The sequence below is a fragment of the Neurospora crassa genome, linkage group V (assembly GCF_000182925.2).
Source record: "Neurospora crassa OR74A linkage group V, whole genome shotgun sequence".
Classification (NCBI taxonomy): domain Eukaryota; kingdom Fungi; phylum Ascomycota; class Sordariomycetes; order Sordariales; family Sordariaceae; genus Neurospora; species Neurospora crassa.
In genome coordinates this window covers 5686653-5948839 of record NC_026505.1, presented here as the reverse complement: position 1 = coordinate 5948839, position 262187 = coordinate 5686653, and the positions used below count along the sequence as shown (strand labels likewise).

Here is a 262187-nt window from a genome sequence, read left to right as displayed (position 1 = left end):
TTGGATACGGGCGCGGTGGCGTGGTTGAGGTTGACGGATAGTAAGAAGGGGGAGAGCAAAGGGGTGAATTTGGTTTATAGGGTTTTGACGGCGGGAGGTGATGCCGAGGGGTGTGCTGTTGCGGGGACGGGGGTGCAGAGTGTCCCGTATACGGCTTTTTACTGGTTTTATGAGGAGTAGAGTGTTGCTTGATGAAGAATTTCAAGGCGGGGGAGGGTATGGTTTATGATGGAATGGTCGATGAGCGGGAGAGGACTTGAGCAAGTCAAGTCGGGCTTTTAATCTTGTTTATTGATGATCAAAAGGAGTTTGGACACGGTGGGACGTTGTTTTTTTTTTGTCCTTCAACTTCTGTCTTTTGGACTACGACGGCGTTCTGGTTTGGGCTTTGGTTCGGGTGGTCGGTGGCAGCATCTGCATTTTTCTCTTCTTGTTCTTTCTTCAGGGTTCAATCGTTTATACCTTGTGCTCTCGCACCTTTAGATCTCTCTCTCTCTCTCGTTAAATACCCACGCTTTAGATACTTAATCTGATTTATACCTTCACGTCGCAATCCCCTCACATCTTGCTTGTTCTGCGTCTCTCCAGCTTGTCTCTTGTGCTTCTGTTTCCTGCCCTTTTCTTCCCCAATCCCCTTTGACTCATCAGCTGGTCCTCAGTGGCTTTGTTGGCCACACGTAGCCTTTACATCGCATTGCATCTCATATGGAACTCCATTTCTTGGTTGTGACTTTTCAGATGATTGTGCATTACTTGAAGGCGACAGTCACCCCGCAATCAACAGTGTTCGAGGTTCTCGGTCATTCTTTTGTGCACGCGACCTGACTGTCAGCTTTGAACGGAGCGACTGGAAGAATCGAGCCGACCATTCGAGATGCCTTGTCTTCTACCCATCATTCCCCAGCTTAACAAATGGATCGCTGTCAACTGACATTTCTTCATGAAGATATTCAGCATTCTCTCCCTTCGGTCTCCTAATCCTTCCATCACACTTGCACGAGTTCCAATCTCATCACTTCCTCTTTGTTTTTGTTGAGGTATCAGGTATTCGGGCATCTTCGCTGCTTTTCTGCCTTGCTGCTTCGCGTAGAAGCCAGGTTTGTTCGTGGGAAATGCACCACATCTGCATCCGTGTCCGATCGCTTGGTACATGCGTGTTAAAATCAGACCATGTGGTCTTTGCAACCCGGAGCGAGTTCTCGCCTTCAGCTGGGACTGAGAGGATATTAGAACCAGCTTCCCCTCTCAAATATTGGTCCTCTCTTCTTTTCCCATCATCCTCTCTCTCTCTCTCTCTCTCTCCAAAGCACAATCCTCCTTCAAAACTTCGTCACGATGCCTAACACCGCCTTCCATCAACATCTCAGCATACCAACACACCACATCAACATATCAACACCTTCACATTCGTCATACCCAATATCTTCGGTCCAGCATATCTCCGCCTTCGTCCTCGCGACCGTCTTCGCTACCTACCCTCTTTGCCTTCCCCCCCATACATCGGGTTACCACCACCCAGACTCTACGAAACAGCATCAACAAAAGCCATCCTCAGCCTTCAAACTCTTATTGCCGTCCTTGTCCACTTTTTCATTCGTTTTATCCTCCCGCCAACGTCTTCCTTACCGCAGCTACGTGTGTCCTTCCAGCCGACCAGTTCATGATCATACCCCCAAGCGTCTCCTCTGGAACTCCTTCTCTTCACATCATGTCTACCGTCACCACCTATATCTGGGATTTTGTTGGGTTCTTTCCGATGACTACTCCAAGATCAGCAATCACTTAGCCACTCGACCCTCGATACCTGCCACGCCACATGAAACACACATGCCCTGGGCACATATCAATCTGTCAATCTGTCTCAGGAACAACACGATATCCCACACCACCACCAATCGAGGCTATCTGATACCGTCATAATACAAAACTTCATGTGATACCTCCATTCGTTCTCCTTTCTGATGAAATGCTTGTCTACTGCACACTGGCTTTTTGTTTTTCCTTCCTCTTGTCTTTCTTCCTTCGTTCCTTCGTTCAGTCGTTCCTTCCTTCCCCACTAATCCCTATGCGTGCTCTGCTCCCCTTCACCCCCCCTAAATTTTTTAAATTATTAAAAAAAAAAGCCAGTGATGAAGTAACCATAGAGGTAGCCACTTCATCTCGACTCGAACCGCCACCACCATCTCTGACGATGCGGCTGACGCGATGTCTCTTGATCTATGCGATGCCTGGTGGTGTGTTTGCGATTCCGAGATGGCTCGACAAAGGGATCAACTTGTATCATCGGATGATCAACAATGAACAATCAATAATCAACCAGCGGTCCACAACGATGATTAACCGTTTCACGAGCAACGGCCGATAGTCAACGGATGCAGGATTCAACTGGGAACGATGGTCCAACGCGACTTTGATCTGTTCATGATCAGTTCGAGGCGGTCAAAGCAGAAGCAGAAGCAGAAGCAGAAGTAGGCTGAGGAAGTCCGAGGGAGTTTGAGGTTGTCAATGAGAAAAGTCTGAGGTCGTCGAGGTTGGCCGAGGTCATTTGAGCTGAGAGCCGAGTTCCAACATGGAGCAGCCAGCAGCCAGCAGCCAGCAGACAAGCAACAAAACGAAGACACCCCAAAAGAAAAGGCAAGAGTACCAGCGTTTGTTGTGGTCGACGGTCCACCGACTCCTCGGGAATACTCTAAGGTCCCTCCAACTATTCTTCTTTTCTTGGCTATCCCCCCTGTTCTCTTACTTATGGGCTTGTCCCCTTACCAGCCATTGACCATCATCAATCCAGTAAGCCAAGCGTGAAAGAGTTTCAACTTTGAAACAGCGGAAGGAAAGACAGGTGACACCTGCGTGGACTGCATCGCTATCGTCGATTGAGAACCCTTTTTGTTTCGTTCAGCTTACTCTAGGTACGCTTGTGAACTTACTCGGTTAGTTTGTTGTTGTTGTTGTTGCTAGTAATTGGTGGCTTCAATGCCTTCTTCCCAGGAACCCTCGCACGGGCTCTCGCTGCTTAAGGGGAGATGCAGTAAATATTACGGAAACCAGAGACAAGGGGTTGCATGCGTGGGAAGCCATGGTTCCCTTGATGGTCCTCCTGGTTCTGTGACTTTCACTTCCTTCTCGGTTGCGCGGCTGTGGACTTGGTCGGTTGGTAATCGGTGGGTGGGCTTGCAGCTGACCCGCGTTGCAAGCCTCGTCGCTCTTTAGTTCGACAGAACCCCCGGGCTAACACCTCTACCTACCTAGAATCCCTCGACGGCGGCTCTCATAACAACTCTCGATACTTCGTTTCACCAAACATCTCCCTTGACCTCCCTAACCCCTTTTGCTATCATCCAATCCAGCCCCTTCCACCCATCAAAGACTACCTAAGTATCAAAAGAAACAAAAAAGCGTGAATGGACAAGCATGAAACCACTTCTCCCTCGCCGCTTTTTCACTCCGGCCAGCTCTTGCGAGCTTCTTCACTTGCAATTCTTCTCCACTCCCTTTCCCCAAACCAATGAATGACCTCTCCCAGTCTTCACGCACCACGACCCATCAGAGTCGTCCAAAGCTCAAAACCAGCCAAAACCTCCTGACCGACCTACGCCAATAACTCGGCACCTCACTTAGACGACCATTACACGGAATCGCCGGCCTCGAGAACCTCGAAATTCAACCCCCCCAAACCATAGCTGCGCAATCCCCTCTCCTCCTCCTCCTTCTTAAGACTTGAATGATGAGAGGGATCCTAAAGTCCCCCACTACACCGCGAAGATTTCTCCTCTCCCCGGGCAGTTTGAAGAATAGGACGGAATATGTCTCAAGTTCCTGCAGGTTTGGGTTCATTCCAAAAGGCCAGACACTTCACGATGAACCCCGTGATTGTAATTTCATGATAGAGTAGGTACTAGGTAAGGTAGAATATGATCGGTGTCGGTCAAGGAAGAGGACAGATGTGGTCAGGACAAGGTTGAGGTGTCAATGTCAAGACCAAGATCAACGCCGCTTTCAATGTTAGAGGTATGTACCAGCACAGCCTAAGCAAAGAAAAACGTGAATGGAGCCAGACTCAAGATCGTGCAGGGCAGGCACAGTAGGCTTTTTTTTTTATGGTCCACTTCCATGTTTGATCTGATAGAGCTACGCTGAGCATGTGTTCTCTAGGTCCTTCCAGTGCCGCTTTTTTTTTTTCTTTTTTTTTTCTTTTTTTTTTTTTTTTTTTGCTGCTTTGGCTTAGTGGCCGGTTATCTCAACCTAGTCATGGTTTGGGGATTGTTATGACACAGATGGAATGGGTTGGGTTATGGAATGATGATGATGATGATGATGGACCACGCACGCGCCTCTCCAGTGAAGAATTGATTGGCGCATGGTTCTTCAATGGTCACAGTCTTAAAGAGAAACTTACCTCTAGAGGTAAGCAACTTGAAGAAAAAAAAAAAAAAAAGAAAAACGAAAAGAGGAAGAAAAAAAGAAAATAGACTTACTTACACACACACACACACACACATATATATATATATATATCCCAGAAGCACACCCCACCCTAACCAAAAGCCGCCGAGGATACCTACCTAAGACAAAGGGGGGGCCCGTACAGGACTGGAACCAACAACCGACAACTCTACTACCCATCTTCCCAAACGGGAATAATAATACGGGTGAACCGGTATATACCTAATCATATTCAAGTTACCTACCTACCCTTTACATAGATGTGCCCCTGTCCAAGGGGTCAAGTCAAGTTACCTACGTATGGGCTATGTGTGTCCCCCCCCCCCCCCCCCCCCCCCTTGGGCCCAGCTCACTCACTCACTCACTCACTCACTCACTCACTCAACTATTTAGAGTTCGTTCTATGAAATGATGGAAAAGAAGATGGAAGGCGAAAAGGGAAGGGCTGCTGTACACTACCTAACCTACCTACCTACCTTAGCTACCAAAATAGGTAGGTAGGTAGGTAGGTAGGTTCACGCGCTGGCCGCTGGCCCGTTGGCGCAGGCGGCAACCTAAGGCGCACGCATCATGCCCGGCAAATCCCTGAGTCCTCCTCGAAGGATCATCAATCTTTGTTGAAAATACCCAGGTAGGTAGGTAGGTACCTAGGTAGGAAACATGGACCACCTACCATAGGTAGGAAACAACCGGGCAGTTTGGATTCAAGAAAGAGAGAGAGAGAGAGGGTTTACTTGGTTCCATTAGTTTGGATTTAAGGAAGAGAGAGGGTTTACTAGGTAGGTAGTTTTCGTTATCAGTCTAAAGTTCATCATCATCTCTTCCTCGAAATTTGGTCGGTTTTGTCCATATAGCTTATGGTGATCAATCATCCTTACCTAGTCAGGACCAGACTACCTCCTAGGGTACTCTAGACGAGAACTAGATTGCTCACGGAGAGTTGGGGCTCAGGGCTGTCTGTCTCGGGACATTCACGTCCTGCCCTTCTCAACTCTGGTCTGGTCTGCTTTACTCTACTTTGCTTTACTCTACTGCTCTGACCTGACCGGATCAGAACACTTGGCTTCGTCTCTTCGTTCGGTCAAAGTCTTTGTCTGTTTTTTATTTTTATTTTTTCTTCCTCTTCTTCTAAGTTCCAACTGAGGAGAACATACTAATGACGAGCTGGAACAAGTCAAGATATTATGATCATGGCCACAAAAATTCGGGAGATATATCGGTTGCTTCATGTTATTCGATTCATGTCACTGTCCAAGTACAAAGTTCCCATCCCATCCCATCCCGTCCCATCCAACCAACGCCTACTCCCGAGTCTAGCCAGATCCCGTTCCATTTCCTTCCATTTCCTTATTATTTCCATGTCCATATCCATCCCTGTATCCGTGCTTCTCTCCCTCTTATTGTTTACAAACAGATGCAATCAATGCTTCCTCCTTGACATTCGAACAAACGAGAACCCTGCTCGTTTCATGCTGATGCTTTTCATGCCGCTCATGCTGTTGCACTCGGGTAACATCTTCCCCTTTTTCTTTCTTTTGTCTCGACAATCATGATGCTGCCTCGTCTACCAGAGACGATGTTGCTTATTCCCCACCTACAGCCTACAGCCGGCAACAGGGGTAGCCCTAATTAAAACCCCCTAAACCGTCCTCCCGACGGCCCCTTGACTGTAAACCTCCTCGATCTTCCCGTGCCAATATCAATCTTGGACAACTCCTCTTCCAAGCTTCCACCTCCCATACCTCCATACCCACCTCCTACCCCTCCACCAGTCATCCCTCCCCACTCATCCACTCCCATCGGCGCAGCCCCCCTTCTGGTAAGACTACTACTATGCAACTGCAACGCGCCACTCATGGTCAGTCCACCGCCAGCTGGTCCTATAGTCGAGGGTAGTGAAAGCGGTACCTTGGCTGGCACCGGTGGGACGCCTCGGGGAGCAGCACCGGGGCTGTGGCCGCCATATACGGGACCTCCTGGGGCGTTGCCATGCTGGGCCCCATAATAGTCAAAGGTCGACGCTCGCGAAAGGGACCTTGGCGTAAAGTTATCCTGCTGTGAAGAAGAAGAAGAAGGGGGGTAGCTGACGTTATCGCTGCTTCTGTTAAAACCCGGCTGACCCATGCCCATCGGTCCAGCTGCGGTGATGGTGTTTCTATGGTTACGTTTCTGCAACCTATTCCTACTGCTCACCGTACCAGCTACCGAGGGAGACGCGGGCGGTGTAATGCGTTGATGCTGCTCGTGCATAGACCGTGGTCTCTCACCGCCAGCACTGGTACCCGGACGAGAGCGTGGAGTCACCTGATGACCGGGCATGGCATGAGCGCCGGACAGAGGGGGCCGCGAGCCATGAGAGGAGTTTGGCGGAGTAGTGCTCTTCTTGGGTTCAGGCTCGGGAGCCCATGTTTCCATGGGAAGATGGTCAGAGGGGTCAACTTCCTTGCCGTCGTGGGTTATGATCTTGCCGCTCGCTTCGTTGTAATCGGCGCGGCCGATGTTGTCAGAAACGGCGGGGTTGAGGGCGTTGTAAGAATCGGGACCAAATGGGATGCCAGAAAGGCGGCGCTCTTCGACAGGAGGCGGGGCAGGACTGACGGATTTGCGCTTGATGGTTTGTTGATGTGGGTTGGGGCTACGACTTGGCAGTGGGCTTGGGTCTCGGCGCACTGGTGGGTTGGGAGAGTAAGAGCGCTGGTTCATGGCGACATTGTGGTTAGGAGTAATTGGTGTGGGTATGTCCTGGTAGCCGCCAGGGCTTCTGCTCTGAGGATGTTGTGGAACAGGTGGTTGATGTGGGGGAACTGGGGAGTGGTCACGAGGATATTGCTGGTAATTGTTTCCAACTTGCGTGTCTATGGGGTGAGTGTATCGTTTTGGGTTCTTGTCTTGGTACACGCGCTCTGTGATCTCCTGGGCGATACTGGGATCGATGCCGGGGACCAAAGAAACAGGCACCGGAGGCGGTTGATAGCTGTCGGTATGGTCTTCAAACCCAGCCTGATACGACTGGCCTCTCTGGTCATTTTGCGAAGGATAGTGTGACAAGGAACTCTCAGAGTGTCTAGCATACGCCATCCCATGGCCGCCAGGATCCGGTCGTCGGTATTGGTCTCCGTTGGCTTGTGCGTGTCCCGTCCGGCCTCGCATTGGGCCATTAGCCGATCCGGGAACCAGAACATCGGGAAGATCGTAGGGGTCGTGGTTCATGTCCAATGCGGAGGAGTTCCGTAGAGGAGCCGCAGGGGCCGAGTCATAACCCCTGTACTGCGGGCGTCCCGGGTAAGCTATCGAGCCTGTTTGGCGATGGGCCTCGTTTCTGAGGACGTCTTGCCGCATGTTGGGTGGCATTACATTTCCAGACGCATCATAGCCGTTTTGGTAACCGTTTGTGGCTGGGGCATTGTTGCCGTTTCGAATTCGGTGAGCCGGGGGAGGTGGAGGGCGGTCGCCTTCGAAGCTTCTTGGGCCGTCGTCTAACGAAGGGAGGTCGTACTGACTAGGTTGTTGATATTGTGGAGGGGTGCGATATGGGTGCTGCTGCGGCTGTTGTTGGTAGCGCGCAGCATGAGGGTTGTTGTACTCGAGTTGCTGAAGGGCTGATTGGCTTGGAATATAAGGGCCATCTCCGCCTTGGACAGATGGTGCTGGCAGTGGACGGCGTTTGGGCACGCCTCTCGGCCCGGGACCGGGTACCATGGCTGAAGGAATGTGTTGCTCGACGGGATGTTGCTGTCGTTGCTTTACGGCGGACTTTTCAGGTCTCGGTCGGTTATCGTAAAAGGTGATCTCTACGCGGACCTCGCCAGCGTACTTGCCTCTAGACTGTAGCTGGTGCCAGTCGTCGCTCTGACCGCCGCCGGGCACGATGACGCCTCCGAGATCGACCCATGTTTCGCCAATCAACTCGCTTTTCTTGTCGTCGGTGAGTAGAGACAGCTTGAGCTGGTAGTAATCGGGGGAGTCGTGGACAGTGAATCGGAGCTCCTGGTCCCTGTAACATGCGTGTTAGACGTGATTGGTGCCCTGGGGGAATATGCAGCAACGTACCATCTGGGGGTCTGGCCGCCGCGGATGTCGGTAGTGGTCTTCTTTGCTTCCTTTCCCAGACGTGCAGCACAGTAGGGGTCCTGCTTGCCAATGGTCTTGAGGTTGGGCAGGTTCTTTGCGCGATCCACGACGAGAACGAGGGTACCGATTTCGGGGCCGTCGGCGGCTGAGTCCGAGTAGAGGGCGCCGCCGGGGATGACAAACGACTCTTGTACTTTGGTAGGCATCTTGTCGGCGGCGTTTGTAAGTGGTGGTCGTGGAGGTGGTGGTGTGGTTACAGTCGCCGACAAGAAGGCTGTCTCATAACCTAATCATATACGTGTGCGAGGATTGTTGGAATGTTTACTTTGGGATGAAGCTTCGTCTTTTCTTTGTGTATTATGGTTTTTTTGTTGGTTGGCGCGGCGCCGGTGTCTTTTTTGGCTTCTCGTTGTTCGTGCCGTACAAGCTAGGTAGGTCGGTAGCTGTTATGGGCTCGAGCTCTCCCTTGCGTCACAACGAGGGAGGAAGGGTAATCTAGCGATCGTTGGTGCCACTGTGATAACGATTGAAGGGCGGCGCAACAGGTAGTATGGACAATGGACGAGACCAGCGAATGGACGTGCGGCGGAAAGTGAAAATAAAATAATAAAAAATAAAATAAAAAAGAGCGAAGAGATCAACAACGAAAGAAGACCGAGGTGAGGGTCCGTCAACTGTTTGTCAGTCAGTCAGTCAGTGGACGTGGGCTTCAAACTTGTTTGGAGAGAAGACGGACGGACGAGGAGAGGGGACGACGGTCGGGCACTGCCTTGGCCAAGACGCCAACCAAACAACAAACCCTCGTCTAGTCTAAAATAGATGATAGTATGAAAAGAGTAGAGTTGTACCAAGTTGCGCGATCCCAGATCGAAGCGTGCAGATAGTCGGTCGAGGGAGGAGTCGGTTCTTGAAGAACAAAGGGACGGAATAACTGACGACTGACTGGCTGGAGAGCGACAAAAGTGGAAGCGGACAAGAGAATGGAAGCGGGCGTGTGTGTCTCTGGCCCGCGTCGCAAACACAACGCAACGCAACGCAACGCAACGCAACGGCAGAGAGGATCCGCAGCGGGATGTACCTAAGCCCAGACCGGGCAGCAGAGACGGTGGGTCCCTTTCTGTCGACCGCCGTCCGGTTTGGGAAAAGAGAGGGGTCCACTACTACTATCTTCTAGTGCATAAACACTAAAAATCCCCGACCGCCTTTGACTTATGCCTGCAGAGTTGCGGTGCAGTCGCTCACTCACTCTCATGCCCGAGATTCATCATCTTTCACTGGCTACTGTCGGGTATCCAAGTACATTGGATACACTAGAGATCTGGGCGAGGGAACAAATCCATGCCATGGTTAGCTGGTGGATCTCTCCAACTGCCAACCATTCATCAGAGTTAAACCCAAGCTTCCATACAAGGGCCTCAAGGGAAGGGCTCACCAGTCACCACAAACGGGCAGGCCTTGGTTTCAGATCCTAGCGTTGGTTTTGTTTTTTTTGGAGGTGGCTGGCAGCATCCGGAAACGGACATGCGACCACAACAGCATCGTCTTCCGATGCGAATACACTACATTACTTTAACAGAGATGGAAAGGAAGGAATGTCATTGCATCCCGCTTCCCGAGATCGTCACTATCGATCCCATCTTCTCAACCCGGTTGCATACTATCACGTACCTCAAGATCATCGGATTCTTTCTTCTACAACGTTGATCATCCATCGCCACGAACCATGACTTACATATATGGACCTGGCTACTTGTTGTCCAACGTCTACCACTGTGTACTGTCTGTCCATCATGTTACTGGCTACTACCCCTGACGAACCACAACAACGACAAACAAAAGATGGTGTGTGGCAACGAACTTAACCGAGTGCATGTGTGGCGGGTAGGCGGGCTGCTGTACCCTGACATGAGGCTTGTTGATGATGATCGGATGGAGCATCGGAGAGAACTTCCAGAACCCATTCAACTTTGACTGAGTCGTCTCTTTTGTTATTTTCATTCCAGTCTTCAATCCTCGACCGTCTCTTCATTTCTTCCGACTCCAAGGTACATTACTAACCTTTCCAACATCAACACCGCATCGCACCGCACCGCACCGCACCGCACCGCCCAGCACAGTACCAGACCCTGCATAAGCCTCGTAAGCTGTTTCAAGAAGCTCTCCAAACAAGCTGAGCAAGCTGAAAGTATGTCTCCATCCCGTCCCGTCACTATCTTTCCAAGACCCCACCCACCTTCTCAAGAACAAAACCATCCAAAGCAAGGACATCCCCCGCTTTCTTATTCTTATTCCACACCTCGGCTTCCTTCTTCCGCCCTCAACTCCTCATCATCATCATCATCAACCCCCTGTCAATCTGTCAATCTGTCAGCCTGTCAGCCTGTCAGCTTGTCACTGCCAGTCTGTCATTGTCCAGTCCTTCCAAGCGCCGTCATCCAATCTCCTGCTCAGCTCTGCCCTGCTCAGCTCTGCCTGCTCAGCCCAAGCTCGCTTCGTTCATGCCAGCCAGGCTTTACATAGCAAGGCTTCGATGTGCGTCCCCGGTCTCAGCACCAATGCGAGATCACGGTCTTTGTAGCGCATCGACGGGATCTCGGGGGCCGGCTAGGGGAAGGACAGACAGGGCTGGCTGGGGGGGGGGGGGGCCTTGTCCCCGAACGGAAACCCCGCTACCTACACTACAAATCTACACTACTATGTACGCAGTACAATACAATATGTCAGCGAGCCTAGAAAGAAAGAACCCCCCCCCCCCCCCCCCCGGTCCCGTCAGGTTAGGTCAGGTCAGGTCTGCTCTGCTCTGCTCTTGACGACGTCATTCACACTGTTCTGGACGACGACCGACGTCGACGACGGTTCCTTACCTTACCTTACTTACATTGGGGGATAGCCGTTGTCTTCTATAGAGAGAGGACCCCCGTTCAAACAAGCTCTTCCACACTACGCAGTACACCATCGTGACTGTCTAATTTCCCACCCACCCCCATCACTAGGTACTCTCAAGCAGTCTATTATTCCATTTCGTCCTCTCTTCAGGATACTAAAATCTCAAGAGACAACCAACTGTCAAGAACTGTAGGGTACTTACTGTACTCAGGTAGGCACGCTCGAGGGAAAAGCCTCACTCAGAACTTGAGAGTGATATGCTTGGAGTGGAGAACTGCAAAAAGAAGCCAAAAAAAAACAAAAAAAAAGAAACATACAACACCAGGGATTCGCTGGTCGTCACCGACCCAACTACTAGTCTGGCCCTCACTGGCTTATCTATGGGAGAGCGGACGGGATCCCGAGTTTTCCAGTGGGTATGGTCGTATGTGTTTATTCTGTTACAATGCACAGCTTATAAAGCGGTCGTTGTATTATCCCATGCCGAGAGACTTGAAACGAGACCTGTCTGCCTGCCTGCCAGGTACGAGTAGATTCCGGCTATACAGCTTGTTTTTTTCGAGTTTTAATAAGCCCAAGATGAAAAAGAGGAGAAAAGCCATTTACGTCTCTTGCTCGGTGTTGCGGACAGGATGGAATGGCCTGGACCGATATTAGAGAAGAAAGAGAAGAGATGTGTGTGGTGGGCATCAGCAACATTTGTTTACTTACCCCTTTTTTACATTCACGATTCTCTTACCACACAAGGTTGCATGCTGCAAGTGCGTAAGCCGGTGAAATCAAAACATTGGGTATATAACTAGAAGCCATGTGCTAGTCAACTCCCCACATACGATCACTTGGTTTATATAAACCAACTATATGACTAAACGCAATGCAACGCCCCAACTCTATGAGTTCCCATGACACCCTCCGATGGATACCTCGGGAGAAACACCGACCAAATTTACCAACTAATGAGCCAACTTGAACCCTTTTTGAACCCCAACCACAACTCCAGACGCTATGGAAATGGTAACATGCTAAGTCTACTGCGAGTGAACTTCTTTCTCTTTCTGTGACCCCCCCCCCCTCCGCCTCCGTCATAAGCATCAGCTCAAGAGCCTCATCAGGCGTTTTGAAGACCACAGGCTGCGGGACCAGACGCTCATGGCATCTAATCATCATCAATCTCAATCACTTCCACATTCGACGGTGGTCCAGATCTCCTCGACACCGAACCAGCCACACTGGGCGCCGGAGCAGGAGTGGCCGACGCGGTCTTGATCTTCTTCTGCCTGGGCTCCAGATCCTCGCCATCGCTATCATCGTCATCGTCATCGTCGTCTTGCACCACAACGGTCCACTTGCCGTCCGCCTCCACGTGCAAAGCTTTACTATACTGAGGCTTTCTTCCCGTGCGCTCCAGCTCCTTACGAACCTTGAGTAAGAAGCCATCGATTTGTAGATCGTACGGGCTTGCTATCTTATCGCAGCCTGACAGCGGACAGGCCCACTTGTCTGGGCTTGTCGGCTGAGGCGGGCATTTACATGCTCTACCTTCATGACCGCAGGGCACCTTGGACACCTGCCTCGTGTTCAGAAAGGTTTCAAGGTCGAAACACTCCAAGTGGGTGCATGCACCACCGCGAACAGGTGTGTGGAACATGACCGACGAGAAGGGATCAGTCAGGTCAATAGACAGGTACGGCACTGCAACCGAAACCTCATCATCGGCGCCGCTCCCGCCAAGTCGATCCTTGATGATTTGCAGAGTCTTTGACTCAGGAATTAGCCGGTTCTTCCAAACGTCATCGACGATGGTGGAATGCCTCAAGGTCTCGATCATCTCCACCGCGATGAAGAAGTTCGGGCTTGGGGCGTTCTGGATGACAGCCTCAACCTTGTTTTTGCCCGATACGATCATTTCTGTAAGCTCGATAGACAGATCTTTCCCAAAATGGGGTTTTCTCCGAATTTCAAGGGGATTACCGTTGAAGGAAATGAAAATGTCTGGCCAATTCGACTGGGTGGCCCGCCATGTTTCATCCAAGATGACGCCTTTCTGGTGGTTATTGATTCGGCAACAGCGAATTCTCCAGCGCAGCGACTGGTGGGGCTGTACGGCAATTGCTACACCGCGCCTGTCCGTCATCACTCTCAACCGATATTGCTCATCAGTTACTTCGAAGGGAACCGTGTAGATACGCACATTTTCCGCCAGCTGGGTGGGCTTTGTGACTAGTTCCTTGACTGCTTGATACATCCGCTCTGATTCTCCATTTACTACGGTTCGTCTGGGACTTCGAGCATGAGCTTGATGCAGTGCCATCAGCAGGGACCTCCTATCAGAAGCCTCGTAGGCATACTCTGACGGATGAATCGTTGTTCCTAGCGGAGGGACTAGCGGTATATCCGGGGTGCGCGCGGGAGCCGGTTCGCGCGGGACCACATTTTGCGGTTGCTGCTGTATTTGCGGATTCTGCTGTGCTTGAACTTGTTGAGGGCGAACAGGGGCGATTTGGGCGGCAAGAGGCATTGTAGTCTGCAGCTGAAGCTGTTGTTGCGCTTGTGCCCTCGCCGCGTACAGTTGCGCAGCTGAAGCGCCGTTGTTGGCCGCCGCAGTCATCGCAGCCGTAACCCATTGCTGCCTTTGATTCCCTGGTTGCTGTTGCTGCTGTAGCTGATGTTGAGGCTGATGCTGTTGCTGTTGCTGCGGTATTTGTTGCCGTCGAAGAGCCCCTTCGTGCTGCATTTGCTGCCACAGTTGTGGAGTTATCACCATACTTTGTAGGCCATGCTGTTGAGGCGCATGTGGCGGATATTGTACACCTTGTTGTGGATATAACGGACGTTGCTGGCGCTGTTGCTGTAGTTGTTGCTGCTGCCATTGTGCCGCTGGGTTTGACAGATCCTGCGGACTTCGAGACGTAACCATAGACGGGTGAACGCTTGGTGGAGAATGCTGCGCAGAGGGCAGATTCTGGGTAGGATAAGCGTTGTGGAATGCCTCCATACCAGGCGAAAAAACCGGAGAGTATGGATTTGTGGCATTGCTAAATGTGAAAGCTGCCTGATTCGGGGGTGCACTGTTTGGCATTGGCGGACCAGTGGCTGCCGGGGCTGTTGTCTGGATTGACAGTCTCCTGTTTTGAGGGGTTGTATTGCTGTTGTTGCCAATGGAATTGTTGCCGTTGGCGGCTGCACCAGTACCGGTCCTTACTTGATGGACGCGTGAGCGATAATATGTAATCAGCTCAGCATTTTGGGCTTCTAGCTCTTGTTGGTTTCGCCATGTTTGGTAAAACTGCGGATTCAAGTTGCCTGACTGGTATAGATAAGCATGATTCCTTTGATCGATCTGGAAAGCACGGTCGATCTCATGAGCACAGCCGTGGCCGTCGGGAACTCCTATCCTCCTACGACACGCGGTAAATAAAATTAATTGCAAGACGGGCGAGTAGCATTCCCAGTAGCTCAAGAGCTCATCGACCAGGTAAGGGTACCCACGCTGGCTCACCGTAGCCACGAATGTACCATAACTAGTCCCGATCAAATGCAGGAACCTGCCTACTTGCCGTATAGCAGTATTATATGCCGTGGGCGGCTCACACAGTTGATTGATAGACGCTGGAAAGTTTTCGAAAAATTGACGATGCATGGGCTGAATGGTAAGGTTCTTTTTAAGAAGCCCCTCCATGATCCCAAGGCCTTCATCAATAGTATGAGGGGGGTACTCGGGTAAGATATCGTAGGCATTCTGCGCATACGATGACCACATGCAGTAGATTTGGTGGAGGGCCAGAAAGAAGCCGTCTTCCTTGATACACGCCTGATCGAGAAGCGAAAATCTAGCAAACTCGGTGCCTGCTTTGATCCGGTCCTTCACACCCGGCGAATTTGAGTACCGTCGGAGGACATGTCGGAACTCCAAGTACGCCATGGGTGGAGGAGGCTGCGAAGGATCTATCCTCTTCCTCTTGGCCGCTCGTTCACCTGGGTGCGGCGCCAGCGGCAAGGGTGGCGAGTTGACATGTCCACCCTGGCCCTGGCCTTGGCCATCGCGTTGAGGAGCTCCGTGGGCCAACAGTGACTGGTTCTGAGGCGCAGGAGAATGTGGAATTGATGCTGCAGCATTTGTAGACTGTGGCGGGAGCTGAGGATGCGCCAAGAACGGACTCACAGACGGTGGGACCGCAGGAGTTGTCGGGGCCGAGCCATTGTTTCCTGCTCTTGTAAAGGTAGACCCTGTATTGTCATCGTTCAGGCTGTGTACAAATCGGGCGGCTATCACGGGATGATATGAGGGAGCGGGCGCATTGTGGTTTATGCTTGGACTTTCTCTCGAGTTCGACACGGCAGGACTCGGCTCGTCGCTCGGGGCTGGAGACAGAAGGACGGCGGCTGTCTGGGCAGTTCGGCCGGGGCTGTAGACACGGGGTCGAAAGTTAGCAGGGAAAAGAACATGAGAGTCAAAAGAAGCATGCTTTCAACATTACCGTTGAGGAGCCTGTTGCGGCTGCGCGGATGGTGGCCCTTGACCGTATGTTGGCTGTTGTTGTTGCACTTCTTCCGCCTCCTCTTCTTGTCCGTTCTCGTGTCCGTGTTGGGGTGTGCCGTCGTGGGCGGCGTGTTGTACGTGGGGCAGTGTGCCTGCGTGTTTGCGCGGCCGGCCGCGTGGACGGCCTGTTCCTCTGAACGGGGCGGACGCGCCTGCATGAGGGGTCATCACCTCCCCGGATGCCGACTCTGCCGCCGGGGGTACCGCCGATGCTGGGGCTTGTGCTGTCGGAGGCCGTGGACTGAAATCGACGACGGTGCCGGTCCAGGCGGGCTGTCGATGGTTGAGGAAAGCGCTGATGGACGATGCGAGGCGAGCGTCGTTGTAGTTGGCAGAATTATTTACAGGAACCCCGTTAGGGGCTTGCACAGGTAGTCCCGGCATGGGTTATGGCGGTTCGGAGTTCGCCCCGGCAACTGCACGTGAAGCGGCGGTCGGACAACTGCACCGGGATCGTTGCTGCGGCAGCGGGAACAAGCAAGATATGTATGTACGTAAAGATAAGTAACAAACGGCTGACCAATGCAGGAGGATTTGCGCGCGCTTTAGTCTTTTTTTTTTCTTCGTCAAAGTCGCATCGCCGAAAGCGATGGCGGTGCCACGTGGACGAGGGCTTGTGCTTGGTGGGATTCTGAGAATTAGTTTGGGCCAAAGTCAGAAATCAGAGTCGTGATTATTTGGGTGTATTTTCTTCTTTGTTGTCGCGCGCCAGTTGCTGAGCAGCGCCAACATACCATCAGGTGAAGAAGGGCAGCAGAGATGAATGGCAAGTACTGTAGCGAGCTGGGTGGGACTGAGGGTAGGTAGATAGGTAGGTAGAGGTAGTATTGGGTGATGGAAAGAGAAGATGGAAAGATGAAGTGGAGGTTTATATCTTCCACTTGCTCCGAGATTGGAATCGGAGGAGGGCGCAATCTTAAGTTGTAGCAGCGAGTGGCAACAACAACAACTCATCATCGACACTTGTTTGGTAATCACGCGATGAAATGCCCAAGCAAGAAGGACCGCACTGAGGTGCCCTTTCCGTCTCCTTTTCGTTGTGATGAAGTAGAGAGGAGAGGAAGAGATGGAAGAGATGGAAGCAAGGAAACAGCAATCGAGTGTGATGTAGTGTAATCTGAGATATCAGATTCTTTTTCCTCTTTGCTTTTCCCGCCAAGCAGTGGCAGTGAGTGTATAACATGAATCGGATGGAGGGCAGGTGCAGCCACTCAAGATGACAACTTGGGTTGATAGTCCGCCAGCGTCGAGTTGGCATCACTTGAGTTTGACGGGCCACTGCCAACGACTGCAGTGGACAACCAACAAACGGACACCATAGTTGGTGGGAAGTTCGGACGGACGGGTGAAAGGGCAACCTAATGACTACCTAGGTAGTAAGGTAGGATAAGAGTCTCGTAGAGTCGATTGGGCATTTAGCGAAAGTACTGAATGATAGTACAGGAATAAGCAAGTATAGAGAAAAACTGGGACGATTCAGGTAGATGCCGAGAAAAGGTCAAGAAAACCACCCAAAAATTCACTAGAAGAAGGTTCAGTTTTGTTTGAGAATGGAACTCCAAGTTATGTAGAGGTACGTTTTGTATTTCCCGGCTGTGGTGTCCCGGAATTTGGGTAGCAATGGCCCACCCACAGCAGAAAGACACTCAGTGAGACCCAAACGGTCCACGCACGCATTGATAGGCTAGCCGGCCTGGGTACCTAGGTACTTGGGTATGTACAATCTGGGCTGTGCCGCGTAGGTACCTATCATGATATAGACCTAAATACCTATGTCTAGTACTTGTTGGCGTTGTACACTTTTACACGACAGCATAGACTAGTTCTACAGTATGTAGTATATAGACCCTCCCCCCCCCCTCCCTTCCTCTCCCACGTCCCTCTTTCAGTCCCTCTCTCGCATCTTCATCTCCATGCTTCGCTCGTCTCCTGCTCCCTCATCTACAGCCCGCTAGCCCCAATGTCGCCCGCACTCCGATGCCCATTTTGCCAGCTCTTTGATGTTCCCTAACCCGCCTACCGTCGCGTCCCCAATCGAGACATTCTCGGCCTTTACGGTGCATCTCGTCGTCTATCGCAACTTTTGGCTTGATTCTAGTACATATGGTTCTGTGGTGCCGCCACAAGCACACGAGGTTTTGGGCAACTGCCCAGCCATCCAAACAGCCGCCCACCAGCCACGTCCGGCGCGACCTCGTCCCATCATGAGGCTGGATATGCCTCGATATCAAAACATACGCCTGATGCTAGTTGCGAACCCGCCTGTCTCGTCTCAGTCTAGCGATCCCGAATCAGGCCTGGCACGTGCGCGCCACATCCTTCCCATGTACAAAAGAGCTCTTCGACGACTGCCCTAGCTGCGGGTACTACATAGCTCTCTTCCTCTGTGATAGAGTTTAGACCACCCGCCGCCGCCGAGTCTCCTCTCGGTGAACCCTCGGTGAACCCTGCGGAATGTATGCATGGATGCACCCCTGCCGCAAGCATCGGACCAGCATTGTTGAGCCACGAGGTTCCCCACTCCCCAGACGTGGACGGGGCCGGCAAGCGGGAACACGGGGAAGATCGTCCCGGACACGTCCCAACGGGTGCCTACCAAACAGTGGCTGAGTGGCTACAGGAGTCGGCGCCGCTGGTTTCGACGGTGGAAGCTTTCTCTCATTGCGACTAGTTCCTGGTATGGGCGGTTAGCGCAAGGACATCAAGCGATTATTTTATTGCTCCGAAAGAACGGCGCCGGTGGACGCGATGAAGTCCATGAAACGAAAATGATCATTCAGCCTGAGCCAGCATGTTCTTACAGACAGGCTGGCCTGTACTGCGCTTTTTCAAATTATACTAAGAGTATGGGATCGTCAACGAGATCCATTGATTGCTATGGAGTGGAGTGGAGAGGAGAAGAGAGAGACTGGCGGAGTCTTGAAGGCTAGAAACGGTGCGGTCTATGAATAGGTCCCTCGCATTTGCGCTTCGAGCATTTGAATAGCATCTACCAGCTGTTCAGGCATGCTCAGAAAAGGGCAGTGGCCTGATTCAAGCGTGACGGCTTTGGCCTCTGGTCCAAGTTGCGCCGCCATTTTCTGCTGGGCGGCCAGTGGTAGCGCATGGTCCTTGGCACAAAAGATGTAAGCACAAGGTATCCCATCCTTCCAAGGCTCGTAGCCACTGGGCGTTGCGAAAAGCGCGGCTGACGTGTGCGTCATCTCGGTCATCCATCTCTGCTGTTCTTCGGCGTTGAGGTCGTTGAACATAACGTCAGCCAACATTTCTTGACGCCCGAAAACCCGGTCGCCCTTTTGATCAGTTAGCAATAGTTGCAGCTGACGTGAGACTCACACACAATGGCGGACCGACTTACCTTGTATTCCATCCACGGGAGAGGTTTTCCACCGAGCATATCGAGCAAAGCCTTGCCATGAGGGATCGCGAAGGTGGCCAAATAGATCATGCCTATGACATTGTCCTGGCCTTTTATCGCGTTGCTGCCAACTAGGCCACCGGAGGAATGACCCAACAACAAGGCTGTCTTGCCCTGGCGGGCAAGCTCGCCGAGCACGTATTGCACCGCTGCAACGTCGTCAGCTAGACGGTGGAGAGGCGTCGCTGTGCTACCAACGGTACGCAGTTCGACATGGATAGCCTCGAAACCTGCGGTGTGTAGTTGTTGCACAAGGTCATTCCAAACGACGGGCTTCTGCCAAGCACCTGGCACGATGACGATGACCGGCTTGGACATGATGCAACTGTGTCGTGAAGGTGTTTTTTTGAGAGGGGTTTCTAGGTAGGCTTGAGGACATATAAAAGAGTGTGGGAAATGCGTTATCGAATAGACGATTTTCCTCTTTTATCTTCAACTAGTTTGGGAGGTCGGTATAGCATAAGATCCCTATACCATCGGCATTCCGAGTATACACTTTTCCGAGATCCCTACTTATACTATCGACATCCTGGTGTATATCAACTTTTCTGAGATCCCTATACGAGCTATTGATACCTTGGGGTACATCACTTTTCCGAGATCCTCATACTATCGACATCCTGGACAAGTATACGTGATATCGCGCTGGTATATAAGCCCCAGAGGCATGTCACTATACCCCGTCGACATGCAGACCAGAATTTCAACCGCCAACCTGCTCCAGTTGCTGGTTCTTTTTCTTCCAACTCGGACTGTTCAGTGCTCTAGCGTAACACGTGCGCCCGCCCCTGAAAACATGACTTCTCAACGAATTGACGTTCACCACCATTTTGTCCCGGAGTTTTATGCACAAGGTGCGTCCAAGGCGGTTTGCATCCGTTCTTTTCTTTTTCCATGGAAGTGCTAACGTTGCCATAGCCTTACGAGCTAACGGTGGTGACCCCTCGGGATGGTCCATCCCGGACTGGAGCCTGGAGAAGGACCTGTCCTTCAATGACGAGCAACGCATATCCTTTGCCTTTCTTACCATCACTGCTCCCGGTGCTGAAATTCTCCCCCTCGTCGAGCAGGCTGGCTTTTGTCGACAAGCTAACCAAGCGGCCGCCGAGATCCGTGCGGCCCAGCCAGCCCGCTACGGCTTTTTCGCTACTATTCCGTCCTTGCTTGACCCCGAGGCTGCCCATACAGAGATCATCCACGCGCTGGATGAGTTGCAGGCCGACGGCATCATCTTGTACACTCGCTACGGATCGGACAACCATTATCTAGGCCACCCGGACTTCCGCTCCACCTGGGACCTGCTCAACAAACGCCGCGCCACCGTCTTCGTTCACCCAACGCACCCCGTGGACACCCACTGGGTCAACCCCTCGCTTCCGCAGCCCATGATTGACTATCCTCACGAAACTACCCGTACCGCCGTCGACCTGATTATCTCGGGCATCATGCGTGAATTCACCGACGTAAAGATCATCCTCTCTCACGCCGGTGGCACCTTGCCCTACCTGGCGCTGCGTCCAGCCGCGGTACTGCCGTACCTTCCACCTTCGATTGCGCCCCCCATTGTTGCAGCAGCAGTAGCAGCACAGGAGGGCCACCACCCGACTGACGTTACCAACCAGTTCATGGAGGACGCCAAGCGGTTCTACTTTGATACAGCATTGTCGACGGGCTCCCATACTCTGTCGCTGTTAAAGGAGTTCGCAAAGCCGGACCACGTGCTGTATGGTAGCGATTTCCCTTATGCGCCGTCGCCCGCTATTGCAGATATGAACGCAAGACTGGACAGGTACGGCGCGGAAAAGGACGAGGCATTTGTCCAGTCCGCTGCGTCGGAGGCTGCGTTAAAGTTGTTTCCTCGCTTAAGCAATGTCCTATCAAAGAATTACTATGCTTAGGTCGCGACTACTAATATAGTTTCACGGTGTTAGAAAATAAAATAAATAAAAAAAGGAATGAAAGGATACACGGCATGTCTCTGTCCGCTATTCTTGTATCTATATCATGAATTAGCCGTGATCTAAACCTCTAGGCCTAGGTCTCAAGGAGAATTCGAGTAGGAGTAGTACCATGTCTCTAGCAGCAGCAGCAGTATGGGTAGGTATCAGCGGGCCTCCCCGTCGTCGTCGTCATAACTTATACTATCCAACTATGTTAAAGCACCAGATTGTAGATAAAGACTAGAACTTCAGTTTGACAACCTGAACACTTTGGTGGCCCTGAGACTTCATTGTGTTCCTTCTCCTTCGTCGGTCATCCGCCTCGGGGGTGCAGTGTCTTCAACCTCATCTGCTCGGCAACTGAGTTGCAGTCATGACAAAGAAATTAATCATGTGATCGGATGAGAAGCGAGTTTCACATTGCTTTTCTCCATCACGACGAGCAGCCAGCGCGTTTGATGATCTCCGAAGTTTGATCTTTTTTTCTTTTTCTTTTCATCTCTTGATGATTTTGTTTTCTCATCTCAAAGTCACGAGTAAAAAAAAAAAAACAAACTGCGAGTAGCCGGCTTGTGACGTTGGTGTTTTTGTTGCACAAACCGTTATCAGTTTCATACGAGTTGTCCAGGCGCTTGTTATTGACTGAATGGAGTGTAAAGAGAAAAGGTTGTGACTTGTAATTGATATTCTCCGTCTTCACTCTAAGCTTAGCTCATGGTTCAAGTAGTTTTCATACGCGCTTCGTTATAAATACATCTGTGGCTAGATAAAACATTCAAGTCATCATCAATACGCACGCTGTTGTTGTTGTTGTCAGCAACAGGTTACTAGACTACCAACTCGCTACCATTTCGAGGCCAATGCTCCAGATACACATCCCTAATGACATGTTAATCATAGATTCACATACCGAGGAGATGATGATTGTCAATGAGCGTGTCATGCATCAAAATACTCTTGGATTTTTACTCCAGTCAATTAATTATATGTCAGTCGACTGTCTCCAGTTGATAAAGGCGACAACTTACACGACTTACAATCACGACGGCGGGGATGCAGCACGATAAGATAACGCCAAACATTCACACGACATGGAAGCCCAAGCAGACCAATCAAAAGAAGGAACTTGTGAAGAGGACGGGACCCTGGAAGCTTGGCGTTTTCTGGCCTGGGGCTGGTCACTATGGTACCTAGTCGCTGTAGGTAAACTTTATCGGCTTGGCGGGGCCTCCAATCGATGGCTCCAACCAATGGCTTTTGCATCGCATCGCCGTCAAAAAAACTAAAATTCCCACTTGGAGATTTCAACAATTCGTGAACTTTGAGCCCCGCAAAGTCACCACCACGACAAGACCTCGACGCGTGCCTCCCTCCCCCAATCCGATTTCGACCCTAATCGACTTCCCCCGATTCCGATAACCGAGTATCCTCTCTTCAACACTACCCGAACTAGACGGAACGAACCTACCACCCATAACCAATCCGTAACCATGGCAGCCGAAGTGCAGCCGCTGGCGACGCTCAAGTTGCCCACGGTCGTCAGCCCCATCACGGCCGAGCAGCGCTACTGGAAGTCCTTCAAGAACCAGAAATCACACACCTCGACGGCAGCATGGCCCATCTCGCACATCAGCTTCCCCGGCTCCAGCAACGGCTCGGCCGCCTCGCACTCCCTCGTCGCCGCCGCCAAGACCAACGACCTCTTCGCCGTCACCTCGGGCCCCCGCGTCGACATCTTCTCCATCCGCAAGCGCGAGCTGCTCAAGACCATCGGCCGCTTCGACTCCCAGGCCCACAGCGGTGAGATCCGCGCCGACGGCCGCGTCCTCGTAGCCGGCGAGGACTCCGGCAAGATGCAGGTCTTCGACGTCGGCACCGGCACCCGCGCCGTCATCCTCAAGACCTGGCACGTCCACAAGCAGCCCGTCTGGGTCACCAAGTGGTCACCTACCGAGCTGACGACGCTCATGTCCTGCTCCGACGACAAGACGGTCCGTCTCTGGGACCTGCCCTCCAACGCGCCCTCGCGCCTGTTCGCCGGCCACCAGGACTACGTCCGCAGCGGCGCCTTCATGCCCGACCGCAACAACCTCCTCGTGTCCGGCTCCTACGACTCGACCGTCCGCGTCTGGGACGCCCGCGCCCCCGCCGGCTCCGTGCTGACCTTCAAGCACGCCGACCCCATCGAGGAAGTCCTCCCCTTGCCCGGCGGCACCACCCTCTTGGCCGCCACCGGCTCCGCCATCTCCGTCCTCGACCTCGTGGCCGCCAAACCTTTACGCCTCATCACCAACCACCAAAAGACCGTCACGTCACTCAGCCTCGCCTCCAACGGCCGCCGCGTTGTCTCCGGCTCTCTCGACGGGCACGTCAAAGTCTTTGAAACCACCAACTGGAACGTCGTCTCCGGCTCCAAGTACCCCTCGCCCATCCTCTCTCTCTCCGTCGTCGCCGCTGGCTCAGGCCACGAAGACCGCCACCTAGCAGTCGGCATGCAATCCGGCGTTTTGTCCTTGCGCACCCGTTTGTCAGGCGCCACGGCGGAGAAAGCCCGCGCCCGCGCCGCCGAAGACGCGCTCATGGTTTCAGGTGCCTCTTCCAAGCTCGCCAAGATCGACTCCGCCAAAGCCAAGCGCAAGCGCAACGCCGCCTCCAACAAATCCATGGCCTTGCTCGGCGAAAACGTCGACGTGATCATCCCCACCGACGCGCCCAACTCCGCCGGAGGCCGCAAGCGCCGCGTCAAGCTCAAGCCGTGGCAGCGCGACTTTCGCGAGGGCCGGTACGCCGCCTGTCTGGATGCCGTGCTCGACCTGTCCTCTCCGGAATACCAGCCCGTGACGGCCCTGTCCGTGTTGGTGGCGCTGCGCCACCGGTCTGCCCTCCGCGAAGCCCTGGAAGGCCGCGACGAAGTTACTGTCCTGCCTTTGTTGAAGTGGGTCATCAAGTACATCTCGGATCCGCGGTACGCGACCGTGTGCGTGGACGTGGCGTTCCAGCTGTTTGATATCTACAGCGAGTACGTGGGCGGCAGCTCCGAGTTGGCGGATCAGTTTGCTGTGATGACGGGTAAGGTGAGCAGGGAGGTGGAGAAGGCGCAGATGGCGATTATCACGAATGGTATGGTGGAGAGTTTGATGATTGGTGGTGCTGAGGCTTAGGAAGCTGAGCGAGCTTCGGACAAGGCCCTTGAGGCTGCAGTTTGACCAGAAGAAGGTCATGATGGTTGGAAGGGAAAGGGAATGGAAAGATACGGATGAGCTGTGTGGATGGATGGAGCATAAGAAAGATGTAAAGAACGGATGGGATGTGTTGTTATACCACAAAGCAGGAAGGACGGGGAAGGGGGAAAAAAATGGAGAGGGTAAAGGATCCCGGATGTGTTGGTTCGGTTTGGTTCGGTTAGGTATCATGGTTTTTTCTTGATATCAAGCCCTGCATGGCGTCGGCGTTCAAACATTCTTTTTTGGCTTTTTGTACTAATCTGGGCTCACAAAAGTATACATACGGTCACATAAAATAAGGGGTTGGGACTAGATACCTCGAGATAGATACCTTAGGAGAATCAGTAAAAGCCATTCCAAATGCCAGGCTTATTGCGTGACCATGGACTCTTCTGGACGACGCCACCACGATCAAGAGCTTTATTGCAGTGTCAACATTCAGCGTATCCAATAGAATTATGACTATAAATGACAACGTAAACATCTCGCTCCAAAGTCCTCGCTGAAGATCGCTTCAACTTTCCACTTAGTCATAGTCCTCCCTCCTGACTAGGAGAATAGAATGAGATACAGAAAGAGTCTCTCCGGTGAGCCACTCACCACCCTCTGGTATCTGGCCAGACATCGAAAAGAACTCCCGGTCTGCCTCTGACGCCTGCTTTTCCAAGTGCCTTCCTAGGGCTGACTGTTGACAGCCCGACCAGAACTGCTGTCCCACTCTGTCATTGAAGACCGCCTCAATGGCGAGCCGTTCCCTTCTCGGGGGGTTTCCAACACGATAATACTATGTCGTCGTCTTTTCTGTTTTTTGCAGCCAAGGCATCAACCCAAGATGTGTTTGAGCATCAGATGCTTGCCGAACCAGCGTTTCGTTCTCATTATCGTATATAGAAAGGTTTCATCCTTCCGTCATTGCTTACATGCCACCAAGCTCGGCCTCCAGGCCACCGTTGTACGCGCCATACTCATGTGGCCTAGGATCTTCAGCAGTCCATTGTTGGCTGTGCACATCAGTAGGCATGGGCACCTGAGCGGGAGCCTGGGGTTGAGCACCGCCCTGTCCTTGACCACCGGGCACGGTGCGCACAAGCTGTCTGAACCTGAAGACTTCATCGAGAATCATCTTGCGCATCTCGCCGACATCATCGACAACCTCAAAGTCGAAGTTGAAGGGGGTAGGGCAGTCGGGCTCGTCGCTGGCATCGTGCCAGATGGCAAGGTAGGGGTGCTTGAGAGCATCCTCAACGCTGATACGGCTGGTAGGGTCGAAGGCGAGCATGCGGTCGAGGAGATCGAGGGCGTCGGGGTTGGCCTGGGGGAAGAGCTGCTGGAAGGACTTCTTGGGCATGGGAGGCAGGTTGCGGACGTATTCCTGAGCTCTAGGAGAGCCGATACGGGAGAGGGTCTCCTCATTCGGTGTGCCGAGGATGTGCAGGATCTGGTTCAGCTGATCGACGTAATCTCTGCCCTTGAAGAATGGGCGGCCACCGAGAAGCTCGGCAAGGATACAGCCAACGGACCATACATCAACTAAGGAATGAGTGTTAGCCTGAAAACGATATCAAGGGGGCAGCTTGAGGAAAAGACATACTGGCTTTGGTATAGTTCTGGAAGGACAACATGATTTCAGGAGCACGATACCATCTCGTGGCAACGTACTCCGTCATGTAACCTGCGTTCTCCTCGGGGTCGACGGAGAAACCACGCGCAAGACCAAAGTCGCAGATCTTGAGCTCGCAGTCGGCATTAACCAGCAGGTTACCGGGCTTGAGATCACGGTGCAGAACGTTTGCCGAGTGGATGTACTTGAGACCGCAAAGAATCTGGTAGATGAAGGACTGGAAGTGGGCGTCTGTAAGTGGCTGACCGGACCTAATGATAGCAGCAAGATCGCACTCCATCAACTCTGCAAAAGAACCCCCAGGTTAGTATGTAGGCCCATCTTCTCGTGAGGCATGAGCCATGACGTACCCTCGTAGAGATAGGTCTCGTTGAACATCTCTGGCCGGGGAATGTCCATATCGTAGAGGCAGGTAATCTAAAGAACCAGAAATCGCCACGGTCAGCTACCATGCATCGATTGTAATATGTGTATGTGAGCAACCTACGTTACGGTGGCCCCTGAAGTGTTGGAGGAGCTTGATCTCGCGCAAGGCGCGCTTGGCTAGGATCTTTTTGCTGAAGACATTGGTGACCTTTTTGATGGCGACTCCCTCGTTCGTCTGGGTGTTTACGGCGGCGCTGTTTAGGAGGAAAGGGAGGTCAGCTTGAATCATGAGAATATGGCATGACACATGTAGATGCGCCGCGGCCCAAAAGCACAAGCGGCTAAGCAGGAACGGGAGCAGGAGCAGGTGGACGTACCAGACAATGCCATAAGCTCCCTGACCGAGCTCCTTGGTGACGGTGTAGCGCTCGTCGACAATAAAGTCCTGATTGAAGACCTTGAAGATCTTGCGACCCACGAGATCAGCCATGGCGAATGTGTCTGTGTGGTGTTTCGGGGACGGTTCGTAGTTGGAGAGAGAGGTGGTTCGGGTGACCTTTAGGCGCAAGTTTGGCAACGGCCTGGAGGTGGTGTCGTGGGGTATGTAAGCTCAAGCGCGATCAATGTCTTGAGAAGTTCGGACGGGGGTATTTGAGAAGTGTCGAGGAAGAGTATACGGGACAAAAGTAAGATGTAGATTGAAAAGGCGGGAGCAAGGCAATAGACAACCGGCTAATGTAGCATTGAAGCCAGGCAGAGATGGAGAGAAAGAAAGAAAGAGGAAAAAAGTGGTGATGATCAAATGAGGTTTGCAGAGGGTAGGGTGGTCCTTGGCACAAGTACACTACTGAAGAGTCGGAAGCCCCTGGGATACTGTAGTCTAGTGCGTGATGGGATATATGTGTGCCACCTACTCGGGCAATTTGCTGACTGGGCCGGAGCTGAGCTTGCGCTTTGGCTTCAACTTGGTGCTATTGATTGCTAGTTTACGGTTGGCGTATTTTAAGAGAAGCAATGGAGACGGGATTCGAGCAGCTTAGGTTGTTTAAACCGACGATGGATATCATTGAAAGTGGAAAACGAGCAGTGACGAGGGGAGAGCTTGAAGAGAAGCTCGTGTTTAGCGAAGTCAAGGACCTGCTTGGCCGTGGACCTCAATGGTGCAGTGGCTACCTAGGTCCCCTGGGCTCGAAGCGGACACTGGAATGGTGAGGAGAGGAAAGAGGGGCGCCGAGGGACCCCGACCATGCGACCGACCACTGCGCTGATCCCGGCACCAGAACGGGACCTGAGCGAGGGGCTGTCTGTGAGGCAACGCGGGGTCCGCTTCCATTCCCAAGAGCCCGCCAATGTCAGCGGGCGCAAAAGTGCAACAAACCAACGTGACTGACGAATGGCGGCTTGTCGGTTCCTGACGAATGATGGCCGTTTTCAGGCTTGTCGCTGGTTGCCTCTTTTCCTGTCCTTCTTTCCACTTTCCCATCCATCATTGCCCAGGGGTACTAAGTACCTACTCATTGCTGAACGTTTAACTCGTCCAAGACTTAGGTAGTTTCCATTGCTTACAATGGCGGCCTCTCTCATCCTTGAATGCAATGAAATCTAGGCCCGTGAGCATCGCATTAACAACTATAAAGCCATAAAAAACCACCCCCCCGTCGAAACAGAACAAGGCCATTACCATAATGCTTGCCGCCTTGAAACAAAACAAAAACACACCGAGAATTCAAACAGAGGGATCGCCTGGCTTGGGGGCGCCTGTTTTGGGCGGCGGTCTCCCCTTGCCCAGTCAACAAATGTTACTGCAAAGTCACTCCACAGCGGAAATCACAAGGGAACGGTACCTGATTCTACCCCACCCGCTGCGTCCCCGCTGTGATTTGCAACCCTCCTCCGGCGGCCATTTTTGGTTTTGGCGCGCGACTACGGCCGCCTCCCCACTGGCCGGCGTCTAAAAGATTCGCAATCATCACTACCATCATCTCGATGAGTTCGAAGGGGGAACGCATTGTTTACGGATCGTTGCTTGCTGCTTAAACGAGGTGGAAAATCATAAAGTTTGATTGTCCATGTACACTATGCCTCGGCAGATCTTGGCTTTAACTGAGGGCGTCAAGGTGACGGTTTGCGGACAACACCGAATTGAAAGACCTGGGAGTGCTTACCTCTGGGCCCGGGCAAGGCAAGCTCCGGGGCTGAGCTTCATCCGTGATCCGGCGGCCGTCCGGACGGCGGGCCCTCTCCGAACCCTCGCCTTGAATTATAATCTCCCAACAGTCTTTTTTTAATGGTGAACTGCCGTCAACCAGCATTGGAGGATTTCCGAAAGGACAGGATCCCAGTTTTCCCCTGACCCAACCGGCCGGCTGATGCCGACAACATGTGGCCGCACTGACTCCCTGGTCGTTCCTGGACTTCCCCAGTGCCGTAGGGCTGATGCAGTTTTAGATGCATAGACTTGGTCGCCAGAATAGGCCGCGATGTCGACGCCTTCACCGAGAGGAGCTTCACAATACCTCGGCATCATCGTAGATAGACCACTCAGAGTAGTAGACCCTTTTGGACGTTGTGCAAGTCCGAAATACGGACACCGAGCTCCCTCCGTTCGTGATGAGGAGGTTATAAGCCGCTGTTGACCCGATCGAAGTGATGTCCATGAACCCAAGACAACTCACTCTCGCAATGACAACACGTAACGGGGCTCGACGGCAGCTACCTCGATGTGATGGGGGAGAGATCCGACCAAAAGGAAACATGCACAAACGACAACGTCTACATAACTGGTATCTATCTTCGGTCTACAACAACAGCAGCAGTCTATCCCAACGCCTCAACGCCTGCCTTCTAGTTTTTGGTCGACGAAAGCTCATCTTCTACTTTCTACTCGGCCTTGACATCCGGAAAGACATCGCCCAAAAAGTTCTTGGAGAACCTCGTGGCCTGCTCATACGCCTTCTCGAACCCGGACTTGCCGCCGTAGTACGGGTCCTGGATGACTTCGGCCTTGCCGGTGCCCGAGTACTCGCCAAAGAGCATCACCTTGGCCTTTCCCGGGTGACGTTGCTGTAGGCGCTGAAGGTCGGCCAAGTTGGCCCGGTCCATGGCGAAGATGTAGTCGAACTTGTCAAAGTCGGAGATATTGACCTTTTTAATCGTGGAACAACAGTTAGATATCGAAGAAGCAATTCGAGGACGAGGACTAGTAGGATGTCTGTCAGCCACCAGCAGCTGATGGAGGAAATCGTACCTTGCGTGCGGCATGGATGTAATCGGTTATTCCGTGCTCTTGGAGCGTCTCCATCGTTCGGTCGTCGGGGCCTTCGCCAACGTGGTAGGCACCTGGAAATGAGGGAAAAGGTTAGCACGGGAACTGGGCATGACAGAACAGGTGTAGTGTTCCTTGGAAGGAAAGGCATACCAGTTCCGCACGAATCGATCTTGGAAATGCGGCCCTTGTATTCGGGCTTCTTGGCCATCGACTGGAAGACACCTTCGGCCATCGTGGAGCGGCAGATATTGCCGAGGCAGACGAAGAGGACGGAGATCGGTTCGGACATTTTGGCCGGTGGTTATGACGTTCGACGAGCTCCCTTGAAGAACAGAATAATCAATGTCAGGTTGACAAGCGAAACTGGGAAGTGATAGGTTGGAATTGCAAACGAGTTCGACAAGACAACTTTGGCTTCAACAACTCTGGCAGCCACCACGAATTATGGAGGGGCGAAGCCGATAAGTGCCCGATAAGGCTCAGCTTCAAGGATCCCCTCTGTCAAGGAAGAAGGGTCAGGGGTCCAGGTCATTGTGATTTGTGAGGGAAGTTGACTCGGCAGACAGATCTAGAACTTGGGGCACATCGATCGATGCGATGGTTAGCATCCACGGCCGACATTCTCAATGTCCTTTCTGATGTTCAACAACAACCCTCAGCAACTCCAACGAGAGTGCGACCTTCACTTGCTGTTTGACATTCACACTCATATCAGCCGGCTGGCACAACACTCCGGCAACACTCCGGCAAGACCCTGCGGCCGCCAGCAACTGCACAAAATTGCAGACGCGCACGTACCACTGGCGCAGTTTGCACTCGTGCACAGGCCCCCCCACAGTAGCCTATTTAATCATGGGTCTACCTCCCATTTCTTGGGACTTTCTTCTCCTCTTTTTTTTTTCTTCATACTTACCTTGATTGACTGCGCGGAGATCAAGAAAACCGCGTAGTACGGTGGAGAGCCTGCATTGCACATCGTGGTGCTAGCCATCGTGAATTGCCCTTCGGGGCCGTTCCGGTCGTAATTTTTGATGTCGAAAATCATTCAATTGCGGAAGCAAAAAACCTTTCAACTTTTTTCACTATGTTGCCTCTGCTTGCGCGGTAGGGCCATGGAGAAGAATGACATGCCGGGCTGTGCTTGTTTCTGTACGACGTTCGTGGTGGTGGTGGTGGTGGTGGTGCCGTACTATCAAGCCCACCGCCGCAATTACCGTTATCTTGTTCCCATCTGGATCCTAACATCCCGCGCCGCGTACGACGTGCAAGCTGTCATGATCGATTTGTCTTGGACCCTGAGAGGGTGTAGTGGTGATGTCGATGTTGATGGTGTGGCCGGCTTACGTGATTTTCGTCGTCAACATCGACTCTTCGATTGATGCCGATGAGACGAGATGTTCACAAACCTTCCGTCAACCCGAACCTAGATTCCCGCACTGGCTGACATCGACAAGTATCGAGGAAGAAGTTGGCAGCAATGACCACTTGACGGTGAATGGTGGAGCATGCGTCTTTCCAAATGAAAGAACTGCCAAGCAACTTGGTCGTTGCTTGGCGCCCTCCTTGACTCTCTTGGCCAAGACCCCAATTCATCTTCCCTCGCGATACACAGCATGAAGAGGACATGGAAGGGTATCTTTTCTTTTTGTCTCCCCGCCTTTCTTTGGCAATTGGATGCGAGACACTCAGCATTAGGTTGGCGGTGTATGAGTTTATTGGGAGTCCTGAACCCCCCAAGTCGTCCGGTCCAACCAGTCTGCCTTGCAATGGCTGCTGAATCTGAACGTGGAGGTGGAAATGTTGAAGACAAACTAAGATAATCACCGACATGTCAGTCAAGCACGCATTCCAACCCATGTCGAGCGCAAATGCTGAGCCGCACCGACGCGACTCCACCGCGGCCCGATCAAGGGAAAAGACGGGCTGCCTCGATGTCCTCTTGCGGTTAGAACGATTCGGAGCAGGACTCGGCGCGGGGCCATCATGAACACCGGTTCTCCAAACCACTGCAAACTGTTATCTCTCCCACATGGATATTCGACACCATCCCTACATATATGTACCGTGAAGTGGTATAGTGTACACCATCATCATGGCAGGACACTTGGCCCTTTCGGATCCCAGCGCCTTGTCAGATGGACTAATCAATAACACGAGGCGGGTGCTTATCAATGTACTGTAGTAGATCGGCTCTTCATGTGCTCACCACACTGAACCCCGGGATCGAATATCCATCTTGCTCAATCGGTACATTCGCCGAACATGAAGCTGGACAATGAAAGCAAGTGAAAGGAAAGGTACGGAAGTGTAGGAAGGGTGGCCTGTGCCCAGATGACCCACACCACCTTCCACATCCAAACCACCAGCATTTAACAGGGATTTCTCCCTTGCACAGATAGTTCTCCAATCTCGCTAGTCCAACAGGTTGTAAGCCCTCAACATCATTAAGGCCATTAAAGTATCATCTCCTTTATTATTTTAACAATTTCAAAGGTCTTCTAAATCAATCTACGTTAAAATCTATCGACTTTCAGGTATTAAAAGCAATTCAATCAAACGATTCAAACCTTCAAACCTTAACCCCGCGTTATCGCAAAACAAAGCGCATCACATCAACAATCAACAACAACCTTTCCTTTATTAAACCTAAATTAATTAAAATTATAATAAACTTCCCCACTAACCTTAAATCTCTCAAGGAAGACCAGAACCTTAATTCTTAGAAATTTAACCTTCGTCGTACACTCAATATTAATAATTTCCTTAAGTATATCGATAATAATATTACAAAACCAACCGAAGGTACTAAAGAATACAAGGAGTAGCGAACCAATAGAGCTAAAGTATTATATATTATTAGTTTGACTATTTAAAATAAGAATATTTAAACTACTTTCTTTACTTACAATTAGGACTAAGAAGAGAATAATCCCAAAGTTCTTTATAACCTCATTCTTTTATCGATTACCTATATTACCCCGAAAGCTATTACTAACGTTTAGGAGGAGTACGTCTTATTAAGGCACTCCAACTTTAATTCTATAAATTTATTTATCTAATACTATAATCTATTATATTATTGTATTAAAGATTTTAATATCGATATTAATAATAAAATTGAAATACTAACCCTCTTTAACGCTATTAAACGTTTATATCCTACCGAATTAATAATTTAGGCTAATAATTTCGCTAATAAAGACTTTAATACTAAAAAGCTTCTAGGTAGGCTAGCTACTATTGCCAACATCGAAAAGAACGTACCTAAATTTAATATTATAGTATCTTTACAATTAAATAATACAATTTCAACCCTAATTAATAAAAAAGGTAAAAGTAAGTAGAAGTACAATTACATCTCTTACTTAATTTATAGTAAGAGTATCCCTAATATCTAGGTTCATTTCCCCTACAATTATTACCGCACTCCAACTATAAAAAACTACTAGTACTATTATCCTAATAAAGCGCCCAATATATAGAAGAATAAGGTAAAGGCGGAAACCAACCTTAAGACTAACGTTAATACTAACACCCTTACTACTACCTCTAGTACTAGTAACTCTAATAACTTTAATAATCCTATTACCGGTTCTACCCCGCGTAGCAATTTAATTTACAATACTACTAACTTTAACTTTACCTATATTAAGAAGGAGGGTTTTTAGTAGAGCTTATAATTAAATATTATAATAGCCTTATAAATTTAATTGAAGTCCAATAGGCTCCTAAAGTATACTTTATAATAGATTTAATATTATTCAATTTAGGAGCCGCTAATAACATCTTCAACTATATAAAATAATTTATAGAATTCTATTCCCTTATTACGCCTAATATCTATATTTATAGCGACAATAATCTTAATTATATTTATTATTGCAGTACTATTAAACTTACTATACTGACTATTAATAGTATAATTAAAAGAATCCAAATCAAAGATATATACTATTATTCCGCTATACTAGTAAATCTACTATTAACGAGAGGTCTTTTCGATACTAGTATAGAGTAGTTAATAAAATTAAATCGTATTACTCTCGATAATCAATAATAAATCCAATATAATTTCATCTCCAATATCCCAACACTACCAATCTCGCTACTACTAAACTTCAACCAAACTTAAATCACCCTAACTTATTATATACTAATATTAATTAATTACTTAATAATATACTATTACCTTATATATATTAATAAAGAATAAATATTTAGAGAAACGCTATTCGCACCGCCAACAACCTCTTCAGACACCGCCGCCCCACCTCTCCCGCTCTCCCGACTAATTAGAATCGGTGCATCTAACCTGCGCTCCACCCTCTACTCTGCAGTTGTATTCTTTCATAAATTTCACCTAGAAAATCTAGGCATTTCATTCTTATATGCCATACCAAACTTAAATTCCAGATTGCAGCTAGTGCACGCACTAGACCAGATTTATAAAGTATTTTACAACGTACTTTATAGGGTATTTAGTAGTACGGTCGTATATCGTACTCAATTAAATCGCTCAATCAATTACTCAATCAATCGTACTCAATCTATATTAATCTATATATCTATAATCTATCTAATTTCTACCGTATAATCGAATACTTTGACTGCCAGCGAGTCTCCTTTACTGGGCTTGAGTACCGGCTAGGGTATTAGCCGCCGTACCTCCCCTCCTTCTACCTCCTCTACCTTGTATAGAGTTGCCTCCTCCCTTCGTACCTCCTCCTCTTTGCGCAATCTATATAGAGCCTTGCGGACGGCCTCTTCCTCTCTATAACGGAGGAGGGGGCTAGCGGTCTGTTTCATCCTTTACTTTTAAATTAATTCCCTCCTATATAAACGCATTTCGCTAGATTAACAGCGCTATTTATATTAATGTTGTAGGATTATAGCCTGCCCTAGGCTATCGGTTATAGGTAGGTTAGAGGCGAGGCCGTCCCCGACCTCGTAATACCGCCGTTTGGAGTTGAATTAGCGCTATAGATGGAGGAGTTTGGGTGTTGATTAGCGTAGTTAATTAGGGGGCGCAAGGATTAAGAATAAAAGGCGCATTATAGCAGGGTCGTTCCTTAAACTTAGTTACCTTATTGAACTCCTAATACTATAAATACTTATTTTTATTATTAAGGTCTCTAGTAAACTACTAGTAGGGGTAAAAATTTATTTTATTGAATTTAAATAGTATATTTCGGTTAAAAATCCATTTGAGTATTATATACGAATATAATAAATTAAATTATATAGTAAATTTGCCTATATACAGTTCTAATTCTTCGGGGTATAGATTAGCCTCCGTTGGGATAGTATTGAGGGTAATATAACGTTAATGAGCCACTTTATTGAGTACTAGCCAAGCGACTTGTTTAGGAGCAATACTATACCAATCTTTATTAATAAATTTATATATTATACGCGTTTTCTCTTTAGCGATTCGTTCGTCGATTTTCTTCTTTATAGCGCTAAGGAGTTTGAAGCTCTGCTTAATAATTGTAATAACTATACTATTACTTATATAAAAAGAATAACAATGTTAAAATTAGTGTAAAAATATATGGGGAGAATATGGTTTAGTATAGGTATTAAAGTCTTTACTAGTAATAACGAAACTCTTGAAGTTACGGTTAGCCGATTTAATTGGCGATATAGTGCGATGGCCGAAATTGAGTCTTTCGTTAACATAATATATAGCCTACTCCTCCTTTACGGTTATATACGTCTCTTTTAAATATATAATAATTGCCGTTTACTATAAGAAATAATTATAGAGCTTTTTAAAAGCGGTATTAAAATCTTCTTTAGTATATATATAATATATATACTTCTAAAGAATATAAAACTTAGACTATGAATATTCAATAGTATTAGGGAAGGGTTTTAAATTATTTATACTATTTGCTAGATAGTTAAAATTGCTAATTACCTTTCGATCCTCTTTATTAAATTTATCTAGAGTTATTGCATTATTAAGTAAATGTACTGGCTGGGCTGGTTGGGCTGCTTACTAGGTCGATGCCGATATTTTTTATTATATTTGTACAATAATTGTATTGGCATTAGCGTAGCTAACCTAGGCGGCGACCTTCTTATCCTATTTATACTTAATATTCAATACCATATTTTTATTAATATAAAAGATATATAATTAGGAGCGCGCGTTTGGATAAACCTACTTAATAACTACCCTTATTACTATATTATAGTCTATAATAGTAATTTTAGGTTCGTTAATGTAAATAGCTTAACAACGAATATTAACTCAGTCTATCAATTAATTAAATCCCTCTTACCGTTCGTTATTAATTAGCCTAAAAGCGCAATTAAAAGTATAATTAACGCTAGTTATACTAATAATTTAGAAAAAGGTTAGGCCTTTATTATTAGTTTTATACGTATTATTGTATATTTAAACCTAGGGATTTTTCTTCTATATTTACTCTCCCTATAGATTACTCTAAAAGAGGGCAGTTAATTTAGTCTTAGCGGTATTTACCTAATTAATTTCAAAATAGACCCCCTTCTTTATAAGGAACTTTATAATCTCTTAAAACGGAGTATAATTAGTACTAATAAACTTTCTAAACTTATAATGCAGATTCTCCAACTATCTAATTGTAAAGTGCAAGTTTAGGAATTGCTTCTCCAACTCGAGAGCAATTTCACGGTTGCGTATATTAGGACGGTCGATGTATGTGGCTATTAGAATCTTATATTCTAGTTTAAATACTCTATAGATCTGTATCTATTTAGTAGGGGGATAGATATAAGATTTATAGCCTTTTCGAAATTTAAAAGTCTACCTCCTTTTATTATATTTTAATACTTTAGTATACCCCTACTAAGAATATCCCTACTTGGCTATTAATATAGAGCAAGAGTAGGTAGTTAATTTGCGGTTAAGACTATTTACATATATAATATAGAGTTTTATATAACCAAATCCCTTTGCAAGATTATTAAAGCGTCCCTTTACAATACTATAACTTAATTCTCTTACCTAATTCTAAACTACTATCACTAACTTATCGAGGGTAGGGTACTAGGTATTGAAGATAGTATAATTACTATACTCATAACGGCAGGGAGGGTTATAAGATTCGTCTTCCTTATTATTAAATTAGTCCTTATATTCATTATTATTATTAATATTTATAGATTCTAGTTAAGTAGAAGTGGGTTCGGCTAGGGTAGTGAGGTCGATTGTCTGACTGGGGGGGTTACCCGCGCTACGGTCGCGTGCGTCCGTCGGGTCGGCTATTTATATTATAGTTAGTTAGAGAAATGTACTAAAAAGTAATATATTAAATCCGTACCATCAACTAGATAACAACACTTTATTAACTTAGCGATAATTAATAATATACGATATAGTAGATTAATTAAGGGTAACGAGGGTAATAATAGATAGTTTAATAGAGGAGGTAATGCAACGAAGTATATACTAGAATAATTGTTAAGTTAGACTGGCTAGGTTTAGGTAGCTAGTGTAGTACGAGGGTAGCTAGTACAACCCCTAGATGGGTGTAATAGCTTAAAATTTAGGAGCTTGGCGGGCGCGGTACGAGAAGGATTGAGAAGAGTAGAGTTAAAAGCGGGAGCTAGTAGAAGCGAAAGGATATACCGATTTTGATTAGTCGGGAGAGTGGGAAAGGTGGGGCGGCGGTATCTAAAGAGGTTGTTGGTAGTACGAATAGCGTTTCTCCAATATTTAAAACGTATAAAAATACAAACATTACACTTTAAAGGACTAATAATATATTCTATAAAACTTACGTTTTAAGTAAATCAACCAATATTATCCCCAAATCAATAATCTCTCCTATTGCTACTTAACCGCTTAAATTCATTAAAATTAATATTATCTCCCTAATACCGGAAAGGTATCGTGGTATTACATGTCTAATCAGGTGACACGCGCCGCAGCCGTAGTACGGCTGGCGGCTTCGATTGAACCGCTGCTACGGTTCGCACCCACTGTAGTAGGTCCTATAAATTAAATAAAGCTTACGTACCTCTTTAAAGTCAACCGACCGCACGTAAGCTCCCTGCTCCAAATTCTTTTCCAGATTATTAATTTATATATATTTAAATGCTACACATACTATACTTTTCAAAATACCCTCTTAACGGTATTAAATAATAGCTGCAACTACAAATTAAATAACCTCAAACCAATCAATACTTCAATAAAATCGGCGGATTTAACTATCGAACGTCGTAATCGCGCAACGACGTAAATAAGTATGTAAAACGAACTTAAGTAATCTTATAACTACAACCACCTTTCCTCCCCTAGTAAACGAATTATTTATTTAATTAACGTAATTTAATTATCACTTCCACTTCCATTAGTCACCGAATTTAAGTATGTAATCGCTTTACTCTTATAGCGAACTTAGGTAACTACAAGACACTCCTCTCTAAATTTTATAACGAATTTAAGTAACTACGAAATCCCCCATACTCTACTCTACCCTATACGGCGAATTTAAATAATTATATCTATTACTACCTAGATCCTAATATTGTAAAATTACTAAACGCTAAAGGTTTCCCCCGTTATTGAATTTGGGTACGCAATAGTATCCAATCCGATCTAAATCCTATTTACATACTTCTATTATCAATACCCCGGTTATAATAATTGTAAAATTAGCCTAAATTCGTACTTATTCAATGTACTTTAAGTTAATTGCTAATATACCCGGCTCCTTCATCGATTCTAACGGCGTTGACCGGAGCGTACCAATAGTCTGTAATATCGAGCTAACTTCTAACTTAGAGCCCGATTCGAGTCCCCTTAAGGAAGTTAATAATAATTATTTTAGTAATTCTATTCGCCTCGAGAACGAAGTAAAGTTTTATAATAATATTAAGAAGTTCGATACCAATAAGTATAATGAATATAACAATACGTTCTAATTAATCGATTCCTACCCTCTAGGACGGCCTTTAAAAGTATCGAAGAATATTTATACCCCCCCGGTCGTATAATACCCCTCAATAAGTACCTATCGATAGGATATTTTAAAGTAAGCTAACGCCAAAATAGCAATAAACCCCAATCCTCCGGAATACGAACGTAAATTAAAAATTATAAATTTACTAGCTTACAATACAAACGCGCCTCTCCCAGCTAGACTTAGAAAATTTAAAAATAATAAAGAAAGTATAGAATATTTCGATTTAAAAATTAACTAAATTTAATTAATAATCCAACTTCAATTTACCGAATAAACTAAAATCGTAGTTAAATAAATATAATCTAATATTAAATCAACCAGGGATATTAAAAAAGATATTAATAATAGCCTTATATTCTATAGTAAAAAAATATAGGGGATAATTAATTCCTAGGAGGAAAACCTTACTGCTAAGCTTATTCGATCTGTAAATAAACTACTGGACAACCGCTCTAAGGAGTACTAAAGTATATATATTGCTAATCGAGTAGAAATAATTAAGTATTTCGAAGCCTAATTATTTAACTAATAAGAATTCTTAAAGAAAGCCGTATAAAGCTAATAAATATTCCTTAAAGTAATTATAGGAAATTATAATAATTTTTTAAAAAAGAAATTTAAGGATTAATAATTTAATTTCAACTAATCTATTAGGGTATTAGAGGTAGTATAGAAAGGGGCCGAGAGGACTATTACTAAAAATATTATAAATTAATTTAATAATTTATAAATAAATATCCGAAATAAGATTATAAATGAAGTTATAAAAAGCCTATCTAATAATCCCTATACTCCTCCTAGTCCCTTGTCCCTTCTACTTAAATAGACCGAACTGTTTACTCCTAAGAAGGCTAAACCTATTATTATACTTTCCTTATTAAAATCTATAAATACTAATTTAGCTAATATATTTAAAGAAGTCCGATAGTCCAAATCTACTCCGCCCGCCCCCAGCAAATTATTTTATATATTAATAGAAAGTATACTCGAAGAGTTAAGTAGTAGGAACGGAACGTAGATTAATATCTATACTAAATATCCAAAATTACCCCCTTATAGTTATATAAACCCAACCTTTATTCGTAACTTTAATACACCTAACTACCGGAGTGCTTCGGAGGGACCTCCTATTTCCGGAATACCGCTAATACAATTATAAATACCTATTTGCATTATATCTAAACCCCTAATACCGACCGCGCCTAAGTAAATTCCTCGTATAGCTAAAATTCCGCCCCGGACCGAAAAATATACTAACTATATTTTTAAAAATCCCTCGTTAGACCCTCGCAATCAAATTATAGATTCATCGGCAAACTTAATAATTATTAGAAATATAAAGTCGGTAATTTCGAAGCGTAATTCTATATGTAATAAAATTAATAAAAAATTAAAATACTAAAAGAAATTTAAAATTAAATTAGAGGATAGTAATAATTTAAATTCTTTTAGTAATTTAAAATTTTTTAACCCCGAATCCTCGAACTTAGATTTATTAAATTTAAATTCGTTAAACTCTAATTCAGGCTACCGAAAAAAATTTAAATGTAAGGCGAAGTATTTTAAATATTAAAATAACAACGAATACTTTCATAAAGTGAAGCGTAATAAATTAGGAACCTTCGATCTAAATAGAGAGGACCCAAAGGACTTGGGAATTATTATTAATTCGAAGAACCTAATATTTACCGACGTATATACATTTTGTAAATATATTATATAATATGTAAATAGAGCTAACGCCGATAGCCGTATTAGTAGATACTTAGTAACTATATTCTATACTATTTTAAGAGGATTTGCTATAATTTAATAATTTACTAAAGTAAATAGTAAATAGAAGCGTTCCTAAAGGAATAATAGTATCTACGTCCTATTATAAAAACTAATCGAACGATTTTCACCCAATACAACCTCCGCGACTACGAAATTTACTAAAGGATACTTAACCTTAAACTAAATTATTAAAAACGAAACAGCGTTAACCCTATACGTATAAAAGCAATTGTAATATACGTATACTATAGGTATAATAAGGAAATACAATTCTAATAACTAGTATAGTATAATAATATAAATCTAGAGCAGTTTAAATCTCCGTATTAAATAATATCTTCGACCCCCCGTCGATAGAAAAAAGGGAAATACCCTAGAGAATTATATAAAAACTATTACTAAATTTAAAACAATCCTAATTGCAATAGTAAAACAACGAATAGTTATATCCAATAAATAGCAGCGGGACAAAGGATATAATAAGAATTGTTCTAATAGAAATCGCTTTAATAAGAATATATCTAGTAAATTTAATAAGAATAAATTAGATAGAACTAATAAAATAATACACTTCGCCTCTAATATAATAACATCCTCGCTAGCAATAGACTATAAAACCCACAATAAATATTATAAACTATATAATAAAGTTAGAATATACCTTATAAAAAAAGCATCCGAATAAAACGAATACTCTAACACTACTATTGTATCTAACCCCGAACTAGAAATTAATATTGAAGAAGTATTAGGAATTTATATAGTCCTTAATATAATTCGAATATACTATAAATATTATAAATTATATTCGTTAATAACTAAATTTAAAGTCTACGTTCTAAAATATAAAACGAAGAAGGCACCAAAGGATAAAAGAATCCAATCTCTATTAAAATCTCCAGATCTACCCGAACGACGAATATATAATTATTATTACAAATTATACGAATCTAAGAATAAGCTCTACAAATACTCTAAGAAATATTAGTATATAAAGAAGGGAGTTGTACTACCCCTCTCCTCCACCCCGAACTTAATAAAGGAAGGTATCCCTATACTTCGCTAGGAAGGTACTACTATAATTAAAGAAGTACTTCGCCAATTAATAGAAGAAGTAGACAACTCCCTATTCTCTAACTTTACCTACTTTAAAGTTAAGGCCTTACTATTAATTACTAGAATAGCTATAAATATCTATATAAACCTAAGAACCGGGCGTACCCTTATTAGTAGAAATTTCCTAAAAACCTTAGACTATATAATTAAGGAGAAATATACCAAAGTTAAGGGAGTAGGAGGGAAAATGATTAATATTACCGAATAAACTATATTCAATATCTACCTATAAAATTATAATAAGTATAGTTACCCCACCCTAATAAAATTCAAAAAAGGTAGCTAGGTAATAAAGGAACTCGAACCCAACGTTTTATTTAGTAATAATTTCCTACATTCCTATAGAGCCAATACTAATTATAAAACTAATAGTATTACCTTCTAAAATTTAAACGACTTCCAAATCGATTTTAAAATTCGGACGTATAATAAAGTATATATACGTAAGGTTACTACGGTTAAAAGGGTATCCTTACTTCTAAGGCAATCCGGCTACGTACTAATAAATTATAAACTTCTCCCTAAAGAATAGTTGTTTATATTTAATTTAAATTATATAGCGGCCGCGAACGTACTAATAATAGCTAAGACTCTAAAAGTTATTTTTATTTATAATATATTAAACGGAATATTGACGATTAATAAGCGGTTTTATATTAGTAGTATTATAGAAGTAACGGATAGTAAATACCTAACAATTATATAAGAGATACTAATTAATTTCACTACAAAGTTAGAAACCGCTATCGGGTCCGGATTAATTAATAACGAATTCGAAATCCCAATTATTAAAGCTTATAACGTTGTTAAAGACAAAATCACCGGTAAATACACTTATATTAACAATATAACGGATAAATAAATCTAGTAGGAATTTGCTAATAAGGACCCCAATACTATAATAATTAAATAAGACCCGGAAGAAGGAGACCCATTTACTAAACCCCCGGAGTTGAACAATAAGCCAGTAACCGGAAATAATAAAATAAATCGACCTAAAGTCCCTAAAAAGTAATCCCTACTTAGTTTAAAAATATTAAAAAACTTCCTAAAATAGGTAACGAAGGAAGGCATCTATATTTATACAACAAATCCCAACTTTACGGATAGGCTAGAAAAGTTCGTCTAATAGTACCTAAACCTATAGGAAAAAGGCGGAGTTATTAATATACTTAAGGAAGAGATAATAAAAATCCTTTTAATAGAAGGTTAGTAGAATTAAAGGATTCGTTCTAAATTATATCTACTAAATAAGAAAAATTGAAAAATCCTAAACCAAATATTCAACGTATTATATAAATAAAGAAAAATAGAATGGGTAAATAGAGCTACGCCTTTTACCTATCTAATCTTTATTGTATAGAGAAAAATTAAAAGAAAATAAAAAAGTCGAATAATTATTAACCTATGAACATTTAATAAAGTAACTATTCCAAATAATTACCCCCTCCTATTACAAATAAAAATCATCGCCTCACTAAGAGGGAAACTATTTATTATTATAATTAACGTAATAATTTTCTTTTATTAATTTAGCGTATAGTAAGAATATAAGGATCGTTTAATACTTATCAGCCTACGGGGGCTTAAATAGCCTAATATCGCCCTAATAGGTTATAAAAATTCTCTAACGTATATTTAACGCTTTATAGACCAGTTACTAATAGTATTCGTATATTTCTATAGAATATTTATCAATAATATTATAATCTTTTCCAATACCCTTAAAAATTATATTTAATATTTAATATAAGTTTTCGAATTATTTATATAACGAAATATTACCCTATCCCTAACTAAATCCTACTTAACTTACCCAAATATAGAATTACTTAGATTCCAAGTTAACGCTCTAGGACTAACAATAATAACAGAGAAAATAGAAACCTTCTAGTAATTGGTTTTTCCGGATTAGCTTAAGGCTCTCGAAATATATATTAGCGCTTCCGGATTTCTCTATTATTTAATTCTATACTACGGTAAATTCATTGAACCAATACAAGAAAGGAAAGTTAACTTACTTATAGAAGGACGAAAATCAGGCGCTATTGTAGCCGGAAACCTAACTAAGAGGACCAACTATTGCACTAAAATAAAATATAAGCCCTTTAACAAGGAACGTCTGGCATTTAAAGTAATATAAACGGCTATCTACAATAACCCTAATTTCCTTTTTCACCCTAACCCTAATAAATAACTATTCTTATAAATCGATAGTTTATTAAAGAAAGAGTATAATATAATACTCTTTTACCTAAAAGTAGGATTCGAATAATCCCTAAGAATTTATATCCTAGCGAATTAAATACTCCCAATTATATTTCTAAGTAAAGCTCTAACGAAAATTAAGATATACTACAGCCCATCTAAATTAGAGGTCGTATATCTCGTATAGGTAATTAAGCGGCTACGCACAATTATCCATTCTTCTAACTACGCAATAATTATATTTACTAACTACTTAACCACTAAAGGAATTGTATAGTAAACTACTCTCAATACCTCTTCTATAGATCGAGGAAATAAACGGCTTATTAACACTTCAATCTACCTATCCCAATACAACCTAATAGTACACTATATCGTAAAAAAATTCAATTTCGTACCGGATATTTTAAGTAAATTTACAATTACTAACAACGAAAGGTCAAATAAAGACCCTATACTTAATTAAATCTAGTTCATTAATATAGAAGTATAAATAAATATTAAATAGAAGAAGCAATTTATTAAAACCTTCAAAAGAAATACGAAGTTCAATAGTATTATAACGGACTTAAAAGCCTACTTAAAGGCTATTAAAGTTAATAGAAAGGTTTCGTACGCCGACTACCCCTTTAAAATTATCAACGGATTACTCTACAATATAACTAAAGATAGAAGGAAACTATATATACCCAAAAACATAATAGGCACAATTCTAAAAGTAATCTATAATAATAAATACTACTTCGGCTAAAACTATATATTTTACAACCTAAAGAACTATACTATAATATATAAAACCTAGTAGGTTAGGGAATTCGTACAATATTACCCAACTTACTAATTCAATTAAACCGATAGAAAGGTAATTATTAGTAACTACTAAATAGTTAAACCTAAAGCTACTCTCCCTATACAAACTATAACTATTAATTTTATTACTAATTTACCCCTAATTTTAACTATAGGAACTCTATAGCATTTACCCGGCTTTAATAAATTCAATACCTTAATACCAATTTCATATTATTCCTCAAAATAATACCGACTCATCCCTAGTTATAGTATATATATAGCAGAAGATTAAGGACGTATCCTAATACGCAAACTCCTATTAGGCAATTAGAAATTACTATAAGCAATTATTTCGGATTATAATTGCAAATTTATATTATAAATCTAGAAAGGTATATAGTTAGCCTTAAAGATTAAGCTCCTTATAATTACCGTATATTATCCCCAAAGTAACAGTATAATAAAGAAACGAAACTAAGACATTAAAATCACTATATACTTCCACTACTTCACTTTCCTTAAATCTAATTAAGTAGAATTATTACCTAAATTACAATAGAATATAAATAATTCCTACTCCGAACTAATTAAATCGTCTCCATACGAACAACTATACGGTTTCTAACCTCTAAAACCCCTAAACGTAGTAGTAAACAATAAATCCAATATTTAAGACTATATAGTACTAAGAGAAGCATTTTGCGAAAATATACAATTAGTTATAAATTTCGCTACGGCCAAAGCCAAATCCCAATATAATAATAAGTATTAGTAAATTGAATTTAATATTAATAACTAAATTTTCCTTAAACTATATAAAGGATACCACTTTCTAAAATAACCCTCTAAGAAATTCTCTCAATAACATACTAATCTATTCCGGATTTTAAAACGTATAGGGAAATTAACCTACTAATTAAACCTCCCTTTAGAAATATATATTCATCCTATTATTTCCGTAGCCCACTTAAAGGCTACCCCCAAAGATAATAATCCTTTTAATTGGCATTAACTGCCCCCTAACCCAATAGAGAACAACTAGACCGATTAAGAGAATCTAAAATACGAGTTCAACGTTATTTTAAATTATAAGGAAGATAAGAGGTATAGAGGATAGAAATATCTTATTAAATAGATAAGGTACGGCCATTATTGTAACAAATAGTTCAATAAGTAAAAGTTAAATAATATAAAGGAGTTAATTAAGGAGTACTAAATTCGCAAAGGAAGTTGTCACGGGGCGCGAGCAAGCACTAAGCTAAGACTTTAATTGTTGTGCGAGGAACAGGAAGAGAATCCTGTGCGCGTACGAGAACTATGTAGGGTACGCTGTAGATCCGGTCCATAGTACGTATATACGTAATTATATTGCACTTAGACAGTTGTAAGTTAGCTGTACTACTGTAGTGCAGCACCCATCTATATATAGAAATATGGTAGTAATGCCTGTGATACTACCTTCCTCTAAAACGAAGCTCCCTTCGAAGGAATCCATTATTATTTATAAAGTGGGCCTTTTCCGACCTTCCTGTAGCTGCACCTAATAAGGTGCTTGCAAAACTTTTGCTAAAATAGGAAGTTGTTTAGCGCTCGTCGGTACTTCAATTCCTTTTTAGGGGTAGGATGTTAATTAAAATATTATTAAATTTGACACTTCTACTATAAGAGTTATTATTACCCTTAATAACTATCTATATACTAAAAACTAATTTAATTAATATATATAGAGAACCTTAATAATTTTTACTATTATTAGCCCTAACGGGGGTACTATAAGGACGCTTATAGTATAGCGGTTTGCGTAGGACGCCTATAATTGCTATTAGTATAAGTATTAGAGAATTCGTACGTTTAATTCCCTATTTGTAATTTGTTTTTTCTTTAAATATTTAGTTATTATACTATTAATGTTTTTAAATCCTTCTTATTTTCTAATTTTCTAGTATTAATTGCGTGGGGCTATTCCGGGGAATAGGAGACGTAAAACTATTATAAGACGTACTATTTCTCGGTATTATTAATAATTATTTTATAAAAGGGTATACTATAAGGTATTTAATTAGGGTACGCGGAATAAGTCGAATTAAATTCCTTTTTTGGAGCTTCTGCTACTCTAATCTTTTGGCTTTTATTACTTACTATTCAATTTTATATTTTATTATACCGGTTAGTTCGAAGTCAGCTCCGGTAATAATTACTTTAGTGGTATTAGTATATTATTAAGAGTTATTTAAAGAGTTTTAGATAGGGAGTTCTTTGTTTTTTGCTATGCCTTAAATCCTTTTTTGAAAATTGGGTAAGGAGGGCCTAATTCTGGGTAAATATTATAAAATTCTTAAATTAATTCGTTGTAACTTTCTAAATTCGCCGTTAGTTATTAGTTAGGGGGGTAATAAGTCTATTATATTTAATAATACTAGTTATTCCCTACTTTTTAGTAATCGAATAATATTTCGAATTCCTAATATCTTTCTTTAATAAAATTATTAGTCCTAATAATAACTATCCTTTTATTAGTTTTGATATTTATAACTAGATTAGACTATCCTAGTAAACTTTCTACGTAAGGTTTAATTCTCGAAATATTAATTATATAGGTAACCTTTATATTTGTCGGTAGAGATAGTTCTAGTAAGTGGGAATCTACTTTTATTATACGGAAGGGGCCTTCGAATTTTAGTAATAGTTTTGCTACCGGTTAACTTATAGCGTAGTTCTTTATATTAAGTATAATTATATTACTTAGTTTGTACTTAGGGGCGTCTATTCTCCTTATATTGGCCGCCGCTTTATACCAGTCTTAAATTTGCCTTAATAATATAATTAGTTTATCCTAAATTGCTCTAAAGTATTTTATAATTTTATTAACCTTAAATATTTATTATTATTACTTTAATAATATATTTAGTAATAGTAGCTTTGAGGGTTTAGTGCCTATCCGAGGGTGAAATTTATAATTAGTGAAAAATAGCGATATTCCTATAGTTACTAATTAGAAATTATTACCCTAAAATTCGGCTAACGTTAACTAATTTACTTAATTGTTTTAGGCCTAATTAATAAAGGTTTAAAAATATTATTCTATTTCTATATTAATCCTTTCTATTTAACTATTTATTTCTTTATAGTATAGTATAAATAGTTTTAGTTTAATGCCTAGTCTATCGGAAAATTGTTATTAGAATACAAATACGAATTATATTCCCCTATTAAATATAATAGTATCCGGTAGACTATATAGAGTATAGATATAGTTAACGAACTTCTTTACTAACTCCTTAGTTAATAAACCTTTATAAGGGATAAAATATTTTATCTTCGTTAATTTATTTACTACTATAGCGATATATTAGTAGGCCGCCCCCTTTTTATTCCTTATTAATTTAGGTAGTAGTATAATGTAATCTACAAAAATATTTCGCTATAGAATATAGGGTAGTAGTAATAGCTTTAAAAAACCTATTAGTACCGACTATAATAGTTTAGTCTTTAAGTACGAAAGGCAGCCTCTATAATAAGCGTTAACTGCCGTAGTTAGGCCCGGCTACTAGTATATTCGATTTATTAAATTGAGCGTTTTATTCCTCTTTGGGTAATTGCTAGGTGCTGAGGCGTGGGCCCTATAGATTAATTCTAGTTGGGTTTTATAGTTATCCGGGGGTATTATAATTCGATTTTTAAATATTATTTTATTATTAACGAGGTAGTACTTTATAAAGGGGATTCGTAAGACTTTCTTTAAGTACTTTAACTATTATTTACTTTTTTTAATAGTTATTATAATATCTATTATTATTATAGAATTATTATAAAACCTTAATATAAGGTCGTTAGTGTAAATCGTCGAATAGATTTTATTATCTTCGTTCTTACCCTCTAGCATATATATAATAAGTAGTTCCCCTATATTTAATATAATATTAACGTAGAATTCGCCTTCCTTATTAAATAATTTATTAAAGTAATTAGGGTCGATTAAAGGCTTTTCTCTAACCTATAGCCTATTATCTGAGGTATCCTTAGGAATATGCCCCGGTTTTTTACTTAATATATTTAGCTGTACGTTAATAGAGCTAAGTCTATACTTAATTGTGAAATTAAATTACGATAGGAATTCTAATTAATATATATATTTAAGCGTAAGCTTTTTCGTAGTGCTAAACGTCTTTAAGTTCTTATAATCCGTAATAATTTCGAAGGGTCGGACTGTACTTTTAAATTTAGGTCGCTATTCTTCTAGTACTTTAATTACCGCAAGGAGTTCTTTATTATAGATATTATAATTATATTCGGCTACTAAGTACTTAATTAAAAAGTAAGCGATTAGGTAGAATTAACCGTTGTTATATATTTAAAATAAGGTTCCTCTAAACGATTAGTTAAACGCATCGACTTCTATTACTATAGGCTTTTTCTAATTATAAATCTTTAGGACTAGGGTTATTATAAAGGCCTTTTTTAATAATTGGAACGCTGCCTTATATTTATCTTCCTACTATTAATCTGTATTCTTCTTTATAAATTTATATAATAGTTTTACTATAAAGGAAAATTAGGCTATAAACCGTCTATAGAAGTTAGTAAAATTTAAAAACTACTATAGTTAATACTTCGAGGATAGTACTTCCTAGTGAATAATAGTTTCTATTTTATTTAGGTCTATTTCAATACTACTAGGTATAATAATTAGACCGAGGTATTTCGTCCATTAGATATAGAATTCGTACTTATTAATATTAATTTGTAGCCCTACATTTATTAACCGTTGGAGAACCTCTCGAATATATTTAATATACTCCTTATACGTTTTAGAGAAGATTAAAATATTATTGAAGTATATTATAGCGTATATGTTTAAGATATTGTATAAAATATTATTAATAAAATTCTGGAACGAGGTTAATATTTTTAATAAGTTAAAGGGGTATATTAATAACTTATATAATCCGAACCGTATAATGAAGGCCGTTAGCTATTTATAGCCTTCTATTATACGTAGTTTATTGAATATTATAATAACGTCTACCTTTATAAATTACTTTACTTTACAAATAATATTTAGGGTCTTTCTAATTAAAAATAAAGAATAACGATTCTTTAAAGAAATATTATTAATACTCCGGTAATTAATATAGATCCTTATACTACCGCCTAATTTCTATATTAGTAGTATTAGAGAGGCTACGTCGAATGTAGAGGATTATATAAATCCCTTAGCGAGGTTGTTATTAAATTATTACTTAATAACCCTAAGTTCCTACGGTAATATTAATTTTACTTTTAAATATAGTAATTTATTATTTAGGATTAATTCGATTTTGTAGTTATATAAGTAGTATTTTGGTAATACTTCTACATTTATAGGATTAGCTATTTTAGATAAATTTTTATATTTATTAGGGAAATATTCTTTGATTTTTTTAGGGGTGTACTTCGGTTTTATAGATTTATTTATAAATTTCTATATATCCTCTTTTATAATACTATAAATTCGATTAATCTCTATTAGTAGTACGGGTTCTTATTTAAGCGGCGCTAATTTTTATTTTAGTAATTCTATTCTTCCTTTAAAGTTATATATTCGGTTAATAAAAGTGTAAGTAGTTTCTCTTAGTTTGAAGGACGTAGTAGAGAGCTGGTCTTTTATTACTTCGGCTTTATAAATGTTAATAAGGTTATAAATTTTAGGGTTTTTAAAGTATTTCTTATATAACTCTCCTCTCCCTTATATAATATTCCTCTAAGTGTCTTTAAATAGTATTAGTATAATTATACGCGTTTTATCTTTTTAGGATTCTTCCAATTCTATTTAAATAATTAAATTAATATATACGCCTTTCAATTGTATTATTATAGTAAAGGTTTCTACGTTAATTAATTTAAAATCTATTGTATTAAGGGGGTTTATTTCTAAATTTACTAATTCGAAGTAGTATAAATAGGTATACCTAACTCGTTCTAGCCTCGCTATTATTTATACCCTTTAACCGCCTTTAATTTTTACTATTATTCTAATTTTACTTAGCTTCCTATTAGGGCCGAAAGGTTCTTTAAATTCCCTAACTACCGCAGGCTACAAAGGCGCTTCTATTATTAAACTTTAACTTCCTTTTAATACTTCTATAGGATATATAAACGTCCAATTTATTACTACCTATTCCGCTAGGCTAGGTTTCTTAAAATTAACAACTGCCTTACGTTTTAATATTTTAGCTATCCTTTACTTTTCTACGATTAAATTTAGTACTAGATTTAGAATTGGAGATACTAATATCGCTAATACTTTAATAACCTTAGCCTCCCTAATATATATCCTTATATAATCTTTATTTTATATAACCTTATTCGCTACTTAATTAACATTTAGGTTGTAGAATTACAGCTATAGTTACCCTAAGATAATAGGATATTCTTATACTAAGTTTATTACAAAGAGTTTAATTATTTCCTTATAGTAACCGATCCGTATAGTCGTTTCTATATAATACTTAACCTATTCCTTAAACCTACTATTTGCTAAATGTAAAGGTTGTACTTTATTAAGCTAATTTATTTTAAAGTATATTTTTTCTACGAAAGTTCTATCGATAAAAGTTTTCCCTATATAGTTAGAGTCGACTAGTAATATATAATTAATTTTACTATTATATTAGGGGTACTAAAAGTAAGTAGATAGGAGGGTTATATTCTATCTATAAATATCTAAACTTTCTATAAATAAAGGCTCGCCTTTTTAGTAAGTAAGAGCTTATTAAATATTTATATTTTTAATAATATTATTCATTCTTCCTTCTTTCCTATTTCTCTAGTCCCTTCTAAGCCCTTAGATGCGTTTTAGTCCGAGGGCTTACTATTTCCCTACTATTGGGTAATATTATTAGTTTTAGGGGGTATTATATCGGCCGTCTCCTTCGAAGGAGGGGCGGTATCCGCTATAGCTCTAATATTCTATTTATTAGTTCTATTACTCTAAGTTCTATTACTTTTATTAGTATTGGAATTATTATTACTAGTAACTTTAAGCCTACTGTTATAATTAATTTAACTACGGTATTTACGAGTTTAATAGCCGGGTTTATTATATTTAATATATTATTTAGTTATAAAGTGGGTTTGGACGATTTTTAAATTAATTTCGTTTATTTTAATACAGTCGATCTCTATAATTTTAGGGTCCCTTTATCTATTATTACTATTATTATTACTATTACTACTATTATTACTACTATTACTAGTATAATTACTATTATTACGGAAGGCGGCGTTATTAAGGGACTTGGATAGGCCTTAATATAATTTTACCTATTCCTCCCAATTATTACAACCGGGGGTATTATATTAATAAAATATTATAGTATAGAAGTCTTTATTAATTTTATCTTTAAATATACGGACCTTTATAGCTATATTATAATTATATTTATCTACTAATATAGTGAATTGTACTTCGAAGTTAGTAAAGTTAGTAAATTTACTGTTGGAACCCGTACTTTACTTTAATTGGGCTATAGCTTTCTTAGAAATAGTAATAACGTTACTTTATTAGAAATAAGAGGTTAGGTAATTTAGGAATCCCTATCCTATAGGCTAATCCTAAGCGGCCGAATAATAAGGGTTATTTAGGATCTTCCTTATATTTATAATAATAGTAACCCTAGCTTCGCTACTTAAATAGCTTATAGTATATAAGAGTTTAGTTTTTTTATTTATAAAATTATAACTATCAATCTCCTAGCGGGTACGAATAATTATAAATTAAACGACGAATTAATTATAATACTTAAATATATCTTTTTCTTCGCTTATAAACTATTTGGGGTTTTTAATTAAATTATAATATTAAATATAAATATTTATTACTAGGGCGAAGATAAAGTAGTATCCTCTTAAGCCTATAAAGTAATTACCAGGGTTATTACCTCTATTTAGGCCGCTAGGACTACCGGGACCGAATCTTCTAGGTCTACTAGGATTAAATTCTCTAAATCTACTAATACTTCCGCCTATTCCGGGCTTTTAGCCGGCAAATTCACTAACTCCTCCTATATTATTAATACCGAACCTATTAATATTAATACTATTAGTAGTAGCTCTATCCCTACTACTACTATTAATACAACTAGAACCTCCTCCCTTAGGAATTTCCTTTTTAATATTATATATATCCAATTCGTTATCGTCGTCTATATATATAAAGAACCTAGAACTCTTAGTTACTTCTACTATTTTAGTTACACTAAATTAGGCCTCAATCTAGGTATCTCTAAGCCTTTATTTAGTATAGTCGAACTCTTCGCAAAGGATCTTGGCCCGGTTGGCTTTAGTAAGGGCTTCCTTATAATTAATATTTATCTCTTCGAACGTATCGTTCTAGGATTGGGATATAATTAATAAGTCGGTATATTATTATTCCGCCGTTGCAACGTTATATTCTTTTTAGGTAATAATAGTATATAGTAAATTATTATTCGATTATAAGGAAGCAACGTTCTTCTATAAGACTATATTCTTCCTAATAATACTATTATACTTTTGTTACTGCTAATTAATTTAAATAGTTTATTGGGCCTTGAGGCTCTCGAATATAGTAATATAGGTTTTAAATCCTTTTGCCTCCTTCTTAAATACGGTTACTAATTTATCTTTTACTTCTATAATAGCGTTAACTTTATTATTAAGATCCTTAAATTTAATATTAAAGTAATAAAGTAGTTTTATAACCTCTTTAAAATCCTTAACCTTCTTAGCGAAGTCTTTAGGGATTAAGAGGCTAGTTACTTCTTCTTTATAAATATATTAGAGCTAATCGAAGCTTTTCAATAGTATTAGGAATACCTTACGTAGATTAATTTAACCTTATTAGGATTGCGGTTAGTTACTAGGACTAAATATTTTATTATAATTCTAAATAATAATAAATAAAAAGATACTAATTAATCGCGCTTGCGATTCTAAAATTATCGTAGTACTTGAACGAAATTCTCGCTTCGTATCGACTAATATCGAATATATTTTAATTAATTACTAACGACTATACTAGTCGGCTAAATGTGATCTCGCAAAGACCAAATTGCTACGGTAGTCTTATACTACTCTTAGTCTATCCGAAATCACTTGTTATACGTTAATACAATAATTAGGTATAATAAAGTATTATAGGGCGCAAATAAGTACTAAACTAAAACTTTAATTATTGTACAAGGAACAGGAAGAGAATCCTATACGCGTACGAGAACTATATAGGGCACGCTATAGATCCGGTCTATAGCACGTGTGTACGTGATTGTACTGCACTTAGATAGTTGTAAGCTGGCTGTACTACTGTAGTGCAGCACCTATTTATATATAGGAACATAGTAGTAATGCCTGTAATAGAAGTAAAATAGAAAAGGGTAGAAGAAAGAAAAAGGCATCTCCTATAGCTATTTATAGACGTAACCTACGACCGCGTACTTGAGGGTATTCTTATATAACTATTAAAGACAGTAGTGATCTCTTTGTACGGGCGGGTCTTAATACTGGAAAGGTATTGTGGTGTTATATGTCTGATTAGGTGACACGCGCCGCAGCCGTAGTACGGCTGGCGGCTTCGATTGAACCGTTGCTACAGTTCGCACCTACTATAGTAGGTCCTATAGATTAAATAAGGCTTGCGTGCCTCTTTAAGGTCAACCGACCGTACGTAAGCTCCCTGCTCTAGATTCTTTTCTAGATTATTAATTTATATATATTTAAATGCTACACATACTGTACTTTTCAAAATACCCTCTCAATAGTATTACTCCTACAACGTCCCTAATTATATAAGTAATAAATATATTGTTTATTTTATATATATCGTTACCTATTTCTATTAAATTTAATTTTATAGGGAAAAAGGTAATACTTTTAATCAAATTAAAAAATTCAAAATATTTATCGAACTACAAACAAGTCTCAAGATTAAAATTATTAAACTCAATAGCAATCCAAAGTTTAACTTACTAACCAAAGATTTCTAAAATAGTAAACTCGTTAAATAGTCTCGTTAAGAGGGTATCGAAATATTTAAAATAATAGCCTACTCTCCGTAAATAAACGGCGCGCTCGAAAGAACTAACCGTACCCTCATTAAAAAATCGAGAACTATCATTATTGAATTTAAGATCCTACTCTACCTCTAGACTTTTATAATTGCTATAGTTGTAAGAGTATAGAATTTACTTCCTAATAAAGTAAATCCCAACGGTCAAAATCCCTATAAAATATTCTTATAAATAGCTAACCTTCCTAAACTATTAATTAAACCTTTCATTAAATATCTACAATCGTATTTCTATATTACGTATTACTTCGTAAAGCTATAAAAAAGAGCCTAAAGTAATAAATTTATCCCCTACGCTCGAAAGGGTCGACTTATTGTATACAATAATCTTTATAATCGTATTTATACTATTTAAAATCCAAAGACTAATACTATTATAAGGGCTAATACAATTAAATTTATTAAGAAAGAGGATAAGTATTTAATAAAAGACGAAGAGGGTATTTAATATAGCGTTTACTTTTCAAATTAATCTATTTAAAAAATTACTAACGTATTTAATAATAATAACCAATACTAAATTACTATAACTAATACTAATACCCATCAAGAAGAATCCTTATTAAGCAGCGTACTAAAATTAGTACTACTACCAAAGCAAGTAAATTTAATCTTTTACCCAACTCCAACTACTTTAACGGTACTATTAAACTTAATTTTACAAATTTAAACCTTTTTATTTAAATTAATTATATAATTAAATTCCTAAAAAATAATTATCCCTACAATCGAATAAAACGTACCGCTATTTAATAATCCTATTAATAAAAATATTCTACCCAATGAATCTATTAATAAAACCCTATAATAAAATAATTAAATCCTAGAGTAAAATGACGAAGCCCTACAATATATCGGAGATTCCGAAGATAAATTTATTAATACCGAAAATTTAATAGAAGAAGAACTAATCCTACCTAAAGATAACCCTTTTATAAAAGTTAAATAAGAACCTAATAAAGTAATTATAATAGCTATTATACCGTTACCAAATTCCCTAGCGCCAATACGTCGCTCTCTATAATTAAAATTAATAACCGTACTAGGCCATTTCAACGAAGTAAATATAGTAAAAAAAGCTAGTAACTTTCTATTTAGTTTTATAAAAAGAGATAAAGTTCCTAAAGATTACCTATTTTACCTTACAGTAATAAAAATTTAATATAATCTTAAAATAAAAACTATATTAATCCCCAAAAACTATTATTAAACCAAAAAAGACCCTCGTTACTAATTATACTAGCTACCGGCTATAAAATATTAAATCGAAGCTCTCGAATAATAGTAAATCTACTCTCTTATACCCCGCACACTTAATATAGAGGTTTTACTAAATAAATAGGTATATAATAAGAAAGTTAATTATATTAATAAGTAGACCCTCGCCCGTACTAAATAGGTCGTTTATAGTAACTTTAAGCAAAATAATTAGAATATTCAAAACTTTTATATAATAATCGCATATACTATAAATATAAAAATATTTCTAATTATTACAATTATTAACAATTTAGAGTATAAGTAATTTAATTTCTATATAATATTCTTAAATATAATAATCCCTAAAGATAAAGTTATTTATATTAAATAACTAATTAGCTTCGAGAAGGATAAATATAGAGTCTATATTCTACGTAGAGCTCTATATAGCTTAAAGAAGAGTCCCCTATATTAGTTTTAAATTCTATTACCTATTTTGAAGGATATAGGATTCATCTTAATATCCTCTAATACTTACCTTTTTATTAATAACTACATTAGCACCCTCATTATACTTTACATTAATAACTTTCTAATCGCTACCCCTACTAAAACAGTTATATTCAATATTAAGTAGCAGTTTGAATCTTATTTCAAATTGAAACACCTCGGGCCAATTAAAACTTTCTTAAGTTACAATATCGTAAGGGATAGAAATCAAAAGACAATATTTCTTTTATAATTATAATATACTAAATTTATTATTAAGAAATTTAATTATTATAGTCTCTATAGCGTTAAAACCCTATAAATACCAAATTTCAAAATCTATAGGAGTATTAAATAACCCTATAAATAAAAGACATTTATTAAGAAGATTAATTCCCTTAACTACATCTCAACCGGTATAAAACTAGATATTACCTTTATAGTTAATAAACTATACGAAGGTAACACTAAACCGATAAACTTTTATAAAATAGTAATAAAATATCTATTCTATTACTTTATTAAGACCCTCGATTTAAGTATACTTCTAGACGGCAAAACTAATCTCTTTAACAATCTCCAACTTCGTATATATATAAACGCGTCTTTCACTAACAATATCAACACAAAGTATAATACAGCTAAATATATAGCCTTCCTAACCGGTAGTCCAATCTACTAGAAATTAAAGAAGCAAACTTTTATTATATTAAGCACAATAAAGGCAAAATTCACCAATCTCATCCCAATAGTTAAAACTAATTAATAGCTCTCCGCCATACTCAATAAACTTAACCATTCCCAACCCCCCCTTAAAATTCTTTTTACAAATAGCGCTAATACGAAGGATATTGTAATAACCGGTTTAAGCGCTATAAGGAACTGTTATATTGATATTCGATATAAATAGATTATAGAATAAGTCGAATAAAAGGAATTTAACGTCGTCCACATCAAGGGCGAGAATATAGCTGCCGACGGTCTCACCAAGTGTTTAAAAGTAGATAAGTATACTAGATTTATTAAAATGCTGGGTATAATTAAGAAGGATATCCCCTGGTCAAACAAGAAAGAGTAAAATATATAAACACTAAGTAAAGTATCACGAGATTCTATAGCAGTAGTCAGTTAGCTAGTTAGTTTGTAGGGGTGTGTAGGAAGGGTGGCCTGTGCCCAGATGACCCACACCACCTTCCACATCCAAACCACCAGCATTTAGCAGGGATTTCTCCCTTACACAGATAGTTCTCCAATCTCGCTAGTCCAACAGGAAGTCTTGTACACCGCCAGGCTGCCGTCCTACCGTATCTGAGACCTTGTCCCGGATGCGAACAATTGATCCTCTTCATTGAACCATGTGGGGGAGATGCCAGTGTTCTAGTGGTTCAACTGAAACGTTCCAAAACTATCGAACGAACGACCTGAGTCCTTACAACGAGGTACTTAGCTACCTAACAAAAGTTGCGCTTGCAATCACGCAACTACCGGCAACTTTACGCAAGATGCAAAGCGACACTGGCCGCATATTCAATGCTTCACGACCAACGTCGCAGTGTTGCACATTCTGGGGTCAATTGAGAATCTGCACCGTATATACCCCAATACACCTAAGCAGCATCAATTGAATACACCGAAGCCTCTTTTTAGCGTGGGAAGCGTGTCGAGGATACGGTCCCTTGGACTCGACGGACTGGGCTGTGAGACTATGGTTTGTTTCGATCGAAACAGATTACAAAACGGGAAGGACGTTCTTTACCTACCTTGCTCGTTCGCCCCGCCAAGTCAATCTCCACTGGTTCATTGTTGTGATTCGGAGCACTTGTCCTGATATCATTCCTTCCACATTGGGATCTGAGATGTCGAAGAAAAAAGAAGCAAAGACTTGAGACAGACGACATCAACACCCACGGCTCCAGGGGGGTTCGTGGTTGGTCGATGCTCCAGCCCCGATAATGAGGTTGCTCAGATCGCCTATGGACTTGATGGGGAACGGATCGCGGCTTCTTCGAGGCCCGGGCGAGGGATCTGCGACTGGCGCCAACGTCCATGTCATGAAGACGACATGTCATTGGTCGATCTCTGTTTGAATCGATACCCAGACTCGATTTTTATTTTTCTGTGAACGGGCTCCCATGAGTTTGGGAGCGATGCAGGGTCTCCAGTGTCTTCCCAACTTACAAACCTGGGAACGGAAAGTCATTGCGGGATCGTACACTACTTACAAGCAAGACACTCGCTCAGTCTCCCATCGATGAGTGCGATTGATAATATTTCCGGTTATAACATCTTATCTTTCCCTCCATCCGCTGCTAGTCGCTTCTGCATCCCGCAGCCTCCTTCCTCTTCGCCATCTCTATATCACATCCATCCTCACCTGCACGCACGTCCTCTTCCCATCCTATCTCATAAAAACCATACCTTGTTGTATCTTTGCCTTTGAAATCGACTCGTTACTGTTCGCAAGTCGAGACCTTTGAACCATCAGGTCTGTGGGTTCTGTACCAGTTTGCGCGCAAAGGCACAATCGCCTACGAAAACGCATGCAAGAGCTTAAACTGCATTACGCCGCGAGCTTCACATTCCAACGACATCCTCGAGCACCATTGCCCATAAGACCAGAGCTTACTTGGACAATTCGACGGACTCTGCAACTGAACTGTCATCAAATTTGTGACAGCTCAGAGAAAAGTCGACGCTGTCCTTGGCAACTGTTGCAGTGCTTCTTCCTTCGCTCCGATCTTCGCCTCTAGCCGATATCTCCGAATCTCGATATCTGCTGCGATTGATATCTTCCAGATTTGAGACGACTTTCCACACAGCCGAGATCTCATTTTTTGTCTGGTCTACACAGCGATCGGTTCCAATACCACGGATCAGGAAACGAAGGGATCCACATATCAACAAGACGGAACTTTGGACATCCGAGCTGTGATCACTGCAGTCCCTCCTCCATAAGTATCGGCGCATACGATCGGTCCCTCAAGGTACTTACATACAGTACTTCCTCACGGACCCCCAACCAACCCACGGCCAAACGCGGGACCTCAAAAAAGGAAGACAGACAGCGACCGACAAGTTCCTTTGCAATCGCAACCATGGTTGAACATGGGCCTGTCCACAACAGCGAGGTCTACGTCCTCAGCCAGACGCCTTTTCCGAACCACCTCCACCGCGGCGGCCGTCCCTCCCCGCCGTCGCCCATCACCCCGGCCGAAGACGACTTCTGCTGCTCGCCCATCGACAAGCTCCCGCTGCACAACTTTGTCGAGCCCGCCATTGCAGCATGTGAAGAGCAGCTCGCCGTCGAGTCGCGCCTCTCGGGCGCCGTGCACCTGCTCAACACGGCTTCCACTGCGCTCTCGTGCATCACCGACCTGTACTCGTCCGACCGTGTTGCGCGCGACGGGTTTCACCGCGCCGTCGACGCCATTGTCCGGCGGCAGGGCGATCATGGGCGCAATGGCAAGCTGGTCATCATCGGCGTGGGCAAGTCCGGACACATTGCCAAGAAGCTAGTCGCTACCTTCAACTCGCTCGCCATCCAGGCTGTCTTCCTCCACCCAACCGAAGCCCTGCACGGCGATCTGGGCCAGATCAACAGCCGGAACGACACCCTTATGCTGATCACCTTCTCGGGCAAGACGCCCGAGCTACTTCTCCTCCTCCCTCACCTGGACCAGTCACTACCACTCATCCTGCTCACAAGCCATACCCGCCCAGAGACATGCGAGATTGTCCGCCAGCGACCAGACACCATCCTCCTCCCAGCCCCAATCCACGAACCCGAGACCAAATCCTTTGGCGTCAGCGCACCGACAACTTCCACGACCGTTGCACTCTCAGTCGGCGATGCCCTAGCTATGGTGGCCAGCCACGAACTGCACCCTTCTGTATCAAAGGTCTTTGCGAAGAACCACCCTGGAGGCGCTATCGGCGCCGCTTTGCGCGGCTCTTCCGTCTCGCCTTCCCCCTCCATTAGCTCCTCAACCTCAGGAACCACCCCATCTTCTTCCCGCACCACATCCTCCATGTCCATCTCCTCTCAACCACCATCACCACCATCACCACCACCAGCAGCACGCCACTCCCTCCGCGACCTAGCCATTCCCCTCCACGAAATCCCTTGTCTTGAAAACCAACCGGGTCACGACCCAACAACACCCACCCTCACAGCCGCCGACCTCCTTCTCGCCGCTTACGCCTCCCCCTCCGGATGGGTACGGCTTTCTTCTCACGGAGGAGGGGGTGTCGTTTCCCCCAGTAGAATCAAACGCCTCACCCCTGCCCAACTCTCTCTTTCTTTATCTGATCCACGTCTCAACTGGCTCGTCACGCCCCAAACCGAGTTTCTGTCCTTGACGGCTGATACGGAGGTGCACAATGCGGCGGAGTGGATCAAAGCCATGCGCACCGTTCGGGCGACGGGGGTAATAACTGCGACGACGACGATGAGGACGAGGACGAGGACGAGGGTGGTGACTGTGGGAGAGGGGGAAGCAGAGAAAGAAAAACAGCAAGAAAAACAGCAAGAAGAAGAGGAAAAAGAAGAAGGAGAAGAAGAAGCAGAAATGGATTTCGGGGATGAGTGTGTGGTTGGTGTTATGGAAGGAGGAGGAGGAGGAGGAGTGTCAAATCATGGGGGGTGTGTGGGGGTGGTGGAGGTGGGGGGGTTACTGGATTTTGTTGTTCAGTCTGGTCAAAAGCCATCATGAATGAGGTTGGAAGACAGAACTAGAGGGGAGAGGAGGTGATGGTATATAACCAGAGAGGATGATTGCATATATATATGATGATACCTACATAGCAAGTTGGTCGGCGGGGGCTTTTTTGGATTCAGCAAGCAAGCAAGCAAGCATGATTGATCATTGCAATGATCATTGGATCAAACCGCACAGCGAGGGATCATGAAAAAGGAGGGCTTTTTTTTTCTTTTTTTTTTTACTGCGTAGCAGTTTTAGTTTTATTTTAGTTCTTGGATATCCGGGATGGCGTTGGGAGGCAATTTTGGTTTAGATGTAATAACTAAGTTTTTGATCTATCTTACACGATACCTCACTTGTTTAGATCTATCATAATGAAAGATATGGACACTCTACCTACTATATTTGGTACATCCAAGCGGGAGCCTTTCTGCTTTTGTCTGAGACGATTTACCTACATACCTACCCCTCACATTCACATCCCGTCTGTCACATGGCGGATGTCATGCATGAAGCTTACATACCTATTCTTGTTAAGGAAAAGTGGGATGTATGTATGGTTGGAGGTGATTGATTGGTTTCCTCGAAACTCTTTTACGTTTCTCATTCCATATGTACCATCCATTCATTCCTATGTGATAATGTATGTGAACAATCGAATCAACAGTGTTTATCCTTACAATCACCCCCAAACAAAAACCAAGAATGTACAGAAAAGCTTTTTACTCTAACCCCAACCGAACATACACGTCTAAACAAGAATAAATAACTCCTTTCTAAATTACAGAACTAAGCTCAGTCGCTGTCGCTGTCGCTGCTTTCCGAGCTATCGCTCTTTTCATTTTCCGACTCCGCCTCTGAGCTCGAAGACGACGACGATGAGGAGGATGAGGAAGTGCTGGTGGTGGCTGTCTTGGCTCCCGCATCCGCCATCTCCTCGTCCGAGTCAGAATCGGAGTCGCTGCTATCACTGTCCGAAGAGTCCGAGCTCTCGCTGTCGCTGATGTCCGTACGCTTGTTACGTAACCTGCGGCGCTTAGCGGGTTGTTGGCCATCTGTCGAGGCCCTGGCGGTCTGTGGTTGAGGAGCAGGCGCGGCGGCGGCGGCGGCGGCGGAGGTAGAAGTGGTGGTGGTGGTGGTAGTGGTAGTGGTCGTAGCAGTGGTGGAAGTAGCGTCCTCAGAGTCCGCCAGCTCTTCCAGCACCATCTCGGCACGAATCCGCTTGATCAAGCGCTCCTTGACATCCTTGTCCACCGCACCCTCCTTGTCATTCGTCTCCTCCTCCTTCTTCTTCTTGTCCTTCTTCTCCTTCTTGCCGCTGCCGCTGCCGCTGCCGCCGGGCGCTATCCTCAAGACAAACTCGACCTCGTCAAAGCTGCGCTTCTTGCTCTTCTCTTGCGTCGTCCGTTCCTTCTGATCCTCCAAGAACCTCGCAATCGCATCCTCATACTGCTTCTGCCTCTCCTCGTTCTTCTCCTTCGCCTTGTCCCCACCGGGAAACGCGCCAGCGCCAACCTCCATATCCTTCTTCTTGATCTCCTGCGCCTGCTCCCGCAGCCGCGTGCGCACAAAGCCCTTCAGGTCGCGGATGTATTGGTAGAAGAGGGGTGCGTCGGCCGAGGGGATCTTGTCGGACTCGAACACGTACTTGATCAGCAGCGTCTGGTGGTTCTTGTTGAACTTCCACTGGTCACGGGCCGAGTGCCACTGGCGCAGGTAGGCGAGGGAGGGCTCGAGGTTGGTGTCGGACTTGGATTTCTTGGACTGTTCGGCGGACTTTTTGGAGGCCTGCTTGGCCTTTTTGGCCTTCTTCTTCTCGCGCTTCTTCTCCTTGGCGGCGGCGTCGGTGGTGGAGGTGGTCTTGGTTTCTTGAGAGAAGGAAACGGACTTTCTCTGTGCTGCTGGTGCGTTATCGGAACGGAATCGCTTGTTTTGTGTAGGGTAGTTGTTCTGGTTGTTGAAGGACTGTTGCTGGGATGGCAGTTTCCTCTTGAGCGCGCTGGTCGCGGGAGCTGGCTGACGGGTGGCGGATGGCGTGCTTGTTGTCGTCGAGGGGGCGGCCGCAGGACTGTCACCAGCAGATCCCTTGAGCTTGAGACCCAATCGCTTCCAGGCCGGGACGGCGGACATGATGGGCGAGAGGAAGGAGGAGAAAGATTAGGGGAGGAGGGAGAAAGAAGGTATAATAAGTGGTATGTCGGATGCGACTGTGACTGCGACTATGCTGTATGCAGTGTGCCCTGAATTTGGTCTGGTCTGGTTTGGTTTGATGCGATGCGATGTGGTGTGTCGGATCGGAATCGGTACGCGACAGGAAGCGTCGAGTGACGTGGGCGACCACTACAGACGGTAGAATCACACGAAGGACCGGGAGTTACTTGGGGAAAAAGGAACTCAATTGACGATGGCGAGAGTACAGGACAGCTGTGTATGCAGCCAAGGCCCAGTTCGTAAGTTGGTCGGTTCAAAGGTCCGGCGCTTGATGGCGGTGCGACGGGGACTTGGAGATGTTATTGGTGGTGTCGCTGCTTTGAATTGCAATTGAAGAACTGCGACTGCCATTCTCGTTTCCTCCAAATCGCAAATTTCTGTCCGCTAAAAGCTTATCGGCGCCCTACAGCAGGGGTCCCGGTCGTGATAAGAGATGCAAATAAAGTGGGGTTTTGATCTGGGGAATTTGGACGACGAGACGGGGAGCTCAAGCGGCGGCAGGCAAAGTGGATTGAAGCTGTCAGTTGGAGTGGGGTCATCCGTCTCGAGCTACGGGAATCGTGTGGGGTTCAGTTGGGTTTCCTCTGTTGACCTGGCGGGCGATGGACTGGCCCAGGCGGCTGGCCGTCACCTGGTACTCCCGTCGCCCTTGGCCTATCAGATTGTTAGCCTTGAGGTTCCTCCAGGCAATCCCGCCGTAACGCGTTCGATGGGCGGGCGCTGGAGCAGCAGCTGTCTATCCACTGCCCTGGGCTGGAGTTGCTGGACATCGTCACTGCAATCCGGGCATCCATCCCGCCCGCCGCCTTGACCAACGACGAAGCTCCCTTCTGCCTGCCACCACCAACTCGACCCATCCATCTCCCGACGTCAACAAACAAACAAACACCACGACTGTTTTCCCAACCGAAGCCGGCGATTCTTCCATTTTGTATCACAACTACACATAGACCGGTCCATCTAATCAAATATTCAAGATGTCGGGTACGTCAAGCCAGAGCTTGGGTTCAACCACCACCTGAACTGCCCGCTCCACCCACTTACTGAAGCTCTCCCAAGCTATCACCATGCTATGATGTAGGCGCCATGGCTAACATACATCCCCCACGACAGGCAGCGCTGGCTACGACAGGCACATTACAATCTTCTCCGAGCAGGGAAGACTGTACCAAGTTGGTATGTCTGCATCGTCCCGTCCGAATAGCGTACCACCCTCGACCTCTATACGACCCCTCTACGACTCGATCCCAGACACCGAAACGCAAAGGCGAACGATGATTGTGGACTAGATGGATATCAGAGATGCTGACGATGGAGGACCATGATAGAATATGCCTTCAAGGCCATCACAGCTGCCAACATCATGTCGCTCGGCGTCAGGGGGAAGGACTGCGCCGTAGTTCTGTCCCAGAAGAAGGTTCCCGTATGTTGTCCTGGATGATGGGAGGCTTCCACCGGTCGTGTGATATGCTGACGGTTGTGCGACAACAGGATAAGCTCATCGACCCCTCCTCCGTCTCCCACATCTTCCAGATCTCGCCCTCGGTTGGCTGCGTCATCACCGGATCCATCGCCGATGCGCGCGCCTTCGCACAACGCGCCCAAGGAGAGGCTGCCGAGTTCCGATACAAGTTTGGCTACGAGATGCCATGCGACGCCTTGGCGAAGCGCATCGCCAACATCAGCCAGGTCTACACTCAGCGCGTAAGCTACCTTCAGCTGCCCCCGCGACGGGCTACGAGTCTCTGAAAAGAGGAAGAGGATGATATACTAACCAGAGACTCTTCTTTCCAACTGCAGGCCTTCATGCGCCCATATGGCGTCGCCGTCACCCTCATATCGGTCGATTCGGAGTTTGGCCCCCAGCTGTTCAAGTGCGATCCGGCAGGCTACTACACAGGCTACAAGGGCACCGCGGCGGGTCCCAAGCAGCAGGAGGCCCTCAACCACCTGGAGAAGAAGCTCAAGAACAAGGATCACGCGCCCGGTGATTGGAAGGAGGTGGTGGAGTTGGCCATCACCACGCTCAGCACGGTGCTAAGCATGGACTTCAAGAAGACCGAGATCGAGATTGGTATCGTCGGTGGACCCAGGCCGGACGGAAAGGAGGGCACATATCCCGGCTTCAGGACGTTGACTGAAGATGAGATTGACGAGAGGCTACAAGCTATTGCCGAAAAGGACTAAGGGAGGCAGGCATGCAGACGGAGACTATTTGGTGGTTGATGCTGTGACGTGGTCTATCTGGAAGATGCATGAGGAAAGGGATGCTACCCTGGAGACAGCAGGGAAATCATCGATCATCGATAGATGGACTCACGGAGAATCCGAAGAAGATGTGTCGAAGAGAGCTGAAAGCAAACAATGAAATGATAATGGCCCATGAGGAAGATGGTGGGAAGAGAATGGTATGGTGATTGATTGCATACGCAAACTATAATCGCACCTCAGCACGCCAATATCGTTCGATATCTTCTAGCCTAGTCACAATTACAAGGCTCCAACATGCCGGCAGTTGGTTTGTTTCTGTGCGTGACATGGAGTAATCATCATCACAGCCTCACAGTACACAAGAGTCTAACTATATGCTATACTGACTGTACAGAAGGAGAATCCAAAAAGGAAGGAAGCCAAGTCATAATCCAGCCTTGCAGCCGTGCTGGGGACAGAGGACCGAGCTGAAGGCTGAAACGAGCCTGACACTTTCTCAGTTCACTTGAGAGAATCGAGGGAGTAGTGTGTGTTGGGTACCAACCAATATGACTGGAAGAGAAAGAAGAAGAAAAAAAAGTAGAAAAGAAAAGAAAAGAAAGAAAGAAGGAGGGTAAAAAGCGACAAGCAAGATAATCAGAAGAAGCAAAAGTGATTGAATGTTGTTGTGACTTCAAGTTCGGAGAACCGGTGGGGACTAGAACTAGGTAGGTATCATGGACTGTACCGGGAGAATGGAGAGGTGCTTGTAGTATTGTTGCAATCTTTTTTTTATATTATTTATATATTTATATAAATTTGCCACGTTGTGACATGGAGAAACGATGAAAAGGGGGGATTGGAAAGATGATTTTCGATGTTGAGATGTTGAGATGTGGCCAGGGTGGTGGTGGTGATGGTCAGTCAGGGTCTGTCGTCGTCGTCCCACGATGTGGTTGGATGTGGATGTGGATGTGGTGGGTGCTGGGTGGTGGTGGCCTCCCGATATGGTGGTGGTGGGATGCATGGTTGGGTTGCAGCCAATGGGGTACGTACCTTTTTTTTTTTTTTTTGGGTGAACAACACTAGAGGTATGTATGTACAAGTGTACATAACATACCTCTACGTACACTAGTAAGGGCTGTGATGTACGTAGGTAGGGACATGACATGATATGGGTATGGGACATCACATTACCTCCCGGCATGCGGTCCGGACGTAGAGTGTGGACGGATGGCGTCAAAGTGTAGATGCGTAATGTAAGTAAGTACCTTGGTAGAAAGATCGAAGTTGAGGGGAGTCAACCTCACGATATCAGATCAAAGTGAACTCGGAGTGGTAACTGAGATGTCACTTTGTTGCAGCATTCTGATCAAGGGTTGAAGTTCGAACAACCTTGTTGGGTCTTCTACAAGCAGGCTTGTCTACATACACCATGTACATACCTTCATCATCATCGCCGACCTCACACCTCATACATATCTCCACAACAACAATGAGGCTCTTCAGAGGCGGCCGCCTCAACAGGCCCGCTCACCACGTAATCCCCCCCATCTAGTCCGTCCGCATGCACTTCGGGTTCGGCTATAAGGCACAGGGGGTGACGGGGCAACTGAAGTGGACGACCACTCGGCACGGCACGGGCAACCAACGAACTATTCTAACGTTTTCAAAACATTCCCCTGGAAATCTCGAAATGCAACAAATAAGAAGAGAAGGAAGCACGTCCCTGGGGGGAAAAGGTGATGGGGCCTCCAGATGAGAATGAAATGGACAAATGGCAATCGAAAGCAGGGAAAGCAAACATCGGGACTAAGAGTGAAGACGTTGAAGCTAGTGATGTAAGGCTCAAAGCGGAAAGGGAAGGAAAAAAAAAAAGGAATGCGGAATGGGCAGCATGCATTGAAAGTCACATGCAACCCCCTCCTTCCTTCCTTCTTTCTTCCTTGGCCCTTGGAAGATATTCACTAGTTTGGACAAGTAAAATTTTACTGAAGAAGGCTGCCTCTTCTCCCGGAATGAATGGAGCTATACCGTGGATACGGGTCCGTGTTTCCCGAGACTATGGGATCGGTGTTGTGTTGATGGAGAACTGCTACACGTGTAAGGTATGTACTGCACGCAGGTTCGAACAGAAACAGACTAACCATGTAATGTTAGCAATGACGAGGGGAACTAGCAGAGATTCGGAACGGTTCCGTTTGTGCATGAACTGCTTGACGAATGGGAATGGATGTTTCAGGATTCGGGCAAAAGGCCGAGAACGCCATGGACTTGTGAGATTTTCCAAGGGGTAGTATCTCATGGAAGAGTTGGGAACGGGATACAAAGGGGGGAGTGACCGAGCTGGATGGAGAGGATTGCAGATACTGGAAATGGTAAGAGAAGGGGGCTTGGTAACCGAATTGATGGATATGACTGGAGCTTGGAGAACATCACAGCTCCGAACTGGAAAGAGAATCATTCCTAACGTGGAAACCTACATGATGTTTCGGGCTTTGCTTTGAACAAGTTCTGACTCTAGAGTCCAACAAAGTGTGGAAACACCATGAGGTCACTGACCGAGAGAGGGTCTGTCTCGATGCAACCCTACCTATTCAACGGTACAACAAACCCACGAGAGATCTGCCGGAGCCGAGTGGGAGAACAGAACAGACTGTCGGTTTCAAGAATGTGCTAAAGAAAGCTCAAACCAGATTCGCTGCCTCAGCTCAGCCCAGGAACATGTTCTTTTGGGTTAGAACTGTTAGAGTTTGGGGGATGTGATTGGTCGTGTTGACACCTGAGGTTGTCCTGAGCCACCGATGATGTTGATTTGATATTGGGCTGCCTCTCTCTCGGTTTTTGCTGTTGCTGCGGATACCGCCAAGATCGCCATATCGGAGCCAAGAGGCGGCTGGAAATCGTCTGTGGCGCCGCTGAAGGGCTCGTCTATCTTTCCTAATCGGGACTTGCTGGGCTGCCAAGACGACCAAGAGGCTGCTAGACACTCCACATTTCACGACTTTATCCTTTTTTTTCTGTTGTTTCTGGGTTTGTGTCACCGTCACTTGGCCATGATGAGCAACAACAAAGAGCCTCCTTTTTGGCGTCCTCCTTGGCTTGAAGGCGCTTACGAGCTGGACATGGCTGGATGTACTGGGTTGTGGTTGGAGAGATGACAGAGTGACGGAGCACGAGGGCACACAAGGACTGTTTACCGCTCAGTTTTCCAACTTGATATCGAGGCTTGAACAAGGCTCTGATGACAAACTCGTCCGAGGGTCCGACCCGGGAGTGAGGCAGGGTCACCACGCCAACCCCATACCGCTCCAAAGATCTGGCATCGGACCCAAACACGATGAGGCTTACCACGATATTCCCACTTCTCCTGCATGCACCGGCTCCCATTTCCAGGTGGACTAGGATCATGAACTTTGTTGACCCGTATAGTCATCAAAACATGGTCTCCCTAGCCTTACACTAGTCACTCGTGCCGAACTTCACAGCCTGTGGAGTAAGGCCGTTGTGGTCGTCGTGACATGCTCCATACAGTCCCCAACATCCACGCTAGACTCTTGTACCTGCGTTGGAGTTTCCATGGCTTTATCGGATGCCCGATTCGCAACCTGTATGGCCCTCTTCGTGACTCTTCACGCCGGAGTTCATGCAGCTTTACAGCTTGGTAGGGGTTCTTTGCTAGTCATGACTCCAACTGCCGCGAGCCATCGTACATCACGAACTAGCCTGTATCCCTTCCTTGGGTGGAACGACACATCTCAACCCAAGGGTTTAGGTTGAGCGGCTGATGAACATCCATCTCCATCTCGTCAACGTTAGTGGACGATGCGGCCCGGCGTGAGCCTTGGGCTCCGGGAACACTAGAGAGAAGTGAGGGATGAGGCCATGAGGTGTTGACCGGGAATAGTCGTGATGGCTTCTTTGTCCGACTGGACATGAACTTGTGGGAATACGTACCACTTACACACACAAACATACACACGCAATCCATGATCGGTTTACCTCCACGGTTCTAGTCAGGGGGGAATGCCGTTCAACTCCTCCACCATTCCTCCACATGGCTTCAACGGTCTTGTTTTCTTTTTTCCATGATGACGGGAACGATTTTCTACAAAAGGTCTCAAACATCGCCTCCCAAGTTACCATCACGACCCATCACTCAGCAGCATCGAGTCATCTGAATACGACACTCCGGTCTTCAGTTGTCCAGGGATTCACGATCACGATCTGAACCGACGCCGCCGCCAATCTCTTCCTTTTTCTGGACTTGCCAATTCATCACAGCACGCATTGACTTGCAGTTGCCTTGGTTTTCTCAGCTATACCAGCCATCCCTTCACCGAATCCGCTTCATACCTTGACGACACTCTTCTTGTTTCTTCCTATCTTCTCGTTTCCACTACCAAAAAGTGTCACGAGCTTTTGCCTTTGAAAGGTTTTGTCGAATTCCCATCTCCACCAAGGATCCATCTTCTCAGATACCCATCCCACAACAACCGCAACCATGTCTGACGGCCGTAAGTACCTTATCTATGTCACTCTTCATTTCTCCATCCCCACTCTACTCACTTGCCGTCTGCCGGGCCTACCAAAGCTTTGGGTTCTATCCACACACACTGGCATACATATCCCCCCCTTGACCTCCCTATAGGGATTACCCAACCCTTTTCACGCACTCATCCACTGCCGTTCACACCACTGTTTCACACCTTTCCACCCACCCACAACCACTCATACACTTCCAAGATCCATACACACACCCATGGAAGAGGTTCAGGTGCGTACTAGGGACGCCACCACCACGGGACTTTTCCCAAACAGGAACGTGGACAAGGCTTCACACATATCCAAAACTATGGAACGACGGAAAGTCCCATGTCTTGATAGACTATCATCATCATAACATTGCATTTGATGCTTCCCAACCAAGGAACAACTTACCCCATCACCCCATCACTCCTTTCCCCCCTGACCTCAAATATTACCAAGCAAAACCAAGCGAAGATTCCCCCCTTAGCCCCTATCTACCTATCTACCTACCTACCTACCTACCTACCTACCTAGAGGTAGCTATAGTATACCGACCTCGAACATTACACCCAACAACAAACCACCCCCCTATCCCCAACCTCCTCCATCCCCACTCCCACAAACCTCCCCCCTCCATCCATCCACCTACCTCCCTCACCACCTCCGAAACTAACGCCAGGCCCATCCCTTCAAACAGTAAACCCCCTCCGCGAAGCCCGCGTAGCCGAACTGCTCTCCGACTTCCGCACCCTCCAGTACTTAATCGCCGCCGTCCCCACCTGCCCCAGCAACCCCGACGACTACTACACCGAAGGCTGGGCCGCCCTCCGCCAATGCGCTTTAGACGGGCAACACATCTTGAACTGCGCAGCCGACATTTCGATTCCGTGTGCGTCGGGCCCGGGGCCCGATGAGCAGGCCAAAGCGGAACTGAAGCAGGTGTTGCTGGATGCGTATGCGAGACGACATGAAGGACAAAAGATTTATCTGAGGCAGGCGGCGGCGCAGAGGTGGGTGGGGTGGAGGGAGAGTGTGGTTAATGGTGGTGGTGGTGGTGGTGGTTGTAGACAGGAAATGGAGGGGATGGATGGGCAGTTGAGGGCTGTGAGTACTTTCTTTTTTTTTTTTTCTTTTTCTCTCTTTGTTTTCGGGGGGAGGTAGTGGTGGTGGTGGTGAAGATGGGGATAAAAGATAAAAGAAGCAATGGCTAATGATGATGACAAAAAAACAGGAACTAGCAAACATCACCGACGAAGCAATCTACGCCGAACTCCAAGCGAACGACATCAGATGTGGCCGCTGGGTAGACGAGGATCCGAGTCTGAGAGAGGTCCAGAGGTGGATTCGCTCGAGGAGTCAGTGCTAAGTCCAGTCCACCACACTCTCGATTGGGTTTCTCGGCTCGACGATATGTCCTCCAGTCCTCTCTCCTCTTCTCTCCTCCCCTCTTCGATTCCTTCGACCCCTTCGACCCCTTCCACGAATTACAACCACAACCACATCCACAAACCACAATGACACTCTGTCTGAAAAGGGGTATGATGGAACATTCGACAACAACACCACTTTCTATCTAGTCCGTTACGGCGACCTCTGAAAAAAAAAAAGGGGGGGGGGGGGGGGGAATCACAACACGAACTAGACGACGACGACACTTTTTGCTTCTACTCGTTGCTGCTGGCTGGTCAAACTTTTCTTTTCTCTTTTTTTTTTTTTTTTTCTTTCTTTCTTCCTCTCTGAATTCTGTTCTTTTGCATCTTTTTGCATCACCGTTATACAAAGAAAGGGGGGTTCAAGTTTAAAGGAGGCTTCATTGTTCGTTGTTCGTTCTTGCTGGCTTGTTCTGCTCTGTTCTTGCTTGGATTCGGTCATTTGTTTGATGCATTGGAAAGCATACGAAGGGGGGTATAAAAATGGGGTTTTTTTTTTCTCCCAGCATTTTAGCTGCTTCTTTCTCGTTGTTTTAGTGTTTTTTTTTTTTTGTTTTTTTTTTTTTTCTTTTCTCCTTTTCTTAGCTCATTTTTCTTTTCCCTCTTATCGCTTCCGTTTGTCTTTTTGTCGGAAACAAAAAAAAAACTTGCATGTACATAATTACTTGCTTTCTTTTCTTTGTTTTTGGTCTTTGGGCACACAGGGCGTCTGGCTACGCCCCTTGAGAAGTCTTTTTGGACGAACACGTCTGTCAGGGCTGCTCAAGTATGGTGGAAAGACCTATGGTAGGAGTTCCATGTTAGTGGATGGATGGATGGAAATTATGTAGGAGCGGATCTACCTGGGAAACTGCCTGGCGCAGGGGACATACATATTGAGAATACTTTACCTACCTACCTACATAGGAGAGAGAAAAGAGTATAGTCATCCATTACAAATGTTCCTCCGTTTCAGACAGTAATGACATGATTGGAGGCTGACAAGTAAATTCGAGTCAGCGGCGCGATATCCACAGCCGCATGTATAAAGTGCCGAATACGAACTTGAGTAATTGCCAAGAGCAGTAGTTCTAGGCTTGACTGGGAACATGCAAGTAATAGGTGACATGTGAATATATCCAAGGGGAGAGAATGGAGACTGGAGATGGTATTGGCCCATTCTGTCCGATATGACCTTGAAGTTGACTGTGTCGATCTATCATATCATGCATTTGGTCATCTCCACGACAATGCAGTCACGGAAGAGGAAAAAAAATTCGAAAACTCCTAGGGAAGTATAGCTCCAAGAGAAGTATCAACCGTACTCCTAGCCGTACAGGAAAACACATCTATCCCAAAACTACCTAGATATCCAATCCTCTAAAACGTCAACGCTCACACGTTCTTGCTCTGAACACAAAGCGCAATGCCGCCCAAACACAATAGCATTCCCAGCATTGTATCTACGTACTCGTCTCTCATTAGCAACTCAACCCCTTCACTATGTTCCTCCCCTTCGACAAGGCAGATGGACGAGAACAGCACTCACCACGACTAATAACCTTACCCTCCACCCACCACTCGCCAATAACCGTAAACAAAAAAGCCGTCGTGTTGACAATCGGCACCGTCAAACTCAACTCTGTTTTTCACCTCTTCTCATTAGCATCTCCTTCATCACCCTCGTTATTCCCCCGCATTGATTCTTCTCCCCTTCATGAACCGAACCGTATAGCGAAAAGAAAAAGGTTACATACCTGACCCCCCAACCAACAAAAAGAACCACAAACTCCCACTCAAATTAATCCCCAACGGCAACGCATACCGCCAGTTCTTGATCAGGTCCGTCACCGCAAACCAAGCTCCCAGTGTGCTTCTCTTCACGACGCTTCTTTGCACTGATTCTCGCTCTAGAAGCGGGTGCGGTGGGGGGTTATGCGTCTTGGCGGCCCGCCGCAGGAAGGGGGTAGTGAAACCCCATGCCAGACCAACGAGGAGGAAGGAGAGGATGTAGTTGAGGAGGGGGGGTTGGGTTGGTGTGCTGGGGGTAGGAAGAGGGGTGTCCGATGTGTTCATGGGGGTTAGGGTGTCCGTGTCCATGGTGCCGGCGTAGGAAGAAAGGAAAAAGTGTGCTGGGATATCGGATAGATAACAAGGCGCTATCCGAATTTCGGTCGAGTCGAGCGGCAGGGGGAGGGAAGTTCCGAAATGTGAAATTCCCGAAAAAAAAAAAAAAAAAAAATCGCAAACGGGCCGTGATGGTGGTCTAGGGGACCCACGCAGTTGGTGGTGGGTAAGGTGTACGGTGGTTTTTCTTGAACGGTTGGAGATGCAGGTGGTTTAGGTGAGGCTGCACAGTGTCTGTCCTTTCGGAAGTATGTATCTCTGCGGAAGAATATTTCTGTCGTTCGGACTGGCGTAGACGTACTTGATGTGGTATACCCAAGAATCTAATCTCGGCCGATTCTTCAAGTAGGAGATACCCGTACAGTCTGGGACCGAAAACTTCAAAGTCTTGATCGTTTTGCCCGCTGGAAAAATTCGAACATCAAGGGAGGCCTCAGTGTCTCTCTTTTTCCTGAGTCACAAGAAAAGGTGATTTTCTTGTGCTGGTATTGGCGGCTTTACCGAGACAACGACGGATCCGGCCGAGTGCGGAGGGAGCTGAAATATATGGTCGTTGATGAGCCCCGAATATGTACCGGAGAGCGGGGCGTCCGAGCGGGTGCCAAACGTCGGTTTCCTGGCTTCCACAACGTCGGAAGGGGACGGGAGTGGAGATGTTGAGATCGCCGTACGCGGAAAACTCCGATGTCACCACGACGCAACCTGGCGAAACTCTCGGCAGTCACTGTAATCTCTTAAGCAGAGACAAGGGAAGCTAGCAAGCCGTTGGCAGCCGATTTGGAGGAGCCGAATGGAGAGTGAGGGCAAAGTCAACCGACGATCAGAAAGTCTCTTCACGTTCTGTTCCGAGACGAGGCAGGTGTGAGCGGATCCGTAGTATGGAGTAAGGGACCAACGAGACCATGAGCAGATGTGGTCAACTGTCAAGTACAGACAAATAAAGTAAACAAACCCCTGATGATATCGGTCGTGCAGGAGGCTGACGATTGAGGCTGGGGCTGTGAAATGGAGATTGGAGATCTGGGATGAACTGGTTTGTCAACAAACGAAGTCAGTGTGAGTCGTGACAATACGCCACGGTGTGGGCTTTGCGGCTGATGGGCACAGTGAACAGTGTGAGTGGACTTGGAAGTGTGGCTGAGGACCCTGACCATGTTACAGAGTCCTTTCTTGGACAAGGTGAGCAAGGTGAACAGGCCGAAGCTAGGTACACACGCACGGGCCATATCACGTTAACCCCTGAGCCTTTACGACGACATTTGTTTCTGTGTCTCCTACACGGACACTCTCTCGTCAGGTTCGGTATAGTTGCCCCCTTCTCCGACAAAAAGATGCTGTAAAATCTTTGTGAGGTGCTCTCGGAGTTTCTCGAGTTCTGTACTTTGCAGGTGCGTAATCTTATTTGGTCTTTGCAGGAGGAAGAAGGCTTGGCGCATATTGTGAACGCGGCGTGCATGGCGTTGTAGAGAAACCGAAGGAAACATTCGTAAAAGTTTATCACCAAAGGGCGCTCAGAGAGATTGAAGAGTTTGGTTATAAACTTGGTAAACATCGAAATGCATAACGGTTTTTCCGGGTTGGAAGACGCGATCCAGGGCGTGACGCGGCACTCGAAATGAGGGTTCGGAGGTGAAAAGATGTGAGCTTGATCATGGGGAAACATCTTCAATGGCATGTTGGTTGTAGATTAAATGATAGCATGTCCAGTCATTGTGGTGGGAGGCTACAGGGCAGGAAAGCTGGGTGTTGTGCTCCAAGTTGTTGTTCTCCAGGTATTGTTCGCCGACAACTTGAAAGGTTTCCAGCCGAACATTTGGACATTCACAAAACTCCGAGTCGGTGAGAAAATTCTACAGCAATGCCAGTGACCAGTTTCAGTCAAGAAGTCGTGGTTAGCAACTCTTATCTGTCCCAAACCAGTCTAATACAACAAAGTATATGCATTGCTGCAGCGCTGCACGTCAACCACAAATCGTGAGTCTTAATGCAGGTGAGCGCAGTCCAACGTGGCACCTCTCTAGAATCCTGTATAAGAACCCTCGTCCCGCCTTCCTTCCTCTCTCTCTTTCTTTCTTTCTTCCTTTTTTTTCTTCAGCCTCGCAGTTGCCTTCGTTTTTGATACAAACTGCTTATTTCTCACATACACTTTTGAACACAATGGCACCTACAAAGCCGACTGTTGGCAAGCGCCGGTACGTTCCTCATGTCTTTGACATGGGATCTCTGCTTGCTGCTTTGAAATCATCCGACCTTGACGAACATCAGAGTTCTGAGGCGAAGGGGAAGGGCAAGTCTCCCAAAGCGAAGCCTCTGCGAGTGCCTGCCTCATCCCGACCTTTGAGAACAAGGGGAAGGAAGTTGCGGAAACTTTCGGAGACCTTCGGGCTGCCTTCCGATTCGAAACCTCACTCTGTGGCCGCTTCACGTCAACTTGAGTCGTTTTTGAAGCAGCAAAAGGGGGGACCATGGAAGAAGACGGCGGGAGTGTGCAAGGTGGCTGCTAAGAAGTCGGAGGGGAGGAAGAGGAGGGAAAGGGAGAGGAAACAGCGGAGGAAGGCAGAGAAGGCTGCAAAGTCTGCTTCTGCCTGATCCTGCTGACAATCAAAAAATCATAGGAGATAAAAAGGGCTGAAGAATCAGTACCTTTTTTCTGCTTTTTTTTGGGCCTTTGGTCGTTTTTTTCGCGCTTTTTTCGTCGTGATCTCTGGCTATGGGCTGGGGATGCGAGGAAGAAAGCTGAGCCTTGCTCTTGTGTCTTGGTCAGTATTCGACAACAGTGCCCGGAGATGCTTGATGTCTCTGTCGATGAATGACAAGACCCAGTTGTAGATCAAGTCGGTTCATGCGCTGGGCGATGGTCTCAGTGGGTTGGAACAAGGGAGGACATGAGCCTACTTGGGCGGAAGCATCGCGAACGACATCCCGACGAAACATCACCACGACGAAGCATTGCCACAACGAGACATACCCCAAGCTCATGGAACCGAGCATATCGTGCTGTCTGACCGACGTATCCTGAACACATCGCTGCTCCGAAGAAGAATGAACCGTCATCCGCCACCGAGCATCCTACCATCCACAACGCCGTGATCAAGACCCAAAAAACCGATGGTACAATCCTCGAGACGTATCTAGCCGGGCTATCGTCCTTTTCTACAGCTACAGGGATTTTTTTTCTTCTCGTTTTGTACCCTGCCTCCATCATGGTCGTTACCTCCGTGGCCAGTCCCGGTGGGCTCGCAGTCCAAAAGCCGCTGGCAGCCGTCGCAGGTCCGCCGATAATCTCCCCTGACGGGGACTGCTTCCCACGGTAGGTAGCTATCGTCTTCCGAACTTTCACCGGAGTCCCGTCGCCGGGGCTCTCGGACGGGCTGCCCGAATTTACGAAACTTGCCCGGAGCTGCAAGTGAAGTATCGTATCTTACTGCTGTAGCTGCTATAGCGCATATTGTTAGTGGTATCTTGAAAGTCAAGGAGGATTCAGTTGTTAGTGCCAGTTCTTTTCCATTTGGTGCCTAACATTCCCTGTCCAATGGTCACCCCAAGGTGTCAGTGAGCGGGACCACTGCATTAACAATTCCCAAACACCTACAGACCAACTAACACACAAACATTCTTGCCGTTTTGGATTGATCACTATGAAGCTATCCACCATGGACACTCGCATAGTTCGCCGCCTCGTCTATGTCCGACTTTCGCCAGATTCTGGCAGATGACGGATGGCGTTTTCGTACTCAAAGATCACAGATACTCCTTCGTGGTGGTAGTACAAATCATTGCCCGAAGAGGAGGACCACAATCCAGGACATCGAGTTTATCGGCGCCGTTAGCAAACACCGAGTTGCGCGGAGCTTCATGAATTTCCTTTCTCTCTCTCTCTCTCTTCTTCTCTTGTGTTTTCTTTCCTACTTTTCTTTCCCCTGCAGTTCCATGCTCTTCGTCACCAAACGTACAAGCAAGATAAAATTCCGAACCTGCGAGCCGGTTCCCCTACCTAAACACCACCAGATTAACACCTCCCGTTCATGTCGGCGCGAAGTCCCGTCATAATGTACGTTCGGAAAGTCAATCACGACGTGATCCTCAAGCTTCGAACAGACCTTCCCCTCCTCCTCAGTATCTCGAAGACATACCTTCCTTCGTTACCTCTAAATACACCGAGCCTCGACGACAGTCTTCAACAGAACTTCATACTACCTCGAGCCTCCAGTCCACCATCTCGCACGCCACTATCGCCACCTATAGACGGGCTAGAACGCTCGACTATGCATGGCATACACGACATGAAGTTGTACCGTTGAGACAAATCCAACTGTTGTGCTTGTCTCTTTTCGATCTGACCAAGATCGATCCCGTGAATTTCTTCTTTACCAAGAACACGAAGAACAACCGTACTGTACGGCGACGAAAGACTCCGAACCGAACCGAGCCGAACCGGGGAAGAGACACAGGCGGAAGCTGACAGGGTACACTGTGCAATGTCTGCCACAGAGGTTCAAGTTCATGTCGAATGTGCCCGAATAAGGATAAGATACACCCTCAAAGCGGCGCGAGCATAGCATAGCTTGGAAAGACGTTTTGCGTGGAGTTATCTCAAGAAAAAGGAAAGAACTGCGTTGGCTTTGACATTGTGGTTCTTCCCTTTCTCCCATCGGTGAACGATTCCCATTCCATTCTTTGGACCATCCGCGATTCTCTCTTCATTCCCGCACTCCATAGAGGTTCTATTGTAAGTACCAGATACTAAGAGCTACTAAAACCCAGCCCATCCCGCCCCATTCTCGGGACGACTACCGCGGTGCCCGAGAACCTCTCGGACCGCTTCACAACAATACCTCATGCAGCCGCATGCAGCGACATACATTGCATCTTGAGTCCGTCGGGCTTTACGACCTTCGAGAGACCAAGAAGCCCAAACACCGAAGTCCTCTGCCATGCTGCTGGTAAAACACGCACAATGACAAACCCCCTCCGCATCACCCACGAACCCCCTCACAGCATACAAACCCCCTCAGATGCTGCACCTTTCCAACTTTCCAACTTGCCACAGCCCACAAGCCCCCCTAGGTTCCCCAAAGTTCCCCAAGCCACACTCCGCGGCACCAGCATCACAAGTTCTCCCGTCCTGTCCGTACCTCCAGATTCCATTTCTTCCCTTTTACATCAAACTTGTGCTCTTGTTCCAAACAATCACCACAACAACACAAACAAAGCTCAAGTCTTTCTTTGCAATCGCACGCAAACAACATCATCAAAATCAGCTAAGTTCACCACTTCCGAAACAATCATCATGTCTCCGACATCAAACAAAGAAGATACTGACTTTTTGGCGACAGTGGGCGTTCCAACTGCTGCTGCTCCTCCGCCAGGTGGGTATCTAGCTAGTTTTCTTAGAATGTATCCTATTGAGACAGAAACAAATAGCGAAACGAATAGCGAAACAAATAGCGATCATGTACATAGCGACAGCAGTAGCAATAAGGGTGTGAAGAGGAAGAGGCAGGAGCAGGAGGATGAGGCGGAGAGTCTGGAGGATTTCCTGAGCAAGGTGTGTGATAGGGTTTGGCGGGAGGTGCAGGAGGAGGAGCAGCGGCGGCGGCAGCAGGAGGAGCTGGAGAGGGAGATTGAGGAGCAGGAGAGGTATGTGGAGGAGCTGGAGAGGGAGTACGAGGAGAGGTATTTGGAGGATGAGTATGCGGAGTGGCAGGAGTGGCGGGAGCGGGTGAGGAAGGCGGCGGAGGATGAGATGGCTGGGAAGAAGAGAAGGAGGGAGGTGAAGAAGCGGAGGGTTGGGTGGTGTAAGCATGTAGGTAGTAGATTTGGTCGTTTCAGGCTTGGTTGAGTTGGTTTTGGGTTTGGTTGGTTGTTCGGGCCTGTAAAGTAGATCGGGTACCTTTTCCCCACTGGGGTTTTTAACGGCCCGTAGAATCCGCCAAATACAAGCGTTTGAAAGCGAGAGTTGGTTTGCTTTTGCGGAGTTTGTGCACTGGCTAGTTGTGGTTATTGAGAGAGGTATTCGGGACAGGTTGCTCGCTCGCTCGCTCGGTGCCAGAGGCCTTGGTGGGAGCTTCCGATGCTGGCCTGGCGATGGCGGAGCGTCTCTGCATTTTGTTGGAGGAAGGGCGGCCGGAACAAGAACGGGCACGCCGGGCGACCGCCGGTGAACCAAGTCTCGTGCCTCGGAACGATGGTAAGGTCAACCTAGAGGAAGCCAAACAAACGCAGGCATACGGAGGCACTGCGGGTCTGGTGTAATGGCATAGCGGAGGATTGCTGTATGGGAGATTCTAAACTTGTCAGTGTTACAGTTCCATCCTCGGCTATGCCTCGGCGTCGGAATACCTTCGTTGCTGTTTACGCGAAATAATGACCGCGAGCTATTCCCATCAGAAAGCTCAGTTCAAAAACGGCACACACTGGCCTTCTGTTAGAAAGCTGTGCCTCTGATGGAATCGATTTGATAGAGAAGGGTGTGACCTTTTTGTCCTTGGTCTCCTCGGTAACCTAGGCGGCCTCGGAAGCAGTTCGGTCAAAACCGACAAGAGAGCCGCTCTCGGTGGTGGTGGAGGTGGCGGCGGCGGAGGAAGAGGAAGCGAAGTAGCGCTGCTTCTAGTGACAACAGGGGCAACGGGAGAGCCGGACACCATATGCGCCAAGTCGACCAACTACTCGTAAGATCTTAATAAACACCTTGCGGACCCTTCGGGTACAGTATACTAGAACAGCTTCGATTCTGTATCCATGTCCGTTAGCCAATGGCAAGGAAGAGAGGGAGAGATTTCAGCAGTGGCTTGGATGTTGTATGTCGAAGTCTGGAAGAAGGTCGGATTCGAAATGGAGGCGCCTCCGGGACCGCCGGACAACCCAGGAAGAGCCGGGAGGGTGTTGCTTCATTTGATGGATCCAGTGGTCGGGTTGCTGTTTACGGGAGCCGTGGGGATGGCTGTTTGGAGTGTTTCTCCCGATGGGGACGCCGGCGATGGCATGGGTGCTGAGACCTTCGTGGTTTTTGGGCTATGGGTGTTGGGTGCGGAGGATGGAGGTCGAAGAATGGAGGAGTGGAGGAGAGAAGGACAAGAACGGCGACACATTTTAGTATCCAGTGTCGTGCTTTCCAAAATATAAGTTGCGGTCACCATTTGTTCTTCTTCTTTTTCTTTGCCCCTCTTCAATGGTTTTGAACAACTGACAAGCTATCGAAAGAAGGCTTCCACGCTTTCTGGCTTGGTAACGACGCACTCGGCGCCTGTTACTGAGAGAGGTAGGGTAGGAAAACAGCTTGCTCTCCTGTGCTTTCCGTTTCCCTGTTACTCCAAGGACTCGGTCCCGTAGGTCACTGACCACTCCCCCGATCCATGGTTTTATTATAAAAGACATCTCGATGCGGTAGGTCTGGTATTGTCAGCAATTGCTTCTCAGCAATGTTTGAGCAACGTGACGAAGAGAACAACATCCGACGCTCAAGCAATCCAAACGAAAGATGATTATGGTTCGATTCCTGGCAAAAGTGGCAGCCAGATTCATTGGCTTTTATGATTGTGCAAATCCTAGCATCCAGATCAATGGTATTTCCACGACAAATGGAACAAAACAAAGAATTTTTAAAAAACGACATTTTCCCAATCCCCAAAAAACGCCCCGTACGCCGATGATTTCTGTGCGTGTTCGCAATAATAACACACGTCTAAGAGAAGTGAATACCCTCCTCGTGGAACGCTGTCAGGAGTGTTAGCGAGGTTGTCCATCAGAAAGGGAAGCCGAGGGGGAAGAAAACGTACCAAGCAACAGCTTGAGGAAATCGTTCTGATCGCACTGCCTAGCTCTCTTGTCCGCCAAACCGGTGCTCGTAAGCACCTTGTTCAACTTGGCCTTGACTATCAAGGCCACCTTGGACTTGGGGTTCTTGCTAGGTGTCTTGGCGTCCTTAGCGTTGGCGTCGTTTTGCTCCTTGAAGAAGACGGGCATGTCCTCGTCCTCATCCTCCTCCATAGCCTCGTCATCGTCGTTGTTCTCTTCGTTATCATTGTCTTCGTTGTCGTCGTCCATCTCGACGTCCATGGCATCGTTGGTGGCGCCGGCGGCAGCAAGGTCAGCCGCGGAAGCGAGGGACTCGTCGATGGGGATGTTGTTGAGGGTGCAGTAGACTTTGTAGTTCTGGAAACGAAGTGGTCAGTAAGAGTTGGAGCTTGTGAACACATGGGAAGAAACGTACCCTCTCGCACATGTTGAGGACCTCCTTCTGGTTGAAGCCGGCATAAAGGGTCTTGTTCTTGCGGTTGAAAGCAATGCGAAGGAGACCGTCGAACTCCTCAAAAGCAATGTTGGGGCGCGCCGAACCAACAAGGGGCTCAATTCTGACGACGTCGGACTCGACCTTGGGAGGAGGCTTGAAGTTCTGCTTGCCGACCTTCATGATGTGCTTGCATGTGGCCCAGAAGTTGACATTGACACTCAATCTCGAGTAGAGAGCATCACCCGGCCGAGCCACCAGTCTCTTTGCGAATTCTCTTTGAAACATGAGTACGGCGACGCGGGGCGGGTTGGGCATGGCCAACATCTTGAAGATGAGCGGACTGGAAATTTGGTAGGGAGTGTTGGAGATGAGAGCGTCGCATGGAGGCATTTCGGGCATCTTGATGACATCGCCGAGAATGACCTCGAGCTTCTTGGCTAGCGGAGTGCCCTGGACACGCTTGGTAACTTCGGCACCCATACGAGGATCGAGCTCGATGGCGATGACCTTCTTTGCCTTTTCAAGGGCGCGGACCGTGATGTTGCCGGTACCGGGACCGACTTCGACGACGACATCGGTGGGCTTGAGGAAGGCCTTGTCGACAATGGCATCCGAGATACCGGGGTTCTTGAGGATATGCTGGCCAAAGTCCTTGTCGAACTTGAAGATGTTGGTGTTGGTAGCCTTGCCGCCGCCGCCGCCCCCCTTGCGATCGTAGGGGTTGCCGCCGCCCCCCGACTTCTTGGACGCCTTCGCTGCCTTGGGCATGGTGTAGTCTAGTCAATGCTGTCGTGGGTAGGTGTGTGGAGGAAGACGACTCGGAATCGAGGTCGGACGAGAAGGTTGGGGGATCGATGGAGGGTTTCGTCGTTTCGGTCGATCTCTGTCCGGGTCGAGACTTGGGCGGTTCGTTCTCAAGTCACGGCAGTCGCGCAATGGCTGTAGTATGTACCTCTATTGTGAGACGGACAGAGGTACCGCAGGCTGAAGAGAGCTTCCTTGTGCCTGCGCCGGACCCCGGCCGACATCTTTTTTTTGAGTGGATCAGGCGGCAGAAAAAAAGATGCCCCGCCAGACATGTGGCTGATAAGATAAGCAAAAGGCTGACCGCTTTCCCCATTGAGACACCATGCGGGCGGCGGCGGCGGCCCAGCCCACTGGAAACATCAGTGGAATCCAGGCACCTCGGCCACTTCCGACCGATGATTCCCCGTCTGACGTAACAGCGGAGGCCGCCCTAAACATGTGCGGCGGGTTCAAATTGCTACCCAGCACTTAAACGGCAAATCCTCCGGTCTTTCAGTGAGGGTCTTCCCCGTCATCACCTAACTGCCGTGTGAAGCTGATCACATCGAAGCAGACAGGCAGTGGCTTTGAATTTTCATCTACCTACCTATAATACCAACCCCCTCCCAAGGTTCGAGGAAATCGGATTGTAAAAAAAAAATAACAGATTCTTTTCCATCATCTTCTCCTTGGCTCATACCTGGGCGTGTGACCCACTGGTTATTCCTTGTTGTTTTGGTTCATGTGGTGATAGCCTCATTTCTCTGTTGAAGTTGACGATAATCAATCGCAACCATGTCGATACGGATCGCCCTCGAAAACCCTCCCGAGTTCTACACAAACCTGGATATTATCCGCGGCCAGGTCGTCCTCACTCTCAGTCGTCCCGAACAGATCGGAGGCATCATCGTCAAACTCGAGGGTGAAGCCAAGTCGGCCTTGGGAGTACCCGCCGATGGCTCAGGGACCGGCATTGCTCAGAGGGAGCGCACTCCAACCGGCGATGTTATCTACGAGAACCACAAGATCCTATACAAAGTCACCCAGGCCTTTCCCGACGAGAAGACCAACGCCTTGCCACAGCCCTATGTCCTAGCCGCTGGTCAACACAGATTCCCCTTCCAGTTCAAGTTTCCCTTCAACAATGCTTGTGGTGATCCTGTCGCCATGGCCAAACTAGGAGGCCTTTCTGGTGCCGGTGGAATCGCGTCGGGTTCTGGCTTGTTCGGTCTCGGTGGCATTCGTGTTATGGACGGCACCAAGCAGCTGATGTACTCCCATGTCACAAAGACGCTCCCACCCAGTTTCACCGGATTCCCAGGCCAGTGCGAGATTCGATACTATGTCAAGGTTACCATTCAGAGACCGGGCTTTTTCAAGGAGAACTGGAGGATGCAGACCGGCTTGAAATTCCTTCCTATTGAGCCTCCAAGGCCGCCCAAGACGAACCACGAAGCCTATGCCAGACGACCCTTTGCATTCCGTCCACGAAGCCCAAGGACAAACGCGTCTTCCAAGAAACGAGCTTCTTTCTTCAGCGGGTGGACTGGGAGTAGCAATGCAGGGTCATCTTCAGCCCCAACAACAACAACAACAACGGCTGATGGAAAACTTGCAACGGAGCCCGAAGTGCCTCCGTCGATAGAGATGTCGGCTCGACTTCCACACCCTGCCATCATCACTTGCAACCAACCGATCCCACTTCGTCTCATTGCAAAGAAGCTTGCGGGATCGGACGCAGAGATCTTCCTAACAGCCATCCAGATCGACCTGATTGGCCAGACCGAGGTCAGATGTCACGACCTCATCAACACAGAGACTAGTCGCTGGGTGATTGTATCACGACAGGGACTCAGCATTCCTGTTTCGAGACTCGGAGACCCTGCAGGGACAGAGGTTGTCCTGCCCAACGACATCTGGTGCAACCAACCTTTACCAAACACCGTCATGCCGAGTTTTGTCACATGTAACCTCAGGTAATTTCCCCTTTCCTTCCGAGCATCCCTCCAGAACTCTATTGACTCCAGCCTTCCTCACACAGCCGTGAATACCAACTCGAAGTCAAACTCGGTCTCTCCTGGGGCAAACCCGTCGCCTCTATCTCCCACGCCACCACCGCCTCTTCCATTTTCGGCCGCAACAAGAACGAAGGCACCGATCTCCCCCAAGAAATCCACCTCCCACTGCACTTTTCTTCCGTAGAAGTCTACTCCGGCATCGCCCCGCCCGCCGCCCTCATCGAGGCCATGAAGCAAGGCAAGAACAAACGTACTCAGTCTCAGCGTCCACCATCGCAACCAGCGCGTCCCACCACCTCCTCCTCCTCCGCCGAAACCGGTCCTTCAACAGCGCCACAGCAACAGCCGCCAGCTCTTCCCCCACGAACCAACACCGCTCAGCCACCTACTGCTGCAGGGACGGCTGCGGGAGTGGTGGTACCGCCGCCCGCAGACCCCTTGTACCCACCGCAACTGGCGCCAGGGGAGATGGAGCCGCCGTATGACGACGCGCCGCCCAGCTACGACGAGGCAATGGCGGAGATTATGAGTGGGCCGGTGATTCCCGATGGGGTGCCCAGGCCGGCGTACAGTGGGGTGACGAATGAAAATGAGCCGAGTACGTTGCCTGCTGGTGGGAATGAGAAGAGTTAGTGATGGGACGGGGGTAGATGATCGGGTGTGATTTTACTAGAAGTGAGGGAGAGATATGACAGGGGGTGAGAGGGGATGGATGCGAGAGGATGAGGGCTAGAGGGTGGCCAGGAAGAAAGGTTGACGGTAAGGGAAAGAGGAGGGTGAAAATGGGAGGGTTTGTTTTTTATTTATTTTGGTTTCATGATATCCAACTTTTTGTAATGGGCTTAGAGCGGTGAATATACGCATCGCGACTGCTTTATAAGAGTGTACATATAGACATATGACACGTAATATGATTTTGTAGCATATCACTTCATGGTCGATCTGTTGTCCCAAGCGATGTCAGATGAAGTTCGTCCAAGCGCGCATATACAAATTTCGTGAACTTTGTCAGAAGCAATGTACAAGTGCAAAAACACACGTCAGGGTAGGGGGAAATGAACATCTGGTAAATTAATGACAAACTTTCCTAAGGCTCTTTAACAACGCAAGCGAATGGTGATCAATGTCGTCGTATTGTTCCACTGGTAATGCTGTCTGTCTGTACGGATCTGCTGATTGATCCCTGTTCGCAGTTGGTAGTATATAGTAACACCATCAGGCCGCAGCTTCCAACCAACTACGACAGCTGATCTAACAGTTGTACATCTTCCGTAGTATAGTGGTCAGTATGTGAGCTTGTCAAGCTTGAACATCAACAGTTCGATTCGCTCGAGACCCGGGTTCAATTCCCGGCGGGAGAGACCATCCATTGATTTTTAATCATCTCTTTTTTTTTTTTTTATCGTTTGTTTGAACATCCATCCCCACCTATCTATCAAAACTGTCTTGTCTTGTCTTGTCTTGTCTTCCTTCTCAGGCTAGTTAGTAGGTATGCAAATCTATCGGGTTATCTTCTTTTTATTATTATTTAGTAAAGTTGTAAATCGGTATAGATTGTAACCGACTACAAAGAAGAAGCAAATTATGCATAGGTAGGTAGGTGTGAAGGAAACGCGCCCGATTTATTAGGAAGGAAGCAAAGATCGCCGGCCGGCATCTCCCAGAGAGCACGCATGTATTTCTGTGTATACAATCAAATCCATCGAATGTATACTCTAACAATACTATCATAGCAGCTAACCCAGTGGACTATACATTGATACCTACTTAGCCCTAGTTATTCTACGTTACCAGTGCCAGACAGATACCAACCAGATAACACTCGCTCGCCGAACAACATTTCAATTCAATTCTATTTATTCATCATACCTGGCACTTGAACCATGATTAATATCTGACACCAACGGGAAGATCAAGTGAAAATCGAAACGGCAAACATATCCCAATCCTTTTCTTTATCAACTACTACCTACACAAGAACGCCCGCTACGTAGTGCTTAGTTTGAAAACCTTTAAGACCAACCCCCAAGATACCTATCATGAGCAGCAAACTCCATATATACCTACCCATGTTCCATACCCACCCCGCTATATTCACTTATTACCTTGACTCCCTTCCCTCATAACCATAATTTTTTCACACTGACATCTCTAATCCTCCTAGTCTACTCAGTCCTCGCCTCATCTTCATGAATCTTAAACTCAAAACCCGGCCACTTCCCCGTTGCGGTGTCTGCCCACGTTACCCATGACGGTCCTGTTTCCGCCGCCAAAGTCGTAGGTGGTGTTCCTGCCTTTATCTCCGTCGTTGCCTGTATGTCCGTTTCTTTCCATGTTGACATAGCCGTAGGCATGACGGTGGCTGTGGTGGCAGCTGCATCCATGGCCACGGTGGTGGTGGTGGTGGTGGTTGAAGCCGTCCAGGAAGATACTGGCACGTAAATCTCACCTAGCTCCTGAGTTCCCGCCTCAGTCGATGCCTGGCTCTCATGTTGTGGCAGTGGTAATGACTGTGGCTTTGGTTGTGACTGTCCCTTAGGCCCAATCAGATCCTCAATCTCCAAAACCAGATTCTGGCTATTAGTGAGCGCCCGTGGGTATGGATACTGCTGTCGATGATTCTGTTGCTGTTGCTGCTGGCTTCCGCTCCGGCTTCCGCTTCCGGAGGCAATCAACGGGCTAGGTCGTTTCGTAATCTCGGGCGACAGAACAGAAGAGATATTCTTGCTAGGATACTCGCTTGGTGCTTCTGACTCATCGGATTGATTACCGTCACCATCGTCGTCGTAGTGGCCATTTTCTTGGGCCCCTTCATCAAAGTCAATATCCAAGTCCTCCTGCGTGTCGTTGAATAGACTCTGGCTGTGTTGACTGAAAGGACCCAGGTTTTGGTCATCCGTTTCTATGCCCTCTCTCGGAATATCCTGAGACTTCAATAGTCTTGCCTGACCGTGGACCTGACCCTGACCTTCGCCATCCGTCTTGGCCCCATCCAGCTCGTCGTCCTGGTCGAGGTTGTCCACGTCAGCGTCGAAAAAGTCGCTGCCGCTTTCAGACGAACTGGAACTAGATTCGGGAATGGCAAGCGGTACTTGCACGGACTTGGAGCGTCTTGGGGTGGCCCCACCGTCGATCGGACAGTCCGTCATCTCGTCATCCTCATTGCTGTCGTCATCGCTGCCGCTGGATAGTCCTGTCATCTCTTGATCGCTGTCCTGGGCATGATCGTCCGTGAGAAGCGAAGGCCCGCGGCTGCTACCGCGATGGAAGCCAATCTCAGACGAAGGGTGTTCGCTGTACGGCGTGGCGTACCAACCAGGCGTAGACTTCCTATCGCTCCGGTTGGGTGGCGCTAGGGAAGGCGAGCGGCTCATAACCCGATCACGATTGCGATCATAATCATCTTGAGGCGTGGTTTGGCGGGGATAGTCAAGCTTTGCCAGACCCTGTCTGCGTCGTCTTCGGTATTGCTCCGCTGGAACAAAAGGGCTGCGCTCATGCACAAGGGGAGAGGATCGCCGATCATAAGGTCGTTCGTATGGTTTCATCGTATGGCGGGTGGAGGACAGCTGTTTGTGACGACTCCCGGTCGAGGAGACGCCAGAAGGGCCAGCGGGCGAGAATGAACGGGACCGCGAAAAGGGCGTCAAGGATGCCTTGTGCTCTTTCCCTAGTATTGCCCGCGGCGATTCTGCTCGCATTCCGTTCGCTTTAAGGGATGATGAAGCCGTGTAAAACGAACTGGTCTCGGAACGTTCGGACGATAAGTGCACATGGCTGTTCTGTCGGTTTGTAATCGTAGCGTCTGTAAAGGGCAGCTCGTCAAGAACGTCGCTCCTAGTCCAACATTCTTCAAAGGCATCTGCCTCCGGGGTGTGATCGCTACTTGTCTCCTCAGGATCATAGTCTTCAGGGTATACCCGACTGAGCTCGCGTATCCTTTGCCATGTCCAACCCGGCATGAGGGCGCGATTACCCATGATATAATCTTGAATGTACGCCTCTGGCTGTGTGATGTACAGACGGTGCGTCCCAATGGTTTTGGGGGCCTTCATGACGACGCTGGACATCAAAAAGGTGAAACCCCAAAGCGCTGGCGTTGCCATTTCGGCCGGGGCGAGAAATCGTAGACGGTTATCTCGGTGAATTTTGCGCAACGGCACCCAGTCCTGGCGTAATCCAAGGAACTCATTCAATGGTGACTCGGGTGTAGCCTCGCTGTGGTAGATCAGGTGGGAAGAAGGCTGGAGGATATTACTAAAAGCTTTGTGGATCGCCAGCTGAACGTCACGAGCATCCGGTCCCCTCACTTGGACTGTCTTGATGAAGCCGCGGCTCCTAAGTCTCTGGTCAATCATCCGTCCATTCGCAAAGGCTTTGGGGAGCAGCCAGCCAGAATCGGGGCATTGCCCTGGCCATTCCGAGAAACCCGGGTCCTGGGGATCCGGCGTAGCTCTGCTCAAAGTGTTGAATGATTGTATCCCATCTTCGTCAGGGCCCATTGATTGTCGCCGGTCAAAGATTTTGCGGGCATCCACCCAAATACCCTTGAGAGGAAACGGTAGAAACACAACCTCCAGATCCCAAGGCTTGTTATATGTGGGGAGAGATGTAGCCTGAAGCTCGCTAATTTGTGCTTGTAGGGCCTGAAACTGGCTAAGAGTAACCTTTTGCGAAGAACGAGCTGTGCTATTAGATGCCGCCGAGGACACGCTTGCGCCGGCGGCACTGGCATTGTCATTCAGAATTTTCTCCACCTCGTCGACACGAGACTCAAGCTCCGTGACTCGGAGGTCTGTGTGTTCGTGTTTGTCATAGCACTCGTCGTGACCGATGACTGAGAAGGACGTGTTCTCAAGCCTGTCTATCCTTGCCTCCTGGAGGTTGACAACAACCGACAAGTGTTTCACATCATCCTTGACAGCGAGCAAAGATTGATTGTGTGCTGATCCAGGTCTAGGTGTCATGTCTCGCCTATACTCTGGCGGTGCCATCAAGTCCATAGGGCCGCATACATCCTGGGCGTTAGCTTGTGCTTGTTCCTTAACATGCTCTGCCCCCTTCTCCGGAACAGAGGCTTCATTCCTGGGTGCAGATGGGCGTTGTATGGTATCCAGTCCCTTTCCGGAAAATGGCGCCATGTATCTCATCTGGCTAGAATATGTAGTTGAGGGGGCCTGGGACTGCATGTGTACATAACCCGGGCTCAACGGCTGTGTCTCACCGTAAATCTCAGTCTCTTGGGTATGATTTCCATTTACCCAGGCGGCGACAGGAGCGATGTCCGGAATGGTAGCCTCCTTCTCCATAGACTGGCGTGGTGGATCCTGAATATGAACGGGTTCGATCTGTAGGGGTTGGGAAGCCATTACACGCTGGTTGAAACTGGAAGCGTAGAAATTCATAAGGCCAAAATCTCTAGAGAATCCAAGATGGGAAGACACGGCAGGCGCAGCAAAATACGGGTGCATTTCCTCCATCGGACTTGGGAGCCCCCTTGTACGTTGACTGCTCATGCCCGAGTTCGGCTTGTCCTGATCATTAGTGGGAGGCAGGCCGGCAAAGGCAAGGGAAGGAGTGGGCGGGAGCTGTGAAGGAGCTGGGAAATCGTCATGGAAACAGGCATGATGGGAACACTGGCAGAGTTCGGCAGAATCAGGCGCGGCATTCAGCTTGCTCCAGAAGCGGCGGCAGCCACAGCGCGGCAGAGAGGGATCAGTGTAGTTGCAAGGACCCCGCGGCAGCACGGGGAAGGCCGCATTCCACATGGCTTGCCCATCATCGTAAAAGCTGGGGAGAGGCCCAGGGGCGTCGAAAGGATTTGCGTCCATTGGGATTCTGGGTCACCATCTCCTGATTGTGTGGTAGGTAAACGAGCCGCGTTGCTTCCAGCCTGGATACGATCGAGCTCGGGCCGTATTTGGGTCGGTCGGTCGGTTTTAGTCGGAAAGGAAAAGAGGACGAGGAATCGGGACAATGTCGAGTCGCGAATGGGTGGGCTTGGGCAATCGAGGTCGGCGCGTCGTGATGGCGGTGGAACGAAGCTCCCTTCTTTCCTACTACTTTGATGCGACTCAACAACGCCAGACCAAGCCGGATCGCAACAAGAATTCGTTTGGAAGTCTAGTTCATGTTGCTGTCTCCAGTTAGTATAGGTAAAGCTAAAGATGGTTTGATCAAAGAAAGCAGTTGCGACAATGCAATTGTTGGGAATCCGAAGCTGTTGAATAGTGGCCGCCCAGGCAGAAGCCGCCTGACCAGCGCGTCCCAAACAAGAAGCGGGGAGGGAAGACGGGACAAGAGATGAGAGAATCAACATCAAACTCGCTCGGGGGAAACAAACAATTTATATTTTGGAAACTGATCAACTAGGCAGAGACGCACGTAGACGAGGGGATATTGCGATCACCGGTACGACGACGAGGCGGACGTAGCGCAATGGGTGAAGACGAGGTCGAGGATATGCCGAGGATGTCGAGAAACAAGTCGATGGAAGGGGAAAAGTGAGGCGCATTGGGAAAAGCAAAAGCAATGGACGTGATGGGGACATGCTTGCACACCTACACAGTAAACGCCAGAACTTTCAGTTGCTTCTGGGCTGCTGATGGGGTAACAGGGGTTAAAGTCGGAGTGCAGGGGCATGGTTGACTGGAGTGGATCCCCTCGTTACCACATAAGGCGGGCGGGGTGTGAATTCGTGATGGCTTAAGATAATGAGCTGTCAAAGCAACTGAGCTGCTTCATAGGAGCTTGAATGAAACCAAAACTGAAGCGGTAACCATTTGAATGATATATGGCTGTTAATCCAGGTATGGCTTCACCTAGATTTCCATTATATAGTAGTCTAGATCTTGAGCACTTGTGAAGAGTCCCTTCCCGAAGTTGATTGCTTTCAAGTGGAAACTCACCCTCTGATTGGCCCAAAGCCACTTACATACATGCATTCCCGCTATCACCATCAACCTCGCATCTCAGACCGTCCACTCTTTCCTCTCTCTCTCTCTCAAGTTCCCACGAGTGGGACAACAGCCCAGGACATACTCTCTTTAGGGAGTCAAGTAAGGCTATGTTGGTAATCTCCCCGATCGTCAGACTGCCTATCAACAACTCCCGTTGCATTTCTGCGATCAAAAGCCCGAACAACCTAAGCTTAGCTTACCTAGTTAAGCTACTTACCTCCAAGGTACATAACGTGGGAATAGCTCCCGCCCGTACAGTAGCTCCCGCCGTACTTAGTGGCTCCCGTCTCCTGTCCGCCTCCTGAGAGCCCCATCTACCTTAGAAGGGAGCTCCCCCTCTTCCCTGGCCTCCAGCTCATCTATCCTGTTCGTGAATATCTCCCTAGTTAGGATAAGTACTTTACCCGCGCTTTCATTGTTGGTTCGGTGACGAAATACAGGGGCAGTCTCGAGCATCTAGATTTGTTGGGGATTATCTATGGCATGTCGTTTGAATGGGCTCTATTCTCCCCAGGCTTCCCAAGAGACAAAAACTACAACAACAAAGAAATGAAGCCAGACAGACAGATACCCGCGATACATGATATAATGTAATGCAATGTAATGTGACGTTGTGATGTGATGTGATGTGATGCCAACATGTAAAATGCAAAAAATGCAATGTACCTCTCCCAAGCTGGCCCCGTTTCGCCTCATCTTCTCTCCCTGTAGGCCGCCCTGCCTAGGCCGTAAACCTCAACCAAGAACTCCCCGCTGTCCCACATTACTGTCTATTATACAATATCGATCCCGATGATATCCAAAAAGGAATACTCAGTTTATCTACCTCTCCCAACCATACACATTCATTAGTTACCACTCCCAACACACCCTGAATCATGGCCCAGTTCAAACCTCCCCCCAACTCCCCATCCCCCCTCCTGCTCCCGCAACCACACTCCCGCCTTTTACACTCCCCGGCCCCTTGGGGAGATCCCAATAATGCCTACTTCCATGACTCACCCTCCCCGTGGCCGTCGACGCCCCGCTATTCCTCCTCTTCACACTCCCTCGCCCCGTTGTCCTAGTAGCGCTCCGCTGCGTACTTTGACTAGCACAGCTCCCTGCCCTTTGCCTCATCACCGACACCACGGCCGCCGCTGCTGCTGCCGCCGCGTTGGTGGGGGAAGCGATGTTGCTGGGGCCGGAAGGGGTGCTGACTTTGAAGCTGCGCGTAGCGGGGGCGTGGTGAGGGCGACGATGGTGGGACATCAAAGGGTGGTGTTGTCTTACGCGAGCGGCCTTGGCTGCTAGGTCGGCGGTAGAAGCGGTGGCAAAGATGGAAGAGGAAGGAGGGGTGAGGGTTGGTCCGGAGAAGGAGGTGGGTGAGGGGGACCGGGAGGAAGGGGAGAAGCGCGAGCGGAGGTAGCGGAATATGAGACCGATGTCGAGCTCTTGTTCCCATTCGTCTTGGGTGAAGGTGAATTGTTGTTGTTGTTGTTGTTGTTGTTGGGGAAGAGAAGAGGCGGTGGTGGGTAGTGCTCCCCCTGTTGTGGAGGTCACGTCGGACGGGGCCGGCCCGGTGGACGTGCTAAGTTTGGAGGATGTCAGTTCTGAAGGAGCGGGGATGGCAGCGGAAGCCTGTCCTTGTTCGGAGTCGGTAGGGGTTGTGACGGGCTGGGTGATGGTCGGTTGAAACTGGGACATGTTGAGCACCACGTTACTGCCTGTGCGAAGACTATCCTTGGACGAAGAATCGTTGTTGGTAACGGCCGAGGTCTCGGGTATAACTGGTAGGCCGGCGTATGGGAGAGGCATTTGCTGGACCCGGGTGTAGGTGGAAAACGCGCCGGGGTGGGGAGAGGTTGATAGTTGGTGGATCAGCATCCCGAGTTCTTTCGCTATCCGGTTTAGCATGCGCAACTGCCATGTCGAATCCTCGGACGTCTTCACCTGTGAGTCGACATTTATAGTCGTGGATGCCGTAGGCGTAGTGGATAGCTCTTCCTCGTCAGGGAGGGCTTCGCCTAGGAGAATGGCGAGTAGCCTGTCGTCGACTCCTATCAGGTTGCAGATTGCCTCTCTTGTGCGCCCTATTATCCCTTCGCTTGGCTCCTCGTTGGTGGCCTCTTTTTTGAGTGTTTCTGTGCTGGCGGACTGGGCCTTGTATTCGTCATCGTGATCATGCCAATCATCGCTGGCGAGGCTTGCCGTATCGTCTTGCTCGAGCTGACCCAACACGCTCGCGGCCTTATCGCCTACGCTCGTGGTGGAACTTACGGTGCGTAGCGAATTCTGCGATTGCCTTCTCCTGGTCTCCTTCCTGATTCTCTCAAGCAGCAGCTTGCTCTGCTCTAGCCGCCATGCCTCTATCCTCCGGTTGCGCTCGTTATCTTCCACCTCTTGGCCACCGTATTGCATATGAATCTGTCCGAGCGCATCATTACGGCGCTGAATGCGATTGGGGTTGAGTAGCTCGAACTGGTATAGTCTGTCTTGGATGTCGCTGCTCATACCCGGAGGCTTGAACTGAAACGAACCCATGCCGTCATGGCTGGGGAAAACAGGCATCGCATACGAATTTTGCGGTGACTGCCCGAGAGGCGTTCGGAAGTCTGCAAGGTGACTGTCAAGACTGTCGAACTCGGGATCCTCCTCTTCCTCGTCCTCTTCCTCCGCGACGCTTTCCTCAAGGAAATCCGAGGGCAGTGCCGAATTGTGGTTTTGCGAGTTGAGGTCGGAACGGGCCGCGGTGTCGAAGCTACCGAGGTCGCTAACCTGCGACCGGCCGGGGGTCACCTGCTGGTGGTCATCGTGGAGAGAGTCGCTGAGGTAGGAAGCTGTTGTGCCGGCGTCGGTGCCGGGAGTGAAGAGAACCCATGTCTGCGACTCGCCCAAACCTGGCGGTTGAGGCGAGAAGACAGCTGAAGAGCCATCGCTCGAGAGAAGACGATTTCGTTGTTGCTGGAGCTGACGGGCCGGTTGGTGGAAGGCCATGATAGGCGGTTTCGCGCTAAGTAACCCCTATCCTTGACGTCGTCCAGTTCAACTTTTTTGGTGTTTGTTTGCTTGGCGCAAGAATTAGGGGACGCGGGGACAATATGGGCGGATGGGTATGGGTATAGAGTTAGGTAGACAGATTCCTAGTACAGCTGGGATGAAAGACGGGAGAGGTGAACAAAGAGAGATAAGATGGAAGGTAGGTATGTAGCTGACTGGAGGAAGGACAGGAGAAGGAAGATATCGATGGATGGATGGATGGCGTAAGGTGGAACAAGAAAGAATGAAGCGCCAGGTGCCCCGGGTCTGCTTTTCTGGGGTCTCGTCTAGGACGGCGCTTCCCGTGGAAGATGGAAGGGCTCCGCAACTCGCTACTCGCTCGCTGTGTGTCCAAAGGTATCGCCGGGGGAGTTGGGAAGTTGTTTTGTCGTGATTCGCTATTTTCGCCCAGCTGTGGTCGATACGTACACTAGAAGTAGAGGTAGAGGTAGCCAAGAGACACGACAATCCTTGGAGGTAAATTGATGATACTTCAGTTGGAGGCTAGGCACAGTACGCTATGTACCTAGTGTACCTCTAGGTAGCATCCACGGATGGATCGCCCCTAGAGCCCCGTAATAGCCTGTCGCAGCGGTATCTCCTAGCGTTGTATCGACAACAGGTGTACATACGTGCTAATGCTGCTTGCCGCTGCTGATCTTGACGCTTGCGACTGCACGGTATCACCGGTACAACTAGTGTAGTAGGTACCTACCTAGGTACCTTTTGTTGTAAGTCACCAACGAAGGGAAATGCGCGTCCGCTTTTGCGCTTCTTTTTAGTTACCACTGAGGGGCTCTGTCTCGTTGGGGACGGAGGCGGTGACGGGGTGCCTGCTGGGGGTGTTTAGAGGAGCTTGTCCTGGAGAAAGCAATTGGAAGATTGGATCCAATATTTTAGGGCCAAAAATGGCGTGGCCGCCCGTGGGGTTCCAAGTCGAGTCCCCTTGAACCATTCAGTCCTTTGACTAACAACTAATTGTACGTATCTGGACCCCCTTGTCCCCTCGTTGTCAGCGTCACTTTTTTCAAGGTCGGTCCGTTACCCAACTTCAGCTTCCATTTCACTTAGTTTCTCGGGATCCAGCCTGAATGTTTGTTTCCTCTTCAGCTTGTTTGCCTCGTTGTTGACGTTGTCTTTGGGAGTGTTCTGCTGCTTCCAGATGACAAGCTTCCGTAGCACGGTACTGCTGTCGATAGCACCGTGTACAAGGCCGTGGTGGAATGCGGAATCTCACAGGTTTCTGATATTGGATCTTCCCACTGTGCCTATGCCGTTGTTAGTCTCCTCCAAACACTTGTCTATTGTACGCCAGTTGTGCAGAGTCGAGAGATAGGTATTGGATATTGGCTGACTGCGTTGCGTCCACTCAAGTTGCGCCCCCTTTTCGTGTGACCCCCCTGTTGTTTCTTCTTGATTTCCTCTTGATAGTCTGGAAACTGGTCCAACTTCCCTTATATCCGCGGCAACAATGGCAGATCAAGACAAAGCTCGTTTGGATTTTTTTTGTCAAAGAGAAGGGTGCAGCGGAAGCATACCTATCGGGGCAAAAAAAAAAAAAAAAAAAAAAAAAAAGGGCTAACGGCGGGTACTGACGAAATCAACAGAGGCTGGAGGTCGATCAAATCATGCCTGTCCCGCAACAGATCCGTGTTTACTACACTACCCTACGGCATCGACGCAGAAACAGAAGCACGGGATGTCATCACTCTGTGGGATTGCCTCCCAAGCCAAAGGGTCACACGGTGTATGGTTGATCATGGTGGTAGCTTGTCCCTACTACATACACTACGTGGTGGTTGCACGCCAAACAAACAAACAAACCCCAACGAAAAATGCCATGTACACTACCTACTCCCGTCGTCAGGTCCAAGGACCCCCAAGTCTCACCAGTGTGAGCTCAATCGGTGACGGGTAGGGTAGTCCATGAGGTCCCCTTGCCCCCCCTTGACCCTCCTCTTCTTCTCATTGTCTCACCCGCTAGACTTACAGTGCAGAATTGCAGCTCAGCTCAGTTTTGTCGCTTGAGATTTATTTCCCCCTCTGTTTCCCCCCCTCCCCCATTTTCCTCCCGTCCGTCTTGCCTGCGCCCCACCGAGCTTCTGACCTCATCATGCCATACCATTGTGAAATTCATCCCAATCATCTCTCGACTTGCAGTGCTCTCCCCCGTCGGGTTTTGAACGTTCCCGTTTAGCCTTGCGAATTAGAGTCAGAGTCAGAGTCAGAACCCCCCCACCACCACCATTTCGAACTTGCTGTTATCTCTCTCCTCTTCACTTGACTACACTAGACTAGATCGTGATTGGCATGGAACCTAAAGGAGTCCATTTCGTACAGATAGATAAGAAAACGGACATATGGCTTGCTCAAGATGAGGCATGAACAGTCTTTTTAGGACAGCATCCTTGACCATGGATTTTGGCATTTGAGAAGGAAGCTCTCAGCTGAATAGCCCAAAAGCCTTCCTTCTTCCATGTCCATATGTACGGATGCCCCCGGGCATGCTACGGTAGGATGTAATGTACTGAATGTAACGAAGTGTATTTTGGGTTATCGGCTTGCATGACCGCACGCGATCATGAGAGAGGAACAGGAAGTCAGTCTACGATAGGTACACCAAGTTTGGCGATAAAGCCCCACCACTAGGTACCATAGCGCGCAACCCTACTTGTAAAAAATGATCTCTGTTATGATTTTACACTTCCAAGATATTTTGTCTTGAAACGTATCCATGGATCAGTTTGAGTAAAAGTTGATAAACTGTAAAAATTGGTTATAAAGATAATAGATAAATTTGAAATAGAAATTTTTTCTAATGTAGAATAGAATTTATAATTATATTTATCTCCTTACTAGAAGATTTACCTTTTGATAACTTTTTTTTATTAATTAAATTCATTTTGGAAGCTGAATTTGTTCTATATCAGTTAGGACTATCTTTCTTCAAAGAAGTTAACTTATAAACTTATATAAATATTAAAAAAGAATAAGATATAAGGTTAGAGTATGGGAACCTTTATTAAATAATGCTATTTTTTTACAGTTTAGAAATAAGAATAAATATAAAGATTTCAACTACAATAAGGAATCGAACAAGAACCTAACGATGAAGAACTACTTCATTAACCACTTAGCCACTAAACTAAATAATTATTTCTAAAGGGTTGTTTAATTCTTTTAATAATATAAGTAATTCAAAAAGTAATTATAAAAAAAAGTCCAAAGATTTTAAAACTACGAAGTTATAAAGGATAATATATTTTATTCTGAATATTATAAATCAAAACTTTCAATGTAAAATTCTATATACCATAAGTAATATAAATGTAAAATTTTTAATAAGGATTTTAAGTGTAAAAATATATATTTACAATAAGTATAAAAGTGTAAAATAAGTTATTTAGGAAATTCTTATAATAAAGTTATTTATTACTCTTTTTGAAAAAGGCTTGTAAAATAAATTTAAAATAGTCTTTTTACTTATAGCAAATTTAATATATTAAAATCTACTCAATACAAAAGCATCTTGGAGATGATTTTAATGTAAAAATAATATTGTATATAAAATTATTTTTTCAAATTTTATCATTTTATCCAAGCGATCATACCTGGTATGATTTTTATATTGCAAAATGCTCCCTCTATAAAAAAAGAATCCACTTGCATTGAAATCATACCCAAGACCATTTTTACAGATACCGTGTGCGCGCTATGGTAGGTAGGTACCACACCCTTGGTTTCCCTTTTAATGGGAACGGGACAATCTCCATGGAAACCACCGAAGCACGGCCGGGGACAGGACCGAACCGGGGAGACGGGCAACAACCTAGACGGGTTACGGTCCTCAATCAACAACAGTCGAAAAGCATTGGCTTGGCTTCAGTTGGGTCAGTTTCACCTTGAGGGGGGGTTCCTTGATGAGAGCCACCAGTAGTGTAGATCATCACTGATCATGATGCTGTTGATTGCTCCTACCGGCTATCCTTTGGGCATAAACCGATCCCTGGTTGCCGGAAAAAAGGTGTGTCAGACGTCGCCCCAGACTAGAGGCCTTTTCCTACCCTTCTAGGCCCATTCATGATCAACATTGTAGTCATGACTTCACTCACCATTTGCGAGGCATGATGTGCAGTCCGGGAAACCGCCGAGCATGTTGAGGAATTGTGAGTTATCTGATCTAGTGTATTTTCCGTCATAAGCGGAGAAATGCAGCATGGCGTCCAGAGACGATAGGTGGCCTTGATGGGCTTATCAGCAACTTATCTTTCTTAGGCCCAGGATGCTGGACGGACATGGCCAGCCACTGTTTACAATGATGTCACTGAAGGGATTCGCCTGGAATGAGCAATGTTGTTTACACAGGTCTAGATTTCGATGTGAATGGGAACCGCTACGGATTGCTAGCATAAGCCTGTACCCCTATGGAATAGCGCCATGAGAACTGTGGCTGATGTGCTGACCGATGCTTCCGAACCAACCGCTTGTCGTGTTCCAACAGTCGGGTCGCTGATTTGAAATCAACACCTGCGATCGCCCCTTGGTCTCACAAACGAGCCAATCCCATAGCAGCCCCCATCAACACCAAACGAATGTCCGTCACTAGTCACCGACAAAGAATACTGGGAAAGGGGTGTAGGAAGGAAACCGCGGTATTAGGTATCATCTAAAACCCATCTGGATGAATGGTGTATTGACTGTGCCAACAAGACCATGATGCTACTAACATGTCCTCATTTCAGCCCTAAAAAAGACCGTTGACGCCACCCTAAACCCAGAAACAACTCTTTGTCCCAGCGACCAACGTTTAAGCCTCGGTGGCGAAAGCGTCGGGGAAACGCTTCATGTTGCGCTCGAGAGAGCCACGGTTGCCGAGGAACTGGACGTAGGCACCATCGATGAGGAGCTTGCCAGCAGCCTTCTTCTCGAGGTACTCCTCGCGGCGGAGAGGAGTGAAACCCCAGTTCTTGGAGATGATGATCTTTTGGCGACCGGGGAACTTGTACTGGGAGCGGCGGAGGGCCTCAAGGGCGAAAGCCTTGTCTGTAGCGTGGGTTAGTATGACCGTAGCGGCATGTCGATGGGACAAAGAGTAGAACGTACTGGAGTCACGAGTACGGACAGACATGATGATCTGGCCGATGTTGACACGGGCGACAGTGCCGTTGGGCTTACCCCAGGCACCACGCATACCAGTCTGAAGTCTATCGGCACCAGCGCAAGACAACATCTTGTTGATACGGACGACGTGGTAAGGGTGGACACGGACACGGAGGTGGAAACCCTCCTTACCGGCGGTCTTGACGAGGTACTTGTTGGCGCAAATACGGGCGGCCTCAAGGGCCTCAGAGCTCAGCTGCTCATACTCGTTGGAGACCATGTGGATGCAGAGAGGGAAGTCATCGACGGTAGCGCGCTTGCGGCCAAGATCGAAGATGCGAATCTTGGGGTCGGGGACACCACGGTTGAAGCGCGACTTAGGGTACGGCTAGAAAGAGGGACATGGTTAGCGAACTGTTTGCGTCGTGGTGGTGATGTGAGGTGGTTAACATGGCGGTCGGTGATGATCTTGATTGACGACCAAGTCCGACCGACCGACCGACGATGAATCCCTTCATAGCCATCGAGAGAACATCGAGTTTGTCGCATCGCTATCATCCTTAATCCTTCCACTTTCCTTTCCATCATCAATCATTTCCTCCTCTTGAAATGTCGTCCATCATCGTTGCCCAAGTGCATCAACCTTGATGTTCCTCCATGCCCAAATCCTTCCTTCCTCCCATCCGCAACCATCACCATCGATGGCTTCCCGCCCCACACAATGCGAAAAAATCGGTCTCTCGATGGCTATTTTGGCGTCGCAAAAATCCGGGCATGAAGGCTGCTCACCTTGTTCTTGCAGTACCGGTAGCATCTCGCAGGACGGCGGGCCATTTTGACTGATTTTTGATGATGTCACGTACGAGGTCGTAGGTGGTTGTTCGTGGGTTGAGAGGGCGACGACGACAAAGTGAAATCCTCTAACTTTAAGATCAAGGGGAGGCGATTTTGGCGGGCGATTACCAATCCAGCGCCGGAGTGGGTGGGAGGCAGGCACGCCGATCTGCCTGGTCAGGTGCGCGCCAGGTCCGAAAATGTGGGGCGTTAGGGCTTTGTGCCAGTTGCCCAGCTGCTCGCAGGTGATTGGCTGACAGGTCAAGTGTGCACGGCCTCCACTGCCGCAATGGGAGGGGGATCTGAAATATTCGTGATGGTCTTTTTTTTACGGAATCCTTCTTGAAGCCAGCGAAAGACGACTTGAGACCTCACCACCAGCGAGACCTTGCCCATTTCCACGGTTCAGTTCACCGACAAAATCATTCGCAATGGCCCCCAAGAAGTCCAAGTCTGACGCCCAGAGCATTGGTGCCAAGGTACGTTCAATCCAATCGCTGTGTGCGAAATCTGCAAAATAGCAAAACACCAGAATGCTGACGACGATGTCTTTTGCGAACAGCTCGCCCTTGTCATCAAGTCCGGCAAGGTCGTCCTCGGCTACCGCAGCACCCTCAAGGCCCTCCGCTCCGGCAAGGCCAAGCTCATCCTCATCTCTGCCAACACTCCTCCCCTCCGCAAGTCTGAGCTTGAGTACTACTCCATGATGTCCAAGACTGCCGTCCACCACTACACTGGCACCAACGTAAGTTCAGCCTGCTATCTCATTGCAGTGGCATGGCAAAGATTGCAAGATCTTTGTCTGCTGTTCTCTCTGTTCCCGGCCTGAAGATGCCCTTGGCGGCATCTTCGGGTCCACCCAGAGAAGAAGTCTGTCTTCAGGCTTTGGAGGGTACCTGTTCCGTGGCTTACACACAACCTCCCACTACAGATTGAGCTCGGTACCGCCTGCGGTAAGCTCTTCCGCTGCTCCACCATGGCCATCCTTGATGCCGGTGACTCCGACATCCTCGCCGACCAGCAGCAGTAAATGCTGCGTCGATCATTATCTTCTCGTTCGGCATAGGGATACGGCGTTCAGGCTTTGAAAATCATGGAAAAATGGCATGACGGCTTGATGAACCAAATCTGCGGCGGTTTCTACCGCTGTGCCTGAATGGGCAGAGGTCTCGCCCCAGGGCAACTCTCAATAGGCTAGTCCTTAAAATAGAAGACGAGTCTATCAAGATACCCATTGTTGTCCAACATTGTCCGATTCGTTTCATCAGCGTGATCCGACTGCGGTTTTCGACAAAGCGACTTTGACCTTCAACGTTTGGTATGGACGACATGCGTGATGGAGAAAGGAGCACAGTGAATGGTTCCTGTCATCTTGAGACAGTTCGTGGAGCAAACAACGTCCTATCCGTGGTCATGACCAGGAGCACGTGAAGTGGAAGCTGCTTGACGCTCCTACACCCAGCTCCTTGACAGAACATTATGTTCCAAGCCTGCCTCCAGCGTGCTGGCCTCTCCTGTCGCTGCGCTTCTGATGGCGGCAGCAAAGCACATCCAAGTTATGATAGGTGTATGATGCTCATACCAAGTTCGCTTGATCTTAGGCAAAGGAAATCCGACATCCGGTCGGGGTACGGCCTTATGATCCGTCAACACTCTGTTCAGACAAGTGGAGGTTCCAGACACGTGGAGGATTTCACGGTCATCACCAAATCGGCAATGCCGCAATCAAGAAACCAAAGGTGTCGTTATGTAACCCACACCAGAACCCCATCCATTGTCAACGGCCTGTAGTCATGCTCTGAGTTACATACCTAGTTAGCGTATAAGTCCGGAACTAACAGCCCTGACGGTTGGTTGCATTGACAGCGAAATTAACATCCACAAAGGGCTGTCCACAGCCGGTCCGCCCGTCTGGGGAAGATCCGGAGCCGTTAACCCCAAGACGTGGAAAAACAAAAGGGGGCAGTTTTTGTGTTCACTGGAGACGGAAGGCCCTCGTTCAAGCCTTGAAACACCGAAGCGAACTAAACTACTGTAAACACAAATCAACCACTATAAGCGATCATCGTAACGGCAGATCAAAGGATGTTCTAGCAACGAGCCGAGCCGGAGATTTTTGGGATAGCCGATAGGGGTTATGGGTTCTACATAGTACCATACACACTACTTCATCTTGGTCGAGTTAGTCAGCCGCCGCCCCCTTGCTTGCTTGCTTGCACGCTTGGTGATAATGATGGGCCCGCGCTATCTTCCTTGTATGCTGTACCCCTGCTATTCTTGTTAGTAGGGAGGGGACTACGGACGGGTTTTATGGTAACCGTAGAGGCGGAAACGTCCGAAAAGGAATGTCAACGGCCATGTTTTATGCGTCATGCTATCGGGAAATGTCAAGAAGGATATCGAAATGTCAAATGTGTCGAAATGTCTCGGAACGAAGCTAGACTGCGCTACAGCTAGCCTACTACGTCAACGGCACGGGTTCTGAGGGTCTCACTTTTAGCAGAGCCACCTCTAACCTCCTCCCCATGAACATAAAGACACCTATAAGTGGTGCAAGGAGGGAAGTGTGATGGCCCGTCGTTCATAGCGACTCGGATACGGTTTGGGAATCGCCATCACCTTGATCTGAACAAGGCTAAGAAGATCTGTGCAGGAATGAGGAGGACAAACATTAGATCTCCTATTGCTGTACAAAATATTCAATGTGCAATGGACAGACGCCAGGGCTTCTGGAACAAGTCGGCCGGTCTGTTCTCCACTGGAATGGATCGAGCCGATATAACTGGACCGGATTCTTCTTGTAAGCGTAGATAGGTAGGTCCCTACAGGGAAAGGTTTCTCAGGGTTTCAAAACATTGTTCCTGCTCGACTAGACTAACGATGAAGCCATGACCATCTAATTTCCAAGTATGCATGATGCACCACAACGTGACCGGGACGTGTCTGTTGCGCAGTGAGTCGACTGACTGAGCTCCCCCCCTGAGGATGCGCATGAACAATGGGATGTTGTTTGCCGTTCAGATATCGCATTCCAGTTTCTTTGGGATGTACCATACTCGATACAAATCCGAGTACCTAGGTATACGACTGCGATCAGACACAAAAGACGAAACTCGAAACCAAACACGAGTTGCCTCTGAACAGGGAAGCAGTGTCTTTCGAGTTGACCCATTGACACGGACACGGCGTAGCGAAGAGCCATGGAATCCCATCGATATATTGATTCCTGGGTCAAGGCAGGAAAGAATTCGGATGATGGTTCTTTTCGGGCAACACGTCTATACCCAAAGATAGATAGACGAAGAATGTGTCACACTCGTAGTTTGTAAGACGGCAAAGTCGACACAAATCTCACAAAGTGGCCGCCTCGGATCGGGGCTGACCGTGTGGTTTTGCTTGCCATCCATCCATCCATCCATCCATCCGTCCCTCAGGAGGCGGCTTCTTGTTCAACCGACAACGAACCCAATGATAGAGACGAGGGAGGGATGGATGCCTCACGTTCCCACGTCAAGTCCCTTCGGACATGGACCGAAATGGTGCCCGCTTTTCTACAAGTAGGTACTAACGGGACCTGACGGCTGCTCCGCCTGCGGCATGTGTGTTTTGCAGGGGAGCTTGTTAGTGTACTTATCTTGTACCTGGGCACCAGGGAACAGGGCTGATTCATGAACCAATCCCTTTTTTCGCCCGGCCCGCTTCAAGTTGCTGGAGACCTTTCTGGAGCCTGTGATCCATCCGTCGGGGCCCATTCACTCACTATGCTAGGTGCCTGTGCCTGCCCATCCCATCCACCACAGCACCCTTTTCTCGACCCTTTTTTTTTTTTTTGTTTTAGGAGGGGAGAGGATGAATGAGGATGTAAGACGCCACTCACTCACTCACTCACTGTGCCGTTTCTATTCTGAATGTGAAATAAGGAACCTTCAGTTCCATTGTCGAACTCGAGTCACGTTGTGTTCAAGTTGTCTCCTGACATGTCCTCTTTTTTGTCTTAGTTTCTGTATTTGGAAACTGTTAACTTCCCCTCCTGTCAAAGAATTCGCTCCATCCGCTGCAAGCGCTACAAGGTACCTACCTACCTACCTCTAGTGTACCGGCTGCAAAGCACTGCACTGCATCCAAGGCCCAATCTTTACAGAAAACACAACAAGTTGAAGAAAGGGGCCAAGCACTGCAAGCGCGCAGCACGCATTCATGCTACTGCAGGCGCAGAATACCACCCAAGAACAGGAAGTCGAACAGGGGACCACTCTTTTACCTCTCCAAACCTAGGCATTAACGACGGCAATCAATTCCCCCCCCCCCCCCCTCCCCATCAACCGAAGGGAGCAAGGGCCCCCACCGCCAGTTCGATCGCCCTTTCGTTCCAACGGCCATCGTTCCTTTTTGTTACAACATCCAAACCTTGACTCCGAAACTCAACCTGTACACACAAACCTGAACGCTCTTTACAACCTGTTGCCAACCTACCTACCTGCTAGAAGACCACCACATCTATACCCTCGAAATCGCAGTTACTCCCGTCTACCGGGAACAACACTTTCACCACAACCTACACTAGCACAAAATGGCAACCGTCGTCAAGAAGCCGCCAGCGTCATCAGGCCGGGAAACACCAACGGGATCCACGCGCCCGGCCGCCAGAGCCTCTACGCCCTCGTCTGCTCCCACTGCCTCCAGCGCCGCGCGCACACGCTCCATACGATCAGGAACCCTAGTCTCAGCCCGCGCTGCCGTCTCGTCAAGACGCGAGTCCCTTCTCGGCAATGGCACCAACAATATCGCCAAGGAGCCGTCATCGGCCGACCTCGAGCGCGAGGAGGCTGCCCGCGCCGAAACCCTGGCCATCATAGAAGATCTCAAGGAGAGGCTATCCAAGGCCGAGGCCTCGTCAGAATCCCACAAGCGCCAGATGGACATCCTGCAGAGCAGGCTAGACGACGCGACCAGGGAACAGGCCAAGCTGGAGGAGAAGGTGCACGAAAACGAGGAGCAGATCGAGGCACTCAAGAACGAGAAGCGCGAGATCTCCCGTCAGATGCGCGAGATGGAGAGCATCTACGAGGCTGAGCGTAGCGCCATGATGAAGGAGAAGGACGAGATGGCCAACCGCGAGGAGGAGATGCAGACTGTTATCCAGAGACTCAAAGACAGTCTGGCGCAGAGGGATGAAGAGGGCGTGAGGCACGCGAGGCGACCTTGTGAGTTTGCAAACATTACCCCTTTTCTTGTTCTCTGAACCATATTCACTAACCTGTTTTACTCCAGCAATCGCTACGACAAGTAGTTCGCAGAACCTCGACAACGGAAGCTTTGCGCCGCCTTCCTCGATCCACCGCAGCAATTCACAAAACAACTCGAAGCTGTTGCTCCAGAAAGATAAGCTGATTGAATCGCTCAGGCTCGAGTTGGCCGAGGCACAGATCAAGCTGGTCGAGTCCGAAAACCAAGGGGGAGGGCGTCTGCGCGAGGTCGAAAGGCAACTGATGGAGGCACGCATGGCCAACGCTCGGTTGATGGAAGACAACGAAAGTTACCAGCTCCTCCTCCAGGAGAGGACACTGAAGGGCGACTTCGGCACCAGCGACTTCAGCTACATGGGCAGCACCGCGAACCAGGACGCCCTTGCCGCTCTCGAGGGCAGGTCAACAACCACCGGCCCCACCAGCCTGGCCGATGAGCTCTCGGATGCCGTCGATCACGAGCCCATCCAAGAAGTCGACAACGAAGCCCAGAAGCGTCTCGAAGGCGAGCTCAAGACCGTCAAGGACCAGAATAAGGCTCTAACCTTGTACATCAACAAGATCATCGAGCGTCTCCTGTCGCACCAGGAATTCGAGCACATCCTCGACCAGTCCAACGACTTCAAGTCGCCATCTTCGGCGGCGAAGCCCAACACCAACAAGGAGCTGCCGCCTGCCCCCGCCGGTGGCGCCAGCGGCAACCTCATCCAACGCCCCAAGTCCACCGCCACAGGCGGCGGTCCCATCGGCTCTACCGTCGCCGCGCGCGTCCGCCCTCGCCCCATGTCCTTCATGCCCCAAGGCGGCGGAGGGTTCGGCGCCCCCAGCCCCATCACCACGAACCCGGACACGGCGCCCTCTATCCCTATTGGTCTCGGCCGCTCCGTCAGCGGAGCCGGTTCTCGTCGCGGCCGTCCGCTAAGCGAGCAATTCGGCCCCGGTGCCAGCGTCGCCAGCGCCATGTACAACAAGAACACCGGTGTCGCCCCTTCCTCTGCCAGTCAATACTCGCGAGACGAAGCCGCTTCTCCGCTGTCCCCCACCATGCGCACCTCGGGCGGCTCCTTCTTCAACTCTAACCCCAATCGCTCTTCGACGTCAACCTTCCCGGGAACCGTCCGCAACAGCGAAACGTCTTCCGATACGCAGTCCATCCGGTCTTCGATCACGGGGTACGGGAGAGAGGACATGTCGACGCCCAGCCACAGCCCGCCGAGGAGTCACCATGAGAAACCCGCGACGACGTTTGCGGGGAATAAGCCGCGCCCGCTCAGGCTGGTGCAGGAGAACGCGGCGGCGGAGGAGGCGGCGAGACAGCAGCAGGCGCAGCAGAATAAGAGGACGAGCTGGATTGGATGGGCGTTTGGCGGTGGTGGAGGTGCGGGTGGAAGGAAGGATAGTGTGGCGGTAGAGGGGGCCATGGGCGGGGAGGTTATTAGGGAGTAGACGACCCGATTTTGACTTCTTTTTTGAATCTATCTGGCTTGTGATTTATGCGAGTTGGATTAGATATCTATGATTTGAGCTTTTTTTTTTTCTTTTCTCCTCCCCAAGCGTCAGTCAGGTGAGAGCTTGGTGTTCGTGTTGAAGGTGTTGGAGATGAGACGAGACGAGACGGGACGGGACGGGGAATGCCTTTCTATCTTAACTATATCTACAACCTTATATCATTACTGGGACTTGGGGAGTTAGTTACTGGTCTAAGTAGGGTTCCAGGATAGTAGAAAGGAGATGGGATGGGATGCACGAGAAGAAGGAATGAACGAGAGAGAGGGAGAAAAGAGAAAGAGAAAGATATCAAAAGAATTTCAAGACAACCGGGAAAGATTAATGACGTTAGTTATAACTATTCTAACCTTTATACAGGAACGATTCATACAAGCCTTACTTATCCTACTGAGATGGAGAACTTTGTGTGTATTTCTAGGCTTTACTGTTGCTACTACTATATTGAACAGATGGATGGATAGATAGATAGATAGATATTTAGTGAGATAGATGACAAACTACCAACGTGTGTGTACGAGGGGTATCTTAAAGTTGCTGATTGTTAGACTAGTTGGTTAACTCATATTACTAACTACTACCTGTTCGTAGCCTCCTCAACGGCGCCTACCTACCTACCTACCTGCCTACTTTTCTACCTTACATACTTACAAATGAACGGCAAGTAAGTGAGTGAGTGATATAGCGCATTGAATACCATGCCACGCCAAGTTTGGTCTCACCATACTACACATACGTCCATATAATGACAGTGACAACAGGTAGGTACAATCCAGTCTTTACCTCACTCGACCTTTAGACTAGGTAGTAACAAATAGCAAATAAGAATCACTTCAACCTACCTACCTGGGTGTATATAGGTAGGTAGATATGCAGAATCTGCCACTTTTAGCTTTATAGCAGACCTAAGAACACCTGCACCCTTTTCCTCCTTCCTTCATAACAGTCAATTCGGCAGGTATTAACTACCTTACCTACCTCTACCTACCTGGCACACCTACCTCTAGGTAGGTACACAAGTCAACAAAAGTGTCTCGTCTTCACCATGGAAAGTATACACACATGTATGCCTACCTAGTTTAGTAGGTATCTCTCTCGATAACTCCCTTCCTTTTCCTTTATGCTGAATAATGGGTGACGTTTATTATCTGTCTGTCTGTTTGTAGATAGGTATCTTGATGAACTCTGTGGCGGCTCTCGTACCTCTAGGTAAAAAATCGTATGCACTTACTTGTTTCTGCTTGTAGGTAGGTATTGAACAACTACGTAAAAAAAAAAAAAAAAAAAAAAAAAAAAAAAAAAAATGTCGTCCATGAAGAAGTTCCATCCTAGGTCCAGCTTGGTTCAGGTCAGTTGTCTTTCTCTCTTGTTTCCCCTTTTCTTTGGTCATCGAGTTAGTTTCGCGTCAACGGCACGGCACGGCACGTCTTGTCGTTAGGACTTGAGATTCCATGTCAAACTGGAAAGTTGACAGCGGATGGATTGAGTGTGTACCTAGGTAGGTACATAGGTACCTACTTGATATTTATTTATTATGTGTAGGTACTTGTGCTTCCTTCCAACTCACCGTCTTGTTTTTTCTTAAACCTTCTTATTTAGAGTACCTAGTAGAAGCGTGAGGTAGTCAGTTCGACTCGTGAGTTAGAATTTTGTGTTTTGCCTACCTACGTGGATATCAATGGAAGTATGAACTGGACTATAGGTAGTCTTGAAGTTGGTGGGAACCATCATAATAACGTGTGTTATAACAACAGTAACATACGTGGTCATTGAACGTAGAGGTTCGTCGAGAGTTTTCTCTGGTAATTTCCAGTTACCTCTGCTCCAAGTATATCTGGTGTCACGTGGGAGTATGCTCTTTTTCCTTCTTCATAAGCAAAAAACAAAAACATCATCGCTATCAGTTAACTGATATATCTCTCGGTTCGTCACACTTGTTTTTGTCTTTTACAATATACATTTTACGTAGGTACCTACCTAGGTTTCAAACAAGGCGAGTGTCTAAACAAAACCAACCCTTCATGAATCTAACTCATCTCCAAGCAAGGATAGTTATGACCTCCGCTTCGACATTACCACTTATTAATCTGAGAACTCACCAGATTACACGTCTACCTGTACCCATCCTAACCTTCTACGCTCTGCCGATAGAAGACAGAACTTGCCTTTACCGTGATCGACTCCTTCAGTTCATATCTCATCCGATGATCATCACACATGTACATATATTCATGGCAACCATTTCGACACCCAGACCTGAACCCAGATAGACCCCAAAACAAATGCGTGGAGAATTAATTCTATCTGGTCGGCCTTCAGTAAACCAGCAACCAAATTATCCTACCAGAGCTATTAGATAGTAGACATTACGCATATTTTGCCTATGTACCAACCGATAGCTCCTCGAGTTTCTTCAGGGTCAGCCAATACACACCATTTTTCAGAACGAACGACCCCAATACAACAAACAGCCAGTGAAAAGGACGGGTTCCTGCGCATATCATCATATCGCAGAAGCAGGGCGAATCAGTGGTTAGAGACAGATGTATGTAACTCTGCTGCTGCTGCTGCTGATATGTACATACATGATGAGCAGCAGACGCAGCAGCAGACGCAGCACCCCCAAAAAAGCAGCAGTGAACCGACAGTACATACATATGCAGCCGTGGAGGCGTTGTCGTTCCAGCGTCTTCGTTCGTCGTCGAACGACGGGAGGAGTTCATTCTGTTGGGGAACATTTACATATGTGAGTGGAGGAGGGGGAGGGGGGAGGAAACAACGAGCGGAACAGGAATGCTACACTAGAGGCGAACCTTTGGACGACGGACGGGATTGGGCAGGATCTGTCGGGATTGGATAGACACATGCAGTGTCGTTATGTAGGGAGATCCCTAGTAGCTACCTATCGAATGTGCAAGTGCTCAATCAAGTTCATATGACAAGGCGGCGGGTCGACTGGACCCCATGACATGAACGGTTGTTGTTGAATCAAAGTTGCAATTTAGGGGACATTGAAGTGAAAATCTCTTCCCACACCTTTTTTTCACAACGTGTCAAAGAACCGTTGGCAAAACTACGTAGGAATAGAAATCAAAGAGGCGGGGTTCGGTTCAGTTCTCTCTTGAGATTTCTAGATATGTATCCGGCAGCTGAAAAAAGAAATGTGCTCTTTTCCTCAAACGGTGAGGAGGTGGTCTGGATGTTCGCTGCAAGGTCGGTCTTGGCTCTCGTCAAAGGAGAGAGCGTGCGTCTCGCTCGGCAAGCTCGCAGTTGAGAATTACGTGTTGGGGAAAAGAAAGAGAGCGCCGGAAATGGGCCGTAGAAAGCCGCAAAAGGAATACTAATCACTGCAGACAAAAGGCGATATCTTACAGATGCTTGAGTACCTGTGCCCCTGGCCATCGACCAAGAGGTGACGTCTGGAAGCGAACGAACTGCAGTTGTGTGCCCTTTGTCCACTCGTTTTCTTGGTCCGGCTTACTTGGGGACGCGGCGGTTTCAGGTACGGAGCGGTCCAATCCTTCTGCCTGAGCCCTCTAAAATCTCACTCTTGTCTTTTGGTTACCCACCGAGGGCGTTACACGGCGAGAATATGTCGTCAGCTTCAAGGCAGACCGGCTAAGAGCCAATCCTTTGCGGTGTAAACTACAGCCTTGCCAAGCCAACAAAGGAACGCGAGGGGGGGGGGGAAGCCGAAAGCCCTCGGATAGAAAGTCCCATGTAGAAAAAAAGAAAATAGGCCCGTGGGGAAGCAACCCAAGGGAATGGGGTGGTGGCGTGCAGAGGAACGCAAGAGGGTGTACCACCGTCCACTTGGCCGGCTGTGAGAGGCTAACCTCTTTCTTTTACGCCGCGTTTCCTGGACCACCAGACACCAGCCTGCCACTACCAACAATGTGCTAAGGGTGTACTTGGCAGTGTTATTGATGTCTTGTGTTGTCTCGGGTGCTAGGTAATTTACCGTGTATAGGTAGTGCTATGGTGTTGTCGGTGCCCAAAGCTGGGTGAAGCTGGACTGGATCAGGAAGTTGTGCAAGAACCCTTTAAGACCCTGATTTGACTTGTAAGCTGCGATGGCCGTTCGAGATGATGTAACCAGGTCTCAGATGAGCGTTGATCGGGGAAAGCAACGGCCGCTTCATGTCTTTGACATCAGCATCAACCCGGATCGTTCAAGAGATCAGCACACTGCGTCGAGTTTACCCTACCCGTACCGCAACACTGGGTTCGACGTCAAGCAATCGTCAGACCACGCCAGGCCAGGCACCCGGCCTTGGCCCTGTCCCCTTGTGTTGCCCATCCCAGCACTGACAGACCAGAAGTGCCGGCGTCAGCCGTCCGTGATCAAGTTCAAGGGATGTCGTGTCTGAATCCGTCCTAGTTTGTCAGAGAAGGTGACAACCCCGGAGAGAATAATCCGCTTGGGTTCGAATGTTTGTGTGGACCGACCAGAGAGAAAATCATGTTGCCGTCCGCAGAGGCACAGCATCGGAAGCGAAGGGAAGAGTGTCTGCATTTGAGCAACAATATCGTGCCTCGGCCAATGCGGAACCTGATCCGATCTGGCCCGTATCAACGGTCAAGTCTCCGGTGAGCAGCTCGAGGGAGCACAACAGAAGGGACATGTTTCCCAAGATGAGAAACCCAGCAAATGGAAAATCCGACAATAAAAAAAAGGTTGGGTGGTTGCCAAATGTTATGGCAGACGGACCTAAAGGTAGCGTGGTAGCAAGTTTCGAAGAAACGACGACACCCTCTCACCAAAATCACCAATATCAATCAGGGCAAGGCAGGTAGGCAGGTAGGCAGGCAGGCAGGCAGGCACAAGGTCGCATGGAACGAATCGATGGTGGACAAACCCGCTTAAGTCTGGCCTGTCGGAAGGGATGGATGGGGGAAGAAACAAGAGTCATCGATCGAACCAAGGGAGGAAGAAAAAAAACCGACCCGAGGATGGAAGAAGGCAACGAAAAAAAAAAAAAAAAAAAAAAAAAAGGTCAGCCGAAGAAGGGAAAAAGCCTGTGCCTGTGATGACAAAAAGAAACAGGCGGGCGAGAGCAAGAGAGGAAGGAGCGCAAGGAAGAGAAGCACAGAAGATGGAAGGAGGAACGAAGGAGCGAGCCGTCAATCAAGTCAAGTCGACGGAAGAGCCGAACGAGAAAAAAAACCAACGGCCAAGGGCAACTTGGGGTCGGTGTTCATGAGGTGGGTGGGGATCGCTACCTATCGATGTACAGTCACCTGTGGCAGGGTGGTGGGTACCTGACACGCCGCTCCTGCCATCACTTTTTAGCAGCGAATCCAACAAAATCATCTGGCTCCCGCGGTACCCACTCGCGCTCCGGATGTACCGTGTCCTGCACGCACATCTGACATACATTAGAGGATGACGGATGATGGACGGTTTAAGTTGGCTCCATTGCCAGGCCCTGGTTTTAGTGCTGGGAACCTGAGAACGAAGGAGGAGTGGAAATGGAAACTCGGTCCATCTGGAGAAGATTTTTTTTTTTTTTTTTCACTTTTTTTTTCACTAGGGTGTTACCGAATTCCGATTCATAATGGGAGGAGGCAATGCGATATTTCTGATTTTTGTGATGGCGGTCGATCACAAGGAAATCGAACTCCAGGTACAGTAAGTAGGTAGTAAGTAGGTTTGCCAACTCTGGAAGGTAACCTTTAGATGGAAATGTGTATCCGATCTGGCTGTGCTTATCCGGAAAATTAGATCAGCTCCAGTCAGGCACCAAAGTGAAAGTGGCAACGAAGGCAACCTCCGGGAGACGAAGGAAAAAAAAAAAAAAAAAAAAAGGACGCCAGAGGCATCGTCAGACGGGAGTTGCCATCCGTTCCGGCGGCGGCGGCGGCGGGACCTGAACATGCAAACGCCGCAAAAGATCCTTTTTAGTTTTCCCTTTTTTCATGCACTAGTCCGAAGACCAGACAAGGAAGAGCTGGCGGTGTTCCCGCCCCTAGCTTGCTTCTCGCATATTCTATTCTCGTTCATGTGTTTGATATTTTGTGTCGCCATGAACACACATTCTGTTGCTCTTTCACTGTCCCATTAATCAGGAAGGACAAGTATGTACTCATGCGGATGTGTTCGTTCTAGGACGAAACCTGGAGACGAGTGGTCCCGGTCCCCGCATAACTCTTGTGCATGTGCACATGTCAAGTGGAAGAAGCAGCACACTGCTCGTTGGCAACTAGTAGTTACCTTACAAGTACACTCACAAGAGTGAAACTGTTACTCGACAAAATCGGTCATCCAAGAATTCACTCTTGAAAATAATATGGATGTGAATCAAAGAGATTTTTTTTTCACGGACAATGAATGGACCAACAGGGCAGGGGGAAGATGCACCACGACGCACGACCAAACAGGTTCAGTTGGAAGAAGAGGGTAGCGGCCCTAGTGTTGGTTGTACCATTAGATAGCGCTAACCAAGAGCTGCCTAGAAAAGCCTAACAAAGGTGCGTTGCGTGCGTGGACAAGACGTTTGCGGCCAGGGCAGGATGTGCTTCGCCGTCTCTGATTGGCTTGTTTCATTTGTCGCATAAGGTAAGGCCGCAAACAACTCATGGCAATGCATTCGCTATCAACACAATGTGGCGGTCTCTACAGCTATTAGGTAATTGGGGACGTAGGTAGTAGTGTAGTGCTTCAGTTCGTGGTCTGGGCCACCGTCACGGGTGTTGGTTATTAGTTGTCTGGTCACGGCCTGGTAGCCCGACAATTCATTCGTGATGGTGAGGTGAGGTGACGAGACCAAGTTGAGTTGTGTGAATCGGATATGGACTGGGAAATGGAATGACTAGATGGACAGTGCCAGGAGGTAGAATAGGTAGTGAGTAAGTGACGGGAATAGTTAGCCGATCGTAACCTCCAATTTGCAGTGAAGTGGACGAACTGAAGTCCTGCGCAGCGAGACGGACGGAGTGTCTGTCCTCTGGTTGCTGGTAGCTCTTGCCATCATATACCTACTACATACAGTTACATACAGTACCTCTACCTGCTCTTTCCAACCAAGTCAGGTCCCGTCTTTCTGTTTGTGTCTCGAGATTCTCCGTCTCCCGAGCGTCACCTTGTTCAAGTTCCCGTCACTGCAGTTGTTTCTTTCATTTCATTGCTTAGTTGCCAGTATCATCCCATGTTGAGGTCGGGATCCAGACTGTGCGCTTGTCATTTGCCAATTGAGCAATAACAACAACAACAGCAGCAGCAGCAGCAACAACAACAACACCTCTAGGGAAAAGAACACAGCGATAACATCAATAAAAACCTTGCTGGGTTCTCTCTCATCTGCGCCGAGCTTAAACTCTTTTTGTTCTTTGTGCATGCGCCGCCCATCATTGCCTGGCTGGATCGTATGGTTACATCAAGCGGAAGGCCGTTCAGAGGTCCCGGTTCCTCCACTGGACTGACTGGTGGTCCATCCAACGCACCATCGCTAGTTCTAGTAGCTAGCAGCTAACTCCCCCCCAGCATCATCGATAACCGAGCGACGGGACTGTCCTCACTGCTTCTCTCCCGCCCTGCCCAACGACAACAAACGACAACAACCTACACCACACACAACCACCACCACCACCACCACCACCGCCATCTGGTAATCCCGAAATCCATACCACGACTTAATCACACCACAGCTCTGTTGACCCGGACATGACGCCTCGTCCTTCTCCCTAGCAATCGTAGCTAAGCAATATCACACACATCTCGGAACACTCATCAAACAACGGACCGCCTCTGTTCCTGGCTTGCTTGGCATGTGTGATCCAAAACAGTCCCCATCCCTTCCGTCGTCGGTCTCCCTCTGCCTCGCACCAGCAGCAGCAGCCGGCTGCCCGCCGTCAGTGCAAACATGGACAAATCACCAAATATAACGGCGTCGGCCTCTTCGCCCTCTCCTCCCAAGCGCTCCCAGATCCCGACTACGAATCCCTCAAGGACCGTGACCCACGCCGGCCAGCAGGCGCATGCGCAGGCACAGACACCGTCGAATCCACTCCCCACGCTGGCCCGCGAATCCACTTCCAGCTCCGCGGCCACCGTCAATCCCAGGTCCGATCCATGGTCTTCTTCCAACAAGCTGACTTCGCAGACCACCTCGGCCACGTCTGCAGCACCAGCACCAGCAATATCCTCCTCCTCCGTCTCCCGTGCTTCGTCCGTAGCTCCCTCGCCCTTTGCCTCGCGCGAATCCTCTCCCACGAGACCTGCCAACCGAGCCCCCACCACCCGTAATCCCACCGCTGCATCGTCACGAGCGCCCTCACGCGGCCCTGCTGCTGGCGGTGCTGCACCTCGATCGCGCAAGAACAGCTTCCAGGATCCCGCTCCCTCGAGTAGATCCACGAGACCAGGCAGCGTATCCTTGTCGACGGCCGGCTCAAGAACGCTGTCGTCGGCCACGACGCCCACCTTCCTCCCCGCTGCGACGGATCGGAACGTCAATGCGCCTGCACCCCCGTCCAAATCGCCAACTGCCAACGCTTCTGCTGCTCATCCCCATCCGACTGGTAGCCAGGATCCTTTGAAGTGGCCCGTGTCCTCCAGACTGCGGTCTCCTCCACCCATCGTCACCAAGCCGCCCATCCTCGGTCCGCCCAGACGACAGGATCAGACTCCAGACATCTCTCCTTCCACCGCCCTTCCACGACAGACATCGTCCTTTTACGCCCCGGAATCTCAGTCGGACACGGACGCGGACGACCTCACTCCAACCCAGCCCGGGGCCAGAACTCCCGCTCGTGCTGCGGGAGGGAGCACCTCCGTCCTTGAGACTGTCCAGGAAGTCAGTCCTTTTGGTTCTCCGCGAGTCTTTGAGCAGTCAATGGAGGAAAGACTGGGACACAGGCTCATGTCCGAAGCGACCGTGCCCTCAGAAGCCGGTGATTTCTTTCGCCAAAAAGAGCTAGCGGGAAGGTCAAATTCCATCATGACGGAAAGCGGAGCCGAAGATGCGACCCCCATCGAGGCGGTCCGCCGAAGCGGATCGACCAGTGCGCCGCCCCTGACGTCAAGGCAGTCGAGCTTGTCAGTCCGACCCCCTGCCAAGGGCAAGCCCGGCGAGGCTTCTCAACAGAGCATGACGGTAGAAGCCGAAACGGTCACCTCGATTCCCCAGGTCGCCCTCGCGCCAGGAGGAGGAGTGCAGCCTTCAAGTCTCAGTCTGCGCACAAAACCCAGCACGGAGACGATCCGGCCCCCCAAGAAAGAAAAGAAGAGGACGGCACGGAAGCAGCCCAACATGACAGCTGGCACTGGTGAGACAACTCTGTTCATTTTGCAGCCACGGCTTCGGCATCATCAAGCTACGAGATCAGTTTCCTCGGCTACCGAGATGTGTACTTCGCCAACGAAGTATTACCATGGTCCTCCGCCGCCTGATGAAGCCACCAGCAGGCACATATTTCCTTCTCGGTCTCCCGAACCACGGAGCCAGAGTTTTGTGATTCACCAAGTGAGCAACTTACTGACTAGACATCGTCCAGCATCCTCCAAGGCCGACATCTTCGAGGCAAAGGTAGCAAGCGCAATTGAGGAAACTAACTCGTCAGACTCGGACGAAACATTTGTCTACGACTCCAACCCTCCCGACCATCCCAGACCACCCCGTTATCACTCTAGGACACCGAGCGCGGCATCCATGGTCAGCCAGATGAACCGTGCCGATATGCGCTCCATTCATTCTGCCATGATGAACGTTGAACAGCCTATCGGGGTAAAGCGAAGCATGAAGTTTGTGAACTCTTACAATCCCAGCATTAACGAAAGCGTTGGCGGCGAAGAGGACGGCAAGAGCACAACCGGGAGAAGCACAGCAGGGTCAGCCAGGGGAACATCTGGGCGACATCATCACTATGGCCGATGGGGCCGTAATGGGGGAGGAAACGGGCATGCGTCGCTATTCGCCGAACAATCACCCTTCAGCGGAGCTAACTCGGGAAACAACAACTCACGACCCTCATCAGGCGTTAATAGCCCTCGATACTTGAGCCGGAGCGGCCCCCATGCTAAGAGCAGTCGGGGAACGCATCTATCGGTTGGTTACGATCTCGACGACAATGCTACTGGCGCCGACGATGAAACCACGCCGTTGATACAGTCTGGGACAGTACGGTCATCAAGGTCAGCACGAAGTCGGAGGAACGGCTTGCACTCGCTACGGTCCATGGAATCGGGTACCTATCGACAACCACCATCCTTCTTGAATCGTTTCGCCAGTTGCCTGGTCTTGACAGTGATGCTACTACTTGTCGTTTCGGGAGCCATTGGGTTCATGTTTGCGACATCACAACCACTTACCGATATCGAGCTGATATCGATGGATCATGTGGTCGCGAGCGAGCAGGAGTTGATGCTCGACCTGACGATTAGGGCCAAGAACCCCAACGTGGTAGTTGTGGTGGTGGATGCGGCGGATATCGAGGTCTTTGCCAAGTCACCGCATGCCGGTACCGACTCGGAATGGTATCGCACTCACCCTGGTGACATGCCGCCTCTGGAGAGCAACAAGGAAGAGGTACGAATAAGCAGATCAGGGGATTTAGCCAAGATCCTAGATGACCCGCCGAACGACCAGCCGCCCGAGGAATCGTCTCCCAATATGCGCCTCGGCACCATCACGGGCTTCAACAGCGCTCTTACCTTTGAGGGTTCCTTCTTCCACCAGGGCCTGTCCACGTCTATGGGTGAAGTCCGTCTCAAGAACCCCGGCAACGTAACAGTGGGCGGAACCGAGAGATGGGAGCGCATCATAGCAGATGACTTCCAACTTATCATCAAGGGTGTGCTAAAATATACCCTGCCGCTGAGCCAGAGGGTCAGAACGGCTGCAATTTCGGGCAAGACCACGGTCAAGGCGAATGCGGCCAATGATCGGGATTTAAGGAAGCCGCCGGAGGAGGCGAAGCCGATAGAGGATGTCGGCGGAGGCAGCGGTGGCAGAACAGGAGGTGATGATAACGACCACGACAATGACGTTTCTATTTCCCTTGAATGAGTGTCTGAAAGAGAGGGATGATAACATGGTAGAGAACAAAGTCCCCATCCCTGCACACAGGAACAATACCATGCCACGAGACGAACTCCTTTACGAACTTTTTTTAACTGGTTTTTTTTGATGAACAAAAATCAATACCCACTATACACTACACTTACACTACACCGCTGCTCGACGCAGGCTGTTTTCCTTTGTCGGAATAGTTTTATGAGGCAAGCAGGCACAGGCAGGCAAGCAAGCAGGCACCCTTAACCTTCCTCTTCTAACTCCTGAGGTCATGATCACTTCCCTCCTTGTATATTTCTCTCTGAGCGTCGTTCAAACTGCATAGCATCGGGGCATCATCTGTGATACGGGCTGTATGTATGTATGTTATTTTCTTTATCTTGTTTCTCAGCGTGTTTTTGTGCGTTGGTGATGATGATGGTGATGTTATGAATTGTCTATTTGCGAGTGAGGTGAACTTGGGAAAGTGATGACCAAACCAACCAACCAGGAGCTCTTACTCCGTTCTGTCTTGTTTCATTTCGATTACATTCGGGGACCGGTTTGCTTGCCTGCTAGTGGCGGCAAGTAAGGGAAATTAAAATTACCTAGAAGGGAACGACCGAGGAACCTACTACAAATACAAAGAGGAGGAACTTGACGGGAATCAACAAGAAGGGATGAACAAAACAAAATACTAGGGATAAGACAGAGAGAGGGGGAAGGGAAACCAATGGAATGGAACACACGGAAGGAACGCAAAAAAAAGGGGGAAATCACCCGTACCGGTGTCCAAGACAAAAGGAGGAATGAGAATATGTACGGAAGGAGTAATCACGAGATGGGTAGAGATCATCTCATCTTCAGTTACTTTGGACTGAAGAGTAGACTGGAGGTACGGTAATACTTGGCGAAATGAAATTGAAAGTCATCGATGTGTGGGAAGACGGGGCGGGACGGGGGCGAGGAGGATACCTTCCCAGGCAATTGAGTAGGTAGGTAAAACCTTACGAACTATCGAAAGAGACAAATGGAGTCAAGGAGGTAATACAGGCAAATGGATTGAATTGAATTGAGCCACTTTCAATCTACCTCTGTGTGATAACTCACTCACTTCACCTCCAAGTCACCGAGTCACCAAGTCACCAACTGAGTAAACAAAAACCACACCGGGCAACAAGCAAGCGGGCATTGTTCCCCAACAACCTCAGTTAATACCTACTTGCTCCTCGCCAGACCTACGAAGTCGAACGGCGCTGAACTTCAGGACAGAGAGAGAAGCACAAACAGCAAGAATAAGAAGAAGAAGGAATACCTACCTCTTGTTCTACGAGGGTTAGGTTCTTTCTTTCGTGTTACCACACTTCTCTACCTAGTTTGGTCAAAATCATATGTTTGCTTCTGCTTCCACATTCCCTTGACACATACATATATACTGCGTATATATATTGAAGAGCGGCAGGACGTGGACTGGACGTGCCGGGATACGCATGACCAGGGGGGGAAGGGGGAGGATGGCGTTGCCACGTGGATAGCACATGGAAAGCGGGCGGGCGGGAGGGATGGATGGATGGATGGATCATGGGAAGCATGGGAAGCGGGAGGGGGGGATCATTCAGACAGGGCTTGCTTGCTTGCTTGCTTAGACAGGGGATGTTTACAAGGATTAGAAAGAGCTTTGTGGGCAAGATGAAAGGGTAGCCGGACGGACGGACGGACGACACGGGGTGGTGGTGGTGGGATTGCGGAAGTGTACATGGGATGGAAGAAATGTCGTAGGAATGTTGTGGGAGTATTGGAAATTGGGGATTTGGTGCGCGGGATGTGTGCGAGACTTCCTAGTCATCTAGGTAGGTACTTTTTTTTTTTTTTTTTTTTTTTTTTTTTTTTTTTGGTTGTTTTTCCTCTGGTGATTCCATGATTAGGTGTAGGATGAATAGACCTTTAACCTTTTATCTTTTTCGGGTCCTCCGCTCGTTTTATGGCCTTCTGCACCAGCTTCTCCCTCAGTTTCGTCCCCCTCATATTCCCAGTAACGAGTAGCTGTTAGTGGATCAACACCAACAACACTTACCTATCTACGATTTCAGTCCTCGCTTGCTTGCTGAAATACAAAGTCTCTGCACACTTCTTCCTCTCTCAGCCAGCCGAGGTTAACCCTGCCTGTCGAGAGATCCCCAAGATATATATTTCGAACCCGGGACCACGCCAAACCCAGGGCACTTACTCGGAAGAACATCCAGTGTCCGTCCATATTCCCATCCTTCATCTGCTCTCTCATACTCCCTTTCAACTGTATCTCCTAGTGCCAGAATTCGAACCAGAACCAGGTCTAGAGCCGGAACTACTCCTCCTCGAACTCAATCTCAAACCATAAACACTCGAACATCATCATACCGCCGGTACCATCACTGTCGTCCAACAAACCTTTAACAGGCAACAAATCCCCACCCACCATCTCAGGAGGAACTCCCTCCGCAACATCAATCCAGATGGAACCCACCACTACTACTACTACTACTACTACCACCACCACCAAACCCATCACGCAACCCCTCAATGCAGAGGATTCCAAACTGGACCACCTCTTTCCTCCTCCTGCTACTGTCATTACTACTCAGTCGATGGAGACTACTCCCGCTGCTGATACTTCTCTCAAGACAAACACGGGGGCTAATACGAAGAGATGTCAGTCCAAAAGACTTCCACCACCACCATTTGGCAAGACGACATCCGACAACGACAACGACAACGACAAAGGAAGTAAGGAGAGTAATAATAATAATAACAACAATAACAATAACAATAACAATACAGAGGCGTATAATGCCTTTTGGGGCAAGTTGATTGGGATTACACCCGACAACAACAACAACGACAAAAGCAAGGAGAATAATGATAATGATAAGAATGAAAATGATGATGAAAATAATAATGAAAATAATGATACAGAGGCGTATAATGCCTTTTGGGGCAAGTTGATTGGGGTTGTCCTGCCGAAGGATGGTGGTGATTAGAGGTAGGTGAGGGAAGGGGAAGGGGAAGGGGAAATGCGGAGAGGGGGACACAGGGAAGAGGGGACACAGGGGAAGGGGAAATGCGGAGAGGGGACTGGACACAGGGGAGAGGGGTCACTCAGGGGAGAGAGAGTGTGTGTGGGTGTGAGAATTTGTAGGTAGATGTTGGGTTTCTAGGTCAGGTAGGGCAGGACTTGGACATGGACATGGACCTGCTCTACTGTGGAGGAACAGGTAAAGATGCATTATGGTCGGTTTTTTTCTTCTAACAGTTCTCTTGACGGTTTTTTTGATACCTAGTCATCAGAGGTAGGTCGGTATAGTGGAAATTGTTATCTCGTTTTGCTTCGTTGGGGTTGGTACCTCAAGCCAGACAAAGTAGGGGCACGCCGTATTGGGGCTGTAGCCAATCAGTCAGTCAGTCAATTAGTCAGTCACTTGGCCTTCAAAACACCAACATCCATGTAGGCTTCATTTGTCCCATGTTGTCAGTCAGCCAAAAGGCGATATAGCAGCTGTATTGATTGCCGTTGCCGTTGCCGTTGCCGTTGCCGTTGCCGTTTGCTGTCCTGGCTGCGAAGTGAAATGTGAAAAGACATTTGGGTATTACTGACTGCATGCAGATGTTGCGGAAAATAGGCATGAAGAACCAACATGCCTCCAACGAGGGGGAAGCATATCGAGTTGTGTACGGTCTACTATGTAGAGATGAGACGGGTAATTAAGGATGCATCATCATGGGCGGTTCTCTTAACTGTGGTTTGGCGGTTAACTTGATGATTTCAGCCCAGTCGTTTTTTAGGCAAACCGGACGAGTTTCTCTATCTTTATGCATAAGCAGCTCTGTTAAGGTGGAATGGATATCTATGAAGAGTTAACAAGAAACATACTTTTGGTAAGCCAGCAGTGTGGTCGAGTGTCTTCAGTGATGGTGCTTGAAGCTTCGGTTCCGTTATGAACTTCCCTTATCTTATCAAGTATATGAACCCACATCTGCAGTAGACACGGCAGAAGACGTTCCAGCTAGGGTTCACAAAGTTATATCGCAGGATCGTCATAAAGCGGGACGAGAGACGACATATTCGACGACTTTGATTCGGCGCCTGTACTGTGAGCCTTCATCCGTGTTGACATAAGGCTGTACTGTTTGCGTCTGGTCCCCTTATCTTATCGCCAGGCACGCTGTTGACTTTCGATAAGATCTACGTCTGGGATCAGTGGGATACGAATCTGGAGATTGGCATGGGAATGGAGTCATGGCCAGCAAGGTACACACGAGGCTGTGCGAAATCAAAGTGAACGCGACTGGAGCGCGTCGCAAACGGAGATTGTGTTGACAACTCGGGGTGATGTTTGGGTTTCAAGAAACGCAGGTGAAGATGACGTCGTATCATGACAAAGTAAACAAACACGAGTCGTAAACACTAGCCCAAGTTGGAATCAGTAACAGATAATTTGTCTTATCTGCCTTTTCTTGAGTTTGTACCAGCTCATCTTCCAAAACGGTGAGCAGGAACCTCAGGTCCGGGTATCAATCGACCATCAAGATCCGGGCGCGCTGTCGGTCGTAGAGTCGGATGTCTGCTACGGTGGAAATCCGTCGCTTCAACAAGTGGAGAGCAAGCTTCCAAGTGTTTTTACTTCTTTTGCTCAAAAGCGCATCTTCATTGTCCGTGTAAAGCTACGCCGATGAACCGAACCCCTGATATCATAAGCCTCCCATAACCGAAGTCGTATGTGCGAGAAACCGTCGCAGACCCATGCAAGCTTTGGAAGAACAAATTGGAAACGAGAGGTCATGACCAAACCAGAAGAAAGCCCCCTTTCTTCGCTTAGTCGAAGAGACCGAAGCCCATATCCTCGTCGGACTCCTCCTTCTCTGTAAAGTGCAAAACGCAGGTTAGTAACTAGCAGCAGCAGCAGCAGCAACAGCCCCGGGAAAGAGCTTGGGAGTAGATGATTCCACATACCCTCAACCTTCTCCTCAGCCTTGGCCTCCTCAGCGGCACCACCAGCGGCAGCGGCGCCAGCGGCAGCGGGGGCAGCGGCGGCACCACCGGAGCCGACGTTGGAAAGGAGGTCCTTCACATCCTTGCCCTCAAGAGCCTATTTTCGCAAAAGAGACTCCAGTCAGTTTATCGTGTTCGCGTTTCTCTCAAGATATCGTTTCTTTTTTTTTTCGGATTGTCGTCGTCGGTGGTTTCATCGTACCTTGGCGAAGAGGGAAGCCCAGATAGGCTCGACATCCTCGATCTTGGCAGCCTTGATGATGGTCTGGATCTTGTCGGCCTATATCATGCGAAAACGGGTTTGGTCAGTCAACATTGTTCCTCCCAATGTGCTTGTTCATATCACTCATTGTCCTCCACTCGGTTTGCCCCTCAATCCATGTTTCGTCATTTGTCCCGGTCGTTGAAAGCGCATGTCGAGCAATAACCGTGTGTACATGGCGCGCTTGAAACTGTCCCCAAACCCCGAATCCACCCAAATCTTGCCAACCAAAAGATCATGTGCATTGGTCGCAAACTCACAGTGATCTCAACGCCGTCATCGGCGAGGATGAGCGCCGCGTAGGAGGTAGCCAGCTCAGCAGTAGACATTTTGATGGTGTTGATTGTCGAGGCGCAAAGATGCTGAGTCTCGGGAGGGCTGTTCGATCGTGGGATGATGTCCTAGCTAGAAATTCGCGGGAAGTGAAATTTAATTAGTTGTGGGCAATTCAAAAAATGCCCTGGGACCCTACAAAGGCGGGCAGCTGGCAAGCGACTGGCAGCGGCTTGGATGCCAAGACTCTTTTGAGCTGCCGTTCTGCTTTTTGCCTGGTCTGTGCACGCTGGGAGATGGAAATGCAACAGCCCCACGATGTCACGGTCCAAACCAGCGGTTCAGTTCGCAACCCGAACCCGAGGGTTGGTGGTACTGTAGGTAGGACTGGGTGCAGGGCAGTGCTGCCCTGACTGCCGCTACCGCCCAACAGGCACGTGCTGGCCTCCAGGGCATTGCCGTCCCTCGCACTTGTACCGGATCGGGACGACTGATGTTCCCCCACCAGTTGACCATAGTGTATGGCCTGGAATTTGGGGAAGCACCTCATCGATTCAGGCCGGGCAGTTTGGCGCCCAGCCTTGCCAAGACGAGTGCCCTGGTCCGACAAGCTTTCCGCCAGGCCTCGACCCTTGTCGGCAAGAACCCCACCATTCCTTTGGCACTACACTATCTACCATGGAGCTCCTTCGCCCCGCCGCTATTCATGCATCCACTGACGTCGCCGCTGTGGATTCGGGGCGCCATAGGCCTCTTCTCCTGCCGTAGCGGAGTGCCTGCCGACACGCCAGCCCGTCCCGTCGGGTTGTCTCTGAGAAGCATCCATCTGCACCTATTTCAGCACTCAGTCCAGCAATTCCGCAAAAACCAACAAGAGTGAGATCAACAAGGGAAAGCGCACGAATCAGGAGGCAGCGTTCATCACTCTTGTCAACTCCTCCGTCGGAAAGGGGAAATACCATAGTACTTGGAGAAACGCCATCAACCGGACAAACAACTGAACTTGCATCCCGCTCTCTTTGCCATTGTTGAGGCGCATTACATTACATAGACCAAGTCTACTCCTTGGATCAAAGAAAGCTGGACTTGGACAAGGAATCGCCCGTTTCCAACATTCATTCCCTTGCTCCGGCAACACCATCCTTTTCCCAATTGCTTGGCTGCGTCTTTCCCATTCTCAACAATCCTTTCGCGCCTTTTCTTTTCCTTCAACCAACATCGACCCTCGAACGGCATCATCCAAGTAACGAAAACGAGCCAACTCTCAGACATCGCAACCGACTTCACCGACTTTTACCCATAAACACCCAACACAAAACAACACAACACAACACAATAAACACATAGCGACAATGGAGACTCCGGCGATGCCCATGCCGAAAGATGAGCGGGAACAAGCCATTCTCGACAAGCTCTCAGCCATCCGCGATCAGCTGCTGCTCCTCAAGAGAGACCGAACAAAATACATCCGCACTCAGGATGTGATTGTACACTATGATCAGGTTGTCGAGCAGGTCAAGGAACTCAACGAGATTAGGAAAGGGGAAAAGGTGACCGAGACCAGAGGTACGCCCATCCTCCATAGCCCATCCCAAGCTGCCAATTGAACAAGGAAAATCTAACACCACCCCCGTAGTCGACAGAGTCCTCGAGAGCTGCCTACAGCTCCTCTCCCTCTTCTTCATGACCATCGGCCGCACACAAGAAGCCCCTGCCGCCTATGCGTTGACCTCGACCATCAAGCGATTACTCGACCACCTGACCGAGGCCGACCTCTACTCAGCCAAAGACCTGAACAGCATAGCCCACACCCTCTCGCAGCTCGACAAGATCATGACGGCCTCGGACCCCTCCGCCCACTCGCCCTACATTGTTGAGCTTTTGGCCAACCGGCTGGAGCTCTGCCATAGCTCGCTGGATAACCTGAAGAAGAGGGTGGACGAGCTGCAGGACCCGCTACAGAGCATGCATGAGAGGCTGATCTCCATACTACGGTCCATGTCACTTGCGAACACCAAGGCCAAGGTAAGGACGCACAAGGGCGGACGGATACGAGAATGGTAAGCTAACAGGTCACACAGTTTTCGGCATCAGAGGTCCAGAGGCTACAAGCGCAGGTCAAGGAGATTGACGAGTCGAGGGTGGATGGCAACTTTGTCGGGCCAGACGGCCAAGTTCTTCGTGGTAGCGAGAGGGTATCGCGCCTAGTGGATGTCTGCCTCAGGTGGTCTGACATTGTTCTTGAAAGGTACGTACAACTATCCCACATTTCACTGCCAGCCAGTTCCTGACCCCCACCTTAGGAAAGGAGTTATCCCCGAGGCCTTCAAGGCTAGGCACGAGCAGCTTGTCAGCATCCGTAATGAGCTCGAGAAGCTGTCCATCACCCAGGCCTGGTCACTGCGCGAGACGGACCTGTACGACTACCAGCGCAAGCTCGACAAGATAGATGAGAGCCGAGTGGATGGCAACTGGCTGGACGACGAAGGAAAGCCCGCCGAGCTGTACGTCCAGCGTACGCTGCTGTACCTCATCAGGAGGAGCTATGGCTACATCTACTACCTGATGATCTCGTCGGAGCCGGTATCGGAGGCTCTGCTGCCCATCTATAACCAGCTCCAGACGCTGAAGCGGTGCCTGATCGAGGTGAAGGACTCGGGCGGTGTCAGCTCGGTCAGGGAGCTGTATCCCTACAGCATGAAGGTATGTTTGTCAATCTTTGCCCCATGGGCACTGGACAGTGATTAACGTTGGATTACAGCTCAACTCCATTGACAACATGCGCGTCGATGGCAAGTTCATGGTTGGCGGCGATATACCCGAGGGCCAAGGGAGCGTCAGCGCTTTGCTGGCTGAGTGCTACGATCTTTCCTATGAGTTGAAGGTCATGGCTGAAGAGATGGAGGAGAAGGAGAAGGATAGCTCCTCGTAATCGATTGACCCTGAGCGAAAGTTTCGATATCATAGACTTGAGGGCTTTACGGCATTTTGTACTGAATAGTTGTGGTTTCCTTTTGTTTTTTCTCATCCAGCGGCGTCTGCTTTTACTTATACACAATATGGGATGTTGAAGCGAAAGGACTCTTCACCACCAGATACGCTGCATCATTTCTCTATTGTTGGCTGACAAGCTCGCAGCTAAAACTTGACTTTTTGTACGTTTGTCTGGCGATGAGATCATTACGGCTGCTCCCTCCCCTATCTGATCTTTGATGCATATTACCTCCTTATATTACCTAGAAGCAGCACACAAAAGAGAGCACAATGTCGGTCCAAGGAGCATGAAGAGACGCGTGAAGGCTTAATGCGACTGCAGTCACAGCTTCCGTTTGTCGAGGGTTGTTTTGTCTCACGCCTCCCGCCAATTGTCCGTTCCTTCCATGATATCTTCGAGTCTCTGCTGTTTCTTAGTTCTTACGACAATCGCATCCACGTTGCATATCCATTAAGCTGTCGCGCCGCCTTTCTACTACCTTGTCAATCCTTTCCCATCTTTTACTTTCATCTCATCACCGCACACACACACACACACACACACAGAGAGAGAGAGAGAGAGAGAGAGAGAGAGAGAGAGAGAGAGAGAGAGAGAGAGAGAGAGAGAGAGAGAGAGAGAGAGAGAGAGAGAGAGAGAGAGAGAGAGAGAGAGAGAGAGAGAGAGAGAGAGAGAGAGAGAGAGAGAGAGAGAGAGAGAGAGAACCATTCTCCTCGGGAACAAACTACCCTGGAGAAAACATGCTGAAATTTGGAGAATCCCGTCCCAGCGTCTTTGCTCTTGCTCTTGTTCTTGCTCTTGCTCTTGCTCTTGCTCTTGCTCTTGCTCTTGCTCTTGCTCTTGCTCTTGCTCTTGCTCTTGCTCTTGCTCTTGCTCTTGCTCTTGCTCTTGCTCTTGCTCTTGCTCTTGCTCTTGCTCTTGCTCTTGCTCTTGCTCTTCCTCGAAAGAGAATAATTCCTGTGTGACTGTACCGTGACGTTGGCAAACCGACGAAATGAGTGAGGGAGTGAGTCGAAACACGGGAAGGGGAAGACGGACGGACGGACCTCTTTCGTTGACCGGGGAAGTATGGAAGGTGGCACGGTGACGGTGATATTGAATGGTCTAACACGTGGATGATTTCACCGAGGCAGGCGGACGAAAAGGAAGGAAAGATGTATGTAGCCATGTAGTCTAGAGCAGGATGGTGCGTGGGCAATGGCAAGGGAGTGTTAGCTCCGATGCTTGATGGATGAACTACGTTAAATGGTGGCTTGGGAAATTTGTCTTTGGGCGATGTGTCTGTATACGGTATGTCTCCGTCAGTTTACATGTTGATGATCACGTAACTGCATGCTTGGATATGGTCTAGTAGAGTTTAAGTAAAAGCAGTTAGGTAGTATTGGTATCAAGCTATATCGACTAACTGACGAGAACATTATCAAAGGGAGAGACAAAGACAAATCCCATTACACCCATCATCACCCATCTTTAACATCAACACAACATGTCAAACATGAAGGCATGGAAACAAACATAACGTCGTATCTAAATAGCAAGTCATCAAAAGGTAAAATCATAAAGAAGAGTATCCAAAGCAAGAAAGAAACTGAGAGAAAAGAAAGAAATGACAAAGTAAGAAAATGATCATTAATCATCATCAGTCATCGTCCCATTCCATCCCATCCCATCCCATCCCATCGGTATCCATCATCTTCGTCCATCATCATCAACCATTCCATCATCAACACCATACTTAGGTACCCAACATCAACTCGTCAGACATCCAGCACCACCACACATCACACCCGTTAAACCCCAAGTTTCGCCATCCCCAACCTCCTCCTGCTCCTCCTCTTCGGCTTTGAACTTTCCACTCCCACCTCACTACCCTCCATCAACCGTCCACTCAACAACCCCATGACCAACCCCGCCCAACTTCCTTTACCCTCCAACACCCCCTCCACCTTCCTCACGATCCTGTCTACCGCCTGCGCGTCCGTCCCGCTGACACCCCACTGTCCCGTACCAGCGATCTGCTTGAGTCCGTTCCCGTGGTGATCATGGTAGAGGAACTCGCCTCTTCTCGAATGAAGTTTACCATCGCGGGGATCACGAGAATCCAACGGTTGGCCGTCGGGTGTGAATCGGTCTGGGAGGATTTCGAGGGTTGCGTCGCTGTCGGTGTTGAAGTCGTCCTTGTGACGGGTTGAAGGAGAGCGGTCACGGCGAGATAAAGCGTTGGAGGAGGAGGAAGATTCAGGAACATGGACAGGGGTAGTAGAAGAAGAAGAAGAAGAGCGGTATTTAGCGGGCACCAAAGCGTTGAGTTCTCTGTCGAGACGGTCTTCAAAGTCCGAGATGTCAGAGGTATCTTTATCGGGGTCGACGCCCGAGCCCGAGGTTATGCGCTTGGCGGTTTCTTTGGCCATTTGCTCTTCGTGGTGGCGCTGGAGGGTCTGAGAGGATTTGGGGGAGAGGGGGATGAAGGTTACGGATTTCTCTTTGGGGGTAGAACTTGGGGTGTGGGGAGACTCGGGTTCTGAGAAAGAAGAAGAGGAAAAGGAAGAGTCGGTTGGTGTGGGAGGGTGGAGAGCGGTGGTTAGACTTAGACCATCTGTAAGAAAAGGGTTGTTAGTATCGTTGTCTAAGAGCGGTCATATTTGAATAGAACAGGGCGAGGAGTGAAGGGGGCAGAAGGAAGGGGCAGCATGAATCAAGCAACTCAAAACAATAGCCAAGGAAAAGTGATCAAGAAAACGCACCCTTCTCTCTTATCATGCCACTGCCACTGCCACTATCGGCACCGACGTCAACGACACCAGCACCTCTCGACCGCCTAGGCCTTGACCTAGACATGTGCATCGAGCGGCGGCGGTGGCGCTTTTCTCGGCCTTCCCTCATCCTCTCATCACCCAAACCCGTAGTAGGAGACCTTGGCAAATCTCTAGAAGATCTGATACTCACTTCTTCAGGACGGTTCCTCCCAATCACCGACTGCGACTGCGACTGCGAAAGATGCGATGGCGCACCCACCATCAGCGAGGCGGGTACCCCTTGGGGAGCCCTCAGTGCTGGGGGAACATCTTGCGGGGAAGGGACTCCCTGGGAAGCAGAAGCGGGAGGTGGTTGTGCTGCAGCGGCAGCTGAAGCGCCTTTGCCCGGGACAAGTACCGATGGTACTTCGGGACCTGGAGGAGGTGGAGAATAGCTAGCAACGTATTCTCGTGGATTGTATGGTTCATATCGCTGCTGTGGTTGCTGGATCGGTTGTTGTCGAACTGGTGCTGGTCCCCGTACAGGCATCGGCATCGCCTCCGGCCCCGTCGGGTATGGTGTTTGGATATTGTTTACGTCAGTGAAGTTGATGTTCGGAAGCTGCGTGAACCCATTTGACAAGCGATGCGGCTGTAGTTGTGGTGGTGGAGCTGTCGGAACAGAAGCGGCAGCAGAGGCGATAGCAGGAGGTGTAGGAGGTACTGGGGGATATCCGCCTGACGCGTGAGGAGGCGACGGTTGCCGCCGCTTGTAATAAGGGTCGGATGGAGCGGTTTGTTCCTCGTAGCCTGTGTTCTCGTTAGTATCGATGATTCCAAGGAGAAGCTCACTGAAAGACAGATGATAAGCAGAAAGATCACTCACGTCGACGTTCCAGTTCCCTCTCCCGTTGTCTTTCCATCCTCTCTCTATCGCTATCCCTACTGCTTCTTCTCTCCTCCAGCCCCATCTCCCTCTCCTCTCTCTCTATCTCCCTATCCCTTCTCTTCTCTCTTTCTCTCTCTTTCTCCTTCTTCTCTTCCCTTTCTTTTTCTTTTTGCTCCTTGTTATTCTCACCCATCTTCTTGATCCCAATAGCCGCTGCCCCCGCCGCCGCGGCGCCAGCAGCCAGCCTTCCTAACCGACTCTTACTCCTCGCCGGCTTCTTCTCTGGACTCCTGCTCTCTTTCCTTTCCCTCTCTATCCTCGAGTCCCTACTCTTCGCCCTGCGTCTTCTCATCCTCTCCGCTTCGCTATCCTCACTATCAGAGTAATAACCAACTTCCTCCTCCACCTCCTCTCTCGTTCTCGGGACCAACAGCGCACCACCTCTCTCCTCATCTCTCTCCCTCTCTCGCTGTCTCCTCCTCATACTCCTCTCTCGACGGCGTTCTTCCTTTCTCGCTCTCTGCTCCTCCGCCGCCGACTCGTACCCCGTGGCAATCCCGTTATCATCGTAGTCGTCAACAGCAGATAGTAACTGTGGCGTCGGCGGTGGTTCCTTATCGCGTTTATGTCTTTCATGCTTTGCCGCTGCCGTAGCCGCAGCAGCAGCAGCAACCGCCGCTGCTCCAGCCGTAGCAAGCGCTGCCTTTCTCTTACTATGCGACTGCTGTTGTCGTTCTTCATTCTGAACGGGCACGGGGTTCGTTCCGTACTCAACCAAACCTAAGAATTCAGGATCATCAGCGACGGTCCCCTCGAATCGGGCATGGTTATTCTTATTAGAAGAGGAAGAGGGTAATGCGGACCGGACTTGGCTTCTGCTCCTACTTCTGCTATAGACGCGTTCGCGGCGAGCGTATTTGTGGTCGAGGTCGTCGTCGTCGTCGTCATAGTACTCACGGTCACGGGAGTGGTCGGGGACGTGGCGCGAGCGCGAGCGCGAGTGCTCCTTCTTTTCCTTGTGCTTGTCGTACATCTTCTTGGCTGCGGCACCGGCTACGCCAGCGGCGACAATCTCGGCTCCGGTCTTCAGCTTCGAGTGGTGTCCGCTACGATCGCTGCTGGAGCTGCGGGATCGCGAGCCATGGCGGGACTTGCTGCGCTTGTGGCGGTAGTGCTGCACGACACCGACGGCGGCGGCGGTACCGAGGGCCGCCTTGGCTACGGAACCAGCGCGGGACTTGGACCGCTTGCGGCTGGGCGAGCGGGAGTAGTCACTCTCGCTGTAGCGACGGGCAGAGCGACCGCGCTCCGCCTCTTCCTTTTCGACCTTCTTGGACTCGTAGTACTTGGCGGCACCAGCAGCGGCCAGAGCCACAGCAGCGATGCCCAAGCCCGTCTTGATGCGGGAGTGCGAATTAGAGCGTGAGCGAGAGCGGTGGTGGTGGCGCTCGTCGTCCGAGTCATCGTGGCGTTCCTTGTAGGCGCTGTGGGCGCGGCGGACGGCTTCGGTGCCTATGGCGCCTAGAGCAGCGCCCGCGACGATCTTGCGCCCGCGGTGCTTGTCTACCTCACCTGTTTCCTTGTCGCGCCGCGAGGCAATCAGAGCAGAAACGCCGGCGCCGGCGAGAGCGCCCTCGGCAATGTGGCGCTTGCGGTGGGGGCTGGCGGAGGAGGAGCGGCTGCGGCTGCGACGCTCGTCGCGACGGGAAACACGGGTGTAGTATTCGTCATCTTCGTGGCGGTGGTGAGAGCGCGAGTGGGAGTGGTGGTGACCGTCACGGTGGCGGCTGTGACTGTGACTGTGACTGTGGGGGTGGTCATCGATGTGCTCGACGATGTACTCCTCCTTGGTCTCCTCGACGACGTAGGGAGCAAAATCATCGCGGCGCTCACGGAGGACCACCGTGGGAGGAGCAGCCTCTTGGACAATGATCCTCTGCTCGGCGGGACGTTGACGGATGACGATGGGCGGTTGTGGTGCAGGCTCGTAGTATTCGGTTTCCTTGCGGTAGATCTCGACGTCGGCACCGTGGTCGTGATCGATGTGTTCACGAATCCGGCGCTCCAGGATGACCTCGGAGCCGTCCTCACGGCGCTCTACCTTTCTCTCCACACGCACCTCGGCATCTCTCTCGGCGTCATAATAGGAACGACGCTCCCATCCGTCATTGTCCCTGGTTCGGCTGGAATCGTGACGATAGTGGTAGTCATCGTCGTCGTGGGTAACCAGACGCTTCTCGACCACAGTGCGCTCGCGGTCCGGGATGTTGTCGCCATCCCAGTCCTCCGTCTCTCGGTACCGGCGCTCGACGTAGGTACTGCCCTGGCCGGCGGTAGATCGTGGCCGGTCAGGATAGAGACGGTCATCTCTGCGATCAAGAACAAGCTCGCCGCCAGTGGGACGACCAAAGAAGCGGCCGTCTAGACGGGCACCCTGGCGGTCATCGTCGATAACGTCAATTTCGCGTTCATAGACTCTCTCATGGCTGTGGCTCGGCGCCTGCTTGTAACGGCGGGAGCTTGACCTTCTGTAGCCCTCGTCGCCCGAAGGAGAAGAATCCCGGGAGTACCGGGCTTCGCGGTAGACCTGGGCCATGTTTCTCTTGTATCTGACTTCCGATGAACGGGTGGTCTGAGCTCTTGTGTAATCCGGGGATGGTCAAAGTAAGGAAATATCCACTATAGCTGTTAGAGCGTGTGAGTGTTTGTTTAGTACGTTCAGGGGTTAGAGATCGATGTTTACCACGACAACAACAACAACAACAAAACTCCAAAGAATTTAGAGTTTGGGTATCTGGTTAAGTCGCAAAGTAAGAAAAGATATGGGAAGAGTCGATATTTAGAGCAAAGTCAAGCAAGAAAAGAGAAGTGGGATAGGCAGAGCGGCTGAGTCCTTGGTATAAGAGCCAGAGCCGGGGGGGTCAAGTGGGCAAGGAGGGGTGCTATACGGGACCGAGTGGGAATGGTGGAAAGGGTGGGAATGGGGATGGCTGGGTGGGGCTCCGTTACGTCGACGGTGAGCAGGTCTTGGTATGTGAGACCGTATTCTCTCTGGCGCCCTAGCTACTATGGTACCTGGGATAGTCATACTACGTAGGTTTATGCCTCTTGAGATGGTCAAAGTTTGATCAGGCAACCTGTTTCTTGTTCGTGGTCCCCTGGCCGGCTGCAAGCCAAGGTACAAGTATCTTGGTGTGGGCACATGTACTCTTTTCGAGTCTCTTCGTAGGGCCGACGGCAGTTCCAGTCATGCCATGCTTGTGGAAACCAAGCAGAAGATACGATGATCTGAACGAAGCTGTTGGATCCCAAACACGTTGAAGGTTGGCCCACGTTTTTATGGCGGCGCAGGTGTACCTGCGTGGAAAGTCGCCAAATCATGGCTTTCACATGGCTTTTACAAGGCTGGCCAGCTCGAGCGTTCTGGAATCTTTTGTGTTGGCCCATAGGCAGTTGAGAGCTTGTGAGGGTCTCATCAAAGGGTTCGACAGACCAAAGCTTGTCTGAGTCTGAGTCTGAGTCTAGATGACGTTCGCATCCGTTTGTTGAGAAAGGGAGGTATCAGACGAGTCACTTTGACAGGCGGACATCAACCCGTCTTACACATGTGATTCATACCAACAGTCTAAACCCTTCAGCTGGCTGGTTAGGCAACCTCGAGATGTGCTCTTGTCTTGTCAGACAAAAGGCCCAACAGCAAAGAGGCCCTGCATTTTCCGTGACATGAAGCCGTCCTGCTAGCGGCCGGAAGAGACCCTTTCTGCATAGTTGAGTGATCAGTGGGTATAGGTACTTGTCTCGCGGTGGATAGTCTCCATAAGAAGCAGATCAGGAGATGGCGGCGTCCAGAAAACCTTGGAAGTGTGACTGCTACCAACAGATACGGTGCTGATTGAGAAGATGATACTCTCTTGTCGCTGAAGATTCTCGAACACAGCAGGAGGCAACTCTAATGCTTTCTGTAGGGTGCCGAGAGAGGGTAAGGTGTTCTCTGTAGGTATCCGTGTCTTTCGGGCAGTCCTGGCAAGGCTACATCTACACTAGGAGAGATGTCGTGGTGTGGTACCAATAGTAAGTACCCACCTATATGTCTTTTACCACAGTTCGGGACTTGTAAAACCGGGAGAAACTTTTTGTTTCACCTGAGACGGACCCTGTCTTTTTCCTGAACAGCCTTGTGACCCGATCAGCACGAGGATGTGTGTACACAAACAAGTCCAGTGGCTTGTTTGTTCAAGTCTCTGTGAACGGGAAAATGGTGACTCCTCCATCCATGCCTCCCTTGGACGAGAACGAAGTCTCAAGCAGGCCGCGGCGGCGGATGACCCTCGACAGTGACTTGATGTGCAGGGCACCTGACGAAATGTTTTTTTGGTTGGATGAGGAAAGGGATTCCTCAGGTCTGCCCCTCCCCCGCTTCTGTTCTTGCCGTCATCAATCATTCTTCAGCCTTCTGAATTCCTTCATGATGATTCTCTAAGTCTACCAAAGGGCTTGAGCTAGGTCATCCATATTCGGCGCATAATGCATCTTGCATTTCTCTTCGGATCGCATGGAGCTTGTTCGGGCCTTCGGGTTGAAATGGAGAGACGAATCTGGACAAGTGATGCGCTGGAAAATAACTTGCAGCAGGGGACTCTCCGTCTCACACACACAAACAACGAAGCCCGCCCAGGCACCTGGCAGCAAGACCCACTTTTCTTAGCCTGCCGACGCTTGTGCCCAAAGAGGGGGGGCATTTCGTCATCGGTCAACAGGCCAAGGAAACCATTCCATGCGAAGTTCCCGTCCTGATCTTTGGTCTTCCATTCTTTACCTTTTAATTTGGTTACAACCAAGAATTCAACCTCTCGCTTTGACAAGAGCGTGTCTCGGAATATTCTTTACTAGCACATTCTTCGGCGCTCGAAGGGGGAAGGACATCCAGCCGATCAGGGCCTTACCCTTCGATGATCTTTCACCTCGCTCCGTTTCATCCACCCAACATCATTCCGTTTCTTCTCCATCGTGTGGATTCCGCTGACGGGAGATCACCACCACACAACTCTTTAAATGACCCCTGCCCCGTTTCGTTGTCCACCAACAAGTGGCTGAGGCATTGTTGAGCCAACTCAGCCTCTCTGGGGCTTCTACATAGTGTACACTACTACAAGGTACTCAGCCCGACCTCAACTACGTGCAACCACTGACATGCCAATGTTTTTGTGAAACTTGCCAAACCACATGGACATGCCGACATTCCCGCCGCGTGAGCGCCCACGAGCACGAGCCGAGCTACGAGCGAGCAAGCGAGCGAGCAGCGGCTTGAGCGGCATGTTTCCTTGGCAGATCACTGGAAACGAAAGCCCAAAAGTGACGAAACGGAGGGGACTTGGCGAAACTTCCAGAGTTGAAAAGCTCCGAAAGACTGAACGGGTTCAAACGAACGGCCTTTAAAATCCCCGAAGCCGCTGGCATGAACCTCACCCAGCAATGCAAAAAATGGGGAAAAGCTCAGTTGTACGTTGACATTCTCAGTCTATACACTACCTGTTGTCTTTGTCGACCGCAGCACAAGCACAAAGAGAGAGAAGGACCTGAATGATGTGCAAAGTCAACGTTTCCTATTACCTGATCGTGGAAGAAATATCCGCGAATGAAGTTATAAGCTCTAGAATTTCTGACAATTGGTCCTCTCTCTTTATTCACAATACGGTTGCCCCTCCCGATGTCATGAAACAACCTTGATGAGAACAGTTGTTTTTAGCTAACCACAAGCCTCGTTTGCTCATCAAGGTACCTACCTCGAAGAACCGCCCAAAATACCTACTAGCTACCAACCCATCAGTTAAGTCGCCCTTTCCTTTTTCCCTTCTTCTTTCCATGTCATTTACATATCGTACACAGAAACTACAAATATACCAGCTATCTCAAAGTGGCACTCATCATCAAAAGTATCTGCTTCATCAAGGGAACAGAGCTGAAAAGAGATGAAACCTTAACTCCAAGCTACAAGGCTGATACTGTGTGCGGTCGGTCCCTGACGGCTGATCCCGCCACTACTAGTGTAGATTCCTCGATACAAACCCATTGTCCCAACTACGACATCTTCTTTACTGCAGTACCTATTCTCTACTAGGTGATGACGAAATGTGCCTGACTGATTGACTGACTTCCCGTCTCCCCTCGTAATCTAATCATTGGGTGGCGCTGTAAGGCGCTGGTGTCGGGCTCTTTGTCTGGAGGTCGTTAGGTATCAACCATACATTGATGATGACTGACAATAGGTTTGTGTAACTATAAGCGGAAACTGGCTGAAGTGATTGTGAAGAAAAGAGGCAATAGACTAGCTGACCATGTAGAGGCAAATACACTCAGATTAGAGAATAAACCGAAGATTTGACTAGATAGCTTTCTGAACCTCTGTCATAGCTGAATGAAATAATAACAAGTGGATGAAAGGATCTGGATAGATGAGGACTGTATTCAGAGAATTCCGGATACCGATAAACATGTCTGCACTCATTCACTGGCCTACGAACGTGGATATCCTTGCATATTATCAGGTATTGGTATTTCCATCCTACAGTCCTACAGTCCTACTGGCCTCCTAGCATAGCATAGCATAGCCTAGCCTAGCCTAACATAGCATAGCATAGCATAGCCCGCTCGTTGTACCCGGAGCAATTTGCAGAACCGGTTGTAATGAACACACAACAAAGAGATCCGCATCAGCTCGTCCACCTCACCTCACCTCACCTCACCTCCTCCCCTACGAGCAAGACAAAACCGAACCCCGAACCACGCGTGTTTGTTTCTCTTGTCTTCTTCCTCTTCCTGCGCTGCCTACTTCAGATCCCTAGAATACACCCCTGGGCCTGCCACTCTATCCACCACCCCCCAACGACAAAGGGAATAAAGACAAAGTTTTTAGTAGTGAGTGAAACGATATATGAAAACCGAGAAACGAAAAAAGAAAAAGACAGGAAAGGATTACGTTGTTGTATTGTGTGTGAAACCCTGGGCGTACTGGAGGAGCAGCAGCCTTCGCGATGACAAGAAAAAAATGGAACCGGGTGTTTCGTTGCAGCACTAGAAGAAGATATAGGCCAGCAGGAAGCTGACCAAGCAGAGGACCGCCGCAATCTGGACTGGCACGCCCTCGGTGCCTTGCCTCGCTGATTGCGCGAGGTCCTGAGCGGTCGCCTGTACGTTCGACGCCTGCTCGCCCACCGCGTCAGCCACAGCCGCCTTCCTCTGTCTCAGACCGCTGGCGGCGTCGTTCTGGAGAGATGCGATGGTCGCCTGAGCCTTGGCCAACTGTTCCTTCAACTGCTCGTACGTCTCGGAAGCGGTATGCTGTGCTGTCGATGCGACGGCCGCAACAGTCGACTGGAAGTTCTCGCCGACGTCGGACTCTTGTTTAATATCGCGGGTGTCGACCGTCGAAGATCGGGTCTCGCTGGGCGATGTGAAAGGAGCAGGGGTCTCCTCGGCCTGCGCATGTGAAAGTTAATTTTATTTCCTTGATGGTACGCTGCCAGGGGTATGTAGGCGAAAGGTACACGTACCCGGCTCGACGTCGAGGGACGGATAGGGGTGGCAGCCACGGGGGAGGTGGTCTCCTCTCCAAAGGGTGGCAGCCAGAGAACGCGGATCTTCTTCTCCTGAACCTGGGACTTGTCGACACCATCCCACTGTATGATGTATTTGTCAGCACTCATTTTCATTTTCGTCCTCCTCTGTTTGAGTTATACGCACAATCTGGGCAACGTTGGTGAACTCCTTGTCACCGGTGATGGCAACAGACTGGACGAGGAACTTGTCGCGGCATCGGGCGTCCGAGGGGGGCTCCTGCTTCATGGCCTGGAGGAGGACTGAAAGGGAAGTTAGTCACGAGACCGTAAGTTTGGACATGGTGTCGGCGATTCGAGGACTGACCGGAAACTTCGACATCGTGACCGGGCTCAATGCGACCCGAGTTGGGGCGGACGCAGTATCTGAAGAGGGAGTTGGTAAGTGTCTGTATATCCTTGGACCGGTGATTCGTTTGCGCTGCGGCGCATTGCCGAGGAAGGGACGTAGACGTACTGCTTGGGAGCGGTGGTTTTGACCTGTACGAGAGCATGTTAACACATATGTCGAGTGACACTCAACCACGACAATAACGCGTGTTGATGTCCACACATACCTTGAAGGCAACCGGAGAGGTATTGGGATTCCTGATCCTGAGGATCTGCGAAACTTCCACAGTAAAGGGCCCTAATTTCTGGTCAGACGATGGGAGATCCTAGAGGGAATCTGGGCCGATGGTGCTGTTTGCGAAGGGACGACGTACTGCGGAAACCCAGCTCGAGGGGATCGATTTCGACGGACATGTTGGCGATCGGTTGGGCTCTACGTGGTTTGGTGGTTTTGGGAAAATCTAGAGCGACTTGGATTTCGCGATGGGATGACGGGAAATGTTGCCGGGGGATTATTGGCCGTCCCTAGTATACCCGGTGGGGGGGAAATAAAGGGATGGGGGATGGAGTTTGACGTATTAGACAGGTTCGCGAAATATGCCAGACAAGGGCAATGTGAATCTGATTTATCGGGCCAGACAGCGAGACCGCGGAGAGTTCAGTAGTCGTCGTCACAAGAAAATGTTAGGTAGCAGCCCGAAGTGAAAAATGGATAGATGTTGTGAGGTGTGGTAAAATACAAGAAGAAGAAGAAGCTGGAACCTGGAGTGATAATATTACGAAGACGAGAGAGAGGGAGATGATGTGTTACGACATTCAACAGTGACGGCGGTCCGACGCGCGCTGGACAGACCAACCTGGACACAACTAAGCCAGCAGTACTTAGTGTACCTACCTACCTACCTAGCCTAGGTAGGTGTTTCCAGGAGGGCGCCAGCCAGGCGACGAGACTGCAAAAATGCCCGGATTCAAGCCAAGACCCAACCGAGCCAAGAGCACCTCAGAGGTACCTAGGTATCTGGGTCCGTGCTGATCTCATACCTGACTGGACCCCAACCCCAGAGGAATGAACCTTTCAGTGAGAATCTCAAAAGCTCCCAGCTCTTTCCCGACCCGAATGCTATGTCCACCCGCTGCCTGGCCGGGCGAGCCTGCCGTTGGATACCTCTAGGTAGACGAGGAGACGAGGCCCGTATGGTAGGTTGTCGCGTGGGGTCCACGTATCTCCACTGAAATTAAGGGTCACAGTCGGAGAAACAGGTGATGCCGACTGTCATTTGGCTACAAATTGGGCAATTGTCAGTTTGTCACTGGCCATTTCCAGCTGCCGGCAACGCTGGCACCACTGTCAAAGCAACCCAGGGCACCCAACGGACAAGGGTGTTGTGTTGTTTGTGAATGACGTGCCCCGGGCAGCCTGGCCATATCGCGAAGCGTTCACTTTATCGATGATGACGACGGCGACGACAATAACAATAACAACAACAACATTCACGTGGGCAGTCTGAATTTCTGTTGGAAACGTAAGACGATATTCCAAAGTTGGGTTCCAAAAGAAGGCCAAAGTGTTCGTCTGTTGAAACCTGGCAGCGTTTTAGTGCAGGGAATCGCTACTACGTACCCGTCCGTCTGCTTCTATCCGAACTGTTGACAGCTTCGCATCTTTTGATTGAACCCCTCCTTATGGTAGTGGACTTGACTGCACCAATTCCGAGTTGCCACTATTTCATCCCCAGCAACAACCTACTATAACAATCAAGACCAGTCCCGTCCACTCCATTTAAACACCTAATCTATAGTAGCGACCATATCTTTCTCATCAACCAACCAAATCAAGAATCATCAAAATGGGCCAAACAGATCTCGAGGTTCTGATCGACATGGGTTTCGAGCGCGCCCGCGCCGAGCTCGCCGTCAAGAAGTCCGGTGGCTGTCAGTCCTCCCGAACGCTTACATTTGTGACGCGAATGTGATATTGACAACTAGCAGTGCAAGGAGCCCTCACCTGGCTTGAGGAGAACCAGGACAAGTCCTTGGAGGAGCTACAGGCCAGCGCTGCCTCTGCCGCCACTGCCAAGGCCGACGACGACGAAGAGGATGATGGCTCCCCCATTCCCGAGGGCGCCAAGTCCCTTGTTTGCAACGATTGCGGCAAGAGGTTCAAGAACGGAGATCTTGCCGCCTTCCATGCTTCCAAGACGTCAGTCTCTTTACCAATGTATCCGTGTTTGTGGCACCAAGCTAACTCTACCATAGTCAGCACACCGACTTCTCCGAATCTACCGAAGAAATTGCTCCTCTAACGGAGGAAGAGAAGAAGCAAAGGCTGGAGGAGCTCCGCCAAAAGCTCGCGGAGAAGCGGGAGAGGCAGGCACTTGTTGACAAGGAGGAGCAGAAGCGCAATGAGGTACGATGTCAGAATGTCCCCAGCCGCATTCCAAGCATGCTAACAAATATGTATAGCAAATCAAGCGCAAGGCTACCAAGGAATCACAAGACATGAAGGAGGAGCTGGCGCGTAAAGAGCAAATGAAGGAGGCTGCCCGCAAGCGTCAAGAGAAGCTCGACGACATCGAGGCCAAGAAACGCATCAAGGCCAAGATCGAAGCCGACAAGGCCGAGAGGAGGCGCAAGGAGGAGGAAGCAAAGGCGCTTCGCGAGGGTAGAGCTCCGGCCGCTCCCTCAACCGCGCCTGCTGCCGCCGCCGCTGCGCCGGCTGCTTCGAAGCCGGCTGCCTCCCACAATGAGGCTCGTCTGAGGTTGCAAACTGCCAAGGGAAATGTTATGAAGACACTGGCTGCGGATGCCACGCTGTTTGAGCTTGCTCAGCAGTTGGAGTCGGAGAACGGAGTCCCGGTTGCGAGCTTCTCTACGACGTTCCCCCGGAAGACGTGGCAAGCCGGAGTGGACTTTGGCCAGACGCTGAAGGAGGCTGGGTTGGTTCCCAGTGCGGTGCTCATTGTCAATTAGGGTGGACGAGTACATACTTAGTGCTTGGAAGTAAACTGGGGTGGGGGGAACGGCCATGGTATGATCTCAAGCCGAGTTGAAACGCCAGAGCTGGAAAAAGAACGGATACGTCTAGAAGCTGCTTTACGAATGATGAAAAAGAAGTTAAAGTGCCAGTTAAACAATCTTCTGTGTAATTGTTGTCCGAACTGTGATGTCTGGACATGTCGTTCGTAGCGCAGATAGGTACCTCTACGGCCACATTAAACCCACGCTACGCTAGACCCACCATCTCCGGATTACCCCGGAGGATACAGTTCAATACTGGTTAGACTGTTAGCTCGAGACCTAGTATCAACTTCCTTAGACGTACTATATTTAGTTGATTTGTGGCATCATTCGACGAAAGTGGAATTTGGATACGAATATGCTTATTTTCAGATAGAATATAACACATTGAACCTTGTTGATTGGTGTGAGACAATTCAGATCGGATCTCATCCAATTTCGCAGAAATACCCCTGGGTACCGAGCTAACAAACAAACTAGCACCAGATTGTACTCCGTGGCAGTGCAACTAGCAGCCAAAAGTAAACAAAAGCCAACCTCTTCGGCTTCCTTCGTTGAGACACTGTAACATTTAGCTCGGGTATTATCCCGTATACCTACCTAGCTAGTACAGTAACCCCTCCTTTTTTTTTCTTTCGCAACGCACGCAACTTTTGTACCGAACGTATCCGTCCTTGATTCCAGTACACTCACTTATCTCTAAAGTCAGACCATAACTATGGCCTCCTCCTCCCGATCTCGCACCCTCCAACTCGGACAAGCTCTCCACAGCAACTTGAACAGCCGCTTTAGCCGCCGCCCATCATCATCTTTCTTTTTCTCCTCCACGTTATCATTCTTCAACTCTTCTTCAACTACCGTCACGAACCCCGAATCATCATCACCCCGCATCTCCAACAACTTCTTCTTTAGTCAGAGACATCATCATATCCGAACAATGGCTACCTCTACCTCTACTACCACCGCCGGAAAGAAGATTGAGTGGCTCGTTGTCGTGCCGGACTTTGAGGGCGTTGGCGAGAAGAGGTTGGAGGTTCGCCCGTGAGTTTGCACTCATCTGTTTGATTACAGTAGGTAGAGAATGAGTGCGAAGAGGTTACTGACTGAATGTGTTGGGGATATAGTGATCACTTTGCCGGTCTCGGCAAGAACGTCGATAATGGGTGTTTCCAGATGGGCGGTAGGTCTTTTTCTCAAGTTATACTTTACATCACTTCACTCCGTCTCGTTTGACTTTCACTTCACCTTAGAATACCTTCAACAGTGCACCACTCCCCAGCTCTGGGGGGGTTCTTGATAACTCTGCACCTGCTTGATCTCATACACATGCTCTCGTCTTACACACACATGAACCCTTCCCTTGTATCAATAGAGACGAGTGCTAACATACTCAAAAGGCGCCGTTCTCTCCGAGCCCCCTACCTCCGACGACCCCAAGACCTTCAAGTTCGCCGGCAGCACCATTGTCCTAGTCGCCGAGAGCCGCGAGGAGGTGATCAAGATCCTCAAGGACGATGTGTATGCCCAAAAGGGCGTTTGGGACGTTGACAACGTAAGCTTTCTTCCCCTGTCCTCAGTTCATTCTGCTGCCTTTTAGAAAGCTACGTAGTAGAAGTCTCGACAGTCTTGGAGGAACGTGATGCGTCAAAGGTTCAGGTGTGGATGCTAATGCGAATTATAAATGATATAATATAGGCTCAGATGTGGCCCTTCAAGTGCGCCTTCCGCTTCCCTGTTCCTGGTCAGCAATACGAGCAGAAGCAATAGGTGTGTAAAAGTCAATAGAGATTATTAGTACATAAGATACAGTTCAAATGATTTTCGGTAGCACTCTTTGTCTGCAAGTATTCAAGCTGAGTACTCGGAATACATCTTTGAGAATGTCCACAACACAAGACAGATCGATCCACACTACGAACTTTGCGACGAGGAGCAACATATCGGAGGTATCTATATAAACTCGAAATGCAAAGGTAACAGCTACAAGACGCACTAGACTCGTCAACATTTACCTATGCTCTCGTCGATCTCGGAAAGTCGGAATCATTACCACAGTTTTTTTTTCTTACAAGTAATTGCCGAAACACAAAGTAAGTCAAAAGCAACAATCACTCAATCTGCTCCATTTCGCTATCATAACTTCTCTTTTAAAGCAAGTATATACCCAACACCACAAAAAAAAAAAAAAAAAGCTCCCCACACTTCCCTACCTACTGCTGCTTCTATCACTACCAGCCGTTCAATGCTGCCAAGTCTGCTACTATTGCTGCCTCTGACATCCTTGCCAGACTTCGCCTGACCTCCCTAGCCCGACAAGCCTCTTGCAATTCAGCGCGGAGACGAGCACGGTAGTCCCGTAACAAGCGCATAGATTCCGCATTTGACGCCGTTGCTATTGCCGCCCGCCGTATGATCTCTGCTGCGCCTGGTTCGGCGTTTGACCTGTAAAGGCGGTCCCGTTGTTGTTGTTGTTGTTGTTGTTGTTGTTGTTGTTGTTGTTGTTGTTGTTGTTGTTGTTGTTGTTGTCTGGCATGATAGGCATCTCGTATGTCGCCAAGCAGGCTGGCGTGCAGCTCGGCCATGGAGCGGAGGGTACGCCAGGGTAATGGCTCGACGTGGCTTCTCAAGTGCAAGTATAGGATGATGTTGCGGATGTGAAGCTCGTAGTCGGAGAGCCCCTCAATAATATCGCTGTAGTAATCGTGTTCATCGGCATCGTGTTCTTCGTCATCGTGTTCTTCGTTATTGTGTTCTTCGTCATCGTGTTCTTCGTTATTGTATTCCTCGTCATCGTGTTCTTCGTCATCGTGTTCTTCGTCATCGTGTTCCTCGTCATCGTGTTCCTCGTCATCGTGTTCCTCGTCATTATAGAATGAGAAATCTTCCAGGTCTGAGATGGGGTCCCAGTCGTCTTCTGAGTCATCTTTTTCCTCGAGGTGTTCGTCTTCAAGGTCTTCGAGGTCCGAGAGGTCTTCTTCAAGGTCGTCTTCGAGGTCCGAGAGGTCTTCTTCAAGGTCGTCTTCGAGGTCCGAGAGGTCTTCTTCGAGGCCCGAGAGGTCTTCTTCGAGGCCCGAGAGGTCTTCTTCGAGGCCCGAGAGGTCTTCTTCGAGGTCCGAGAGGTCTTCTTCAAGGTCGTCTTCGAGGTCCGAGGGGTCTTCTTCAAGGTCGTCTTCGAGGTCTTCGTATTCTTCAAGGTCTTCGAGGTCCGAGAGGTCTTCTTCAAGGTCATCTTCGAGGTCTTCGTATTCTTCAAGGTCCTTTTCATCGTCCTCCTCTTCTTCTTCCTCGAGTCCTTCTTCTTCTTCTTCTTCCTCTCTCTCTTCAACAATCCCAAAGTAATCCATAACAAACTTCCTAAAATCGTCGAGATCTCTTCTCTTCTTCCATTTATTCAAAAGGCGCCGGTTCTTGATGTCCTCCTCCATACCCATATAAACATCATCAGGTACCCTCGCGGGGTCAAGGAGGGGTGAGTTGCCTTCTTCGCGCATCTTTTTGTAGTAGCAGATTATCTCCTCCGCTTCGTCGGGCCAGTCTGTGGGTGCACTTCTCGGAGAGCCGAGAGGAGGATATGCGGCGGCAGCGGTGGCAGGTTGTTCTTGCGGGGGGCTAGTGAAAGAAGTCGTGGGGGTGTCGGTGGAAAGGGAGAGGACTTGAAATAAAAACGAGGAGCGTGCGTGTGACATTTTGGTGGTAGTTGACTTTGACTGGTTGGATTATCGCGATCCGGCCGAGCGAGCGTATGATTTGAGGTTGGAGCGGATTCCCCGAGGAGGTAACGGGTTGAGCTATGTGGACGATGGTCGTGGGTTTTTGGACCGTCGGTGTACGGATCGTAGGTAGGTATGTAGGTCGTAGATGGATAGACTATGGGATCATGATCGGAGGTAATGACCCGTGGGGATTTGCACTGTAGGAGTCTTGAACAGTGGTTGTGTGTAGTGTAGGTATATAGACCGTACGTGTGTAGGCCGTTCGAGCGTAGACCGTGAGGATGTAGCCCCAAACAGTCACGTGGATGGTATGAAAAAGGAGCTGGAGAAGACGGAGAATGACTCCCGCTCGAAGAAAGGGACGCGATAGACAAGTATCGGTGTCTGAAGGATCGTGAAGTAAGGACAAGCCGTTGATGTATTGATTTACGTGGATAAATGACCTAAGGAGCGAGGAACCGAGTACGTAGACGGATGACGAGAAAAAGAGAGGGAATTAATTCGAGTGGAAAGAGAATGGATGGGCAAGTTTAAGTATCTGTCAGACTCCCTGTGCAGGGAGATGTATTTTCCAGGGAAATATATTTCGGCGCGCAGATGAAGTCCGACATAACAGCATCCGATGTCCGCAGCGGAGGCCCCGATTCCTGCTTATATACGATATCCTTACGTGATGCTGTACTGCACTCATCTAGATCCTTAAGTTCGATGGCGGCCCAGCAAGAAAAAGCGACACATCTTGTCCCTTCACCCCATCTAACCATGCCCGTCGAAGCCTCTGCCAGCGTCCAAAGCTACTGAGTCCGGTGAATCCGCAAAACCTCGCCATCGGGACTACCGAAATATGCACGATGATAAGGAACAAACAAGTTTATGGGTACAGATATGACTCTTCAGTTGACATATATGCAACGCACGATGTTGTATTTTCGGAACGCATATTGGTCGGCCAGGTTGAACCAGGAACAGTCGAGAGGTATTTGAACGAGTATTGCATTGGACCGGCAGCATGATACATTATTAACCGCGTCTTTTTATTTTCTTCATTTTTTTCTCTTCGGCTTCTAAGGCAGATGCAAAGACAAGCCCATATCTTCGAGCTTGTAATGGTCGGCCATGATGGTGGCAAGATGATCTCGTGTTTGGGGGCCACTGTAAAGTTGTTAGTGTTGGGGTTCTTCAGTCATCAAAATTATGGGTTCAGGGCTTACAGGTTTGTTAGGTATACATCGACGTATTGGGGTGGCAGGTACTCGCCCACGATGTTCTCTACCTCGAGGGCATCGACGGCCTCACCGTCGGCATAGTCGACATACGTCGAAGAATCTCCCTGCTCGAACTCGGTCCCATCGTCCGACGGATCTACGGGGCAGAACTTGTAAACACCGCTTAGAACGATAACGGGCTTGGAGTACTCCTGCGCTGCCCTAGCAGCAGTACTGCACCCACTCTCTGTGGAAATACCGCCGTTCGCATATACGGCCTTGGCGCTGATAACGACCTTGTTCACCCTAGGCATATAGGCCATCAAGCCGTTGCTAGCCAGGCTGATGGCGTTGACCCCGAGACCGTTGAGCTTCTTCCGTAGGGCAGCATGGGGCACCTCGCCGGGTTTTTGACGCTCAGCGCTGGCGATGAACACGGTAAACCTCCTCTTTGCTGCGGCTTTGAGGAGGAATCTCTCGACTGTTGGGGAGGGGAGGTAGGCGAGCACGTAATCGCCGGGGTGAATCTGGATGTCCGCGAAACCCGCAATCTGGTCGTCCGCCTGGCTGATCTCGTCCATAATCTCTTCGATGCCATCGATAACTTCGGACCGTAGGGCATGCATGTTGGCAGATGCGCCCTGGGACATGGGGGTAGATGCGCCGGTAACTGGTGACTGTGCGGTCTCTGAGACGCAGAGAAGGTTGAACATGGACTTGGACATGGGGAGAGTCGCGGCGCGGAGGGGCGTGGGGCCTGGCCTTGTGGAAATGGTGGGCGTTGTGGGCAGCTGGGAGAGGTCGGATACTGAGTCGCCCATCTCGTCGGCATTTCTGTCCTCGGAAGCCTCATCACGAATAAGACCCATTACTCGGCGGACAACGTTGCCGATGACTTGCTCAGTGGGAGCAGCTTGGGCAAGTCTGTGGCCGGTGTTGGAGACCTTTGCGAGCAGCTGATCGACGTTCTGCCACTTAGACTTGGCGACGACCTGGAGCAGCATATGGGCTGTGGCATTGGCGACATCATCGCCCTTGACTTGGCGACGTTTTAGGAGGCTGCCCAACCATGTTAGGATCTGATATAAGATAGATATGAAGCAGGCGTAGGCGTACTAAATAAGAGCCTCGATAGAAGCCTCCAAGGGCTGAGTGTTGAGAGACTTGAGGAGCTTGCCCAACGTGGGGGCATAGCTCATTTGCGACGACGCCATGGCGATGAGCTGTGTATAGTACTCTGTGTGCTACTGAGGTATTGTGGAGGTGATGTCGAAGTGAGAGTGCGACTGTTCCCTGCTCGAGGCTGTATGGTCTTTACGAATGGTACTGGACGGATATCTATGAAATCGATATAGGCGGGGGGGAATGACAAGGCTGCTGGTCGCAAAAAGGTTCTCCAACAATAGCTTCCAGAACTGGGCCAATGTCGCTTGGGATTGTGGACTTTTTGCCAGTGAATTGTCGAGGTGAGTCAATGGCTCACACTGAATGCGCTTGGAGGTAGGTATCACAAGCTCTAGAAATTTAGTGGGGCAGGCAAGCAACCGGCCTTCAAGGACAAAGCACTGCCGCTGTTTGCCAGTTTGCGGCAGGCTAGAAGCAGGCCTTGTTTAAGTTCAAGACTACTACTAATCCCTGTCGTACTGAATGGAAAGCCCCACCAAGCAAAAGGTGGAAGTTTAAGACATTTCCTCTTATCGCGTGCTTATCGGAAAATTGGTCCCTCTTATCGCACCCAATTCCAGGCGCTCACCTGCATTATCGGCCCCCGGGCGGAACGGCTTTACAATTGGCCTACAAATTTTTGGTCGCGTCGCTCTGCTTTGATTGACTGGGTCACTTGATGGACCCAGTAAAATCTGCGTTGAAGAATCCATTTCTGCGATCAACCGCCCCATCACGATACCAAATACCTTGACGCCCCAACCCAGTAACTTTTTTTTCTCTTTACTGCAGTGGTTGTCTGTATAACCATTCTTTAATTCCTGTTTGATACCCCATCCCCCTCCACCACCAACTTTATCTACACACACCCAACCACCACCACCAACAACAACACACACACACATTTAATCCGACAAGATGGGTGCCACCGACAAGATCAAGGAGAAGAAGGACAAGTCCGAGAAGAAGGACAAGAAGGAGAAGAAGATGAGCGAGGAGGCCGGTGTCAAGAAGGAGAAGAAGGACAAGAAGGAGAAGAAGGAGAAGACCGAGAAGCTCGCCAAGGCCGTCGAGGCTCACCTCGAGAAGGAGGGTTCCGTCGACCCTGAGGATGTCGTCAAGACCGCCGAGGACCTCGTCCCCTTTGCCCTTCCCCTCGCCGACGACAAGACCCACAAGAAGATTTACAAGTTGATCAAGAAGGGTACGTTTTGTGACTACTCTCCAATTGCATTGCCAGGCTCCTCAATCGCAGCCCACGCACGACTTGTACTGAACCCAAGCTAACTTTTGATTAAAAAAAACAAACAGGCGCCAAGCTCAAGTCCATCCACCGCGGCGTAAAAGAGTGCGAGAAGGCCATCAAGAAGTGCCCCCTCCGGACCGCCGCCTCCCCTCCCGCCGACGCTCCCGGCCTCGTCATCATCGCCGGCGACATCTCGCCCATGGACGTGATCATGCACTTCCCCATTCTGTGCGAGGAGCACGGCGTTCCCTACCTGTACATTCGCTCGCGCGCCGACCTCGGCGTTGCCGCCTGCACCAAGCGCGCCACCTCGGTGGTGATGCTCAAGCCCGAGGGCAAGAAGTCCTCTGGCAAGGAGGAGGGCGACAAGGTCGACCCTGCCGAGTACCTCGAGGCCTACAAGGAGCTGGTCAAGACGGCGCAAAAACAGTGGAACGTCCAGGTCGAGCCCTGGGTCAAGGGTACTCACCCGCTCCAGATCGAGGCCAAGGTCAAGGGCACTGCCTAAATTGGCGGGAGCAATGACTCGAGCGAAACAAAACACACAAAAGATGAAAGGCTGCAACGACATGATGGCGACAGCGGGAGCACATGAGACCATGACACTATTGCAGGTGCCGGTGTGATTGTGCGTCTGCTTGTTGCAAGAGTGTTCGTGTGCGTACGTGCTTTTTGCTCAGACAATCGGACCGTCTTACCGTTGAGAGAGAAGAAAACAGGCGACCGATCATCTTGGAGATTGGACGCTGGCGGGGAGCGCAAAGACTGTTATTCGATGGACTTTTGCCTGGGCTTGGGGAACAGATGAAGGAGGAACAAGTTTGTGACGCCTTAATCACAACCTCTATCACTCTTTTCTTCCCTCGATGTCGATTTCTGTCTCCGCTTCGGGCTCCTCCCACCTCTCGCTCTCATCACGAAAAGATTGTCGGATATCGGTCATCATCTCTTCCGCATTGACCACATCCGGTCGGCTCCCATGGGCTGGCTTGGTTGTTCTGGGCTTTTATCTAAGCTATAGATAGAGAGCATTGATGGGTTGACGGTTTTAGTCTATCCTGGTTTCGGTTATGGATTTATGGCGCTGGCTACTTGCTGTCATTAAAATATGGAAGGCGTTGCGGGGTAAACACTTGTATTTTGTACGGTATATATGAGAAAGGAATACCAAGTTCATCAGTTCTCATTTTCCAGTTCGTATATGTTCAAGCGTCTTTGGGTCGAATGCCGCGGGCTGTACTTCTGGCCTATGTCACGACACACAACACAACATCGACATGGCCAACTACCATCGCAACACTCAATCAGATGCAAGACAACTCCTGGTCACCAGCAGACAACAAGCACACGAGCCAAATAGTGAGTTATCGCCAGCGTCTTCCATTCATCTCAGGAATGCTGATACTATGCTAATAGCTTGATACAATACAGAGGGTACCAAGAAAAAAAACAGGAAATGCCCAGGAACACGCCCACACTCCAAATTGTAGGTGCGATACTCAAGTTCCCCATTATCATTAACTTCATTAAACCATACCAGAGTTCCTCTTACTCAAAAAAGGACCCTTTACTCGGCACGCCAGCTTGTCCGGCCGAGAGTAGGCGATCCGGAGGTAGCAGAGGCGCTGTTTCAACCATGTCAGCAGACTGTTCCCACAGGATATACCGTAGTAGATAGGTTCTTTTACAATAGGGTGACCCACTACTCAAAAGGGTTGGTGCGCGTTCCCCACCAGGTAAGGAAGACGGAAAGGCCGACAGTCTCAAACAGCTTAGCGAGGACGTTGATGCCGACAGTCTCAAAGGCGCGCTTCTCAACGAAGAACTCAGAGATGAAACCGGGAGCAGAGGTGGCAGCGAAGATGAGACCGCCGAGGTAGGCGGCGCCGCGGTAGCTGAGGGTGCCGGTGGCGTTGATGAGAGCGCCAATGCCGTACGACTGCAGGGCAGAGCCGACGAGGGAAGAGCCCCAGGCCATGACGGCCGAGGTGGCCTCGCGCGACTTGATGAACTCCTCCTTGCTGTTGGAGATCTTGGCGCGCTGGTAGGTCTGGCCGAAGAGGGGGGTCATGATGGCCAGCTCGGTGGCATGGTTGAAGATGGTGCCGAGGGCAATGGCCGAGGGCTTGACGGGGGGGAGATCTGGAGGGAGTGAGTTAGTGTCATTGTTTGGTTATGCTTGTGGAAATTCATGTAAATGGCTGTTGATGGTGGTGGTAATGCTTGTGCGTTGTGCTTGCGGTGGTTCATCTTTGGTTCATCCCAATTCGCAGTGTTTGTTGCTGTGTCGGTCTTGTTTGACGTGCATCCCGTGGTGCGCCCCGCTCGCATCCCCTACGTCATAGGCTGCCGCCCGCGGTTTCTCATAGCAAACCGCACACCCGAAACAAGATGCTTTTGAGCAGAGCCGGTGTCGAGAAGAATGAAAGATTGGGGCGAATTCGAGATGCTGGTCATTGTGTTGGGATATTCGATTGTGTCGTTATGTTGTTGGAGATGATGCCCGAAAATGAACCACTTGACGCGGATGCAAGGTGAGGGTGACAGGAGGGGAAAGAGGGGGCTACTAACAGTGAAGAGACATGATGGCGGTTGGTATCGTGTAGTAGGTTTATGGAATAGTTGTTCGTTTGGGTATCGTCGTCGTTGAATTCTCGATTGGAGAAGTCGTTGGTTTTCACTGGTTTGGAATGAAGCAAGCAAAAGGGAGATGGAGGGGAGGGAGGACGTGGTGGTTATAAAGTACTACAGAGGACGGACGGAAGGAATGGATTCTGGGCAAGGCCGGGCCTGCTGTCAGGGCGAGATCACTCATTACTAGGTTCTTCTTTGTGCGTCACGATTTCAGTCAACCGAGCAACCAGCAGGAAAGCATCCATGAGCCCAGGCCGAACAGGCAACGAACAGCGATGGGGACCAACAAGCAGCAAGGACGGATGGAAAGAGACCTGGGGACAATCACGATGGAACGCTCCCGGTGTCTTTCTGTCTTCCTCTCAACGAGATTCCACGGCTCTAATTGGTCGTCATACAGAAAATCCTCTGTAAATTGCCCTGGTTACAGAAGGAATCACATCATCGCCTCTGTCGAGCTTCCCCGGACTGCATCTTATGCAAGATGATGTCACTCACTCATTCCACGCTTTCCCCAATGCGGAATGGTCAGTACAAGTAACTTCCCATCCACGGGCACCCGCCCTGTAACAGGACCTCGATTCAACAAATTCACAGCGAACGAATATTCAGTCTGCTCTTAGAAGTATTGATGGGTTCAGTTGGTGAGTGAGGGGTCAATCCATCTGTTTGTCAGTCGGGCAGTGGACAGACAGTCAGACTTTGGAAGTCGTGGATGGTATCGAAATGGTGTGAAACAAAGCGAGGGGTTGCCGTACAGTATTTGCATGATTCCCCTCCAGCCGGCCGGTGGGAAATCAGAAAGTCAGGTCGTTAGTTTCCAATTTGCTTTTTCCGTCCTGTGCAATGCCGAATCACAATTCCCGTTAAGCCGTTGCTGCCCCTCTCTTCCATCGATTACAATTGTTTACTTCCGGTGCAGTGGCCCATGTAAAACCTGTCTTTCTGTCTACACTACACTACAATCCCACACCATCCGAAGCTGAACCTCTCTCCACTCACTATGGCCTTCTGGGCCTAGAATTGTGCGAAATTGCAAGCTTCTGACGCTTCAAAGTGGATTTTTTCCGAGCTTCAAACCAAGCTGAAGTTGAGGCAGTGCAGTCCGTCGCTCTTCTTCCAAGGCCAAGGCCGAGCTTGAGCAGTCAAGGTAATTGACATCGTAATCGAGTTTCAGTCCGGAAGTAATGGAGCGGATACTTAGCTTTTGCGGCTGTTCGGTGGTGGCTCCGTAAGTGGATCGGGCAAGTAACGAACAGGAATGGCCGTAATTTTCTCCAAAAACTGTTAGTGAACTGGCTCTGCATACCCCAATTCCGGAATCACCTAACTGCGTACAAAACATAATGAACCTGCCCCTCTTCTTCCTCTTTCAAATCTATGAAGCAAAAAGTTCCCACAGTGACGTTGGCCCTCCGGGGGGCATCCATCCACTTGTAATAGGTAAGCGAGCTAAGGTAGGTACCTTGCTCAATAGTGTACACTATTAGTTATGTTCCTGAAAGTTGACTGCCCTGTCCAGGAGGTCCAACATCTTGTTACCTACACCACACACTGAACGGTCCACAGCCGCCGGCCAGCTTCCATGAACTATCAGGAATAGCTACACTAGTACTAGCTACGAAGCTACGAAGCCAAAATATGATGAGTTTGATCCGGCCCTCTTGGTCTTCTGAGATCCCTGGATTTAGAGTTCCGGATTGTGAAATCAGCAAATACCCCCCTAGTGGGACCGTTGAGTCCAGATTTTCGTCATTCCCATCTTTGTCTTTTTGTTATCCTGCGCAATCGAATTGTTAGAAATGCAGTCCGAACGTCTTCGTGTAAAAGGTATGGATAGTATCATGTGTCAGCTCAAAAGATCCTCGATCTGTTCATGCAGGAGAACTCTTCGAAAACAGGCGGCGATCTTTGCAGCGGAGTGAACGAGTGGGAGGGAGGAAGGATCTCAGAGTTGTCCTGCAAATACCAGATCTGGGTAACAGCTCGTTGGCTTTTCAAAATCATACAAGTTGCCAGCGATAAGCGGGAGATATAACAGTCCGAGGCAAAGGAAAAAGGAAACCAGGCCATGATTACACTACTTCGCTGTTCCTCATCTCTAATAGTCCCGTGGTGTAATAATGCTGTCCACATGTAGTATATATCTTGGTTGCTTATTCTCTCTCTCTCGCTCGTGCTCCCTTTCTCTCCTTTCTTAATACTAGTAATCTCCCCACTTTCATACAGTCCGCAAAGGCAATCAAATAAAAAACAAACAAGCAAGCAGAAATTCAAAGATAAACTCATTAAGCCGTATGCTGCCCATCCTCTCCGTCTCTCAAAGCCAACAGGGCTCTCACGTCCGACACGTACTGCAGACCTTCGAGGAACGGTATCAAGTACATCAAGTCGAGGTCTGTCGGGTCGCTAATCCAGCCTTGTATGGGTATCGCATTGTCTGTTTTGCGTTTTTTTCCCCTCTTGTTAGCACTTGTTTCCCTCCAGCAAGTTGTACACGGGCATGAAACAGGCCCGAAACAAAACAAAACTTACCCTGATGAAACATATAACTCAACGGGCTATTATCCAATATCATGACCTTGCTCAGATCCGGCTCCACCGAGCTCAGATCCTTGATAAACGCCCCATGTCTAAACGTGCAATGCTGCCGGTAATACCTGGCCGAGAAGTACTTGCGGTCGCTCTCCAGCCAGTCGATCACGGGGTCCGCATACTCCTGCACCGACGCCGTGAACACCACCAGGTTGTACCACTTGCTAACGCGTCGCAGGAACTCGTCGCAATGGGGGCGCTTGTGCACGTAGTAGAGGATGGGATGCTGCGGCCCGATGGTCTGTTGCCCGCCCACGCCCACATAAGTCGTGTTCAGTCGCACTTCAACCATGTGGCCCGAGGACATGCGGCCGCCTTTGGACATGGAGTGAATTAGGGTCTCGTCGAGGTCGAGGATGAGCGTCTTTTGGTGCTTGAGGTTGGCTGGGTCGACGGCGCTGATCTTGTACGAGGGCTGGCGCTTGGGGATCAGAGGCCTTGGGGGCGCCGGCGTCTTGGGGTACTTGGTCAGGGCACCGACGGGCGACGTGGGTGACTTGAGCTGGGCCGAGATGTCGTTGCCGGGGACGCTAAGGTTTTGCTGGCCGGACCCGCCGTTGCCGTCGCTATTAGTGGTAGATCGGCCGGAGGCGGAGGAGCGGTCCTTTCGCTGTTTGCGCTGTCGTAGGGAGTCGGCGTCCGAGTGAAGCTTGATTCTTATGGAGCGTCGTGCCGGTGCGATTTCTTCAGAGTCTTGGGATGATTTCGATTTAAGACGTCGTCCGCTGCTGCTACTACCTGTCCGGCTTTCCACCTCCGACTCGGACTCGGACGAGAGTCCTGACGATGAGGAGCCGCTAGAACGGAGGCGAGACTTTCGTGACTTGCGAATGCTTCCTCCAATACCGGCCCCGTCCAGGTTGGCGTCAGAGAGGGCAGCTGCCTCGTGGTAATCCACAGCCATTTCCTTCGCGTTTCCTCCATATCGACCAAAGAGTTTCCGTAATTGTTTGGTAGGCGCAAAGTTGCCCTCGGCATCGTAGAACAAAGCGACCAAGTAGAGGCCAGGCGCAGCGATCGTCATGAGCAGCCAGCGTATAGACTCGACAATGGCAAACGCGAAGCGCTTCGGGAGGGACGCCCATGTGGTCGGCGACTTGGGCTGATCTTGGGCTAGCAGAGGAGTCTTCTCGTCGGGATCGTAGTGCTGTCCATCGTATCCCCCTTGTGCAGCCGACTCCTTGTCCTCGGGCTCTTCTGACAGTGTGTTGTTTTTGTTGGCTAGACCCAACAGCTCATCGTTGCTGCGCGGCCCATGGTGATCGTCCTCCTCTTTGCTGCTAAGATGGTGGGCTAGACTGAGTGCGCTTATAGAGTTCGATCGAGACGGGGTCGGGCTGGACGTTGGTGATACTCGGGCCGAGATGATGTTTAGGGAGTTCATCTTGCCAGCGCGGGGAAAGCCATGAAGGACGCCAATGCGAGCCGCGCCCAGTGGCAGTTGCAAACTGTGTGACGGCGACAGCGGGGACGGTGGGTTTATTCGAGCAAAGATCGATCGATGATGTATGGTAGTCAATTCCGTGCGGCCCCCTACTGTAGAACAAAAACCGTCGGACGTGGGATTGGGATTGGGCTTGGGGTGGCCTGCAGGGTACGGGAGGGGCGTTCGTTGCCCGGCCGAGGTTTGGTGTTGCGCAGCGACCGAAAGCTGTTCGGTTGCTCTGTGACGGGGAATTATTGCGGATGGCGAGGATGGTTGGACTGAAAGCCGCAAAAGAGAGCGGGCGCAGGAGAAACGAACGGTTACGTGGATATGGCTTGTTTCCCGTTAGGTTAGGTTTGTATGATTTGTTGGCCGAGATCCGGTTGGGGAACTTTTTGGGGAAGATCGAGAAGCAGCGAGCTACATACATACACTGGGGCCGGAGGAGTCTGGAGACGGGCAGCGATCCAATGTTGGGGTCAGAGCCTGGAGGTCTGGAGACTGGAGACTGGAGGTACTGTTTGGAGACTCGGGGGGTCGCGCGAAGAAGGGGCCAATGTCGTCAACCGCACGCAGTGTAATAACCTTTTCTGTAGTTCCAGAAACAATCGCTCGGTTACATACTCTTTCTTTTCTTTCTGAAGTTGTTTCCAAAAAGAGTTGCAAGTTCCATTCAGGTTGTACAAACTTGATGTTGCCTGTCGAACTTCGAACAGCGCAAGTGGTGAGATGGGACGTCCGAGGCCCGCCCAGATCTGCTTTGTCTGGACTTGGTTGGCTATCAAAAAATACGAACATGACACCCTTTTTGGGTAATCGATAGGGATCCGAGTAAAAAAAAAAAAAAGAGAGAAAAAGAAAAGGAAGGGTGGTGACCGCCCAGTTCCAAAGATCGACCTCACAGGCAAGATACAAACAAAGTCAACAACCCCGGTTTATTATAACTTCACGAAGCCCAGCACGTGCAATTAAGCACTGATAACTCCCGGCCATATCATGTATATGCGCCGCCTTTATTATCGGGGTTTCAGTTGGTGATGCCGTCGTGGTTGTGAAGAGCTCCCGTCCTGGATGTTTTTCTCTCTCTTCTCCAATTATCGAGGAGTGGCGCCCAGCTATCACAGACAACGACTTTACATACACCAGTCCAGTCCAGTCGCCAACACAACGGGACGCTAGCCGAACAGCACGGGGAAGGTAACGACTAACGAGACAACAACGGCGGCGGCTCAGTGGCTGTTCACCAGAAATAATGGGCTTCAAGACAAAAAAAAAAAAAAAAGGGCATCTCGACGGGGTTTTCCAGGGGTGCTCAACAAATGCCAGGCATTTCATCCACTGAATCCATTCACGTGTTCCTCCCGACTGACTTGACAACGAGCGGACGAGCGAGCGGGAAACCCGATCGACCTGCCTAGGCCCCCTCTCCGTCGTCGGCCATCTCGATGAATGGATGGATGGGCCATGGCGGGGTGGGGGTTCCACATCCACAATTCACAGCGCGAGCTGCTGCTGTCAGTCAACAACAACAACACTGCAGGCGACAAACTGACCTAACCACTCAACATCAGCGCCGACACAACATGGGACCTCCTTGGTTGGATCTCTTTTTGTTTGGAGGGGGATTAGCGACGCCAATTGATTAAATGTGAACCAATTTTGTTCTGGGTGTTTGTATCCTCATTATCATTCAGTCTCTCGACAATATATATGTTATATAGCTTGGAATGGTCTGTGCAAAATTAATAACACGGAACACAATTTCACATGTTCGTCTTTTCCATCTCTTCAACACATAACCCATGCTCCATGTAATCAACCCCGTCATAAAAATACTTCTATGATCTCTTTGCAAAAGCGAACAAATGGCGAGACCCTGACAGCCCAATGCAACTCAAGCGAAAGGAAAAAAAGACTATCATTAAATCATAGAATATACCAACCGAGGTTGTAGGAAAAAAAAAAGAAAAAGGGGGGGGGGGAGGGGGGGGGGGGGGGGGTTCGTTTTGCGCTTTTGGGCCACCCGTTCCTGCATTTGTTTGGTTTCTTTTCATTCATTACCCCTGAATGTTGCGTTGGTTGGGCTGATGGATGTATGGCCGGATTTCTTCACCGATCTGCTCTTTCTTCCACGAGCGTTTCTGGAAAATGCACTGCAGCTAATGACATGACTAGGCACCATACCAATAGTAGTTGAGAACTAACATGTACTTATGCCTACTTTGGAATGTTGCCCTGGAAATGCGGTCTGGAAGTTGGGGCTTAGTGCAGTGCCATTGTTTAGTTTTGAATTTGAATATAAAATGGCTTCGAACATACCTACCTCCCGTCATTGTTTACCTTGGATAGGTATCGGCATCTACGATGATGAGTTTGAAGGTGAAGTATTCACAGTCCTATTCATGGAGGTGAGAATGCTGAGCAGGGCTGGTTAGCTTGTCCCGGGAGAGGAACGGTATATGAACTAGGACGTTCGGCTTCACAGGCGTGGTGATACGTCATAAGGCCGGGCGCCGCTACAGTTTTCAGCCTTCCAGCGTCTGACATGCTTCCAGAGGCGAGAAAGAAAATCAAACTCCATGAAAGGAACCGGCTCGCTACCTCATGGTTCTCCTCGCAAGATCTAGTGCAGCCAACGAGCACCAAGCGCCGAAAAGACTGGCCTGCGGACCGGCAAGATGCACAATGATTGTACCCAAAGACAAGAGAACTGGAGCTAACCAAGGGAATGTCCGGATGATGCGTGGATAGATTAGGATCGTGACAAGGCTGGAAATCACATGCGATCTGTCGAGCCGAATGTAAACAAGAAACGACTTGGTGGTGGTGTTTCAGGTGTCGTATGAGATCCAAAACCAGCACATGCCGATACCCATAAGAGAGGTCCATGTCTTGTCTATGCCAACTCCAATTCGAACCGCGTGGGAATAAAGATGGTGATATACAGGTTAGTCTATTGAGTACTAGTTCTCTCTCTCGGGAACTGCACTCTGGTTCCGTGCCCAAGTATCGTAAAGTCCATCGCTTACTCCTCCTGGCCAGCGAACTCAGCACGACCGGCCTTCGAGTTGAGGTAGTGGTTCCTAACCAGCAGAATGCCCTGTTAGAATGTGGCACTCTCTTGAACGACGACAACAACGGTCCCTCCTTTGCCACCCCGTGATCGAAATCCCTCGGGGCTGTGGGTGGTGGTGATGCAACGTACCGCTCGATAGCCCAGTTCATGATGTAGTAGCCGGCAACAAGGGAGGGGGCCCAGTAGAGGAACTGGGAGCTGACACGTCTGAAGGTGTTGAAAACGGCGTCGTGGGCAGTGCCGGCGAGGGGGTTCTGGCGGTTAGGGCTGATACCGTAGGAGATGATGCCCCTCTGCTTCATGCCACCTGTTCGTCGGGAAGAAAAACAACATGGGTTAGATGGTCTTGTTCTGTCTCGGGGGTCGTCTCATCGGTTCGTCAAGGGTTCGGCGTGCGGGCGAGTGGGCGGGCGGTCATCAAGGTTCTTCGTCTTCTGGCTCGACCATCTGTCGTGCCCTCATATTCGCATTCCCTCCCATCCCGGTATTTCCCGTTGTTGAAGAATTGCCGTATGTTTGGTATCGGTGCATCGTCAATTGCAAAGGTTCCTACTCACCAAAGTTACCCCAGCCACCAAGGTAGCTATATCAACATGCACGTTAGCTAACATCCAGAGCTGGATCGGAGGGGGAGCCGGCGCAAAGGGAAAAGGGCGCATCGCCGGTAGCTTGTGCCATGAAGTTCCGGGCTCTTCCAAATCACAAGTGGGAAGACTGACTGGTTGTGCTTGCCGATGGGGGCACCGCCGCCGCCACCGAGCATGGTCTGAGTAGGACGCATCTTGAAATATGTGTTGTCGCGAAACGCGCTATGGGGGGTATCAATCGGGTCGTGGTGAGGACGCAGTCGTCGTAAAGGTTCGGGAAGAGCTTCGCGCGGCGTTGAACCGGGTTTGACGAAGTTCGAACTGAAATCGGTCGACAGTGAGTGGCTGGCACTTCATTTGCCAAGTGCCATGGAGCCGTCACTGGCAGTCCCGTCAGAAACCCGAGTGCTGGAGGCTCAAAAGGGATTAGCATGGAAAGGTACAAGCTACAAGTACCTTTACAGCATCATTCTCTTTCAGCCTCCTTCCGACCTGCCCGTCTGTTGAACAAAACAAGGTGCACGGACCATTAGGATAGGTATTGAATCACCATACGCAAGCACTGAAAGACATCCCCGGGCCATGCGGGGAGCTTGAGAGAGCTGGGCCTGGTCCGGGCGACGGGACATGGCACTCCACTTTTTGCAGAAGCTCCATCCATCGCAACGACTGCTGCTTACTGCTGCAACTGGGGAAGCACCACCACCACCACCACGATCCACGCCACGGTCCACGCCGTAGTGTTTGTAGTGTGATAATCCCACAGCCCACCTTGAGGTATCCCCGGAAACGACGTCCACGAATACTCTCGAGTCAGATCCCTCACCACCACATCAACCGAGTTCGATCCCTTAATCTTGATTCAAACCGATATTCACAATGGCGGCAAGAGGGTTGGACATGATCACCAAGTTCGCCATCCCGGCAACTGTTGGTGTGGCTCTTCTCCAGAACTCCATCTACGACGTCAGAGGTGGTTCGCGGGCGGTTATTTTCGACAGAGTTGCCGGTGTGAAGGACACGGTCGTCAACGAGGGCACACACTTCCTCATCCCATGGCTGCAGAAGGCCATCATCTTCGATGTTCGCACCAAGCCTCGCATCATCCCTACCACCACCGGCTCCAAGGATTTGCAGATGGTCAGCTTGACGCTCAGAGTGCTGCACCGTCCTGAGGTGCAGGCTCTGCCCAAGATTTACCAGGTGCGTTTACAAGAACTTGCCCCTTATGACGGCTACGACGGATCACAACGAACTTGAACTGACTGGAATCCCCACAGAACCTCGGCCCAGACTACGACGAGCGTGTCCTCCCCTCCATCGGCAACGAAGTACTCAAGTCCATCGTCGCCCAGTTCGACGCCGCCGAGCTCATCACGCAGCGTGAGGCCGTCTCGCAGCGCATCCGCGCCGACCTCGTCAAGCGCGCCGCCGAGTTCAACATTGCGCTCGAGGATGTTTCCATCACCCACATGACCTTTGGCAAGGAGTTCACCAAGGCCGTCGAGCAGAAGCAGATTGCGCAGCAGGATGCCGAGCGTGCGCGCTTCATCGTCGAGCGTGCCGAGCAGGAGCGCCAGGCCAACGTCATCCGCGCCGAGGGTGAAGCGGAGAGTGCAGAGACCATCAGCAAGTCTATTGCCAAGGCTGGCGATGGTTTGATCCAGATCAGAAAGATTGAGGCGTCGAGGGAGATTGCCCAGGTGTTGGCTGCCAACCCCAACGTGGCGTACCTGCCCGGAGGTGGCAAGGGGACAAATCTGTTGATGAACGTTGGCAGGGCGTAAACGGGAGCAATCAGTAAGGGAAAGAGACGAAGATGGTTCTGCAGAAAGGGGACCATGATACCTAGGCTACGGAGGTAAAGGGAGGTAATGACCAAAATGGGACTGTATTATTATGATATGAGCATTGTGTATCTTCCCCGCTTAGGCACTTGTTACAATAGGAGCATGTTTTTTGAACTTGACTTGTCTTTTGTCACTCGAGATGACATCCGATTTGATATTTTGACGGACGTGGGAATGGTGAAGGAATGGCCACTCTTTTCCTGAGGCTCCCAGTTCGGGCAGAGAAAAGTCACAACCATCCGATATAGGATTCCTGAGACGTGATATGCCTTACTAGGTGTATATTATGAAAGGTGAAAACGTTAGACACCCCAGACAGACCTCACACTCAACGCCAGGGACGCATGGATCTCGTAACGCTTAGCGGCGGTTCGGTGGACCAATGACCGAACGCAGGGGCCTCAGCTACCCGCCTCACTCACGGGCATGTTTCCCGTTTCTTGGCTCAACCTCGAATTGTCATCAACTTCATCTCAACAACACACTGAAAACACTCACAAGACATCAAAAACGAGGAGTTGAGAGGCCGGGCATCTCTAGACTATCGCTTGGCCTGTACTTGTCAGATATACTTTGTAGTATACGGTGCTCACCGCTGGCGTATGTGTTGCCCTCTGCTGGCTTTTGCATTTCATCCCTGCCTCTGCTGCCCATCTCAACTGCTGCAACCTAACTGAACCGGGCAATCTTTCAAAGACTCGGTTCATGCTGTCATCCCAAAGGTCCAACAGTTTAAACTTTGACGTTGGTCACACTCAAGGTTGACTTAACGAGAAGAGCTGGAATATAGACCCACAACCTTTACCTGCTTCTTTACGTGATTGCGCCAAAGTCCACAAGCTAACGTTCTGTAGCCTCTTCGGATCCCACGATTATCTCGGCGCTCCCTCTTTTATATCTTTAACACATTCTGCGTCAAAGTTCATTGCTTCAAAGACAAGTCGAAATCAATACCACGCTGCGTGTTACGACTATCAGGTGGATATTCGGTCTGACAACGCTGAGACTATAAAGTGAAGCAGCGAGTGAGTGCTGCGGACCCAGCCTTCCTTGTTTGCCCGATTCGTCAGCAAGTCGGTTTCACCATTTGATATCTTCGATTCACAACCTGGAAGCTCCCACCCCTTCTTGACAACGACATACAACATACCTTACCATATATCGATATCATTCAGCATCTCACCGGGGCCGACTGACAAGAGTCTCCCACCCAAGTCGGCTTCTCCCAAGTGGACATCTACTTCATCAACTTCCAGAGTTGCCTACCATAGCACGTCTTCCAGGCTTCACGCGCGAGGTCGCTAATAGACTTTCAAGATCCCGTCATCTTGTGGTTCTATTGCCCTCAAGACCGCCCTTTCGCTCCATTAGCAACACGTCTATCCAGCGCCGGGACGACTCGCAGGAAGCAAACCCGTTGGCAAACCGTGACCCCTGGCCAACCCGCGCTCAAACAATGGACACCGTTTTACAGAACTTGGGGTCAATCCCATGCCCGCATGGCGACAGATGCACTGAGTCCGGATGTCTCTTTCAACACAGCTGGAACAAGAAGCCGGCCGCTCCAGCGTCAGCCAAACACGATGGTCCGGACGCAGATGACAATCCGCGAAAGCGTCGCAAGTTGTCGACAGAGCCTACCCAGAGTACACCGCCGACAACGGCAGAGTCTTCGCAGCCCAACCCGGAGCCTGTGACGGCCAAGAAACCTGTGTCGCCCCCGCCACTGGGCCGAAAGCCAACAGTTTTGTCTGTTCAGTCAAGTCCGTCTGAGGCTCCCGCTACCCCAGCAACTAAACCGGCAGCCGTCTCATCACCCGCCAATCCAACACCCGAGAAAAGCGCCGAGAAGAAGGTGCCCATTCGGAAGGCACAAGCTTCTCGGAAGGTCGAGACACTCAACCCTCGCATGCTCAAGGGCGTGGCACCTGCTACGTTTGAGTTCCGGTTCAAAGCATTGACGATGCTGCACGAACAATTCGTCCGACTGAACAAAGAGATGGAAAAGGCGGCCGGCAAAGATGCGGAGAGCAAGAAGTTGATTTTTACTCCGCAAGAACTAATATGGCTTTCTCTGGACTTGGAGGAGAAGATTGCGATGGACAAGCCGTCCATCTACAATAATGTCATCAAAAATCGCATCATGGGCTACAAGAAGATGACGCCCAAACAATGGAAGGCAGAGCGTCTTGCAGAGATTAAGAAGGAAGAGGAACGCAAAGCCGCTGCGACTCAAGCAAGCTCCAAGAAGCAGGCCGTTCTCGGTCCTCCCAAGGAGATCAACACAGGTTTGACGCCGCAAGAAGAGATCGCCTTCCTACCCCATGTTCTCACGTCCATCACCGAACTCGCCCAACATGGATACGTCCCCAAGCCGCCATCTGAAGAGGAAATAAAAAAGGCACGCGAGGGCGTTGAGGCTGCCATGGGCTGGGAGACATGCGACCGCTGCACCAAGCGTTTCCAAGTCTTCCCCGGCCGTCGCGAAGAGGACGGCGCTCTCACCAGCGGCGGTCCCTGCACCTACCACTGGGGCCGACTCATCTACCCAGAGCGTAACCCAACCAGTACCGTCCAGCAAGAGAGGACTTACCGATGCTGCAAACAACTCGCCGGCGATTCAACCGGCTGTACAAGCTGCAGCACTCACGTCTTCACCGTCAAGTCCCCCGCCCGTCTAGCAACCATTGTGCCCTTTGTGGAAACCCCCGAGAACCCCTCCGTACCCAAGGACCGCGCCGTCTGCTTCGACTGCGAAATGTGCTACACGGTCAACGGTCTTGAACTCGTTCGCTTGACAGCAGTCAACTGGCCTGACGGCAAAGAACTCCTTGACATCCTCATCCGCCCCATGGGCGAGATCCTCGACCTCAACTCCCGCTTCTCCGGCGTCTGGCCAGAGGATCTCATCAACGCTGAGCCATGGAAACCCGTTCCTCCTCTTGACCCCGTCATCGACACCGATTCCTCCCCCAAGCCCCAAAGCACAACCAACAACCCACCAGAACCCGACCAGCGCAAAAAGATGCAAATCGTTCCTTCCCTCGCCGTCGCCCGCGACCTACTATTCAGCCTCATATCCCCCGCCACCCCGCTTATAGGCCACGGCCTGGAAAACGACCTCAACGCCATGCGCATCTGCCACCCCACGCTCATCGACACCGTTCTTCTCTTTCCGCACAAGAAGGCCCTTCCCTATCGACACGGGCTGAAGATGTTGATGGAATGGAACCTCAACAAGGCTATCCAGGTGGAACCGGATGCTGATTCCGCCGCCGATGGGACGACGGGACAGGGCGGAAAGCTACTAGGGCACGATTCAGCGGAGGACGCAAGGGCGGCGGGAGATTTGGTCAGGTTCAAGATCCAGCATACGTGGGCGAGAATGAAGAGGGAGGGGTGGACGTTGAAGGATGGAGAGTTTGTGCCGCCGAAGGATTCGAAGGGGAAGAAGAGTGGTGGGGAGAAGCTGACGGAAGTGAGGAAGACGAGGGATGGCACGGAGGAGGGGGAATTGGTTGAGGTTTAGATTAGAGACGGGGGTGTCTTGTCACTTGGAAGCTGGGCGAACTGGAAAGTATTTGGTGGTGAAGAGAAGATTCAGTTGGCTTTGGGGGCTCTGTTGCGACACAGAATCTACAATGTAGTATGTTTGCCAAGTTTGCCAGTTTCTTGAAGTGATTACGCGAATTTCGCAACGATAGGCACAATGAGTAGACAAAAGCTATGCTTATTCGTTACTGCTCGGACTAGTAGACACATTGGAAGTGCTCCATTGTAAAATTGATGGTGATGTTGCCAATTCTGTTCTGGCTGTGCCCTTCTACTTGTTCATTGTTTACTTTGCCCCTTTCCCTCCAATAGGCCAGCCTTTTTTCTTTTCTTTTCTTTTCTTCTAATCCGTACAATGGGTATTTACAGAACCAATTTGAACAACTACTCTCAAATTGACTACATGACTATTCACCTATTTTGCATCCAATTCGCTACGCCGGGTATGCATTCATCCCACCATTTTCGAAGTGATCGCTCGGGGAGGGTTTAGTTCTAGACGCCCGTCTCCTTCTGTAAATAAAAAAACAGCGAATCTTTCTTTTTTCCTTTTCCCAAACCCCAGCCAGTAATGCCAAGTCTAATATCAACGCTCTTCTTCTTCTTCTTCTTCCCCTCTTTACAAGCACACCGTCACAGTAACAGCAGCAGTAGTTATATCTCTAGTGTTTACTCTCATCCCTCTCCACCAACTCACCCACACCTAACCCCCTACCGACCTTGACCTTGACCGTCTTATCCTCTTTCTTAGAGTCTGCTTCAGGATCACGACCGACATCACCAACCGCCTCACCCTCATCCACCCCTTCCGATCCCTTTCCTTCCTCGATTTTTGGTTTGGCGTCCTTCTCGTCCAGCTGCTCGGCCAAAAGCGCCTCGCGGATGGGCGCCAGGTCGAGCTTCATGCAATAGGCGTCCTCGCCGTCGGCGTAGTACTTGGCTTCCGTCTTCTCCGTCTTGAAGCCCAAAGTGTCGCGGTACAGGTGGATGGCGGCGGCGTTGGAGACGCGCACGTGCAGAGAGACGTAGTGGGCGCCGAAGGTCTCGACCATTGCTTGTTCTGTTTTTTCACACCGCGTCAGTGAGATGATAGGTTAGTTGGTGGTGCTTTTGTGTGGAGGGTAGAGGTCGAGCGGAGCGAGGAGAGAGAAAAAAAAGGAAGAAAGAAAGAAAGGAAAGGAAGATAAGGAGAGAAAGGAAGATAAGGAGAGAAAGGGGGGAGAAGGGGGGGAAACGACGTACGAGACTGCCTCATCAGCTTCTCAGCAATGCCGAGTCGCCTATGGGTGCGCATCACGCTCAAGCTAGTAATGTGACCGTGCTGCACTCCGTCCGTCGGCTCCTCCTCCATCTTGGCCAGGACGTAGCCGACGATCTTGGGGTAGTCGTAGGCGCTCTTGGCCGGGCGGCTCACGTCGACGGCGACATACGACAGCTGAGGCCATGAGAGCGCGTGGTACAGGTAGTACTTGAGGAAGTAGTTCTCGGGCAGGTTCTCGATGTTGGCGTGCTGGATCAGAGGGATGTCCGAGGGGCGGAGGACGCGAATATCCATTGTGGCTGTTGGGATTGGGGGGTTCGGTCTGGAAGGATGGTGGTGTTGGTGGTGACTTAGAGAGTGGGAGGGTTGACGACTTGGTGATAGCTTCAACTTTGGGATGGTGGTGGTGGGCTCTGGGAGAAGCAGCTGGACTGGTTAGTAACAGCTATCTCGACGGCAGGGTATTAGGGTAGGTATCCCCAGCAACGGATAGTACCAAGCTGATACGGAGCAGTCTTCAACGGGGGTCGAACTTACAAGAAGCGAGTCGCCTATGTCAGGGATCGGTGGTTCGGTGTTGCGGTCGCAGTTCACAACTTGTCAATGTTGAATTGGAGACTGCTTGACGCTGCGCTACGGTGGTGGGAGGCTCTGGATCCACAATCCGCACTCCAATGTGGGGCACTTCCCGTGTGGAATCCAGACTGGCCTGACCCCTGGCGGCACAGCTTCACGGTTGGATGATGGTGGGACGGCTGCTATAGCCGCACAAATCGCGGGGCAGACAAGCCCGGGAGCTAGGGGCAGTCAACACCGGGCCAAGCGCGCCGTGGATGCAATGTGATGCGGGGGAGCTTCGTCTGAAAGCTTCTCTGAATTCATGACAGTAATACTAGCCGATAATGAGGAAGTTGGACAATGTTCTCGTGACGGGCGGTGAATGTATATAGAGCTTTCCGCTCCCCTATGCTCAATTGACTCTGACTTTCATTGTCGTCTCTTCTGTTCTTGTGTGTGTGATTGCTGTGATACCCTCTTGATACCCAGCCTCGAGCTACCCCACCATAGATCACTCATACCAGAACGACAACACCACTTACAATGTCCCAACCACTCAAGGGCAAGCTTGCCATTGTTTCCGGCTCTTCTAGAGGTTAGTAACTCTTATGCTTCTTGAATTCACATTCAAGACACTAAGAATCTCCAGGCATCGGCGCCGCCATCGCCGAGAACCTCGCCTCCAAAGGCTGCAACCTCATCCTCAACTACACCACCCCCTCCTCCGCCTCCCTAGCCTCCGAGCTGTCCGACCGTCTCAACAAGACCTACTCCATCTCCTCCGTGCCCGTCCAAGCCGACATTGGCACTCCCGAAGGCCCCCAAGCCATCATCACCGCCGCCACGTCCGCCTTCTCCAAGGCCGATGGCTCCCTCCAGATCGACATCATCATCAACAACGCCGGCATCGCCCGCAACGACCTGATTCCCAACGTCAAGGTGGACGACTTTACGGAAACCTACCGTGTCAATGTCCTAGGCCCCTTGCTGCTCGTCCAGACTGCCCAGCCTTACCTCCCCAAGGACCGCTCTGGCCGCATCGTCAATATCTCCTCCGTCTCCTCCTCCACTGGCTTCATAGGCCAGTCCGTCTACGGCGGCTCCAAGGCGGCCATCGAAGCCATGACCCGTACCTGGAGCCGCGAGCTGGCTGAGAACTGTACAGTCAACGCTGTCAACCCAGGCCCGGTCGAGGGACCCATGTATGCATCCAACTCGGAGGAGTTTCTGGAGGGCATCGAGGGGTGGATCAAGCACACGCCGCTGATGAAGGCGCGGGAGGATCTGCATGGCAAGGAGGCCGTGGAGGAGGCGAAGCAGTGGCATGGCAGGCTGGCGAAGACGGGGGAGATTGCGGGGGTGGTGGGCATGTTGTGTGGTGAGGAGGCGGGGTGGTGTACGGGACAAGTTGTTTGTGCTAATGGGGGGATGTTGATGTTGCATTAAGTGTATTCTCGAGGAAGATGAACTTAGTAGGGTTATGAAGGGGGCTGTTGCCCAGACCTTGAATGATTGATAGCCTATGCATAGAGTCAATATTCAGCATTTTATGATCAAGTAAAGGTTTTTGCGTGCTGTTTGAAGACTGGCCGCATGGCGGTGTTACCCATGGCTGTGGTTCGTGAAGATGGATCAAGATGAAAAGGGGATTTGTTTTGTTTTCCTCAGGGGTCGACCAGTTGGCGGATGAGCAACTGAGTTACAGCGGACTAGGTACCGCTGGATAGGCGCAAAAGTGGGGACCAAACTTTCCTTATCAGTTGCCGTTCAGCACGCGGCAACGGCCCCAGATGGCGCCTCCCGTCGGTCTCTCGTTCAACTTGAAGTCATTGTTATTGGCAACTCCAATTTACATTCTTCGTGTGCTGGTATATTGCCGATTTTCCTCCCATCCTCAATTCTGTCATCAAAGGCGAAGTCATCAATCAGATATCATGTCAGGACCACCCCCCGCGCGAGGAGGCCTGTCTCTCTACGCCAACCTTCTCGACCCCAGTGGCACAAGCGATTCGACATCTGCCTCGAACGATGCTGTCGCAAACAAGCAAGATGACGCCCCTGCAAAGAAGGCCGTAAATCCAGGTCAGCATCTTTACTCGGCCCATCTGTTGTTCGTATGTAATGCTAACAGAGTCCTTACAGCATTCGCCTTCCAACCCATCCGCCGACCACAAGTCAAACAAGCAAACAAGCCCAAGCCTACCCTTCCCAAAGCGCCACCCTCCATCTCCATAGCAGCAGTCGCAGCAACCGTCAAGACATCCGAACCCGAAAACAATGGCACAACTGATGTCACAACGACGTCAACAGCGTATATCGCAGCGCCCCAACAGCGCAGTACCCTAGCCGACTGGGTAGCCACCGAAGACGACGAATACCTCTACAGCGGATCCAACAACCGACGAGAACGCGGCGGGCGCAGAAAGAAAAAGAAGAAGAACGATGACCGACAAGTCGAGACAAATTGGGACGAGCTCTACGATCCAGCGAGACCGACAAACGTCGAAGAATACCTGCGTAGTGATGAGCGCATCAGGGAGATTCGCGATTGGAAGGCGGTGCTGTATGCGCATAGACGGAAGAGGAGGGATAGCTTTGATAGCAGGAGGAGTGATGAGGATGAGGAAGAAGAGGATAGGAGGGTGATGAATAGTACGTCCAGGATCATGGGGCTCAACTTCGGAAGGGTAATGCTGACAGGACACAACCAACAGACCAGTTCGCGCCGCCAGTTTCTTTCTCGTTCGCACCACCACCCATGTCACCACCACGAGCTACAACAACAACTACATCGGCACCCGTGCCTGCGGTATCAATACCAGTAGACGAATCTGCCGACGAAGCCTACGCTCGCAGACTAGCACTATCAGGCATGGCACCACCACCACCACAGCCACAACCACCTGCAGCTGAACCATCAGTACCAGACACAGCAACAATCTCCCGTGCCCCAGTCCGCTACGAAGCCCCACCACAACCCCCCTCTGCCCCAGATGGCTCCGGACATGACGCCATGGATCTTGACTCGGACGACGAAGACGTTAACTACGACTCCATCCCCGTCCCCCTCGGCACCGGCTCTGCTTCGCCTGCTCCCGAGGACGCCGACGCTCCCAAATCAAAACTACCAGGCCAAGCCGGCTTCGCCGCCCGTCTCATGTCCAAATACGGCTGGACCGCCGGCTCGGGTTTGGGAGCCTCCGAATCAGGCATCACCACCGCTTTGCAAGTCAAAGTCGAGAAGCGCAAGAAGCGATCCGATGCTGAAGGCGGCGGATGGGCGGAGCCTGGTGGGAGGGGCAAAATCATTGCTGGGAAACCTGCTGCTGGTAGCTCGTCAAAGGGGGAAGAACAGGACGGTGGTAAGTTTGGAAAGATGAGTGAGGTGATTGTGCTGGATCATATGCTGGATGGGATGAGTGATGAAGAGTTACGACAGGAGGTGGAGGGGGGAGATTTGTACGAGGAGATTGGGACTGAGTGTGGAGAGAAATACGGACGGGTCATGAGGTTGTTTGTGGAGACGGAGGGGAGGAGGGTGTTTATTCGGTTTACCGATGGGGTTTCTGCTCTGAGGGTAAGTCTTTTTTTCTACTCGGAATGGGAATGTTGATGACGTGTTTGCTAACTGGTGATGATTACAGGCTGTCAATGCACTCGAAGGTCGCATCTTTAATGGCAACGCCATCGTTCCGAGGTTTTATGACTTGGAAAAGTTTGAGGCGGGGGTTTATAAGTAGTGTAGTTAGTATGTCCCAGCGTCGTTGCCCAGCAACTCGACCAAATACCAGACTTATCAAATCCCCTTGAAGAGCCAAAGAATCACACCCGAACAAACAATTATGTCTCGTCAGAATCCCATCACTCCTCCATCAGAAGTCGAAACCCCTATCGTCCATCCCTAAACCTCTTTTCAGTTCGTTAATCCCCCTCCATATCTTCCCTGATCCTCCACTCAATCTACTCTCACTATCTCTTGCTGTAATCCGGTCCCGTATCGTCCCATCCCATTCCATCCTCAACTCACTCCACCATCACCATCAATTTACAATCGATATAGAGAGAGAAAGAGCGCTTGCCTCACCATGCGATGGAAGAATCCTTGTCGAAAAGAGTGCCAACCGAGCGACTTTGCTCCCCCCGTTTCACCTCTCTCTCAGCACTTGCTTGCCCCGTCATCTCATATCCACATCAAACTTTTGATCTCGAACTTTGATATCAACTTTGATATCAGACAGGAATCCTCATACTCAGATGAATGTAGTTCTCCGAGCCGCCGCGCTTCTTTAAACTTTTTAAAAGAAGCTTCAGTCTCAGTCTCTGCTAGCCCCAGTTTCAGTCCAAGCCCCAGCCTCAGGCGCAGGAGAACCAGGCGCAGGAGAACCAGGCGCAGGAGAACCAGGCGCAGGAGAACCAGGCGCAGCAGGGGTATTAGGCGGAGCTCTCGGGGCAGGACGACGACGAGGAGGACGAGGAGCGGGTCTGGGTCTGGTAGGGGGCCAAAACCAGGGACGAGGGTGCAAAGGGAAGAGGGTGGAAGGGCGGTCTTTCTTTGGGTGGGCGGTGGTCATTTTGGGTGTTTTGGTTGGCTGGTTGATGGGTGCGGTTGTTTGGGTTGTTTGGGTTGTTGGGGTTGGTTGGGGTGGAAGCTCTGATGGCTTGTGTGGTTTGATCTGGTGTTTGGGAGCTTGGGAGCTTGTGTGAAGATTTGATCTCGAGACGAGGACTGATGGATGAGGAACTGTGGGTGCTTTGGTGGTTGTGAGGAAAGGAGAAAAAGAAAAGAGAAGGTTCGGTTAGAGAGGGACGAGGGAAGGTAAATAGAGGGGGTATTTATACAAAAAGTGGTGGATGATGGTTTTGGAATATACAATAAGATCATGTTGATAGACGTAGTAGACGATATTCTTGAAACGCATAATAGGAGCGTTAACCATCTCTGAATAGATATTCCCCCTTACTTTCCATACGTCCCCGCTCGCTCCGGGAAGCTACAGATGGATAAACCGAACATGAAGAAGACAAGTCCAGTACGGGACGGACACTCTAGTCACAATAAGCCGTGACAGTCTTTTATGTGCATGTGACCAGGTAGGAAACACAGAGATGCGAAGTCCACTTGGTCTTTATGTCTTGGGAGAGAGATGTAAAAACATGATCAAAAGGCGTAATGGACACGAGGGGACACATAAGAGAAGTCAGTGGAGGTGTGATGGCAATTGTGTTCGGTCTAGTTTTGTTACTATACTATACACTCGTCATATACTTCAATTTAGTCACTGACTCTTCCTACCCCTTCCCTCGCAATGTTACTTGTCCGATTAATGCCTCCTATCCCGGTACTCTCGCTCTTGCTGTTGCTGATGCTGTTGCTGTTGATGATTTTGTTCGCGTGTGAGTTTCTATCAAGTGAGAATTAGCTTTCAACTTTTACTTCGAATAACTAACTGTCAAGCGACAGCAAAGGGAAGCACCACGGTGACACAATCCCAATATTATAGTTCGACTTGGTGTATGAAAGCCATACGTCCCAAGTAAAGTGTGATGGACTCGAGATGAATTAAGGAAAGAGGATGAAATGACTTACAGCATTAAGCTTCGCAGCCTGAATAGAATGCCTGGTATAGGCGAACAGGACCCAAGCCATTGTGAAAGCAGCCAGGGGCGCCATGACTGTCTGTCGTTGATTGATTGATTAATTGTGTAAGTGAGTGACTCGGAGTGCGAGCGAGTGTCTCGAGCGAGGTCGTCCGTCAGACATTGATTGGGTGGGTGAGGGCCGGGGACGAGCCAAACCTTTGGGTTGATGTTTCTTGATGTCTTCATTGTGACTTTTTGTCTGTAAATCAAGAACTGCGTAGGCAGGAACTGCAAGTCTTGAAGTTGGTGAGGCTGACTTGACGACTTTGAATTTTACGTGTTGTTGTAGATTGGGGATGGGATCAGAGATGGTGGTCTTGGTTGAATCGTTCGACGTCCGTTTCACTGCAACCATAGATATCGTACTATACTGTGTAAGACGGTTTACCGCCATGTAAGTGGACCGAGCGTCTTTCCCCCCTTTGATGGTTGGGAACCGATTAACGGGAACCTCCTTTTACGCGCTTAATATGATGAAGTAGAAGCATTATTTGGTAGCAAATTCATACAGAAGCCATTTCTCAAGTCTTGAACATGCCAGTGGTAAGTTGTGTGGGCAAGATCGTGGTCTAAACGCCGACATGACTCAATAGCCCGATGAAAACCCCAGACAGAAAGCCGCTTGATCAGGAAGCAGACATTTCAGCTGAAGCATGTTCAACATAAGACTATATATGCTCGCTATACCGGTATGCCAAATGTATACATGTATGAAGAATCCCGAGTACCTGTACCGCCCTTCCGGGGTATCGCAATGTGATCCTATCTTGCCCCCCTGCCCAGTCCCGTATCGCTTTTCCACTTTGCACGCGCTCCGTCGCTGTGTATGTGTGCGTCTGTGTCTGTATGTTCGCTCCACGCCATATATAAGCTACGTATATGAATATCCAACTTTCGAATCCTTGACCCACTCCAAACATGTGAACATCCCTCGATTCCATTGCACGTCTCTAGCTGCTGGTGCTGCTGGAGATCTCAGGCCTCTCGACGCTCTCAGCCTTCACAGCCGTAGCCTCGGCAACCTTGGCCAGCTTCTCCCTTCCATGCTTCCTCGCCTGCTTCAGGTTGTTCATCACGTACTCGTACGTGAGCATGGTGACAGTCGCCGCGGGGACGGCTCTCATCATGTTGGTTCCCATACCAGCGTAAAACGCCCTCCACCCTTCCTCCTTGAGCATGATCTTGAAGGTGCTCACCACGCCTCTGTACTTGGGCCCTGATGTTGCCAGCTGCTTTGACTCGGCGCCGTTCTTGGCAACCACTCCCAGACCCTGCAAGTGCTCCTGTCCCGGAATCGGCCTGCGCTGTGTCTGCAGTCTCGTCCTGATGACCTCGTGGGGATACGTCGCACTGCTGGCGATAATCTTGGAGAGGACGGAGGCGGCAAAAGTGCCCATAAAGCTTGGCTTGGCGTTCTGGTCGCCGGCGGCGCCGCCCATGCCTTGTCCAGTAAACTTGGTCTTGAGGAACTCGTAGGTGGGAAATTGGACGGCCACATGGGAGAGACCCAGAAGAGCAGGTGTCAATCCGGAGTAAAAGGAGAGAAGGCCCTCGGTGGTGTACATCTTGCGTGCGGCATCGAACGTGGACTTGTAGTGCCAATGGGAGTGCATCGAGGGGCGCGCGTCTTGAAATGCCGACTGCGACATGAGTCGGGTCTTGATGACCCATATCGGGTTCGTCGCAATGGTGCTACTAGCGCCGGCTATGATGGATGCGCCAAAGTTGATGGCAATTGGCTTGTCTGTCACATCTATGTTAGCCTTGAACGTCCCGTTCCGTACCAACACCAAAAGGAAGACATACCCGTGTATTGGCGTAGCCATATTTTGCTTTTGTTGTAGACTGTGAACCAGACAGCCCAGGTGGGCAAGTAGCCCATTATTATAGGACCCAAGCCCCTATACATGCCGCGAATGCCCTCATGCCTCCATATTACCTTGGCCGTGCCTACCAGGCCATTGTACATCCTGGGCTGGCCCACATGCTGTCCCGCGCCCTGCGCTTGCAACTTGGTCTTGATAACGTCCAGCGGGCAGGTGACCACGCCGGACATGAAGCCTCCCACTGCGCCGGCGAGCGCATTGAACTGCGAGTCCGAAGCATTCATTGCCCATCTTTCCAGGCCCGTTATCCGGTTGGGGTCCTCTTGCATTGGGTCGGCCGAGGCTGAGTCTATTATCTCCTCTGTTATGTCTTGCCCTGCTGCTGCTGTCTCCTCCAGCTCTTCGGTCACCGAGTTGGCGGGCGCAAAAGTGGCGGGTGGCCGGGCGCCTGGCAAGGAGCGCACGCCATATTCTGCTGCCGAACTCGCGGGATCTGGTCCAGAGTGGGAGATGTGGTGTTGGGTGTCTATAGTAGACATGCCGCTACCCTTCTCTCGACTCGAGTCGGAACTGGGACTGGGCAATCGAGACGCGGGGATCGAGACGAGATGGTGCGTCTTTGTTCGAGGGGTCTCTGCTGGTCGCAACTCAGAGACCCCGGAGTAATCGGTGACCCGTGATGCCGCCGTAGTGTCGGAAAGAGGGTGGTGATCTCGGCTTGTTGGAGCTTTGGAGTCTTGAGAGGGTGGTGTTGATCAGGAAGCTGACGTTCCCGGCTTGAACGGCGTACTAGCGCGGGTGCGGGGAAGAAAGAGGTTCGCTTGGGGGGGACTGAGTCGAAGACCGAGGTGTTGATAACAGGAGTTCACCAAATATCACCGTTCGTCCGTGAGGCTCGGGGCAGCCGGGTTTTTGCGTAGGAGAGAAAGAGGCCCTGGCGCGGATCGTATTTTGGGAACTTGTTGGATTTTTCGCAATTGGTGAGCGAGCACACGAGCAGGCTCGCTACCGTACCTGTCTTTGGTAGAGGAGCTAGTATGCAGGTGAGTGGAATGAAGGAAAGGATGGGCGAATGTGGGGGAAGTCCCGTTTTCCAAAGACAGGGTTTCTTGGCAAAGAGATGGACGATAGTACAAAGTGCAGTGGAAAGAAGCTACACGACTCTTTTCGACCAAGAGGTACAACAGGAACCTTTTTGTGTGCGAATGCCAGACGGAGGCCGAGGACGGATGGTGATGTTGGTGTGTAGATAGGTTGGTTCTTGTTAAGGAAACTACGTAGTTATCTACAGAAACGAACAGCCAACGCCAATGACGGCGGGACGCGGATGCCAATTATGGTTACCAATTATGTCACCTTACTGCAGTGATTGTCCATACCTACCTACCTGCCCGTGACTCCCGTAGGCAGTGAGTGGATGAACAGCAATTCCGGATGCGCTGGGAGCTGCCTCGAATTTCCTTCCCCTCCGAGTCATGAAGACACCAGAAGCAAGTGTTGGTCTAGGGGCCAGAAAGTAGGTGTCCAGATAATCATGTGTTTGTCCAGGTCTCTCAAGTCTCGGGAGTTTTAGACTTCAGACCAAAGACCCCCAGTATGGCCCGTTTTTAACCTTCCCCCAGACAAGAGATGATAGCTATCAGTCGAGATTCCGTTTCACTGCAGCGAAACAGCGCCAGCGGTCACCACCGTCGCCCGCCAAAAAAGCGGCTGCCCTGGTCGTCGTCTCCAATTCTAGACCCACCGCGGCCCATAACATCGACCTCATCTCTGCCTTGGCATTTGGACCGACAGCTCCATGGTAACCCAAACCCTTGCCAAGAAAACAAATTCCCTATTCTCGTAGAGCCTGAGCTTTGAGGCATCAGCCACTTGGACACGGCTTTTCCCGGAGCGACGGGAGACGGGAGACAGTCTAAGAAAAACGCACGGAGCACCCGGAGCTTCTTTCTGAGTGTTCTAGTTGGACAGTGCGCTTCTACTACTGGCTGAAATGGCTGGCTGACTTTCGCGGGTTTGCTGATTTGCGGGTCGCGGCAATTTGTTAGCTCTCTCCGCCCTCCATCTTGAATCTTGACCTTGGTGTTTCCCAAGTGCGTAGAGACCAGACGACAAGAGAGTGTAGACTCCTCACCACCTCGCCTACCTATCACCGACTATCAACCGCCACCCCGGTCGACAATCATCCATCAATCACCATGTCTGCCCCTTCTCTCGTCCAGGCCGTCGCTAAGCGTGGCTGGTTGAACAAGATGCTCAAGCCCGTCTCCAACTGGTACATCAATGCCGCCGGCTACCGTCAGATGGGTCTCCGGTGAGTTTTTGTTGTTTCTTTTATATACCTCGATGGCCAGCAGTCCGGCCCGGGACCCTTGTGACGTAGGCTCTACCTGTATCGAAACCATCGCCCTTCTATGTGTTACGTCTATCCATCTGTCTCTCCTCGGCCCGGTTCTACCTCAATGGCTCGCGCCCCAGCCGCAGTTCCCTCCCTCCCTTCCACATCCCCGAGCAGGAGGACCAACACCCACCCACCCACCCACCTACCTATCTAACTACCTACCACTCACTATACCATATACAACCGACCAACAACCCATAAACTAACCCACCCTTCCTCCCCAAAAACAGCGCCGACGACCTCATCTCCGAGGAGAACGAGACCGTCCTCGCCGCCCTCCAGCGCCTTAGCCCCAAGGAGTCGTACGACCGCATCTACCGCATCCGCCGCGCCACCCAGCTCTCCCTCACCCACAAGCTCCTGCCCAAGAACGAGTGGACCACCCAGGAGGAGGACGTCCCCTACCTCCGCCCCCTGATCGACCAGATCGAGGCCGAGGCCGCCGAGAAGGACGCTCTCGACACCCTGGCTGTCGTCAAGAACTAAGCGCGGGACTTATAAAGGTATGAAAGGGGAAGGAAGGAAGGATGGGAAAGGATGGGAGGGAAGGTTTTTCCGTTATCCGCGCGCGGTGGGAACTGGACTGGCCGACTTTTTTTTTCGACGGGAACGAAGGAACCGAAGAGAAGGGAAAGGCTGGAGTACTGCTACGCTACGCTTAGGATTTGGAAGCCGAGGATACCAAAGCAATAAAGTGGATGCGCTCAAAATAAGAACCGAAACAAAAACTCGTCCCCTCGATTCTCTGGAACCTGGAACTCTTCGACAACTTGCTGCCAATTGCTTTCTGGAGAAATAGGATGAAGGGGGGGAAAAGGTGGATGGGGGAAGATGGACAGTTTGCGATGCAACGACAATGGGCAACAGCCAAATGTTCTTGTCTATGGTTGTGTTCACGCTCCCAGAACCCGCGCATCTCTATGAAGTGGAAGTGGAAGGGGAAAATGCTTTGAGAGGAGATGGTGACGACTGCGAAAGAAAAGACTACCTAACCATTTCTACTTATTAGAAGGAAAGAAAATGGGCAATAGACCTTTATCCTGCATTCTTCCCCCCCCCCCAAAACAACAAGACAACTGAAAGAGAGAAAGAAAAGAAAGGGGAGGGAAGGAAGTGTCTCAGACATGGTAGCCATCGAAATCGACCTCTGCTATGCTGTACGTTGAAGAAGTGTATGTGAGAGTCATGACAAGTTAGATCAAAAAGTAATAAGAAAAAAAAAAAAAAACTCCGCTCAATTCGCAAATACTCTCATTGTCTCTGTGTCCCAAAGAGCCTAGAACTAAGTAGTAGCAGAGGTACGCAACCATGGGAAGAAGTGAGACAATAACCTACGGGAGTGATGGCGGCCATACTGTAGCTGCCTGTCATATCAGATGGCTGCCTACTTTTTAGAGAGCCCTTGTCCAAAGATACCGCCGAAGAAACATTCCTCTTCTCCGAGACTAGGAAATTTATGGCCCAAACCTGCTCTATTTCAGGTGGCTGACGAGGACCCGAGTTTGTGCCGCTCACAACCTTGGTGGCAGTTAGCACCACTCAAAAGTTGTGATCTTGTTCATCGTGTGTACTCAGAAAAAAAAAAAAAAAAAAAAAAAAAAAAAAAAAAAAAAAAAAAAAAAAGGAGTATCACACATGTTTGGGATCAGGCAGCGTTGAAGACTCCAGTATTTTTTTCTTTCGTTTCTGGACGTTGAAGGCACAATTGTGTAAGCCCGCATAATCATGCTGAGGATACACACAGACTTCTTTCTTCTCTCGGTTCCAATGGGCATCATACCAAAATGGCGGCGGGCATATTGTGTTGCGAAAACTGAAAGTGACAACTTAGTTCTCCTTTCGGTGGGTGATATGTGTGATATCTGATGTGTACCAGTCCACCCGACAACAGAGCAGACAGTGTACATACTCTCATTACTACGTTAACTAAAGCTGACCACGTCGAAGCTGAAAAAGAGAAAAAAGAGTAAGCTATCCTACAACAGAAGAAAGAAAAATAGAAAGAAAGAAAACACTACCCGCACACCTAGAGGTAAACAAAACCCCCCTTTTTCTATCATGAAGCAATGACTGTCTGCCTGTAAACAAAAAGGTACACAGAGAAGTTGTGTAAACAGGAAAACAAGTATAGTATATTATGTCTTAACTTCATTCTCTTCTTTCTCTCTCCGTTTTTTTCCCGTTCGGGGAAACCCAAACCGCCAGCCAACTAACTGTCCAACCAAACCGGGGCAACCAAGAACTCGCTGAGAAGAGGGGGAAAAAAAGACGTCCGCTATAAGCTGGCTGTCCTCTCCTCTTATCTCTTCGGGGCACACCTTTCTAAAGCAAAGCTCGAGCCTTCAACACAACTTTTTGCTTTATCCATTCATGATGTATACACATGTCCTTCTCTCATCGCTTTTTGAGCCGATAACTCATCATCCTCGTCCTCCTCTTTACATACGTTAACCAAAATGTTTTATTGACTGATTTTGTTATGACCCTTCCTGTATACGTTACTTCGTCTGTTGTGTGCGTTTCCGCTCATTAAGGTGTGGTAGCTGTTACCGGCTATCGGACGTTGACGTCAACCTGGGGTTGCCGCGTTCGAGCGAGGCGGGGACGGCGGGCGGGCTTTGTGGGAGGGGGCTGTCGGTTGGAGAGCCGGATGGAGTAGTGTGACTGGAAGTTATTTGTAAAACGAAGAGAAAAATATCCGAGCCGTCCCGCCGTAAACCCCATAACGCCGGTTTGTCACCACGCTGATGGCGAAGAATTCGATGAATCTTGGTATGTGTGTGTCGTGGGCTTTCGTACAGTATGTAAAGATCGTGTTTCCCCTTCGCCGCCGCGCGATTTTTATCGGGTGTGTGCAGACAGGATGTTGATGCAAAGCGAATCCAGTTACAGACTCTTTATGCGTTACCACCCTTCTCCTCGGTGTCGATGTGCCAGACAACGTAGTTGGGAAGACCGATGACCTGGTAGCCGGCGCGCTTGGCCATCTTGGCGAAACCCTCGGTCTCGGCTTGGTTCTCGAAAGCGTAGCAGGGGAAGTTGATACCTATGGTTGTTAGCCGGATTTGTCCTCTCTCGAGCGCAGAAAGATGTTGACCTACCAGAACGGTGAACATCGGCCTTGACAAGAATGTTCACGCCACCAATACCGTCAAGCTCGATCTCGACGTCCTTGTCGTCGCGCCAGTCGCCCATTCTAGCCATGTAAGTGCGGCCGGTGTCGTACTCCTTGTAGCCTGTGAACAACTATGTTAGTCGGTGTCAACCCCCAGGGCCCTGTGGTATCTGCACACCTTCAGCGAGAACAACATCCTTGTCAAGGCTAGAAGCAAGTCTGCGACCCTTGTCGGACTCGACCCAAGAGTTGTAGTCGACTGTGAAGCGGTTAGCAATTTGAGAACTAAATCAAGCAACGGTCCAAAACTCACATCTACCCTCGATATCGCGGCCGTTCTGGTAGCGGTGGAACCAAATGTCTATCACATGTTAGCTTTATTGCCCCATGTGGGGACTATTACGGGAAGTTGTTCTTACTGGGAACAAGAATGTCCTTATCGTGGGCAATGAAATCCTCGAGGATCTTCTTGGGGCTGTCAACAATGTCCACGTCCCTCCAGTAAACCCAGGAGTGCTCGGGCTTCAGGGCAGCAGAAAGGAGGTAGTTGCGCGCGCGACCCATGGCCTTGCGACGAGGACCCTGGGCAGCGAACGAGTGGCGCTCCTCAACATTCTGGCTCAGCTTAAAGTCGAAATCCTTCTCGACAACCATGGCGCTGTGGAAGGGGATCTGGTCGGGGCGCTTCTGGATGCGATCCAGCTCGGAAGCCAGGACAGCAAGAGTGTCATCGGTAGAGTCGCTGACGAGGAAGGCAAGATCGATGAGGTGGTGAGGGTAGGTAAGCTCGGCGATCAGCTCGAAGTACTTGGAGAGATACCTGGAGGCATCCTTGAGAGGGGTGAGGATCAGGATGCGCTCCTCGTTGGCGACGGCCTTGGTGGTGGACTTGACGGGGTTGAGGTCGACGTGGCTGATGGTGGACGAGTTAATTTCTAGCGGGGCGTGGTGGTTGAAGATAACAGGAGTATGGAGGTGGGCATTCCAAGCTTGTTGCTCATTGAGCGTCATCTCCATTGGCGGTTTTGAGGGACCCCAACAATAGAAACTGAAAGGCAGACGCAAACATTAGCACACCGATGGCGGAAGTAATGGACAGAACAGCACATGGGATGGCACCAACCTTTGCATCTCGGAGGCGCCTGTGCTGATGCCGCGCCATAGTAATAGCACCACTCCTGTTACGGCAACGAGGAGGAGGAATCGTGTCTTTGTGAGGATAGCCCATAGTGCCCTTGCGGGAGGAAGCTGTGCTCTCGCAGCCTTCCAGCTGACGCCGCCTTTGGGGAGAAGCATTATGAAGAAACGGGGTGGCCCACGGCACCACCCGCTGAACGGTCGAGGAGGATATTAAGTCTAAAAATTGGAGACGGGAGCAGTCTATGTAGCTGCCGGCTAGGTGGACGACGCGATGCGCAGCGGCGGCAATGGTGCGGAGGAAGTGTTGCGACGTGAAGAGCGGCTGAGGTATGCGGTATCGCCGGGTGTAGCAGCAAAGGAACGATTCGCGTGGGAAGTCGTGTGGCGTCGTGGAGAGATTACGGGGTGTCGGTTGGGTGGAAAAGCCCACGTCTCCTGAAGCAGCAGCAGAGCGAAGGCGGTATCTCTGAGAAGAAGGATCCTACAAGCGAATGTAGCAATGGCTCTCTCGTCGGCGTCGTCGTCGTCGTCGTCGCCGTCGTCAAGAAAGTGTACAAGATAGAAGCAAACAAAGTAACACCGACGCGGTTGAGTCCGCGTATTGTGATGTGTGGTCGGGGTCGGAACTCTCAACTCAGGCGAAAGACGCACGGGAACGGAGACGGGACGGATGGAGGCTGAGAAAGAGAGATTCTACTATACACTACAAGGGAGCTCCTGTTCCCAAAGGTCACTGCCCAGCCCGCCAAATGGTTCCAGAATCTCTTGTCCTCTCAGCGAGAAGGGACACCGCCCGCCCATGCCCGCTCACAGGGGGGGTCTATCGTTCACCCCGTCGTCCACATCAACGGGGGGGTCGAGCATACCTCGGTCTAGGACAGCCTATCAGGGAGCCCGGATTTGGGGGGTAAAAGACCCGCTTCATTATGTTGCGTACCACTCTCATCCACTCAGAGCGGTTCTCATGGAAGGGGGGAGAGACTGCCCTGGCTTCCACTTGAGACTGCAGTGGGGAGGAAGGAACACGCAATCCCCCCATTTCCACCATTTTGCTCCATCAACGGTCGCGATCAGCCTGCCGACTGCACATCATGTCCTTGTTATCAAATCAATGGAAAAGAATTGTTATGCTGTGATGTTGTCAAGAGGGAGGGAGGGGCGCAGGAATTATATGTATTCCGTTCCGACACCTATCACCCACCCTCCGAGGCTTGCACTTGGGTCCATCTGAGGCCCGGACAGCGAGGGCTTTCTTCCACTTCATGCCCTCCGACCACCCTCATCTCGATCCAGAATCTCACCCACGGGTTTGAGCATGTTTTGTTTTCCCCAGGACAAGGATGGCCAGGATGCCCCTCTAGCCTCACCTCAACCTGGTCGGTGCAATTCCCTCCGCTCCCCGCCGTCCGCTCTGGCCCTTGCCCGCCTTGTCTCGTTGTTTATGCGTACATAGTGTGGTTTTGGGAACGGAGCCAATTGCCGTCTTCTAACTACTCCCAAAAGATGCTGCAGCGCCGTAATGACAGCGGACCGGTGGAAATGGATTCGCCGGGTCCGGTCCGTCAATATTTGAGCCGCCGTTGCAACCCTTTGATATCAACATGGCCCTGGTGCGAAAAAGGGGTAGTAGCACTGCATATTGCCCGACCGGAAGGAAATCCAGACTACAGTCACGGGATGTTTGAGGTTTCTGTACAATCACCTATACAACCAGTCAAGATCTGGCATACCTACACACAAATCTTGGTTCCAGAACGAGTACAAGAAGCAGTAGTCATCTCCATAGCCATCTAGGCTAAGCTGAACCTCAACCACCACCACACCCGTACCAATATCACACAAAGCCAAGGTATGTAAGCACTATTCGTTGCTCAAGTCTAGACACTTGGCTAGTTTTCAGAGGGCCTCGAAACGTAAAAAGTCCTCGGAATTTCTGCATCTCTCAGGGGTACACTGAAGCCACAACTAGCGTACACGATTAACGAAGAGCCAAGCATTTGGTGGACCCCCTATCGGCTACCACTAGCTAATCTCCAACATCTTTCCCTTTTCTTCCCCGGACTTGGTCCCGACCTTTGCACCACTTGGCTCCGTGCCACGTGAGCAGGCGACACCGACGGGCCCGGGACGGCCATGACGTCGATCAAAGACGCGTTGTGAATGCTACACTGCTGCCTGTGTCTGTTACTGTGCTGTGTGATTAGTGCTCCTTTACCTTTGCTTTCGTCTTTGTTTTGGTGATCCATTGATGAGTCGTTGATCCCCTGTTTCGAATCTCCATCTTCTTTCTTTCCAATACCCTCTCTTGGCATGATATTGAGCACCTGTCAAGTCAAACCGAGACTCATACGTCAGGCATTGGGTCGGTGGAGATTGACTCTGGAGTCCTCAGGCTGTCACACACTTGCAACTTACCGTGGTCAAGTTGTCATTTGTCGCACTCTCACCATCTCTTCTAGTTGCCTTCAATTGACAACACCCACCGTAAAGATGGCAACCCGAAGATCTGCGCGGTTGAGTGCTCTGGCCGTAGCCCAGCTCAACGACGCGGCTGCTCCCATACTTCCTCCTCCGGCACCTGCTCCCAAGTCCCGGAAGAGGAAAGCCAGCGTCGAGGACGAGGGCGCGCCAGCCACAGAAGAACCACAACTACCTTCAACTCCTCAGAAACGGAAAGTCTCAAAGAAGACAGCACCACCACCCGCAACTCCAACACCAGCCGCCGCAGCTCTGCTCTCCTCCCCGGCTGTTCAGAAACCCAAACCCGCCGCCGTCTCCCGCCTAGCCGACCCAAACAAGACCAACGCCCCTTTACTCTCCCCTCAAACTTCACGCGTGGTCTCTTCCAGCCCAATCAGACCCAGAGATATCCGAGACGGCCTCTCCCCATCCAAGCCCCAGGCCCCTGGCTGGACAACAAAAGACTCCGAGAGCACCACAACAGAAAACATTCTGGAAAAAGCCTGCGCCCATCTCATCGCCATCGACCCACGCATGAAACCTCTCATCGACAAGCACCCCTGCCGCGTCTTCAGTCCCGAGGGACTAGCAGAGCAAATCGACCCCTTTGAAAGTCTCGTGAGCAGTATCATTTCCCAACAGGTAAGCGGCGCGGCAGCCAAGTCGATAAAAGCCAAATTCGTCGCTCTATTCGAAGAAGAAGACGACCCCCCTTCAGATCAAGAAGACGGCAAGGAGAAGAAGAAGACCCAAGAGAACGATCCAACACCAACACCAACAAAACGCCGCTTCCCCACCCCGGCCCACATCCTAGCCAAGGACCTCCCCACCCTCCGCACCGCCGGCCTCTCCCAGCGCAAAGCCGAGTACATCCACGGCCTCGCCGCCAAATTTGCGTCGGGCGAGTTATCCGCCTCGCTCCTCGCCTCGGCGCCCTACGAGGAACTAGTGGCCAAACTCGTCGCCGTTCGCGGACTGGGGCTCTGGACCGTCGAGATGTTTGCTTGTTTTGCGCTCAAGAGGATGGATGTCTTTTCGCTGGGCGACTTGGGCGTGCAAAGAGGGATGGCGGCGTTTGTGGGGCGGGATGTGAAGAAGCTCAAGAATGGGGGGAACGGGAACGGAAAGGATAAGAAGTGGAAGTATATGAGCGAGGCGGAGATGAGGGAGATTAGTGAGAGGTTTCGGCCGTATAGGAGTTTGTTCATGTGGTATATGTGGAGGGTGGAGGAGACGGATGTTAGTACTATGGAGTAAGTAAGGTAGTTGGGGTCTTGGGGGACTTGTGCTCTGTCCTTGAGGGCCGGCGAGGCGTTGCTGGTACCGAACCTATAGTATCCGATGAGACATGATATGTTGACGACTTAACCCCAGGGCATGAATTATCCATGAATTATCATAGTAGACCAGCTCAGAGTCTACAAAGTTACGGACCTCGAACTGATATGACTTTCAAAGAATCTCTACCCTAGGATACACAACCAATCACTCTCCACCCCTTCGTCAAAAACACCGATAGATAACATGTGAATAAATGCTACCTCCTCTCCTCCCCTTTTCACTTAAGCCCATGGTCCCAGCCGGCCGGCCTCCTACAACAGTCTCCGTACCACCTCGCATATCTAAGTATCACCCTGCTCGAGGTACCACAAGCCGCAAGCAAGACAAGACAAGACAAGACAAGACTAAACATGCATGACCTGACCGTAAGTACTTCCCTCATAGGCAGAAAGAAAGTGATCCTCATCGAGTATCACAGGTATGGTAGGCACATTCTAGTCAGTGAGTAAGTGAGTGAGTGAGTGAGTGCACTTCGCCATTTGGAGCTGCAGTGTAGAAGAGCTTGCAACAAGACAGCAACTTTACACAACCTAACTAACCTTTTGAAGTTGGTATGGTACAGAAGTGAAGTGAAGTGATACTTGAGTTACAGGTCGTTGTCGTCAGCTGGTCTGGGGTTGTTGGGACTTCAAGTTGTCTTTCAGCTTTCATATGATCATGGAATTTTCATCGAGGTTTGGATGGATGATGGATCGATTCGTATTCCACTTGAGTATCATTCATATGGAGTTCTACAATATTATACATTGTTGGCGATTCTGCTATACACTCACTCACTATAGGCATCTCGAATTCTTGATTGACACTACAGTACCTATGCATGTGTATATCCTATTTACTCAAAACACCACAGCGAACTTCGTGGCAGTGGTTTTTTGTTTCTTTGGATCGGACTACGCACTTTATTTGTCATTCACTACTATGCATGACGTCTTTGGACATGGAAAAAGACAAACAGCTTCTCAGAAAAAGAGACGGATGTTGGATCCCACCGACCCGTGCTGCTCGTGCTGCCTTGCGCGTGCGTGGTAGTGTAAATCACTCGGGGCAAAACGCGGAACTTGCAGCAATCTTTTTTTTTTTTCCACTCCGACTTCCCTCTCGATATCTTGGTTCGTTCCAATACTAGTGTAGTGTAGTGTAGTGTAGAGTAGTGTAGAGATTACATAGCCGCGCTATGTGAAATTGATCGCCATCAATGATCAACCTAGGTACTTGGCATGGAAATAGAACACCCTCGTGGTGGGCCACGCAGTAAGGAAGACGCGTGGCTATGCTGAGGCTCGGCGTCAACTTTTTTTTTTTTTTTCTTCTTTCTAATTTCCCTCCCTTTTTTTTTTTTTTTTTTTTTTTTTTTGCGGGTGGGGGGAGGGGGATAATCTGAGAGGGAGGGTGGAACCTGCCCTGTTTGTTTATTTGTTTGGTAAGATTGAGATGACGCGGGACGTTGTTTGGTTCAAAGATGCTGGAGATGTTCGTTATTTCCAAAGCAATTGTGGATTTTACCTCTTCAGATGTAGTTAAGAAGATGGGATGAAAAGAATAAAAAAAATGTCCAGATGAACACCTGCACTAGACTACAGTCTGTAATACATATGGAGATAATGCAAGGAAAAGTTTGTACCCCCTCTCTTTTGACTTGACTTGACTTGCATACGCACGAGCGATGCGATGTATATGTAATGTGTGTACATTAGTGTAGATCTTCTGTTTGTATCTGTAAGTGAGGAATGTCGGCTGTAGGAACGGCAACATATCGATGCAACGAAGTATGCAAGTGCTCTGACAACGACATTGATTTATCTTACTTGTAACTCCACGGAAGTTGTCTGTTAGTTCTCCAAGCGGCAGATAGTAAGAAAATCAGAGATTTGCTAGATAAATATCGCCGAGGGACTTGATCGTTCACTGAGTCAGTAGCCACCCGAGCTTAAATCCGTTTCCCTCTTGTCAAGACCATCCATGGACATGGAAACAGGCAGGTTGCACAGCAGCTACAGCAAGCTGAACTTGACCGTCCACAAGACCTCCTGCTGGTCTACCCGTCTCGGGCCTCCTCTTGAGTGAGACTGCGACTGAGGGACATGAGGCTCACTAAACCAAAAAAAATTGTGACATGTGCCAACCACCAGTTATACGCTACATCGAAGCAGCACCATGTCTTGGCATCAAGACCCTGGAGGCCAAAGAGGTGGAGGTTCAACGAGTCAGCAAACGAACGAGAAGGTACGGACGTTGGAGAGAATTAAATGGTCTTGGTAGATGATCAGCCACGAGGATATCAATGTTGATTGGGATGCTGTTAGAAAAACTGGGGGCACATTATGAGAAAGCAAGGAGCATGATGGTTGCCGGCCCTGTTCCCATCCCGTTACCCGTCTCGTTTCAACACCTGAACGCTGTGACTGTTTTCGTAAGAGAAGGATGCCACCGATCTCAAGAGCATCATCTTTTTCCATCCTGGTCAAGGCCGAGAGCGCGCGAGCAAGCCCGAGGTTGATCAGTATGAAGCTTGTTCCAAACTTTCTTGGGGAATCCACGAGGTTGATTAGAGTTTGGGGAAACAAGCTTTTGACTCGAGTTCAAGGCCGATCCAGGCGAAGGGCGATCTTGCTTGCAGTTCTCCATTTCAATTCTTCATTGGAACTCAATTTTTATTTTATTTTATAGTTTGAAACAATAGCAGAAGGGTTGTCCTGACACGCGACGCACACACGTTCAAACCGCCAGGCCCGTCTGCTTGTCCGTCACAGGGACATGGCATGACGTCTGTTTGGCGTTCTACCTAGGTACCTATGCGATTAGAAGTGATTGCCATGAGTTAGCTATGCACTGCCGGCACTTGGCAGTACGCTAGTGTGAGTTGCTGCCCGTTCTGCTTGCCTGCTGCGTAAGGCGTAGCGGTAAAGGCATGTATCGCGCATTGTAAGATCGGAGTTTCATGTTCATCGTGAATCCAACATCCGCATCCTTTTTTGGCTTGTTTTGCGATGACGATGAGTGCTGAACAAAGTGTTCCCCGTTGCTGTGGCTTTAGGTCCCGTCGGGGGCGACAATTCGTTGGTAGGTATGCGATGAACGACGCTGGACCCCCTTTCCAGGCGTGCCTCCGCAGTAATAAAGGTAGCTGGGCACATAACGTAGAGGTATGGGGAGAAGGGCACAGTGTTCCAAACACTTCAGAAACCGCGAACCCCGTATACTCACTCTTGGACCCCCTGTCTTCTATAATCAGGGGTGTGAACGTAACAAAGAAAAAGGGGCACGCTCGGGGAAATTGGTCCGTGCCAAATTGTTAATTATAACTGATAACGGGCAATAACCTTTAGAGAGAGAATTCCAGAACCTAGAAACAACCGAATTGCTTTTTCATGCTGCGAGTTACATCTGTCTGTCTGTCTGTCTTGTTGCGTTCCGTCCCGGCCACCCAATACAATGTAACTGAAATCCCGTGGTTGGGGGCACCAACTTCGTTCAGTTCTTGATTGAACGAATGTCCAATGCTGTGCTGCACAGTGTTAGCGAATGAAAAGTGTCGTTGCAATGCTGCTGAGTGTGTGCTGATGCATGGAGATCGGATGGGGCCATGACACCGATTCCAATCAAAAGCTTCCCCATCGAACATGGTGGGGCGTGTACTGGATGGAGTTGCCGGCTGGTGCAAAGTGGTTGCGTGTGCTGGTGTGAACAAAGTTGAGATTGGCCAATCTTGGACGCAGGAGGCTCATGCACAGTTTCGTATTGCCCGTCGGTCTCTGGCTCGTCTTCCATATGATGTGTGTACATACGGTACGCAGTATTTCCGCGACAGACCGGATCAACATCAGGTTTCTGCGAGAAATGGTGATCCTGTTGAATAGTTGTGGTTCATGACTGGGAGCTTTGTTGTTGTTTGTTGTTGTTGTTGTTGGTGGTTTATAGAACAGCACAAGTCCCTTCCCTATGGCCATGATCCAGGTGCGTCACAGGCTCACGGCCAAACATCAACAGACACCAAACACCGCCACGGCTGGTCACAGTGTCGGACGGGCCAAGTGGAAATGGAACCGGGGACGGACATGCCAACGCTGAGAACGGCAAACTTGTGTGTCAACCAACGGATTGCAAATACATAGTGCAGCAACCCAAGAGAACGGACGTGCCAAACAGGCCGAAACCCGCGCCCAAGTGGCGTTGGCGTCTGTCACAGAATGTTCTTTTGTCCAGCTCCTGTCGTCATGGAAACACTGCCGCCAAAAGCTTGGCATCTTCAATTCTACACTCACACAAGAATGATGATCCTGTCTGCGCCCCATCCCGGCTTCAACCGGCCTTGACTCCGCACACATGCGGCCGCGATGATGCATGCGGTATCCCATTTTCTGGCAGCCATTTCGGCGCCGGCAGTCGCTGGACGGGGAAACCGGCGGAATGGCGCGGAGCCTCTTCCTCATCGCCATAACCGATGGTGAAACACCAAATCTCGCCAGCCGGCTATTGCATTTAACTAGCCTCTGTAACTCGGGATCCAGACCTCCTCATCAACATTCTAAACTCTAAAGTCGGGGAAACGAGGGTCATGATGGATACGGATATAATGGATGATGGAACCAAGTCCAGAGCCGAGATCCTGCTATATTTGTCAACAGGTGCCAAGCGAGTCCCTTATCCATGCTTGCCTTGCCCGTCTTGGGACGTCTCATCAGCCATCATGAAGACTTTTAATGATTTCCACTTTGACGAGGCCGCCGGTTAACTTCAGTCGTTCGCTTCTACTTGGCGGTCACGCGGCGTCACTGGTGGACATGCCGTCCGTCCTGAGGGAACATGGAAAGGACGGACACAACCGAGGCCACTGGGAGCCATTTGCAGACCATTTGCAGGGCTACGTTTGTTCTCGTGCGGTTTTTGAAGTGTATAGCGCTTGGAATCACTCAACTCAGCCCAACTAGACTCACTTCGAGACCCCAAAGGCCAGTTGCAACCCGATTCGGGACAGTTAGTGTCCTGGTCAGCTATCTGGGTGAAAAATATGTCTCATGAGGCCCTTTGTAGGAAAACCTTACCGGAACATACGCAGTCTTGGCTGAACACGAACACAGACATTTGCCGGTGAAACTCAAACTCCACGACACTGACAATTCAAGTCTCCAGCCAAGCCCCTGACAACCCAAGTACACGACATGGACTGGAGCATTCAGCAAGTCTGAAGAAGGAAAAGCAACGGCACCGAGAAATTCAAGGAAACCGACTCTGACCAAGGAGGGCGCTGCTGGACCAGTCAAATTGCACTCTGCCTTTCAGGTTCCCTTTGCATTCAGGAGGCTCCACCCAGTAGATGTACCAAGCCGCTGTACAGTAGCGTGGTCAATGCTCTACGCCCGTGGTGTGGCTGCAGCGTCTACCCTGGGATGCTCCGCCCCTAGCGACCCTCCCTGGCAGGACCGCACCAATGGCCGACGGGGACAGAGACGGCCGGGTATCTTGATAGACCATGAACGATCCACCAGTGGCTGGCACCCCCCCGTGTACAGGGACGAGGTCCAGGGCAAGCAAGGTTGATCGACCCCCTTCTTCGCTGCAGGTTTTCTCTTCCGTCCCGTCTCCTGCTCCTGCTCGCGGTGCCCTTTTTCTCCTCTCCTCGAGCCACAACTGCCTCTCCTTCCCTCCTTCGCGGCCTTCTTCCTTCCATCCTTCTTTCTCCTCATTGCATTCCAGTCCTTCGTTAAAGACTCTTACCATTCTCCCTCTTACCTTTTGAAGGCTCCGCCGAAAGAACGACCATCACCTCGTCGCTCTTGCCCTTTCAACTCGCACACCACCACTCGTTCTCTCTTGCACTCGATCGCGTCCCTTCCCACTTTCTTCAGTAGACTTTAATCACACAGGTATGTTTACTGTCTTTCATTCTACATTGTGAGAACCATCAGCAGCAGCAGCAGCAGCAGCAGCAGCGGCAATTGCGCGAACGCTGTCTTCGACAACATCGCCCGGTCGTGCCAGTCCAAAAATTCGAAACACGAAAACGAAGCCATTGGGAGGATCCACGAAATCACCCGAGGTCCACGATCATCTGCCAGACCGCCTACTGCCTTCTCAACTACAGCAACACATGGAAGTCATAAAACAACATGAGATGCTCCTTCCGACACTCAGAATCGCCAGAAACTCTGGGGGACTTGGTTAGGAAGGAATAGGGATCAACTGTCTCTATCAGCGGAGGAACCGACTACCAGGAACCATTCTGCTGTGGTCATCGATTTGGATACACGGCACTTTCGACTGGCTACCTTTTTCGACCTTCTTCAGCTTTCCAGGGTCTGGCTTCAACTCAACCCGATCATACATCTTTTTTGGAACTGGCACGATCCGAGATCAAACTGCTTCTAGACATACTACTGCATTCGCGTTTTCCCCCTCGCCGCATATCACCAATACGCAACACCAACCAACCAGTCTTACCACTTCGACTGCGATATCAGAATCAGTTGTCATTTATCAACTGAATACCATCGCTAACTCTTCTTCATCAGCCCGTCACAATGCTTGTCAAGTACCTTGCTCCCGCCATCGTGGCGATTGGCGCCGCTTCTGGTATGTATACGCTCAACTACCTATGCTGCCATCACGTCTTAGCGGTACGATGACTGACCTCTTTCCCCCTCTTATAGCCCAGTCGGCCTCTACCTGCACTGTCAGCGGCGGCACTACCACCATCCACAGCCAGGCCGATGCTACCGGTCTTGCTAAGTGCAAGACTATTAAGGGTTCCGTTGTTGTTACCAAGGAGGTTGCCGGTGACTTCCAGTTGAGCGGTCCTCAGATCATCACTGGCGATCTCAAGATCGAGAACAACCCCAACATTAACAGCGTTGGCTCCGACACCCTCGAGCAGATTGGTGGCGAGTTCAGACTTGTCGAGACCACCCAGCTCAACGCCGTCAACATGCTCAAGCTTAACTCTGTCAGCAAGCTCACCTGGCAGTCCATCGGCAACGTTCCCGACATGGGCATGACCCAGCTCAACAAGGTCGACGAGATCACCATCTCCGACAGCCATCTCCGCAACATCGATGCCATCAACGTTACCAGCATCAAGAGCATGAACCTTGACAACAACCAGTTCATCACCAAGTATGAGCCCGCTATCAAGGAGATCACTGGCGACCTCACCATCCAGGCCAACGGTCTCGACATGGAGGTCGGCTTCCCCAACCTCATCTGGGCCATGAACATGGCTATCTCGGATGTCTCCAAGATCAGCTTCCCCTCCCTCCAGGTCGTCAACGGCTCTGCCCGCTTCGACAACAACAAGTTCGATAGCTTCAGCTTCCCCAACCTCACCGAGACCAAGACTGGTGATATCTCGTTCGTCGGTAACGAGAACATGCAGAACCTGACCTTCCCCAAGCTCACCCAGGTTGGCGGTGGTCTTCTCGTCGCCAACAACACTGAGCTTGAGGAGATCAACGGTTTCCCCGCTCTCCAGACCGTTGTCGGTGCCATCAAGCTCCGTGGTAACTTCACTGAGTAAGTTCTAATCAATTGTTTCCCCTCTTCTGAACTGTCACTGACATGATATTTTTCTTCTCTGCAGGGTCAAGTTCCCCAAGCTCCAGAGCGTCCGTGGCGCTTTCGATCTCTCCTCCACCAACGATGTCACCAACGACTGCAAGGCTCTCGCCAAGATGGCTCCCAAGACTCAAGGAGGTAACGGTGAGATCGAGGGTACCTTCGACTGCCAGTCCAACAACGAGGAGGCCAACCAGGATACCTCCGGTAAGACCGGCTCTGGTCAGGGTGTCACCGGCGGCAGCTCTGGCAGTGGCTCTGACAAGAAGGACAGCGGTGCTGCTGGTCTCTCGGTCAACGCTGGTCTCTTCCTTGCCGCTGCTGGCGTCCTTGCCCAGCTCCTTCTGTAAAGAACGCTAGGATGACTTGTGAACAATAATGGTGTATCGTGGGTCGGAAATGTGGGGGCGTTTTTCTCTCGATTACTACTGCAAATCAGATGGGATTACTAATTGGGCCATCCTGTTGCGCGCACAAATATTCTCTGTTGTTTCTCTCGGCTGAGATGGAAAATTTCGTCGTTTGTTGTTTAGCTTTGCTGCCGCCTGTGTTTTTTTTCTGGGCTGCATGGAGCGCACACATCACATGACCCCGTATTTGCAGAAAGAAACCACTACTAGACTTAATAACCTCTCTCACTCTCTCACTCTCTGTTCACCGTCCCTCAACACATCATCATTTGGGGTTAAGCGAGCACATCACATGCCGCCCTTTTCACCTGTCGCTGCATTTTTGCACATGCCACACACTTGGGGGACCGGGTACTGGGTTTGGATTAAGGACCCGAGGGAATGTTGATCTCTGATGATGAAACGGGCGATCGTCGGTGAAGTGAGTGGATTATGGATTGTTTCATGATGAAGCACTGAAGTCACCCCACAGGGCTACAACTGCGGTTCATGGAGCTCATTGATGGCATGATGGAAATAAGAAAAGAGATGGGATGATCAGCGAAGGCTTGTTTGCCAACCACCTCATTTACCGTGGACTCGAGTCGGGAGATGGAAGTATGGAGGAGGGTATTAGCGCTTGTCGAAAGATGCTTGTTATTGTGTTTGTTTACGATCTGTTGTTTGGTCGGTTTTCATTTGGCTTTTCATGTCGCAGTTTGGCGTTCATGAAGGCAGTTGCATCATCATCGTCTCATTGTTGGGTCTCGTTGCTTCAGGTAGATTAATTCAGAGTGTCTTGTTCAAGTCGGAATATTGCGATTTGGATGTGAGTAGTCGAAGTGGAATTTGGTTGCAGGTTCTTGGACTTTCAAGATCTTGCAGAGGTAAGTCTGAGAACCCGTCCAGCTGGTTAGAACAAGTCAGTAAACTGATTGTTTGGTACCTCAGTGATACGGTCCATCAGCATCATTCTGTTCAACATAGTCAGTGACTTTGCAGCTCCTATGAACCAAGTGAGTATACCTTCCTTGGAAGAGAATTTACGTACATCTACTCACCTGTCCACATATTTTGATCATTCTGACATTCAGTTGTGAACGATGAAAGGTTCGAGCAAACCGCAGTATAAATGAATTCTACATTTGACGTTCTGCACCAAATACTTGACATGATAACCGTATAGACCATTACGTATACAACAATCTTTCAGTTCCGAGACCTTATTCACACCCATCCATCCATCCACACCTTTACAGCACCTAACCCACAAACCTACAACTTACTAGTCCTACTCTCCTTCTTCAACATCTCCTCCGCCACAATCCTCCTCTGGATCTTGCCCGTCGCCGTCTTGGGCATCACATCCGTAAAGTAGATCTTCTTGGGCACCTTGAACTTGGCCAGCTTGCTTCCCACCCATTGCTTAAACTCCTCCGCATCCACCTTCTGTTGACCAGGCTTCAACACAATCGCCACCGCGACTTCCTGTCCGTACATTTCATCCGGGATCGCAAAGCTAACAGCCTCGGAAACGGCCGGGTGGCGCGTCAGGACATTATCCAGCTCAATCGGCGAGATCTTCTCGCCGCCTTTGTTGATCAGCTCCTTGATGCGGCCCGTAATGACAATGTAGCCGTCCTCGTCCTTCTTGCCTTGGTCGCCCGTGCGGAAGTAGCCCCCCTTACGCGTGAACGAGGACGCGTTGGCTTCGGGGTTGTTGAGGTACCCCTTGGTGACGTTTTCGCCGCGGATGGAGATCTCGCCTTCTTGTCCGTCGGGTAAGATGTTGTCTTTGTCGTCGAGAATGACGACTTCCACGCCTTGGCCGAGGCCGACGGTGCCGGGCTTGCGCTTGCCGACCGAGGGAAGCGGGTTGGAAGTCATTTGGTGGGCGGCTTCGGTCATGGCGTAGGCTTCGAGGACGGGGGCCTGGAAGGTCTTTTCGAGGTTGTGGAAGACGGTGGGTGATAGAGGGGAGGAGCAGGAGCGGATGAAGCGGATCTTGGGCAGAGGGTTGGGGACCGGGTGCTTGAGGAGGATTTGGTGGATGGTGGGCACGGCGGTGTACCAGTTTGCTTGGAACTGGATGAAGTCAGACCAGAAATCGGTGGCGGAGAATTTGGCGGGGACGATCATGCTGCCGCCTGTCAGGAGGGGGGCCAAAAGACCGCACAAAAGGCCGTGGACGTGGAAGAGGGGCATGACGAGCATGGTTCGGTCGGCAGAGGTGAGCTGGTACGTGTTGCGGATGTTCTTCATGGTGCGCGTCAGGTTGCGGTGCGTGAGCGGGACGACCTTGGGGCGCGAGGTGGTGCCGCTGGTGTGCAGGACGAGAGCGATGTCGTCGGCGTCTGGCTTCAACACGGGCTGGGCGCCCTTGCCGGTGAGTTGGCCGAGTTCCTTGACGTCGAGAGCGACTTCGTTTTTGGCGGCGTCCCAGTAGGATTCGGCGATGGCGGCGTTGAACTTTTGCGCGGCCTTAACGACGGGAGCACCGGCTGCGTAGGCGCCCTTGGGGACGATCACGATGGCGGACTTGACGTCCTCGATGTAGAACTCGAATTCATCTTGCTTGTAGGCCGGGTTGAGAGGGGCGGCGATGCCGCGCTGCCACGAGGCGGCAAGGAAAGAGACGATGAACTCGTACGAGTTGACGGTGGCGATGGAGACCGGAGAACCCTTGGTGATGCCAATGTCTGCCAGCTTCTTCTGGAACGAAGCGGTTTCACGCTTCAGGTCGGCGTAGGTGACTGTGAGCGCCTGCGGCTTGGAGGGGATGATGACGGCCACATCGTTATCGGCGCCCTGGATGGCGGCCTGGAGGTCAAATGGGCAAGGCATGACGTTGATTTTTCTGTTTTTTCCAATTGATAGTATGAAGTGGAACTCTGTGACCTTTATGGTGTGGTATTACAGAAATTTCTCTTGGTGTGGTTCGGAAGATGTTGATGGCGTCTTGTGATGACTGATCCAATGACACTAGTCGAGTACAAGGACAGTCCGCTTTGGGCAAAGACGCTTCGTGTAAGTGAGTCCGCTACTGGGAATAGCTTCACAAATGAGACAGAAGGAGTAAACAGAGTGACAACTTGTTCAATTGGAAACTCAAAAAGATCTGAGTAAAACAGAATTACAATGAACGCCGACGACGGAGGCGAGTTTGGAACACCATTTGATACTCACCCCGGTCCAAGACCGATGATGCCATTCAATACCTCCCATTCCGCGTTCGGCAGTAGGCCGGCAATCGGTAACCTCCATGGGCCCACAGGGGACCACTAGCACAGCTGTCTAAAAGCGGGGAAATAAGGGGCTAAGACGTCGGGTTAGGGTTGTACCCGCCTTTGCACGCACCTTTGAATGTGTTTGTCTGCCGCTCTGTCAAAGGGCGGCGTCTCCATCATCACCTATTTTTGCTGCTTCCGAAGCGGAGAGGACGACACCCTCTTACACCGTAGTCTCACTCACATCCAGGCTTGTTCAACCTGGACAAGTCATATAGCCACGCCATTCGTAGGGTGTCACGAGGTTCGAACAAAGTTTTGGGCTGGTCTATAAAATTATACAGAGCGCTGACCCTTCTTTTCAGCGTTTTCGTCCCAAACCCTTCTTTTACCCTGTTTGTGAAGAGTCCAAACCTCTCTTCAACGACACTTGACAAATCTACCTCACCAAACTTCACTCCTATCACAACAACACCACAAACCACCTCTACCAAAGTAAAAAAAACCATCACCATGGCCCCCTCCCCTTCCCGCCTCACCGGGGCATTCACCACCCTCAAGGACACCATCCTCGCCCTCATCGACCCGTGGATCTTCCTATCCCTCTCCGCCTCCTACCTACCCACAACTGTCCTCTCTCTCCTGCGGAAACGGCGCTTCCTCGCCCTCCTCGGCGGTCCTCTACTCTCCTCTGAATTCCAATCCGTCTGGTTCGGCCACTTCTGGTCCCGCGCCGGTCCCCAAGTGCGCAGCAACGCCGAAGCGAACGTCGTGCCCCTGCTAGAAGGCAGAGTATCCAAAGGGCAAGTCGTTCCCAAGAGCGAAGCGCACGCGCCCGGAGTGGGAGGAGTCGTGCTGGAGATTGGACCGGGGAGTGGCATGTGGGTTAGCTTGTTTAGTGATGACAAGTATCTAAAGGATGAAGAGGAGGAGGAGGGGCAAGGAGGGGAAGATGATGCCGAGGAGGAAGGACTGTCGGCTAGTTGGGCGACGATAACTCCTTCTTCTCAGCAGCAACAGCAACAGCAACAACAAAAGCAGACGACAAAAAAGGTGGTGGGAAGTCGCCAGAGGATAACGCAGGTGTATGGCATCGAGCCCAATTATGGCATTCACCCGCTGCTTCAACATAACATTGCGCAGGCAGGCCTGTCGCAAACGTACACCATCCTTCCCTTTGGCATCGAGGATATTGAACGCTACGCGCCTCAGATCCAGCCTGAATCTCTGGATTGCATAGTCTCCATCCTCTGCCTTTGCAGTATTCCGGAGCCGCAAAAGAACATTGCCATCCTGTACCGCTATCTCAAGCCGGGCGGCCGTTGGTTCGTCTACGAACACGTCAAGTGCTGCTCTAGCAAGCCGGGCGGTTGGTTCATGAATGCCTACCAGGCCTTTGTCAACCTCTTCTGGCCAATCTGCCTCGGCGGATGCCAGCTTCGTCGCGATACTGGCCGCTATCTGAGAGAGGCTGGCCCGTGGACAGACATCGACTTGGCCCAGCCGCCTAAGGAACAATGGCACCACACCGTGCCCCATATCTATGGCATCTTGACAAAATAAGCAGAAGCGCTATGGTCACGGAGTCCAGAAATCATCACTGCACCAAGTCACCACCGAGTCATTAGCGAGGTTAGGGTGTCGCATACATGATCGTTGAGGCAACCTTTCAGGCTCGAGATATGTAGCACCTGACTAGAACTACCTAAAGACTGTCTCTGGTACCTATCTCATCATGATCATATCCCGTGCTGAAAATCCTCCAAGTGTCCGAAAATCAACCGCCCCAGCAATCGATGGTGTTCATGTTTCCATCGTCCAATCAAGATGGTGTCTTGAAATGACATTTCAACTTGGTTCCCCTGAGAAAACACATAGAACTGTCCGAAATATTATGGCAGATCTTTGCTCGCGAGCGCCATAGCATGGAACAAATCTTCATTCTCTGCAACTCTCCATGGTTGGATTTGTTCCAACTCTGAGACGAGCGGCGCAGAAGGGGGAGCGTTGACGATCTTACCAGTCTCCACCAGCAGCCACGGCAGAGGACTCCCAACCACCGCCACCAGCTTGGTGATCGAAACCGCCGTTGTCAAAGCCCGAGTTGTCAAAACCGGCATTGTCAAAGCCCGCATTGTCAAAGCTGGGTGCGGCATCCTCGTCAACGAGCGGGTTGGGGCACTTGGACTTGTAGTGTCCCATCTGTTGACAGTTGGAGCATTTGACGCGGGTGACTAGAATTGCAGTCAGTGATCTGGCTACATATCTTCTATCATGTCATACTCACTATCACGAGGCTTAGGGCACTCTTTGCTGAAATGTCCGAACTCATCACAGTTGCGGCACTGGACGTTGTCCATGTTCTTGGGCTCGGTGCACTCTTTCGCCATGTGGCCCTCCTGGCCACAGTTGCGACAGCCGCGAGGACCACCGCCCTGAGGGCAGTCCTTGCTGAAATGACCCACTGGCAAGAGCTGTTAGCCATCATATACGCTTGGGGGACGGGTTACGCTACTCACTCTCGTTACACTTGCGACACTCAACACCCTCAGCGGAGCGCGGCTCGGTGCCTGCACAACTTGTCAGCATTACTCGGGCTCGATACTTGATCACAGACTGGCTCTTACAATCAGATGCTCTGTGACCACTCTGTCCGCAGTTCTTGCAGGCAAACTTGTCCACGCGAGGAATGGGGCCTATACAACGTTAGACTGAATCTTACTCCGCGGTAGAAGGGGGAGCTTACAGTCGCGGATACGGTGGCCGACTTCCTCACAGTTGAAGCACTTGATGACAAGCTCCTCCTTCTCCGCACCCTCCTCAGGGCAGCTCTTCCGAATGTGCCCCAACTCGCCGCAGTTGCCGCACTTGGGTATGCCGCGAGAGACAACCTCACCGGCGTCCTGCAGACGCTCAAGATTCTCGGCAACATCGGCCGGCCACAACTCACGGTCGCGAGGACGGGGAGGGTTCCACTGGAACCGGTAGGTGACGGTGTACTTCTTGTTGAGGCCGCCCTGCAAATCCATGTTGGTCATGGTGGTCATGACGGGCCTCTCAATGGCAATCAGCCACAAGTTGACATCCTGGGCACGAAGGGCCTCCTCCAGCTGCACATAAGTCGTCTCAGGGCTGGCCTTGAGGTAAATCTGGATAGCCTCTTTGACCTCAGTGACCTCCTTCTCCTTCGCAGCCTCGACAATCATGCTCCAGGCCTCCTCGACGGTCTTGTCGGGCAAGTGGCTGCGGTCGATAGCGCGAGCTGCCTCACACTTGGCGATGGTGTGGCCTGGCAAAGTCATTAAATGGTGTCCAAGGGTACGGGGGGAACATAGGTCTTACCTTTCTCGCCACAATTCTTGCAGGACCTCTCCGGGCAGTCCTTGACGACGTGGTCGGGCGAGTCACACTCGCGGCAGGTCATAGCCGGAGCGTTAGGACACTCGCGGGCATAGTGCCCCTCTTCGTTGCAACGGTGACAAGCACCGTTGGGCTCCTGATGGCCAGCGCCATCGGCAGCAGCAAAGTCGTCAACGGGGTTGCCGGAACCATGGTCATCAAAGCCATTGCTGTCAGCGAAGGCAGTGCCTTCACCCGCACCCCAAGCAGCGTCATTCGTCTCCCAAGTGGCCATGTTGATCACGGCTTTGCGGTGGGGTCTTTGGGATTACTGGAAAGCAGATGGAGCGTTGCGCTGCGTGGAAGGAGGGGATGTTAGCTGTGCGTCGAGGGTGAGTCAAATGTGAGATGAAGTCGCGTTGTTGATGAGTGGAAGCTGTGAGTGAGAGGTGACCTCTACAGACAAACGTGGGACCGGTGTGGAGGGGGCTGTGAAAACGAAACACCGGTCAACAGCTCAGGTGGAAGTGAGAGAAGACGCGAGATACCAAAGACGTCGGAGGCTCGCGATGGCCACAAGGTGCAGTGCGATACAGACGGGAAAACGGTGGAACATAAAAGGTGGTGGCACTTACGCGGCGCTTGTTGAGTGAGAGAGACCTTGTCAAGGTATGAGTCCTGATGCGAGTGCGTCGGCAAGTGGGATGCTGATGGAGTGGAAGGAAGGACCGGAGGAGAGAAAAGGTGGGAGAAGAAGAAGAGGGAAGAAGGAGGAAGAAGAAGAAGAAAGAGGGGGGACTTGGGTGAAAGATGCCCGGTCCAAGTGGCAGGCAACTTGAAGAAATCTGTTGTGGGAGGAGTGGCCTCGTGCCTGGTTTGAGCCTGAGGTGGTAGCTCTGTCTGATCTGAGTCTCACCGCGGCAGGCTCCCAAAGATTGAACGTCAGGGAAAGAAACTGGAAGGCACGTATGAGAATGACACGGGCGGGCGCGGGCACTGGCACAATGGGGGGTCTTTGAATAAGCAGAGGCAGGCGCGTAGGATAAGAACTCACCCGCCAAACGTCATCAAGGAAAGAAGTCTGGGCTTTCCGGCAGGCACTCAGTGAGTGACCACCTCTTTTTTTGTTTGCGCGTGGCTACCTACCGACCTCTAGGTAACTGCGTACTTACCAAGTGCGTTTACATCAGTCCTTTCTGGTAGGAGTGTAGGTACTACTACGGTAGGTATCTCTGGAGAGCGGGACGAGAGTCAGTTGAGACTGGCAGGAGTGCTCAGTCTCTCACCGTTGCGTCTTCTCGTGGAAGTCCTCACCCAGCGGACCATACTATGGATGCTACAATGGAAACAAATACAAGTAGAAGTCCTTGTCCCCCAATTCATGCTCCTCCAATCAAGAATGCTTTTGCTTTTTTCATTTGCCTTCTGTTCAACGCAGAAACACCGAAATATTGAGACCATCCATCGTTACGCTCCAGGCTTACATCAGTCCAACCTGTGCCATTAGTTTTCCCTGTCTCTTATACTTCTTTCAACGCACTTCCAGCTGAGATGGACAATCAATCTCTACCATCTTCCTCGGCCCCCAGTTCACATCAGCCGCTACAGTATGGCCGTGTCATTGAAATAATACCGATTGTATGTGATCAATGTCGGCCTCTGGGCAACAACAATTGCAACCGCCAGTATCCGTATTGCTTTCATTGCGACAAATACGGACAAGGTAGGCTAGTGCAATTTCCTCTTTATGTCTCTTGTTATAAGCTTCTAGCCAAGCTTGCTAACACATTCCACAGTCTGTTCCTATACAGGGAAGCTTATGGATGCGTGTAGGCCGTGTAGGTTTAATATGGGGTTAGCCACTCTACAAAACTGCGACCGCAAAGTGCCACGATGCACAATGTGTGAGTTTGAGGGGCTAGGTAAGCTACCGTATCCTTCGAACCCGTATTCTGCAATTCTGTCCTGTTGACGAGACCTTTCCACTTAGCCTGTTGGAGCCTTGATACCGACAATATTGAGTACAATACGAAATGCAACCAGTGCAGGGCCCGGAATCACAAGTGTATTGCGCGTCAAGATGCAGAGCAATGCGAGTTTTGCAAGAGTGAGAAACTACGTAAGTCGACATCAACACCACTGACTCTCGTCCGTGTTCGGGCTTCCTCTGGCCTACATTAACAAATATTAACAAATATTCCAGTTTGCACCTACCTGAAGGCCAGGCGCTCAGTCCCGGAATGAAACCAGATTGAGCGGTCCATTGGATGATGAGATCTGGCAATCCATGAAACCGGTCATTGGAAGGCAGAAGCTAGCAACCGCGAATAGTTTGATGAGGTTGGCTTGGTGGGATCATGAGGCGGATGTCTGTACATTGAACTGTACTCGGAAGTTTCTATGAGCTCTCTGTGCTCCAATTCTTGCTTTCCGCAGGAGAAATGCGGTCTATTATACTCATGCCCCTTAGGTTATCATTTAAGGATACTGGGCCTAGGAGATGGGAGCTTTGTTTGGCATGATTAGTATCCTTTCAACGACGAAGTCGAACTTATAACACATTTGTCTTGACATCCCCCATGGTGTGGTTATAGTTGTTGCCCGTTGAATACATGCATGCATCTGTAAAATTACCCAAAAGTAAATCAGATGGAAATTCGAAAGATGGCAAGTGAACCGTCTACAATTCAGACCATACAGTATCACTCCTCCGGCTAGGCATCCCTTCTGCTCTAGATAGCTGCTTGCTATAAACAACTGAATTGCTGAAAACGCCGACTGAAGGAACAAAAAACCAGGGCCGTTCAAAGCGTTGCTAGCTGCCTGTTATTTTCCATCCCTTTGATTATGGACCGTGATGAAAGCGGAGATACGGCCAAACGAGATTTGGACACTCCTGAGCCATCGTGATCCAAGAGGCCATTCATTGTGGTTTTCTTCCGTCATCAGGTGTCTTTCTATCATATATGTTTACATGTAGCTACCTACATATACAAAATGGTACACTACCTGGCTATCTGTCCATTCATGTGCTGTTAAGTAGTAGGTTTCTTTCTCGCCTTTCGAAGTATAAAATCTTGATCCTATGGTTTACGCCTTTATTCCTTCCCATATCATGACAAGACTGTATATCAAAAGCAAGCAGGTCAAGCTAACACAACTCAAATGGATAATGTGGTTTATGCCACTGGGCTCCTTTTCTTCTTGAAGTTTGTTAAGAGACTGCGTTGCAGAACCCATACCCAACAAAGTTTTAGTTGGTTATCCCGTCAAGTTCGCGTTCAATATACCTCAACGTATATATCCAATGGCCTAATTGGTATTTTCTCAAGTTCACTCTAAACCAAGGATTATACATTTTAAAACAAGGAAATAATGATGACATGATAAAAACATCCAAGCTAAACAAAAAGAGATTGAGTACTGAAACAAGATATCAAGGAAAGAGGGATATTTTTATGCGTCCTTCATCTCGGTATCTTCCTTCTCCTTCTCTTCTGTCTTTTCGTCCTTCTTCTCGTCCTTCTTCTCGTCCTTCTTCTCGTCCTTCTTCTCGTCCTTCTTCTCGTCCTTCTTCTCGTCCTTCTTCTCGTCCTTCTTCTCGTCCTTCTTCTCGTCCTTCTTCTCGTCCTTCTTCTCGTCCTTCTTCTCGTCCTTCTTCTCGTCCTTCTTCTCGTCCTTCTTCTCGTCCTTCTTTTCCTCCTCAGCCTCCTTGTCCTCCTTCTTATCCTCGGCCTTGTCGTCATCAGACTTCTTCTCCTCGGTCTTCTTCTTTTCGTCCTTCTTCTCGCCGTTTGTTGTATCCTCCTTCTCCTTCTTCTTCTCCTCCTCGGTGGCGGCATCCTTCTTTTCCGCCTTCTTCTCGTCGTCGTCCTTGGTCTCGGAGTCCTTGTCCTGCTCCTCCTTCTTCTCTTCGGCCTCGGTCTCGTCCTTCTCATCCTTCTTTTCATCCTTTTTCTCTGCGGCCTCGGTCTCGTCCTTCTCATTCTTCTTTTCATCCTTCTTCCCTGCGGCTTCGGTCTCGTCCTTTTCATCCTTCTTCTCCTCACTTTCCTTAGCCTCAGCCTTTTCCTCCCTTTCCTTGGTCTCAGCCTTATCCTCCTTCTTTTCCTCACCCTCCTCCTTAGCCTCGTCCTTTTCGGCCTTCTCCTCCTCCTCGCCTTCCTTCTTCTCACCCTTCTCCTCCGCCTCCTCCTCCTCCTTCTTCTTCTCAGTCTTGCCCTCCTCCCCCATCTCACTCACCACCCTCTCCACCACCTTGACCGTCGCCTCGGGGCCACCGGCCTCAGCAGCTAGGACTTTGCCTTGCTTGTCCACGACAAAGACGCCGCGGGTGGTGCCCTTGGGAGCTTTCTTGAGGCCGATGGCGCCAATCAAGGCGTACGAGGGGTCGCACAGCAAGGGGTAAGGGAGCTTCTGCTTCTCCTTGAAGGTGGTGTTGGCCTTTGGAGAGTCAGAGGATAGACCGTAGATGGAGAGGCCGGTGGCGGAGGAGAGGGCGGTGTACGAGTCACGGAAGAGACAGACTTGCCGCGTGCCTTTTTTTGTTGTTGTCATCATTGTTAGTTATTGGTTCTTCTCTCTCTTGTGGTGGTGGTGGTGGTGGTTTTGCGGGTTTTTTTTCTGGACGAATCCAATGATAATTGGTGCCGAGGAAATGATGGTGATTGGACAGGGAGGGGCATTTGGGAACGCGTGTAAGTGGGTTATGTATAACGCCGGAGAGTTATACCGCCCGCCCGCTTAGAAAAAAAAGAGATACAAGACATGGCTAACGCAGCATGCATCACAAAGGGGTGGGTGTTGGCTGGATGAAGAATTGACAAATGGGAGTTGATTGAACATGAAGCCAATGAAACGAGAGGTTGCGTGCGGTGTGTGTGACGTGAGCGAATGGGAAAGCTTTCTTGAGCTATCCTATCCGAGCTCTTTGTGAAGCGCAAACATTGCAAAAGTCATGTCTTTCATGATGTCAAAGTGTACAAAAGCAGCGGAGAAGTGGATAACTTACAGCCAGGAGTAGAAGCCTTGGGATAAGTAAACAACACCACACCAGCCTTGCTCTCCTCAACGAGCTTCTTCAAGCTGGTCTTGGTGCCGTCGTTGGTCTCAACCTCACCGCCAAAGTTGTCCAGGTCGATGAGATCGCCGACCTTGGGGTTGCCGGCCAGAGCCGTAGCCACCTTCGCCGCGCCGTTGGCAACGGCTTCGGCAGCCGTCTGGGCAGCGGCAGTAGCGGTCTCGGTGGCGACCTCAGCGGCCTTGGAAGCGGTTTCGGCAGCCTTGGAGGCGACGTCCTCAACTTGTTCCTTGGCCTTGGCGGCGGCCTTGGTGGCTTTGGTGGCCCGCTTCTTCACCGGCGCGGGAGGCGGAGGCGGGGCCTTGCGCTTGCGAAGCTCAACGGGCATGGTGACGGTTGTCTTTGTGGAGTTTGCGCGGGTGAAGGTTGGAAATGGGAGCTTACACGCGCGTGTAAGAGAAAGGGGACAAATAGCTATAGAGAGCTGATGGTTGTGTAAGTGGTGCGGTCGCCGGATGTATGCGACCAAGATACGGTTGAGAGTTGATGAGAGAATGGTGAAAGAAGGTGAGATGAATGGGAGAGAGAAGAAAGAGAAAAAGGAAGAAAAGATGGAAGAAAAGAGGTGTCGTTGTAAACAGGACAGGACGTTGAAGGTGGTTGCGCAAAGCTCCGACCAATCAGGAAGCACACGCGGTGAAGCTCGAGCGAGGAGCGGGCTCGAGAGCAGAGGAGCAGACGGGAGGCACTTCGGTTGGCAGTGTGCCTGTCTGTGTCTGTACCTGCACCCACCTGTACTGTCTCTAGTCGCTCTGTGGGCACAAAATGAGAAGAGAGCATAGAAACAGGAAAAGAGGGTCTGGATGGAGGATGATCGCGTAACACGTCTAGCTAGGGGTGACTTGAGACACCGGGATAGTCTAAGTTGGCTGGCAGGTATAGCTCCAACAGCTGGGGTATGGCATCCAGTGAGTACATGGAACTCGGATGCCACACTGACATAACGGATGGCGTACGTACAGTTCCCGTCGTTATTTGCACACTCTGGGGCAACCTAACGTGTGGTGGGTGAGTGGATTACTAAGTTGGGGTTCCTCTCTCTCTGGAGATAGAACATTATCAGTTCTCTTGTGCAGTGTAATTACATCTCGTACCCTTTAAACTTTACAGCCCGTCCAGTCAACGTGTTGTATATGGTACAGCATTTGATGAGGGAACCTCAAGGCTCTCATCTCAGCACTCCCAAATCCTTAGGTCATGTGGACTGACGCCATGTCGTAACCCGCAAAGGGAAGAGTGGGAGGGGGCCAGGAAAGGGGAGCCGAACTGGATCCGGGGTCCCGAACTTGTTCTCGTGCTTCTCTTCTCTTTTCTGGAACGACGCGGCCGGCGGCAGTGTGGATGTTGTTGGTGGATGCCGTTCGTTGAACCAGAGACAGACAAGACACAAAGAATGGCCCGTGCGTCCCTCGACCAACGTCAACGTTCAATCGCACATTAGCATGACAGCCGCCAGAGCTGCCTCTGTCACCTGCCTGTCAGCCCAAGCTCCCGTTTGGCAAGGGAACTCGAGAGAGCATCACGAACTCCATCATCCTTGGTGGTCCCCGTCCCTCGGAATCCACACCTCGTCGTCGTTCACTTACACCACGATAACAAACGGGTTCTACAGCCGCCACCATGGCTTCCAAAGTCGTCACCGGCGTGGTCAAGACCACCGCAGGCGGCGTTGTGCCCGTCAGCCAGGTGAGTTCCCCAATTTCGCATTTCCAATCGCATTCCACAATCAGCACACCTTCCGCTTTGAGAGGTTGCGCTACGATATCCAAAGTCCCCGACCCGACTCATGTCCCTACAGCACCTACCTGCTACCCCCCGTCTCCACTACTAGCGATAGTTACATACCACTAACACCTACCCTTTGCTTACCCCCTCCAGAAATACACTGTCCAATCCGTCGGCGTCTGGGAGCGCATCCGCCGCGCCTTCGCTATCGACCCTAACCGCTCCAACGGTGTTCCCTTGGTCCCCTACAATCGCAACCCATCCCCCGGCTCCCTCGACCCCTTGGCCTACGACGATCCCGTCACCATTCCAGCCGGCGACATCGCCGACAACCCGTACTGGAAGCGCGATGCCCGGCGCAACTACCCGCGCCTGAGCGTGGTGGGCCAGGCCGAGGCTGTTGCTCTGCTCAGTGTCGGCAGCGCGAGCCACCCCCGTGTCGAGCTGGTGGGCGAGAACGGGAGCAAGCAGCTGGTTGCGGCGCAGGAGGCTGGCAAGACGGGTGGTTTGGCCAAGTACTTTGAGGGAACCGGTGTGGAGGCTGGTAAGCTTGTGTTGGCGGAGACGGGAGGTCTGCCGCCGTTGCCTAGTGGTGAGAAGCTGGGGGAGGGCGGCAAGTGGGATGTTTACAAGTATCAGTTGGCTGAGGAGCCTTCTTATTCTGAAGCGTGAGTATTTTTTTTCTTCTTTTTTCCTTCTTCCTTCCCTGGGGGGGAAGTGTGTTTGGGTTGGCAAAGGAATGGTGCTAACTTTGGTGATGATATAGCTACCCTTGCCGGTCGTTCTCTTAAATGGAAGAAGAGTGAGATGAGCTTGTGAGCAGGACACATGAGCAGAAAGGGACCACAGAACCTTTGATGGAGGGATAACAACAGACAGAACAAGACCACAGAGACCAGATACGTTCGGGCTGGTGTACATAGCAGGCAAGCAAGCAAGCGGTAGACGGAACGTATAGACTTTGCTTAGATTATGGCATTCAACGTCCAGAGGGAAATACGGTTTTTGAGAGTAACTGACGTTTGGGCTATGACCCAAATATGAGATTTGGCATATCTGACCCTCCAGCACTTTGTATTCTGCCCCGATTTGATTTTCCCATCCTCAGAACTTCCACGTCTATGGTCCCAAGTCCCGATCTCACATTTCTAGCACCTCAAACTTTTTCCTCCCCCCTATATAGCCTCATTCGCCTCCCTTACCTTCCAGTTCCTTATTCCCCTTCCCTGCCTACCAATAACCCAGCTCAATCATGATTCTAAACCTCATTCCCAATCCTCCCCAAATCCACACCCGCAATCGGCGTCCCTGCCCCTGCCCCAGCCCCAGCCGCAGAACCCTCACCAGCACCCTCACCAGCACCCCCAACCGCCGCCGCCGGAGGATTCGTATTCGCCTTCTTCTTTTCTGACACCTCCCCCACCATCCTCTCCACAATCTTGGCTTTTCCCTGCGCCCTCTTCAGTCGATCATCAAAATCATTCACTGCCTCGTCCGTGTTTTCTTTCGCTAGCGTGTCGGTCTCGACCAGCGCAAAGAGGGTAGAGACATGTTTTTCTAGACGGGCGTTGTTGGGCAGTAGGCGCAGCTCCTCTGTTTTCTCCGGCTTGTTGTTACCCAGAGTTAAGTTTTCTAGGCTATCCTCCACTTTTTGACTCTTGTCCTGACTCTGACTCGAACTCTGACTCTGGCTCTGATTCTGACTCAAACTCTGAGGTTGTTGCTGTTGTTGGCCGGTTTGTGATGACTGCTGCTGCTGCTGCTGCTGCTGCTGCTGCTGCTGCTGCTGCTGAAGGAGATGATGACGACGAACGTCCTGCTTGGACGGTAACCGATTCGCCCAGACAATGGCTCGGCCATGCAACCGGCCGCTCTGGACAAACTTCTGGAACCCCTTTTCCAAGCCGAGCTGGCGGCCTTCGGTGCGGCCGGCCTTGGCGCCGTCCGAGACGCCTTGGGCGTAGCCTTGTTGGTAGAAATCTTCTTCGAGGTTGAGGAGGGAGTTTTCAAAGTCGAAGGGGTCATCGTGAGTTTGGGCTGCCATTTTTGATGATGGATCTTTTGTCGTTTGATTTGTATGGGGTTTGTGATACTGAGTTCTTAATGCGAAAGACACACAAAGTTGACCGAAGAGGTTCAATTGATTGGTTGATAGATGAGTGGTGTTGACGATATGGTGATGAAGGACGGGAACAATGAGAAGTTTTAGTGGGGTTGAATGAGAATGGTGGGGCGAGATTTGGTATCTCTGGCTTTGTAAGCTGTGGTCTGTGAGAAGTCCGACCGAGATATGGAAGACATGATTTCACCTGGAAAGGACCTCAACGTGTTGAATGCTGTCACTGTCAAGTCAAGTTCCATCGGATAAGTATTGTCATTATGTTTTCATTGCTTTGATACAACTGTGCGTGAGTTGATGAGTACTAATCACCAGCAGCTACCAAATGCAGTTGCAAGTAAACAAACCCCTAATCATCAACGGAATTTTCCCAAAAACGCTCCAAACGCCATGTCCCCATATGCCATTCGCTTTTGAGACAAACAAAACAGACTTCCAACCACTCACTATCGTTTCTACCCATCAGTATTTCCTCTCCTTAGGCAACTTTTTGACCGTCATACTCTCCACATCCTTAGCATCATAATAATGCCCACCAAACTCCGTCAACCACTTCGGGTCAATCGGAATCACACTCCTGACAAACTCCTTTGTTGTCACGACCAGCTCATGATAAATGATAACCTTTGGTGGTGGGTCCATCCCCTTAACCACCGAGCTCGGGTGCACATACACCGTCATGTTATTCTTCAGCGTCCTGTATCCGTCTCCGCCTCGGTTTAGCCTGGCAGCATTGAGGAAGAAGGCTGCTGTGAGCGCCCGTAGGATGGGCTGCATGTTGGAGACTCCGCCGCAGGTAGATGTGGACCCTTCCAGGACGCGATCGCATAGCTTGGCTAATTGGTCGCGCACGTCACGGGCGCGGGTGAGCGATCGCTGGGTGAGGAAGTTCTCCTTGGCCCAGATGGGGGAGTAATCGGCGTCGACCCACTGGTTGTAGACATTCAAAAGCGTCAAGTGGTCGCCGCCGTCCTTGACAGTGAAGCGGGCGCGCGCGCTATCGGCGTGCACCTTCTTGTCCTTGGGGCGGAAGAACAGAGTGGCTACTTCGCCGAGCATGGACACGATAGTGAGCATCTCGTCGACGCAGCCCTCGGCCGTGGCAGCGATGAGCGCCTTGGCTAGCATCGGTTCGGCGGGGAATTCGCCCATTTGCCGGCCGACGCGGGTAAGTTGGCCGGCGGAGTTGAGGGCTCCCAAGGCGTAGAGCATGTTGAGGGACTTGATGAGAAGTTCGGTTGGTGGGGGGTCGAGGAAGTCGAAACCCAAAAGATCTTCGATACCGAGCGCTTTGAGTTGGAGGACAACGCTCGATAACGAGGTTCGTTGGATTTCGGGTGTTGGTGACTCGTCCATTTCAGAGAGGTAGGCAAATTTGGTGTAGAGACGGAAGCATTTGCCTGGACGGACACGACCGGCACGACCCATACGCTGGTTCGCAGCGGCTCGTGAGCACGGCACAACGGCGAGCGTGGACTGTCCTGTTGTGCCGACGGGACTGAATGTGTTCTCCTTGACGTAGCCGCAGTCGATGACATAGACGATACCGTCAATGGTAAGGGATGTTTCAGCAATGTTGGTCGAGAAGACCACCTTTCTAGCCCCTGGTGGTGTCGGCTCGAAGATCTTGGCCTGCAGTTCCGAGGGCATGTTGGCGTAGATGGGTAGAGGTATGATTTCGGGTACTCGACCCCCCAGTTTCTTTTTGATCTCTTCTACTCGCTCGCATGCCTTGTCAATCTCCTCTTGGCCAGTGAGAAACACCAGGATACCGCCCTCTGGCTGTGTAGCATGGATCTGGAACACTGTCACCAAACTAGCTTCTAGGTAGTTACTCTCTGGTGCTGAAGTGTAGTATACATCGACCGGATGCACACGACCGGGAACGTTGAAGATGGGCGCATCATCAAAGTACGTGCTGAACTTTTCGGCGTTGAGTGTCGCAGAAGAAATGATGAGCTTCAGATCCGGCCTCGCCCTAGTAAGATCCTTGATAAGTGCTAGTAGAATATCGGTATGGACTGTTCTCTCGTGGGCTTCGTCGATCATGATGGCCGAGTAACCCTCCAGTGTTGGCGACGTAACCATTTCTCTCAGAAGCATGCCATCCGTCATATACTTGAGAATGGTCTTGTCGCTTGTACAGTCCTCGAAACGGATCGAGTAACCGACTTCCCTTCCAACCTTGACTCCCATTTCATCAGCCACACGAGCGGCAACACTCATGGCGGCAACACGACGCGGCTGGGTGCAGGCAACCTTCATGCCGCCCTCAGTATATCCAGCCTCGTGGAGGTATTGGGGTATTTGTGTTGTCTTTCCCGAACCAGTCTCGCCAACAAGGATAAGAACCTGGTACTCCTTGATGGCATCCAGAAAAGCGTCCCGGTAAGCATAAACGGGAAGACTCTTGCGCACTTCTTGTATCGACTTGGCCGCCCGCTCGGCCGCCTCGATCTTCTCCTTTAAGATCCTCTGCTCCGGCGTCAGGCCGTCGGTCGGTTGTATGAACTTGGCGGCAGCATCACGGACAAAGTTGATGGCATCCTCGTCCAGCAAGAAGTCGTATTCTCCTCCGTCTTCGCGCTCGCCGCGCGATGCGATTTGCGCCTTGGCCTTGACGGTTTGCTCGCGCTCCCACTCGTCGTATTCGGTAACCATCTTTTCGTTACCATACTCGTCCCTCTCGACGTGACGCTGGTATAAAGCCTCCTCTTTCTTCTTGGTGTCGGTGCCATACTGGTCCGGTAGGCGGTAGCCGTCTTGGTAGTCGTCAATGCGTGCTCGCTCCTCGGCCAGGCGTAGAATTTCCCGGTTTCTTGCGAATTCGGCTTTTTCCTTTTCAGACAGACGAACACCGGATCGCAACTCGGCAGTTTCCTCGGCGACTTGTTTCCGTAGGAGGGCAAGCTTCTCGGCCTCTCTCTTCTTCAGGTAGTCGTATCGGGACTTGAGTCTGAGATCTGACATCTTGGGGTCTTCGCGATCGCGTCTCGAGTCTGATCGGCTGTCGTCCTTGCGTGGTGATCGCGAGCGGGACTGGCGTCGGGTAGAGTCGCTGTCATCGGGTCGCCTGCTCTTGTGTCGGCGCGGCGACCTGGATCGATCGCGTTTCCTGTCCCTTTTGCTGTCTCTGTCTCGGTCTTTTCTGTCGCTCTTGGATGGGGCAGCAGGCTCATCGTCCATGGGGACGAAGGCATATCGTTTTGACGCCATTGGTGTGGTGTATCTGTTCGACCAACTGCGACAGTGACTCTGTGTTTGCTGACCAGATTTGGTTGGTGATGCCCTGCCTGGGATGGGAGGCGAACGAAGGCATCACTGACGGGAACTGTCGACAGTAGGTAACCAAGCACTGAAATCCTTATCTTATCGGCCTGTTGCACCATCTCGTCCCGCTACGTTCAGCTTGCCCCGGGGGGTTACACTAGGCATGTGCTTGAGCTTCAGCGACCAGGGGTTCGGTGATTCCTTCCGTCCAATCAGCTAACATGCTTTGGTAGCGACCAGGTGGCATTATCTGGCGCTGGGCTGTTTATCGCCAAATGTATAAGTGGAATCTTCCATACTTCCAGGTACCTTTTTGGCCTCGACAACCTAATTCCCCCCATCGTGACACTTTTGCCGTCACCACGTCGGTCACTGGCGTGGAATGCCCTCGACACTCTAGTATAATCCTAGTCGTTCTTTACTCGGTCTTTCTTACCATTGATTAATCTATCTTGTTCAGCAAGCACACAGCGACAGAGATCACCATGTGGTTCAAAAAGGGAGCCTTGCTGGCTCTCTTAACACTTGCGCAGTTTGCACTTGGTGTTGAGGACTACTACAAGGTTCTCGGCCTCGACAAGCAGGCTTCAGACAAGCAGATCAAGTCGGCCTACCGCCAATTGTCCAAGAAATACCATCCCGACAAGAACCCGTACGTTCTCTATCTATCTCTGCCTCCCAACCCCCCCCCCCCCCCCCTTCCCGATGGTCACCCACTAACGCTCACTTCCAACAGAGGCGACTCAACAGCCCACGACAAGTTCGTCGAAGTCTCGGAAGCTTACGAAGCCCTTATCGACCCCGAATCCCGCAAGATCTACGACCAATATGGTTACGACGGCCTCAAGCAGCGCAAGCAAGGCGGCGGCCAACATCACGACCCCTTTGATCTTTTCTCCCGCTTCTTCGGCGGCGGCGGTCACTTTGGCAACCAGCCCGGCCAGCGACGCGGTCCCAACGTCGAGCTCAAAGTCGGCATCCCTCTCGTCGATTTCTACAACGGGCACACAACCGAGTTTCTGTGGGAAAAGCAACAAATTTGCGAGGAGTGCGAGGGCACGGGAGCGGCGGATAAGCATGTCGATACCTGCGACGCTTGTGGTGGCCACGGTATTCGCATCGTTAGACACCAACTGGCGCCGGGCATGATCCAGCAAATGCAGATGCAGTGCGACAAGTGCGGCGGAAAGGGCAAGAGCATAAAGCACAAGTGCCCCGTGTGCCAGGGAACGAGGGTAATACGCAAGTTGGCGACGGTCGAAGTGAAGGTTGAGCGTGGTATGGCCGAAGGGTCAAGGATCGTGTACGAAAACGAGGCGGACGAGAGCCCGGATCATGTTGCCGGTGATCTGATCGTTACCGTCGTGGAGAAGGAGCCAAGTCCAAACCCTGAGGAAAACAACCCGGATCACCTCGACGGTATCTACTTTAGGAGGAAGGGTGACGACTTGTTCTGGAAAGAGATTATCAGCCTCCGGGAGGCGTGGATGGGTGACTGGACAAGAAACGTTACACATCTGGATGGACATGTGGTTAGGCTGGGAAGGAAACAAGGCGAGGTGGTACAGCCTGGTCAGGTCGATACGATACCAGGCGAGGGTATGCCCAAGTGGCATGAGCACGGAGACAGCGTTTACCACCAGACGGAATACGGAAACCTCTACGTCGAGTATGCGGTGGTGCTGCCGGACCAGATGGAAAGCGATATGGAGAAGGAGTTCCGAGCGTTATTTGAGAAGTGGAGGGGGAAGATTGGCGTTGACCTACACAAGGACAGCGGGAGGCCTGATCAGCCAGTGATGCATGATCATGATCATGATCATGAGGGGCACGAGCATGAGGAGTTATAGAGCAGGCGGCTTGATTTTAGATAGGGTTAATGTACCGACTATATGATACATGTTAATAGATATCTCATGCCATTGGGTTTCGACTTGAGCCTGTCTCTGTTGATATTTGAGGATCTAAAATATCCAACAATAATTTCGTGATGACTTCAAGCCAAATGATGCGCATACTTGCTACCTTCGTCTGCAAAATCCTCAATCGATGGGACTGGTTGAAGACAGCCATCATGTGCTTACATAGTAAACACAGTGGCTCTGAGCCTGTAACGAGAATATCTGGCTGAGAACCGAACCACTTTCTACTTTCGCTGGCATGATGTTGGGTACATATCAGATCACCACTCGATGAACCACCGAGACGACAACCGACTGTTTGGATATTTCAGGGGTACCTCTATGGCATCTCAGGGGCACAGCAACCAACTGCAGCCCGGGAGCTTGGGCCATTCTCGTCCGTACCTCCATCCACGGGGGCGAATATTGACTGCGTGGGACAGCGGTGAACCACTGGACTGTCCACTGTTCGTCCACTGTCGAACTACCCCTGGATGCCCACCGTTCGCCAAGACGCTCCAGGCTTGGTTGCCACTGCCTGCAGTGCGTGGAGGTGGTGTCCAGGTGGGTCCCCCGCGTGTACAAGTAAACAGACAGATAAGGAGATCGGGACGAGGGTGTGGGCGTTGGCAGCGTGGTGCTACTGAAGAAAGTGGTTCGAGTTGGACCCTGAATTTCCAATTTCACCATCCTTCTCTCTCCTACACCTTCTTTTTCCAATTCTTTATTTTTTCCTTGCGAAAAGTTGGGCTTGTCTGTCTTTTGGGAACTCGCACGAATACCTTTTCCTCCCCACGAGTTCCGAAGGAAGCTCTACAACCGACAACATATCTCGGTCATGGCCGCCTCCGCAGTAACGACGGCCACAACGGACTCGTCGTCCACGCAAAGGAAACAACAACAGAATGGAAAGTTAGACGCCACCTCTTCGTCCTCTGCCAGCGCCGGCGCCGGCGACCAGAACGATGCTCTCGAGAAGGACTTCTTCTGGACTTACACCGAGGAACCGCACCGGACACGTCGTATGGCCATCATCAAGGCGCATCCAGAGGTCAGTCAGGCCACTCATATTCCAGTCTCCAACATGATAAATATCTTGTATACTGACCGTATGGTTCAACAGGTCACCAAGCTCTGCGGTCCCGAACCCCTAACCAAATGGGTTGTCCTCGGCGTCGTGTCGCTCCAGTTCCTGCTCGCCCACCTTCTGCGCGACACCTCCTTCTTCTCGTGGAAGTTCTGGCTCACAGCCTACGTTTTCGGCGCCACTTGCAACCAGAACCTCTTCCTGGCCATCCACGAGATCTCCCACAACCTGGCCTTCCGCTCGCCCACCGCCAACAGGCTGTTTGCCATTGTCGCCAACTTACCTATTGCCGTGCCTTATAGTGCTTCTTTCCGGGTACGTTTACTTCCTCTTTACCCACCCTCTCTCTTTCCTTTTCCTCCAGTGTATACTACCAGCATCCAACTAACACACTTCTTACACAACAGCCCTACCATCTAACCCACCACAAATCCCTCGGCGTCGACGGTCTCGACACCGACCTGCCCACCGCCTTCGAAGCCCTCTTCCTCGACTCGATCCTCGGCAAAGCCTTCTTCTGCACCTTCCAAATCTTCTTCTACGCCCTGCGCCCCATGGCCATCTACCGCGTGCCCTTCACCTGGGTGCACTGGCTCAACCTGACCATCCAGCTCTTCTTCGACTACGCCATTGTTTTCTTGCTGCCCGACTCCCTCTTCACCGCCAACTCTCTCCTCTATTTCTTGTTAAGCTCCTTCCTCGCCGGCAGCCTGCACCCCACGGCAGGCCACTTCATCGCCGAACACTACGTCTACGAGAAGATCACGCCCGAAGCCCGCAACCCGGACAACAAGATCCCCGTCCCGGAGACGTTCAGCTACTACGGCCCGCTCAACTGGGTCACGTATAACGTGGGACTGCACAACGAACACCACGATTTCCCTGCGATCCCCTGGACGCGGCTGCCCAAGCTGTACGAGATCGCGTCCGAGTTCTACGAGGGGCTGCCGCAGCACCGGAGCTGGACGCATGTGCTTTGGCAGTTCATCTTTGACGAGGAGATTGGTATGCGGTGCAGGGTCAAGAGGAAGGTTGGGGGTAGGGTGGTTGGTGGCGGGACTGTTAGCGCGAAGCAGCAGCAGCCGCAGAACCAAGCCAAGGAGGCCGGATGGGGGGATGATGAGATTGAGGCTTAGACTTGGAACTCTTTTCCTCCTTGACTCTTGTCTAGACCTGGAGTAGTAGAAAAAGTGTAGAGAAGTTCAAGCGTGTACATGTACGATGAAATGAACATGAGATTGAAACTTCAGAGGTATTCAGGTATATCAGTTGAGTTCACTTGGATTTCGTTAATGGGTTCGGAACATCCGGCTTGGTTGGACTGAACTGTACACGGTTAACAACTGAGCCAGCAAAAAGCCTTCCAGGATAGACATACATTACGTACATACCTCAATGAGTATGATACTAAGAAACAAACACAGTCGTCCAGATACTTGCTCGCAGTAACATATCAAGGAATCAAAGAAAAAGAAGCTGGCTACGTATAGACGACATCTGTCTGACTTGTCCGTCATCGTTGCCCGAGCTACACACCCGCAGTTTCCACAACATCCACAACTCCCGCCATACCATAGTGAGTGAGCATGGGTAGGTAAATAGTATACTCCACACCAAGGACGGGGACCCCTGCCACCCTTCAGCTCCACAAAAAAAAAAGAAAAAAGAGGCTGCCAAAGAGAAAATCAAAGAAAAAAAAAAAGATATCAAATTCAGTTTCTGAAGAGCATTTTCGAAATCTCGATCCACCCAGGGGTCGAACCTGGAACCTCCTGATTCGTAGTCAGACGCTCTGCCATTGAGCCAGCGGACCTTGCTTTCTTTCTTGGTTGTTATTCTTTTTTGAAGATTCACCTTATGAGTATGGGCAGTCATGGTCATGCTCCTTCAGCAAAAGATCGGAACATGATCAATGATAGTACACTGCATTCCATCTTTCCTCATGTTGTTCTTATCTGTTCTATATTCCATTTGTCTGTCTGTCTGTCTGTCTGTCTGTCTGCTTGTGTGTCTCTGTGTGTGTTCGTGTGTCTGTTACACGTGTTGTGATATACCATACCATACCATACCTGTGATACTAAATAGTCATATAAGAACAAAATACGATGATGATGATGATGATGATGATGCATCTGCTGCTGCCCCGTGTACCTAGCCAACCAACCAACCAACCAGCCCAAAGCATGAAACCCAAGCCCAACCAGTACAAGAGAGGAGAAACAAAAAGAGAAAATGTTCGTGAAAGCCATACCACAGGTGACTACCTTGATTCCATGCGTTTCATGCTTGCTTCTTATCCATGACAAGAAGAAAGGGAAAAGAAGAGTCTTTCCTCTTGTCAACGGAAACTGTAAAATCGTTTCGTTGCTTCCATGGTCATTCAGAGTTTGACAAAACCGACATGACCCTCAACAGCCGTATCCCTCGTACATTCCGTGATTCCATACCTATAACCGTGTTTGACAGATTTTACAAGGGCCGTCGCTGCTGCTGCTGCTGCCCTACGCCTAGTGCTTCTTGTATTTCTGTATCATCACACCAGTCAGCACAAAATCACTTTACATACCACGTCAAAAAGGGACAATGAAACTCACCGCCTCAATCCTCTTCCGATGATTCGGATCCAACGCATTCGTCGCTCCCAACAACGTCTGCCCAATCGCCTTGGACACTCCGATCGCCGGCCTAAACAAAATCGTCGGCGCCTGCATCAGCACTGCCTTCGCCGCTCCCTGTGCGCTCGAGCTCTCCATCACTTCAGTGGGCACCGCGATGATCGCGTCTCTGGCAATCGCTATATCCCGAGATAAGCTGGCGTAGGCGCCACGCATGCCTTGCATGATGCCTAGCGGTTGGTCGGCATAGAGACTGATTGCCTTGGGTGTATGGTGGTCTCCAAAGTCCTCTTCGTCCCAGACTTCGTAGTCTACTCCGGCCGGTACGCCGGCGGAGGAAGAGGATGGACCGGCGTGATTGTAGTTGGGTGGGTTCTTGGCCAGCATGCCTTCTGCGCCCTGAAGGGCGTATTGAGTGCCAATGGCGAGTTTGGCACCGAGTTTGACGACTTCGGTGCCCGTTGTCTTTGCGAACGCCGTAGCTCCTTTACCGATGCTGCGGAAGATCCGACCGTCCTTCTTATACTCCCGGATGGGTATCTCAATGAGGTCCTTGAAGCCCGATCCGGCATTAACAAGCGAGCGAACGGGCGCCACGCCGGCAAGGACACCAGGAAGTTGAGTCGACTTGACGTCGGCGGTCCAGATGTCGTTGAGCTTCTTGCCCAACTTATCAAAACCGGAGACGCCATAGAGTATAACATGTCTCAACACCAGCCTGGAATCCTCAAGGATGACAAAGTTCATGAATTCTGTCGTGTGACCAGACCTCAGCCCGGCATAGTCAACCCGCTTTGGCTTAAAGTCCAACCGCACTGGCACATCACCGACCTCGCAGCGCTGAATAAATGGTACATCGCTAGACGACTGATGGATAGGCTGCGTCTCATCCTTGAACTCAAAGAACCTCGTGATAAAGTCCAAAGCGTCCTGGTCGACATGGAGTCTCAGTGGAAGTATGTTAACCTTGACCACGAGCTCCGTAGCCGGCAAGTCCGGGACAGGCTTGACGTTGAGCACCTCAAGATGGACCATGTGCTTACTAAGCTCCCGTTCGCCGGCGTCGATGTCGTACATGGCGAACTTCTTCCATGTTGAAGTCCGGATGTGGTCAAAGACGTCCAAGTCGTGGATGCGAACATCGATGGTATTGATGGTCTCGTTGCCTGGTGGGAAGGTCACCACGTCGATGTTGACGCCCTTTAGTTCGAACGTGATCTTGTGGTTCTTGCTGCGGCTAAGCTTCAGCGTCTTCCCCCTCGGCCGCGATTGACGGTGTCCTGAAGCGCGGACAGTTGAGGTGGTGAAGGCCGTGGTGGCGACGGACTCGGTTTCGGTGGTGGTGTCCTGATACTGCAACTCCTGGTTGATAGCCCGTCTGAGGTTACTCGGGTCACCGTTGGGTCCCACCGCGATATATATGGAGTTGAACAAGCAGTCATCAACGACCGATTCTTCATCTCCTTCATCCTCATAAGTGTGACGGTCAGCTCGGGCTTTACGTTCGTACGCCTTAGCCTCCACATCCTGGACCGCCTTGGTGATAATCTCCCTGGTGCGAACCCAGTCGTAACCATCATACAAATTCCAGATGACATGAACATCCCGAACGCAGATGACGAGAGGGCTCTTGAAGACCTGAGCATCACTTGACTGATCGTAAAGGTTTTTCCTCGAGTTCCAGCGGAGCGTTGTGTTCTTGACTGGCTCAGAAGAGAAGTAATTCTCCTGAATATCCAAGTCACTCTCACTCTGGCTGCTGACCGGAGGCACGTCAAGGTTTGCAGTGCTAACCAGCATGCCGTCATTCGTATTCTCCACCTCAATATCGCCGAGTAGCGAACTGTTCGTGGCATCGAACAACTCCTCCGCGACACCGTACCCCTCTGACTGGATTTCGAGATGCTCCGTGCTTCCTATGCCATAGTAGTCATCATCGTCTTCATTGCCACACTCGATGCCCTGAGCACCCGCAAAGTCATCGTCAAAGTCATACTCGCCCTCCGCTCTTCCGAATGCGTCAGGGGTAATAGATGCGAACAGATCCTCGACAGGCAACACGGACGTCCTGTACTTGATTTCCTTGCTAGGGGGAGTAGGTGGCGTGAGTGCGTTGGCCAACGAGATGAGCGTCTGCGTTGAGTCCGCACAAGTCTCGAGAACAAGCAAGTCATCGCGGACAGACACCTCTACGTGGGATTCCCCATTCTCGTCTTTGCCAACCTTGACGACGGCTTTTGCAGATGACATCTCACAAATGCTGACGAATCCCTTGCTGCATAGCTCAAGAGCCTGAGGAGTGCTCATAGCTGGAGCGCGTCCTCGTGCGTTGATCTGGACGTCTTGCAGGGTTTTCACATCATCAATGAGAAGAATGCACGCCTTCTTCAAGGTTGCTGTAGCGTCAAGCGTGCTGTCCTTGCCCGGTATGGCTTCCAGATGCGAGTCTGCCAGTACGATAGCCAGCTTCGAATCCTGACCGAGAGGATTGAGGCCAACAACGCAGTCGCGGAAAGCTACATCAAGCTTGATGGGCTTGAACTCCTTGTCCACCACTGGGCTCTCTGGCGTATCTTGTCTCCTTAGCGCAGCAGTCGCCTGGCCTCCGAGGTTCGCAACAGACGCAGCTAAGTTGGCCTCAAATTCCTCTGGAGTGGTCTCTTCCTGGATGAGCCCCAGCACGTCCATGATTGTCGGTACCCGGTAATCCACATTCAGCCCGAACAACTTGATCTTCAACACCGGTTCGATATCGTCGATCATGCGCATCATCAGGACGGGCGCCTTTGAAGAACCCGGAGCATGGGCAGTGGAAGTGCTAACCAGCTCCTCCTCGATCGGGCTGTTCTCGTTTCGATTGACCGTAACAACGCCTACCGCGACAGCCACCAACGACGGCACCGTAATTTGGGCGAGCTCAAGGTTTGTCAAACGCGCGTTAACAACTCCGAACCTGCCTCCAACGTCGACTTCACAATCCACGTTTGTGACCTGCCCAAGCGTAAGCAGCCCAGGCCTGTCATCCTCGGGCAGATACTTTGCGACCGTCCCTAGCTTGGCGAGATCATCCACCAAACTCGGGATACAATCAAGTAAAGCCAAGTTGCCCGCCCTTACTTTGAAGTTCTTAACCTCTAGCCCAAGAACTCCCCCCTTCCTCCTCTGCCTTAGCAGAGTATCCACCATAATCTCATCTTCGTCCTCGTCGAACTTGACCTTTGAGGGAGTAATCAGCTCAAGAAGCCGTTCGAGGTCCCTGGTCCGAGGTGTCAAGATGTAGTCCAGCCTTGTACTATCCAACTCTAGTACGACTGGCGCTCTAGCATGAGAATTCCTTACGTAGGGCCCGGAGAGCCTGATCGTTTTCAGCACAGCGGCAATTGCCTCTTCGCGGTGCACGAGCTTGAGAGCGCTCGTGTTCAGGACTGCCCTGCAGTCTTTGCCAATCACGTCCACGTGCACGCCATTAATGCGCACATCAATCTTGCTTCCTGACCGCTTCTCCATAGGATCGATCGGGGTTTCGAATCGGACGCCCCGCGTCTTTTGTGGGGGCTTCGCTGGTATCTGTACTGCCTTTGCTACGGAGTCCTCTGACGCTCCCATATTGAGGAAACCGCTCAGTCCCCCAAACCAGCTGAAAGTCTCGTCTAACCTCTGTAAATCGAGCTTTAGGTAGAGCGGTAGTGTTTTGACGTCAACCCGAGTCACGTCTGGTGTAATGGTGGCCTTGACTGCGATATCCTTCCCAACAGATAGCATATCAACAGTTGCTGTGGATTGGAACAAATCAGCCTCGCCAGTGAACGAGACGATGGCCTCATCGGCATAACCGAACGCGAACTTCTCGATGCTGACGTTTACTTCTGTTTGCGATCCGGACTGGTGCGTAAAGGCGTTCAAGTTCGTAAGACTGGCCTCAAGGAGGACATCTGAGCCGAAATTGGGTTTTTGTGTCTCGTATATCCTCTTTGCAGAGTCGGCCACACCAGTCAGCTCCTCCAGAAACTGCATCGTAACCTGCTCCAAGCAAACCTTGATGTCAGGTAAAATCGATTCGGTACTTGAAGGCTTGACTTCTGCCCCCTCGTCTGAAGACCCTTTGAACGCTTCCAGGAGCCGTGTAACAACCATAGCGAGCAAGAATCCCACTGACGAGTCGAACCGGAGTGTCAGAGGCTTGAGAACAATTTCGATAGCATAATCCTGGCGATCCTCTTTCAGGTTCTCTGGGGTTAAAAGCGTCGACTGATCCGTAGTACTACTGTGAAATGATTGGTGAACCGAAAACGCTCCTGGAAGGTTAGGATTTGACTTTGCAAGATTGGTGACTGGTGCCAGAACCTGCTTTCTCGTTGAAGGAACATAGACAGATATGGAGTCCAATGATACGATCTCCTTTACCATCCTCGTAATCCCGCGTGGTGTGGAAGTATCTTCATGCTGTGGCTCATAACCTTGGGCTGTTGGGTTTTGCTCGGGTATAGGTGTTGGGCTAGCCAGTTCCGAGACAACAGGGGTTGATGATTGCGGTTCACCTGCGACTGGATGGGTGGTTGAGAGGTCTCGCTCGGAGGCTGACTCGCCCCCTTCCGATTCAGCTCCCCAACCTCCAGGCATATAAGCTCCTGGCATCAGTGTCGAATGAGCATCAGAAAAAGCGCTCATGTACATGCTCTCAGCCTCCTCGTGACTGTAGAGATGTGACTGAGCGAGGTCCTCCGTATCAGCGCTTGGCGTATCGTCGTCCGACCGTACCGAACTGGCAGACGAGGAAGGCTCAGAGGGAGCCGGAGACACAGCACCAGAGGGCATGGTTTGAGGTTGAAAACTTGTTGGAGGATGAAGAGAAGGTTCTGATCGGATTCCGCGCTCGTAGGATGACCAAAGTTCCGGCTGATGTTGCATGATAGCTGAGTTAGCATGGTCCTGGAGCATCGGCGTGTCATGTTCTTGGTACATCGAGGCCCTCGGTGTTGAGAGAGGCGAAGATCCAGCAACATTCTCTTCGGCCTCTGGATACTGAGTGTCGCTCTCATACGGAATATTCAGAGCATCTTCGCTATCTCGTACTTCGTATTGACTCTGTGCAAGCATATCCAGGGCTTCCATCTGATCTGGGCTTATGCTCATATCCAGGCCCCCCACTGATGACTGCATCGAACCCGACATATCACGAAGTGTTGACGGTACATCATGAGGTGCTGGTCCTTGTGGTTTCACCAAGGACTGGGCTGACTGGGTCGGTAGGAGAGAAGAAAACACGTTCGCTTCCGTGATCAGGAATGCCCGGAGATTGTCCAGAAGAATATGACGCTTGCCCTCCCTCGGTACTATCGCAGGCGAACCGTCTTTTTGCTGTCCAGGTGCTGTGACTCCTTCCGCAATGACCTCGTCTAACGCCAGCTGGAACGTAACAAGTTCTATTGTCGAGAGACCGGGTTCGACGGGTACTTGCATGTCGAGTTGGAAGGTGACCTTGTGGATTCGGATCTGGAGCCTGTCCAAAATGCCCTGCAGGAAATTGGTCAAGAACGTTGGTAGTGACAAGCCTTGACCAGTGCCGAAGGTGGCGAAGGAGCCATCGTCATCGGTTTCGGAGTCGCTCATGGACTCTGATAACGCCTCCTGTGCTTCCTCGGCAAGAGCCTTTTCCAGCCGTCTCTGCTCGTCAGTCGGGATTTCTGTCTGCAGAAAAGACTGAGCTAGGTCGGCAGCAGTTGGCACAACCTCGTCGCCGTCCTTGTGTGTTCCCTTTTTGTTTTTGGCCGTTTGTTCATCCTGCTCTTGCTTGGACGCCACCCGTATCCGGGTATCGACACCTTCAACCTCGACTATTATTGGACTGTTGTAGATATCGACCGGTATTGTGATGCGGAGTAGGAGAACTTTGGCCTTTTGGATCTTGAACGTTGGCGGAAGGTTTGTGAGGGCTTCAAGTTTCTATCAAGGGAGCGGCAGCAGGTGGTTAGTACGAAGGCAGAGTGGAAGGTGGGAGTCGACACATACGGATAGAATAAGTCCAACATCACGAAACTCTAAAACAGTATTTCGCCCAAGAGCAAAGTTGAGGTTATCTAGATCAAGTGCCTGGGAGTCGAGGAGGTCTAGGCGCGCTAAGATAAAGCGAAGCAACTGCTTCGGCAGAAGCGAGTTGGCGAAGGACCGATAAAAGAAAGACATGGTTTCGTTCGTTCGTCTGCTCGCTCGTTATTATGTTTGGGTATCGTAGGCGAGTACTCGGGGAACGAAGTGGGAAGCCCGCGGTTGTCGTAAAGATATGCCGACAGGGTTGTCAAGGGTGGTTATGGTAGTAGTTCTAAGTGTAAAAGGAAGTGTACAAGTCTCGATGCCGAAGTCGGTCGGTTAACGGCGCCCAACTTCTTCAAGCAAATGTCAAGACAGAGTGAGATGACAAGCCTATGGGATATCGAGCGAGGATGACGAAGGGGACTGGATCACTGGAGAGCGTCCTCCAATGACAACAACCATCCAACAGGAAGCCGAATAGCGGTATGGACGAGGTAGCGCAAGACCGGGGAGGTCATGGTTGAGCGGCGGGCATCGCTTGAGTTGTTGTATGTCTAGCTAGTAGTTGGTCCTAGAGGTATGTATGTATAGAGGGCTGTGAGGAGTGGAGGTGTGTGGTTCAGGTTGTGGTTGTCTAGTGTAGTAGGAATACCTAGGTAGGTAGTAGTTCCTGGTCGGCTGCCTTATCCGTTTGTTGATAAGATAACGCGAAGCCCGTTCGGCGCTGGTGACGTTCACGGAGGGAGAGAGGGGACTGAATGGAGTGGCACAGTGGTAGCCAGGCCACTGCAGAGTGGGAAGCCTGTAACTGAATGGAGCCTGTTTCGTTGTCGTCGTTTCAGGAACACGGTGAAGCGGCAACAGATGCGTCGGCGTGATCTAACGAAGTAGAGTGGAAGTCCTCAAGACCGTGACTCACCTAACCTTGACTGAACAACCTACGTAGGAAAAAGTGGTGGTAGTGTACAAGTAGGTAGGTAGGTAGGGAAAGAAGAAAGGTGATAAGAAGGATGCGGTTGTTGAAGAAGGAAGTGAATGCGAATGTGAATGGTTAGTTGTGAAAGTGAACACCACCGTGACTGGACTGGACCCCAAAGGCGGGCAGATGGACGGGGAAGAATGGAACATGCCCTGCATGCAATGTCCTCCACTTGTAGAAGTAGAGGTATTGATTGGCAGTGGGACTCCAACACTGATCGCGCGCTGTGTTCCGGCAGTGTTGAAAAGTCGTGGAAGCATTGGCGGGGATGCATCACTGTAACTGCATCAACCGGGCCTCTCCCATCCGTCACCATGGGGGTTCTGTCATCGGCGTCCGAAGTGGTGCAAGCACAACACACAGCCGGTCGCTGCACCTGGGCTGTAGTAACAGTAAGCGATCCCTGTCCGGAGCCGGTAAGAGCCATCCACTAGTGTGCTCCCGCCGGCTGGGGTCACTGCCTAGGTAGGTCTGCCGGGGTGCTGAGCCAACCCCGTGACAGCCCGGCCTCAAGGGGGTCAGTAGGTACCTTACCTAGGGTAGGTATCGCCAATCAGTTGACCTTTTCCGTCCATTTATCAACCTCCCCCCCATCATCTTGGGCGGTCTCTTCTTCTTCCAACACCATGTGCCGGTCGGTCATGGTGCACTAATAAACTACACTATGTAGCTTGGCCGCTCATCATGACCATCACACATTCGCTTCCGGTTATCATTAACAGAGAGACTATTTCAAGTTAGAACGTCTTGTTGGAGTGGCGAAGAACTTGTTTTTCTCTTCATCAAACAAGGATGCTGGTCTGATACATCCACAAGGGACACTGGCCCTACTCAGAAACTGCCCTCCAATCATTACAAAATATTGCCTACTCCAAAGTATCATTATAATTGACAATTATCACTGCGTGTCATTGGCAGTTTATAAAGTGTTTTGGTGTTAGGCATGTTCAGACTACCTCTCATATACCTAGGAAACCCACTTAAGAACCCCACGAATTCACTGCCCGTGAGACTGTAGATCTATCTCCGGTTCCATCCAGGCCTTTTCCCAACCCCAAGTGGTGCTCGGCCAATGTGTCAACAGGTGGAAATCACTGTGTAAACGCTGCATCAAGGAAAGAAAACCTAAAAAACTTAAATACAAAAAACTGACGTCGCCATGACTTGTACGTACGCCTATCCGCCTAGTATACACAATAATTACCATGTCCAAACGTCGCACAGATTGGCAACGGTTAGGTATCACACAAGCGCCCGAGGTGTCACAGATTCCGCAACACCGCAACGCCATCGAAAGATGGATGATCTTTCAGACCCTATCTTGTGTATCCGCCACCCGGAAACCGTATTCCCAACTTTCCCACCTTTGAATATATCTACTAACAAGAACCGCTATCTGTCACCACAAAACAACATATCCCAAAACTCCTGCCGGCTGAACCTCATCTCCAAACCATCATACACATTCATTCACCCAACACCCTTCCTTTTATCCTCATCTCAAAATCAAACAGCCGCCTCCCTCTCCCCAGCACCAGCACCAGCACCAGCACCAGCACCAGCACCAGCACCAGCACCAGCAACACCCCCCCTCCCATACCCCTCCGCAATCCGTCTCGCCACATCCTCACCACTCCAATACGCCCCCGTCACCGTCCCCAACGCCACAAACGTCGCCGTATGTTCGCCCGCCATCCACACCCCTTCCTCCGGCACCCCATGTCTCATGGCCAGAATGTCCTTATCCCCTTCCTGCAGTCCCACCTGGAAATTACAGTAGCTCCCGTTACCCGCCAGGTCATCATGCAGCCAGTCCGTGGCTAGACACCCGCTCGGCTGGCAGTTGGGGTCGGTGGGGCTGTAGGAGGGGAGAAGGGAGTAGTAGGGTTTGAAGAAGTCGTAGAGGAATTGTTGTGCCGCCGCCGTCGCTTCGTTTTGGCCTCGGGGGCTGGAGCCGTTCTTATCGGCATCGAATTCGGAACTGGGAGCAGAAGAAGAGGAAAGGGAGCTGACCTTGGAGGTTACGTACTCGGACTCGGCGCCGTAGATGTAAAAAAGCAGAGTCGGGTGGGCGACGGATGGGTCGATGGAGCCGAGCTCGACGATCTCGTTGGTCCAGCGGGAGGGATTGGTCGCGGAGGCGTAGGAGGGCGAGAGCCATTGGCAGAAACCTTTGACTGTGCGGTTGTTCTTGTTGCTGTTGCTGTTGTTGTTGTTGTTGTTGTTGTAGGCGTCGGGTTCGAGCCAAAAGGCTTTGGGAAAAGAGATGTAGACTTTTTCGAGACAGCCGTAGCCGATGCTTTGGATGGCGGTCGTTAGGCGGGGAGGGAGCGGGGGGTGGAAAACCTGGAGGTTTTGCTTGAGCCAGCCTAGAGGGGTGGTGAGGACGAGTTCTTCGAACTCGTAGTATTGGTTGTCGGATGTTTTGACTTTGACAGTGTTGCTGCTGCCTGTGCTTGACTTGCCAAAGATTTCAGCGACTCTGGTTTGGAGTTTGATATCGGCACCGCCATCCACGACGGGGGCTACAATCTTTTCCATGATTTTCCGGTAGGTGCCGGAGCAAAAGAGGTTTTCTGCTTCTTGTCAGTCTCGTCCAAGTTCAGGGGGTAGACAAGTTCACATACCTCCGTCCAGACACTCCTCCAGCCAAAAGAACTTGAGGCTCTGTTTCTCAACAGGACTGCCCACGAATGCGCCCCATAATTCCGCCATCTGGAGCACAATCTTCCTTTTCCTTGCATAGTCCTCTTCTGTCTCCGGAATCTGCTCTACCACTTTCTCTTTGAAGAAATCCAAAAGTGATCGGTTGCTGTCAATGTCGGCACTGTGCTTGTCCGAGTACTGAAAAGCCTCCGCAATAATATTCCACATTATCGTGGAATACCTCTCGCTATCCTTCGCTGGAAGTATATCGCCGTGTTCGTCAAACACTGCTGCGTCGCCGTCCCAGTTCGTCGCGATAGTGCCTGTTTCCTTGGCGAGCTGAAAGATGGAGTTTTCTTTCGTTCCATGAATCCAATTCGCTCCCATGTCCACAAAATGGCCGTTGGGGAGCTTTTCTTGGTATATCCTTCCGCCGAGACGGTCTCTTGCCTCCAGAATGGTGACTTGGAAGCCGAGTTCGAGTAGATAGCCGGCGCTCCGCAATCCCGCCATGCCTGCTCCCACAATGCCAACATGGGGTCTTTTTGTAGAATCCATTGTGCCAGACTACTTTAATGTGAGTATATCTCGAGTTACAGAGCTTTTGGGGTAACTATCACCTTGCAAGGACTGTGAAAAATACCAAACCGACTCGACAACTTATCGAAACTGAAATTCGAGACTGTATGCAACCTGGATGATTTCAAATCTTGATATATCCTCGAGGTGCTCTTATGGGAAGCACTAGCAACGGACATGGAGTAAGCATCCATCTTGGTCGAAGGTGGCGAAGCAAAGTGGCAAGAAATTATTTAAGCCAAGTGAGGTTTGAAAGGAGGTAAGAACGTGGAGGAGTCTTGATGTGAAGACTTGTGGAAGAGCTGTCCTCCAAAGTCGAGATAGAACGATGTCAAAAATATAAATAGTGCGCCTTTGGCGGTGTGATTTTGTGATAAGCGAATAAATGAAGCGGTCAATGAACCCGAGCATATATAGACAGCTTGAAGGTCCAGTATACTATCCAAATCTCATGGCGTTGACGCATGAGCGACTCAGTGGGATTTCGTCGACGACAGTGAGGCTGCGTGCCTTCCCCGTCCCTTGGATGACTTGACTGTCTGTGATGTCCAACCGGAAGACAGCCGAACATTACTCGAAGGGGTATCATGAAACCAGCTGATAAGAGGCTCGCTGAAACGGCAGAGACTGACCTCGACAGACAGCGTCATCCTAGTATCCCGCGTGCACTGCCCGTCGGCCCTTCACGATACCACTTGGTACCATATGCCAGACCCTGCGTGGGAAAAGTGGTGTTGCTTCCCACTATGGTGACCAATCGAAGTTGATATCTCACGCATGCTTTTGACAAAAACATTACCAGATCAAAACTTGGACAGCTTGAAGGCAATAGTTAGAGGCAATGACCGTGCTCGGCGTGACTAACCCCTTAACTGACACGTTACTCGACAGATAGAAAGGAGAAGCTATTTGCTAAAAAAAACTTACAAAAGCCTGAACACACTGACTGATGACCTCGAGGCAATGATCATACCTTAGGCTTGCCCGCCAGTCAAACGCTAAAAGCTCAGCAAGCTACTGTAGTGAATGGTAGCTCGATAGGTGGCCAGCAGCTCCAAAGGGGTAGGGTCTGGATTGTCGTAAAGAGATCCGCACCACTGTAATTTTTTTGCTTCGTTCTAGATCGTCAACTGGACGAGATGAAGCTTCAATTCTCTTTTGGCAGATGTCCTAGTAAGGTGGAGAATCCCATTCAATGAGGGGTTCAGGGCGGTTGCCTGTTGCCAGCAGCCAATACCAAATCGTCGTGTCTCTTTTTCTTCCTCGACGACAACCTTGAAAGATGGGTAATATACAACAACACTCCTATTAAGTCAGAATCTCACCATCTCTATGTCATACACTCTCGGCCTTTTCAAAGCATCTCCATGTTGAAGTTTGTCCAGGTGAAAACCGTAACAACCACACGACCTTTGACAGTGGTGGGGGCCGATACCTTGATGCTTGGCAAAGAGCTGCCCCATGGGGCCACGGTCCACGCTGCCAGTTGGTCATCTTTGAAACTTGGCGCCATCTCCTCTTCTCCCAATACACGAAGAGAACCTATACCATAGTAAATCCCAAACTCAAGTTTAAAAGACACAAGAATCGTTATCAAGAAGTATTGACCGCCTCGATCGAGATGATGCCGTGGTTCCTTGTCCAAACCGCCAGGGACACATCACATGCCGGATGCGCCTCCAACGCTCGATGATACAACTGGAGAAGGACAAGACAGTCCAACCAATCATGAACAAGATGTTGGAGATTGGAGACATGGTCCCGTGCTCCCCACATTCTACAACCCCACGATCCGCCAGCGAGCCGAGGCAGACCGATCGATGCCCGGCCTCTCGTTTTGGGTCTTGTTGAAGCAACACCCGCCGTTTTGGGCTGGGGAACCGAGAACCCGAGCAAAAGGAAGATCCCGAGAGGTCGACGGCTTCGGCACCCAAGAACCATTCGGAGCCATTGAGGTGCATCAAGCCCCTGCCTGCTGTTCCGCTCCTGGAGACAATGTTCCGCAGCCATGTGTTCAATAAAAGGCTCCTCAGCTACCCAATCCACGGTGTGCTGCTTCAGTTGTGTCTTGATCTTTTGTTTCCAGTTTGACCCTCATCATCATCATCTTCTTCTTCTTCTTCTTCATCCTTCTATTTCTCCTCTGGGACTCAAGTAGACGAATCGTGTAATTCTTGTTGTTTATATTCAGTCCTCCACATATATACCCATACACATATACACATATCCCCAAAATGACCAACGTATTAAACGTCCCCGACAAGACCTTCACCCGCGAGGAGGTCAAGAAGCACAACACCGAGGACAGCACGTGGTTCATCATCGACTCCGTCGTCTACGATGTCTCCGAGTTCCTCGACGCCCACCCCGGTGGTGAGGCCGTCCTCCGCCAGGTCGCCGGCCAGGACGCCACCTCGGCCTTCTACAACCTCCACAGGCACGAGGTGCTGATCAAGTACAACGACCTGGCCATCGGCTCCATCAAGGGCGAGAAGCAGTCCATCATCACCCCGCGGCCCGGCGACCTCTCGCCCGTCCCCTACGCCGAGCCCCTCTGGCTCACCCCCCAGTTCAAGAGCCCCTACTTCAACGACAGCCACCGCAGCCTCCAGAAGGCCATCCGCAAGTTCACCGACGAGGTGATCGCCCCCGAGGCTCTCGAGAAGGAGCGCACCGGCGAGCTCATCAGCCAGGACCTGATCGACAAGATGTCCAAGGCCGGCATCTTGCACATGCGCATGGGTCCCGGCAAGCACCTGCACGGCGTCAACCTGCTGGACGGCGCCGTCAAGGGCGAGGAGTTCGACTACTTCCACGACATGATCATGGCGCAGGAGCAGGTGCGCGTCGCCTGCCGCGGCTTCCAGGACGGCAACATGGCCGGTATGGCCATCGGCCTGACGTGCATCCTCAACTACGGCGACAAGAACCCGGCTCTCAAGAAGCGCATCACTGAGGAGGTCTTCGCCGGCAAGAAGAAGATCTGCCTGGCCATCACCGAGGCCTTTGCCGGCTCCGACGTCGCCGGCCTGCGCACCACGGCCACCAAGACCCCCGACGGCAAGCACTACATTGTCAACGGCACCAAGAAGTGGATCACCAACGGTGTCTTCTGCGACTACTTCGTCACCGGCGTCAAGACCGACAAGGGTTTGAGTGTCCTCCTCATCGAGCGCGGCGAGGGCGTCGAGACCAAGCCCATCAAGACCTCGTACTCGCCCGCCGCCGGTACCACCTACATCACCTTCGACAACGTCAAGGTGCCCGTCGAGAACTTGCTCGGCGAGGAGAACAAGGGCATCTACGTCATCCTCTCCAACTTCAACCACGAGCGCTGGATGATGGCCTGCGCCACCATCCGCTACATGCGCCTCGTCGTTGAAGAGTCCCTCAAGTGGTCTCACCAGCGTCTTGTCTTTGGCAAGCGTTTGATCGATCAGCCCGTCATTCGCCAAAAGTTGGCCAAGATGATTGCCCTGTGCGAATCTCATCAGTCTTGGCTCGAGACCATCACGTATGTTTTGTTTTTTTTTGTTTTTTTTTCTTCCTCCTCTCCTTTCCTCGCCTTTCCTCTCCTCTCCTTCCTTTTTTCCCCTCCCACTTCTCCCTTCCTTCCAATCAAACCCAGCTAACACACCATCTCCCTCCCAGCTACCAAATGAACCACATGCCCTACTCGGAACAAGCCAAGCACCTCGGCGGTCCCATCGCCCTGCTCAAGATGTCGTGCACGCGCGCCGCCCACGAGATCGCCGACGAGTCCGTGCAGATCTGGGGTGGTCGTGGCCTGACCCAGACCGGCATGGGTCGCGTCATTGAGAACTTTAACCGCGGCTACAAGTTCGATGCCATTCTCGGTGGTGCCGAGGAGGTCCTTGGCGATCTTGGTGTCAGGCAGGCTATGAAGTTCATGCCCAAGGCTGTCTTGTAAGTCTCAAGGGTTGGATAAGAAGAAGAAGAAAAAGAGAAATAAAACAAAGTAAAAAAGGGGGGACAGGGCAGGATAGGATATGATGGCGCCGAGGCCGTGAATGGACGGTGGGCGGTGTTGATGATGTAGTCTACAGTCCAGTGCTGGCTTGCTTGTTACTACCTAGCTTGGTACCTAGGTACCCCGTTGTTGCATGAATAGCGCTCGATTTCTGTTATTTACTTACACTACTATCATGGTCATTCTGGACACCACCTTTGGTCGTGTAGCTGGTTTGCTTCCGTGTGTGGTTTCTACATCTTGCGAGTCGACGTCAATGTAAACTTGATACGTATCCAGCCAAGGTCGGGTCTAGGTGAGAAATCAGGGTGCCGACTAGGTCAAGGCCTCTCGAGAGCGAACAACCGGCAAACCACCAAGGTAAACCTTGTTGAACTTCCAACTCTGTTATCAACATGCCTGACAAGCACCGGATTCTTACCAACATTCACGTCACTCGAGGCAAAGAGGAACTGAGATTTGTTTCATCATCGATGCATTACGCTCGCATCGCACACCACGGCCTTTCGGCGCTTTTTATTCGTTGACCTATTGAGTCCCCATACGATTTTGCTTTCCCCTGAGATCTCGGATAATTATGATGTCCTCATGCCCGTTCACAGAATGAAGATAGCTCCCTTCCCATTCAAGTTCCATATGTGAAGAAAAAACAGAAACCCGCAAGATGTTTGTCGGTGCAATGGCCCCGCCCCTGTTGCACAAGCCCTTTTTGTCGTAGAAAGACCCATACGGTATGGTTGGTTGAAGAGGTAACCCCTGGCCGTCCAGACGCCAATTTTGGTGAAAAGACCTTTTTGCTTTCCCAATCTCCCCAGTGGTTGTCGGATCATCATGATGTTTTGTGTCGCGTAAAATGCAAAGGTGAAAGAAATTAAGAAAAGTGTAAGAGACCCGCCGTGAAAAGAAGTCCCAAGCAGCGGATATCCAGATACCAGTGAACACCAGCAGAACGACCCCGTGGACTGAAAAGTTCCTCAGAAAGGCAACGCAAAAACGCAGCACCATGTCATCACCCCCAGTAAAAGCTGTCCATCGCCGGCCCCGCTTGCTTCTTCATCTCGGTGATGAGAAGTGAGCAAGGTCAGGGTTGGTAAGACAGCAAATGAGCGAGGCCGCCAAAGGTAGTTGGTGTTACCTGGCGATCATGGCGCATTTAAGCGCTGGGGCACTGGGACTGAACGTGGCCAGGCTGCTGGCACTTGTAGCAGATCTTCTCACCGGAGCCGGAGTCCTTGGGGCAGTCACCTGTTGAAGTGTGGTTAGCTATGTGCAGAATTCATGGAGACACATGGAGACTTACGGGAGAAGTGGCCAGACTCGCCGCAGTTGTAGCACTTGGAGCCGTTGACACAGTCGCGAGACATGTGGCCAATGCCACCGCAAGAGTAGCAGGTCTTCTGGGGACCACCGAAGCCACCGCCGTAGCCGGAGTTCTGGTAGCCGCCGCCGTAGGAAGCACCGCCCTTGGAGCAGTTGCGGGCAATGTGGCCGACCTCGCCGCACTTGTAGCACTCAGCGCCGGAGGACTGGCCGCCGCCGGACTGGGAGCAGTCACGGCTGATGTGGCCGGTCTGGCCGCAACGGTAGCAGGTACGGGCGTTGTCCTTGGGGCCCTCGGGGCAGTCACGGCCTGTACCATATTGTCAGCAGCTGGACAGTCAGAAGTACACGTTTTCGAAGCGAGGACTTACTCATGTGACCCTCGTTGCCGCAGTTGTAGCACTTAGCAGCGCCCTTGTTGGGGCAGTCACGGGCCTATTAATTTCTTGTCAGCATCATGACCAACCACACAGCTTGTATACCTCTCCAATCTTTTCGCCGTCCGCCATTCTGGGTGTCTCTCTTTCTCTCTCTCGCCGAATGTTTCGCATACCTGGTGGGTAGTCTGGCCGCCTAATGTCTCTCATGTCAGATCTCTCCCCTCACTCTCATGATGATTGTTGTTGATATGGCAGTATGTGGATAATGGTTGATTCAGGTGCCTGTGAGGGCTAAACGGTTTAGAACTTGTTCGCCTTCTGGTACAACAGCTCTCGCTCAACCGACGAACAAATCTCGAACTCGTGAAGATGTTCTGCCCTGTCCAAGCACGGCAACCCGTAGCGCAACAACATCAAAGCTGCGGCGGCAAACCAGACTTGAGACCAAGGTCTAAGCCCGATGCCAGCGCGCAGCACGATAATGCCAACTTTCCTTGAGTATAACCATGTGTGTGTAGCATCCTAAGATGCAGGATCGAATGTGAAAGGGATTGCAGGTGACGCAATGCTTTGTAGAAACCGAGCGCGGGTGACAGCTGTGTGCCACGCCGGCGAAGCAAACGAAAGCTAGGGCGCAGAGGTTGTAATGGCGAACTCACAAGTGAAGCAGGCACGAGTGCCCTGGGGAGCAGCGAAGGAGTCCATTTTGATGTTGGTTTGGGGGGTGTGTATCGAAGATTCGAAGTTGGGTATTGAGAGTCTGTCAAGACGTTGTTGTTGATGGGTCAGTAAAGGGAGAGGAGGTGTAGGTGGCAATTGAAGTTTCCAATGTCCGGGTGGGAATTTTGTCCTGGATTAGAGGGCTTGCTTTGACTTGCAAAAATGGGAAAAAAGTGGGGGGAAATCTTAGTGTGGGGTTTATCGCAGCACTTTATCGGGACCCGTACAGTTTAATCGGATAAACTGGGGGGCGATAGGTTGGTGCCTAGGTAGGTAGAACGGAAATGACTGAACCTGAGGGAATGATCTCGTGTCGGGTGCTGCAAAGTGAGGAACATCTGGAAGGAATCTTACCTGGAAAAGAGGACTGAAGTCAAAGGCTGTTGCTGTAGAGAAAAGGTGATGTTGCGGTAGGAAAGAAGGCAGTAGGACGGGCAGGTAGGACAGATAAATAGCAATTGTCGGCTGAGTGGCTCAGAAGGCAGGCAAAAACTCAACGAAAGTGAAGGGCACACTCACAGCGACGAGCTAGCAAAGCGGGTGGTCTGGGCTGTCAGGCTTGGTTCCTGTTTCCCCTCCTGGCTGTTGAAATTTTCTGGAAGGACATTTTGTGTGGGGAGGGGATCCCTGTCCTGCAGTCTGACCCTGTCGAGCCTGCCTACCTTTGGCCGTCTCGTCTTGTACCTCAGCCATTTCACCGGTTTTGGTAGCTTCGGCGCTGAGACGTGATCCGACTTGTAACTTTCATTCCCTTTGCCATTCTGAACCGGCAACAACCACTGCCATGCCAATTTTTGCTGCGTGGTTCTTCTGCCTCAGTCTTTGACAGAACACGATGGATGGCGGCAAGTGAGTGAGAGTTGTGCCGAAACATGTATAGTTTTACTAACACACATATGTCGTCTGGCAAGCGTGTTGCCGGCATCTGTCCAAGTCCGTGACCTTAACTTTGCGAGTTCCAGTCTACCTACCAGAATGGCATTGTTGTATCAAGTGGTAATGCGATTAATGCGATTCCATTTCGATGGAATTGAAGGGAGGTCCTGTTGCGAATTCCATCACGGCGCTATCTATCCCTTTTCAGTTGCAGACTCCGACTCACACCATGTTGACAGCATCCTTCCTCCAATTGAACAAGGGGAAATACAAGATGCAGGCGCTCGTACCACAAAGGTCAGGGGGAAGGTAACCTATTGTACGTACACTCTATCCTCGACCAGAGAATCACAAACGCTGTGTTCGTCCTGAATTCAGGATATGTGGTTGTCCCCCTCTTCCCGTTCTTAGAGTTTCAATGTCACAATCGACAAATCATACAATTGCATCATGACGGGAAGACTGCCGTGGTTTGAGGAATACGAAGATAGGGAAGCGAGCATGGAAACTATAGCGATATGCTGTATATGCCCCTGCGTGGTGCGTTCCAGCTCTCAATCCACCATTCCTTTTCATCAATATTGTCAATATGTGTGTCTCTCAAAAGATGGGGACCGGTGCTTGCTCGAGGCTGGGAACGAGGTTCAGAACGAAGTCAATGATTTCTTTCGGTAACAACGCAAGGAGCGCCCAATACGGCCGTGATACGTGTTTCTGGCTACCTGCAGCCAACACAACGGTGATCAGGGATGTCGGCGAGAGAATGCGATCTGAAAGAGCAGGTGTAGAAGAGGGGGGCTTCACTTGAAATAATCTGTTGTAATCCGAGGGGACCTTAGATCTACGCCACGTGCGACGGTCGTCCTGTTTTGCAAAATACCATGCCCTATGGGCCACATGCCCGGCTTGGATAGCAAAGAAGAAGAGATGAAATTCCAAATTCCTACCCAACTAGCTGTGATCTCACCCAAATGGGATGAAATCACGGCGGAAAGCGTGAAGCCTTGACACCGTACAGCATCATTTCGAAGACAAAGTGGAAAAGTACGTAGGAATGTATAAATACTTGAAGCGGACCAGGTCAAACCCTGGGTGATCTTTCTCACTGGAAGTCAGATACCAGACGTGAAGATTCTTCAGCTTCGTGAAGCCAAGTTGGTGGTTTAAGGCGAAGTGGTAGAATGAATACAATCAATCTACCTAGGTACTCGATTAAGTCAAGGGGTCCAGGAGAAAGGTTGGCTGTTTGGCATCCAAGCATCCAGACATGATGATGATGTGAACTATACTTATATCCCCGCGTGGAGCAGAAACTCGGCGAAGTTACTCATGTAACCACGAACAAACAGCATGTCAGACAGCCGGATGTCTAGAGATTTTGAGAGAAGCCGTGGTTTGCGTTCCGCTTCCTTCATTGTTAGTTAAAGTTGACAGCATCCAGACAGTTGGGGCCTGATCGGCTCGCGTAACCGTAACCTCTAAAACGTAACCTTTTTGCCAGATGAGTGACTTCTGTGTGGAGTGCCAGTTGCAGGGATTTGGGGCTCGTACCTAAATTTTGGTATGTGGAACCAACCAAGACCGACTAATCCAAACAAAGTATAATCTACTGGAGTACCTTAAAGGTTACTAGGATAATTCAAACTACTACTATAGACTACTACTATAGATTATACCGCTATATAAAAAGAGAGGGGTTGTAATCCTTTTTTAGTATTAAGGTTCTACTATAGATTTTAAGGTAATAATCCGTAGTATATCGATATCGACTATAAGTAGTTAATACAATAGTTAATAGTCCGCTTAATAATCTACTAAGGAGGACTATATTTAATATAATTCCTAATATAAATTATTACTATACTCCCAATAGTAATAGTATAAGGGATCCTAACTATTGTAATATAGGAACTCTCAATATAGGAATCTACCGTACATAAATTCCTCGCTACCTCAGTATAAAATATAACTACTACTTTTTATTAATAATTACCCGGTTACTATATATAATATAACTACACCGTTGTCCCTAGTATCTACTAACCGCCCGTTACCTTACTAATATACAATATAGAATATTATTAATAACTATATAAAATATAACTTTCCCAGTATACTTATTTTTTTTAACGAAACTACACTTTTAATAATTAATATTCCTTACCCGCCTAATTCTTAAGTAAGACTTATTAGAATTAATAATAATAATAATAATAATACAATAAATATAGGGGGCGAGGTACCGAAGTGGTCTTAATTATCTAACAATAAAGAGGTAATTAATTAATAATTTAATTAAAAAAAGAAAATTAGTAATTCGACTATAAATTAGGAACTATATTACTAATTTTTTAAAGTATACTACTAATTTATCTTCGTCGCTAGAAACTCCTATTTAAACGGGTTCTTAATTACAATAAAGGAGGGTAAAGGCTTTAAGTACAACTAATATAAGTAGTAAGTAATAGTATTAACTAATTAGGTTCGTAAGAATAACGATTCTAATTGGGTTATTACGTAGGAGATATACTAAAGTGCGTTTACCCGTTTTAAAACGCGTACTAAGTATATAAAATAAATAGTTAAAGGTTATATTAATATATCCTTCAATTACGAAATTAGTAAAGTCTAATATTCTAATATATATTAGAAACCCTTTATTAAAGAGTTTAGTAATAAAGGTAGTTGGATGAAATTAGGCGCGTACGTACTTAATAATACTAATAATTATTCTATTTTAATAAGTATCTTTATAAATAAGTAAACGACTAAGTTATTTATCTAATTAGTATACGCTACAATTAATAATAATAATAAAAATGTACTATTATTTCCCTTACTTCGTCGATACTATAAAATAATTACCACTGAGAAGAAGGAAGTCCGTATAGAAAGGGCGTAAAAAAAGCGGGTAGCAAAACGCACTTTATAATAGAAGGCCGCTAACCCCGATCTTTAGAGTAATAAAGATAGTAGTAATAAACCGGAGGAGGAGGAGGGTAGTAGGTTTTAAATTTTATTTTATACTATATTAATATAGTTAATTAAGAAAGTATCTATTAAGTAAAGTAGCACTCTAATTATAAAGTTTATTAATAAAGTAATTAAATTAATTAGTAATGTAAAATTAATTAACGCGGTTAATATCGAAACGGCGGTATTAAACTTCTAGACCAACTTTATAAGGGATTTATCGCTAGAGATAGTCGTTAATATATTTTAAAAATTAATAAAGGAGGAAACTATTTTATAGAACGTAATAGATAATAAGTTTAAACCTATTAAATTGAGATAGTTAGTAAAGGTAATTAAATTCGAGAGGAGGGCGCACAGTAGCAACTATAACGAATAAAGTAGAGTAGAATAGAATAGAATAAAAGGGGTTAATTACTTATACCTAAAAATACCAAAAATCCTAAAATTTCTATTAAATTCAAAAAGTCGGATTTTTAATATATTAATATATAATTAAGGGTCTACGAAAACTACTTCCCTAAATTATTTATAAATATTTACTACTTCTAATAGCCTGTACACCCTTAATACAACGTATTATATTAGTCCAAAAACTTTAGCGTCCATTAATTTCCGTTTTGGTAGGGCAAATTAATATTACAATCCTTCTATATTCTAGTACTCTTTAATATATTCCTCTATAAATCGAAAGATCGAAATTTAGAAGTAGACTATTAGTACTTTATATACTTCTAATTAATTAATAAATTAATTTAAACTTACTCTCTTTTATACTCTTACCCCCTCTTTCCCCTCCCTTAGAAATATTATTACTATAATTTTTATAACCTATTTACAATTTGGATTCGTATAGCGATAGGATTATTAAGAAAGTATTTATTAATATATCTTTTTATTAGTACTAGTAATTAAATAAGTAATTCCTCCTCTTCTTTTATTAATTAGTAGCGTTAATAATAAATAAAGTTGTATAATTCTATTATAGTATATATAAAATCGATTTGTATATTAATAGGGTACTTGGGCGCCGATTTTCGTATTAATTTTACTATCCTCTTTAACTAACCGAACGCTTGCTCGACCAATATACAATTTATACTATACTTTAAATTATATAACTCCTTCTTTATTATCGGCTGCTTATTACCCAAGGCATCCCTCTAATTTTGGAAATAGTATTGTACTACTAGGAACGGGATTAAAATACTTTTCTATTAATTAAAACCCGTATTAATTAAATAAAATTACTTGGGGGGTATTTTAAACCCGTAGAGTAAGGTAATATAAAGTAATTTTACGTTTTATATCGACCCTTCTACGCTAATTAGTATATATAAGAAGGCGCCGTTAAATTATATTATAGTAAATATATTCTAAAAGATAAATCCCTTTCTATTACGCTAGCGGTTTTAATCCTTCATTAGTACTTTAGCGTAAATATAAGTACCGTCAATAGTACCAATCGTACTACTAAACCGTTAGTTACCTGCGACGAACTCGATCTCTAGTATTACGTAATTATTATTTAATTGAATTACGAATTTAATATAAAGCTTAATAAAAATCGGTATTATTTAAGTAACAATACTCGAAACTATTAATTAGGCTATTAAGAAGTAGTAAATTATTTACCGTTGAATTTTATTAAATACGATAATCTAAACGAAGACTATTAATTTGAATTCAATAGTCTAATATCTAGTATTATATATATTACCACTTTCTTTTATTTACTTTACTAGAATTATAAACTCTACCTTTATTATACAAAAGAGCTTAAAGAATCGCCTATTATAATTATTTAATAAGTACTATACCTTAGTAATATTAGTTTCTAGGCCGCCTTTATTAATAATTTTAGGGTCATTACCTTACCTCCCTCCTATTAAGGTAGTAGTAGTAGCAATAATACAAATTATAATAAATAATATAATTCTCCTTCGGTAAGCTTCCTCCTCTCCCCCCTCATCCTTATCCTCTATTACTTAAGTATATTCCTCATTTTCTACTATTATTACTAACGTAGATTTAATATAATTAATTACTCTACTACGTCTCCTATATAAATTACTACTATTAATTAATAGTATGTCAGGAGGCTAAGAGCTCGTACACAGAAGCACCTCAGCGGCTGCTACTCCCCTTCGTCAACCGACGCGTAGGATCACTAACAATAACGCCTATATCGGGTCGGGCTCGCGGGAAGGATAATCCAGCACCGCGCCGAAGCGCCAGACTAGTACGAAGCTCTATAATACTCATTAGCGGATAAATAGAGTTTATATAGGTATAAAAGAGGCTCAACGAAGCGTAGTTTATTGTAGTTGGTAGCTATTAATACATTTTTAAATTGACCCTTAATTTACTATCCCCTACGTATAACTATAATCGTAGTCACTTTAGCCTACCCTTCGCTTACATTCCTAACAAATTAATAACTCTTCCTCTAGGAGTTGAGCTAATACTATTAAAATATACATACGTAGCGGCCGGTCTATTTCTCGTACCGCCGAAGTTACTCCTCGTCCCTCTTGTATTACTACCCCTATAGTTACTATAATTAAAATAATTTAACTTCCTCTACCTTCATTATAATAACATTAGCTTACTATAGAATTTATTAAAGAAGATAGTAACGAAGATTACCCCCCTACACTACCCTAAGCTCCTTATTTATACTCCTAAATTTCGGAAGCTAATAAGTTTGTATATAAGTAATAATTATTTAAATTTCGGTTCGCTATAATTAAACTCCTCCTTAATTATTTCCCTTCGTATATATTCTAGTAGGAGTAGTTCGCTTTCGTAAACCTCACCGAATAAAATTCCGTAGGAAATTACCCCCCTATCCCCGCCGGGTTCTATTATTAGGACTACTTCTTTTATAATTAGATTTGTATTTCTACTATAATTCCCTTTACTACCCCTTTATTAGCGGCTATTATTATAGCTACTCTTTTACTAGCTGTAGTTACGCTGGCCTGCGTTAAGTACCGTCCTAAATATAATATTACTAAATTTACCGGCGAAAATTTCTTATAATTATAGAATTACTTCTATAATGTCGATATATATTTTTAAGAATACCCCCGTACTTCCCTTTCGTTCGCTATTAGTTATATTGAAGGTAATCCTAAGAATATATAAATTAAATATATATTAGCTCTCCGTAGTAAGTCCGGGTATAATATTATTTGTAATACGTTTATATAGAGCGACTTCCGTATTTTTTTAGAAACCGAATACAATAGTAATATTTAAGCTATTAAACAATCCGCTTTCAATAAGTTCGAATATATATAATAAGGCGCTTTAGAAACCGTTTATAATTTTTATAACTACTATTATACTAAAGAATTTAATTTATCGTACAATTAACTGGAATATATTTGGGTCGTTATTTAGGCTAATTAGTTACGCCCCCTTTTTAAATAAAGCGTCCTCTTGACGGCTAATATTAATATAATAAATAAAATAGTAGCGTACGTAGAACGGTTAAAAGGCTTAGAAAATATTAAACTATCCGTATTATATTGCTAAAATTAAATATTTTTAGGGTATACTCCATCGTTTTCTTTATCTTCGTACCTTCCTACTTCCTCTTTAAATACTCTTTCTTAATCGTCCTATAGTAATAACCCCTCCGATTTTCCTTATCGCCCCCTTACTACTTTCTAAATAAATTCTAATTTTATTTATTCCCTTTATCGTTAGAAAGGCTATACGTATAGTTAATGTACCTAGTTGAAACTATTAAATATTTACTATAAATATAGTATAACGGGCTATTTTATAGTAATATACCCGAACCGAACTTATTATAATTACGACTAAGTCGGCTATTTAGTATAGAATTGCCCTATTTCTATAAATACCTTATTGTATAGAGTAAATACTAAGCCGATTGTAGTTAAAGCGGCGGTTATAATTGCTTAGAATAACGTAAGTAAATTATAGATATACCTAGAGACGAAGTTGTTAATAAGGATTTATAGAAATTAATAGAATATATAAGGGTTAATAAATTTAAGTACGGAATTAAACTTAATTAATAGGTATCTATTCCTATTAGATACAAAAATTAATCTAGTACCTTATTATCTTATTAATTTCTCCCTTTAATTTATTTTTATATATAGTATAATTACTTATTTTATTAAAATACGTAATTCTTATAATACTAAACGGATAAAGCGAATTACTTTTACTATAGTTAAATCCCCGGCTATAGAAGTTATCCTCGGTTACCCCTAGCTTTATAAGTAAAACCCCGATATTAATTAGTAGTAATAATCGTTTTAGTTTCGTATCGAGGCCGGCGATCTTATATTGAATATAATACTAGCGAAGGAAATATATAATATTATAACTATCCTAGTAAGGCTTTAGTAGAATTTAATTCTACTATTAAACCTTCGGGAAATAGCAAGGGTAGAAGAGGGTTTCTACCCTCCTACGTATACGAATATCCTATTCGAAATCCCCTTTTCTTTAGTATTAAAATTCGTAGCCCTACCTATTACAATAGAATCGGCCGAATCGCTTCTAATCCTTACCCCCCCAATAAAGGTTTTTTAAATAGTATTCAACGGCGTTTACCCTACCCTAGTACCCTCCGTAGAATTAATATTACTATAACCCTTAGAATTATTAAAGGAAATAAAAAGCGAACCCGCCGTCCTTAAGCCGATTATCCTACCGGAATACAAAGAATTCTAATCGGTATTCGAAGCTTCAATTATACCCCTACCCTAATACGACCGGCTAAAGTATTATATTAATTTAATCGAAGGGGAATTAGCGCCTTAGGGACCGATTTATATATTAAATATTAAAAAATTAGAAATATTATACGAATAGCTAGTAGAAATACTCTAGAAAGGATAAATTCGTTCCTCTATTAACCTAGTAGGCGCCCCTATTATTTTTATTCTAAAAAAGGGTAGAAAGTTAAGGCTCTATATTAATTTTAAAGTGTTAAATAAAATTATAAAGAAGAATTAAATAGTATTACCCTTTATTTAAGAGATTTTCGATCGGTTATTATTAATTAAAGTCTTTATAAAGTTAGATTTAAAAAATATGTATTATAGAATTCGAATTCGAGAGGGAAATAAAAAGAAGATAGTGTTTCGTACGAAATACAGGTACTATAAATTCTTAATTATACTAATAGGATTAGCGAACGCGCTAGTAATATTTTAAACGTATATTAATAATATATTAATAGGGTTAATAAATATAATATATATTACTTACTTTAATAATATCCTAATTTATAGTAAGAATAAAGAAGACTATATTAATTATATTAAAGAAGTCCTTTAACAATTGTAAAATCGTAACCTCTATATAAACCTAAATAAATATAAATTTTACATAAAATAGGTATCGTTCTTAGGATATATCGTCTCCCTAGAAAGTATATTAATAAATCTAGAGAGGGTAGTAGCAATTGTAGAATAGGAGGCTCTAATAAGTATTTATAATATCCAAATTTTTTTAAAATTTATAGGGTTCTATTAATACTTTATAATATTATATTTTAAAATAATTATACCCCTAATAAAATTATTGAAGGGGGATAAATAAAGGTTATTCGAACTTATAGCAGAAGTAGAAGAAGTATTCGAAGAATTTAAAAAGCTATTTTAAAAAGCTCCTATATTATATTACTTTAATCCAATATTATAAATTTAAATAGAGACGAACGTATCGGACTTCGTAATCGGGGCGGTTCTTATATAACTATATAACAATAAGTAGCACCCGGTAATTTTCTTCTTAAAAAAGAAATTGTTAGAGGAAATTAGGTATAGGGTTAGGGATAGAGAATTATTAATAATCGTAGGAGTATTAAAGGCGTAGAAGTAATATTTATTATATATAAATAAATTATTCTTAATAATTATAAATTATTTAAATTTATAATATTTTTAAAATAAAGAATAGACGAGTACGAAGTAGAATCGGTAAATATTAAAATTAGTAGTATATAATTTTAAAATTAAATATTGTCTAGGAAAGTTAAATCTAACGGATAGATTATTAAAGAAGTTGTAGTTACGAAGGAGAAAATTAGAAGTAGGGGGCGACTACCTATTAATAAAAATTATTAAAGGGAGTAAAGAAAAGGGTTAAGCAATAAAAAAAAGTTGGGTGTTGAGGGCGCTAGTAAAATAGGTAATTTTAATTAAAAAGGAGGTTTAGAGGATGGTAGTAGAAGAGAAGGAATAGTAATAAAATATAAGCGAAATAAAAGAGGGTTAGGCGTTAGAAGATAAAAGGGTTGAATTATAGAAAGAAAAGTAAAATTCGTAGGAGGAGGACGAATTAAATAGGGAGGAAAGGAAATAAAAGGAAATTGAAGGCGATAGTAAAGAGGATAGAGTAGTGAGGAAGAGGGTAAAATTTATAGGCGAGGCTACTATTAAATTAAGGAGGGAGGACGAAGGTATTATTATAGGAAATATTGGTAGGTATATAATAATAGCGAGGGTATAGAAGGATAAAGAATAATTATTATTATTAGGGTAATAATTATTAGAAGTATAGAAGGAAGATTTATTTATTATTAAAGAAGTATAGAAGAATAGTAAAGGGGGGAAACGAGCGAAAAATTAGAAAATAAAGGAAAATAGAATATTATAGTATTAATACTAAGTCTACGTCCTAAAACGGATACGGGCCGAACTATTCTATATTTATTATAATATAATAATAGCCGGATACTCAAGTTAAAGGAAAATATTGAAATATATTAATTAATTTTACTATTAGCCTACTATTATAATTAACGTTGAATTATATATCTGTGAATATTTAGCGTACTAGAAGGCTAAACTATGTAATTACCGGCTATATAAGCTATTAAAGTTACTACCTATCCTTACTATCCCTTAGTAAAATATTTTGTATAATTTTATTATTAGAATACTAAAATTATTTAACCCCGTATTTAATTGGACTTATAATACAATTTTTATTATTATTAACTATTTTATTAAATACGCCCTATATATCCCTATATAGAAAATAATTAATACCTAGCAATTTATATTCCTCTTTTAGCGAAACGTTTTTTAGTAATTTAATTTCTTAGATTCTATTATATTAGATAGAAGTAATTTATTTATAAATTAATTTTAGAAGATTTGCTATAAATTCTTAGATATTTATAGACGCTTTAATATAGCTTAGTACTTCTAAACGGACGGATAAACGGAGAAGTAAAATTAGAATTTAGAATTGTACTTTCGGATCTTCTATAATATAGAATAGGTTAATTAGGCCAAAAAAATTATATTAGCGTAGTAGACGTATAATAATTATTTCTATACCGCTATTAGAAAGTCCCCCTTAAAGCTACTCTTCGGGTATTATCTTCGGAGATTAGTAGATCCGGAGCGAGGGCGGAGGATAATCCTACTAATAATAGCTACTAATCGGATTAATAAACTACTTTATAGATAGTTAGAAGTTATAATAATTTTAGAAGTTATTAATTAAGGGTATACGAAATAGTATAATAAAACTTAGAAGTTAAAAGAGTTCGATATTAGAAATTAGATTTTATTTAATACGAAATATATTAAATAATGCTACTTAAGTGCTAAATTAATAGATAAATTTTTAGGACCTTTCTAAATTATTAAAATTATTAGGGAAAAGAAGATAATATACTAATTTATATTCCCTATATATTACTAAATTTACCTAATATTCCCTATTACTCTATTAGAATTATACTATAGGAATTCCGCTACGGTAGTACTACGAGGGGAAGTTGTAGATATTAAAGAGGATAATATTTAGTATAAAGTTAAAGCGATTGTAAAATATTATAAATCCGGCTACTAATATTAATTTTAAGTTAAATAGAAGGGGTATCCGGATAATAAGAATTTGTAGGTTTTACGTGAGGATATAAATTACTTGGACTTGCTTAAGGAATATAAAGTTAGGGAAATATAGTAGTAGTATATTAGCGGCGGGCTAATTATTAGGTTAATAAAGGTTAGTTAGGTAGTAGAAGGAGAATAGTAATTATTGGAAATATAGAGTAGAGATGTAAAATGTAAATGTAAGATATAAGATGTAAATATGAGATGTAGATGTAAGATGTAAGATGTAGATGTGAGATATAGATGTAAGACGTAAGACGTAAATATAAGATGTAGATGTAGGATGTAGACGTGAGGTGTAGAGTAGAAATATAAGATATAGATGTAAGATGTAGATATAAGATGTAAAATGTAGATGTAAGACGTAGAAGTGAGGTGTAAAGTAGATATATAAAAGTAGAAATATAAGATTGGAGATATAGAGTAGAAATGTAAGTGGAGATACGAAAATAGAAATATAAAGTAGAAATGTAAAGTAGAAATATAAAGCAGAAATATAAAATAGAAATAATAAATAGGATAAGAGATGGGAAGGGAAAGTAGTTTGATTTAATGTAGGATGTTAATGAGGCGCTAGGTAGAATGTAGCTTGTATTTTCTATTATCGCCCTAAACGAAAAAATCTTCGGCGGCGTTTATTATTATCGATATAGGATTAAAACCTATAATTTTAAAAGGAATATTCCTGCGCGCTACCGCGCTTATTAATAATATTCGTAGATACTATTTTATACTATTTATTTATAGTCTTCCTATGTAAATTCTAATAATTCGTTTAATTTTCTATTTAACGATATTAGCTTCCTATTAACTAATTAATACTAAGGACTATAACTATAATTAGGGGAGGGGGGGATATAAATAGGAGTATTTGGTGTAAAGATGTTTATAAGAGAGTTAGGGGGGGCCGCCGGATTGATATTAGCGTTAATATTACTAATACTATAGTAGCCCAATTTCGAATAGCTTTTATAATTGAAATTAGGAGTATAAAATATTTTAAGTAATATTGTAAGGAGACTATTATTAATTAGGCGCGCTTGTATTGTAATTTAAAATATTGCTACGGAATAATATAATTACTATAAGAGAAGGGTAGGTAGGGGGCTATTAATATTAGTAAGGTATATAATTTTAGCCGCTATATTCTATATAGTGTTCTGTAGATTATAAATACCGTAAGGGACCTTGAGTATATAGTAGTGTATTGTTAGTAAATATTGCGATTTCTCGTTGAATTCTGGAAGGAAAAGACGTTAGCGAAGCGAAAAAAAAAAAAAAAAAAAAAAAAAAAAAAAAAAAAAAAAAAAAAAAAAAAAAAAAAAAAAACGTACCTTTAATCTAATAGGTATTTTAGCCAATTAATTTAAGAACTTTGCGTAGATTTAGGGCTAGAGTGTTTATAAATATTTAAGTTAAAGTAACGCTATATTCTAAATAAGTAAGAGGATAGATATTATTAGAATATAGGAAAGAGAATAGTTGGGTAAGGGTTAGTAATAGGTATAGGGTAAGGGGAGGATAAGGATAGGGTAAAAAAAGGAAAATAGAGAGGGGGAATAAATGTATTAATTAAACGTATTAAAGAGGTAGGGATTAATATATAAATATATAATAGCGAGGCGTATATTCGGGGGGGGGGCCGGCGTGGGCGAGGGGGGGGTAGATATAATAGTAAAAATAAGAATAGGAGGAAGAAGAAGAAGAGAAACAAAGAGGGTAGGCGGAAGGGGCGTTATATAAATAAGGGAGGAGGTCCTTATACGAGTATAAATTAAAGTAAGCAAATATAATTTTAGGCAGGCGAATATAAAATAATGTAGGGTAAGAAGAGCGTTAAGTAATTATATAGGTAGTAGGAGGAGGTAAATAGAAGGATAAAACGAAGGCAATAATTAAAAGGGGAAGGATAGGATAATTAAATAGTAATAGCGGCTACGAAAAGATAGGAGAGAAAAGCGGAAAATAGGAAAGTATATAATTTAAATTATAGTAGGGAGAATAAGGGTAGTAGTTAAAAATTATATTATTAAAATAAAGAAAGTAATATAAAAAACGAAGTAAAAGTAATAGGAAGGTAATTAGGAAGGAATAATATAAGTAAAGGAAGTTTATAAAGGAAGTAATATATAGAGTTATAGGAAGTAAAGGAAGGAAATAAAGGTTTTAAAGATAGAATTTATAGGGAGGGGGATTATATTTAAGTATTGTAGTAGATTGTAGTAAGCGTAAATAATTAAATAGAGAATAATTTATAAGAGGAACTTCGGAATTCGATTATATAGGTATTATATAGTAGGCGTAGATAATAGAGAGTATTTTACGAGAATATTAAACTATATTACAAGTACGGATAACGGAGAATATCCGGTAAGAGGAATTATAGGGTGTAATTATATTAATATCCTAAAGTATTTATTAACACTCTTAAATTCGGTATAATATTCTTTATTAAGCAAAACGATACTTACTACCTTATACGCTTGCGGAATAATAGTTTTAATAACAGTTAGGAACCTGATTAACTTTGTAAATTTAATGCCAGTTTTGTATTTGCGTTGGAATTTATAAGAATGGATATTACAATACCGATATTCTAGTAGGCGGAATATTAGCACTTTAAATTTAATGCCGGTTTTGTATCCGTACTAGAATTTATAAGAATAGATATTACAATACTAATATTTTAGCGGACGGTACGCTAGATAATTGGATTTAATACCGGTTTTGTATTTGCGCTGGAGTTTAGGAGGATAAACATTATAATACTAATATTCTAGCAGGCGGCTCGCCGTATTTAGAATTCATGAGAATAGATATTACAATGCCGATATTCTAGCGGGCGGCTTCGTATCTATATTTGGAATTTATAAGAATAGATATTATAATACCAATATTCGGGCGGGCGGCTTCGTATCCGTATTTAGAATTTAAAAGAAGGGATATTATAATATTAATATTCTAATAGGCGGTTTATTAGTAGCGAAGTAGCTATAATATCTAAAATATAGTGTCGGCGGCTATTATAAGTAACAGCTCGCTAGAACTAAAGGGCGAGGATATTGTACCTTCGCTAGTAATATAACTTAATAACGTTATAATAGTACAATACTAATACCCTCTACTATTTAATTGGAATTTACTACGAAGCATAAAAATTCCGAAAATAGAACTTATAAAGGGGGGGGTCGTATTAGGAAACTAAGAACTTATATATAGAAGTACCTTAACGGCTACTATTCTCCTTCGTTAACTAACGTGTAGGATTATTAATAATAATACCTATATTAGGTTAGGTTCGCGGGAAGGATAATCTAACACTGCGCCAAAGCATTAAATTAGTACGAAGCTCTATAATGCTCATTAGCGGATGAATAGAGTTTGTATAGGTATAAAAGAAGCTTAACGAAGCGTAATTTATTATAGTCGGTAGCTATTAATATATCTTTAAATTAACCCTTAACTTACCGTCCCCTACGTATGGCCACGACCGTAGTCACTTCAGCCTACCCTTCGCTTACGTTCCTAACATAGTACAACCTATACTCGTTATAATACGTACGAACGGTCGTACAATTACGTAGTATAACTAAAAATCCCTATAGTTAATATAATACCGCGCTATAAATTATTATTAAATTACCTACCTCCTAACCACTCTATAATAATTATATCTACTTTAAAGAGGTTACGGGTTATATAAAATACTTCGAAGGTATTTTACATAACCTTTTTAATAGATAGGGCGGTAGATATATAAATAGGGGTATCTATATTACTTTTAGCGTACAATAGCTAGTCGCTATACTTCATAAGGATTGGCTTACTACTACTAATACGCCTTTAACTTATTATTACGCTAGTACAAAGAGATTTTAAAAAAATGTTACGTATCTACTTTGTATAAAACGTAACCTCCTTCTGGATCTATTTGTGTGGATTTTACCTGTATATACAAGGATATTTGGATCTATATCCAAGTCTTAATTTATATATAACCTAAAAGGTTACGGTTATGCGGTTACGGTCACGCGAGCCGATCAGGCCCTTGAACTGGATGTCCGAAGCTCAAGACGGGTTGCGCTCCACAGCTGTCAGGGGCATACCCCACTACTCCGGGATTCAGGGTGGATCTAGCCTGAACCCACACTGCACTGCAAGACACAGTTAGCCTGCACGTGACATGGCGCTTAGCTCGTTGCTGCCTGCCCAGTGTTTACCCTTTTGGTCTAGACCAACAAGTACATCTTACACAAGACTTGTGAGTCGTGACGTCGACCTCTTTGAAATTATGTCAACAACACCGCTTGGCCGTTGATTGTTGCTGATTCCTTTCAATGGAATCTTTGCTCTTCGTGGTTTAACTTGCGCCGGTCAAACATCCTTCGCTATCGATCAAAATGACCTTCTGGGACCAGAAAGGTCGTGCCGCGATTCTTGCTGCGGTTGAAGCCGCCTGTGATACGGTTGGAAAGGATCTCGACGCAGGTAGGATCTTTCAATACCATGCCAGATGGCTGGAATTCCATTGGACAATAATCGTGTTCACCCGCTCATTAACTAACCCGCTGCCAGAATTTCGAGAAAAAGATGCGTTATCTGCGGTCGAGAGGGAAGCGTTGATGGCCAAAGTCGATCAATTAGAAAAGATGAACCAGGCGTTGATGAGAAATCTCGAGGAACTCATCAAGAAAGTCAACCCGGTCTCGTCTTCGGCTGTCTCAAAGGGAACTGCTAGCAGCTATCAAGATACCCCAGCATCATCAGACACTCTCTTGGAGGTACCACAACAACCGACAGGTGCAACGTCACGTTCAATCCTTGCAGAAATCTCGCCTAACACGGTTACTGGGACAACACGCGCTAGTGTCGAGGATCCTGATGCGGAAACGCACAAGGACAAAGAATTGGTAGCCTTGAAGAAACACTGCAAATTGCTGCAAGCGAAATATGATGCGAAAAAGGACATCGCACGGCGGATCGTTGATCAACGTAATCAATGGTTAAAGTATGCCGAGCATCTAGAACGAAAGCTTGAGGAGCTTACCGGAACAAAACATCAAGGGGAGGGCAACCCACATCGTTTAGCGCTATCCGCTACAGTGCCAGATCAATTGCCCACTCTTCCAAGAGAAAATGATACAGCACACGAAGTGGCCATTAAGGAAGAGCCATCTTCAGACGGGCCTGTGGTCATTTCCGAGAAGCGTGTCCGGAAGAGGAGGAATAGCGACACCAATGGTGATGCAAGGCCTAATCCTCGCAGAACTAAGAGAGAGAGCTCGGATCCTGTGATCACAAGCGTGGTGCCTGCCTTCATACCACAAGAGAGTATCGACCTCAATGAGACAACATATGTGATGCCCACACCCAAGAAGCGTAGACACCGGGACCCACCTCGACCACCAGGCAACGATGCCGCAGAAGAACCAACAACTGGCCAGCCAGCTTCTGTACCGAACAAAGGCAAAGACAGTGCCACTTCCGGCACCCCCAAACCAGTGGCGCGGTCAGAGTCCAGACTCGGCCATGCCATAGCTGAAGTCGCAGAAGACAGCTCCGAGCTCCCAGATCTCGAAAAGGAACAAGGCAAAGGTGGACCGTCCGAATCGGCCACGCCAAAGCCTGGAAGATTACAAAGCCTTCTGAATACCAACACCCCGTTACAGCGCGAGCAGCCTCTGCAAACGCCGGTTAAGGTTCCGGCGGTCGGACCAGGAAGCCTCAGCGCTCCAAACTTGCGGCGTGCTCGAGCTGTGGCCAAGTCGACTCCGCTCCGAGAACGGGCGGTTTCTGAACTGAGACTGGAAGACTTCAAGGTCAATCCAAAAGCGAACAACGGCTACACGTATGCTTTTGACGAAGTAGTACGTGGGAGGGCAGAACGTGCTAAGCTCGAGGGTTGCACCGATCCCAACTGCTGTGGCAGGACTGCCCGTATCTTGGCAGAGAGCGAGCTCAATTCAGGTGGCTCAGCTCATCTTCTGAAATCAGAAAACATTGCGTTGATGGAAGACTACCTGGGGCCAGAGTGCTATCGGCTGGGTACTATGACGATGGATGAGAAGAGGGAGGTCTGGTTGAAGGCCAAGACGATAGCTGTGGCCAACAGTTTCGGGAAGCACAGGCACCAGTTCGAACGAAGGCGTTCACCTCCGGGTTATTGGGACCCAGACTTTCCCGGCACACAAGAAGATCAGGAACGGAGAGAAGAGGCAAACAGGCGGGAGAGGGAGACGATAGAGAAGAGATGGCGCGAGGCCATGCGAGGCAACGGGAAGTGGCTCTTTAGGGATGAGTAAAGGGTAACCTGGCACAGCCATTAGGACGTGGATGTTTCCGAACAAGTATGAAGTACCTAGTACATGTCATTTACAAGAAATATTATAAGAAGTTTGAAGCGCAGAGCCCCAACCATCAGGACAGATGAAACTGACTTGCCGAGACTTGGTCACTTGTCACCAGTACATGTATGCCTTCTTGAGAAGCCAGAATCAACATATATCAACGGATTGAAGAGACACTATTCAGTCAATCACCTTTAGTTCACCGATAAATATTTCAACACCACGTTTCCAAAGTATTCCTTCTGTTTGGTTTTTCAAATGAGAAACTCTATCCGCACGTGGATGAAACTCTATCCGCACGTGGATCCACCTTTTTTCCCACACCCAACCCTAACCCTGCACAACCACAGCCGACCCGCACCAATCTCGCTCGTACCGCGCCCGTACTGCGAGGGGGGGGGTGTTTCGATTCGTACTTGAACGAGTCGAAAATTTCATATTGTCAATTAACAGTAAAAATCGTTTTGGCATTTCAAATTACAGACGTCCGTGCGCTCAAACGTTAGGGTGGGGCAAATTGTTAAATGACGATTTGTATCCCCGGACGTTTGAAAATCCCCGGACGTTTCGTGTAGTCAGACGTTTGGGAAGTAACCCTAATATACATTTTATATGGGCGAGGTATTTGGTCCGTATTTAAGCCTAAATTCTCCGTTAAATATATAAATATTAGGAAGGTATTTAAAGGTTATACCTCCTTATTAGGTATTCTTCTAGTGTGTATCTAAATGTCTTTAATAAAAAAAAATATTGTATTGTAATACTGTTAGGGGACGAATCCGCCTCCCCTGGGTTTGTGCACACTGGGCTGTGCTGAGCCGGATTCGGTTCGGCGCAGCCCGATATAGTATAGAGTAGGTATAGATAGTTGTAGAAGGATCCGTCTTATTGACGGATTCCTCTCTTTAATTAATTATTATCTACAATTAGAAATTCTTATTTAGTAATACTATTTATTAAGATGAGATCTAAATTACAATTAATTATAGTTCCTTAAGATGAATCTGTTACTTAGTAACGAATCCGCTACGTATTAATCCCTTTAACGAATCCGTTACTTACCGGATTCTTCTCTCGAAACGAATCCGTTAGTAATAAATCCGTTATTTAGTAGAATAGTAACTATAGTTTTAATTCCCTATAATACCGTAGTAAGTAGTTTCTATAATTTTAAAATCGAACTAATCTTCTACCTCTTTATTATTACCTATAAATTATTCCTTATTAGTGCTATATTTCTTCGTTCCCCTGGAGTCGCGTTCTATAGTAATAAAATAAAATAGCGTTTATTTAAATAAAAACCGATATTAAGAGAGCCGATAGCCTTTATAAACTATATGAACGGTATCTTTATTACTCTGTATAGGTAAGTATCGATAATTATAATATTAGAATTCTCAATTATTATAAACGAATTTAATATTAATTTAATAATTATATTAAATATACTATTAATAATAAACCTTTTAACGATAGTAATAATTCTATTCACTTTCCCTATTAGATTACTAATTATAAAATACTTAAGAAGTATCTTTATTCTATCCTTATAAAATATAACGAATTTATTATTAATATGTAAATTAATTAGACTCTTACTATTTAAAATATAAGAGGCGAAATAACTAGAACGAACGTAAGGGAAACGGCTTTAATTTTATATTAAGTTAAACCCCTTTATTTAATTGTAACGAATTAGGTTTAAAATATTAAGGGTAAAGGAAAGGAGGTTTAAACGTAGCTAGGGGTAAATTTTTTACTATTTAATAATTTAATTTACTTTATTGATACTAAGCGGATGTAAATTAATCTTATACAATTTAACGAATCCATTGGAAAATATATAAAGGATTTTATATATACTCAAAGTCGGTTAAATACAATAAAATTTATATAGAAAATTCTCCTCGAAGGACCTAATCCTAAGAAGGAGATGGATCCGATGCTACGTTAAGTATTGCCTACAATATTCTAAATATTACTAATTATTACTATATAGAAGAATTTAACATTAATATTAGTATTTTAATCCTTTATTAATATTGTATTAATAATTATACGTCCGGTTTTTAAATTAATAGTTTAATTTGTAATAAGGGTCCGGTTTTATCCGAGAAATATTGAAGAAGATTATTAAATTATTTAAAGAATTAGGTCCTAAGTAAATCTAACTGTTTTATTACTTTCGCTATATATTTAAGCGAAATACTAAACTTCGCTATCTTTTATTATAATAAGAATATTCGAAATATATATTCCTAAATCTTCTAATAATAAATACTACCGTCCTACTATTGAAGTAATATTATAGGAAATTAAAGTACGAAATAATACTAAATTTAATACCTCTATACTTAATATTAAAAGAAATAATTCTAATATTATAATAAAAGATTATCTATTTAATAATTCTACTATTCTTAGTAAGTTATTTAATACTTTTAGTAAAATAAATATCGAAGGAAAAATTTTAATCGGACTATTAATAGATTCGGTTATATTTAAAACCGAAAATAAAGTAGGCGAATCCGCTATTTACTTAGCGGGAATAAGCGTTAGAAACGCTAATATTAAAATTAGGCGTTAGAATAACGTTCCTATAAATATTTCTACGGCCCTTATTACTTACGGAAACTTCGTACCCCTAAAAGCTAATTAGAGTATATTATTATTGAGGATTCCCTTAGGTTTTCCTCTTAATAATTTCTTTCCCGGATTCTAATAGCTTAATAATATTGTAAGGCAATTTAAATACGCTTATTCTTATAGGGTTATATATTTACTTTATAATTATTTAATATACTTCTATTTAAAATAGAGAATAGGCCTATATAAGTATTTAGGTACTCCTAATTACCCGGCCTATTTCTCTACTAATTTATTAGCCCCCTTAATTAAATTTAAAGGAGGTAGTAGTAATAATAAAAGACTACTTCAATAGGGAATTACTAGCATTCTTAATAATTTTAATAATTTTAATAGCCTTAAGAATTCTTATAGCAGAAGACGGCCTTTGTTACCTCCTTTTTAAAGCCTAACCTTCCTAAATAAAAGGCCCCCTAATAATCCCCTAAGTCTATTATATATAATTTTAAATTATTATAGCGCTGGCCCTCTTAATAATATTTAGCCCGCTAATAATAATTAGAAAACGTAGAAAATCGGTATATTTTAGTTTAATACTCCCTATAATAAATATTAAAGTTATAATATCTTCTATTTAGGAAAGGTCCTATATTACTAAAATTTCTTCAATTAGGAAGCGAATTATTAAATAAATACCGAAGGTAGTCTAAATCGTTTCCTAAAAGTATTTTCTTATTTCTAAAATTTATTAAAGGGCGAAGCTATAGTATAATAAATATTAAAACTATCCGCCGAGGACCGCGAGGCTTATATAAAATTATTTGAAATTTTATTCTAATTAATAGATATATAATTTAAAATTAACCTAAGCAAAGCGGCCCTATAATTATAGAAGAATTAATTTATTAAAGCGCATAATGCCCGTAAGAAGTCTATTCGTATATTTACTAATTATTTATTCCGCTATATTCGGAGATAGAATAATACTACTAATTATTAGTAATTATACTATTTCTATATCAACCTACATCCTACTCTAAAGGGCCTAATAAATAAACCGTCTATAAATAATATTAAGGAGCGGTACTTACGCTTTATAGATGAGAAAGTAGAAATATAATAGGAAGTATTCTAAAAGTAATATATTAAATTAATTATTTACTTCGAATATAGGGACGAAGAAGTTGCTAAAAATTATAACGAAGAAGACGTATATTAGGGAGGATTTAACTTTTATTAGAAGGATTCGTTGTACGGTTGCTATTTTTTATAGGGTTATAATAGAGGATATTAGAATTGAAGTTCGGGCGAGCGTTATTAATAGAATAAGTAGAGTAAGGAGGAAGATAATTGTAAATAAGACGAACGTTATCGAAGAAATAGTAGATATAATAATTAGTATTAAGAATACTTTTATTAATGAAAAATTAATAGTAATAGCAATTTATACTTCTAAAATTATTATTATCTTTATAAGGACGTACCTAATTTAAAGAAAAAAGCTAAGGAACTTAGGGAATTTAATTATATTATTATTAACGAAGGAAAAGAAAATAAAGAGGAAGTAGCAAACTTCGTATATAGTATTAAGGATATCCTAAATAAAAGGGAGAATTATTTAACCGAATCTAACGTAGTACTAACTAAATTCACTAATTAAGCCGAATATTATTAAACTCTAATTACCTTTAGCAAAATAAAGGAGGATAAACTAATTAACTTTATTAATTAATTCTAAATTACTATAAGCCCCCCGGCGCCTAATAGATATAATTTATTAAATGCTAAAGAAAATACTAACTTTACTTTCTAGAAATACTAAATTATTAAGGTAAACCCTATATTAATTACTAAACTAGCGCGCCTTCTATATAAAATAATCTATTTAATTATATTTATTAATAGAAACCTAAATAATCCGGAGGTTAATATTTATTTAGACTTAAAAGCGTCTAATATCCTAATTAGTAAAAAATTTATTTATAAATTCGCTAAGAACCTACAATTCTTTCCTATAGCCGGTTTTCGAATTAATAGTATTTTAAGTAGCGAAGAGATTATAGAATAAGTAGAATTCGACTTCTATATACGAAGACGCATCTAAGGGATATAGATTAATAGATACTTCCCTATCCGAATTAATATTATAACTAATTTTGTACCCTATCTATTATTTAGAATTTGTTTCCTTATTAATTATAAAATAATTTTCGATTTTATATTAAGAGAAGTCCGCTTTCGTTTAATCTATAATATAAAAGTAAAGGGTTAAACCTTTAGGAAAATTAAAATAGAATATTACGCCTAAATTTATAGAAAACTAATATATTTAATAATTAAAATACTAAAGGTAGCCTTACGCAAAATAATATTAGTTAAAAAAGTAGTAGTACCTACCTTTATTAAAATATAAGTCCTTATTCAATATATCGATTTACTTCGGGACCTACGAAAATTCGACCTAAAGGCTTATAGTTTCTAAGCCGACTATAATAGTATCTTTAATTATACTATTACTTATTATATAGTAAAAAATATTATAATTTTAAATCGCGCTATATAACCTATTATTATTAGGGCCTATAAGACCGTTGGGTATATTTATAAATACGTAAAGGACGAATTCGGTATATTAATAAATAATTATAATTTTAACTACTTTATACCTATTATCTAAATTAAATTTACTCTAAATTAATATATAATATTTCTTAACGAAGAGGATCGGTAGATAGTAATAATAATTAAGGAGGCGGATTTAAATATATTAATTCCCCTTCGGAAGTTAAAATTGTTTAAATTATTAGTATAGGGTTTAAATAAACCTAATAATATTCCTAAAGCGAAATTAGTATAAGGAATTAATATTTATTATAATTCGCTGGAATTTACTAAGAAACTTACTAAATTAGTAAATAATTATAACGTTTTTCGTAATCGAAAAGTAGTCCCTATAATTAAAAATAAAAAGATACGTATTAATTTAATTAAGGGTTAGTAAAATTAAAAATAATAGGTTCGTATTTACCTATTAGAATATAAGGACTACGCTTTCCTTAACGAAACGTACGACCGGCTATATACTTAGGGAAGAATAAATTTTATAAACTAATTAGCGCCCTTAACGTACCCTATTTTTATTATATAGTATAAAGGAACTAAAGGGGAAAAAGGATAAATTGTTTCCGACTTTCGGCCGCTAAATAAAATCGTTATCCTAAATATATATCCTCTTTTTAATTAACAAAACATTATAAATAATATAATTAATTATATTATTTTCTTTATCTTCGATACCTTTAATTTCTTCTATTAATTACCGGTATATTTTAAATATAAGGATTGTATAGTAATTATTAGCCCCCAAGGGTTCGAGCAGTTTAACGTCGTTTTAATAGGCTTTAAGAACGCCCCGGCTTTTATTTAACGCTTTATAAATTACTATTTTTTTAAATATTGGTACTTTATTCGTACGTATATTAATAATATTATTATATTTAATAAAACGGCCGAAGAATATTTTAAGTATTTTCGAGTAGTATTGGGTATTATTAATAAATACTGTATTTATATTAGTATAAATAAGTTTTTTATAGGGTATCCGTCGGTAAAATTATTTAACTATATAGTAGATAGAGAAGGAATTAGCCGTACTAATAATTATATTATTACTTTTAAATAAATTAAATTCCCTAAAACTTTAGAAGTGCTAGAGATTTATATCGGTATAGTAGGATAATTTCAGTCCGGCGTTACTTAATTCTAAATTAAAAGTGCTCTATTTAAATATTATAAAATTGAATTATTCTAATAAGGACGTAAGTTAGGAGAACTACCTACTAAAGCGTTTAAAAACGCCTACAAGGCTTATACTACCAAAATAAAATTTATCCCTACTAAGGAAGAACGGAGGTCTTTTGAGATTATATAGGCCGACTTATATAATTAAATTAAATTATAGTACTATAATCGCTTATAGCTACTCTTTTTTAAAATTAATATATATAAATAGGGCTTTAGCGCTATAGCCTTCTAATTTATAGATAAATAGAATAGTAAGGATATACCTAAATATAATATTCCTATTAAGTAAATTCGTTTAATCGCCTTTATTTTTCGAAAAATAACCCCTATTAAGAAGTACTATAGTTCTATAAAAATTAAAGTTGTAATAATAATTTAAATTCTAAAGAAATAGCGGAAAATAGCTTAATCTAACGAATATTCTATTACTATTTTAATAAATTATTCGCCGGCGAAAGGGATCCTAAAATATATATTTTTAATTACTATAAATTTAATTAAAGCGAATCTTAAATTAGCTAATATAGCAAATTAAGTATCGCAATTTCAGTTAAACGTCTTCTATATTCCGGGATTATTAAATATTATACTCGATATACTATCGCAACTTCCAATAGAATTTAACCGCTATACCGATTGCAATAATATAGATTAATTAGAAGATATATAAGCGAATTGGACGGAATTAATAACGCTAAATTTCTATTCCGCTATACTAGTATTAACATAAGAATTTAAGGCGAAGATTATAGAAAGTTACAAGACGGATCCGTAGTATTAAAAGATTATTAATATATTATATACTATAATTTAATTGACGGCGAATTCGGTACCCCTACTGAATTTATTGCTAAGGCGTACGGATTGTAGAGGTTATTTACTAGCCGGCCTATTTAAGTTCTATAATAATATCCTCTTTTATATTAATTATAATAATGAAAAACGGATCTACCTTCCTTTAAATTATATATTCGAAATTCTAACTTTAATATATAATAAAAAATAATATATTAGAGTCAATTATATAATAGTTAAACTTAATTATATTTACTTTTACTATAAAATATAGAAAGTAAAATTATATGTTAATTACTACTAAGTTTATTAAAAATATTAGACCGATCGTTAGCCAACGCTAAGGGAGCTTTAACCTATTCGCTCCTTACTATAACCCTTTTATATTATAATTACCGACTTTATAACCGATATACTTATTATAAACGTACTAAAGACCTTTTAAGCGCTACTAAATTATCCATTGTTAAATACTATAAGTACTAATATATATAAATTTAGTAAGAAGGTCCTATTAATAACTAATTATTCTACGTATATAGTTAAGGATTGGGCGATAATAAAATTACAAATTTAGGGTTTTACCGATTAGGGCATTCCGTAGAGGATTATTAGTAATTAAAATATAAAATTTGTATTTAAAATATAAAGAGAGATCTTTTCTATTTGCGGAATTAAACTACTCTATTCTATAATATATTATCCCTAAATAAATAAATAATTTAAATATATTAATTAGATTATTAAAATTGCTATTTACTTTTATTATATTACTTCTAACTAATTATAGACTAATATTCTACCTACTATCTAATACTAATTTAATAATTTAATATATACTACGTTAGGAATAAGCCTAAATAAAGTAGTATATAAATTTAAACCTTGGTTAATATTAAATATCCTTATTAAACTCTCTAACGAAGAGACTCTATTTAATATAGCGGCCCTATAAATATTTAAATCGGAATATTAGGAGGAAGTAACTAAATTAATCGACGAGGTTAATATAGTAGTAAAATAGTATTATAATATGAAGTATATTCCTATATAATTCGAAGTCGGGAATATAATTTATATTTGACTCGGTAATAAATATAAATTACTTAGAAAGCCGAAATAAAAGTAGTTAGTACTAAAATTAAGTCTATATTGTATTATAAGGAAGGTTAGATATTTCGCCTATAAATTCAATTTCCTAAGGGATTTAAGGTTTTATTGTATAGTATTAGTAATTTAACTATATAGGATAGTTAAGGGCCCGGATCCCTTTTAAAGATAAGAAGATCCTCCTACTAAAATAGAATTAAATAATTAAGTACCTTTCGTTTTAAGAAAGATTGTAGAACGTTGTATAAAAATCTATAAATATAAAAGCGAAATAATTAAATTCCTAGTTATAAAAAAAAATATATTAAAAATAAATATATAATAATTAAAGTATTTAATACTAGTAAATTTCAATGAAAAGATAGTACGAGAATATAAAAGAAGGTTCCTTATCGATTAGTAAAAGGAAAAAGAATAGTTTAGATACGTTTCGTTAAAGTAAATGTTAGTAAAGACTATCCTACGGACTAATATAGTTATCGCCCTACCGGCGGCGGTGAAGAAGAAGGGTTTAGTAGAAGGAGTGTAGCCTATATTTATTGTATAAGGAAATAGAATGAATTTATCGACCCTTCGATTAATAATGGATTTATTATTAGCGTTTAAGGCTAACCGAATTCGTCATTCTCCCTACTATTAATAAAGGGCGTTATATAAACCCTAAAGTATTTTCCTTTATTTATTTTCATTTATAATTTATTTTTTTTATTGTATAAAGTTTTCCTATTTAGTATTTTCCTCTTTCTTCTTTAATAACTATTATTTTTTCGCTTTTATTATTTACGAATAATGTTAATATTATTTTTTTTTAAACCGGGAGCTTATAGTATATTACCTTCTATTAATTATTTTTATTTTTTTTATTTTTTGCAATTATCCTTTCCTTATTTACTTATCCTAAGTATTTAAATAAGAATTTACAATAAACTTTAAATTATTATTACTTAATGTATTATTTCTTATCCTTCTCCTTCCTTATTTACTTTAGGTATATTAAATTTAATAGGAATTACGTTATTTATAGCGTAAGTACTTTAAATTAAATTTCGTTATAGCGGACTTAATATTTAATTCTTATAAATAGTACTAAATCTGTATTATAGCTATAGATTCTCTTAATTTTACTAATAGCGTTGGTTGTAATTTTATCGCTAATTTAATGTAATAAAATAAGGAAATACTCGAAGTAGTGTACTATAAGATGCTAAACGTTATAAAGGATAATAATAATTGTATTATATTTAATTATAATATTTATACGGATAATGTAGCGGATAAATATATTTTAGCCGTCTTCGGTAATAATTTAGTCGTTTAATTATTTCGATAGGCTATTAATTTTATTTTAATTTTTATAATACCCTACTATAAATAAACTAAATGTCTTTACCGCTTCGTTCGTTATTAAATATAGGTTTAAATTAAATACTCCCTAGGGAAATAAGTATAATAATAAAGAATATTTAGGATTATTCGCTTTTATAAGCCTAAATTATAACTACGCAACTAAAAATTGGATAAAGCTTTATAAATAATTTAGTATTTATTTATACGCCGGTATTAAACCCCGTACTTAGAAACTGCTTTAGGCTTTGTATTAAAGAAGGATAGCGAAATTATAAAAGCTAATGCAATCCTCTTCTTATTAATCGCTAGGATTAATATTATTATCGACTTCTTACTTACTATTGCCTTCTAAAACGTAGATTTTACCCCTATTATAATATATAAATTAAAGTATAATATAATATTTAACTTTAAGGGGGTTAGTAGCAGTTAGTAGGTATAGTATTCGGATGGTTAGTATATTTAGGCTTTTATAGGGCCTTAAATTATACTCTACGAACGTAATATCGATATTATATAAACCGACCCTACCGTCCAACGTTCTATTCCCTATAATCTTTTTAAATATTTATACGAAAGTATAAAGATTATTGCCCTAAAGGGCGAATGTAACGGATTTGTCTATTACTTAGCTTTTGCTCCCCTATTTAACGTTATTATTATAATATAAAATAATTAGCCTACCTTTAGGAATAATAATTAGAATGTAGTAAAAGCCCTAATCGCCGCTTATAATAATAAAAATATCTAAAATAAACTTCTCTATATTAAGCCTGGCCGTATAAATAATATAAATTTCGAAATTCTTAAGGAGGAAGATGCCGAACGGGTTATTGAAGTCCGGCCTACTAATATCGAAGGTAGTAATATTATTAATTATTAGATTGCTAGTAAATAATTTTAAGTTAAATTAGGGGTCCTTATTAATTGTTATAGAAGTGCCGCTTAGGAGTTTTTCGATACCGTTGAATAGGAATTTAGTACTTTCTATATTAAGGTCGATTATATTAAGGCTACGTATAGGAATAATAAGGCTTTTTATTCCGAATTGCCTATTATTAAGAAAATGAAATAGGTGGGCGCTAAATACCTATATCTTTTTTACCTTAATAGCGATAATAGAGGTTAGGAGGAGTTTTTACCTCCTAAAGTATAAATTTTTACCTATTGTATAACTAATACTTCTAATGCCCTACTGGAGTAATTTATTAGAGCCTTAAATTACTTATATAAATTATATTTAATTAAAATAAATCTAGCGGATTTTGACGGATCTATTACTTATTTCTAATAGGCGTAAGAATAT

At 47.5% G+C, this 262187-nt stretch overlaps 65 protein-coding genes and 4 non-coding genes across 79 annotated transcripts in view; 35 read left to right on the top strand and 34 right to left on the bottom strand.

The window, feature by feature from the left end:
• Positions 1-553, top strand: part of NCU09848 (hypothetical protein) — a 1469-nt gene extending 916 nt beyond the window's left edge. The window contains exon 2 of the mRNA XM_953279.3: positions 1-553. This exon is cut by the window's left edge and continues 455 nt beyond it. Coding sequence (XP_958372.1) covers positions 1-180 — 180 coding nt within the window. The 3' untranslated portion in view covers positions 181-553.
• Positions 554-5650: 5097 nt separating this feature from the next.
• On the bottom strand, positions 5651-9475 carry NCU09847. 2 transcript variants are annotated; one of them, XM_011396472.1, is made up of 3 exons: positions 9363-9475; positions 8494-9188; positions 5651-8437 (listed from the first exon to the last, which is right to left on the bottom strand). In XM_011396472.1, exons 2-3 carry the CDS (start codon positions 8718-8720, stop codon positions 6073-6075), a joined length of 2592 nt encoding a protein of 863 aa, XP_011394774.1. In that variant the 5' UTR covers positions 8721-9188; positions 9363-9475; the 3' UTR covers positions 5651-6072. The 2 variants fall into 2 exon arrangements, with proteins under 2 accessions (XP_011394774.1, XP_011394773.1); XM_011396471.1 differs by lacking the exon at positions 9363-9475 and adding an exon at positions 9251-9274.
• Positions 9476-11710: 2235 nt separating this feature from the next.
• On the bottom strand, positions 11711-11826 carry NCU15626. The gene has a single exon (XR_897953.1). It is a non-coding gene; the product is annotated as a 5S ribosomal RNA (ribosomal RNA).
• A 349-nt stretch (positions 11827-12175) lies between these two features.
• On the bottom strand, positions 12176-17463 carry NCU09846 (hypothetical protein). The gene is made up of 2 exons (XM_952951.2): positions 15879-17463; positions 12176-15806 (listed from the first exon to the last, which is right to left on the bottom strand). The coding sequence occupies exons 1-2, from the start codon at positions 16322-16324 to the stop codon at positions 12557-12559; spliced, it is 3696 nt and encodes a 1231-aa protein (XP_958044.2). The 5' UTR covers positions 16325-17463; the 3' UTR covers positions 12176-12556.
• Positions 17464-17931: 468 nt separating this feature from the next.
• Positions 17932-21256, top strand: NCU09844 (amidohydrolase; the record flags this gene model as incomplete). Its single annotated transcript, XM_952949.2, has 2 exons — positions 17932-20212; positions 20277-21256. Exons 1-2 carry the CDS (start codon positions 20026-20028, stop codon positions 21254-21256), a joined length of 1167 nt encoding a protein of 388 aa, XP_958042.2. The 5' UTR covers positions 17932-20025.
• Positions 18883-19676, bottom strand: NCU09845 (hypothetical protein; the record flags this gene model as incomplete). The annotated part of the gene is made up of 2 exons (XM_952950.1): positions 18883-19233; positions 19299-19676. 2 exons carry the CDS (start codon positions 19674-19676, stop codon positions 18883-18885), a joined length of 729 nt encoding a protein of 242 aa, XP_958043.1.
• A 1350-nt stretch (positions 21257-22606) lies between the features above and the next one.
• NCU09843 (WD repeat containing protein 57) lies at positions 22607-24888 on the top strand. Its single transcript, XM_952948.2, has one exon. It carries the CDS (start codon positions 22789-22791, stop codon positions 24457-24459), a length of 1671 nt encoding a protein of 556 aa, XP_958041.1. The 5' UTR covers positions 22607-22788; the 3' UTR covers positions 24460-24888.
• On the bottom strand, positions 23729-27667 carry mak-1 (mitogen activated protein kinase-1). The gene is made up of 5 exons (XM_952947.3): positions 26887-27667; positions 26631-26763; positions 26494-26560; positions 26114-26428; positions 23729-26052 (listed from the first exon to the last, which is right to left on the bottom strand). The coding sequence occupies exons 1-5, from the start codon at positions 26997-26999 to the stop codon at positions 25439-25441; spliced, it is 1242 nt and encodes a 413-aa protein (XP_958040.2). The 5' UTR covers positions 27000-27667; the 3' UTR covers positions 23729-25438.
• Positions 27668-28934: 1267 nt separating this feature from the next.
• On the bottom strand, positions 28935-30192 carry NCU09841 (phosphotyrosine protein phosphatase). Its single transcript, XM_952946.2, has 3 exons — positions 29928-30192; positions 29757-29848; positions 28935-29653 (listed from the first exon to the last, which is right to left on the bottom strand). The coding sequence occupies exons 1-3, from the start codon at positions 30064-30066 to the stop codon at positions 29390-29392; spliced, it is 495 nt and encodes a 164-aa protein (XP_958039.1). The 5' UTR covers positions 30067-30192; the 3' UTR covers positions 28935-29389.
• A 29305-nt stretch (positions 30193-59497) lies between these two features.
• Positions 59498-60711, top strand: NCU10063 (sugar isomerase; the record flags this gene model as incomplete). The annotated part of the gene is made up of 2 exons (XM_952816.2): positions 59498-60619; positions 60667-60711. The coding sequence occupies 2 exons, from the start codon at positions 59498-59500 to the stop codon at positions 60709-60711; spliced, it is 1167 nt and encodes a 388-aa protein (XP_957909.2).
• A 952-nt stretch (positions 60712-61663) lies between these two features.
• NCU10062 (hypothetical protein) lies at positions 61664-63659 on the bottom strand. The gene has a single exon (XM_952815.2). The coding sequence runs from the start codon at positions 63230-63232 to the stop codon at positions 61898-61900; it is 1335 nt and encodes a 444-aa protein (XP_957908.1). The 5' UTR covers positions 63233-63659; the 3' UTR covers positions 61664-61897.
• A 261-nt stretch (positions 63660-63920) lies between these two features.
• On the top strand, positions 63921-65872 carry pca-1 (proteasome catalytic alpha-1). The gene is made up of 5 exons (XM_952814.3): positions 63921-64297; positions 64427-64489; positions 64642-64736; positions 64805-65017; positions 65114-65872. The coding sequence occupies exons 1-5, from the start codon at positions 64291-64293 to the stop codon at positions 65498-65500; spliced, it is 765 nt and encodes a 254-aa protein (XP_957907.1). The 5' UTR covers positions 63921-64290; the 3' UTR covers positions 65501-65872.
• Positions 65873-70007: 4135 nt separating this feature from the next.
• NCU08972 (hypothetical protein) lies at positions 70008-71399 on the top strand (the record flags this gene model as incomplete). Its single annotated transcript, XM_955701.1, has 3 exons — positions 70008-70020; positions 70731-71137; positions 71265-71399. The coding sequence occupies 3 exons, from the start codon at positions 70008-70010 to the stop codon at positions 71397-71399; spliced, it is 555 nt and encodes a 184-aa protein (XP_960794.1).
• A 1233-nt stretch (positions 71400-72632) lies between these two features.
• Positions 72633-74632, bottom strand: NCU11375 (integral membrane protein). Its single transcript, XM_001728031.2, has 3 exons — positions 73200-74632; positions 72992-73084; positions 72633-72905 (listed from the first exon to the last, which is right to left on the bottom strand). Exons 1-3 carry the CDS (start codon positions 73540-73542, stop codon positions 72838-72840), a joined length of 504 nt encoding a protein of 167 aa, XP_001728083.1. The 5' UTR covers positions 73543-74632; the 3' UTR covers positions 72633-72837.
• A 1094-nt stretch (positions 74633-75726) lies between these two features.
• On the top strand, positions 75727-76158 carry NCU08971 (hypothetical protein; the record flags this gene model as incomplete). The annotated part of the gene is made up of 1 exon (XM_955700.1): positions 75727-76158. The coding sequence occupies one exon, from the start codon at positions 75727-75729 to the stop codon at positions 76156-76158; it is 432 nt and encodes a 143-aa protein (XP_960793.1).
• A 614-nt stretch (positions 76159-76772) lies between these two features.
• NCU08970 (hypothetical protein) lies at positions 76773-77428 on the top strand (the record flags this gene model as incomplete). The annotated part of the gene is made up of 2 exons (XM_955699.1): positions 76773-76879; positions 77239-77428. The coding sequence occupies 2 exons, from the start codon at positions 76773-76775 to the stop codon at positions 77426-77428; spliced, it is 297 nt and encodes a 98-aa protein (XP_960792.1).
• A 1431-nt stretch (positions 77429-78859) lies between these two features.
• On the top strand, positions 78860-80694 carry NCU08969 (hypothetical protein; the record flags this gene model as incomplete). The annotated part of the gene is made up of 5 exons (XM_955698.3): positions 78860-78942; positions 79033-79367; positions 79595-79820; positions 80034-80240; positions 80322-80694. 5 exons carry the CDS (start codon positions 78860-78862, stop codon positions 80692-80694), a joined length of 1224 nt encoding a protein of 407 aa, XP_960791.3.
• Positions 80695-81047: 353 nt separating this feature from the next.
• Positions 81048-82818, bottom strand: NCU08968 (dimethyladenosine transferase). Its single transcript, XM_955697.2, has 3 exons — positions 81782-82818; positions 81348-81723; positions 81048-81285 (listed from the first exon to the last, which is right to left on the bottom strand). Exons 1-3 carry the CDS (start codon positions 82568-82570, stop codon positions 81254-81256), a joined length of 1197 nt encoding a protein of 398 aa, XP_960790.1. The 5' UTR covers positions 82571-82818; the 3' UTR covers positions 81048-81253.
• Positions 82819-83110: 292 nt separating this feature from the next.
• NCU08967 (arrestin domain-containing protein) lies at positions 83111-85535 on the top strand. Its single transcript, XM_955696.3, has 2 exons — positions 83111-84564; positions 84630-85535. Exons 1-2 carry the CDS (start codon positions 83384-83386, stop codon positions 85237-85239), a joined length of 1791 nt encoding a protein of 596 aa, XP_960789.2. The 5' UTR covers positions 83111-83383; the 3' UTR covers positions 85240-85535.
• A 336-nt stretch (positions 85536-85871) lies between these two features.
• NCU15132 lies at positions 85872-85967 on the top strand. Its single transcript has one exon. It is a non-coding gene; the product is annotated as a tRNA-Asp (tRNA).
• A 577-nt stretch (positions 85968-86544) lies between these two features.
• NCU08966 lies at positions 86545-91114 on the bottom strand. 2 transcript variants are annotated; one of them, XM_011396462.1, is made up of 2 exons: positions 90950-91114; positions 86545-90742 (listed from the first exon to the last, which is right to left on the bottom strand). In XM_011396462.1, the coding sequence occupies exon 2, from the start codon at positions 90435-90437 to the stop codon at positions 86772-86774; it is 3666 nt and encodes a 1221-aa protein (XP_011394764.1). In that variant the 5' UTR covers positions 90438-90742; positions 90950-91114; the 3' UTR covers positions 86545-86771. The 2 variants fall into 2 exon arrangements, with proteins under 2 accessions (XP_011394764.1, XP_011394763.1); XM_011396461.1 differs by having other exon boundaries at positions 90991-91114.
• An 852-nt stretch (positions 91115-91966) lies between these two features.
• On the bottom strand, positions 91967-95263 carry NCU08965 (hypothetical protein). The gene has a single exon (XM_955694.3). It carries the CDS (start codon positions 94539-94541, stop codon positions 92454-92456), a length of 2088 nt encoding a protein of 695 aa, XP_960787.1. The 5' UTR covers positions 94542-95263; the 3' UTR covers positions 91967-92453.
• A 3657-nt stretch (positions 95264-98920) lies between these two features.
• Positions 98921-100765, bottom strand: NCU08964 (60S ribosomal protein L10). The gene is made up of 3 exons (XM_955693.3): positions 100473-100765; positions 99687-100071; positions 98921-99626 (listed from the first exon to the last, which is right to left on the bottom strand). Exons 1-3 carry the CDS (start codon positions 100515-100517, stop codon positions 99391-99393), a joined length of 666 nt encoding a protein of 221 aa, XP_960786.1. The 5' UTR covers positions 100518-100765; the 3' UTR covers positions 98921-99390.
• NCU08963 (60S ribosomal protein L30) lies at positions 100596-102719 on the top strand. The gene is made up of 3 exons (XM_955692.3): positions 100596-100996; positions 101080-101262; positions 101449-102719. Exons 1-3 carry the CDS (start codon positions 100949-100951, stop codon positions 101545-101547), a joined length of 330 nt encoding a protein of 109 aa, XP_960785.1. The 5' UTR covers positions 100596-100948; the 3' UTR covers positions 101548-102719.
• Positions 102720-104833: 2114 nt separating this feature from the next.
• Positions 104834-107793, top strand: NCU08962 (hypothetical protein). The gene is made up of 2 exons (XM_955691.2): positions 104834-105721; positions 105789-107793. Exons 1-2 carry the CDS (start codon positions 105088-105090, stop codon positions 107207-107209), a joined length of 2055 nt encoding a protein of 684 aa, XP_960784.1. The 5' UTR covers positions 104834-105087; the 3' UTR covers positions 107210-107793.
• A 6952-nt stretch (positions 107794-114745) lies between these two features.
• Positions 114746-119615, top strand: NCU08961 (the record flags this gene model as incomplete). Of its 2 annotated transcripts, XM_011396459.1 has the most annotated exons (2): positions 114746-116536; positions 116765-119615. In XM_011396459.1, 2 exons carry the CDS (start codon positions 115132-115134, stop codon positions 118273-118275), a joined length of 2916 nt encoding a protein of 971 aa, XP_011394761.1. The 2 variants fall into 2 exon arrangements, with proteins under 2 accessions (XP_011394761.1, XP_011394762.1); XM_011396460.1 differs by having other exon boundaries at positions 115132-118275.
• Positions 119616-120752: 1137 nt separating this feature from the next.
• NCU17038 (hypothetical protein) lies at positions 120753-121277 on the top strand (the record flags this gene model as incomplete). Its single annotated transcript, XM_011396552.1, has 1 exon — positions 120753-121277. One exon carries the CDS (start codon positions 120753-120755, stop codon positions 121275-121277), a length of 525 nt encoding a protein of 174 aa, XP_011394854.1.
• Positions 121278-122296: 1019 nt separating this feature from the next.
• NCU08960 (60S acidic ribosomal protein P1) lies at positions 122297-124197 on the bottom strand. The gene is made up of 4 exons (XM_955591.3): positions 123809-124197; positions 123489-123566; positions 123248-123383; positions 122297-123156 (listed from the first exon to the last, which is right to left on the bottom strand). The coding sequence occupies exons 1-4, from the start codon at positions 123875-123877 to the stop codon at positions 123110-123112; spliced, it is 330 nt and encodes a 109-aa protein (XP_960684.1). The 5' UTR covers positions 123878-124197; the 3' UTR covers positions 122297-123109.
• On the top strand, positions 124004-124701 carry NCU17037 (hypothetical protein; the record flags this gene model as incomplete). The annotated part of the gene is made up of 2 exons (XM_011396551.1): positions 124004-124198; positions 124255-124701. The coding sequence occupies 2 exons, from the start codon at positions 124004-124006 to the stop codon at positions 124699-124701; spliced, it is 642 nt and encodes a 213-aa protein (XP_011394853.1).
• A 170-nt stretch (positions 124702-124871) lies between these two features.
• NCU08959 (hypothetical protein) lies at positions 124872-127090 on the top strand. Its single transcript, XM_955590.3, has 5 exons — positions 124872-125387; positions 125458-125846; positions 125903-126069; positions 126125-126524; positions 126583-127090. The coding sequence occupies exons 1-5, from the start codon at positions 125174-125176 to the stop codon at positions 126751-126753; spliced, it is 1341 nt and encodes a 446-aa protein (XP_960683.2). The 5' UTR covers positions 124872-125173; the 3' UTR covers positions 126754-127090.
• Positions 127091-127170: 80 nt separating this feature from the next.
• Positions 127171-127981, bottom strand: NCU17036 (hypothetical protein; the record flags this gene model as incomplete). The annotated part of the gene is made up of 3 exons (XM_011396550.1): positions 127171-127218; positions 127539-127770; positions 127923-127981. 3 exons carry the CDS (start codon positions 127979-127981, stop codon positions 127171-127173), a joined length of 339 nt encoding a protein of 112 aa, XP_011394852.1.
• Positions 127982-128316: 335 nt separating this feature from the next.
• On the bottom strand, positions 128317-133259 carry NCU08957 (hypothetical protein). Its single transcript, XM_955588.3, has 3 exons — positions 130435-133259; positions 129558-130358; positions 128317-129409 (listed from the first exon to the last, which is right to left on the bottom strand). Exons 1-3 carry the CDS (start codon positions 133031-133033, stop codon positions 128604-128606), a joined length of 4206 nt encoding a protein of 1401 aa, XP_960681.1. The 5' UTR covers positions 133034-133259; the 3' UTR covers positions 128317-128603.
• A 2070-nt stretch (positions 133260-135329) lies between these two features.
• Positions 135330-136820, top strand: NCU14085. Its single transcript, XR_897952.1, has 3 exons — positions 135330-135936; positions 136213-136263; positions 136488-136820. It is a non-coding gene; the product is annotated as a ncrg144 (non-coding RNA).
• Positions 136821-136957: 137 nt separating this feature from the next.
• Positions 136958-139260, bottom strand: NCU08956 (MSP domain-containing protein). The gene is made up of 7 exons (XM_955587.2): positions 138755-139260; positions 138608-138678; positions 138508-138530; positions 138358-138416; positions 138178-138293; positions 137988-138113; positions 136958-137913 (listed from the first exon to the last, which is right to left on the bottom strand). The coding sequence occupies exons 1-7, from the start codon at positions 138792-138794 to the stop codon at positions 137509-137511; spliced, it is 840 nt and encodes a 279-aa protein (XP_960680.2). The 5' UTR covers positions 138795-139260; the 3' UTR covers positions 136958-137508.
• Positions 139261-139708: 448 nt separating this feature from the next.
• On the top strand, positions 139709-141514 carry NCU08955. 2 transcript variants are annotated; one of them, XM_011396457.1, is made up of 5 exons: positions 139709-139903; positions 139971-140312; positions 140370-140580; positions 140637-140787; positions 140844-141514. In XM_011396457.1, exons 2-5 carry the CDS (start codon positions 140228-140230, stop codon positions 141348-141350), a joined length of 954 nt encoding a protein of 317 aa, XP_011394759.1. In that variant the 5' UTR covers positions 139709-139903; positions 139971-140227; the 3' UTR covers positions 141351-141514. The 2 variants fall into 2 exon arrangements, with proteins under 2 accessions (XP_011394759.1, XP_011394760.1); XM_011396458.1 differs by having other exon boundaries at positions 139709-140312.
• Positions 141515-141903: 389 nt separating this feature from the next.
• Positions 141904-143883, top strand: NCU08954 (hypothetical protein). Its single transcript, XM_955585.3, has 5 exons — positions 141904-142439; positions 142523-142578; positions 142796-142950; positions 143094-143488; positions 143687-143883. Exons 1-4 carry the CDS (start codon positions 142117-142119, stop codon positions 143163-143165), a joined length of 606 nt encoding a protein of 201 aa, XP_960678.2. The 5' UTR covers positions 141904-142116; the 3' UTR covers positions 143166-143488; positions 143687-143883.
• Positions 143627-145084, bottom strand: NCU08953 (hypothetical protein; the record flags this gene model as incomplete). Its single annotated transcript, XM_955584.1, has 1 exon — positions 143627-145084. One exon carries the CDS (start codon positions 145082-145084, stop codon positions 143627-143629), a length of 1458 nt encoding a protein of 485 aa, XP_960677.1.
• Positions 145085-145515: 431 nt separating this feature from the next.
• Positions 145516-147865, bottom strand: NCU08952 (translation regulator GCD7). The gene is made up of 3 exons (XM_955583.2): positions 147433-147865; positions 146323-147375; positions 145516-146263 (listed from the first exon to the last, which is right to left on the bottom strand). The coding sequence occupies exons 1-3, from the start codon at positions 147528-147530 to the stop codon at positions 146176-146178; spliced, it is 1239 nt and encodes a 412-aa protein (XP_960676.1). The 5' UTR covers positions 147531-147865; the 3' UTR covers positions 145516-146175.
• A 280-nt stretch (positions 147866-148145) lies between these two features.
• NCU08951 (ribosome biogenesis protein Nhp2) lies at positions 148146-149983 on the top strand. Its single transcript, XM_955582.3, has 2 exons — positions 148146-148684; positions 148792-149983. The coding sequence occupies exons 1-2, from the start codon at positions 148399-148401 to the stop codon at positions 149232-149234; spliced, it is 729 nt and encodes a 242-aa protein (XP_960675.1). The 5' UTR covers positions 148146-148398; the 3' UTR covers positions 149235-149983.
• Positions 149984-150025: 42 nt separating this feature from the next.
• On the bottom strand, positions 150026-151720 carry NCU08949. 3 transcript variants are annotated; one of them, XM_011396455.1, is made up of 3 exons: positions 151298-151720; positions 150430-150868; positions 150026-150351 (listed from the first exon to the last, which is right to left on the bottom strand). In XM_011396455.1, the coding sequence occupies exons 1-3, from the start codon at positions 151308-151310 to the stop codon at positions 150294-150296; spliced, it is 510 nt and encodes a 169-aa protein (XP_011394757.1). In that variant the 5' UTR covers positions 151311-151720; the 3' UTR covers positions 150026-150293. The 3 variants fall into 3 exon arrangements, with proteins under 3 accessions (XP_011394757.1, XP_011394758.1, XP_011394756.1); XM_011396456.1 differs by having other exon boundaries at positions 150075-150351; positions 150415-150868; positions 151298-151459; XM_011396454.1 differs by having other exon boundaries at positions 150075-150868; positions 151298-151459.
• A 1172-nt stretch (positions 151721-152892) lies between these two features.
• NCU08948 lies at positions 152893-156124 on the bottom strand. 2 transcript variants are annotated; one of them, XM_011396452.1, is made up of 3 exons: positions 155810-156124; positions 153896-155715; positions 152893-153800 (listed from the first exon to the last, which is right to left on the bottom strand). In XM_011396452.1, exons 2-3 carry the CDS (start codon positions 155337-155339, stop codon positions 153649-153651), a joined length of 1596 nt encoding a protein of 531 aa, XP_011394754.1. In that variant the 5' UTR covers positions 155340-155715; positions 155810-156124; the 3' UTR covers positions 152893-153648. The 2 variants fall into 2 exon arrangements, with proteins under 2 accessions (XP_011394754.1, XP_011394755.1); XM_011396453.1 differs by having other exon boundaries at positions 153896-156124.
• Positions 156125-158099: 1975 nt separating this feature from the next.
• On the bottom strand, positions 158100-159338 carry qcr8 (ubiquinol-cytochrome-C reductase 8). The gene is made up of 4 exons (XM_955721.3): positions 159177-159338; positions 159015-159040; positions 158587-158764; positions 158100-158464 (listed from the first exon to the last, which is right to left on the bottom strand). The coding sequence occupies exons 1-4, from the start codon at positions 159236-159238 to the stop codon at positions 158407-158409; spliced, it is 324 nt and encodes a 107-aa protein (XP_960814.1). The 5' UTR covers positions 159239-159338; the 3' UTR covers positions 158100-158406.
• A 236-nt stretch (positions 159339-159574) lies between these two features.
• Positions 159575-161031, top strand: NCU08946 (hypothetical protein). The gene is made up of 2 exons (XM_955720.3): positions 159575-160247; positions 160325-161031. Exons 1-2 carry the CDS (start codon positions 159924-159926, stop codon positions 160829-160831), a joined length of 831 nt encoding a protein of 276 aa, XP_960813.3. The 5' UTR covers positions 159575-159923; the 3' UTR covers positions 160832-161031.
• Positions 161032-161366: 335 nt separating this feature from the next.
• Positions 161367-164637, top strand: NCU08945 (RNA exonuclease 3). Its single transcript, XM_955719.2, has 2 exons — positions 161367-161494; positions 161749-164637. The coding sequence occupies exon 2, from the start codon at positions 162351-162353 to the stop codon at positions 164421-164423; it is 2073 nt and encodes a 690-aa protein (XP_960812.1). The 5' UTR covers positions 161367-161494; positions 161749-162350; the 3' UTR covers positions 164424-164637.
• An 80-nt stretch (positions 164638-164717) lies between these two features.
• On the bottom strand, positions 164718-166336 carry NCU08944. 2 transcript variants are annotated; one of them, XM_011396451.1, is made up of 3 exons: positions 166245-166336; positions 165689-166120; positions 164718-165506 (listed from the first exon to the last, which is right to left on the bottom strand). In XM_011396451.1, exons 2-3 carry the CDS (start codon positions 165999-166001, stop codon positions 165109-165111), a joined length of 711 nt encoding a protein of 236 aa, XP_011394753.1. In that variant the 5' UTR covers positions 166002-166120; positions 166245-166336; the 3' UTR covers positions 164718-165108. The 2 variants fall into 2 exon arrangements, with proteins under 2 accessions (XP_011394753.1, XP_011394752.1); XM_011396450.1 differs by having other exon boundaries at positions 164822-165506; positions 165689-166133; positions 166245-166294.
• Positions 166337-166623: 287 nt separating this feature from the next.
• On the top strand, positions 166624-167826 carry NCU08943 (3-oxoacyl-(acyl-carrier-protein) reductase). Its single transcript, XM_955717.2, has 2 exons — positions 166624-166860; positions 166915-167826. Exons 1-2 carry the CDS (start codon positions 166809-166811, stop codon positions 167709-167711), a joined length of 849 nt encoding a protein of 282 aa, XP_960810.1. The 5' UTR covers positions 166624-166808; the 3' UTR covers positions 167712-167826.
• Positions 167827-168071: 245 nt separating this feature from the next.
• Positions 168072-170103, top strand: NCU08942 (G-patch DNA repair protein). Its single transcript, XM_955716.2, has 4 exons — positions 168072-168347; positions 168408-168917; positions 168980-169842; positions 169910-170103. The coding sequence occupies exons 1-4, from the start codon at positions 168200-168202 to the stop codon at positions 170003-170005; spliced, it is 1617 nt and encodes a 538-aa protein (XP_960809.2). The 5' UTR covers positions 168072-168199; the 3' UTR covers positions 170006-170103.
• A 2298-nt stretch (positions 170104-172401) lies between these two features.
• On the bottom strand, positions 172402-175015 carry NCU08941 (calcium-binding mitochondrial carrier protein Aralar2). Its single transcript, XM_955715.2, has 2 exons — positions 173712-175015; positions 172402-173649 (listed from the first exon to the last, which is right to left on the bottom strand). Exons 1-2 carry the CDS (start codon positions 174268-174270, stop codon positions 172856-172858), a joined length of 1353 nt encoding a protein of 450 aa, XP_960808.1. The 5' UTR covers positions 174271-175015; the 3' UTR covers positions 172402-172855.
• Positions 175016-175664: 649 nt separating this feature from the next.
• Positions 175665-177386, top strand: qcr7 (ubiquinol-cytochrome-C reductase 7). Its single transcript, XM_955714.3, has 2 exons — positions 175665-176045; positions 176363-177386. The coding sequence occupies exons 1-2, from the start codon at positions 175930-175932 to the stop codon at positions 176616-176618; spliced, it is 372 nt and encodes a 123-aa protein (XP_960807.1). The 5' UTR covers positions 175665-175929; the 3' UTR covers positions 176619-177386.
• A 592-nt stretch (positions 177387-177978) lies between these two features.
• Positions 177979-181121, bottom strand: NCU08939 (mannan polymerase II complex ANP1 subunit). Its single transcript, XM_955713.3, has 6 exons — positions 180371-181121; positions 179667-180295; positions 179561-179608; positions 179426-179506; positions 179234-179368; positions 177979-179178 (listed from the first exon to the last, which is right to left on the bottom strand). The coding sequence occupies exons 1-6, from the start codon at positions 180541-180543 to the stop codon at positions 179030-179032; spliced, it is 1215 nt and encodes a 404-aa protein (XP_960806.3). The 5' UTR covers positions 180544-181121; the 3' UTR covers positions 177979-179029.
• Positions 181122-182457: 1336 nt separating this feature from the next.
• NCU08938 (DNA-3-methyladenine glycosylase) lies at positions 182458-184358 on the top strand. The gene has a single exon (XM_955712.3). The coding sequence runs from the start codon at positions 182698-182700 to the stop codon at positions 184102-184104; it is 1407 nt and encodes a 468-aa protein (XP_960805.2). The 5' UTR covers positions 182458-182697; the 3' UTR covers positions 184105-184358.
• A 3432-nt stretch (positions 184359-187790) lies between these two features.
• On the bottom strand, positions 187791-188560 carry NCU08937 (hypothetical protein; the record flags this gene model as incomplete). The annotated part of the gene is made up of 2 exons (XM_955711.1): positions 187791-188037; positions 188454-188560. 2 exons carry the CDS (start codon positions 188558-188560, stop codon positions 187791-187793), a joined length of 354 nt encoding a protein of 117 aa, XP_960804.1.
• Positions 188561-189702: 1142 nt separating this feature from the next.
• On the top strand, positions 189703-193176 carry ccg-15. 2 transcript variants are annotated; one of them, XM_011396448.1, is made up of 4 exons: positions 189703-190055; positions 190701-190761; positions 190839-191697; positions 191765-193176. In XM_011396448.1, exons 2-4 carry the CDS (start codon positions 190710-190712, stop codon positions 192087-192089), a joined length of 1236 nt encoding a protein of 411 aa, XP_011394750.1. In that variant the 5' UTR covers positions 189703-190055; positions 190701-190709; the 3' UTR covers positions 192090-193176. The 2 variants fall into 2 exon arrangements, with proteins under 2 accessions (XP_011394750.1, XP_011394751.1); XM_011396449.1 differs by lacking the exon at positions 189703-190055 and having other exon boundaries at positions 190085-190761; positions 191765-192940.
• Positions 193177-193239: 63 nt separating this feature from the next.
• Positions 193240-195305, bottom strand: NCU08935 (peroxisomal-coenzyme A synthetase). The gene has a single exon (XM_955709.3). It carries the CDS (start codon positions 194970-194972, stop codon positions 193404-193406), a length of 1569 nt encoding a protein of 522 aa, XP_960802.3. The 5' UTR covers positions 194973-195305; the 3' UTR covers positions 193240-193403.
• A 208-nt stretch (positions 195306-195513) lies between these two features.
• Positions 195514-199582, top strand: NCU08934 (hypothetical protein). Its single transcript, XM_955708.3, has 2 exons — positions 195514-195659; positions 195721-199582. Exon 2 carries the CDS (start codon positions 195869-195871, stop codon positions 196916-196918), a length of 1050 nt encoding a protein of 349 aa, XP_960801.1. The 5' UTR covers positions 195514-195659; positions 195721-195868; the 3' UTR covers positions 196919-199582.
• NCU08933 (cellular nucleic acid-binding protein) lies at positions 197372-199204 on the bottom strand (the record flags this gene model as incomplete). The annotated part of the gene is made up of 6 exons (XM_955707.2): positions 198698-199204; positions 198102-198644; positions 197983-198051; positions 197875-197925; positions 197643-197819; positions 197372-197589 (listed from the first exon to the last, which is right to left on the bottom strand). The coding sequence occupies exons 1-6, from the start codon at positions 198987-198989 to the stop codon at positions 197372-197374; spliced, it is 1350 nt and encodes a 449-aa protein (XP_960800.1). The 5' UTR covers positions 198990-199204.
• Positions 199583-200090: 508 nt separating the features above from the next.
• Positions 200091-201259, top strand: NCU08932 (hypothetical protein). Its single transcript, XM_011396447.1, has 4 exons — positions 200091-200417; positions 200491-200616; positions 200685-200813; positions 200898-201259. Exons 1-4 carry the CDS (start codon positions 200246-200248, stop codon positions 200936-200938), a joined length of 468 nt encoding a protein of 155 aa, XP_011394749.1. The 5' UTR covers positions 200091-200245; the 3' UTR covers positions 200939-201259.
• Positions 201260-201970: 711 nt separating this feature from the next.
• NCU08931 lies at positions 201971-204773 on the bottom strand (the record flags this gene model as incomplete). Of its 2 annotated transcripts, XM_011396445.1 has the most annotated exons (4): positions 204735-204773; positions 203706-204665; positions 202661-203232; positions 202151-202612 (listed from the first exon to the last, which is right to left on the bottom strand). In XM_011396445.1, exons 2-4 carry the CDS (start codon positions 204100-204102, stop codon positions 202151-202153), a joined length of 1431 nt encoding a protein of 476 aa, XP_011394747.1. In that variant the 5' UTR covers positions 204103-204665; positions 204735-204773. The 2 variants fall into 2 exon arrangements, with proteins under 2 accessions (XP_011394748.1, XP_011394747.1); XM_011396446.1 differs by lacking the exon at positions 204735-204773 and having other exon boundaries at positions 201971-203232; positions 203706-204316.
• A 130-nt stretch (positions 204774-204903) lies between these two features.
• On the top strand, positions 204904-206587 carry nuo21.3a (NADH:ubiquinone oxidoreductase 21.3a). The gene is made up of 3 exons (XM_955704.2): positions 204904-205460; positions 205653-206167; positions 206266-206587. The coding sequence occupies exons 1-3, from the start codon at positions 205395-205397 to the stop codon at positions 206288-206290; spliced, it is 606 nt and encodes a 201-aa protein (XP_960797.1). The 5' UTR covers positions 204904-205394; the 3' UTR covers positions 206291-206587.
• Positions 206460-207548, bottom strand: NCU08929 (hypothetical protein). The gene has a single exon (XM_955703.2). It carries the CDS (start codon positions 207541-207543, stop codon positions 206758-206760), a length of 786 nt encoding a protein of 261 aa, XP_960796.1. The 5' UTR covers positions 207544-207548; the 3' UTR covers positions 206460-206757.
• A 306-nt stretch (positions 207549-207854) lies between these two features.
• NCU08928 (ATP-dependent RNA helicase DHX8) lies at positions 207855-210933 on the bottom strand. Its single transcript, XM_955702.2, has one exon. It carries the CDS (start codon positions 210832-210834, stop codon positions 208081-208083), a length of 2754 nt encoding a protein of 917 aa, XP_960795.1. The 5' UTR covers positions 210835-210933; the 3' UTR covers positions 207855-208080.
• Positions 210934-211198: 265 nt separating this feature from the next.
• NCU11102 (SCJ1) lies at positions 211199-212877 on the top strand. Its single transcript, XM_001728027.2, has 2 exons — positions 211199-211540; positions 211625-212877. The coding sequence occupies exons 1-2, from the start codon at positions 211374-211376 to the stop codon at positions 212736-212738; spliced, it is 1281 nt and encodes a 426-aa protein (XP_001728079.1). The 5' UTR covers positions 211199-211373; the 3' UTR covers positions 212739-212877.
• A 524-nt stretch (positions 212878-213401) lies between these two features.
• On the top strand, positions 213402-215326 carry NCU08927 (dihydroceramide delta(4)-desaturase). Its single transcript, XM_955516.3, has 3 exons — positions 213402-213840; positions 213913-214191; positions 214284-215326. The coding sequence occupies exons 1-3, from the start codon at positions 213628-213630 to the stop codon at positions 215010-215012; spliced, it is 1221 nt and encodes a 406-aa protein (XP_960609.1). The 5' UTR covers positions 213402-213627; the 3' UTR covers positions 215013-215326.
• Positions 215327-215617: 291 nt separating this feature from the next.
• On the bottom strand, positions 215618-215689 carry NCU15131. The gene has a single exon. It is a non-coding gene; the product is annotated as a tRNA-Arg (tRNA).
• A 134-nt stretch (positions 215690-215823) lies between these two features.
• Positions 215824-223700, bottom strand: NCU08926 (ATG2). Its single transcript, XM_955515.3, has 3 exons — positions 222501-223700; positions 216471-222434; positions 215824-216401 (listed from the first exon to the last, which is right to left on the bottom strand). The coding sequence occupies exons 1-3, from the start codon at positions 222672-222674 to the stop codon at positions 216384-216386; spliced, it is 6156 nt and encodes a 2051-aa protein (XP_960608.2). The 5' UTR covers positions 222675-223700; the 3' UTR covers positions 215824-216383.
• A 979-nt stretch (positions 223701-224679) lies between these two features.
• NCU08925 (amine oxidase) lies at positions 224680-227792 on the bottom strand. Its single transcript, XM_955514.2, has 4 exons — positions 227653-227792; positions 226767-226890; positions 226128-226713; positions 224680-226076 (listed from the first exon to the last, which is right to left on the bottom strand). Exons 1-4 carry the CDS (start codon positions 227694-227696, stop codon positions 225007-225009), a joined length of 1824 nt encoding a protein of 607 aa, XP_960607.2. The 5' UTR covers positions 227697-227792; the 3' UTR covers positions 224680-225006.
• A 555-nt stretch (positions 227793-228347) lies between these two features.
• On the top strand, positions 228348-230922 carry acd-2 (acyl-CoA dehydrogenase-2). Its single transcript, XM_955513.3, has 2 exons — positions 228348-230239; positions 230377-230922. The coding sequence occupies exons 1-2, from the start codon at positions 228960-228962 to the stop codon at positions 230654-230656; spliced, it is 1560 nt and encodes a 519-aa protein (XP_960606.3). The 5' UTR covers positions 228348-228959; the 3' UTR covers positions 230657-230922.
• A 252-nt stretch (positions 230923-231174) lies between these two features.
• Positions 231175-233669, bottom strand: NCU08923 (zinc knuckle domain-containing protein). Its single transcript, XM_955512.3, has 5 exons — positions 233076-233669; positions 232590-232609; positions 232408-232471; positions 232017-232346; positions 231175-231961 (listed from the first exon to the last, which is right to left on the bottom strand). Exons 1-5 carry the CDS (start codon positions 233119-233121, stop codon positions 231870-231872), a joined length of 552 nt encoding a protein of 183 aa, XP_960605.1. The 5' UTR covers positions 233122-233669; the 3' UTR covers positions 231175-231869.
• Positions 233670-249173: 15504 nt separating this feature from the next.
• Positions 249174-251296, top strand: NCU10077 (hypothetical protein). Its single transcript, XM_952772.2, has 2 exons — positions 249174-249380; positions 249468-251296. The coding sequence occupies exons 1-2, from the start codon at positions 249293-249295 to the stop codon at positions 251192-251194; spliced, it is 1815 nt and encodes a 604-aa protein (XP_957865.1). The 5' UTR covers positions 249174-249292; the 3' UTR covers positions 251195-251296.
• The last annotated feature ends 10891 nt before the right edge of the window (positions 251297-262187 follow it).

What these genes read in the sequence shown, in the direction of transcription:
- NCU09847 (XM_011396472.1), bottom strand. Translation starts at nt 8,720, where the DNA reads ATGCCTACCAAAGTACAAGAGTCGTTTGTCATCCCCGGCGGCGCCCTC. An exon ending in GGCGGCCAGACCCCCAGATG is followed by an intron (nt 8,438 to 8,493) that starts GTACGTTGCTGC and finishes CGCATGTTACAG; the next exon opens with GGACCAGGAGCTCCGATTCA.
- NCU09846 (XM_952951.2), bottom strand. Translation starts at nt 16,324, where the DNA reads ATGCCGGGACTACCTGTGCAAGCCCCTAACGGGGTTCCTGTAAATAAT. An exon ending in CCGCAACAGGCTCCTCAACG is followed by an intron (nt 15,807 to 15,878) that starts GTAATGTTGAAA and finishes CCGTGTCTACAG; the next exon opens with CCCCGGCCGAACTGCCCAGA.
- NCU09843 (XM_952948.2), top strand. Translation starts at nt 22,789, where the DNA reads ATGGCAGCCGAAGTGCAGCCGCTGGCGACGCTCAAGTTGCCCACGGTC.
- mak-1 (XM_952947.3), bottom strand. Translation starts at nt 26,999, where the DNA reads ATGGCTGATCTCGTGGGTCGCAAGATCTTCAAGGTCTTCAATCAGGAC. An exon ending in GGAGCTTATGGCATTGTCTG is followed by an intron (nt 26,764 to 26,886) that starts GTACGTCCACCT and finishes CCTCCTAAACAG; the next exon opens with CGCCGCCGTAAACACCCAGA. An exon ending in CGAGACCTATCTCTACGAGG is followed by an intron (nt 26,429 to 26,493) that starts GTACGTCATGGC and finishes GTTCTTTTGCAG; the next exon opens with AGTTGATGGAGTGCGATCTT.
- NCU09841 (XM_952946.2), bottom strand. Translation starts at nt 30,066, where the DNA reads ATGTCCGAACCGATCTCCGTCCTCTTCGTCTGCCTCGGCAATATCTGC. An exon ending in GATCGATTCGTGCGGAACTG is followed by an intron (nt 29,849 to 29,927) that starts GTATGCCTTTCC and finishes CCTCATTTCCAG; the next exon opens with GTGCCTACCACGTTGGCGAA. An exon ending in ACATCCATGCCGCACGCAAG is followed by an intron (nt 29,654 to 29,756) that starts GTACGATTTCCT and finishes ACGATTAAAAAG; the next exon opens with GTCAATATCTCCGACTTTGA.
- NCU10062 (XM_952815.2), bottom strand. Translation starts at nt 63,232, where the DNA reads ATGTCCGCCGTCCCGGCCTGGAAGCGATTGGGTCTCAAGCTCAAGGGA.
- pca-1 (XM_952814.3), top strand. An exon ending in GGGAAGACTGTACCAAGTTG is followed by an intron (nt 64,490 to 64,641) that starts GTATGTCTGCAT and finishes GGACCATGATAG; the next exon opens with AATATGCCTTCAAGGCCATC. An exon ending in TGTCCCAGAAGAAGGTTCCC is followed by an intron (nt 64,737 to 64,804) that starts GTATGTTGTCCT and finishes GTGCGACAACAG; the next exon opens with GATAAGCTCATCGACCCCTC.
- NCU11375 (XM_001728031.2), bottom strand. Translation starts at nt 73,542, where the DNA reads ATGGACACGGACACCCTAACCCCCATGAACACATCGGACACCCCTCTT. An exon ending in TTTGTTGGTTGGGGGGTCAG is followed by an intron (nt 73,085 to 73,199) that starts GTATGTAACCTT and finishes GGTGAAAAACAG; the next exon opens with AGTTGAGTTTGACGGTGCCG. An exon ending in GGGTAAGGTTATTAGTCGTG is followed by an intron (nt 72,906 to 72,991) that starts GTGAGTGCTGTT and finishes ACGAGTACGTAG; the next exon opens with ATACAATGCTGGGAATGCTA.
- NCU08968 (XM_955697.2), bottom strand. Translation starts at nt 82,570, where the DNA reads ATGCCCAAGGCAGCGAAGGCGTCCAAGAAGTCGGGGGGCGGCGGCAAC. An exon ending in TCCTCAACATGTGCGAGAGG is followed by an intron (nt 81,724 to 81,781) that starts GTACGTTTCTTC and finishes CTTCGTTTCCAG; the next exon opens with AACTACAAAGTCTACTGCAC. An exon ending in TTTCCTCAAGCTGTTGCTTG is followed by an intron (nt 81,286 to 81,347) that starts GTACGTTTTCTT and finishes CACTCCTGACAG; the next exon opens with CGTTCCACGAGGAGGGTATT.
- NCU08967 (XM_955696.3), top strand. Translation starts at nt 83,384, where the DNA reads ATGTCGATACGGATCGCCCTCGAAAACCCTCCCGAGTTCTACACAAAC. An exon ending in TTTGTCACATGTAACCTCAG is followed by an intron (nt 84,565 to 84,629) that starts GTAATTTCCCCT and finishes TTCCTCACACAG; the next exon opens with CCGTGAATACCAACTCGAAG.
- NCU08966 (XM_011396462.1), bottom strand. Translation starts at nt 90,437, where the DNA reads ATGGACGCAAATCCTTTCGACGCCCCTGGGCCTCTCCCCAGCTTTTAC.
- NCU08965 (XM_955694.3), bottom strand. Translation starts at nt 94,541, where the DNA reads ATGGCCTTCCACCAACCGGCCCGTCAGCTCCAGCAACAACGAAATCGT.
- NCU08964 (XM_955693.3), bottom strand. Translation starts at nt 100,517, where the DNA reads ATGGCCCGCCGTCCTGCGAGATGCTACCGGTACTGCAAGAACAAG. An exon ending in ACCGGTACTGCAAGAACAAG is followed by an intron (nt 100,072 to 100,472) that starts GTGAGCAGCCTT and finishes CCCTCTTTCTAG; the next exon opens with CCGTACCCTAAGTCGCGCTT. An exon ending in TGTCCGTACTCGTGACTCCA is followed by an intron (nt 99,627 to 99,686) that starts GTACGTTCTACT and finishes CCCACGCTACAG; the next exon opens with ACAAGGCTTTCGCCCTTGAG.
- NCU08963 (XM_955692.3), top strand. Translation starts at nt 100,949, where the DNA reads ATGGCCCCCAAGAAGTCCAAGTCTGACGCCCAGAGCATTGGTGCCAAG. An exon ending in CCCAGAGCATTGGTGCCAAG is followed by an intron (nt 100,997 to 101,079) that starts GTACGTTCAATC and finishes TTTTGCGAACAG; the next exon opens with CTCGCCCTTGTCATCAAGTC. An exon ending in ACCACTACACTGGCACCAAC is followed by an intron (nt 101,263 to 101,448) that starts GTAAGTTCAGCC and finishes CTCCCACTACAG; the next exon opens with ATTGAGCTCGGTACCGCCTG.
- NCU08962 (XM_955691.2), top strand. Translation starts at nt 105,088, where the DNA reads ATGGCAACCGTCGTCAAGAAGCCGCCAGCGTCATCAGGCCGGGAAACA. An exon ending in GAGGCACGCGAGGCGACCTT is followed by an intron (nt 105,722 to 105,788) that starts GTGAGTTTGCAA and finishes GTTTTACTCCAG; the next exon opens with CAATCGCTACGACAAGTAGT.
- NCU08960 (XM_955591.3), bottom strand. Translation starts at nt 123,877, where the DNA reads ATGTCTACTGCTGAGCTGGCTACCTCCTACGCGGCGCTCATCCTCGCC. An exon ending in ATGACGGCGTTGAGATCACT is followed by an intron (nt 123,567 to 123,808) that starts GTGAGTTTGCGA and finishes CGCATGATATAG; the next exon opens with GCCGACAAGATCCAGACCAT. An exon ending in GGCTGAGGAGAAGGTTGAGG is followed by an intron (nt 123,157 to 123,247) that starts GTATGTGGAATC and finishes TGCACTTTACAG; the next exon opens with AGAAGGAGGAGTCCGACGAG.
- NCU08959 (XM_955590.3), top strand. Translation starts at nt 125,174, where the DNA reads ATGGAGACTCCGGCGATGCCCATGCCGAAAGATGAGCGGGAACAAGCC. An exon ending in AAAGGTGACCGAGACCAGAG is followed by an intron (nt 125,388 to 125,457) that starts GTACGCCCATCC and finishes CCACCCCCGTAG; the next exon opens with TCGACAGAGTCCTCGAGAGC. An exon ending in TGTATCCCTACAGCATGAAG is followed by an intron (nt 126,525 to 126,582) that starts GTATGTTTGTCA and finishes GTTGGATTACAG; the next exon opens with CTCAACTCCATTGACAACAT.
- NCU08957 (XM_955588.3), bottom strand. Translation starts at nt 133,033, where the DNA reads ATGGCCCAGGTCTACCGCGAAGCCCGGTACTCCCGGGATTCTTCTCCT. An exon ending in GAGGGAACTGGAACGTCGAC is followed by an intron (nt 130,359 to 130,434) that starts GTGAGTGATCTT and finishes ACGAGAACACAG; the next exon opens with GCTACGAGGAACAAACCGCT. An exon ending in TGGCATGATAAGAGAGAAGG is followed by an intron (nt 129,410 to 129,557) that starts GTGCGTTTTCTT and finishes CTTTTCTTACAG; the next exon opens with ATGGTCTAAGTCTAACCACC.
- NCU08956 (XM_955587.2), bottom strand. Translation starts at nt 138,794, where the DNA reads ATGTCCGTCGAAATCGATCCCCTCGAGCTGGGTTTCCGCA. An exon ending in CCTCTCCGGTTGCCTTCAAG is followed by an intron (nt 138,531 to 138,607) that starts GTATGTGTGGAC and finishes GCTCTCGTACAG; the next exon opens with GTCAAAACCACCGCTCCCAA. An exon ending in AAAACCACCGCTCCCAAGCA is followed by an intron (nt 138,417 to 138,507) that starts GTACGTCTACGT and finishes CTCCCTCTTCAG; the next exon opens with ATACTGCGTCCGCCCCAACT.
- NCU08955 (XM_011396457.1), top strand. Translation starts at nt 140,228, where the DNA reads ATGGGCCAAACAGATCTCGAGGTTCTGATCGACATGGGTTTCGAGCGC. An exon ending in CGTCAAGAAGTCCGGTGGCT is followed by an intron (nt 140,313 to 140,369) that starts GTCAGTCCTCCC and finishes GACAACTAGCAG; the next exon opens with TGCAAGGAGCCCTCACCTGG. An exon ending in AGGAGCAGAAGCGCAATGAG is followed by an intron (nt 140,788 to 140,843) that starts GTACGATGTCAG and finishes AAATATGTATAG; the next exon opens with CAAATCAAGCGCAAGGCTAC.
- NCU08954 (XM_955585.3), top strand. Translation starts at nt 142,117, where the DNA reads ATGGCCTCCTCCTCCCGATCTCGCACCCTCCAACTCGGACAAGCTCTC. An exon ending in AAGAGGTTGGAGGTTCGCCC is followed by an intron (nt 142,440 to 142,522) that starts GTGAGTTTGCAC and finishes TTGGGGATATAG; the next exon opens with TGATCACTTTGCCGGTCTCG. An exon ending in TGGGTGTTTCCAGATGGGCG is followed by an intron (nt 142,579 to 142,795) that starts GTAGGTCTTTTT and finishes CATACTCAAAAG; the next exon opens with GCGCCGTTCTCTCCGAGCCC.
- NCU08952 (XM_955583.2), bottom strand. Translation starts at nt 147,530, where the DNA reads ATGGCGTCGTCGCAAATGAGCTATGCCCCCACGTTGGGCAAGCTCCTC. An exon ending in TCTATCGAGGCTCTTATTTA is followed by an intron (nt 147,376 to 147,432) that starts GTACGCCTACGC and finishes ATGGTTGGGCAG; the next exon opens with CCTCCTAAAACGTCGCCAAG. An exon ending in GATGTATACCTAACAAACCT is followed by an intron (nt 146,264 to 146,322) that starts GTAAGCCCTGAA and finishes ACAACTTTACAG; the next exon opens with TGGCCCCCAAACACGAGATC.
- NCU08951 (XM_955582.3), top strand. Translation starts at nt 148,399, where the DNA reads ATGGGTGCCACCGACAAGATCAAGGAGAAGAAGGACAAGTCCGAGAAG. An exon ending in TTACAAGTTGATCAAGAAGG is followed by an intron (nt 148,685 to 148,791) that starts GTACGTTTTGTG and finishes AAAAACAAACAG; the next exon opens with GCGCCAAGCTCAAGTCCATC.
- NCU08949 (XM_011396455.1), bottom strand. An exon ending in CGCACCAACCCTTTTGAGTA is followed by an intron (nt 150,352 to 150,429) that starts GTGGGTCACCCT and finishes TGGTTGAAACAG; the next exon opens with CGCCTCTGCTACCTCCGGAT.
- NCU08948 (XM_011396453.1), bottom strand. Translation starts at nt 155,339, where the DNA reads ATGAACTCCCTAAACATCATCTCGGCCCGAGTATCACCAACGTCCAGC. An exon ending in GAGTTATATGTTTCATCAGG is followed by an intron (nt 153,801 to 153,895) that starts GTAAGTTTTGTT and finishes AACGCAAAACAG; the next exon opens with ACAATGCGATACCCATACAA.
- qcr8 (XM_955721.3), bottom strand. Translation starts at nt 159,238, where the DNA reads ATGCGTCCTACTCAGACCATGCTCGGTGGCGGCGGCGGTGCCCCCATC. An exon ending in TGGTGGCTGGGGTAACTTTG is followed by an intron (nt 158,765 to 159,014) that starts GTGAGTAGGAAC and finishes CCCGACGAACAG; the next exon opens with GTGGCATGAAGCAGAGGGGC. An exon ending in ATGAACTGGGCTATCGAGCG is followed by an intron (nt 158,465 to 158,586) that starts GTACGTTGCATC and finishes TCTGCTGGTTAG; the next exon opens with GAACCACTACCTCAACTCGA.
- NCU08946 (XM_955720.3), top strand. Translation starts at nt 159,924, where the DNA reads ATGGCGGCAAGAGGGTTGGACATGATCACCAAGTTCGCCATCCCGGCA. An exon ending in CTCTGCCCAAGATTTACCAG is followed by an intron (nt 160,248 to 160,324) that starts GTGCGTTTACAA and finishes GAATCCCCACAG; the next exon opens with AACCTCGGCCCAGACTACGA.
- NCU08945 (XM_955719.2), top strand. Translation starts at nt 162,351, where the DNA reads ATGGACACCGTTTTACAGAACTTGGGGTCAATCCCATGCCCGCATGGC.
- NCU08944 (XM_011396451.1), bottom strand. Translation starts at nt 166,001, where the DNA reads ATGGATATTCGCGTCCTCCGCCCCTCGGACATCCCTCTGATCCAGCAC. An exon ending in GAAGCTGATGAGGCAGTCTC is followed by an intron (nt 165,507 to 165,688) that starts GTACGTCGTTTC and finishes GTGAAAAAACAG; the next exon opens with AACAAGCAATGGTCGAGACC.
- NCU08943 (XM_955717.2), top strand. Translation starts at nt 166,809, where the DNA reads ATGTCCCAACCACTCAAGGGCAAGCTTGCCATTGTTTCCGGCTCTTCT. An exon ending in TGTTTCCGGCTCTTCTAGAG is followed by an intron (nt 166,861 to 166,914) that starts GTTAGTAACTCT and finishes AAGAATCTCCAG; the next exon opens with GCATCGGCGCCGCCATCGCC.
- NCU08942 (XM_955716.2), top strand. Translation starts at nt 168,200, where the DNA reads ATGTCAGGACCACCCCCCGCGCGAGGAGGCCTGTCTCTCTACGCCAAC. An exon ending in GGATAGGAGGGTGATGAATA is followed by an intron (nt 168,918 to 168,979) that starts GTACGTCCAGGA and finishes CACAACCAACAG; the next exon opens with ACCAGTTCGCGCCGCCAGTT. An exon ending in ATGGGGTTTCTGCTCTGAGG is followed by an intron (nt 169,843 to 169,909) that starts GTAAGTCTTTTT and finishes TGATGATTACAG; the next exon opens with GCTGTCAATGCACTCGAAGG.
- NCU08941 (XM_955715.2), bottom strand. Translation starts at nt 174,270, where the DNA reads ATGTCTACTATAGACACCCAACACCACATCTCCCACTCTGGACCAGAT. An exon ending in ATGGCTACGCCAATACACGG is followed by an intron (nt 173,650 to 173,711) that starts GTATGTCTTCCT and finishes TAGATGTGACAG; the next exon opens with ACAAGCCAATTGCCATCAAC.
- qcr7 (XM_955714.3), top strand. Translation starts at nt 175,930, where the DNA reads ATGTCTGCCCCTTCTCTCGTCCAGGCCGTCGCTAAGCGTGGCTGGTTG. An exon ending in TACCGTCAGATGGGTCTCCG is followed by an intron (nt 176,046 to 176,362) that starts GTGAGTTTTTGT and finishes CCCCAAAAACAG; the next exon opens with CGCCGACGACCTCATCTCCG.
- NCU08939 (XM_955713.3), bottom strand. Translation starts at nt 180,543, where the DNA reads ATGCTTCTCCCCAAAGGCGGCGTCAGCTGGAAGGCTGCGAGAGCACAG. An exon ending in GGCGCCTCCGAGATGCAAAG is followed by an intron (nt 180,296 to 180,370) that starts GTTGGTGCCATC and finishes TCTGCCTTTCAG; the next exon opens with TTTCTATTGTTGGGGTCCCT. An exon ending in CCGCGATATCGAGGGTAGAT is followed by an intron (nt 179,507 to 179,560) that starts GTGAGTTTTGGA and finishes ACCGCTTCACAG; the next exon opens with TCGACTACAACTCTTGGGTC.
- NCU08938 (XM_955712.3), top strand. Translation starts at nt 182,698, where the DNA reads ATGATATTGAGCACCTGTCAAGTCAAACCGAGACTCATACGTCAGGCA.
- ccg-15 (XM_011396448.1), top strand. Translation starts at nt 190,710, where the DNA reads ATGCTTGTCAAGTACCTTGCTCCCGCCATCGTGGCGATTGGCGCCGCT. An exon ending in GGCGATTGGCGCCGCTTCTG is followed by an intron (nt 190,762 to 190,838) that starts GTATGTATACGC and finishes CCCCTCTTATAG; the next exon opens with CCCAGTCGGCCTCTACCTGC. An exon ending in CTCCGTGGTAACTTCACTGA is followed by an intron (nt 191,698 to 191,764) that starts GTAAGTTCTAAT and finishes TCTTCTCTGCAG; the next exon opens with GGTCAAGTTCCCCAAGCTCC.
- NCU08935 (XM_955709.3), bottom strand. Translation starts at nt 194,972, where the DNA reads ATGCCTTGCCCATTTGACCTCCAGGCCGCCATCCAGGGCGCCGATAAC.
- NCU08934 (XM_955708.3), top strand. Translation starts at nt 195,869, where the DNA reads ATGGCCCCCTCCCCTTCCCGCCTCACCGGGGCATTCACCACCCTCAAG.
- NCU08932 (XM_011396447.1), top strand. Translation starts at nt 200,246, where the DNA reads ATGGACAATCAATCTCTACCATCTTCCTCGGCCCCCAGTTCACATCAG. An exon ending in TTGCGACAAATACGGACAAG is followed by an intron (nt 200,418 to 200,490) that starts GTAGGCTAGTGC and finishes CACATTCCACAG; the next exon opens with TCTGTTCCTATACAGGGAAG. An exon ending in GTGTGAGTTTGAGGGGCTAG is followed by an intron (nt 200,617 to 200,684) that starts GTAAGCTACCGT and finishes CTTTCCACTTAG; the next exon opens with CCTGTTGGAGCCTTGATACC.
- nuo21.3a (XM_955704.2), top strand. Translation starts at nt 205,395, where the DNA reads ATGGCTTCCAAAGTCGTCACCGGCGTGGTCAAGACCACCGCAGGCGGC. An exon ending in GCGTTGTGCCCGTCAGCCAG is followed by an intron (nt 205,461 to 205,652) that starts GTGAGTTCCCCA and finishes TACCCCCTCCAG; the next exon opens with AAATACACTGTCCAATCCGT. An exon ending in GAGCCTTCTTATTCTGAAGC is followed by an intron (nt 206,168 to 206,265) that starts GTGAGTATTTTT and finishes GTGATGATATAG; the next exon opens with CTACCCTTGCCGGTCGTTCT.
- NCU08929 (XM_955703.2), bottom strand. Translation starts at nt 207,543, where the DNA reads ATGGCAGCCCAAACTCACGATGACCCCTTCGACTTTGAAAACTCCCTC.
- NCU08928 (XM_955702.2), bottom strand. Translation starts at nt 210,834, where the DNA reads ATGGCGTCAAAACGATATGCCTTCGTCCCCATGGACGATGAGCCTGCT.
- NCU11102 (XM_001728027.2), top strand. Translation starts at nt 211,374, where the DNA reads ATGTGGTTCAAAAAGGGAGCCTTGCTGGCTCTCTTAACACTTGCGCAG. An exon ending in TACCATCCCGACAAGAACCC is followed by an intron (nt 211,541 to 211,624) that starts GTACGTTCTCTA and finishes CACTTCCAACAG; the next exon opens with AGGCGACTCAACAGCCCACG.
- NCU08927 (XM_955516.3), top strand. Translation starts at nt 213,628, where the DNA reads ATGGCCGCCTCCGCAGTAACGACGGCCACAACGGACTCGTCGTCCACG. An exon ending in TCATCAAGGCGCATCCAGAG is followed by an intron (nt 213,841 to 213,912) that starts GTCAGTCAGGCC and finishes ATGGTTCAACAG; the next exon opens with GTCACCAAGCTCTGCGGTCC. An exon ending in CTTATAGTGCTTCTTTCCGG is followed by an intron (nt 214,192 to 214,283) that starts GTACGTTTACTT and finishes CTTACACAACAG; the next exon opens with CCCTACCATCTAACCCACCA.
- NCU08926 (XM_955515.3), bottom strand. Translation starts at nt 222,674, where the DNA reads ATGTCTTTCTTTTATCGGTCCTTCGCCAACTCGCTTCTGCCGAAGCAG. An exon ending in ATGTTGGACTTATTCTATCC is followed by an intron (nt 222,435 to 222,500) that starts GTATGTGTCGAC and finishes CTCCCTTGATAG; the next exon opens with AAACTTGAAGCCCTCACAAA.
- NCU08925 (XM_955514.2), bottom strand. Translation starts at nt 227,696, where the DNA reads ATGATCATTGCCTCGAGGTCATCAGTCAGTGTGTTCAGGCTTTT. An exon ending in GTCAGTGTGTTCAGGCTTTT is followed by an intron (nt 226,891 to 227,652) that starts GTAAGTTTTTTT and finishes GTCCGTTGCTAG; the next exon opens with TGCTTCCCATAAGAGCACCT. An exon ending in GGAGGAGTGTCTGGACGGAG is followed by an intron (nt 226,077 to 226,127) that starts GTATGTGAACTT and finishes GACAAGAAGCAG; the next exon opens with AAAACCTCTTTTGCTCCGGC.
- acd-2 (XM_955513.3), top strand. Translation starts at nt 228,960, where the DNA reads ATGACCAACGTATTAAACGTCCCCGACAAGACCTTCACCCGCGAGGAG. An exon ending in TCTTGGCTCGAGACCATCAC is followed by an intron (nt 230,240 to 230,376) that starts GTATGTTTTGTT and finishes TCTCCCTCCCAG; the next exon opens with CTACCAAATGAACCACATGC.
- NCU08923 (XM_955512.3), bottom strand. Translation starts at nt 233,121, where the DNA reads ATGGACTCCTTCGCTGCTCCCCAGGGCACTCGTGCCTGCTTCACTT. An exon ending in CGGCAACGAGGGTCACATGA is followed by an intron (nt 232,347 to 232,407) that starts GTAAGTCCTCGC and finishes AATATGGTACAG; the next exon opens with GCCGTGACTGCCCCGAGGGC. An exon ending in CGAGTCTGGCCACTTCTCCC is followed by an intron (nt 231,962 to 232,016) that starts GTAAGTCTCCAT and finishes ACACTTCAACAG; the next exon opens with GTGACTGCCCCAAGGACTCC.
- NCU10077 (XM_952772.2), top strand. Translation starts at nt 249,293, where the DNA reads ATGACCTTCTGGGACCAGAAAGGTCGTGCCGCGATTCTTGCTGCGGTT. An exon ending in TGGAAAGGATCTCGACGCAG is followed by an intron (nt 249,381 to 249,467) that starts GTAGGATCTTTC and finishes ACCCGCTGCCAG; the next exon opens with AATTTCGAGAAAAAGATGCG.